This window comes from Schistocerca gregaria, chromosome 7 (genome assembly GCF_023897955.1).
Source record: "Schistocerca gregaria isolate iqSchGreg1 chromosome 7, iqSchGreg1.2, whole genome shotgun sequence".
Taxonomy (NCBI): domain Eukaryota; kingdom Metazoa; phylum Arthropoda; class Insecta; order Orthoptera; family Acrididae; genus Schistocerca; species Schistocerca gregaria.
The window spans coordinates 554,091,436-554,379,793 of NC_064926.1; the positions used below are offsets into that span (position 1 = coordinate 554,091,436).

Genomic DNA, 288,358 nt, shown 5'->3' on the forward strand with positions numbered 1-288,358 from the left:
CGCAATGGGACGGCAGCGGTCACCACTCTCGCTGTAGTTGTGTCGCTGAACGCCTCGGCCATGCGCCACGGTCGGAGCCACGCAGCTAGCCTGTTTTCCGTCTGATCACACCTTTAGACCATGGCTTAGGACGCATAGCACAATATAACTTCACGGTCGCTACAACCCGTGCTGTTTGCTAAACAAGAAGTTGCGATCATCACTTTCAGAATTGTGCCAAATTATGTGGGAAGCTGAGCAGTCTGCGCAGAAAGGAAAGGAATAAGAAATTCTAAAAAGCAATTGTTGTCGCACATCAACTGAATGGAGGTGAGACATCTTGTGTGTGTGTACGTGTGTGTTCCACATCTGGTAAACCAGTGGACAGACTTCGACTGACCTTGCCACACGTATATCTGGAAGGAAGTGCTGTGGGTTTAAGAACTACCTATCTATCAAATAGGTAGGGTTGAAAACGTAGTGTAGCCCGCAATGCGCGAACTCCCAAACTTCATTCATTCAGCATTTGAGAAAGAGATCACTTACTCACATGAAACAGATTTTATAATTTCAAACGCTTACGAAAATTTTAGTCGCCTAAAACCCCCACAAAATGATGAAAGAAAAAAAAAATACTGGTTATTACATTTTCACCGTTCATACTCTAAAACTGTCGCATTAGCCATGATGGTTAAATTGATTATTTCATTGCTACTAACTCAATTTCCAATCAGTTACGCAGACAATATACACCCACGCCTCTGAATGTACCTACAACTTTATATCATTGTACGACATGTTGTGGTAAACACTCAAATGCCTGAAAAACTACCTGTTCATTGAAATGTATTGGGTCTTAACGACCACATTTATTCGTAAGATGTGACGTCATATAGATTGTTGTTGATCGATCTTTGACACAGGAGAGCGGCCGGTCAGAAATTTACCAAGAAATATCACCGAACAGTCGTCTGTTTTCAGAAGTAGTTGTTTTATTTACACAAGTTTCCAACATACATAAACCTATGCATTCTATGAGGGCTGTAGAGATATACCTCGATGGATGCATAAACGAATACATCAGTAAGTGGGTTCCATGATTTATTTTGCGGAGTGAACACTTCAAAGACTTAACAGTATCACAAAGTACAGTATGAAACTACAGATACATATAAAATATGAGTAAAATATATGTGAAAGAAGTTAAATATATGTGTGTATACAGTTCTCTGGCAAAGCCGGAGGTAAAGTGGTCCTCCTAAATCACTGGATAGATTTCAGTCAGACATGTTACACATACTACTTGCCACCAGCAAGAGAGAAGAATCACCATCCTGCTGTTGGGGTGAGTGTGATAACTTGGAAAGAGAAGGTGGGAAGGAGGAGACAGGAAGATGGGGGGATGGAGGAAATGGCACACAGAGTAGGAGGAGGTGGACGGAGAGAAGGTGAGGAGGAAATGGGCAGAGAAAGGAAATAGGATGAAATTAATAGAGAGAGAGGGGAAGAAAAGATGGCGAGAGAGAACGTTGGTGGGAGGGAGAGAGGAGATGGTCACAGAACGTAGGGATAAGGAGGCTTACCTAGAAGGGGGGGGGGGGGGTCAGGAACTTTGAGGGGGAACAGGTACTTCCAGGGAGAATAGAGGCAAGAGACAGAGAGTGAGGGGAAGAGCAGATGAACGGAAAGAAGCCGAAAGACAGAGGTAAGAGGAGCACATGGACTGGTAGTAGGGCAGGAGGGGATGAACAAAGATCAGAGGAGCAGAATACTCACAGTATGAGTAGGGATGGGGAGATGGAAAGAGAGGGACGGAGAGAACATGGATTTAGAGGGGGATGGAAGTGACGGGGAGAGAAAGAGTGAGGAACGGATGGTCAGAAAGAGGGAGAGAAGCAGATTTACCGGGAGAACCGCAGCAGGAGATGGACGGAGGGGAAGGACGAAATGTATTAGAGGATTGGAGTAGGTGCCCGCTCAATGCCGGGCTCACAACTAATAGGTGATAAAACGCACAAGTGAATGCGAAATCATGGGGCGTGTTCAAGACTGCTCAACAAGAGATCTGTCATGAAATTTGCATACCAGACACGAATGGCGAGAGTTGAGGCAGCGATTAAACGCTACAGCAAAACTCGATGCACCTGGGGAAGATGGCTGGGTCAACCGTCGAAATATTGTTCTCAAAGTGGAAACAACTCGGCAGAACACCCGGAGGCACACCAGTAATTAGATAGTAATAATAATATGGTTGGGACGTTTGAGAGAGTACCATAAGGGTCACGAATTGTAGGGCTTCATGATTCCCCGAAAGGTCTACATTCGCGGACATAATAACTATTTGTAGCTTATCAGCTCAATAGGATGGACTTGACAGACAGTGGCGGCTAGCCTGCGCTGTTTATTAAGCTCGTCCGCCCACGGTCGGTGATTTATTAATACGTCAGTCGCCAGAGCGCCCAGGTACAAATCCCGGGGCCGCCGATAGAGCGCGGGGAATTACCCGCCACAAAGCGCTGCCTCTGCTGCTGCCCCTCTGCTAATTAAGGCGGTCTGCAGCCAATTACTGGGACACTGGGGCACCGCCGCGGCCGGATCTCGATGCTGACACCTGTTATGCCACCACTGTGCTGCCCACCTGCCAGTACTTAACGTTACGTTGACGGCGCGCTGTGTTACGCTGGCGATGCATTACCATACAGTCTAGGTGGAGGCATGAACCAGGGAGGCGTACACAACTCGTGGCGAGCGTCAGTTTCTTATTACCTTGCTATCTTTAGCGGTTTCTTCTATTTCTACTCTACCAAACACCTCACACAATGGCCTTTTCCTCTGTAGGAATCAACGTGGATTCTGAAAACAATGGTTGTGTGAACCCCAGTTAACTCTGTTCGTCCACGAGACCCAGAAAATACGAGTCACCGGCAACCAGGTTGAAGCCCCGTTCCTTGGCTTCCCTAAGGCGTTAGACAGAACTCCCCACTGCCGCTTAATGAACAAATACGTTCGTGCGGAATATCAGGTCAGTTATTGTGCAGCTTGACTGAAGAGCTTCTAACAAACAGAACACAGCATGAGTAATTGCCTGTTGGCCTTTGCCTCGGGGTCTACGGCCAACTTTTGTTAGACAGTTTTCCTGACGTTTCTTCTGCACAAGTAGCTGGCATTTTCAAAACTTCAACCTCCGTGGCTGGTGGTGGACTGGAGTCAAGCTCGAAGTAGCAGATTATACACTAAATCGCCAAAGAAACTGGTATAGGCATGAGTACTCGAATACAGAGACATGTAAAAAGGTAGAATATGGCGATGAGGTCGGCAACGCATATATAAGGCAAGTAGTGATTGTCGCAGTTCTTAGACCGGTTACTGTTGCAACAATGACAGATTATCAAGATTTAAGTGAGTTTTAACGTGGTGTTATAATCGACGCACGACCGATTGGACCCATCTTCTCCAAGGTAGCGATTTTCCCGTACGACCATTTCACGAGTGTACCTAGAATATCAGTAATCCGCTAAAACATCAAATCACCTACACCGGTGCGGTCGGAAACAAAAAATCCTGCTAGAATGGGACCAACGACGACTAAAGAGCATCGTTCAACGTGACAGAAGTTCAATCCTTCCGAAAACTGCTGCAGATTTAAATGCAGGGCCATCAACAAGTGTCATAGTGATAACCATTCAACGGAACATCATCGATATGGGCTTTCGGAGGCGACGTCGTATGCAGTATATACCAGACAATGCAAGTGCGTCCCTTCTCTCTTTGAGGATCTGAGACACGCTTCTATCTTCTTTTTCGCTTATAAATACTCTTTACGCCGTGTTTGTACAATATAGGTCGATTCTGTCCGACAATCTATGAACGTAGAGCAGAAAGACCTTAGCCGACATTTATTTTTCCGATACGTCACTTTGCTGAATATTTGATTTTGCGTCACTTCATATGTAACTGGTGGAGTATCCATTGCGCCTCAGAAGCCTTTACAGGTGTTGCATGTCACGTCTAAGGTGCTTCGTCTTAAAAACTGTTCTGGTATCTGTTTGTGTGTGTCGGCATTCGATACATACCGTACCCCATGTTTCTAACATCCCTAGTTATCACCACATACACAAAGGTTATCTGTTGGTCTTTTCTATCTCTATGGTAGATTTGATTTTGTCATGGAGACTGTTTAAGTGTCTTAGAAAGCCGCTGAGCTGTTCCTCGAAATGCCTCCACACAACCAAGGTATAGTTGACTAATGCGTACCACAGATTTGCAGGGTACCAAGTCTAGCGCCTGTGATTCGAATTGTTAGAAAGTTGTGAAACATATGTTGGCCGAAAAACCGGAAACTGAAGCCAACACGCACTTTGTCAACAAATGGTTACGAGAAGCTTAAGAATTTTGTAGAACCTGGCATGTCGTTCTTAACGGAAAGATATCGTCAGTCGTAGAAGTAACTTAGGGTGTACCAAAAAGGAGTGTTGGAGGACAGTATTACTATGACTATGTGTAATTAACCTAGCGGATAGCATCGGCACACAGAGAAACTGTAGCTAAATGCAAGAGGAGACACAGAGGAACGACGGTTGGTTGTTGGGATTGATAGCTGATCATCATTAAAAAAATTTAACATTGTACATTCACTGGATTTTTAAGAATGCTTTTACAGACTTTGAGAACGGGTGCCTTACGCCGAAACCAGAAAAAATATATATAAGCGTATGTCGAAAAATTGCCAATCGGTGCCTTCCTCAGAAGTTAAGTCCCATAGTGCTCAGAGCCATTTGAATCATTTTTGAGGAATCTAACCTTCGGTGCAAGGGGCCGTGCACCCGTTCCTCTTCTTTATAGCGTTTTTTTGCCGATAGACATGTTTGCATTAGTCACTCGACTGTCTTCAGCGTGACCATATTGTACATATACTATAGTTAGTCGATTCCGCGAAAGTGTTCCTTTCTAACATGGCATTTCGTAGCAGGCAGACATGATCTTTATGTGCGGCCGCGCCAACGTTAATGGACAGGAGGCTTCACGGCTACATCAGACGGCGTTTCCGGACCGAAGACAGACAAGTCATCCAACCTTTGGTGCTGTGTATCGTCACCTGGCGCAGAAAGGATCGACAGCACCACAAACTACTGACCGATGATGCCAAAGTGCTGTTCATCCGCCTGACCAGAAAAAGCATGTCCGACGGGCTGTTGCAGATGAGGCATGTATCAGTGTAAGGCAAGCGGCCGTAGAGTGTGCTATATTTTTGAAGTTCAGTCTCACGAACAGTTCATGTAATCGCAACATTTTGAAGTTGTACAGAGCCTTATACCTGACGGTCACCCATCATGAGAGTACTTCGGCAGATGGTGGATTGCACGAATTACCAATCCCGTGTTTCTCTATTCAGTTTCCTTTACAGACGAGAAGAGATAGAACAACAAATTTCCACAATCAACACACATGGGTCGTGAGCCGTGGCGGCTTTAATTTTGGCGGCCATGCCACTGCGGTGACGCCACTAACTACTTGCACAGCCGATATCGATTGTGATCATCTGCCAGTGCAAGGGTCATTGCTCGAGGGGTGTGTTGTTGGGTTTGTTGGGCTGTGGTACAGACAGTTAGCAGAGGTCACGTGGCTGGCGAGTTGGTTTTTGTCGCATTCCTGCTGCCCGAGCCTGGAGCTCGTGAAACCGCGAGTTGTTAAGTTGGTCACAGCCCACGTTTACCGGCTGCATTAAGGCCCTATTCACACGGGCACCTACAAACAGTTCCCCAGCTACTTGACAACCAGGAGACTGAGAGACTGGACGACTCGAGTAGCCCTTCACATTCAGACAGGCATGACACGAGTTTCCTGCACTGCCAAGTCACTTGCGGTGTGAATAGAAAATTAAATCAGTTTCAGTGGCCGTGGAAAAGGCTTTTTTGTGTGCTGGGGCCACAGTAGTACACTGTCGAGTGATTCTATCACTGATGATGATAATAAACTACTGGCCACTAAAATTGCTACATCAAGAAGAAATGCAGATGATAAACGGGTATTCATTGGACAAATATATTATTCTAGAACTGACATATGACTACATTTTCACGCAATTTGGGTGCATAGATCCTGAGAAATCAGTACCCAGAACAACCACCTCTGGCCGTAATAACGGTCTTGATACACCTGGGCATTGAGTCGGACAGAGCTTAGATGGCGTGTGCAGGTACAGCTGCCCATGCACTTTCAACACGATACCATAGTTCATCAAGAGTAGTGACTGGCGTACTGTGGCGAGCCAGTTGCTCTGCCACCATGGACCAGACGTTTTCAATTCGTGACAGATCTGGAGACTGTGCTGGCCAGGACAGCAGTCCAACATTATCTGTGTCCAGAAAGGCCCGTACAGCACCAGCAACAGGCGGTCGTGACTTATCCTGGTGAAATGTAGGGTTTCTCAGGGATCGAATAAAGGGTAGAGCCACGGGTTGTGACACATCTGAAATGTAACATCCACTGTTCAAAGTGCCGTCAATGCGAACAAGAGGTGCCCGGGAAGTGCTACCAATACCATCACTCCGGGTGATACACTAGTATGGCGATGACGAATACACGCTTCCAATGTGCGTTCTACGCGATGTCGCCAAACACGGATGTGACCATCATGATGCTGTAAACAGAACCTGGATTCATCCGAAAAAATGACATTTTGCCATTCGTGCACCGAGGTTCGTCATTGAGGACCCCATCGCAAGGCGCTCGTGTCTGTGATGCAGCGCCAAGCGTAACCACAGCCATGGTCTTCGAGCTGTTAGTCCATGCTGCTGAAAACGTCGTCGAACTGTTGGTTGTTGTCTTGCAAACGTCTCCATCTGTTGACCCAGGGATCGAGACATGGCTGCACGATCCGTTACAGCCATGCGGATAAGATGCCTGTAATCTCGACTGCTAGTGATACGAGGCCGTTGCGATCCAGCACGGCTTTCCGTATTACCCTACTGAACCCACCGAGTCCATATTCCGCTAACAGTCATTGGATTTCGACCAACGCGAGCTGCTGTGTCGCGATACGATAAACCGCAAACGCGATAGGCTACAATCCGACCTTTATCAAAGTCGGAAACGTGAAGGTACGCGTTTCTCCTCCTTACACGAGGCATCACAATAACGTCTCATCAGGCAACCCCGGTCAACTGCTGTTTGTGTATGAGAAACCTGTTGGAAACTTTCCTCGTGTCAGCACTGGCGCCACCTTTGTGTGAATGCTCTAAAAAGCAGCTAATCATTTGCATATCACATCATCTTCTTCCTGTCGGTTAAATTTCGCCATCTGTAGCACGTCATCTTCGTGATGTAGCAATTTTATTGCCCATTAGTGTAGATAAACCTCCCTGGCTACTTCGCGTCATGCTCTCTCTGTGACTTCCTTCGTTAAATGCCTTTTCTATTTGTAACTTTGTTGTTTCTGATATTTCGGCACTTCTCTCACGAATTTCAGATAAATATTTGTTCGCATATTGCGCAACTCAGTGGTACGAATGAAACTGAGAGACTAGGCGACTAATACCTCAGGTAGCATGGTATCCAAAGACGTGGCGACTCTGGAATGCCACTACTGAAGTATCTCCGTGTGAACAATCCCACCTAATGACACATGCCAGGTCTCTTAGTTTGCAGAGTACCTGAGTCAATCGGACACTTAAGCATATCCGTGTGAATAGGGCCTAAGTACTGATAGAGGCGAGTTGCGGGAAGGGCAGCTGACGGTACGTGCAAGCTGGCCTCAAGCACCGGGACAACTCTGGAGGCAAGTGTATGAATACTATCTGTTGTAAACTGAATTGACGTGACTAGGACTGCAATATGTCTGTGTCGAAGGCAATGCAATGTTAAAGGACGGTGTGCGAAGGCATCTGGATTTGCAGATGGTTGCAGTTTACGTCGTCCGTTCTCATGTAATATTGAACGTTAAGCCCGCGACTTGTATGTGCAGCCACTTCGGAAAGAAGTTAATACTTCCTACGCCTTAGATATTGTCGTTCGTAGCCTTATTTGTGCAGCATACTGTTCCCTTTCTGATGCATATTGGCGGGGTAGTTCTGGCAGCATACGACGCGTTCTCGTTTCCCGGGTCTGGAGCCAAGACGTGTTTTCTTCCTGCTGCGGCGACACTTTACACGATGTCTAAGTTTGTCCGCAGCCAGGCGCTTCTATCAACTGCCTCGTGTTAGCTCAAGTCAAATAAATTTGATCGTTTTGGTACGTGCCACGGTGGAGTGTCGCCCAATTAATTCCGGAACCCTTGATTAATTCAGATCTTGAGAGCTTACCAGGCACACATGCCTTAAGGTGTGTTCTGCAAGTTCGAAGATTCTTGTGACTACACTCCTGGAAATTGAAATAAGAACACCGTGAATTCATTGTCCCAGGAAGGGGAAACTTTATTGACACATTCCTGGGGTCAGATACATCACATTATCACACTGACAGAACCACAGGCACATAGACAGAGGCAACAGAGCATGCACAATGTCGGCACTAGTACAGTGTATATCCACCTTTCGCAGCAATGCAGGCTCCTATTCTCCCATGGAGACGATCGTAGAGATGCTGGATGTAGTCCTGTGGAACGGCTTGCCATGCCATTTCCACCTGGCGCCTCAGTTGGACCAGCGTTCGTGCTGGACGTGCAGACCGCGTGAGACGACGCTTCATCCAGTCCCAAACATGCTCAATGGGGGACAGATGCGGAGATCTTGCTGGCCAGGGTAGTTGACTTACACCTTCTAGAGCACGTTGGGTGGCCTGGGATACATGCGGACGTGCATTGTCCTGTTGGAACAGCAAGTTCCTTTGCCGGTCTAGGAATGGTAGAACGATGGGTTCGATGACGGTTTGGATGTACGGTGCACTATTCAGTGTCACCTCGACGGCCAACACCGCGGTTCCTGGTGTGTCCGCTGTGTCGTACGTGTGATCATTGCTTGTACAGCCCTCTCGCAACGTCCGGAGCAAGTATGGTGGGTCTGACACACCGGTGTCAATGTGTTCTTTTTTCCATTTCCGGGAGTGTATATTTGCCCCTTAACAACTTGTGCAGATCTTGTAGGCCGTATTTTGCTAGTTCCTGAACGTGTTAAATTTTAATGGTTTTCGCTTATGAATATGAACTAACATGTTTTTCATCTGCAGTTATTAGCTAACTCCATTCACTATTAAACTTGCGGATTGCTGCCAGCCGCGCGGGATTAGCCAAGCGGTCTGGGGCGATGCAATCGTGGACTGTGCGGTTGGTCCCTGCGGAGGTTCGAGACCTCCCTCGGGCATCGGTGTGTGTGTTTGTCCTTGGGATAATTTATGTTAAGTAGTGAATAAGCTTAGGAACTGATGACCTTAGCAGTTAAGTCCCATATGATTTCACATACATTTGAACATTTTTGATTGCAGCCAGTTTGCTGTGATCACTCGTTGCTGTATCTCGTCATCTTTCTTTTATTTTGAGGGATTGCGTATTTGTTGAAGAGTCATTATTAATACTTCAGCTGGTGTGTAGCTGTTTAGAGTATCGTTTAACGTGTTTAAATTGCCAGCTTTTCTTGTATTTTGAGGGATTGTGTATTTGCTTATGCGGTTTTATTAACGTTTATAAATTGTTAAGGGCTATCCAACAGCCACAATCAATGCCGTGACTTCTTATTCTTTCTGAATTTTGGGTTGGCGTTGCCTATAACATCAATGTTTTACTCATGCTGCTGGCCGCGGTGGCCGAGCTGTTCTAGGCACTTCAGCCCGGGACTGCGCGACTGCTACGGTCGCAGGTTCGAATCCTGCCTCGGGCATTAATGATTGTCATGTCTTTAGGTTAATTAGGTTTAAGTAGTTCTAGGTGACGACCTCACATAGTGCTGAGAGCCATTTTTACCCATGCTTGGGAATTGTTAGTACTTTCAGTGGCAAGCATTTGTAATTCATGTTACCAGTGAAATTCAGTTTGTGGGACCATGTTGCAGTCACACCTAGTTGGCGTTGGTGTGACTTCTTACTTGTATTTGCGCTCTTATGTATATTCCTGGTTATAAGCCCTGTTCTTTGTAGTATAAATTGCTGAAGTTTTTTTATTAATGAATTGATCCTATTCAAGTTCTTCAAATTATTGTGAGCGTTATTATTCATTTGTACAAGGTTTACAAGTTTTGACCATAATAATTGTTGTTATGCATTGACGTGTTTTCCTTGAAATGATAAATGATGAAATATCTGGGTCCACCTTCCTCCTTCCATATGTTTTTCCTTAAAATTAACCAAACCTTTGTTGTGACCGCATTTGCCCTGCTACAATACACACTGGACGTTAGCATCAGTTTATGCATAGTGTACGGCCCGAATTGATGGTAATTGTCTGGTACAGGCGTACGGCCTCACAGAACAGCATGTTTTACAAGTCTGGGGCTTTATTGAAATCATGCCCCAAGACCTACTAGAAAATGTAGCCCTGAAAATGATAACAGGCATTTGGTTTCCGCAGGATGGAGCTACAGCACATTTAAATCTCAGTGTTCGTGATCCACGTGCGACGACAACGGTTGAAATCCGCACCCGTCTATCCAGATTTACGTTTTCTATGATTTCCCTAAATCATTCGAGGCCAATGACAGGATGGTTCCTCTGAAAGGGCACGGCCGATTTCCTTGCCCATCCTTGGCACAATCCAAGCTTGTGCTCCGTCTCTAATGACCTCGATATTGACGGGACGGTAATCCCAATATTCCTTTTTTTCCCCTTTTGGTATCTACCATGGCCGTTAGATAGGGGAGGACCACCTCCATGGCCTGCTCGTTTTCCCGACCTCAGTCCTTTGCAAAATTATCTCTCGAGGCACGCTAGACAGTAGGTCTACGCAGCAGACCACTAAAATTCAGGATGTTTTCATCGACATGTAATGGAATGCAGCGAAACCATTCTAGAAACTCTTGTAGTGTTTGAAAATGGGCGATAGTCTATGATTAGATGAGTGCATTTATATGGAGAAGCTAGAGGATTACATTTCGAGCGTTAGTCACGAGTTTATGTATTGATGAGCTCCAGTCACCAAAATGTAATCTTTCATTAGTAACTAGAAAACAAAGGACCTACGGACATATTCCAGCGGAGAATGCTCGCACTGGAGCAGAAAAGAGGTAAATGCGTTCCACTTTAAGAGAATCTGACAGAAAAGTGGATAATCATGCGGAGTATTTCCCTCTCACTGCCACTATCTGTGTATGTTCATCTCCCATTGTCACCTTTTCCACGGTTAATTTACAGTATGTCTAACTGCTGCTGTCTCCCCTCTCAGTTACACTTTCACTTTCGGTCTACCTTTCGCACTGCCACTGCTCTCAACCGTACCTAGGCAACACTAAAATTCTGTGGGGTTGAAGCTGTTTCTTCCCGTATACCTGCCTGTTTAAAATTTCAGTCCAAAATGGGCACTCCCCCGTCCCTCCCCCCTCCAATACCTATGTGCTGAAGTTCGCCGGTCTGGGAGGATCCAGACCCCGACACATCTACGTACAGTCTCCACTCAGCTGTACCTTTAATTTTCACTCTCCCCACTCTCTTTTGCCGCTGTTGCTCCTATCGCTATCCATCACTCTTTCTCTTTCAGTGCCACTTTTCTCTCCCATCACCACTGTCTCTCTTTCTCCGCCACTAGCACCGTCTTCTCTCTCTCTCTTCCACAATCACTATCTCTATGCTACTCTTTTTCAATATAAAAACAGCGAATATTTTCGCATCCCAAAATTTTTGCAAAGGAAAGCCCAAGGAGGATTCTGGCAGCCGGTTCGCACATGTCTGTCCGATTCCTTTAAATAAGAACATATGTGCCTATTTGTGCTGGACAGGAGTATTTTTATGCTGGTTCCCTTCTTTTACCTGCTACAGCAAGCTGTGCTGCTTACTCTGTATAAAACGAATTCCATAGATCAATAACGTTCCGGAAGTTTATTTATGTACTTTGACACTTATAAACGACTAATAAGAACGCAGACTCTAAGAATGACAATAAATCGTTGGCTTTCCATTATTTATGGACACACTGGTCGTAGATCGCCATTCATGGAAAACGTCGGGCTCATGATCTGTATTTTAAATGAGGAAAAATGTTATTAGAAATACTTCACTGAATTGGCAGTCTTTCTAGTTTTACGTAATTTTGGGCAGTCATTACCTGGATTCTTAAAATTAATGTCCAATATTACTATGCCTAATTAGGCTGGCGACCGTATTTTATTTCATTTTTATACACTGGGTTACTTAAGCAATTTTCTAAATTTCAGTCCTTAGCTTTCTGGTTTCTACGGTTATATTAATTTCAGGTTCTATAATCCAAATCCATTAGGTAACTCACGGTCAATTTACTTAAATCTTCCCAGAGGGTAACATTTACTGCTACGTAATACAATATTTGGTTAGACACGTTGTGCCCGTGTAACAAGCGGCGCAGTAAAGCGTTGTATTTGGCTTTTTTCCGCTATAGTACTATATGTTGGATAGTAAGTGTCATGTTTGGCTTCCTTGTGACAGGACTAAAATCTTATCGTCACTAGGTAAACTGCATAATGATGTAACAAACGTTGTAGTAGTGTTTTTGAAACACCCTGAGTGGGCAGACACTACCAATCTTGTATAATTGGCCGTCAAATTAAAGCGAAATGGATGAAAGAAAAGTACGTCAACTGTTTATTACTTCTGACAAGATATCACAACTTTTAGTATATTTATCCCACTGTGAGACAAGATGGTGAGTGCCCTTACGGAGAAAGTTTTGCGGTTCCCACGACACCAAGATCTCAGCCGGCGTGCACCACATCGTGCAAAGCAAATCGACGGCCACGCATGTTTCTCTTCAGGGCACCAAAAAACATGAAAATCCCATGGAGAGAGGGCGGGGCGGTGTGTAGCTGATCTAAGGGCTTCCCAGCGAGAACTCCGCAGGGTAGTCGAAACGACCTTGACTGCATGCTGTCGGACAGATGTTAAGACACAACCCTGCAGCGAAGGCATCGTATTACGCGTTTTTAAGTATAACTTATTGATTATCTTAGGATAACAAACCAGTAAATAGTTTTAGGCCCTGGTCATGTCATTCCAGACTACTAAACCAACTGAACTGCTGACGTTTCCAATGACTTGCTGCTGTCCCCTTCAAGGTGGTTCATGGCTGTACACTGGTGAATGCCATTCTTTATTTGCTGTCGTTTTGGCTATCTAGTCGTTACCGACGCCACATGCCTGAGACGTCAATGGAGAAGCTGAAGGCGTTGTGGAGGCGTGGCCGTGCTACACTGATTGCTTACTGGAAGGTAGCTCTATAAGGTGATTGGTAGAAGCTATCGTATGGGCTGTCTGTTGCCTGTGCTGCTCCGGTGAGTGACTGGTAGGCAAAATCTCGTTGCCGGTTGGAGGGTAATAGCAAACCGACAGCTTGTATACAGGAGGTATTATTTTCCAGCACCACCATCGAGGCGTTCAGGCCGCACGGCTGCTGTTTATACTGTCAAACGTGGGTCACGTGGTGCTGCTGGCTGCCCAACATATGCGTCCGCCGAGCTGGAATCGCTGCCACCCAGACCGTAGGTAACTTACTTTACTTAAGCCGGTTCGATAGCGGAATGTCAGTTATGACGACACGAACGTAAGGACAACACAACACTCATTTCTGTGTGCAAAGAATGCTGTAGCCACCCTCCAGGTTCATGTTGTTAGGGCGTTTAATCATTTCAATAGAGTCTCTTAGTTTTCGTTACTGCATGCACAGCTGCCGACCAAGCACTAGATGTGCAGGGCGAAGTCACAAGCAACCTGAAAAACGTGCATGCGTCTTCTGAGTATAAGAAGGGAAAAACGACGGACTCGGAAAATTGCAGACGAAAGGCTTCGGTTTACTGGAGAATCCTTTAACATATTCTGTATCCGAATATAATAAATTTTCTTGAGGCTGAGAAGCTTCTGTCCAGGAATCAGCATATTTTTAGAAAGCATAGCTCCTGCGAAACTCAGCTTTCCCTTTTAACATATAATATACTGGGAACTAAGGATGAAGAGCAACAGGCGAATTCCATATTTGCCGGCGTCATTTTAGACAAAGTAATTTTAGGTATTGGGCTACATTATTGTAAACAACTACAGCAACTACGTTATATTTTAACAACAGGTCGCCATTCAAGAACAATTCGTGACTGACATCCAAGTCAACGGAAAGTGACTGGGACAAGGGCGAGAAAATAACGTACAAGCTAGCCTACACGTCGAGTAATGAAATTTACGCCGTTCATGCAAGAGAAACGAGCTCATCGTGGTGAACCAATGAACTCACACCATCAGCAAGGTGGTGCTGTTTGAACCGTGAAAATTTACTTTCAAAATCTTTTCTTAAAGAATTTACTTTATTTACTAGCGTTTCATCAAGAACATCAACACACTATGTGAGCGTTGAAGTAGTTTCCACGAAGCAACTGATGGAAACAAATTAAATTTCAACCAATGGAAATTCTATTCATAAAAGCATTTTCAAAACAGATTTAAAATTTAGAAGCAGAAAAGCACCCTCGAAATATCAAGTTACAGTTATTCAGTGGCAGAATAAAATAAATTTTTTTGCGGTAGGAGCCTTCGGGCTGAGAATCATCCGCTCCGTTTCAACATGTCCGTAGTCACAACCGCTCACAACAACCTCTAAAAAGCTACACTGGTGCAAACCTGCATCACACCAGATTACTTTACAAACTAAAATTTTTAACAACTCACACAAACATATTAACTATGCACCCCGTAAGAGGGATGGAAATGGTACAAACACTCAAACTAAGAACTTATTTCCACGAAAAGTGCAATTTGTTTTTAAAATGGCTCTTAAGGTGGAAGGGTGACAAATTTATAAAAATGACTATTTAAATAAAACCCATAAAATTCAGACATATATAAAGTGTACAACATACTCCACCTTACACATATACCGCCTCGCAAAATGATAGACAAGATAAAAACATATTTCAGGAATTCGGCCCTTACCTTAATTTTATAAATTTATTTACACCGAATCCGACAAACATGACAGAGGCAGCTATTAACGTATGACACATTGACATGGGGGGGGGGGGAGGGGGTTACTAAAGAACCCGAACCACAGATTGCTCTAAACCTCCCCAATTCCGCAAGGGAAAAACGGACCACCCAATTCACAATAACCACCTTCCCGCGGGTGGGCAAACGGAGAAGAACCGTCAGCTGCCACCCAACGAAGGAAGGCGCGCCGATGTCCCGCCTCACGGCGTCGCAGCTCGCCCTGGTGAGCCCGATGTCGCGGTTTCGCTCCTGTTGCTCTCTTGTGATCCGCGAAGCCACTACCCCTTTCTATACGGCGCTGCCCACTGGACTCACGTGGGGACCTCATATGCGCCGACGCTCAAGGCGGACAAGTCATCTCGTGCCTCAGTGCGCGACCAACCAACCGACCGATCCAACCGCCAATGACCGTGGCCTGAGCAACTCGAGCAGACTGGCGGCCTAACACGCAGACTCAGATGCAGGAACTCAGCTCCGACCGGGCGACCACTAGCTGAGTTCTGTTACCGGCGGAGTGGCAAGACTCTCACTGATCCAAACGACAGACTTACTCACACTCCGACGACAGACAGACACTGAATGCCCCACACTGACCCGACTGACCAACTAACTAGACTCGCCTCTACAGAGCTCGTAGCGCCCCTTACGTGCACGTGAACAGGCAATCTTTCCTGTTTCCCTCCAGAGGGAGACACCAAAGCTGTGATTACCACAGCGGCGCCACCGCCAGAAACGGAGGGCAACTGCTTCACAAAACGCGCTGCGGCGCGCTCTTCAAAACAGCAAGTTTTCTACCACGTCTTATTGTTTATGAATTTGAACTTTTTTGTGACGCCAAGACTCAGATCGGCAGTGTACAAGCCGTAGAAGTGTCTCTCCGGAAACGCCGTCAAGTACAAGCAGAGGGGATCCGAGAGGAAGCAGGCAGAATAAAGCAGAGCACCCTAAGTCTCCACAGCAGAATACCTCACTTGAAGGAGTGAGAGTCAGTAAGTGAACTCAGGAACAACAAAGCGATTGCAGTTTACCACTCGGACAAAGGCAGTGCCACAGTAATATTGGACAATACATCATATCAAGACAAAATGAGCCAATTGCTAAGTGACCGCATATACAGAGAACTGAAATGTGACCACTCAGCGAAGATAGTGGGACGGCGCAAGTCATGCTTCAGAGTTCTAGAATCGTGTCGATACACCTAGAGGGCTCACGCCGAATGTTCCAGTGCCATCAAGAATCCATGGAGCACCTAAGGTTCAACAGGAAGGCTGTCCTTTGAGACAGCTTGTCAGTGAGATCAATTCGCCAACACGTTATCTGGCAAAACATGTGGCCCACGAATTACGCACCCTGGTTGGTCATGCGAAGGTGTGTGTTAAGGATTCTACGCATTTCATCCATCTCATACGGGAGCAGCAGTTAGTAGCTACTGAACTTCTGGTCACCTTTGACATAACATATTTGTTTACCAGTGTCCGCCTGCTTAGCTGATTGGTAACGTGTTTACCTACCGTGCAGAGGTTCCACCTTCGATTCCCGTCCAGGTTGGAGATTTTCTTCGCTAGTGGATTGCATGTTCCGTTATTGTCATCATCTCACGACCACCGACGCACGAGTCGCCCAATGTGATGTCACCTGAAATAAGACTTGTAACCTGGCAGCCGAACTCCCCGGATGGAGCCTCCCGGCCATCAGTGCCACAAGATAATTTAATTTTCTCTCTGATACTTGAGTTTCTCCCGGCGTATTTGATAATCAAAATATCGACGGCTGTACTGCCGGTCTACAGTGCCGCGACCGAACCCAGTTCCCCCTGAGCAGCCATAGTGCACAGATCTCCGTGCCGGCACGTTCACAGGAGCTCAGTCCGTCAGTTCACCTGATGATGGCGACATGTATGATCGCCGAGATATTGTGCGCGTTGGACACTGTAGACCGTCAAACCCGTGGATACTTAAATTTTTTTCTTTTTGTTTACCAGCGTGCCTATAGTGGAAAAAATCACATCCTATAAGAGCAAATAGCTCCAGATATTTGCGACCTAGTGCAGTTGTGGATGTCATTAACATAATTTAGTGGCAGAGCAAATTTTATGAACAAACAGACGGAATGGCTAAGGGCTGCCCCCCTCTCGCTTTGAGCAGATGACATGTTCTTACAAGCCTTCGAACAAACAACTCTAGATTCCGCGCCATTGCACCCGCTCTGTTGGCTAAGGTACTTGACGAGACTTTCGTCATATGGCCGCTCAGGAAAGTAGAACTACGCAGATTTCAAGAGAACCTCAACAGCTTAAGTGAGATCATACGGTTCACGCTAGAAATGGAAACAATATAGCGATTCCTTTTCTGGATGTGAAAGTCTACAGAACATCTAGTGGCCAACGAGATCAAAGTCTACAGGAAACCGACGAACAGCAGCAGATACGTACTCGCGGATTCGCACAACTACGCAGCAGCCGCGCGGGATTAGCCGAGCGGTATGAGGCGCTGCAGTCGTGGACTGTGCGGCTGGTCCCGGCGGAGGTTCGAGTCCTCCCTCAGGCATGATTGTGTGTGTTTCTCCTTAGGTTAATTTAGGTCAAGTAGTGTGAACGCTTAGGGACTGATGACATTAGCAGTTAAGTCCCATAACATTTCACACACACTTGAACTACGCAGGACACAAGAACGCAGCTCTACGTACGCTGACAGCCCGAGCTCACAGAATTGGTGACATCATTGACGTACATCAGGAACTGAACAAGCTCAAGACAACATTTCGTGAAATTGTATACGACAACAGAGACCTACAACGAGCTACAAGGTACAGCGAAGACAAAACAGACAAAGGTTCAGAAGATACTCTCCACGTCGCTCTGATACCTTACGTGAGAGACATCAGTGATTGTGAAGGCAAAGTTCCGTTTCACTCAGAAATCAGACCTATGTTTCAGTGCGGCCGCAAGATCCGAGATTTTTTGAGGCCCCCTATGGTTTCCGTGAATGCCCTCCTCACTGCAGGCGTCTACGAATTTCGGTGTGAATGCGGCGAAGTCTATTTTGGTGAAAGCGTTAAGACCCATTAGCACTCGCGTTTCGAACGCTACGTTCATCTGTCACAGAGCAACAAGTCAGCCTTAGCAGAACACCACGAGGAATGTGAGCGCCCAATCAGTGCTTGCTCGGCAGCCTCGGATGCAACAACGGAAAGTAAGTGAGGCTATTGAAATAATGAAATCTCGAACAGTATGAGCAGAGAGGATAGCTACAAGCTACATGCGACCTGGCTCTCGGCGATTCCAACCAGGAGGAGCGGGTGTGTTTGCCTACTTGCAGCGCCCCTTGACACCGGTCTAGTTGTATACGCAGGGGACGCGTGTGAATTGCCGTGCGGTCTTAACGCCTCGCCGAAGGAGAGCTCCACCCCGTCTGGGTACAAGCTGCCTTCCTGACAGCAACGATAGTTCACAGAATGGGATTTTCACTCTGCAGCGGAGTTTGCGCTGATGTGAAACTTTCTGGCACATTAAAACTGTGTACCGGATCGAGTCTCAAACTCGGGAACTGGCGGAAATAAAGCTGTGAGGACGGGGCGTGAGTCGTGTTTGGGTAGCTAAGATGGTAGAGTACTTGCCCGCGAAAGGCAAATCCCGAGTTCGACTCTCGGTCCGGCACACAGTTTTAATCTGCCAGGAAGTTTCAGACACGATAGTTGTGCCACCAGTCACTTAGCAGGGTTGCAACAGTCAGCCGATACTCTACCCCCTACCAATCACCTCCTAGATCTGCCTTCCAATCAGCACTAGGTTAGCAGAGGCAACTTCGTAAAGTATAGCCACCCCTCCGTACCATTGCCTTCAAACTACCGAGTGACACCTCATATACCGGGTGATCAAAAAGTCAGTATAAATTTGAAAACTTATTAAACCACGGAATAATGTAGATAGAAAGGTGAAAAAGTGACACACATGCTTGGAATGACATGCGGTTTTATTAGAACAAAAAAAAATAATGTTTACAAAATGTCCGACAGACGGTGCTGGACAGCAAAACTGCTACCATGACGGGTGAGAGGTACGCCGATATGTTACAGAATCGTACCATCCCCAGCCTCGCTGATAAAACACCTGGTGGAAAGTATGATGTTTATGCAGGATGGCGCTCCACCTCATAATGCTAGACGCGTGAAGGATCTCTTGCGCGCGTCGTTTGGTGATGATCGTGTGCTCAGCCGCCACTTTCGTCGTGCTTGGCCTCCCAGGTCGCCAGACCTCAGTCCATGAGATTATTGGCTTTGGGGTTACCTGAAGTTACAAGTGTATCGTGATCGACCGACATCTCTAGGGATGCTGAAAGACAACATCAAACGCCAATGCTTCACCATAACTCCGGACATGCTTTACAGTGCTGTTCACGACATTATTCCTCGACTACAGCTATTGTTGAGGAATGATGATCGACATATTGAGCATTTCATGTAGAGAACATCGTCTTTGCTTTGTCTTACTATGTTATGCTAATTATTGCTATTCTGATCAGATGAAGCACCATCTGTCGTACATTTTTTGAACTTTTGTATGTCAATTTGTACACAGCATACACAGGAAGACACTCAGCAGTATTCAGCACTGAACCGTCAAAAAGAGGACCACAGCAAGTCGGTCGAAACGTCGGTAGTTTAGTTTTTGAGTAGTATACAGTGACGTGGACCAGTGCCCAAAATTATTTTACCCAAAACGACACCAGCCGTAAAAACTTATATCAACCCATCATATGTTTTGACGAATGCCAGGAAGCCGTCTGATTGTGAAGTGTATTAATTCGAAACCGATATGGAAAATTTCACAGTTGTGTAACATAAAGGCAGTTTATAATTTTCTGTATGCAGCAATCTGTATCGGCTCCCCATACTTCCTCCAGGATGTTTACGATTAGTGCCGTTGGCTATTGTCGTTTAACTTTACATACGGCAACCAGAGCACTATGGGACTTAACAGCTGAGGTCATCAGCCCCTAGAACTTAGAACTACTTAAACCTGACTATCCTAAGAACATTACACACATCATGTGGGTTTCTTTAATCATTAATGTTTATAGTACTCGTTCCTTTATTTTTACTGAAATTATTGAAGTTGACTGCCTTTCTAGTTCTGCAATTAAAGAGTCGCATGTTTGCCTACCTTTGTGCACTGTGTTTAATACTACTACAGCGAATGCTTTTATTATCTGAGTCTCGCTGTTTGTTGGACGCAAACACGGTGCTGCTGTCCAGAAAAGGCAGTACACAGTGTACTGTTGACATCCGTATTGCAGTTGCGATAAACAAAGTGTAGGAACACTGCAATGATGCTTTTTGGATTGCGTCCATGTATATACAACCATACGACATACGCAGCTTGTAAACATGTGTACACTTCCGGTTGGCAAAGAGTACCAGAAAACCAAAAATATTTAAGAAATTTTTTAACATTATACTTCAAACGTCATTTTCCATTGATTCTTTCAAATCGAATGTAACTACACGAGTCCCTATGTGCCATCCCAGCCCCAGGACAAAAGCAGTTCAGTCCAATATATATTGCCCGCCGGCCGGAGTGGCCGAGCGGTTCTAGGCGCTACAGTCTGGAACTACGCGACCGCTACGGCCGCAGGTTCGAATCCTGCCTTGGGCATGGATGTGTGTGATGTCCTTACGTTAGTTAAGTTTAAGTAGTTCTAAGTTTTAGGGGACTCATGACCTCAGAAGTTATGTCCCATAGTGCTCAGAGCCATTTCAACCATATGTTGCCGGATGAAACATCACGCCACTTCTCCGCATCTGTGTTGAATGGACTGGCATACACACGCCACCTTTAAGCAAATGGGGAAAGTGGGAGGCGCGGCAGATGTGTTGTCGCTGGAGGGACTTCTGGCACAGAGCACAATTGCCTCTCTCTCCTATGTAATAGACTTCACTCTGAGCTGCTTCACCTGTAGTCCACAGGACTGTATGGGGCGGCAGGTTATTAATCAAACCATTTGTGTTTTACGTTGTATCGCTACGAAAAGACACTTATTGTCTGTGCATGCTTTATATGTACTTCCGCCGTCTACAAGAAATCTATTTTTGCGGTCACCAGAAAGCGATGGAGAACATACTGATCATAATTTTCAATCTGCAAGTCCTCAGTACTCTTGGTGCCCACTGAAAAATAATGATACTACTTGCTATTTACTAAGCAGGATCAGGAAATATGACTGTCATTAAATTTTTGGGTCTGAATTGACTGATATATTCTGCAAAACTCCACGCAAACAAAATAAAATAATATCCCTAGCTATGATATTAATAACAATAATAATACCCCCGTCGGAAGGAAACAACTCTATTAAGAGGCGACCTCTATGTGAAGTTCCAAGTAAAATGGTCTGTCACCCTGACTTCTAATAACCAAAAGGTAATTGCCTTTCTTAACAGTGGAAAAAAAGGTCGCTACTTCCTACTCTGTTCTTTCAACATTACGTGCGACACAAAAACAGTTACTTCAGTGAAGTCAAAGCGTCCGTTTCAGAACGGTGTAAAGTCTTTGCGAGTTCACTTCCTACTTTTACAGAGAACACATTCAAGTCTGTTCAGCTCTGACGCCATCCGATGCACAACACACGCAGACGTTTGACTGACTCGAACATATTGGTATGTCTATGCAAAGTGCCTCTCTGGCTGTATTTAAACATCGTCATGTCGGTCCGCCAAAGGGACATCTGCTATCAACAGCCCAATTCACACGTAGCAGTATCTTAATGGCCCCTTTCTCGGACACTTATTAATTAATAGCTCTGTAGTTTAACAATTTACAATCTTCTTAATTTTTGTATCAATAGAGATAATTTTACTTTAGTTACTGGAAAGTTTTAGGTCGACTGCTTTTAAATTTTGACTGCCAGAATTTTTAGAATGGAACTGACAGTAGAACATGACCACTGAACTGCCTTTTTAAGATTCCTTTTAACTACTGTTCTTCTCCAATACGGCTCTGAATCTTGGTACAACTGTATTATTGTATGAGTATACTCGAATGTTGTAAATAGAACTTTCTATTACAAATACCAATGATAGTTAATTTACCATGAATAAGGGCGTTCCCAGTCCAAATTTTCTTGTTAGTAAACAATTTGAAATCTAATAAGACAGCTTATTCTTGTCACATATTAAATGTTTTTACACGAAACTGAGGCTACACAACGAATTTTCAGCTTTCTGAGTCTAATGTTTAGCGGCTCCAGTTGTTCATAAAAACGCTGATTATAACCAAAATATTGCTCCGATCAAGTTGAGACAAGTAAGTTTTAATTTTTATGTGCATTTGCTTACTCTGGACAGTTTTTAACTTCATTGTGTTATTATACAACACTACTTATGTTTTCATAAATACCTATATTTTGCCTAACTTCCTTATTTCGTCATTTTGAAACTTTACAAACTTAATTTTAATATACTTATGTAGACATTGACGAAGTTTGGAAAAAGTATATTAATTTTTAATCTCATTCTTTAATTGTGATGCTGTCCTTTTTATGGTAAGCAGAGTCCCGTTATGATGTCGCTGGAAGAAGTGATTTGGGGTAAGGTCCGGCACACTCGCTCGCCTCTCTACCTGTTACAGTGATACAGTGCTTTTTTCGCGTCAACTGGGCACCAGTTACGTCAGCGTACGCCACCACCTCTTCAGGTATCTGTTGGTCAGACACTTAGACTCTGTAAGTCAATCTTTACTTACCCACCGGGACGAGCTCCTTCTGTATACCGGCGTTGAGAATATAACCCCAAGTTTTCTTTATTGACTCTTTCAGTTTGCTGCCTCCCTTCCTACGCTCACCTACCCTGCTCCTGTTCCTGTACAAGGCTGCTCAAGGAACTTCATAACAAACTGAGGCGAAATCTGTACGGTGAAATATAGATTTCATTAATTCAGTTGCAAAGACACGTAGCTCCTAACTCAATAAGATAGCAAACATCATCTGCTTTACATTCTTTTCTAGTAATAATATGTTTTTGCGATACATGCTTCTCAACAATACGTTACAGTGAGCGTGTTCCTTTTAAATACTCATACTATAGGCGAATTTTCCTTGTTACAGGAGCGATCCACCTGATAAAATAAGATCATAAATTGACGCATTTCTGCATTGTGGTACTTGCATGACACTTGATAGTGAAAGGCTTCGGTGTGTTCTGTATAGTAAATGCTAACAAAAAATTAGAAGTTATTTCTGTAAGGAGTTTACTGGAAGAGACATTGAATTTTTCAGACAGAAAGACACGGCACTGGAAAGTGCAGGTATACATTAATCAGCATACTTTTTGCAGACGGCGGAAGCTGGTCGTGAAATTTAATACCGACACGCTCTTTGAATCGCTGAAAGCAAAAAACGCAATAAAATAGGGAAGGATAGAATCAAGTCTTGAATGGAAGGAACGAAAAAAACAGGAAAGGATAAAGAAGATATCTCTTTCTAATAGCACAATTAGAAGTCGTATAGAGGACATCAGTTTGGACATTTTGTACACAGCACTCAAGGAAATACGATCAAGTCATTTCTGTGTAAGCAGTCAGATGAATCAACCGACATTGCATCTTGTTCCTATTTGCTTGTCTAAGTTACATACATAAATGATGACTATCTGAAAGAAGATTATTCGCTCTGAGAATCACTGAAGACTGCTAACGCAGCGAACACGTTTCCCTAACAGTGAAGAATTTCGCTGATGTTGTGGAAAAAACACAGGATTCCTCAAAGATTTGTATAAAGAATTTTGTCCCCGGTGTCCTCTTGTTCCACATAGAAATACGATGGCTACGTTATGTAGAGGTATTGCATCGAGCGCTAGAGCTTCGACAGGAAAATGCTTTGTTTCGGGAAACGAGGAGGATAGAAAAGGAGACAGACTGAACATCCTACAATAACTCATAACTATTTCGAATCCAGCGTACCTTACAGACTTTTTTGTAGAACTAAGCACGCAGAAAACATAGTGAAATTTTGAAAATTGGTTCAAATGGCTCTGAGCACTATGGGACTCAACATCTTAGGTCATAAGTCCTCTAGAACTTAGAACTACTTAAACCTAACTAACCTAAAGACTTCACACACACCCATGCCCGAGGCAGGATTCGAACCTGCGACCGTAGCAGCCCCGCGGTTCCGGACTGCAGCGCCATAACCGCACGGCCACCGCGGCCGGCCGAAGATTTTGAAAGCACAGGATAAGACTGACAGTTTTCGTCGTGGATTGTTGTTTTACCAACGCTGGGCTGAAGTTCAGTACATTTCCATATTACCAGAACTGATAATGATGCTCGACGCCCGTAGTGAAAATATTCATTGATACTAGAAATAAGTCAGCCTTTATCATCAGTAATAAATTCTATGAGTTGTTATTTTTCTGAATGGAGAATCGATAGGCGAATGGCATGGTCTTAACAACGTGTTTGCTGAATGATAGAATTTTGTAAAATAGTGAAGTTCAGGCCAAAGCAGGATTTCTTGAAGTTTATTAAGACAAAACCCTGAAAATATATTTCTCTAAAACTAGTTACATTTTGGAGAAGATTGATGACGAAAATCTGTTATATCAGAAAATTCCTCTAGAATAATGATTTAGTTCGCCTCAGTTTACAGATGTGACATTATATTTGCGACTATGCTGGCATTGCAAACAAAAACCAAGAAACCAATTGAACATGGAACACAATTTACGACGTGTACTGGTGACACTGAAGACAACAAATATTGTTAGAAACATGCAACGCCAACCATCTCACTGACGTTCTTTAGTTCTTAGTTTAACATAACACTCAAAAAACTTGCGAATTTCAGTTGTTGAATTTAAATGAAATATTATTTATTTCACTGCAATTTCAAAATGAGAATATTGCATTGTTTTTTCCCCAGTCTAAGCTTCAGTTAGATACTGCATGACGGGGGGTTATAGTTCCGTAAAAGATCTCGTTCAGCGGCAATGACCTCAGAAGGGAGGGAACCAGTGACCTAGTCGAATGTGGGTGCTAGCACAGCGGTTAGTGTCAGCAATGTGCCGAACGTATTCGATCCGAGGCCAGCGAACATCCCCTAATCCCGCTAGTGGATGTACTGTGCTGGCAGAAAACTGAAGCACGTAGAAGATACGGTCGAATATTGGTGTCACTTCGTACACATAAACATTATTAAATCATGATTACACTTGCAACTCGCTGTGATGGGTAGAATAGTCACCATATAGCATAATTGTTGTTCGTGTTAATTGTCGTACGAGGCCTAGACTGGGTGTATAAGCGTTGCACGCAGCGTCGGATGTTGAATGATCACTGTGAAGGACACGGAGAAACCTCACAGTCGTGTGAGACAGCGTTATGAGCAACTGATTTAGTTTTAAAGAGGCATCACTGTGGGTCTCACTTAGTCTGGGTGATAGGATCAGGCAATATTCAGTTTAGTGAGGTATTGGTATGTGAGAATTGTCCGTCGATTACATCCGATCACGATATGAGACGATTGCCGCATTGTGTGTCAAATATATCGTAATCACTTAATGTCTGGGCAGGCCATTCGAGAAAAAGTAATGCACTGCTCGCAAGCACTGTGTGTCATTTCGCACACCTGGACGTAGAGTAGCAGCCACCCAGTCTATGAAATTACCGACGCATTCGTAAGTTGCCGTTAACGCTGCAACTCAGCCTGCAGCATCTGAAGTGGTGCCGTGATTGGGAAGCATGGACTTGAGATGAATGGCCTGGGACTGTGCTGAGCAATGAATCACGGTTCCGCACTACGCCGGGTGACTATTGCTGGTGGGTTTGGCGCTGACCTGGGCTGAAGTCGGGTAGCAAATGGTTTCACTCGAGGTGTCGTGGTGTGCAGAGTCACCGGTATGACTTATGCGTGCGACTCGTAATGACTGAGGGAACTAACGAAATGCTACTTCATCAAGTGTTACCTTTTATGTCCATCCAATTTTTCAAAAGGGTTATGTTCTGCCAGATCTGGAGCGTGTATGCACGAGTTGACTGCGCGATGTGGAGATACTCCTACGGCCGGCAAGGTCTTTAAGCCTGTCCGTGGAAGTACATGTGTGAGAAAAACTCAGATGTCAACTGTGTTCTACTATCATTATCCAGAATATCAAGGGTCAGTTTAAACAGTTGTGGGACAGTTTCCTCAGGAGAGGATACAACGACTTTATGACAACCTCTACAACCGAATTATGGCAAAGGTCCATGCCAGATAGAGTGAACGTCATATTAATAACTGTGTTCATACTAATAATTGTTTTGAAAATTGGACTCAATTTTGTAACATTGCAACACAATCGCATAGCCTCTCAACCTGTGATGTTTCGTTTCGTTTTCGTTTCGTTTCGTTTCCTTCTCCCATTGTGTTTAGTTTCCTGTATTGTCTGTCAATGCAGATGGCATTACAAGTATCGAGTATGAGCTGTTTCAATGAAGTGCTGCTCATTTGCATATCCAAACTGTTCCGGCGTGAAGTGAAGCGCTGGCACGCCAGGCGGGAACGTTAGAGCAGAAAGGGCTGAGAGACGACGTCAGCCAATTGCCTGCAGACCGACCCCTCTCCAGGACGACAACTCGACAGCAGCGCCGTCTACACGAAGAGGACATAATCCACGCCCCGCCTAGCCCCAGTCCAATTCTTCAAGTTCTACAGCAGCGAGTTCAAGAATAGCATCGAGACTAGTCATTTCGCTTCTACTATGTAGCGTTGTCTACAGGGTGTTACAAAAAGGTATTGCCAAACTTTCAGGAAACATTCCTCACATACAAATAAAGAAAAGATGTTATGTGGACATGTGTCCGGAAACGCCTAATTTCCATGTTAGAGCTCATTTTAGTTTCGTCAGTATGTACTGTACTTCCTCGATTCAATGCCAGTTGGCCCAATTGAAGGAAGGTAATGTTGACTACGGTGGTTGTGTTGACATGCGACTCATTGCTCTAAACCACTAGCATCAAACACATCAGTACGTAGCATCAACAGGTTATTGTTCATCACGAACGTGGTTTTTCAGTCAGTGCAATGTTTACAAATGCGGAGTTGGCAGCACGGGACAATAGCATGGCGCGATACGTTTGTATAGAGACAGATTTCCAGAACAGGAAGACGTTGGAAGCAATTGATCGGCGTCTTTGGGAGCACGGAACATTCCAGCCTATGACCCACGACTGGGCAAGACATAGATCGACGAGGACACCTGCAATGGACGAGGCAATTCTTCGTGCAGTTGACTGTAACCCTAATGGCAGAGTCAAAGAAGTTGCTGCTGTACAAGGTAACGTTGACTACGTCACTGTATGACTGTATGGAGAGTGCTACGGGAGAACCAGTTGTTTCCGCACCCTTTACAGCGTGTGCAGGCACTATCAGCAGCTGATTGGCCTCCACGGTTACACTTCTGCGAATGGTTCATCCAACAATGTGCCAATCCTCATTTCAGTGCAAATGTTCTCTTTGCGGATGAGGCTTCATTCCACCGTGATCAAATTGTAAATATTCACAATCAAGATGTGTGGGCTGACGAGAATCCGCACGCAATTGTGCAATCACGTCATCAACACAGATTTTCTGTGAACGTTTGGGCAGGCATTGTTGGTGCTGTCTTGACTGGGCCCCACGTTCTTCCACCTACGTTCAATGGAGCACGTTATCATGATTCCATAAGAAATACTCTACCTGTGCTGCTACAACATGTACCTTTACAAGTACGACACAACGTGTGGTTCATGCACGATGGAGCTCCTGCACATTTCAGTCGAAGTGTTCGTACGCTTCTCAACAACAGATTCGGTGACCGATGCATTGGTAGAGGCGGACCAATTCCATGGCCTCCACTCTCTCCTGACCTCAACCCTCTTGACTTTCATTTATGGGATCATTTGAAAGCTCTTGTCTACGCAACCCCGGTACCAAATGTAGAAACTCTTCGTGATCGTATTGTGGACGGCTGTGATACAATATGCCACACTCCAGGGCTGCATCAGCGCATCAGGGATTCCATGCGACTGAGGGTGGATGCATGTATCCTCGCTAACGGAGGACATTTTGAACATTTCCTGTAACAAAGTGTTTGAAGGCACACTGGAACGTTCTATTGCTGTGTGTTTCCATTCCACGATTAATGTGATTTGAAGACAAGTAATAAATTGAGCTCTAACATGGAAGATAAACGTTTCCGGACACATGTCCACATAACATCATTTCTTTATTTGTGTGTAAGGAATGTTTCCTGAAAGTTTGGCCGTACCTTTTTGTAACACCCTGTATACTGAAGAGATTTCTTATTTTGTTTGTTGCCTTTGCCTGCGACACATCTGTATTTAACAATGTTAAGTATTGTAATCACTTCCTTGTGTAACAAACTTCAATAATACGATTTGTTTGAATTGTTTTCTAGTTATCCGAGAAAGCAAGTTTCCAAGGCACCCAAAATTTGACGAGTAAATCTACATCTACATCTACATGACTACTCTGCAATTCACATTTAAGTGCTTGGCAGAGGGTTCATCGAACCACAATCATACTATCTCTCTACTATTCCACTCCCGAACAGTGAGCGGGAAAAACGAACACCCAAACATTTCTGTTCGAGCTCTGATTTCTCTTATTTTATTTTGATGATCATTCCTACCTATGTAGGTTGGGCTCAACAAAATATTTTCGCATTCGGAAGAGAAAGTTGGTGACTGAAATTTCGTAAAAAGGTCTCGCCGCGACGAAAAACGTCTATGCTGTAATGACTTCCATCCCAACTCGTGTATCATATCTGCCACACTCTCTCCCCTATATAGTGATAATACAAAACGAGCTGCCCTTTTTTGCACCCTTTCGATGTCCTCCGTCAATCCCACCTGGTAAGGATCCCATACCGCGCAGCAATATTCTAACAGAGGACGAACGAGTGTAGTGTAAGCTGTCTCTTTAGTGGACTTGTTGCATACAACCCAAACATGTAGTAATTTCACTACTGTTCGACCTTAGCTGGATACGGCGTTCTCGATCTTGCTGATTCAGTGCGCGTGGGTGAGTGCAGGGGAGATGGAGATGATTCCTGCGTCCCCGGGGCGAAGTCTCCTCGGCTGCGGCGCGGAGTGCCCCTGCAGAGCGCATCGCGGCCGCCCGCAGTGCAGCGCTGCAGTGTGGCGTGCCTGGTCGGCAGGGGCGGACGGTGTCAGGCCGGCCTATTAGCACTGCTGTGCGGTGGGCGGGGTCGGCCACGCCGTTTAATTGCATGGCGTGCTGCCGCCTCAGATAAGCCGCTAGCGGCGCCGGCGCCAGCGGCGGCCGCCACTCGCCGCCACGGGAGTCCACCGAATGGCCGACGGCCGTTGCTGACACTCTGCTCCAAAATGAGAGGCGTGACATCCACATACTCACCGCATACAACATTTATATCTGTCGTGTGGGAACTACTATAGACTGCATGGCAGACGAACATTCCCACTAAACGTCGTATTAGTACTCCTCCACTTGCAACAAGAAAAATAGGTGAAACCTTCTTATTGCGGTTCATACTGGAGCTATACAGGGTGTTACAAAAAGGTACGGCCGAACTTTCAGGAAACATTCCTCACCCACAAATATAGAAAAGATGTTATTTGGAGATGGTCGGGAAACGATTAATTTACATGTTAGAGCTCATTTTAATTTCGTCAGTATGTACTGTACTTCCTCGATTCACCGCGATGATTTCATGGGGGATACTCTACCTGTGCTGCTAGAACATGTGCCTTTATAAGTACGACACAACATGTTGTTCATGCACGATGGAGCTCCTGCACATTTCAGTCGAAGTGTTCGTACGCTTGTCAACAAGAGATTTGGTGACCGATGGATTCGTAGAGGTGGACCAATTCCATGGCCTCCACGCTCTCCTGACCTCAACCCTCTTGACTTTCATTTATGGGGGCATTTGAAAGTTCTTGTCTACGCGAACCCGGTACCAAATGTAGAGACTCTTCGTGCTCGTATTGTGGACGGCTGTGATACAATACGCCATTTTCCAGAACTGCATCAGTACATCAGAGGTTCCATACGACGGAGAGTGGATGCATGTATCCTCGCTAACGGAGGACATTTTGAACATTTACTGTAACAAAATGTTTGAAGTCACGTTGGTACGTTCTGTTGCTGTGTGTTTCCATTCCATGATTAATGTGATTTGAAGACAAGTAATAATATCTCTAACATGGAAAGTAACCGTTTACGGACACATGTCCACATAACATATTTTGTTTCTTTGTGTGTGAGGAATGTTTCCTGAAAGTTTGGCCATACCTTTTAGTAACACCCAGTAGATAGGGAGTTGGGATATACGCCTACGAATCGTTATTTAATGCTTTTTCTTAAAAAAAACTTAAGTGGGCTTCCTAGGGATAAACGACGTCTATTTTCAAGCGCTTGACAACTTCCTAATGCAAAAAAACCATGCGCCCTAGTGGTGAACGATATATTGCATGCAGTAAATATTTAAAATTGGTCGCCAGAATCCTAAAGTAAGTAAGAGAGGTTTTCTGTTGCCGAAATACGGCGATGAAAACTGAAGTTAGGAAAGACGTATCACGAGAGATATGCTTTTTCTTTTAACATTGCTGTGGCGGCCTTTTCGCTGGAAACGTTTGCTATCAGTAGATTGTAAGATAAATAAATAAATAAATAAATAAATTCTCGAAGAATGTTGTACCATCTGCTGCTCCAAACGTTGGGAGGACATACTTACAGCTGTAATTGAAATAGAAAAAATAGCGAGCTGAACCTGAATAAATAAAAAAAACAGAGATATTTCTATTTATTTACACTAATTATATTATCCAGTCCATTACAAATATTTCACAACTGGATATCATTTTCTCTTAACGTAACTGTAAGCAACCTTTCTTATATTCCATCTGTTCTTAATTTCCAAATTTTACCGCACAATCATTTCGAGATCCATAGAACAACGTCTGCCTAATACATTACAGCAAAGTCAAGCACAATCTTTCGTAATCCTTCAATCAAACAAAAGTTAATGATATGATCTATTGTTGTGTAAGTAAAACAATGACAAATTACATTTTGTGTAACTATATCTATGCCGATTCAGATTAATTTTTAAATATCACCCGGACACACATTTCACTCTCGTGCACATTCCACGGTCTCTCTACCAGGTTCAAATGATTCCCAACAAATGGCAATACTTTTGTCAGTCACGGAGTGTCAGTTTTTCAGGGTGACTCTCTCTTTCTCACTCTCTTTCCAACCATTTTTGTGGACAGAAAAGGAAATAAAACTCAATTTAACTACTACTGCCTTCCTTCAAATGTACTGTAAACCTTTTTTTTTTTAACTGCGTTTCATTAGAGCGCGTAAAAGAACTTATCTACATTTTGGGTGGATAACGAATACTCACTTAAACCCTACTTGAAACTTGCAGCAATTTAAAATAACCAAAATGGTATTAGTCATACAAAGACTTTAATCAGTGACCATATATTTTCACAAAGTTCCCACAGTGCTATGATTAGCAAGAGCCTATCAATACAGTCAATTTCACAAAAGAAAGAAACTACAATGTAGGCTCAAGAACGCTCAGATACTTCAAATAGTTAAAACGAAACAGACGACGACGGTTTTAACACTTATTATCGTGATTTGAACACATGCAAGTTCACGAGACGTGGTGCCCAGTTGACGATGTAATGTATACTGTTTGGGACATTTTAATTGATTTCATGACGTTCAATGTACCTAAGTGTATTTATACAGCACAGGGCGATTCCGTTATGGTGACGGGTAGGGTTAAATGCATCAATCTGATGTAGGGATCCTGTTCCGGAAACGACCGACTTGAATGTTTCAAGTGGAAACGTTCGTGAGGCTTGTGACAGTGGAAGGAATATACCATTACTGTTGTTGCAAAGACTGTAGGGTAAACAAATTGTTCTCCGTCAACAGATGTGGTTCCAACATGGTGGAGTGGTACCTCGCTTGAGACTGAGGGTTCGTGAACGCCTGTATCAGACATTTCCTAAAAGTTGATAGGCGTGGGAACCAGCATGTTTACATGACTTCAATCCACTTGATTTCTTGTTGCGGAACCACGTGCAATGTGTCGTTCACGAGACACCTGTCCTGTTACTGGCAAGTTTTATCAGTGCTCGTGACACTGTTTCGACGATACCATGGATATCAGAACGGATAAGACGGAGCTTTCTGTGATGATGCCGTGCCTGTATAGATGCTTGGGGGGACGCCATTTTGAACAACTGTTGTCAATGTAACAGCTTCCGAAAATTTTGCCCATCCTCGCTATAAGAAGATCGCTGACAGTCTTTTTTCCGTTAAACGGGCCTGGCGTAAGAATTATTTGAGAAATGTGATTGTTTCAGCTGGTACGGTAATAAAAATATGTGTTGTGGCTCGGCTAAATACGTTTGTTGCCTTAGACTCTCTCTGACTGACCTACTTTCAAGAAAAGGGAGCGAGGTCATAAGGAGATGAGAAACGTGAGTGGACAATAAAATACTGGAATGTTTTGGGAGAGCTTAATATGGATAACATAACTGGTTCAGAAGCCCTCTGACTGGCTATTTCGAGGAAAGGCTTACAAATGGTGAGGAAAAGGATAGGGGAATGGCATAGGGAGATGGGTGGTGAGAATAAGGCGTGGAGGGTGGGAGGAATGGAGGGGGAATCTATTTACCCATAGTGTTGAATGGTTCTGCAGAGGAGAAGTGGGGAAGTGGCGGGGCTTAGGAGCGTGACTTAGAGGAGGAGTGGGACACAAGCATGCATGCAAGCAGAAGTCAAGGGTACTTTGCTACTTTAATGATAGTATGTAGCAAAAAATGTGGCACGTGAACAGCAAGAAATATAAAACAAGAGTAACTGAATGTGCACGAATTAAATCAGGTGAAACTGAGGGAATCTGATTAGGAAATGAGACATTTAAAGTAGTAGATAAGTTATGTTATTTGTCCAGAAAATAACTCAAGATGATTGAAGAAGAGAGCATATATACAGTAAAGTGGCAATAGGAAGAGAATTTTGTGGAACACGAATGATTCCCACCTTCTGAATTTCAAATAGGGTATTCCATTCAAAACTGCCAGAAACGTTTGATAAATTAACGTGTGATATAAATACAGGCTCTCTTTTCTTCGAGATACGCCATATGATGAGTAATGCCTTCTGGATTACTACATTTTTCTGGAACCGAAACTGGCCTTCTTCGACGTCGCAATGTATAGTCTTTCCATCCATCTGTAAATAATTCATGCCAGTATTTTGCAACCATACCTAATTGAACTAACGGTTAGCCAATATTCACACCTGCGTAACCAAGCTTTTTGACATTAGATTCATTACATAGTACTAGAAGTGTGAGGATAGTCTAACCTTCTCATATACAGGGTGTTACAAAAAGGTACGGCCAAACTTTCAGGACACATTCCTCACACATAAATAAAGAAAATGTGTTATGTGGACATGTGTCCGGAAACGCGTAATTTCCGTGTTAGAACTCATTTTAGTTTCGTCAGTATGTACTGTACTTCCTCGATTCACCGACAGCTGGTCCAATTGAAGGAAGGTAATGTTGACCTCGGTGCCTGTGTAGACATGCGACTAATTGCTCTACAGTACTAGCATCAAGCACATCAGTACGTAGCATCAACAGGTTAGTGTTCATCACGAACGTGATTTTGCAGTCAGCGCAATGTTTACACATACGGAGTTGGCAGATGTCCATTTGATGTATGGATTAGCACGGGGCAATAGCCGTGGGGCGGTACGTTTGTATCGAGACAGGTTTTCAGAACGAAGGTGTACCGGCAGGAAGACGGTCGAAGCAATTGATCGGCGTCTTAGCGATCACGGAACATTCCAGCCTACGACCTCGCGTCTGGGGAAGACCTAGAACGACGAGGACACCTGAAATGGAGGAGGCAATTCTTCGTGCAGTTGGCGACAACCCTAATGTCAGCGTCAGAGAAGTTGCTGCTGTACAAGGTAACGTTGACCATGTCACTGTGTGGAGAGTGCTACGGGAGAACCAATTGTTTCCGTACCACGTACAGCGTGTGCAGGTGCTATCAGCAGCTGATTGGCCTCCACTAGTACACTTTTGCGAAAGGTTCATCCAACAATGTGTCAACACTCATTTCAATACAGATGTTCTCTTTACGGATGAGGCTTCATTCCAAAGTGATCAAATTGATGTGCGGGCTGACGAGAAGCCGCACGCAGTTTGTGCAATCACGTCATCAACACAGATTTTCTGTGAACGTTTGGGCAGGCATTGTTGGTGATGTCTTGATTGGGCCCCTTGTTCTTCCACCTACGCTCAATGGAGCACGTTATCATGATTTCTTACGAGATACTCTACCTGTGCTGCTAGAGAATGTGCCTTTACAACCTTTACAAGTACGACACAATATGTGGTTCATGCACGATGGAGCTCCTGTACATTTCAGTCGAAGTGTTTGTACACTTCTCAACAACAGATTCGGTGACCGATGGATTGGTAGAGGCGGACCAATTCCATGGTCTCCGCGGTTTCCTAACCTCAACCCTCTTGACTTTCATTTATGGGGGCATTTGAAAGCTCTTGTCTACGCAACCCCGGTACCAAATTTAGAGACTCTTCGTGCTCGTATTGTGGACGGCTGTGATGCAATACGCCATTCTCCAGGGCTGTATCAGCGCATCAGGGATTCCATGCGACGGAGGGTGGATGCATGTATCCTCGCTAACGGAGGATATTTTGAACATTTCCTGTAACAAAGTAATTGAAGTGACGCTGGTACGTTCTGTTGCTGTGTGTTTCCATTCCATGATTAATGTGATTTGAAGAGAATTAATAAAATGAGCTCTAACACGGAAACTAAGCGTTCCCGGACTCATGCCCACATAACATATTTTGTTTCTTTGTGTGTGAGGAATGTTTCGTGAAAGTTTAGCCCTACATTTTTGTTACACCCTGTATAGATATGTGCACACCACGTAGGACAGTTTTTTCGTGGTACGTTCACCCAAGGATCTCACTAAATCTCAAAGAACTGTCGTCGTTTCCAGGTCTCTTGTTTCGAGTTAGGTCTTACTGTGATCGGTCTAAAACTTATCTCAGTGCCACGTCTCCAATTACAGTTACATATGCTTCCTTTTCTCTTCTCATTATATTGTCTACACTTCCGTTTCACTTACGTAGCTCTTCTATAAACTCATTCCACTCTCAGTATTGGCTTGCCATCTGATTTATTGAAATTTATAACAGAGCTTTCTTTTTTTGTTGTAGGCGGAATCTACTTAACTATAGCGTTGAATTCTTCTGCAGTTTCATTTCTCCTTTAGTCATTCCAGTTTTGTCATTTTATACCTCTCTGAGCCTTATTATTGTAGGCGTTTGTATTCCAAATTGCTTTATATTTACTGTATTCTTATAATTTTTTTCATTTTGTAGATCCAATTCTTATCGGATATGGACACCATGTACTATACCAGTAAACAGAATTAGTTTTGCTTGAATCTTTTTAGTAGACAAAAGCTATTTTCCCAATATTTTAAGAATACGCCGTACCTGTCATTAGTTTAACGTAAAACGTGCTAATACGGTCGTTTCACTTTGTACTAATATAAACTGACATTCTTAGGTATTTTTGTTACATTGCTGCATTAAGTCTTGACACAATACCGGTAGTCAAAGGATATCACGCTTCTATGCACTGAGAGATAACTGCAAGTCTTCAGCTTTTAACAGCATTTTTTCCCAGTTATAATTTTGTCATAAGACTTCAACTGCAAAAGGACTGTAATCGCAAACCAGAATCCACCAAAAATTTATCTATAAAACGATTAAATTCTCAAGACGCGTAACACCAGACATTTCTTCGCTATGTAACGACGAGTCTCCATGAACGAAAAAGTGCTGAGTAAGCACCTGTGAGGATATTTTCGGCTCAGTCAGAATGCTGGAAAGGTATTCCACAGGAAAGTACTCGTATTTTCCTTAGACGGCATCGATGTAGCACTCAATCAAAGTTTTGGAATGTCTAGAAAAATGTAATCCACCTGGTTTTCTCCGTCACAGATTATGTTAGGTGCAAATAGTGCGAATTGAGTATCAGATGACTAGTGTTTTTGGTACCCATGGGCAGGGATAATAAACGTCGTATATAAAAGTTACGTATAGTAACAACCATGACACCATCAAAACATACTCTGAGCATTAACGTTGGTTTGTGGGGCGCTCAACCGCGCCGTCATCAGCGCCCGTACAAAACCCATTTTTTTCTCAATCCAATCTTGACTCTGTCACAAATTTAGAGGATGAAATGATAAAGACAACACAAACAACCGGTCCCCGGGCAGAGAAAGTCCCTGACCGGACCGGGAATAGAAGCCGGGACCCCATGATCCAGAGGCAGCAACATTACTCACTAGACCATGAGTTGCGGACAGCAATAACGAAGAAAACAATGTTACTGCCTTGTTTCTGTACTGAATGTTATCTTCGAAACATCAATAAGCCGATTACATTTTACACCAGATAACGTAAATGAAAATGTCGAGCTTAGTGATGCACATTATAAATATTACTCAAAAAAGGCGTTTAACCACGTCAGTCACTTTGTAGCATATATGATACATACAGTCTCTAATCTGCTCATAGGATGTGTTCCAAAAATGAACAGCATCGAGACAGAAGTGATGACACTTTCTGCAGGACCTGACCATCATTTTAAAGGCCAATTATCAAGCATGTACAGTGGAAGATGTTACTGATTTGTTTCACTGATGGGGCTGCTAAGTGCTATGCCTCCTACTGCACTCCCCTGACTTAACCCCTGGTGGGTTGAACTCGATTTCTAAGCTGAAGGAAACATTTCAAGCCATTTGCTTCAGAACTGCTACAAATTCGTCGGGCAATAAACAGCGCCGCTCGAAATGTCAACACAAATGGCACTGCTAAGAGTATCCTACGACTTCCAAATCTCTGGCAACGGTTATACACAATTCTGGTGACTACTTTGAAGTACAGTAATACTTTGAAACTCGTATCTGTTTTGCACGAGATGTAAATAAATAGCTGCCAGTATTAAAGTTCCAACTATTGTGAAATCCATCGACGGAAACCCTGAAAATATCTTTTACCAGGGATAAAATGTTTTTAAACACCGGTGTAGCATTCGAAAATTTTCGATTTTTGGTGATGGTATATTAGGCTCATTTCGTCACAGACAAACGCATTGATCATCGATATAAGCTTTTCAATCAGAAGATTCTAGGTCAGTATTGGGTAGGTTAACTGGGATGGAATCTTGCTTTATTATTATGTAATTGCTGGTAAAATGCATTTTCGGGGTAGAGGATTGCACTCATGATTGTGTTACGGTATGCCAATAATGTCATAGGGTCGTGTAATGAAATCGGCGTCTATAAAGTGACCTGAAGTGCACATTAGTTCGCAAGAGCGAACAAATTAAGCTGCAATTCCTGGTTTACAATAAGTGTAACCCACTGCTGTACCCCGTTGAAACTACTACCAGTGAATGATATAATATCATCATGAGAATCTGCGATCATAAATGCATTACACAGTGTAAATCTTAACCTTGATTGCTTTTTTATTGTGTGAACTACGCAATTTTATGCGTTTCAGCTACAAGACTATTTCAGGATCTGTCAGATAAAAAGACACATATGAGGAGTAATTATCTTTCATAGGACAAGGTGTTACATGCATTTATGGAAAAGCGATGTAAGGTATTAAGACGAGATGGATACACAGTACCTCGACAGTAGGTCAAGTGAACAAAAGTAACGATTACAGCACTCTTGAACAGTGGTGTGTATTACTGCTACTTGTATTGCTCGTCTCTTAATACGATATGTTGCTTTTAAAAACATTGACGAGCCAATATATTATGTGCAATGCCTACCCCGAGATGGTAGCTGTGCGTACATGTGACGCAGCAAAGGAAGTATACACTGAGGTGATAAAAGTCAAGCGATACCTCCTAATGTCGAGTCAGATCTCATTTCTCCCGGCGTAGTGCAGCACCTCGGCATGGCATAAACTCAACAAGTCGCTAGAAGTCCCCTCCATAAATACTGAGCCATGCTGCCTCTATAGCAGTCCATAATTGTGAAAGTACTGCCGGTGCAGGATCTGGAGCGAAAACTAAACCCTCGATGGCAGTCATATCGTGTGATCTGGGTGAGCAAATCATTGTCGAACTGTGCGGAATGTTCTTGAAAGTGTGCGGAATGTTCTTGAAACCGAACGCAAACCATTATGAGTCGGTGGCATGGAGGGTTGTCATCCATAAAAATTTCATCGTTGTTTGGGAACATGAGGTCCATGAATGGCTGTAAATGGTCTCCAATTAGCCGAAAATAACGATATCCACTCAGCGATCTGATCAGTTAGACCAGAGGACACAGTGCATCCCATGCAAACAGAGCCCACACCATTACAGAGCCAGCAGCTACTAGCACATTGCCTTGTTGTCAACATGGGTCAATGGTTTCGTGGGGTGTTCATCTCACTCGAATCCTACTACCAGCTCTTACTAACTGTTATTGTGACTTATACGACCAAATCACGGTTCTCCAGTCCACTAGGTTTCAACAGATATGGTCACGAGCCCAGGAGAGTCGGTGCAGGTGAAGTCATGCCGTTAATAATTGAACTCGCGTCTTGGATTCTGTGGTTATCTCACACAGTGTGGCTTTTCTGTTAGCACTGACAAGTCTACACAAACGCTTTTGCTGTCGGTTGGTAGGAAACTGGTACACCTGCCTAATCCTAATATCTTGTAGAACCCCCGGCGCAAGCAGGCAGAAGTGCCGCAACACGACGTGGTATAAACTCGTCTCATGTCTGGAGTAGTGCTGGAGGGAACTGACACCATGAATCATTCAGGCCTGACTACAAATCGGTAATAGTACAATGGGGTGGAGCGGTCTCCTGAACAACACGTTGTATGCCCAATAATGTTCATGTCTGGGGAGTTTGGTGGCCAGCGGAAGTGTTTAAGCTCAGAAGACTGTTCCTGGAGCCACACTGTAGCAATTCTGGACGTGTGGGGTATCGCATTATCCTGCTGGAATTGCCCAAGCCCGTCGGAACGCATGATGAACATGAATGGATTCATGTCATCACTCACGATGCATACGGACGTGTCACCTATCACAGTAGTATCTAGACGTATCAGGGATCCCATATCACTATAACTGCACTCGCCCCACACCATTACAGAGCCTCCACATGCTTCAACAGTCCCCTGCTGACATGCAGGGTCCATAAATTCATGAAGTTGTCTCCATACCCTTACACGCCTATTCGGACGATACAATCTGAAACAAGACTCGTCCGACCAGGCCACATGTTTCCAGTCATGAACAGTCTAATGTCTGTGTTGACGCGCCCAGGAGTGGTGTAAAGCTTTGTTTCGTGCAGTCACTACGGATACACGAGTGGGCCTTCGGCTCCGAATTCCCATATCTATGAATATTCGTTGAATGCTTAGCACGCTGACACTTGTTGATGGCTCAGCGCTGAAATCTGCAAGAATTTGCGGAAGGGTTGCACTTCTGTCACGTTCGACGATTCTCCTCAGTCGGCATTGTTTCCGTTTCCTGCAGGATATTTTTCCAGCCGCTGCGATGTCACAGATTTGACGTTTCACCGGACTCCTGATGTTCACGGTACACTCGTGAAGTAGTCGCACGGGAAATCCCACATCATCGCTATCTCGGTGATGCCGTGTCCAATCGCTTCTGCGCCGACTATAACAGCACGTTCAAACTCAATTAAATCTTGAGAACCTGCCATTGTCAGGCCAACTGGGCCAGATACTTACTGGACAAGACGTACTGGACAAGACGTACTACGTTGCGAAAGAACAATCTGTTAATCTTCCTCGGTTATCAGTGTGGTATGATACGTCAGAGAATTTGTAGGGCTATTCTTATTTGAAGGAATAATGTCAGATGGAAAGTAGCGTACCATATACCAGGAACAAACTATATCAGCTGACCGCCAGCTGTACCGAAATGATGACAATTATTTGGTCAGTAAGACGGTGCACCGCTACTTCGTGGTGGGTGGCAGTTCCTGGCTGAGACGTATGTTGAGACTTGAACGGGGCGACGAGGCCTGTCCAATTTCCACCCAGATCTGCCTATCTAACGTCATTAGATTTCTCTTTGTCTGGTACTCTGAAGGATACTATCGTCCACGCCAAATAGCCACGTACGCTGGATGTCATGAGAGGGGTGAATACGGCTACCTGTGAATCCATGCAATGGCAGCCATAATCACATGTGCGTCGATCTTTGCAGCCGCGTTGCAGACTGTATATTGCTGCTGATGGGGGACATTTTGAACATTCTCAACTGTAGAACATCTTCAGTAATTTCGTGACCACCGATGTGACTTAAAAATTCATACAAGTTGTGGCACCAATAAAGCCCGATTTGGATAAAGCGAAATAGGCCGAGGATTACATTGTCAAACATTTTCAGTCACAGCAACTAATCCCTACCATATTGCACTTCTCGCATTGTACATGTTCTGAAAATAATGTCACCGTTACGTTGACAGACAATCTGCTGTGTAAAATCGATCAAGGCACTAAAGGTTCAAGCAGCTGTATAGGATGGTTTCTGATTTCTGGATGTATGGCGACTTTCAGCTCCACAATTGTGTACAGATATCTAGCACATTCCATGTGTCTCAGGAACACCTAAAGGAAATAATCTCAGAGCGATAATTCGGGAGATCTGGGAGGCTACAAGACGTCCCTTTCCTTGAAGTGGTGCGGTTACTAAACATTCAGTGCACTGTTACCATCGATATTTGAGCACAACGAGACTTACAACTATCTTGCTGTAATTGTGTAAGTTTAAGTGCGAGGAATATGTAAACCACGGCAGGATACCACGGAGGTGTAACTGTGGTTGCTCGTTCATGTTCGCTCTCAGGAAAAAAAGGACCAATTGCGCCCACTGAAGAGACACTGCAGCACACAGTGACTTTCTGGCTGTATTACAGGCGTTGATGGACTTCGTAAGGATTACCTTCGCACCAGTAACGGCAGGTTTCTTTGTTGATGTAACTACTGAGATGAAAATGTGCCTCGTCAGTTATGCATGGTAAATTTATGAAGCCTCCATTGTCCCTTGTTTTAGCTAACAGTTCGACGGCGTTATTCGTTTTTCTCCACCACTTTCCTTTAAATGCCGCACAACCTTCATCTTGTGCGGTTGCAACTTTAAATAATTAGGTAAAATTCTGTGCACACTCAAACTGGACATTCCACTTACTGCGACAATTTGTCTAATAGAAATCTCTGGACTGTTTGTTACAACATTGTGCACCTCCCTTATTCGTTCCTGTGAGCAGCAACTTCAATATCTTCCTGGCGATTTCAACTTAAATGCAACCCTGTTGCTTCAAAGTTTTTCACCCATAACCTGACTGCTTTGCCGATAGTACAGAATGATTCATCCTAAGACTGAAATGACGTCAGTATTCCCGTTTAGGAATAGCAGCACAGTCACTGCTCTTAAAAAGTCTTCCACAGCCACACCACGTTCAAGTCCGCCCTAGCGCCATATCTCAGCATATGGCGTGCCTACCTGAAACATATTGTAACGTTCTTTTGTATTTATATCTTGAATGAATGCCTGAACTGGCAGAGCATACAAAACTGGAGTAATCGTGTAGCGTGTTGAAACTGCAAGTGGTGTGCTTACATTATGTTATTGTTAGTGTGGTGTGTGTACTGTAAGACCTTCAGTACACACAACATCAAATTATTTGACTTGTCGCTCTAACGAAGTAGGCGAGTACCAGCAATATGTCTCGTGGTCTTATCGTGGCATGTTTATCTTCTGCTGTTAGGTCAGACGATAGAAATGCCACCTGCACGCTTAGAGTAGCAGATTGACGATGATCAACGTTAAACAGAACTTGATTAATTTTCACAGACATTTATTGAAATAATAACAAGCATAAATATTACTTAACGTGGTTCTGGATGCTATTTACAATTCACAATCTGAAGTTCCTTTGGTATTGGTACGTTAATCTTATTCTCACATATATCTCTGATACTTGACAAAAGTGTCTATACATTTATCTTCGTGGCTATCTACAGGAATATGGTAATCTTATTAGGCGCAGACTGAAACTTGACTATAGACTTGTACAGAATGGTGCAAACAAAAGCAGACTGGTACAGACTAATGAAGACTGACTAATCGGAGGCCTGTACACTCGTTATAATACCTCCGCGTTCATGTATTACTGCGCGAGTGTGATCCGCGAGGAGAAAAGGTTCTACGTTAATAGCAATCTCATTGGCTGCGTTACATATTAATACGCGGATCGGCGGAAGCAGAATTTGGTCCGTCTCTATGGTAGCGCCGTCTCGTAGTGCGGAGATGGAAGAGAGCTGCGCCTGCACTGTTGTGCTTAGCGGGGCGCGCTCTAGTGGGAAAGTTGTGCAGAACTATGTACACAACAGTTAGCAAACTTTATACGAACTGATTGGGCAAACTCCCAATACCAATGAACAAAAACAGTCACCGCCCCTTAAATACTGAATCCTCTGGCCTGTTCAAAACCTATAACTTTGGCCCATGTGCACACAACAAATATATAAAATTGTCTTGCCTCTAAAGCAGCAACGGTGGATCACGTTATATTCTGCTCTCTCACAAAGAAGAATAAAATATGCTAGGTATAGGCTCACCAGTGTGCAATGCTGGCCGTAATACCTTCAAATATATATAAAATAATTTTTGCTGATAAATGAAAACATTTAAGAAAAATTTTAAGCCTTTAAAAGACATATGATTTGGACAGAGAGGCCGTAGTGACTTGGGTGAATTACTAACACTGACTTTTCAATAGTGAAGTTGTATTCGAAGTTAAGTTTGGCTTTTCAAAACATCTCATTCCTGAAATTGCTTTATTCAGGAAAAGTACATCATTTCTACTAAATGATAACGTTTCTTTGCTGAGGTAGTCACAAACAATTAGATCTGTGAAACAAGTATTATCTAACATCACTAAAAAGCGTAAATATAAATCATCAAATTACGTATACCTGTTTTAACAAATCTTAGAAACATTACAAAAGGGAAATATCTAACTAGACTACAAAACAAATCTGTTTACATACATTCTGGGATTATTCACCATAAAACTCGCTGTTGCCAATTATCAGCCAACTCATTTACACTAACGCACTGGCAGAAGGAAACTAATAGAAAATTAACTTCTTTACCTTAACTGCGAGAAGACGTCTGCTTCCACATTTAAATTTCCAAAAACACGTGTACTCGTAAAGCGAATTTGTAATATCAGTCCAGTAATTCTTTCTTGCTACAATTAAATTAACATTTAACCTTTTCATTCCGTTAAATACCACTCATTATTTTTAACCACCTGTGTTACGTGCGGTGTAACACAAAATATTGGTATGTTGAAATTCCTACATCATTATATAACACTTGGTGACTTTACAGAGCACACCGCAAAAACTGCCTACTGCATCCTCTTTTGCTCACAGACTGGTACACACTCAATGCTGTGCCCCAAGCGCTCTTTTACTCCAACGCTACAATCTCTGAACTGAAGCAGTGTCTCTGGCACTGCGATCATGCAAAGTCAGCGATCGGCTTTATGGAGCCCATAAGAAACATATATCGTTCACAATAGTTTCATTTTAGTTTTCATTAGTTGTTGTTGTTGTGGTCTTCAGTCCTGAAACTGGTTTGATGCAGCTCTCCATGCTACTCTATCCTGTGCAAGCTTCTTCATCTCCCAGTACCTACTGCAACCTACTTTCTTCTGAATCTGCTCGGTGTTTCACCTATTGGTCTCCCTCTACGATTTTCACCCTCCACGCTGCCCTCCAATACTAAATTGGTGATCCCTTGATGCCTCAGAACATGTCTTACCAACCGATCCCTTCTCTTCTCCCTAATCCTATTCACTATATCCTCATTAGTTATGTGATCTATCCATCTAATCTTCAGCGTTATTCTGTAGCACCACATTTCGATATCTTCTATTCTCTTCTTGTCTAAACAATTTATCGTCCATTTTTCACTTCCATACATGGCTACACTCCATACAAATGCTTAAGGAAACGACTTCCTGACACTTAAATCTATGCTCGATGTTAACAAATTCCTCTTCTTCAGAAAGGCTTTTCTTTCCATTGCTAGTCTGCATTTTATATCCTCTCTTCTTCGACCATCATCAGTTATTTTGCTCCCCAAATAGTAAAACTCGTTTACTACTTCAAGTGTCTCATTTACTGATCTAATTTCTTCAGCATCACCCGACCTAATTCGACTACATTCCATTATCCTCGTTTTGCTTTTGTTGATGTTCATCTTATATCCTCCTTTCGAGACACTATCCATTCCGTTCAACTGCCCTTCCAAGTCCTTTGCTGCCTCTGACAGAATTACAATGTCATCTTCAAACCTCAAAGTTTTTATTTCTTCTCCATGGATTTTAATTCCTACTTCGAATTTTTCTTTTGTTTCCTTCACTGTTTGCTCAATATACAGATTGAATAACATCGGGGAGAGGCTACAACACTGTCTCACTCCCTTCCCAACCACTGCTTCCCTTTCATGCCCCTCGACTCTTATGACTGCCATCTGGTTTCTGTACAAATTGTAAATAGCCTTTCGCTCCCTGTATTTTACCCCTGCCACCTTTAGAATTTGAAAAAACAGTATTCCAGTCAACATTGTCAAAAGCTTTCTCTAAGTCTACAAATGATAGAAACGTAGGCTTGCCTTTTCTTAGTCTTTTTTCTACGATAAGTCATAGGGTCAGTATTGCCTCACGTGTTCCAACAATTCTATGGAATACAAACCGATCTTCCCCTAGGTCAGCTTCTACCAGTTTTTACATTCGTCTGTAATGAATTCGCGTTAGTATTTTGCAGCTGTAACTTATTAAAATGATAGTTCGGTAATTTTCACATCGGACAACACCTGCTTTCTTTGGGATTGGAATTATTACATTCTTCTTGAGGTGTGAGGGTATTTCGCGTGTCTCATACATCTTACTCGCCAGATGGTAGAGTTTTGTAAGGACTGGCTCTTTCAAGGCTGTCAGTAGTTCCAATGGAATGTTGTCTACTCCCGGGGCCTTGTATCGACTCAGATTTTTCAGTGCTCTGTCAAACTCTTCACGCAGTATCGTATCTCCCATTTCATCTTCATCTACATCCTCTTCCATTTCCATAATATTGTCCTCAAGTACATCGCCCTTGTATTGACCCTTTGTATACTCCTTCCACCTTTCTGCTTTCCCTTCTTTGCTTAGAACTGGGTTTCCATCTGAGTTCTTGATGTTCATACAAGTGGTTCTCTTTTCTCCAAAGGTCTATTTAATTCTCCTGTAGGCAGCATCTATCTTACCCTCAGTGAGATCAGCCTCTACATCCTTACATTTCATTAGTACCATTACAATATTCGGGTGCCACATATAAGAGTACCCCAGTAGACCCCTTTAAATATGACAAACCGTCGTTGTAGCCAATAAAACAATTCGTTTCTCTCCCACACCCTCTAGATTGTGATATCTTTGTTCGAGTTATTAAAACATAAACACTGTGAATCGCTTTGTGGGACATCGTGCGCAACAACTCAGACAGAACCAGTGGTCCCATGAGGTGAGCCGGAAGAGGAACCTGGCGGTCGTTCGCCGACCCGGTGCGGCGCGCATCCCAGGCCTATTATTAGCAGCGACTGGCGGGCACAACAGCCCGCCTACGAGCGGGGACCCGCGGGTCCTGGCTTTAAAGTGCGGCGGCGGCTGTGATCTCTCAGCTCTGCAAATCCCCAGGCACGCCACGCTCCCACTCCCTCCACCCGCCCCGTCTGAGTGCACAGTAGCTGACGTGTGTGTGTGTGTGTGTGTGTGTGTGTGTGTGCGTATGTGTGCGACCGCGTGTACACTGGAGAGATCTCTGCTCAGGAATGCTTTCATGTACGTCACACCGTGCGTCACGCAAGTGCCTGTCGAAGACCGATGGATGCGAAGTGTTCTGCACTGTTCGACTCACTTACACACATTCTCTCTCTCTCTCTCTCTCCCTCTCTCTCTCTCTCTCTCTCTCTCTCTCTCTCTCTCTCTCTATCCTACACACTTTCTCTCTCTTAAGTGATCTGCGACTCATCAAGAGATGGTGTGGCGGTACGTTTAACTACCAGTTCCTCTAACAAATTTGACCAGTGCACAAAGCGAAGAGACTGCCTCCCGTGTAACTGCAGAGGAATTGTACTATATCTACATCTACATCCATACTTCGCAAGCCATCTAACGGTGTGTGGCGGAGGGTACCTTGAGTACCTCTGTCGGTTCTCTCTTCTATTCCAGTCTCGTATTGTTCGTGGAAAGAAGAATTGTCGGTATGCTTCTGTGTGGACTCTAATCTCTCTGATTTTATCCTCTTCGCGAGATATACGTAGGAGGGAGAAATATACTGCCTGACTCTTCGGCGAAGGTTGTTGTTGTTGTTGTTGTGGTCTTCAGTCCTGAGACTGGTTTGATGCAGCTCTCCATGCTACTCTATCCTGTGCAAGTTTCTTCATCACCCAGTACTTACTGCAACCTACATCCTTCTGAATCTGCTTGGTGTATTCATCTCTTGGTCTCCCTCTACGATTTTTACCCTCCACGCTGCCCTCCAATGCTAAATTTGTGATCCCTTGATGCCTCAACACATGTGCTACCAACCGGTCCCTTCTTTTTGTCAAGTTGTGCCACAAACTCCTCTTCTCCCCCATTCTATTCAATACCTCCTCATTAGTTACGTGATCTCCCCATCTAACCTTCAGCATTCTTCTGTAGCACCACATTTCGAAAGCTTCTATTATTTTCTTGTCCAAACTAGTTATCGTCCATGTTTCACTTCCATACAAGGCTACACTCCATACAAATACTTTCAGAAACGACTTCCTGACACTCAATGTTAACAAATTTCTCTTCTTCAGAAACGATTTCCTTGCCATTGCCAGTCTACATTTTATATCCTGTCTACTTCGACCATCATCATATATGTTCTCGAAATTTCAACAAAAGCCCGTACCGAGCTACTTATCCTCTCTCCTGCACAGTCTTTCACTGGAGTTTATCTATCATCTCCGTAACGTTTTCACGATTACTAAATGATCCTGTAACGAAGCGCGCTGCTCTCTGTTGGATCTTCTCTATCTCTTCTATCAACCCTATCTGGTACGGATACCACACTGATGAACAGTATTCAAGCAGTGGGCGAACAAGCGTAGTGTAACCTACTTCCTTTGTTTTCGGACAGCATCTCCTTAGGTTTCTTCCAATGAATCTCAGTCTGGCATCTGTTTACCAACGATCAACTTCATGTGATCATTCCATTTTAAATCGCTCCTAATGTGTACTCCCAGACAATTTATGGAATTAACAGTTTCCAGTTGCTGACCTGCTATATTGTAGCTAAATGATAAGGGATCTATCTTTCTATGTATTCGCAGCATATTACACTTGTCTACATTGACATTCAATTGCGATTCCCTGCACCATGCGTCAATTCGCTGCAGATCCTCCTGCATTTCAGTACAATTTTCCATTGTTACAACCTCTCTATATACCACAGCATCATCCGCAAAAAGCCTCAGTGAACTTCCGATATCATCCACAAGGTCATTTATGTATATTGTGAATAGCAACGGTCCTACGACACTCCCCAGCGGCACACCTGAAATCACTCTTACTTCGGAAGGCTTCTCTCCATTGAGAATGACATCCTGCGTTCTGTTATGTAGGAACTCCTCAATCCAATCACACAATTGGTCTGATAGTCCATATGCTCTTACTTTGTTCATTAAACGACTGTGGGGAAGTGTATCGAACGCCGTGCGGAAGTCAAGAAACACGGCATCTACCTGTGAACCCGTGTCAATGGCCCTCTGAGTCTCGTGGACGGATAGCGCGAGCTGGGTTTCACACGACCGTCGTTGTAGAAACCCATGCTGATACCTACAGAGTAGATTTCTAGTCTCCAGAAAAGCCATTATACTAGAACATAATACGTGTTCCAAAATTCTACAACTGATCGACGTTATAGATATAGGTCTATAGTTCTGCACATGTGTTCGACGTCCCTTCTTGAAAACGGGGATGACCTGTGCCCTTTTCCAATCCTTTGGAATGCTACGCTCTTCTAGAGACCTACGGTACACCGCTGCAAGAAGGGGGGCAAATTGTCTGACCTGAGCTATCAAGTGGTGTGTTGATTAACCTATGGAAGGTTCGCTACATTGTCGAAAGTTTTGGATCATCCATGATAAAAACTTTATACTTAAATTAAATGTACAAACACATCATACAAACGAAATCGACAGAAAAAATAAATATTTTATTTGTCTATAACAGTAAAATACGATATGGTTTGGATTCTAGGCGCTTAAAAGTATCCAGCCATTGCCCTTAGAACAGCTGCACGAACTCTTGCATTCTGGAGATAAGATTCTCCAGCGTTTCTTTCCTTGCAGCTAAATCAATCCAACACGTGTGTAAATTATTCCATAGATCTTCAGTATTAGATGACCTCACTTCCTGAGCGCACTGACGATCTCATTGCATAAGCATTTAATAGCATGTGTGTCAGGTGACGGACTTAGCCCAGCTCTATTCTTCAGTCCCTCACGTTTTACTTATCCTATGACATGCACTCCACACAATTTAGAAGCTTGTCTGGAATCATTGGCCTGCTGCAGAATAATCCCACGAGCAATAATTCTTTTGTTTCACTGTTGGAGTCACACAGAGACTCATCATACGATCTGCACGCAGTCGACAAAGAAACATTCGACGATGGGTTCCAAATACTTTAAACCTAGATTCTTCCATGAATAACACTTTGGGTCATAGCTGCAAGCTACAGTTGTCGTCGTACTGTGTAAACTGCAAACTTTTCACAGTTTTCTTTTAATGAAAGTCTTTAGCCGCTATGCAGCCCTTTAAACATTTGTTCACGAAGACGGCGTTGCACTGTTCAGACAGAGATTCGAGCTGTTCGCATACTTCTTAGTTCCTCGTGAATTTCAGGTGCAGTAACAGACTTCGTACGTCTAATATGTACACATATATGTCATTCCAGTATGATGTTACTCGGGGCCTTCCAGATCGTGAAACGACTGGCATTGACACCAGTTTTCTTGATCTCCGGCAATGTAAACACCACGTCATATTCTTTTGGTATTGCCATCCCAGAATAGTCTTCCTGATACAGAGCTACAATTACACACGTTCTTAAGTTCCAATCTCTTGCTTCCATCCCATTAGGAGGTAATATTCTATGAGCCTCATGCACACAATTAAAATTAAACTAACGCAGACTGATTACTATACGGACAGCTGGATGAATGAGGGCTCTTCGAATGGAACCGTGTGAAGCAAATGCACGTCAGTGTTGTTGTCGACAGTTACCAGCGCCCACCATGCAAACAAGCAGTTAAATATACAACACTGGCACTTAGTCTTCACATATTTCTACTTATTTTACTATCTGAAGAGGGATATGATAGAGTACTCAAAACAAAATACCTGTTTTAGCCACAAATCCATCGTGGTGATAGGTGATATAAAACCTTTGACCGGTAGTGTATGTCGCCGCGTGGAGTGACAGCGCAGTTAGAGGCGCCTTGTCACTAATCGTGTGACCCCTCCCGCCGGAGGTTCGAGTCCTCCCTCGGGCATGGGCGTGTGTGTTTGTCCTCAGCGTAATTTAGGTTAAGTAGTGTGTAAGGTTAGGGACTGATGACCTTAGCAGTTAAGTCCCATTAGATTTCACACACATTTGAACATTTGGTAGTGTATGTCAAGCGGAATAGCCTTACCGCCAATGACTTTAGTATGAAATGTAGTCCTACTTTCTGCAGATACGTCTGAAATGTCACCTTTTAGATTAAGAGCCGCTAAGTGTTATAATTTATTGCATACTCACGACTGTTGTAGCAGCTGTTCCACAAGTGGTTCTCATATTTGGCTGTAATACAGCACTGGTCTCTGCAGCGAGTTACGAATTCCTCAAAACACTTCTGGATCAATTCATAAATATCGAAGAGGCTCTACAACTGGATGCTCCCGTTCTTAAACTTAAGGTGCTGCTAGAAGATACTGTATTATTATTTCCGATAGTTGTAATTGAGAAGGATTGATTTACCACTTGAAGTTACACAGGTGTCCTGGAGGAATGATCGGCATTCAGGAATATGACACGAACGATCATTCGCAGCCAAAAAGTTAGTAAAACATGGCCTACAAAAAATGCATACCTTACGAGCTACGATCACTTCTTCATCATCGATACTGTAAAATTAACCTTTTCTACTACAAACTCTTTGCTTTCCATATTTGGGGACAAGGCAATATGGGCCAAAATAAGAAAAAAGTGTCCAGTGAACAGGAGCTCTAAAACACATAGCTTAAGCGGCATGTGCAGTTGTTCAGTATAAGAGTCGTGTTTCACAATATCGAAGACGAACACCTGCTAAAGCTCGTACAGTATGCACTTTAGAGCCCATGTTTACAAGACTTTTTTTCTTTGTTTTGGTCCGTAGTACCTCCTCCTGAAATATGGAAAGCAAAGGGCTTACAGTAGAAATTTGCTGCACAGTGGAAGAATTGGTGCATTAGTGCTCACAACTCGTAAGTTATGACTATTAGAGGCCATGTTTACCAGACCTTTTTGCTCCGAATAATCATTCCAGTCATATCCCCGAAAACTGTCAGTTCCTAGTCGAACTTCCGGTGTGCCAGAAAGTGTCGTCAGTAACAACACCACAGGTCTCAAACCCTCTCTCTCCATCTCTCTCTCCCTCCTCCCATTCTTCTTGTTATATATATTTTGGTTTTACTTATTGTATTTTAGTCAACTTTAACTTTGATCCACAATTTGTACCGTCTAGAAGAGAACTGTACTATTTCGTAGCAGCGCAGGGTATTGTAGTTAGAGTAAGTTAGTTTAAGTTATACTAAATAGTGTGTAAGCTTAGGAACCGATGACCTCAGCAGTTTGGTCTCATAAGTTCATACCACAAACTTCAAAATTTGTAATATTTTCGTGATTTGCACAGTTACTTCTAAAGAACCATCAGATAAACAAAATTACATCTGCGCAGTCGATGGCAGTTAACGTCTTTCACAAAGATATTATTTCTGCCACTATTTTTCGTAATACTTACTGCGGGAATAATTATACTATTTGAGTCTAGCCTGTCTTTTATGAAGACACAACAGGTTAGTAGATCATTTTGATCTTAGATGCCTTCCAGGTAGTTATTGAATAATTAAATGTCCAGATTCAACGTACTTTGCATCCAGAGATTACTTTCCAGTTCATCATTTACTTCCGTAAGTATGTTAACAGAGACGTGCAGTGAATCCACAGTAGCATATAGCCTCTGTACATATTCATGTGAACTTTTGTAGGGATTGAAGAATATATTTTATTTATAATATTAACTCATTTCAGTATAATAATGCAAGGACAGGTAAGTTCCAGAACTATCGCAGAATGAACTTAACAGCTCATGCATCCAAGCTGGTGATAAGAATAATATGCATATGAAAGGAAAAGGAAACTGAGGATCTGCAAGATGGCGATCCCTTTACCTTTAGGAAAGGTACAGCCACCAGAGAGGCGGGTTTGGCGCTGGGTTTGATAATGAAAGCAAGACTCAAGAAAAATTGAGACACGCTAATAGGATCTGTCGAAGAAGGAAAAGCTTTCGATAATTTCAAATGGTGCAAACATATTCGCATTTTGAGAAAAATTGGAGTAAGCTGTAGAGAACATACGGATAACACACAATACGTAGGAGAACCAAGTGGGAACAATAAGAGTGGAAGACTATGAACAAAATGGCGTGACTAGAATGAGTGTGAGACAGGGATGCAGTCTTTCGGCCATACTGTTTAATCTATACATGAAAGAAGCACCACATATTTTTCTTATAGCACGTTATTCAGGAATGGGGCTTTATTCCTTAAAGACGAATTATCCCAGAACATCATTCCACATGACATTATTGAATGGAAATATGCAAAACATCTCAACTTATTGATTTGTCTGTCCCCAAGATTTGCAATCGTTCTAAGTGCAAATGCGACTGAACGGAGTTGTTTTAGGACTTAAAAACGATGTGTTTTCCAATTTAAATACTCATGAATATGGACACTTAAGAATTTTGAAGTTTACATCCAGCTAATTATCTCCTCACCACGCGTTACATTTATGATTGGTGTAGTACCCCTAGATGTGCAGAAACGAGTATGTTGTCTTTTGAGAATTAAGGTTGAGACCATTTGCAGGAAATGTTAGACACGCTTCTAAGAACATTATGTACCATTCTTTGTGTTTTTGTATGCATCTCTGGAGTGATTACAATATCCTCATCTGCAAGAAGAAGTAATGATGCTTGTTATTTATGAGACAGAAGATCGTTTACATCTTTGAGAAACAATAGTGAACATAAGACTGAGTCTTGTGGAACACCATACGTGAGTTCTTCTCAGTCAGAACGATGCCCACGGATTACTTTGTTTGATTTATTAAGCACAAATATCTGCATTCTTTTTGTTAGATATGACGTCATCTGTTGGTTGGCAATGACATCAGTCACATAAAACTTTAATTTATCTGGCAGAATATTGTGATTCACACAGTCAAATGCCTTAATTAGGTCGCAGAAAATAGCAGCCTGCACTACTTCATTATTTAGTGCTTGTAAAATCTTGTGAGTGAACATGTAAATGACATTCTCAGTACAGCAACTCTTCTGAAATGCTAACTGTGATTTACTGAGGAAATTATTGTTGTTCAGGTGAGATACTATTCTGAAGCAATCATTTTCTCAAATATTTTGGAAATTGGTTTTAGCAGTGGAACAGTTCGTTAGCTATTTACATCTCTCCTATTACCTTTCTTAAAGAGCGGTTTGACAACGGTATATTTCAGTCTCTCTGGAAAAATGCCCTGAGTTAGTAATGCAGTAGGTATTACAAATAAGACCAGGCTTATTATAAGAGGAAAAAATCATTCGTACTTTATTGGAAATCCATTAAAACAAAATGACATTTATGTTTTTAGATAAGACATAATTTTCCTAATTTCTGAAAGAGAAGTTGGTGATATGAATTTTAAGAGCTGCTCTTTCAACATACTGCTGCCATTTTTGCCATTAATTTCTTGTCCCTTTACTTTGCATTATATTTAAGAAGTGGTATTGAATATATTTGCTATCTGTGACTCATCATTTATAATTCTTCCATTTATTTCAATAGTGACGTTCCTTTGTTCTATGGCTGGCTGACCCATCTTTCATTTCAAAATGTTCAAAAGTGTGTGAAATTTTATAGGACTTAACTGCTAAGGTCATCCGTCCTTAACCTTACATACAACTAAAACTAAATTATCCTAACGACAAAGACACACACCCATGCCCGAGGGAGGACTCGAACCTCCGCTGGGATCAGCAGCACAGTCCAAGACTGCAACGCCTTATACCGCTCGGCTAATCCCGCGCGGATCTTTCATTTCACTACGTTTCATATAGCCATAAATGTGTCGCCAGAATTACTGTTTTCTGACACGATGTGTATCGTTCTTGATTCTTTAATAACTTTTCTTAGTAATTTTGAGTAGTTTTAGTAGTGTGCATGTAATGAACGAACTCAACTTTTTTCTAGCAGACACATACTTTTATTTTTGCTTTTCACAAGATACTTCAATCTCTGTAGTGATCTATGTTTTCTTGCAAGGTTGTTTAATGTACTTTATGGTTAGGTTATATGGAAAGATACTTTCAAATAATAATGACAATGCATCATGGAATATATCAAATTTTATGCTAGCATTTGGTTCATTGTAAATTTCGTTTCAAGTTGTGTCTTGTAAACTAATCTTAGTAACAGTTGTACTGAAGTCATTAATTTTCTAACTGATTTCCACTAAGCAGTATCAATACTGTAAGGAACTATCTTATTTATCCAAACTGTGCATCATGAACAGACAGAGCATTTGTTGCTGGGCAAATAAAAGGTAGATTCAAAAATGGGGCTGAAGTTCAGGGTGAAAAGGTATAACGTTAACAATCGCCAGTACCATTGCTACCCTGAGTGAGAGTGGCGAAGAGATACGGGAACTGTTGAATCGAATGAACTGTCCAGTGACTAAATATTAATGGGTAGACAATGGATTCAAAGTGAACTGGAGAAAGACAAAAGTAAAGAGGAGTAGCCAAAATGGGTATAGAGAGAAACTTGATATCAAAATTCGTGTTCATGAAGTAGACTGTAAAGGAATTCTGCTACCTGCGAATTGTTGTGGTGTAAAGATTGCGTTCCGATCGGAAATTGCTAAACTTTGGTATCGATTGCAATATTATCGATCATGGTTCAAATGGCTCTGAGATTAAGCGACTTATCTTCTGAGGTAATCAGTCCCCTAGAACTTAGAACTACTTAAACCTAACTAACCTAAGGACATCACACACATCCATGCCCGAGGCAGGATTCGAACCTGCGAGCGTAGCGGTAGTGCGGTTCCAGACTGTAGCGCCTAGAACCGCACGGCTACAGCGGCTTGCTATCGATCATGCTTTCAGAGTTTTAATAAGTATTATTCACTCTCTGGGTTCGTTTGAAGCTATTTTATAAGAAAAGCAAAAAGGTTCAATTTCATGTACCTAAAATTTTTTTTCTCTCAGTCAGTTTTCATTGTTTGTGACAATGGTAAAGGAAGATCATAGTCTTCATGTTAATACAATCCACTTCCCTGACGTTAAAAGGATCTTAATGCGCTTTGAAATTAAAGCAACCTTACCATTAATTTGACAATATTTCAGTAAGTTTATTCGCTCAGTTTGAATGCAGTTCTCATCACCAATGTGGTCTCACGCCTTGTACTATTGGCCAGCTGTATTTTTTCGTAACATAATAATTCATTTTGGAAAGCGGCTTAAAGTGGAGGATGAGTGGCAAATTCTGCATGGGGGAGGGTCTGCTTGGCTACAGTGTTTTTAATCCAAAAGGATATTGATAGTAGTAGTTATGGGTATAGGGAACGGTTTGCAGAGCTGTTGCAAGCAGTATCCTTACTGAAGACTATAACAACAACGGATGAAAACGTATCTACAGGAATTATCGGGAAACAACACGAACACATCATTTGCTAAAACAAAGGTTTATTGCTCCTCTTTCTCCGGATGTTTTTCGAAACGGTTAATTTATTGGTAATTTTACGCTTTGTGTACTTTTTTTTACTCTGTGTTTACATGACGTATTTTTCGAGTATCGATCGATACGGTTGCCTGATTCGCGGTCGGCGGCGTGTCCGCATTTTTCCCCTCGCTTTGTTAAATTTCCGATAGGACGGTGTTCAGTAAGCCGGAACCACATGGTCGATACATCGGCGAGGCGAGGCGAGCCGAGCTATATCTGGCATTCCGCAGATACTCGCGCCGAATTAAAACCGATACGACGCCTGGTCATAATGTCGCCGAGAGCCGCTCTCAGAAGTAAATGTTTCGGTTTTGGCGAGCAACGGTGCAGAATCCCAGCTATCAATCTGCATCGCCAAGACAGATTGAGGGCTTTGACGTGTGTGCTTGCAGGGTGTGAGGTACTTTTTATTATTCGCGGCGTTCCAGGGAAGTTCACGAAACTCTCATTAACCCAAAAGTTATGACGTTTGAGAAGGCAAAGGAGCTTGTCTCAAAAATTAAATACTAAATTAAGACAAACTCCACTTTTCTTGCTCGAAATTTGGTACACGTGATGTAGATGCAAAAAGAAAAACAGTCACGATTTCGCCGGCCGGAGTGGCCGAGCGGTTCAAGGCCCTACAACCTGGAACCGCGCGACCGCTACTGTCGCTGGTTCGAATCCTGCCTCGGACATGCATGTGTGTGATATCCTTAGGTTAGTTACGTTCAGGTACCTCTATGGGACTGATGACCTCAGAAGTTAGGTCTCATACTGCTCAGAGCCAATCACGTTATCAGAAAAATTGGACGATTTATTCAAGGGACAGAGTTTCACAAGTTCAGTAAGTCTATAACGCCTTAGTCCACGTCAGGCCCTTATACAAGCACTTATTCGACTTGGCATTTATTGATAGAGTGGGATGTCCACCTATGGGATATCGTCCCTAACTTTATTCAATTAGTGCGTTAGATCGACAAAATCTGGAAATGGTAGCAGAACCCAACCCATAATATTGCAAAAGTTCTCGGGTAGGGACAGAGTTGGCTTGGCAAGCACGAAGATAAGCTGCAGAAATCTTTCCGTGAGCGGTCAGTCTTGCTGAAATGTAAGTCCAGGGTGGCTTTCCATGAAGAGCAACAAAACAGGGCATAGAATATCGTCGACGTACCGCTGCGCCGTAAGTGTGCCACAGATAAGAAGCAAAGGAGTTCTGCTATTAAAAGAAATGGCACCTCAGACCATCACCTCTATCTGTCGCGCCGTATGGCAGGCTACAGTCAGGCTGGTATCCCACCGCTGCACGAGGCGGCTCCTGACATTTCAGCAAGACAGTTCCCGCATCCGCAAGACGAGAGCTTCTACAGATTGCCTTTGTACTTGGCACGCCATAACTTGACCTGCAAGCTCGCCGGACCTCTTTCTAATTGAGAAAGTTTTGAGCATTATGGGCAAGGTCATCAAACCAGTTGGGACTTTGACGATCTAAAGCGCCAATTGGACATAATTTGCCATGATATCTCTCAGGAGAGCATCGTACAACTGTGTCAATAAGTGCCAAGCCAAATGACTTGCTTATAGACTAAAGCATTATTTTGCTCAATTTGTGAAACTCGTTTCTTGAAAAAGACATCCACTTTTTCTGGAATTGTACTTGATGGCTCTTGATGTTCCACCATAACCGAGTCCATCAACATGAGGTAGCCAAGCAGGTTGAAACGTGGTTTCTACTATGCCAAGACTGGTTGGTAGCTACAACAGGAAAACCCAATTAATTACCAGGAGTACAAAATAAGAAAGTATTTATTACTTAACTTTGTTGTAATCCATGATCTGTTACTTGACAATTATAGAATACGCGACTAGACTAAGCGTCAGTAGAATGACATAATTTACAAGTCACAAATTTTGCAGTGACGAATTAATCTCTCGTAATTTTGAATGTCGTATCCGGTGTATTTGAAGACTAACTGGGAACTGGGCTACAAAGACTTGCTGGGAGCAATGACTGAGCTGCAAATGGTATCAAACACCGGCACTGGCTGAACACTGAGCGCGGCTACGAACTGTAGACTGGCACAACTGCACTACACTCCTGCTACACATTAAGCGGCCTGCGACTGGCTGTGTACTCTTTGGCTAGCATAGCTGTTCTGTACGGTTTATGGAGAGAATCGTATTCGGCGGATCGATCTCTCAGGCGGCGGTGTTGTCGTATGATTGACGACATCACAGTACTCATTTGTTTGCCTGTATATATAAAGGATGCTTCCAAGAGGAATTTTATAACTTTGATAATTCATATAAATTAATTCATAGTACCTACAGAGGTGACTGTTCTGCCAATTTGTAGGTAAAAACATCACGTTTTATCTCGCGTAGTTCGCTAGTGCCGAATCGCTCCGTAAGGAGTGCTAGCAGGAAGTTATGTTAAAGTTGGCTGCCTTCACTAGACACAAGCGTGCTAGCTGTGTGTTTTGGTTTCAAGAATCTAAGTCGGCGACAACAGTTCAGCCTAATTCCGCACAAAGTACGCTAAAGATCCTCCTGGTAGGCCTACAGCTTACGTGTGATATAAATGTTTTGTAGAAACAGGGTGCTCGGTAAGACATGAGAAAGCATCAAGTCGTCTGTGAGAGAACCATCAATGGGGTACTGTGAATAAATATGTTACAACTATTTTTGATACCACAGATCGACGAGGATAACCAAGAATGAAATGTTTACTTCATGTAAGATAGTGCACCACTCCACTACCTGGCTAACGTCCGGGATTTTCTCAGTGACCGCTTTCCAAGTCAAGGGATTGGCTGTGGTGTGCCAATTGCATAGCCCCCAAGTCCCTACGTTCCCCAGACCTGACACCACTCGATTTTTTAAAATGGGGAGACATCAAGGACATAGTGTTTGTACCTCCTGTTCCGGCTTTTCTACCTGTACGTAGAGCAAGAATTGACGTCGCCACTCAGCAAGCTACACTTGCAATGCTACAGTGAGTTGGGAAGCAATTGACATCCGAAGGGATGTGTGCAAGATAATCAACGGAAACCAAATACTACCTCTTTAAGATAGAAAAAAGACTTGCATTGTTTCCCTACAAAATAACGCTAAACCCAACTCTATACATCTCCATCTACATGGATACTCTGCAAATCACATTTAAGTTCCTGGCAGAGGGTTCATCGAACCACCTTCAGAATTCACTATTATTCCAATCTCGTAGAGCGCGTTGAAAGAATGAACACCTGCACCTTTCCGTACGAGCTCTGATTTCCCTTATTTTATCTTGGTGATCGTTCCTCCCTATGTAAGTCTGTGTCAACAAAATATTTTCGCATTCGGAGGAAAGAGTTGGTCATTGGAATTTCGAGAGAAATTCCGTCGCAACGAAAAACACCTTTATTTTAATTATGTCCATCCCAAATCCTGTATCATTTCTGTGACACTCTCTCCCATATTTCGCGATAATACAAAATGTGCTGCCTATCTTTGAACTTTTTCGATGTACTCAGTCAGTTCTAACTAGTAAGGATCCCACACCGCGCAACAGTATTCTAAAAGTGGACGGACAAGCGTAGTGTAGGCAGTCTCCTTAGTGGGTCTGTTACATTTTCAAAGTGTCCTGCCAATAAATCGCAGTCTTTGGTTATCCTTCGAAAAAATGGTTCAAATGGCTCTGAGCACTATGGGACTCAACATCTTAGGTCATAAGTCCCCTTGAACTTAGAACTATTTAAACCTAACTAACCTAAGGACATCACACACACCCATGCCCGAGGCAGGATTCGAACCTGCGACCGCAGCGGTCCCGCGGCTCCGGACTGCAGAGCCAGAACCACACGGCCACCGCGGCCGGAGTTAGCCTTCCCCCGCAACATTTTCTGTGTGTTCCTTCCAATTTAAATTGCACGTAATTGTAATACCTAGATATTTGGTCGAAGTTACGGCTTTTAGATTAGACTGATTTATTGTGTAACCGAAGTTTAACGCGTTCCTTTTAGCACTCATGTTGATGACCTCTCACTTTTCGTTATTTTAGGACAACTCCTACTTTTCTCACCATTGCGATATTTCTTCTAAATCGTTTTGCATTTTGTTTTGATCTTCTGATGACTTTATTATGTGACAAATGACAGCGTTGTCTGCAAACAACCGAAGACGGCTGCTAAGTTTGTCTCCCAAATCGTTTATATAGATAAGGAACAGCAAAGGGCCAATAACACTACCTTGGTGAACTACAGAAATCACTTCTGTTTTACTCGATGACTTTCCGTCAATTACAACGAACTGTGAGGAAATCAGAGATCCAGTCACATAACTGAGACAATATTCCATAAGTACGCTATTTCACTACGAGCCGTCAAAAGCCTTCTAGAAATCCATAAATATAAAATCGATCTGAAATCCCTTGTCAATAGCACTCAGCTTTTCATGTGAATAAGGAGCTAGTTGTGTTTCACAGGAACGATGTTTTCTAAACCCATGTTGACTGTGTGTCAATAGACCGTTTTCTTCGAGGTAATTCATTATGTTCGAACACAATATATGTTCTAAAATCTTGCTCCATATCGACGTTATCGATATGGGCCTGTAAGTTGGTGAGTTACTCTTACTACCTTTCTTGAATATTGGTGTGACCTGTGGAACCTTCCATTCTTTGGGTACGGATCTTTCGTCGATCGAACGGTTGTATATGATTGTTAAGTATGGAGCTAATGCATCAGCATACTCCGAAACGAACCTAATTGGTATACAGTCTCGACCAGAAGACTTGCTTTTATTAAGACATTTAAGTTGTTTCACTACACCGAGGATATTTACTTCTACATTACTCATTTTGGGAGCTGTTCTCGATTCAACTTCTGGAATATTTACTTTGTCTTCTTTTTTGAAGGCATTTCAGAAGGCTGTGTTTAGTAACTCTGCTTTGGAAGCACTGTCTTGGATGGTATCTTCATTGCTGTCGTGCAGAGAAGGCATTGGTTGTTTCTTGCCGCTATCATACTTAACGTACGACCAGAATCTCTTTGAATTTTGTGCCAGGTTTCGAGACAAATTGTGGAAACTGTTATAAGCATCTCGCCATGCAGTCCGCGCTAAATTTCGAGCTTCTGTAAGAGATCGGCAGTCTTGGCGATTTTGTGTCTGTTTAAATTTGGTATGTTTGTTTCGTTGTTTCTGCAACAGTGTTCTAACCCGCTTTGTGTACTAAGGAGGATCAGCTCCGTCGTTTGTTAATTTATTTGGCATAAATCTCTCAACTGCTGCCGATACTATTTCTTTGAATTTAAGCCACATCTGGTCTACACTTACATTATTAATTTGGAATGAGTGAAGATTGTGTCTTAGGAAGGCGTCAAGTGAATTTTTGTGTGCTTTTTTGATTAGATATATTTTTCGATTATTTTTCGAGGATTTGGGGATTACAGTATTCAATCTTGCTGCGACAGCCCTGTGTTAAGTAATCCCTGAATCGGTTTTGATGCTCGTTATTAACTCAGGATTAATTGTACATCTACATACATACTGCGCAGTCCACCATACGGTGGGTGGCGGAGGGTTATTGCGGAGGGCTGTTGCTAAAAGGTCAAGTGTGTTTTCACAACCGTTTACTATTCGCGTGGGCTCATGAACTATTTGCTCGAGATAATTTTCAATAAATTTATATGAATTTTTAAAGTTATCAAGTCCTTTTTTAAACACCCTGTACATCGCAACCACTTCTCTCCATACTATTCGAATAATTTCTTCGTGGTCTGTCGTCTTTTTAGTCTTAGAGTGTATTTTAGGAAGAGTTAAATGTAAAAGTAACACAGTGTAATCGAATGACTTAGACACTTACGACTCATTTCACTATTAAGCCTTCGTTCCTCGATGAAGATTTGTTAAGATTAAAATATTATTTATCCAGTTCTGCCCCTTAAAGTCAAAAAATAAGAAACAAAAAAAAATCGGGTAACCATCTGTCTGTCTGGCCAATTCACTTCTTTTGTCAACAATGGAAAATTGCTGCAGAGTTTTGAGTATAATATTCTTCCCACCTCGGCAGGCACATGTTGGTCCACGCAACATTGTGATGTATGCAGTATCGCCTCCAATGTAGTAACACAGATTTCGTTCGCTTACGAGAAAGGGTTTTCGACAAACGTATCATCAGCTCTCGGTTGAAGGTGCGGGCGTACCAGGCTATTATAATACTTACCGTAACGGCTATGACACTTGAACCAACCAGAAAGTACATAAATTTGCTTTGCTAAATGTCATCTGCAGTTTCCATGGAAAACAACGTAAAGTAGTAAGACTGGTGCACTGTAATCGACGTCCCTGGAAGCAGTCACTGTTACCAGCATCCAGTAGGCAACAATTAACTACCAGTTCTGTTGTTCTCTTCGCGTTGTCCGAATGTTAGCTTCAGGTCTCCCGAAAAAGATTCTTGCACGCTTCCACATGCGTAACGTAGGGAACACCTGCTGCGTGACAGCTACGTAGGTGTCGTAAATACATCACGCAGATATTCTTCATAAGTACCCACAATTAGAGTTCTGTAGCATCTGACGATAATCATCGCATCGGCTTGTTCGTGAAGGCCCAGGAAACTTCGAATAGGGGCGTCGAATACGGCTTACTTGTGGGAATGTCATCAACGATTGCAACGTTCACCGCAGTAACGCGAACAATTTGCCAACACTTTATCGGTTGCGTTATTGTACAGATATCAGAGGGTGCTTCACTTAGAGTGAATACTTTCGCTAGAAGGGTGCCTTTTGTTTCTCTTTTCTCATTTGAAATGGTTGAAATGGCTCTGAGCACTATGGGACTTAACTTCTAAGGTCAACAGTCCCCTAGAACTTAGAACTACTTAAACCTAACTAACCTAAGTACATTACACACATCCATGACCGAGGCAGGATCCTAGAACCTAGAACCGCTCGACCACCCCGGCCGGCTCTCTCATTTGAGTTTTCCATTTTTCTTTTAGTTTCTTACCTGATACACTTATTTCTTTCAATCTAAGTTTACATTTCACAACTCATTTTTTTTTAGAATTGTTACTAAAAGCTCTCTGTGAATAGCTTATCACACATTTCAGTTGTATTTGTTTCTGTTCTTCAAGAATTTTGACTATGTGAAATATTGACCAACCATTTAGAATTACATTTTTCTGTACATGTATTGTTGTAACGATGTTATGTTCATAAATGAAAAAGAAAGGCGTCTCACTTCACCGCTTAATTTTTGGTAGTCGGGACTCCGTTCGCATGCAGTTATTGATCTGAACGCTTATGTAAGTCCAGAGAGCGCTGCGTCAGCTTTCGTCATATCAGTGATGACACTGAATATTTTAGAGAGTCAGCTGCCATCCTGAGCAAGTAAATAAGGGAGCCTCACCACTTTCACGACAGTCAGATTTATCCCCCTGAGTCACCGAAAGACTGAGATACTACCTGAATTTAAAGCGACAAGATAACCGAGAAATGGTTATCCCAGTAGTTTCAATTGTTCTGGTGTTCTATAGCTCCTCTCGTTTAAGGAACACCTTTGACCACTAGCGCTCGGAACCGCATGAAACTGTGTTTAGAATAAAAACTGGATCTTAAATACAAACAGCGGTCTGTATCATTTCGTTGCATTCTACCACAAGTGAGGTTTTCAGAAAGAGAAACAAAGTAAGATAATATTAAGACCATAGGAGAGAAATTATACGTAATTGAATGACGCCAGTGTATCATTACATTTTTAATCAACCCTTGCTTAAAGTAATTATACTAGCGCAAAACACACAGAACCTACACACCAGAGAGTGCTTACATTACTCCTCATAGCACTGATATAGGATTTCGATATAGTGGTTAAAACAAAGTGAAAGAGAACAATGTCCACGCCTCCCGAAAGCCACGCTTTTACATTGAACATCATTTGCGCATACAAGAAGTCCAGTACCAAAAGTCACAACAATTACATTATCAAATGATGATATGCATACGTCAATTTAATAATGTGCCATTCGTCAAGCATATTGCTACATATTCGTAAATTTTGTGCACAGAAAGTACTCTAAATGTCCTCAATGAGGCATTGTTCATTTCTATTTAGAATTGACTCTGGCCACTGCTCCAGACATTTCGTTTCTCCACACCCTGCTCTGTGATAAACGTGTTCCCTTCTTCCATAAACTTTTGTGCTTTCTGATGTATAGTGCTAACATATTCTGCGCTCTTACATGTAGATATGCAGTAATAATCCTGCATGACATGCCAAATTCAGGACTAAGATTGTCGACGAAAATAATCGAAGCTTCGAAATTGTCGAAGCCAACCATTTTAAACGCTTCTAGTGTCATTATTTGCAGATGCCAATAGCGAACTTTAGAGCCATACGACTTGCTCTATCAGATTACGATATTACATGGTCTTTTATTGTATATAATTGGAACAGCTTATTTGAAACAATCACATACTCGCCTTTTGCGAGACACGTGATTTCCAATTAATCCGCAGTTTTACTTATATTTAAGGCGCTTACAGTGCCTCATTAGTTTGCTATAGGAATTGAAGCCACAGTTGTATTAGTCTTCACACATGTTCTTTAGTACGTTGTCATCAGTACCTTCTAATAAACTAGACCTCGTCTGTTAGGGTGGAGACAGTTCTAACTCGGCGGTGGGCGAGCGGTTCTAGGAGCTTCAGTCTGGAACCTCGCGACCGCTACGTTCGCAGGTTCGAATCCTGCCTCGGGCATGGATGTGTGTGATGTCCTTAGGTTAGTTAGGGTTAAGTAGTTCTAAGTTCTAAGGGACTGATGACCTCAGATGTTAAGTCCCATAGTGCTCAGAGCCATTTGAACCAGTCCGTACTCACTTTGACCGGAGTCTTCGTGCTGCTCTCAATATGATCCTCGTATACTGAACAGCCATCTTAAGGTTCAGGTTCTTCCTCGGGTACGGCGCGCCGCGGAATTTGAATCCACGCCAGACGTCATGGACATGGAAGACCCATAGAGGTCTGTGCCCCGTAAGCTGTGGCGGCGCGCGTCTCCTGGCCCGCTTTTAGTGTGGGGGCGCCACAGTTGGAACACGTGGTCCCAGCGGCCAATAGCGGCGCCCCCGTGAGCGTACTCAAGCGCCGGCCACTCGCACATGAAGTCCGTTCAACTGTACCGTCGAGTCGTCAGTGTTTTTGCGCAGTGCCGACCGTTTTTCGTGTTTTTTTCGTCGAGTGTGAACGGCTTCCTCCTTTTAAGTTTTGTCTCTAATGTTTTTAACCACCAATCTGTTACTTTTTTCTCTTCGCTTTTATTGAAATGCTTATGGCTGAAGAGCGGAGTAGACTTATCCGCTGCCAGCCTACCTTTGTAAGAGGTGCAAAATAACAATAAAGACAAAAAAGCACATCAAGTCAGTCTTATCTCGCTTACGTCAGTTTGCACCTCGCTGGCGCTAGGCTGCTTTCTTCCTGGTTCGTGTACGAGTTTGTTTCCTTGTGACGCTGTTGCTAGGTCTTGTTGTATTCGTTCTGTCCTACGTTGGTCGTTTCCGTGCTCTCCCGTTGTGTTGTTGTTCGCGGGCCTCTCCTCGGGTCCCTCCGCGCCTTTCGTCAGTACTACCCCGCGACCGTCCTGGTCGCAGTTACACTTCCTGCCCTTCAAAACCAGTATATCTCTCCAGCGTAATGTCATTTATTCCTAGGTCATCCCCAGAACGTTACTAAATTACTACGTTGTACAGCATATTCACGAACTCTCTATTCTGGTCCCCGTTTCATTTCCATGTTCCACACGCGCCTTTGTTTACGTGTCAAGACGTATGGGTTGTCTGCTGCGGATGTTCAACAATCTGCTCTGAACAGTGTGCTCCGAAACACTTGTGCCTACACCATTATCTTCGCCGATACCGTCATGCTCGTGGACCGTAAGAATCTGCTCTCCATCAGCCTCTCTCAAGACACCGGAGTATCCCATTTGCTACCCGTATCACCACAGGGACTTCTCTGCTGTGCACCGAACGCTCCACAATCTCGCCGCAAGCTCTTGGTACGATATGTGGCTCATCTGTATGTGGTGAGGTATGTGGTTCCTTTATGTCCAAATTATACCTCAAGTGAAATTGTGAAGACTGGAAGCATGACGTCGAATTTCTAGACTTCTTTGGAGCAAGAATTGTTAGTAAACTGTTTTTTATTTCATTTATTAAACTCAAAAGTAACAGCAAATAGGGGGAAAAAGCACACTGAAGGCATCAATGAGTTGGACGATGTAGTCAATAAAATATTCAGGTGGGTAATATAAAAAAAATTATATAAGAACCAAGCGAGAACAACAGGAGTGGAAGAGCAAGAACGATGTGGTCGGATAAAGAAGGGTATGAGACAGGACAGTAGACTTTCTCTTCTACTGTTCCATCCATACATCGAGGAAGGAATGACGGAAATAAAAGTAAGAGTCAAGAGGAGAATTAAAATTCAAGGTAAAAGGATACCAATGATAACATTCGCTGGATGGCATTGCTCTCCACAGTGAAAGTGAAGAAGAATCACTGTATTTATTGAATGGAGTGAATACAGTTTCGGTAAAAATTAGAGGTGAAGATTGTATAGTTAAAGAGTAGGTTGCGAATCGAATTAGGAAGAGAAACAATTTCTGATGGAACTTGTCTAAAAGAAGACGCTGGTTGATAAAACACATCATGACTCCTGAAGGAACCTTCTAACCTCACCCTCACTTATCGACCTTAATGACAGTGAAAAATTAAACCGCGTGTATCTAATGGAAATTTGGGAAAAGCAATCGTCACCGAAGTTAGATGGAAATAGGAGGATATGCATTTCCGGCGTTACAACCTTCAGTTTGGTGTCTGAGCAAAATGTGTGTGGTTTGAGGGCGAGGATGGGGATGTAAAAATTGTAAATTTGTGGTAGGATTTTATGGGACCAAACTGCTTAGGTCATCGGTCCCTAAGCTTACACACTGCTTAATCTATCTCAAACTAACAGACGCTACGGACGACACATACATCCATGCCCGAGGGAGGACTCGAAACTCTGACGGGGGCAGCCCCTCGGATCGTGACAAGGCGCCCCAGGCCGCGCAGCTACCCAGCGCGGCAGGTGTGTAAAGATTTGTTGACTGAGTCCAGGCTTTCCTACAGTACGCAGGTTGAAGCGAATTAGGTTCCAATAGTTATCCAAAGGACAGACCGTAGTGAGGAGCTGCGTGCGCCCAGTGTTCGGGATGGAGCCCACTAAACAGTGAGCTCGCGTTAATCTCGCCTATCAAGCGCCCCGAGCGGTCCGTTGCGTAATTCCAAGGCTGCGTAAGTTATCTGCGCACGGCGGACCATCGCGTACCGCCAGTCGGCAGTGTTGGCCTGGCGCACGCGGGCCGAGGTGGTCCCCCTCGTCTGTTATGCCGCAGGAGCCCAGTGGCGGCGAACCGTACACAGCTTGCTGGCGGTCGGCTGGCTGCTTAAACGCCCTCACAGACTCCAGTGTTTCGGCAGCACCTGGGGCGCACATTAGTAGCAATGACCTCCCGACTGTGACGAAGTGAGTTCAGTGCACGCGCTAAAGCCTAAGTTGACAGGTGTTTCGCGAGACATCAAGTGTGTCTCGGACTCTTTAGATCTGCCGTCTGGAAGCCATTGCTATTGAAGTCCGTGGTCCTCCGTTATTCTGGTGAAAGTTTGGCTCTCTTCAAACATGTGGTGGTCTGTCAGTTTGTGGTTTACCCTCTCGATATCGACAGTCGCAATTGCTCTCCTGTACGCGTACCTATCGTCGGTGAAAAACCACTGGAAGAGACTCGGCGTGCCGTACGTCAGAGGAGAGCTGTTATTCGGCAACGTCCGCCGCATGCTCTTCGCCCAAGAGGCGATTCCCGCCTTTTTCCACAGGATTTCCCAACAGCTCGGCGACGTGCCCTACGGAGGATTCCACATGATGCTGACGCCGTGCCTCATGATGAAGGACGTCAGACTCATCAATAGAATCCTGGTGGCTGACTTCGCCCATTTCAGCAACAGGTAAGAGTGCATAAACTGCCGTGTCATCACACCATACTGATTTCTATAGCTCATAAATTCGCGCGTTTTGTACAACGTCTCCATCTACATACATACTCCGCAAGCCACAGTAAAATTCACAGCTGAAGGAAGTTGGTATCATTGCTAGTCACTCACTCTTACGACAGTTTTTCATAGCGTGTTTTACAAATCTCACAATGCCAAACATGGTACCAGTTCTGCTTATAATGTATTTGTGCCTTACAATGTGCGACATTAAGCAACACCTATGGAACGTCACATCACCTGAAATGCAAACTGTAGCATTTATTTAATTTGTCAGTAGAGTGTTGATGATAATGATGATGATGATGATGGCTCGTTTGTGGAACGCTCAATTGCGCGGTCATCAGCGCCCGCGCAAAGTCCCAAAGTTTACGCAGTCCAAGCTTTACACAGTTCAATCTAGCTGCTGTCACTAATGGTGACGGAATGATGAGTAGAACACAAACACCCAGTCCCGGGATCAGCAGAGTGTGTCATAATATATGGGTTGCTCGACGTAGGCACAGTGTTTCCAACGTCATGTGCCACACTCCGTGAGAGCTATTTGTTTCGAAACTGGATTGATAAAAAAGAATTTAAAATGATGGTTTCAATGCTTCATGTGTAATACAGCAGTTCCCCTCACCCCTTTTTCATTTAAGTACAGCACACACAAAATTCATAGAAACAAGTACGTTAAACTGTCCGAAAAGTCCTTTCGGATGTTGTTCAATACGGGCATTAAATTGCTTTCAACGTCGGTTATGTCGAAAAAGAGTTGATCCTCCACGTTAATGTCTGCACTTCATCATTTTGTGGTGTGTTTACACTGAAAGCGCCAAGTCTCGTCACGCGAGATAATTTTTTTCCGGAAAAGAATTGTCTACGTTTTGAATTTCAGTCAAGTCACGGCAGTGTTCTCGCGTCGTTGTTTTTCTTGGGGAGACACGGTGTGCGGCAAAAAACTTTGCACACTCTTCTCACTTCTTCAAAATACTTTGCAGAGTGTCTTGAACGCTTTATTTAGAGATTGTGCCGCAGTGCGATTTGCGTACACATCAAGACTGAGACACTATGGACGCACTGCTTGACACTGGCTGTTGAGAAATATGTAGTCGAACGCTCATCACCACCTAGCAGCAGTTAGTACCACTCCTGGACCATTTCCAGCCCTTCAAAGCGAGGAGTGGCGGGCTTTTGTTTCCGCCGGTCAGTTTACACACTGTGAGTCCCTCCTAAGAGTAGTCATAATCGTTTTCTCAGGTGTTTTGGCACATTAATGTATCTTCGTTTCTGCAACGTGTAGCTAGAGTCAGTCCAATCAAATACTGCTAATAATGTACACTCCTGGAAATGGAAAAAAGAACACATTGACACCGGTGTGTCAGACCCACCATACTTGCTCCGGACACTGCGAGAGGGCTGTACAAGCAATGATCACATGCACGGCACAGCGGACACACCAGGAACGGCGGTGTTGGCCGTCGAATGGCGCTGTCTGCCCAGCATTTGTGCACCGCCGCCGTCAGTGTCAGCCAGTTTGCCGTGGCATACGGAGCTCCATCGCAGTCATTAACACTGGTAGCATGCCGCGACAGCGTGGACGTGAATCGTATGTGCAGTTGACGGACTTTGAGCGAGGGCGTATAGTGGGCATGCGGGAGGCCGGGTGGACGTACCGCCGAATTGCTCAACACGTGGGGCGTGAGGTCTCCACAGTACATCGATGTTGTCGCCAGTGGTCGGCGGAAGGTGCACGTGCCCGTCGACCTGGGACCGGACCGCAGCGACGCACGGATGCTCGCCAAGACCGTAGGATCCTACGCAGTGCCGTAGGGGACCGCACCGCCACTTCCCAGCAAATTAGGGACACTGTTGCTCCTGGGGTATCGGCGAGGACCATTCGCAACCGTCTCCATGAAGCTGGGCTACGGTCCCGCACACCGTTAGGCCGTCTTCCGCTCACGCCCCAACATCGTGCAGCCCGCCTCCAGTGGTGTCGCGACAGGCGTGAATGGAGGGACGAATGGAGACGTGTCGTCTTCAGCGATGAGAGTCGCTTCTGCCTTGGTGCCAATGATGGTCGTATGCGTGTTTGGCGCCGTGCAGGTGAGCGCCACAATCAGGACTGCATACGACCGAGGCACACAGGGCCAACACCCGGCATCATGGTGTGGGGAGCGATCTCCTACACTGGCCGTACACCTCTGGTGATCGTCGAGGGGACACTGAATAGTGCACGGTACATCCAAATCGCCATCGAACCCATCGTTCTACCATTCCTAGACCGGCAAGGGAACTTGCTGTTCCAACAGAACAATGCACGTCCGCATGTATCCCGTGCCACCCAACGTGCTCTAGAAGGTGTAAGTCAACTACCCTGGCCAGCAAGATCTCTGGATCTGTCCCCCATTGAGCATGTTTGGTACTGGATGAAGCGTCGTCTCACGCGGTCTGCACGTCCAGCACGAACGCTGGTCCAACTGAGGCGCCAGGTGGAAATGGCGTGGCAAGCCGTTCCACAGGACTACATCCAGCATCTCTACGATTGTCTCCATGGGAGAATAGCAGCCTGCATTGCTGCGAAAGGTGGATATACACTGTACTAGTGCCGACATTGTGCATGCTCTGTTGCCTGTGTCTAAGTGCCTGTGGTTCTGTCAGTGTGATCATGTGATGTATCTGACCCCAGGAATGTGTCAATAAAGTTTCACCTTCCTGGGGCAATGAATTCACGGTGTTCTTATTTCAATTTCCAGGAGTGTATTTCATGCAATGCCCATTGTCAACGGAGTGTACCGGTTTATTTCGCGTTACGGTGATAATTGTCTACAGCGACATTCTGTTTAGAGATGTCTATTAACAGAGAGCCAATAAAGCACAGTAAAAGCTTTGTTCACCTCGTCTTCTCTGCTTTATTTACTCCGTGTCATCTGTCGCCCGAGCCCGTGACAACTTTGCAAACCGCCAAGCAGCAGCGCTGCTCAGTGGCTACTGGAGTACTGCTCGTTCCACCAGTATTTCTCTCCCTGTTACTGCAAGGTGTCCAGCGAAGGAGCCCCTGATCCCAAAATTAAATATCTCGAAAACTAAGACCGACAGACGAGTGCAGCAAACGGTATGTCTACTGTGAAAGCTGTAAGAATTTTAGACAGAAGTTATACACAAGACTGGAAATCGTTTGGCAAATTGCCAACAGAGGACACTGTAATCACAATACGTAGTTTCTGTACATAGTTAGCACCTCAGAGCGATCAGTTCCACCATTTAAACGTGAAAGCTGGTTAACGGAGCGAAGAAAGAGATGAAAACCAGTTACTCAATTGAAAACGTTTTTTTAATGTTTTTCTGGTACTGACACACCACACATTAGAAGACAGTCCTATGACCACGATGAAATGCTCCTAAATGACTCGATGTGGAACCTACTTCCAAGCTCTTCGTCAAATTCCAACGGAGTGACGGAGTGACTGATGATCCAGTGGGGAATGTTACTCCTGAAAATGCCGCCACTGTCTCTGGAATTATTTAGCAAAATCCAAAGAAATCCGTCAGAAGAATTGCAGCAAAGACTAGTCTGATAATTTTCAGAAGGCAGAAAATACTGAGACAGAGCCTACACATCTTTATATTCAAAATCCAAGGCCACCAGGGTATATAAAACTGTCAGGTACAGGGCTCACTTTCGAAACAGACACTCGAAATGATTGGTACTGAAGGATCTGATGCTGTCTGCATTTGGTTCACAGATGAAGCACACATCCATCTGAATGGATTCGTGTATAAACAAAACTAACAGTTTTGGTGTCTATAAACTACTTATTTGTGTAAAGCGAGACCACTGTATCCTCCAAAGGTTACTATGTGGACTGCAGCATGCATAAGAGGCGTTAAGGGGGATAAGACGTCAAACTGGCCGACTTGGAGCAGGAGAGGCGCCACATAACATTTTAATTTCCACTGTATATACTTTTACAAATAAATTGATAAAACTTTGTCTTCATGACCAGGAAGGATTCAAAATTCACAGTCGTAGCAGTGGAAGTCCGAAAACATAGCGAAATAATATTTTTTACATGTGAAATTTCATAATTTTTTTCACATACTAATGGCTGCATTTGTTGCTATAGGTACAATTTTCTTCATAAGTAAGAGAGATTCTTCGATGAATTTTGCACAGGATACAAACCGTATTTAAAGGTGTATAAAACTCTGTAATTTTCCAAATCTATTAAAAACTGTTGATTGAAAAATTCGTTGTAGTTATTAAAACACATGGAGAAGAAATAAAAACTTTGAGGTTCCCCGATGACATTGTAATTCTGTCAGAGACCGCAAAAAGCAGTTGAATGGAATAGACAGTGTCTTGAAAGGAGGATATAAGATGAACATCAACAATAGCAAAACGAGGATAATGGAATGTAGTCGAATTAAGTCGGGTGATGCTGAAGAAATTAGATTACGAAATGAGACACTTCAAGTAGTAAAGGAGTTTTGAAATTTGAGGAGCAAAATAACTGATGATGTTCGAAGTAGAGAAGATATAAAATGTAGACTGTCAATGGCAAGAAAGCGTTTCTGAAGAAGAGAAATTTGTTAACATCAAGTATAGATTTAAGTGTCAGGAATTCGTTTCTGAAAATATTTGTATTGAGTGTAGCCATGTATGGAAGTGAAACATGGACGATAAAAAGTTCGGACAGGAAGAGAATAGAAGCTTTGAAATGTGGTGCTATAGAAGAATGCTGAAGATTAGATGGGTAGGTCACATAACTAATGAGGAGGTATTGAATAGGATTGGGGAGAAGATGAGTTTGTGGCACAGCTTGACGAGAAGAAGGGACCGTTTGGTAGGACACGTTCTGAGGCATCAAGGGATCACCAATTTAGTATTGGAGGGCAGCGTGGAGGGTAAAAATCGTAGCGGGAGACCAAGAAATGAATACACTAAGCAGATTGAGAAGGATGTAGGTTGCAGTAGGTACTGGGAGAGGAAGAAGCTTGCACAGGATAGGGTAGCATGGAGAGTTGCATCAAACCAGTCTCAGGACTGAAGACCACAAAACACAACAAAAACATTAAAAACTGTGGTAAAAATTGAGGTAATTAACTATAAAATTTGTGTTTTTTATAAGCATGAAATTTTAATATATAACAGCTCATTCAAAATTCATCGAAGAATAGCTCTAACTTTCGGAGGAAAGTGTACCTATACCAACAAATGCTGCCATTAGCAAGTGAAAAAGAGTGTGAAATTTGACACGTACAAAAATTTATTTCGTTACGTTTTCGAACTTCCACCGCAATGAGTATGAGTTCTGAATCCTTTCTGGTGATGCTGACAAAGTTTTATGAATTTATTTTTAGAAGTATAGACACTGGTTATTAAAATGTCTTGTGATGGCTGTCCGGCTCCAAGTCGGCTCGTTTGACGTCCTACCACACTTAATAGTCCTTTTCTTCGTTTCTAGATGCGAGAAACGATGACCGGGGAACGTTACGTTGCAATTTTGAAACAATTTGTCTCCACTTAGCGTTGGAGTATCCACTAGGGGCCGAGTGGTTCACGTAAGATGGAGTCGGACCACACAGCACCGAACACGTGTTTCGCTTTCTTGATGAATACTTCGGTAACTGAGACTTTGCTCTGGATTATTGCAAATTTACTAACGCAGAGATAGATAGACTGACCTCAATACTCGCCCGACTACTTTTCGTTGTGCTCATTGAATGGTACCGTCTACGGGAACTATCCCAGCAAGAGGTTGAACCGGCTATTTCTGTTGGAAATGAATTCATTTCCGTTCAGACACTGCTGGATGAGATGCCAAATCTCGTTGTTCTTCTGCGCGTCCTCTGTACTGGAATGGTGGACATTTCGAAAAGACTGTAGTGGTCTGGAAAGACAGCTGCCAGAAGACGATTTTAATTGCTAGTTTTGATACTGCACGAGCTGCACAGTGTACAGCGCTGTGTGTTAGCAGCTTCTCGAATTATTTTGAAACTTCTGTGTAAAATTCTTGAAGCTTCCACAATGAACGTAACTTTAGTTCCACTCTTGTATCGATCTTAGGTTTCGAGATATTTGATTTTGAAATCAGGGACTCCTTCTGCGAACACATTGTACAGGCCGCTAAACCGAGACTACTGTTTCACTCTGTATCTACTGAGCATGCAAAACAGTAACAAAAGAGTAATTTTGCTTGTAACTGAAAAAAAGAAACAGATGCTTTCACACTCGGCATCATATGAAGAAACACGTAATGAGCATTAATCGCTTTGTGCGACTCCACAACGCAAAAAGTTAATTGAGATATCTGGTGAAATAACAAAGATAATGAGCCTTCATCATTTTTACAGAATAGAAAAAGTCAAATAAGCAGAGATGCTAACTGAACGGTTTATAGAATTTGTCAAATCACGCTTAACTCATAGTGTGTGCCTTCCACGTAATTAACATAAGCCTATTCTTCGCAGAGATATGCATCCCATACTGAATACTTTCATAACTGACGAAAAGTTGTGGAACACGTTCTGACAGTCAAAAATATGTTTTCCGCTACAAGCATACTCAAATTCCGCAACAATATCACATAAATTTATAGTGCAGCCTACACAAATTACGTAATCTAAGCAAAGAATTTAATATATAAAGAAGTATATTCCATTCTTTATAGCTTGGCCATTTGACAATCATTGAGACCGTATTCGTTTAAATCGTCTATCTTCTCGCCACTGACGAGGCAAAAAGGATGTCTGGAGAGTTTGGTGACAAGCGGAAACGCTTAAACTCAGATGAGTGTTCCTGGAGCCTTGCTGGACCTGTGGTGTGTCGCATTTTCCTGTTGGAATTCAACTGTTCAACTGTGTGTGAAATCTTAAGGGACTTAACTGCTAAGGTCATCAGTCCCTAAGGTTACACACTAATTAACCTAAATTATCCTAAGGACAAACACACACACTCATGCCCGGGGGAGGACTCGAACCTCCGCCGGGTCCTTGCTGGAATTGCCATAGTCCGTCGCAATGCACAATGGCCATCAATCGATGCAGGTGATGAGGCAGGATGCTTAGGTACGTGTTACCTGTCATTGTTGTATCTGTCCTGATCAAGTGTCCCGTATGACTCCACCTGCACACACCGTTACAGAGCCTGCACCAGCTTGAACAGTGCGCTGCTGAGATGCAGGGTACATGGAGTCATGAGGCTATCTCCATACCCGTACAACTGCATCCGAAAGCACATATCGATGATGTTTCGTTGAATGGTTCGCACGCTAACACTTGCTGATAGCCCAGAGTTGAAATCTGCAGCAATTTGCGGAAGGTTGCACTTCTGTCACGTTGAACGATTCTCTTCCGTCGTTGTTGGTCCCACTCTTGCAGGATCTTTTTCCGGCTGCAGCGATGTCGATGTTCAACGGGATTCCAAATATTCACGGTATACTCGTGAAATGGTCGTACGGGAAAATCCCTGCTTCACCGCTACCTCGGAGCAGCAGTAAGCGAACTAACAATTGCGCCAGACACTTGTTGTCTTACACAGGCGTTGCCGACCGCAGCGCCGTTTTCTGTCTATTTACATGTCTCTGTTTTTTTTAATACCCATGCCTATACAAGTTTCTTCGCCGCTTCAGTGTATTATCTGTTGTTGTCATCAGTCATCACGAATTAGATTTAGTTAAATGCAATCTTTAGTAAAATTATGTATTATTATTTTTATTATTGTCATTATTATTTGTGGTGTCACCGCCAGACACCACACTTGCTAGGTGGTAGCCTTTAAATCGGCCGCGGTCCGTTTGTATACGTCGGCCCCGAGTGTCGCCACTATCAGTGATTGCAAACCGAGTGCCGCCACACGGCAGGTCTAGTCTATAGAGACTGCCGAGCACTCGCCCCAGTTGTATAGCCGACTTTGCTGTCGATGGTTCACTGTCTACATTCGCCCTCATTTGCTGAACGACAGTTTAGCATAGCCTTCAGCTACGTCATTTGCTACGACCTAGCAAGGCGCCATATTCACTTACCATGAATGTATTCTGAACAGATAATATTGCGACTCATGTACCGTCAAGAGCGATGTTCATCACTAATGTATTAAAGTTAAGTATCAAACTAATTACGCCCGCTTTCTGAATTCTAATTCCTTGTCATGTTCCAGACCTCACGCCAGTGTTATTCTTCCCTCCTCACGCCAGCCTGCGTGAGCTTAAACGCGTGCATTTCGGTCTCTACTAGTTACACGGTGTTGGCTCTTCTGCTGACACAACATTATTTATGTCTTAAGAACGAGTAAGCTCCACAACTGAGTGATTCGAAGAAAAACTTAATCTTCTCATTTGCTTACTAATCAGAGTATTTAATTCAGTGTCAGATGATTCCAGTGCCTGTTGGTCTTTGTTAGAGAGGTGATATATACATTTTCTAAATGTAGTCGTATGTTCCTCCGTAGTTACGTACTAAATACAACAACAACGGTATTTGTTTTGCTCGTCTACTCTTACTCGCAACAAGATTCTTTTCTGAGCCAATTGCGTTTCTTTAGTTTTAAAGTCATCTTGGAGAAAGCATATGCACTGAGGCAAGACCAGTATTATATTTGCTGGTTTCTACTATTCGAAGTAACATATTGGTCATAAAAAATCTTTATGTGGTCCTCTGTACTCCAGAATTTGATGCTATTCTTAGAGCCTAACGCGTCGTTTTCTCGATCATAGATGTAAACTTTTAGTTTGGCTAAGGCTCACAATCATCAGAAATTAGTGTTCATTGACCATCCTTTCATACTTCTCGGCGTGTTCTCTTGTATTACATGCTTTGTATGGGGAATGAGGACAGTTTCTGGATTCAGAAATGACATGTTCTTACATAAATAGCGGTTTACTGAAAACTTCTTGTAGGCATTACTCTCACACTTCTGGTAAAATTTCATACAAACTATCCTCGCTATTGTATTTCGGCCCTTATACAGTTTATTCCATGCATTTATTATTTCAGGACATAGGAAGACATCAGAGCCCTATAGTCATATTGCCTGATTTCTCGCCCGTGCGCTGAAACTACTACAATTCTTATGAATCTTCTACTCTCTGCACATAAATCATATGTAGAGATTTCCGGTTACAGAAACATCACATTCAACTCATGAGTTAGTGGCTGTAAATAGTTCAAAAACAGAAGGTCTTTATTCATGGATCTTGAAGGTCGGAATAAATCATATCCCTTACAGTATACTTATCCCTGAATGCTGCTTGCCTCAGCAGCTTACAGCAACGTTCCATTGTTGCAGTACCCGATTTCTATATTGTATTTCGTTAGTATAGTTTTAAAGTTCAGATTCAAGAGATACGGCTTTAATTATGATGGTTTAATAATAATAACCTCCATTTCCATAGCCTAACGAGTACGAATTAAAAAGAAAATAGTTCTTGCAAGAGCTGTAGATTTCACGTTCGTCTTGGGTCTCTGGGTTCCAATGCGGTTCACTAACTTCTTCGTCTGCCAACTAGCATATTACACGCTTTGGATTTCGCTCTCATGTTGTCATTAGTAAATGTCTTCATTTAACCATTTGGAGGAGAATATATTTCCCGATTTTTTTCTCATCTCGCCCAAGTTCACCCCTATATTTTGTTTTCTACTTTGGTTCTGAACAGCCAGCTTTAGCACTCGTTATTTAGTAGCCTCATGCCTTTTACTTTTCTATATCCTATGCACACTCATACAATTCACCCGACGTGTTGGAATGAATTAATTTAATAATATATAGACTGAGCATTAATGAAATCGACAAACAGTAGGGACCGATCGTCACAGGAAATGTAGGAAAAAAGGTCCAATGAACATGTCCCCGAAAATGCTTCGTTTACATGGCAGACGGCGCTGACGAATGAAAATTCCTCCGAGCACGTGCCGTGAGTTCCTTGAGTGTTGCAGGTTGTGTGATTGACGAGGTCTACTTTAAGGAGTAGAAAAAGTCCAGTGTTCATGTCAGTAACAGGCCAGGATGGTGTTTCTGTGCAGCCAAGCAGAAGGAAGCGGTCGAGAGTCAGCACAGCTGTACCAAAACAAAGAAACCACACAGAGACAAACCACATCACACAACATTTCAAAGCCTTTTTGAGCGTCTGTGTGATCATTGGTTCCTTTCTCAGGAACGAACGTTTGGGCAGGCGGCGGACTGTGCGTGCACCTGATTTGGGGGACCATGTTTTACAGGATAGTGACACGAACCCTAGTACGAGCTCCACGCAAACGGCCCGCTAACGTGGTGTAAGCCGAAGTGAGATTATGTGTACCCTCAATGGCGAACATCTGAGGTCATCAGTCCCCTGCAACTTAGAACTACGTAAACCCAAGGACATCACGAACATCCATGCCCGAGGCAGGATTCGAACCTGCCACCGTAGCGGTCGCGCGGTTCCACACTGATGCGCCTAGAACCGCTCGGCGTGCCCTGTATGACAAGGCTTGCGTTGCATTCCATGGAAGCCATTTCGAACATCTGTTGTGGTTGGGATGCTGCGATGCAGCTCTGTACTGAGTTCCGGGCCGATTTGTTGTTTGTTGTCGTTGTGCGCAGTGCGTCCACTTCAGGACACATGTTCGTAGGACCTTCTTTCTTCCACTTCCAGTCAGAAATCCGTAACAGCACTTTTGTCGGTCTTATTAATGTTTAACCTGTTCATCGATACTGTCTTGTGTGTCAATTGACCCTTCAATTTATAGTTCCTGTTATCACTGTCAATTGCCGTCTGTCGGCGGCATCTCTCAGTGTAGGCCTATGCAGTATCTTAGGAATTATCATCTCAGATCATTCATATCTGACAGTATGTTTTATGCCTGTATTAATCTGTAAATGACTAACGTTTTAAAATTAATGTAATAATGAATTTAAAACTTCTAGTACGTTGGAATGGACATTTATTGGGGTTCTACGTTCAGGCTACGAAGTTAAATTACGCTAAATTTTTGACAATTCTGGAATTCAACCGCTACGCGTCGAAGGTAAAAAGTCTCCACTAAGTGAATTGTAATTCCGCTATGTTTGGCAACACTGCTTTCTGACCTCCCAGAGATCCACAACAGTGGTATCTGCGCAGACTGTCGGAAGGAACGCAGTATACGTTGTTGGAGGAAGTCATCTGGTGGCAATGCTCCCGCGATGGGGCATATCTACATAATCCTAAATCCTGATGGGGGAGACCTAGCTCCGCCGTCACAAATAATGTCCCAGAAACCCCGCGCTGCACAAATAATACACGTAAACATTATTTCGAAGCCAAAATTAAGCGAAACTATTGCCCATTTATATTCTTGGCCGACATTTCATGCGTATGCGTATTTACTACTACGTACAGCGCTACACCGCAGAGTCTGTCCTATGTAAGAGGTGCTGCAATCGCAAGGAAAGCGATAGACCCCATATGTATGAAAACGTAGTTATATTTCACTCTCGCCAAGTGATTTCCTATTTTAACAGGGAGTCGGAAGATGCCCTGTATTCCTTTTCTCCTTAGACCTGGGACGAAGAATGCGCCAGAACATGGTGGGACACTTCGGACTGATTTTCTAGCAGACTCGAGAACTCTTAAATGGATTGATGCTGCGGAAACTTTAATTTAAGAGATCTGGATTTCTTCACTCACCGAGTCTTAAATCCTTGGATAGTTCTGTATCAGGACAGTGCTTGAATATGTCCAATTCCACACTTAATACCTATTTATATATACCAATACTGCAGATGTTGGAAAGACGTTTTAAACCACTATACGCTGCAGAGGGATAAATTCATTATGGAAATAATTCCATACGCAGTTGCTAAACCGTTTCCATCAGATTATCTGTTCTTCCGAGAGTGGTAATCCAATGATGCTGCCAAGAGAACTACTCGTAACTTTTCAATGTGGTACGCAGTTACTGACAGAAGTGAAGCTATGTTGTCGGATTGTGTGGAGAAACTGGACACTTCAGTTGGCAAGGGAACAGCCCGCTTAAGCTATTCTACACGGTAGAATACCCGTCCTACACATGGTTCTAATCTGCGATGTACTTTCAGTGCTGGTAGTAAATTAAAATGCAACATAACTGTTGTGGTCATCAGTGCGAAAACTACTTGGTACGGGTCATTTCTGTGGGAGCCTCTTCATATCTGAGTAATTAAAGCAACCTACGGAGTAAGGGACTTTATCATCATCATCATCATCATGTGCAGTTGAACGTTGTTACTATAATGAATACTTGGTTATCTCTGCGTACATGAAGGAACCTGCATCCATTTGCAACTAGCTTCCCACCGTTATAAAATTGATTATTTTTTGGTGCCGTAGGAAGTTTTATACAGGGTGTTACGAAAAGGTACGGCCAAACTTTCAGGAAACATTCCTCACACACAAATAAAGAAAAGATGTTATGTGGACATGTGTCCGGAAACGCCTAATTTCCATGTTAGAGCTCATTTTAGTTTCGTCAGTATGTACTGTACTTCCTCGATTCACCGCCAGTTGGCCCAATTGAAGGAAGGTAATGTTGACTTCGGTGCTTGTGTTGGCATGTAACTCATTGCTCTACAGTACTAGCATCAAGCACATCAGTACGTAGCATCAACAGGTTCGTGTTCATCACGAATGTGGTTTTGCAGTCAGTGCAATGTTTACAAATGCGGAGTTGGCAGATGCCCATTAGATGTATGGATTAGCACGGGGCAATAGCCGTGGCGGGTACGTTTGTATCGAGACAGATTTCCGAAACGAAGGTGTCCCGACAGGAAGATGTTCGAAGCAATTGATTGGCGTCTTAGGGAGCAGGGAACATTCCAGCCTATGACTCGCGACTCGGGAAAAACCTAGAACGACAAGAACACCTGCAATGGACGAGGCAATTCTTCGTGCAGTTGACGATAACCCTAATGTCAGCGTCAGAGAAGTTGCTGCTGTACAAGGTTACGTTGACCACGTCACTCTATCACTGTATGGAGAGTGCTACGGGAGAACCAGTTGTTTCCGTACCATGTACAGCGTGTGCAGGCACTATCAGCAGCTGATTGGCCTCAAGGGGTACACTTCTGCGAATGGTTCATTTAACAATGTGCCAATCCTCATTTCAGTGCAAATCTTCTCTTTACGGATGGGGCTTATTTCCAACGTGATCAAATGGTAATTTTCGCAATCAACATGTGTGGGCTGACGAGAATCCACGCGCAATTGATTAATCACGTCATCACCACAGATTTTCTGTGAACGTCTGAGCAGGCATTGGTGGTGATGTCTTGATTGGGCCCCATGTTCTTCCACCTACGCTCAATGGAGCACGTTATCATGATTTCATACGGGATACTCTACCTGTGCTGCTAGAACATGTGCCTTTGCAAGAACGACACAACATGTCGTTTATGTACAATGGAGCTCCTGCACATTTCAGTCGAAGTGTTCGTACGCTTCTCAACAACAGATTCGGTGACCGATGGATTGGTAGAGGCGGACCAAGTCCATGGCCTCCACGCTTTCCTTACCTCAACCCTCTTGATTTTCATTTATGGGGGCATTTGAAAGCTCTTGTCTTCGTAACCCCGGTACCAAATGTAGAGATTCTTCGTGCTCGTGTTGTGGACGGCTGTGATACAATACGCCACTCTCCAGGGCTGCATCAGCGCATCAGGGATTCCATGCGACGGAGAGTGGATGCACGTATCCTCGCTAACGGAGGACATTTTGAACATTTCCTGTAACTAAGTGTTGAATTCATGCTGGTACGTTCTGTTGCTGTGTGTTTCCATTCGATGATTAATGTGATTTGAAGCGAAGTAATAAAATGAGCTCTAACATGGAAAGTCAGCGTTTTCGGACACATGTCTACATAACATATTTTCTTTCTTTGTGTGCGAGGAATATTTCCCGAAAGTTTGGCCGTACCTTTTTGTAACACCCTGTATAAGCCGATCACTTCTTCATGCAAGCTATTCAATAAATTTCCTTCTTCTCCAGTTCGATTCTGAGCTACTTCATTAACTATCCAACCAACTCACCTAATTTCTAGGACAACGTTCCAAAAGCCGCGTTTTCCTCCATGTCTGTAATCTCCAGAATGAAATTTTCACTCTGCAGCGGAATGCACACTTATATGAAACTTCCTGCCAGATTAAGACTGTGTGCCGGAACGAGACTAAGCTCGGGACCTTTGCCTTTCTGGGGCACGTGCTCTACTATCTGAGCTACCCACTCACGACTCACGACCCGCCGTCACAGCTTCAATTCTGCCAGTACCTCGTCTGCTACTTTCTGAACTTCACAGAAGCTCTTCTACGAATCTTGCAGAACTAGCAAGCTTATCAACGCACACTCCGCTGCAGAGTGAAAATCTCATTCTGGAAACATCCCCCTGGCTGTGGCCTACCCATGTCTCCGCATATCCTTTCTTCCAGGAGTGCTGGTTCTGCAAGGTTCGCAGGAGGGCTTCTGTGAAGTTTGGAAGGTGGGAGACGAGGTAGTGGAAGAACTGAAGCTGTGAGGACGGGGCGTGAGTCGTGCTTGGGTAGCTCAGATGGTAGAGCGCTTGCCCGCAAAAGGCAAGGTCCCGAGCTCGAGTCTCGGTCCGGCACACAGTTTTAATCTGCCAGGAAGTTTTATGTCTTTTCTGTTTGTCGTCTACATTTCACTTCTGTTCAAGTGTACATTATATCTACACTAATACTCTGCATATCACGTAACGCTGTGTGGTGTAGGCTACTTCTGGTACCACTAACTGATCCTCCAATATCTGTTTGATTCGGGAACAGATTAAAGGTATGCCTCTGCATTAGCTCTAAAGTACAGAATATTCACGTCGTGGCCACTGCACTAGGTGTATATGAGAGAAGATAAATATGTTGGCCGACACTTCCTGGAACATACATTCTCCGAATTGTGATAGTTAACCACTACGCGGTTCAACGCCTGTCTTGTAGCGTCTGTCACTTGAATTTTTAGAACATATGCATAACGCTCTCGTGCTGACTAAACGACCCCTTGACGAAAAGCACTGCTGTTTCTTGTATCTTCTATCAGTCCTACCAGGAACGTGCCTCTGCGTGACGAGCAATGCACTAGGATCTGTCGGAAACTTCTTTTGTAAGCCACTTCTTTCGTGGACGAGTCGCATTTACATACTATTCTTCCTATGAATTCCAGTATAGCTTCACATTCTCCCACTATTCGTTTTATGCGGCCATCGCATTTAAAGGCGATGTGGGCAGTTACTTTTAGATACTTTACTGTAGATTCTGTTTCCAGCGCTTTGTCATCACTGGTGTAAATGTAAAGTAGTGGCTTTCTTCTCCTATGTATGGGACATATGTAACATTCTTGGACTCAGCTACATCGTCTGCAAATATCCTTGTGGGTCATCCGACGCTTTAAACTAGATCATTTATATATTCTGTAAATAGTAACCATCCTAGCACACATTCTTGGGGCACTCTAGAAATTACCTTTGTGAACTTAGAGGAGGCTTTTGACAATGTTGATTGGAATACTCTCTTTCAAATTCTGAAGGTGGCAGGAGTAAAATATAGGGAGCGAAAGGCTATTTACAATTCGTACAGAAACCAGATGGCAGTTATAAGAGTCGAAGGACATGAAAGGGAAGCAGTGGTTGGGAAGGGAGTGAGACAGGGTTGTAGCCTCTCCCCGATGTTATACAATCTATATATTGAGCAAGCAGTAGACAAAACAAAAGAAAAGTTCGGAGTAGGCATTAAAATCCATGGAGAAGAAATAAAAACTTTGAGGTTCGCCGATGACTTTGTAATTCTGTCAAAGACAGCAAAGGACTTGGAAGAGCAGTTGAACGGAATGGACACTCTTTTGAAAGGAGGGTATAAGATGAACATCAACAAAAGCCAAACGAGGATAATGGAAGGTAGTCGAATTAAGTCGGGTGATGCTGCGGGAATTAGATTAGGAAATGAGACACTTAAAGTAGTGAAGGAGGTTTGCTATTTGGGGAGAAAAATAACTGATGATGTTCGAAGTAGACTGGCAATGGCAAGAAAAGCGTTTCTGAAGAGGAAAAACTTTTTAACATTGAGTATAGATTTCAATGTCAGGAATTCGTTTGTGAAAGTATTCGTATGGAGTGTAGCCATGTATGGAAGTGAAACATGGACGATAAGTAGTTTGGACAAGAAGAGAATAGAAGCTTTCGAAATGCGGTGCTACAGAACAATGCTGAAGATTAGATGGGTAGATCACATAACTAATGAGGAGGTATTGAACAGAATTGTGGAGAAGAGGAGTTTGTGGCACAACTTGACTAGAAGAAGGGATCGGTTGGTAGGACATGTTCTGAGGCATCAAGGGATCACCAGTTTAGTATCGGAGGGCAGCGCGGAGGGTAAAAATCGTAGAGGGAAACCAAGGAATACACTAAGCAGATTAAGAAGTATGTAGGCTGTAGTAGGTATTCGAGATGAAACAGCTTGCACAGGATAGAGTAGCATGGAGAGCTGCATCAAACCAGTCTCAGGACTGAAGACCACAACAACCACAAGTCGATTTTGTTCCATTAAGAGCGACGTGATGGATTTTCGCTGCAGGAGACTCTTGAATACAGTCGCAAATATGGCCAGACACTCGCCATCTCGTATTTATTTCACTAAACGACACCCGGAAGCTGTGATAAACGGCTTCTGGAAGTACAGGAACAAAATGTCAACCTGAGCCCTACTATCTACAGCACAACGGGTCACATGGAAGAACAGAGCGAGCCGTTTGCGGAATCCATACTGATTCTTATGTACGTAACTTTCGTTCTCCAAAAATGTCATAATACGTGAATATAAAACATGTTCCATATTTTTACAACAGGTTTACATCAGAAATATAGGCGTATAATTAAGAGCATCTGCCCAAGAAAACTTACTCATAATGTGAATGACTTGTTCTTTCTCCCAGTCGCAAGCAACCCTTCGTTGCTCCAGCGCCCTATGATGAACCGCTGCTCGTAAGGAAGCATGTCCGTTCGCATTATATCTGTAGAACCCTACAGGTATATCATCAGACCTTAATGGCTGTCCACCAATAAGCGATCATAGTTGCTTTTTTATCCTTCAATTACTTACCTCAATAACTGTCATTTCTATATTTGTCCTACTATTGAAAGGAGACACCGTATTGCGATTTTCGGCGGCGGAGCAGCTGTGGAAGATCGAAATCAGTATTTCGATCTTGCGTTTTTATACTAGTATGATCGCTAAATGACTGAACACAGGGGTTAGAACTGCTTACTGATTTTTCGTAAGTTGAAAACCTCTTTGCGTTTTTAGTCACGTCGGTTGGCAAAATTTTAAATGCTCCTCGCGTTGCTCTCCTTATTCTTATTTTCGCTTCGTTCGGCTTTTCTTTGTTAGCTAGATTTTGACTTCTTTTGAACATTTGCTGAAGCTGTCTTTGTTTGCGTACGAGTTTCCGAACAAAGTTATTAAGCCATGTTGGGTCTTTCCGTCGCTTTAGACCTTTCTCGGTACATGTTTGCCTAAGGCATATTGAAATATGCTTTTGAATATTTTCCATTTCTTCTCTATACCTTCGTGCTCAGCTCTGAATATTTGACACTGGTTACATAGGTAATCAACAATTTCTGTCCTGTCACTCTCGCTAAGCAAAAATATGTTTCAAACCTTCGTAACATTTCTTGTACAACCTGTAGTCGTGGCAACTGTCGCAGCTTTATAATCACAGATATCATACTCTGAGTTAACTGATTCGTAAACTTCAGATCTGTTTGTAGGAAGGACTTCTAAGACGTTAACATCACGAGGCTGTTCTCTGTCTGCTCGAAATAGATTTCTGACAAGACATTCAGAAAAATATCACACGAGTATCTGTCTCTGGCACCAGTACTGATAACATGACACTACCACTGTCTTACCTTCCAAGCTGAAGTCGCCCGCTGTCACAATAGCATGTTCAGGAAATTTATTCACTAAATTCTGTTAGTTCCCTCGGAACAGCTGTACCACTACATCTGCTGACGCAGGCGTTCTATGAAAGCATTCGATTACCATTTTGACTGACCTTCGAACTTAACTTCACCCAGATTAAATTCATATTCGGAATCCACGTCACCTTCAGAATACAGCGTACTTCAGAAGTGATGGCCAATATTAACAGGAATGATCACTCGAAACAAAAACGTCAAGTAAACATGGTCTCCAGAACGCATAATTAACAGCTGTGACCATTTCTTGATCTTCGATATTGTGAAACAAATGTCTTCTAATGCAAGCTCTTCGCTTTCCATATTTTGGTGAGTGATAGTATGGACCAAAACACGAGAAAAATGTGGTAAACATGTGCTCTAAAATGCATACCTTAAGACCTATGAGCAGTTGTTCATATTCGCTATTTTGAAACACAACTCTTTTAATGAACAAGTGCTTATAACTTTTTAGGTATGTATTTTAGAGCACATATTTCCGGGAACTTTTTTCCTTTCTTGGTACGCACTACCATGTCCCAAAACATGGAAAGCAAAGAGAAAAGAGCTTGCAGTAGAAGAGAGCTGTTCCACAGTATCGGAGATTCCCTCATAGCTCTTAAGGTACGCGTTTTACACCCCGTGTTTACTTCACCTTTTTCTTTCGAATGGTCATCCCTGTCTTAGCCCGAATATTTACCATCACATCTGGTACATCCTTGTATTATCGATTTCTTACTGCAATTATTACGCCGCGACGTTTGGCTTCTAATCTATAAGTACGATAAATATTTAGGTCTAAATTTAGACTCTCGTTGCTGTTCACTTCTGATTTCAACCAAATTTCTGTTCCTGATGGTATCTGGGCTTCATTACCTCTAGAAACCGATTCCAAATCTGCGATCTTAGCGTTAATGCTTCAGAAGTCTTGTACCATCATAGTAACCTTGTCTATTTCTGATCTGTGTGGACGGGCATTCTCTGTGAACAATGTGGCTGACACTTCATCGATACTTCAGAAAAATACGTTTAAAAGACTTCTCTAAAAATACGAAAAAAATAAAAATAAACGTTTTTTAATTTTGCTTCTTACGATTAAATGTCTTACGTGGTGGGAGAGTATGCCTGCATTTATAAAGCTGGAATTTTACCGTGCTATATCTTTGGTTCATAAACTGTTATCAAGAAAATTTTCTTTCGTATGAAATGCTAATCAGATAAGATATTGTAATATTTCAGAATTTACGAGGGTCGGTCAAAAAGTAATGCCTCCCATTTTTTTTTCTACTTAAAAAAATTAAGTTAAGTGAAAAATTTGAATTTGGCGCCATTCCTCAAACCTTCTTCTGCAATCCACTGCAGTAGTAACTTTCTGTGTCAACAGGTGGCAGCACAGCAGAAGTTTGTATGATGGCCGACATCGATGTTCGTTTGAGACAGCGTTGTGTGATTGAATTCTTGAATGCAGAAGGTGAAACGCCCATACGCATTCATGAAAGACTGAAGAAGGTGTATGGTGTTGTGACAGTGGATGTCAGCACTGTTAGACGATGGGTTCGTCGTTGTAAGGAAGCTGAAGGGCAAACACCGTTGACTGACGAAAACCGGAGCGGCAGGCCGGTGAGTGCAGTGACTCCACACAACATTCAGCAAGTTGATGACATCATTCGTGGTGACCGTCGGGTGACTGCAGATGAAGTGTGTCGCATTATTTCTCTTAGTAAAGGTAGTGTGATCACGTTTATTAAACAATTGGGGTACTCAAAAGTTTGTGCACGGTGGGTTCCAAGAATGTTAACCGATCAGAATAAAGAGGCAAGGAAAACAATAGCCTCCCAACACTTGCAGCGCTTCCGTTTGGAGGGAGATGAGTTTCTGAAAAAAATTGTGACCGGGGACGAAACATGGGTGCATTTTTTTGAACCCGAATCAAAGAGGCAGTCAATGGAGTGGCGTCACACAAGCTCGCCGAGGAAGAAAAAATTCAAAACTGTGCGATCGGCAGGGAAAGTTATGGCAACAGTTTTCTGGGATACAGAGGGTGTGATTCTGGTTGACTTTTTGGAGCAGAGATGCACAATAAATTCTGTTCAATACGTCACAACCCTCAAAAAACTTAAAGCACGTCTTCAGCCAGTTCGCCCAACAAAATCAATGGCAGATGTTCTTCTTTTGCATGACAATGCAAGACCACACACCTCTGACGAGATTGTCAAAATTGGATGGGAAGTTTTGCCTCATCCCCCATACAGCCCTGACCTGGCACCATCAGACTTCCATCTGTTCGGGCCACTAAAAGAAGCTCATCGTGGGATTAATTTTTAAGATGAGGAGGCCGTCAAAACATCCATGCGTCAATGGCTTAGGAAGCAGAGCTGTGATTTTTACCGTGCTGCGATACATGCCCTTGTTCAAAGATGCACCAAAACTGTAGAGATGGGCGGAGATTACATTGAAAAATGACAAAATGATCCTCAATGTTGTGGTTTTCAACCTATGTAATTGCATTTAAATTTCCTGACAATTAAACGTAGAAAAAAAAATAGGAGGCATTACTTTTTGACTGACCCTCGTATGTTAAATAATGTCTTTCATGAAACATGTCCACTCCAAATCAAAGTTCTCTGTGATTTCGGATTGTGGGGTTTGAATAAGATCACTGAAAATATTTCACCCTGCCGCCTGTTAGGAAAATCATCGAATTTTTTTAAGGGATGTCGAAAATTGCAGTTTGCTTTTTCAGATCTGCGGTATGGTTAAATTTCGGTGAAGCCGACTCAAAACTTTTTCGCAATAACCTAGTCTTTAAAACATGCCACCTGCCTCACAATATTTTTGAAATTATGTTATATCTGGAGTTCTATAAACAATGCAGACGATTTTGAATAACACTTTTCCTTAAAATTATATTTTCAGCATACACTTACACTAATTCTGCAATGAACAGCAGTCAGATTCAAATCAGCAAAAGAATGCGAGGCTGTTGCAAATGAGAAAGCGAATGCTAATGAAGGAGTCAGCATTGTTTCGTCACTTACGTATCAATTATGAAACAACATTCTCGTCACGTATGACGTGTTACGTCTCCACCATTCATCTTAACCTTGGTCTTACATAATCTTAGCCCATGTGCTTGAGCATTAACTGTTATTACTTATGCATATCTGAGGAACCGCCAAACTACGTGAAAACTCTAAACTTGAGGAAAGAGCCGCCACTCTTCCTAACTCCAAAATTTATATTGCACTCCGTCTTCAGGCCACGAGTGGCCTACCGGGACCATCCGACCTCCGTGTCATCCTCAGAGGAGGGAGGATACTTATAGGAGGGGCGTGGGGTCAGCACACCGCTCTTCCGGTCGTTATGATGGTGTTCTTAACCAAAGCCGCTACTATTCGGTCGAGTAGCTCCTCAATTGGCATCACGAGGCTGAGTGCACCCCGAAAAATGGCAACAGCGCATGGCGGCTGGATGGTCCCAACAGTGCTTAACTTCGGCGATGTCACGGGAACCGCTGTATCCACAGCGGAAAATTTTTATTGGATTTTGTTAATTTTCTCTCACATACGCTTTTGTTGGTACTACCGGACTGCATTTAGTATCCTCCCTAGTTCAGCCATTTTCAGTTAATTTGATAACTAAATGGTAAAACCCGTCAGCTGTTTTCAGCGTCTCACTTCTTGTGCTTTAATTGTGTTCACATTCACATTACCACATCTTTTCGACACACTGTCCACTTGGATCACCCGTTTATCTCATTTTTCGTGTCCTTTATCTTCTCTGACGGAGTTCGGTGTCGTTTCGTCCTTTCACTTTGTACTTCAATTACATATTCGAATTTCCAAATTTTTTCCTTGATTTCTTTAACTACTTTGCTCTGATGACTTTTGGTGCATGCCGATTTCATAATGTTGCCACTTCAACTGTACGTCTGCGCGAAAGAAGCAATGCTTTACATACCTACCGCAGGTTCAGTCCAGAGAGCGTGGAGGTGGACCCTCTGGGCCAGCACCTGTTCGGCATGTGCGCCGCCCTCTGGAGGGAGATGCGGCCCCGCATGTCGGCCGCCTTCTCCGTCAGCTCGTGCCGGCGCGACTTCTGCCTGGTGCGGCTCTGCTGCGACCGCCTGCAGCTCTTCGTGCAGGAGGCCCTCCAGGGCCGCAGCAGCCGCGAGTTCGACCTCAAGGACCTGCTCGCGTCCTTCACCACCGACGTCATCGGCATGAGCGCCTTCGGCATCGAGTGCGGAGCCATCGACGACCCTCACTCGCAGTTCCGGCGTATCAGTGGTATGGTAAGTCAGCACGACGGCTGTCGCTCGACTCGGAGGTAGCCCGCTGCGATAGTGACTGCGAAAGAAATTCCCGTCACCCGTGAGGGCTCAGTAAGAGGAAAACACTTGGTGTTATAAGGTCCCTGATCAACAGACATTTGGATCAAAACCGTTGCTCCTCCAAATTGTGGGATGAACTGAGATCCTGTGGCACTTTTGATGGTGAGCCGTTCGTTGCATTGTGACATTCATACAGGCGAACCTCCCAGTAATGAACGCCGGTCGCCGGCTGCAGGCTTCATTCTATTCCTCCTTCCGTCATTGTACCACACGACATTCACATCACACATACTAACACCGTCACCCACATTCAACATATCCATTCGAGATACCGCACTCACACACTGCACTGAATATGGCCACTGTGTGGAGAGGAAGGAAATCCATTCCGACTAAGCAGGTGAGTGACCCTCGGAATTTCCAGTGAACAGTAATAACCAACGATGCTTTCTATCTGTACTGAAGTTGTCAGAGGGCGCTTAGGGCTTGAATCATGTAACACGTTACGTAAGTCAAATTCACGATTAATAGTATGATTTGCGACGTGTCAGCAGAAGAAACATGTTGTTGATGTTCTTGTTGTTGTGGTCTTCAGTCCTGAGACTGGTTTGATGCAGCTCTCCATGCTACTCTATCCTGTGCAAGCTTCTTCATCTCCCAGTACCTGCTGCAGCCTACATCCATCTGAATCTGCTTAGTATATTTTTCTCTTGGTCTCCATCTCCGATTTTTACCCTCCCCGCTGCCCTCCAATACTAAATTGGAGATCACTCGATGTCTCAGAATATGTCCTACCAACCGATCCCTTCTTCTAGTCAAGTTGTGCCACAAGTTCCTCTTCTCCACAATTCTGTTCAATACTTCCTTATTAGTTATGTGACCTACCCATCTAATTTTCAGCATTCTTCTGCATCACCACATTTCGGAAGCTTCTATTCTCTTATTGTCCAATCTATTTATCGTCCATGTTTCACTTCCATACATGGCTACACTCCATACAAATGCTTTCAGAAATGACTTCCTGACACTTAAATCTATACTCGATGTTAACAAATTTCTCTTCTTCAGAAACGCTTTCCTTGCCATTACCAGTCTACTTTTTATATCCTCTCTAGTTCGACCATCATCAGTTATTTTTCTCCCCAAATAGCAAAACTCCTTTACTACTTTAAGTGTCTCATTTCCTAATCTAATTCCCTCAGCATCACCCGACTTAATTCGACTACATTCCATTATCCTCGTTTTGTTTTTGCCGATGTTCATCTTATATCCTCCTTTCAAGACACTGTCAATTCCATTCAACTGCTCTTCCAAGTCCTTTGCTGTCTCTGACAGAATTACAATGTCATCGGCGAATCTCAAAGTTTTTATTTCATCTCCATGGATTTTAATACCTACTCCGAATTTTTCTTTAGTTTCCTTTACTGCTTGCTCAATATACAGATTGAATAACATCGAGCAGATACTACAACCCTGTCTCACTCCCTTCTCAACCGCTGCTTCCCTTTCATGTCCCTCGACTGTTATAACTGCCATCTGTTTTCTGTACAAATTGTAAATAGCCTTTCGCTCCCTGAATTTTACCCCTGCCACCTTTAGCATTTGAAAGAGAGTATTCCAATAAACATTGTAAAAAGCTTTCTCTAAGTCTACAAATGCTAGAAACGTAGGTTTGCCTTTCCTTAATCTTTCTTGTAAGATAAGTCGTAAGGTCAGTATTGCCTCACGTGTTCCAGTATTTCTACGGAATCCAAACTGATCTTCCCCGATGTCGGCATCTACTAGTTTTTCCATTCGTCTGTAAAGAATGCGCGTTAGTATTTTGCAGCTGTGGCTTATTAAACTGATTGTTCGGTAATTTTCACATCTGTCAACAACTGCTTTCTTTGGGATTGGAATTATCATATTGTTCTTGAATTCTGAGGGTATTTTGCCTTTTCCACACATCTTGCTTACCAGATGGTAGAGTTTTGTCAGTACTGGCTCTCCCAAGGCCGTCAGGAGTTGCAGTGCAATGTTGGCTACTCCGGGGCCCTTGTTTCCACTCAGGTCTTTCAGTGCTCTGTCAATCTCTTCACGCAGTATCGTATCTCCCATTTCATCTTCATCCACATCCTCTTCCATTTCTATAATATTGTCCTTAACTGCATCGCCCTTGTATAGACCCTCTATATACTCCTTCAACCTTTCTGCATTCCATTTTTTGCTGAGAACTGGATTTCCATCTGAGCTCTTGATGTTCATACAAGTGGTTCTCTTCCAACGCTATGCCATACAAGGAACTGTTACAGAGAAATCTCTTTATATTTAGAAACACTTTTTCCATCAGTCAGACATTTTATTTCCTTGGGTAGACACTGAAAGAGTGCTATAACTGCCTATTTCACTGCTTACTTTGCCTTAGTTAGACTCATTTAAAGACAATGCAAATCATTTTTTCTTTTAGTGTCGTGAATATCTCCGTTACTCTCAGACTTACATGGATTGTTGATAACAAATTTTATTAGTGAATAATAAATAAGTAACAATATTAATGTATAGTAATAATATAGTAACAATATTAATAATAACAATAACAACAATAATAATAATAATTCCGTGTGGCTAAGTGGTGTGGTTCTAGTCTTTCAATCAGACTCCTCTCCGTCGACTTTCGTGCCCCTAATCTAGGCTAGTTATCCAAATTTGGAAAAGAAACCTACCGTTCAACGCGAAATCCAAACCACGTATCGTTTCTGAGACTCCTCACATCGTTGAGAGGTAAAGCCTGGTTAAAAGGCAAAGTGACCTGTTTGTTTAAAACCATTCAGATACTTTCACAAAACATCATTTACTAATTTATCTTTTGGTGTGTCTTTGCTTACTTTCATAACAATCTTTGTATTATCTGCAAACAGGACGAATCTGTCTCCTGGTTGAAATAAACTGACAGGTCATTAACATAAAGCAATAACAGTAGTGGGTCAACGAACGAACCTTGTGGGACATCCACTCCATTATCTCCCCATGCAGATGATTTGGCGTTCCTATTTGTATTACTTGAACAGCCTGAGGTAACTTTCCTCATTCTGTTTCTTATAAAAGAAATAAACCAGACATTTTCTGAACTATGTATTTCATAAATACTTAACTTCTCTCATACTATATTATGATTGACAAAATGAGTTACCTTCGATAAATCACAGAAGATCCCAACTGGTGTCATATTGTCATTTAAAAAATTTGCTATGTACATATCCCGAGTTAATGATGAATTATGGAAGTGACTAAGAACTTTTTAAATTACAGACTCAAAAATATTATTGTTTTATCAAACAGATACTAACTCTTACTTTTTACAGCTATGATGGTATTCCTTACTTCACATAGGGGATTAATGTTTAATTTTTATTTCGCTACATGTCCTCTGTACTGCATCTTCAGCATACTGTTTTGCTTTCTCTTCCGAACGATTGGAGGCAGTTGTCTCAACTTGTTTTTTAAAAAAGAATTATTAAACATGTTTCCACTACATGAACTGCCTTTTACAATGTTCCCACTCTATTTAGGAAATATTGTCAGCTTTTCTGGCTGTCTATATGTTACCAATATATCATACTTATTTGATTTTATTACCTGTTACGTCAATTTCAGACAAGGTTTTCATATTCTGGTTTTTTTACAACTTTTTTAATATGATACTTTACTGTTTTTAATAAGACAGTTGTTGTGAATGCTTTGTATGAGTATTTTACTGTTGTGAGGGCTTCCAGCTATAATCCAAGATTTCTATAATGACTTGCCATCATTATAATTAATTAGGCTTTCCCGGCGTAATAAGTGTTGAAAGTCTCTTTGGGTTTGCTGCAGGATCCTAAAATCAACTTGACTCGATATTTCGGCGATACAATTGTTCGCCATCTTCAGGAAATGCTGTTTCTGCTGATGGGTCCCGCTGAGAACTGACGCAAGCTTTTAATTCGACGTCCTATATAAGCCACCGTTCAGTACACGACGCATGCGCCGCCCATCACGGTTTCTGCCTTACAAAGCAGGGTGGGGGCGCCGCCCTTAGTGAAACACTGGTGGCAACAATATATCGCAATCAAGGCTGCACCGAAGAACGTTCAGTTTTGATGCGAGATATTACAGGATTCCACGTTTAGCTAAGAGTAAACCCATTGTCTCCGTCGATTAAATTATCAGCCAACCTAATTTCAATCGCCTCTTTACAGACACTATTCCAAAAACCGGAAACGTTGGAAATCACAATAGTTTCCTCAAATTTCGTTTTGTGTCCCTCATTTAAGCAGTGTTCTGCTACGGTCGATTTTTCCGGCTGTTGTAGCCTTGTGCGACGGCGACGTTCCACACACCTCTCATGCACTGTGCGAATAGAAAGGCCAACGTAAGCTCTCCCACATTGACAAGGGATTTTGTACAGCCCGGGTTTCCAAAGTCCCAAATCATCCTTCCTAGGTAATGACATCAAGTACCTCTACGGGGAGGAGATGGTGAAACTTCTACAAAAGTTAGATTAACTTCGGAGGAAGAAAGGAAAGTTGTTGAGTACACTCGCCTTCTTGCTGAGATGCCATGACGAAGGTGTTATTCCAAATTTCGCCAGGTTAATTCATTTTATTAATAGTTGTTGTTGTTGTGGTCTTCAGTCATGAGACTGGTTTGATGCAGCTCTCCATGCTACTCTATCCTGTGCAAGCTTCTTCACCTACCAGTACCTACTGCAACCTACATCCTTCTGAATTTGCTTAGTGTATTCATTTCTTGGTCTCCCTCTACGATTTTTACCCTCCACGCTGCCCTCCAATACTAAAGTGGTGATCCCTTGAGGCCTCAGAACATGTCCTACCAACCTATCCCTTCTTCAGGTCAAATTGTGTCACAAACGTCTCTTCTCCCCAATCCAATTCAATACTTCCTCATTAGTTATGTAATCTACCCATCTAATCTTCAGCATTCTTCTGTATCACCACATTTCTAAAGCTCCTATTCTCTTCTTGTCCAATCTATTTATCGTCCATGTTTCACTTCCACACATGGCTACACTCCATACAGATACTTTCAGGAACGACTTCCTGACATTTAAATCTATACTCGATGTTAACAAACTTCTCTTCTTCAGAAACGCTTTCCTTGCCGTTGCCAGTCTACATTTTATATCCTCTCTAGTTCGACCGTCATCAGTTATTTTGCTCCCCAAATAGCAAAACTCCTTTACTACTTTAAGTGTCTCATTTCCTAATCTAATTCCCTCAGCATCACCCGACTTAATTCGACTACATTCCAGTATCCTCGTTTTGTTTTTGCCGATGTTCATCTTATATCCTCCTTTCAAGACACTGTCAATTCCATTCAACTGCTCTTCCAAGTCCTTTGCTGTCTCTGACAGAATTACAATGTCATCGGCGAACCTCAAAGTTTTTATTTCATCTCCATGGATTTTAATACCTACTCCGAATTTTTCTTTAGTTTCCTTTACTGCTTGCTCAATATACAGATTGAATAACATCGTAGGTTTGCCTTTCCTTAATCTTTCTTGTAAGATAAGTCGTAAGGTCAGTATTGCCTCACGTGTTCCAGTATTTCTACGGAATCCAAACTGATCTTCCCCGATGTCGGCATCTACTAGTTTTTCCATTCGTCTGTAAAGAATGCGCGTTAGTATTTTGGAGATGTGACTTATTAAACTGATAGTTCGGTAATTTTCACATCTGTCAACAACTGCTTTCTTTGGCATTGGGTATTTCGCCTTTTCCATACATCTTGCTCACCAGATGGTAGAGTTTTGTCAGAACTGGCTCTCCCAAGGCCGTCAGTAGTTGCAGTGGAATGTTGGCTACTCCGGGGCCCTTGTTTCGACTCAGGTCTTTCAGTGCTCTGTCAATCTCTTCACGCAGTATCGTATCTCCTATTTCATCTTCATCCACATCCTCTTCCATTTCTATAATATTGTCCTTAAGTGCATCGCCCTTGTATAGACCCTCTATATACTCCTTCCACCTTTCTGCATTCCATTTTTTGCTGAGAACTGGATTTCCATCTGAGCTCTTGATGTTCATACAAGTGGTTCTGTTACCTCCAAAGATCTCTTTAATTTTCCTGTAGGCAGTATCTATCTTACCCCTAGTGAGATAAGCCTCTACATCCTTACATTTGCCCTCTATCCATCCCTTCTTAGCCATTTTGCACTTCCTGTCAATCCCATTTTTGAGACGTTTGTATTTCTTTTTGCCTGCTTGATTTACTGCATTTTTATATTTTTTCCTCTCATCAATTAAATTCAATATTTCTTCTGTTACCCAAGGATTTGTACTAGCCCTCGTCTTTTTACCAAATTGATCCTTTGCTGCCTTCACTACTTCATCCCTCAAAGCTACCCATTCTTCTTCTACAGTATTTCTTTCCCCCATTCCTGTCAATTGTTCCCTTATGCTCTCCCTGAAACTCTCTACAACCTCTCGTTCTTTCAGTTTATCCAGGTCCCACCTCCTTAATTTCCCAACTTTTTGCAGTTTCTTCAGTTTTAATCTACAGGTCATAACCAACATATTGTGGGCACAGTCCACATCTGCCCTATAAATGTCTTACAATTTAAAACCTGGTTCCTAAATCTCTGTCACACCATTATATAATCTGTCTGATACCTTTTAGTATCTCCAGTGTTCTTCGATGTATACAACCTTCTTTCATGATTCTTAAACCAAGTGTTAGCTATGATTAAAATGTGCTCTGTGCAAAATTCTACCAGGCGGCTTCCTCTTTCATTCCTTAGCCCCAATCCATATTCACCTACTACGTGTCCTTCTTTCCCTTTTCCTACTACCGAATTCCAGTCACCCAGTACTACTAAATTTTCGTCACCCTTATTAATAGTAAGAAAGCTAATAGGATAAAGGAACGTGCAAGCCAAGCACTTTTAAAAGAACGCATTAGTTTTACCCGTCGACAGCTGGATATTGTTTCCAAAGATTTGTTTTGTTTACATTTGAGCTTGTCCTCGCAGCTTTCAAGGGATGTTTGGCAGTGGGTTGATGATTCCACGAAGGCGCTGTCAGATGGGACACATAGGAGCGCCGTTACCAGACAATCCTCGAAACTTGAACGGCTTCTTTCTCGTTCTACAGCATCAGAAGTGGATAAGTGTCGGCGTATTGTGATTAATCTCTCTAACAAGGCGTTGGATGGGCCCACAGTGTCGATATTGAAGAAAGGTTTAAATTTTTTGCCCACTCCCAAGAGACTTCCTATCACAGAGTTCATATGCTCTGTAGAACAAGCAGTAAACAGCCTACCCGAGGATCAAGCAGAGGAAATAAGGCAGGAAGTGTCGCACACATTACGTCGGGCTCGACCACCGCGGGATAACATCTCTTCCGCAGAGAGAGCAGCCATTCGTTCCCGATGACGGAGTAGTAGTTTCACCAGCTGGCGAGGGGAATGCCACTGTTGTAATGACGCGGGATGATTATGTCCTAAAAATGGATTCACTTCTCAACCACCCGGCGTACAGAAGACTATCTAATGGCCACACAGAAAGGATCAAACGTAAGACACTTTCACTGTTGAAAAAAAGTTCGTTGTCAGATGATTTACGTAAGAAACTTCATCCTGGTGCTGCCGTTCCGCTTAGGTTGTATTGTCTGCGTAAGTTGCATAAGGAAGGGGTTCCTCTACGCCCTATTGTTAGTAATTTGGGTGCACCCACTTATAACCTGCCAAAGTACTTATCATCTGCCCTCAGTCCATTTGTTGGCAAGTGTGTGCACCATATATCCAGTTCGGTGGGTTTTATTCGACCATTGGGATCTTTGAAGTTGAGTACTTCAGATCTGTTAGTGAGTTTCGATGTGGTATCCATATTTACGCGAGTTCCTCTGGAAGAGTCCCTTAGTTTGATCAGTGAAAACCTGGATGAAGAGTTGGTGAAGGTTAGTCGTCATGTGCTGGCCTCCACGTATTTTTTACTTAACGGTAACATTTTTGAACAGAATGACTGAGTCGCTATGGGTAGTCCTTTGTCACCCATAGTCGCCAATTTATTTATGGAGGACTTCGAGGCCATGGCACTGAGGACTTCAGCTTTGCAACCAACACGCCTCTGGAGATACGTGGACGATACCTTCTTCGTCTGGCCGAATGGACGTGATGCTCTTAACAGATTTTTGGACCACTTCAACTGTCTTCATCTCCGTATCAAATTTACTATGGAAGTTGAAAATGATGGGATGCTTCCATTTTTAGACGTAATGGTTTATAAAAAACCAGATGAAACTTTGGGACAAAGTGTTCACCGAAAGCCGACACACACAGATTTTTTCATCCACCACACCAACGTAGTGGCGTCCTTAGGACTTTGGTACGGAGAGCATATGCCATTTCCGACGCAGCCAGCTTAACGCAAGAACTTGAGCATTTGATGACTGTTTTTAAGGAAAATGGATACACCGAGAAACAGATTCGTCGGGCTTTGAAATTTGGACCATCTCCGGAGGCATACGAAGAGTAACATAGATCTGTGGCCTTTCTTCCTTATGCTGAAGCCTTATCGTTAAGATTGGACAAATTTTAAGGAATTTTAACATTGAGTGTGTGTTCCGTCCAACTTCTAAGATTAGGGCTCTTCTCGGCTCTGTGAAGGATGATTTGGGACTTAGGAAACCCGGGTTGTACAAAGTCCTGTGTCAATGTGGGAAAGCTTACGTTGTCCTTTCTATTCGCACAGTGCATGACAGGTGTGTAGAACATCGCCGTCACACGAGGCTACAACAGCCGGAAAAATCGACCGTAGCAGAACACTGCCTAAATGAGGGGCACTAAATGAAATTTGAGGAAACTGTTGTGATTGCCAACATTTCCGGTTTTTGGAATAGTGTCTATAAAGAGGCGATTGAAATTCCGTTGGCTGATAATTTAATCAACAGAGACAGTTGGTTTACTCTTAGCAAAACGTGAAGTCCTGTGTTATCTCGCATCAAAACTGAACGTTCTTCGGTGCGGCCTTGATTGCGATATATCGTTGCCAGCAATGTTTCACTAAGGGCGGCGCCACCTCCCTGTTTAGTAAGGCAGAAACCGTGATGGTCGGCGCATGCGCCGTGTACTGAACGGTGGCCTATATAGGACGTCGAATTCCAAACTTGCGTTAGTTCTCAGCGGGACTCATCAGCAGAAGCAGCATTTCCTGAAGATGGCGAACAGTTGGATCACCGAAATATCGAGTGAAGTTGATTTTAGGATCCGGCAGCAAACCCGAAGAGACTTTCAAGGCATCATTATAATTAATTATCTTTTTAGGAAAACTACTTTCAAAAATGGAGAAAAACTAAGAACTATATTGAATTTTGAACTCGTTTAGAAGTACACCACAGTTCACAGTTTTTAAACTTTCTTTAAATACTTCAGTAATTTTGTCATGAATCACACTCACTTTTCACTTATGTTTTTCTGAAGTGCATGTGGAGCTAAGTTATACAATTTAACTAACTGTGATTCATGCCTGACAATTTGTTTACCACTTTATCGACATGATTCTGCGTATTGAATGAATACATTATCCAATAAGATATCTGTATTAACTTGGATGGGAAAATTTGTGACTGACTTATAAGTGGCTAAACGCGCCACGATACGTGCCGGATTCTTTCAAGAAATTTACATTAATATCACCAAAAAATAATAACCATTCCTTCCAACTGACAGACAACACAATAATTCATCAAAATAATTCATGAAACATTTCCAGTTACCCAGTCTCCCGTCTACTATCTACTGTTACTGCACTAATTGCAGTTATTAAATTTCGGTAAAGCTACTCATATTGATCTATACAAAATTTTGCATACTCCAACATTTTCGTATTTATATCTCATTCTTATCAATGTGACAGCACGTCCTTGTCCCATATTAGATCTACATTGATAGGCAGCCAACATATTGACATTTGCATTAAAATTTTCTTTCCCTGTGGCTACATAGCATTCAGAATGAAAAATGGCATCAGTTTCTTTCTAGGTACTAACTTCTTGCAAACTAAGTAACAACTTACACTACTTCTGCTTTCGAATAGGCCAGCTAAGGACCACTATATTCAACTTTTCAGCCTGGATAGGGACTTGATGTTTGCCCAGTAATCCCTCGTCCTCTGGCTATAATTCTCTTTTCTATCCTTTGTCCAAAGGGCTCCGATCTTTTTACGGAGCGACCTGTTCTGAAACCTCTTCTCTTTTAGTATCCATCTGAGAAATGCTCGACTTATAATGTCAATTGTAGTTACGTTCAGTTTCTGAATATCTTTTCTGACTTCTGTAAGCCATGGTGTCACGGTCTTCCTGCTTTTCCAGTAGTTGAGAAGGCGAGACGTCTCCTCCTGGATACATCTATGAGTTTCTCAGTATGATTGTACAGCTCCAAGTTTGATTGTCTTCTGTACTCCCATCTGTTTTTATTACCAGAATTTTTCTCAGTATCTTCCTCTCCTGTATCTCTAGTTTATATGTCAAGCCTTTCCTGTTAAGATTTAAGCATTCTGTGGAACATAGGGCTTTAGGGCGGATAGTTTTGAATAGCAAGATAGGCTTGATTGATCGATACGCTAACTGTAACTAATTAATCCGAGTTTTGGTGCTCGTTCTTCTAATAGATTAGGTTCCAACCATTCTCATAGATACTTCAGTCTGTCAACTTTCTCAATTTATCTTGTTCCAGCTGTAGCTCACTGTGAGTTTCACTAATGTTGGTGAGGTCTTTTGCCTTTTCTAGTGACGATTGAAGTACTACCTTGGCTGCCCGGAGTTTGAACATATTGAGCTGCTTTACTGCTCCTTCCACTGAGTTTGTTGTAAGTGTCAATCATCCGCGAAAGGTAAACAGTCGACTACTAGTCCCTTCCTTTTTTGTCCCAGGTAAATACCGCTCGGCATATTTGGTACTTCAATTTCTTTCGCCACTCTCTTATCACTTTGTCCAGTGCACAGTCGAAGAGAAGAGGTGAAAGTCCATATCCCTGGCTAGCTCCTGTCTTTATCTCGAAGCTTTCTGAAAGTGTTCCCCTGAACTTTACTCGTGATCTAGTGTTACTCAGGGTCTTCTAGATACGTAATTACACTAATGTAATTATAATATATTTAAAACAACAAGATTCATTTCGGTTTTTTCAAAAATGGTTCAAATGGCTCTAAGCACTATGGGACTTAATTGCTGAGGTCATCAGTCCCCTGGAACGTAGAACTACTTAAACCTAACTAACCTAAGGACATCACACACATCCATGACCGAGGCAAGGATTCGAACCTGCAACCTTAGCGATCGCGCGGTTGCAGACTGTAGCGCCTAGAACCGCTCTTCCACTCCCGCCGGCCGTTTCGGTTAGCTTCTAACCTCTAATTTACGTGATGGTAAACGACCACAATCTCGCAGAGGAATTAGAACGTTAGTACAACTAAAAAAAATGTGAGGTGGTGTAACCTTATTCACTCAGCTGAAGTTCGTTGAACTAAATTTGGAAATGAAATCCTTAGGAATGCTTTACTATACAGACGCCAAACTAGCTGCAGACATCAGATAGTTGAGAATATGAAACGTTTATTGGGAATGGCAGAAGAAACTCGCCTGAAGAACGAAAATACGTCACCACTGAGTAAAGTATTCTGTGAATGTATATGCCTGAAAAATAGCTCATATAGAAGTAAAATATGGAGAATAAACTCTTCATACAAGAAAAAATTGAATAATTTGAAAAGTTTCCAGAATGAGATTTTCACTTTGCAGCGGAGTGTGCGCTGATATGAAACTTCCTGGCAGATTAAAACTGTGTGCCCGTCCGAGACTCGGGACCTTTGCCTTTCGCAGGCAAGTGCTCTACCATATGAGGTACCGAGGCACGACTGACGCCCTGTACTCACAGCTTTACTTCTGCCAGTATCTCGTCTCGTCTCGGTCGGGCACACAGTTTTAATCTGCCAGGAAGTTTCACTTTGAAAAGCGGTGCAACAGAAGAATGCTGTAGATTATGTGAATAACTCAGATAGTAATGAAAAGGTTCTGACTCGAAGTATCCCTCAAGAAGGAATAAGTAAATAGGACAAATCCTGAAGCTTTCTTTATCACCTTTGTCGAGAAGTTTGTTAAGAGACCTGCCACCAATTTTTGGGCTAAACAGAAATACAGCTATCTCGGTTACCAATATAACTTTTACTAACATCTCGTTATTACGCATTTTGGGATATCCCCATCATGAGATGTGTGGCATAAACCTGTGATATAAGACAAGCAGTTAAATTTGCAGATACATATTTCAACAATGCATTGAAGCTGACAGATATACCTGTCAGAAACCATAAACAGTTCTACATTCAGGAAAACCTTCAGTAACAAATCTGACACAAGAAATACAACATAGCACAAAGTGAATTTGATAAATTTCTGCCGCGTTGTACTGCTTGTGTCAGTCTGGATATTGTGGTCTGCTGGAATGTAGTATTAACTACTTTGTGCCATGTTGCACTGCATCTGTTAGTTTGGATACTGTAGTCTACCGGGATCTGATATAATTGTTTACTTAGCGCCTTGATGAGCTGCTTGTATCAGTTCGGATACTGTCGTCTGTTGGAGTCTATCAAAATTGTTTATGTTACGCCTCGTTGTTCACCTGTGTAAGTTTCGGCACTGGAAGTAGTAGGAAGCAACACAGGACTGTATATGCGTTTTACAGTTATGTCTCTCAGCGTCATTGCTTTCTCGATTTCATATATGCAGGGTGTTTGTCTTATCTTTACACATGTAAATACCTTGAAACCGAGGCATCGTAGGAAAATAATGTTCTAGATGAAAACTTAATATTAGCAAAGGAGACGTCTGCCTGTGCTAGAACTGGCCACCTGATAATCGCCTCTCGTACCTGGGCGGTGTCGCCTTCGTTTGTTCAAATGTTAGCCTCTCATTTTTACTACATATTCGGATTTTAAACTAAAAAGTACTTACTGTTAACTCAAAACATTGTTTTCCGTTCGTGGCACATGACGCCGTAATAGATAGATATTAATTTTGGCTATTTTAGCTGAAAGATGTCAAGTTGATTCCATATTTCTAGACTTCCGGAAAGCTTTTGACACCGTTCCTCACAAGCGACTTCTAATCAAGCTGCGGGCCTATGGGGTATCGTCTCAGTTGTGCGACTGGATTCATGACTTCCTGTCAGGAAGGTCGCAGTTCGTATTAATAGACGGCAAATCATCGGGTAAAACTGAAATGATATCAGGTGATCCCCAGGGAATCGTACTGGTACCTCTGCTGTCCCTGATCTATACAAATGACCTGGGTGACAATCTGAGCAGTTCTCTTAGGTTGTTCGCAGATGATGCTGTAATTTACCGTCTAGTAAGGTCATCTGAATACCAGTATTAGTTGCAAAGCGATTTTGAAAAGATTGCTGTACGGTGTGGCAGGTGGCATTTGACGCTAAATAACGAAAAGTGTGAGGTGATCCACATGAGTTCCAAAAGAAATCCGTTGGAATTCGATTACTCGATAAATAGCACAAATCTCAAGGCTATCACTTCAACTAAGTAACTGGGCTTAAAATTACTAACAACTTCAGTTGGAATGATCATTTCTTGCTTGTGGGGTAGGCTAGCCAAAGATTGCGTTTCATTGGCAGGACACTTAGAAAATGCAACAAGTTGACTGAAGAGACAGCTTACACTACACTCGTTGGTCCTGTGTTAGAATATTGCTGCGCGGTGTGGGATAGTTACCACGTGGGATTGACGGAGGACATCGAAAGGGCGCAAAAAAGGGCAGCTCGTTTTGTATTATGACGTAATAGGGGAGAGAGTGTGGCAGATATGATACGCGAGTTGGGATGGAATTCATTAAAGCAAAGACGTTTTACGTGCACGGCTAGATCTATTTTAGAAATTACAGTCACCAACGTTCTCTTCCGAAAGCGAAAATATTTTGTTGAGCCCAACCTACATAGGTAGGAAAGATCATCAAAATAAAATAAGAGAAATCAGAGCTCGAACAGAAAAGTTTTGTTGTTCGTTTTTCCCGCGCGCTCTTCGGGAGTAGAATGGTAGAGGGGTAGTGTGATCGTGGTTCGATGATCCCTCTGCCAAGCACTTAAATGTGAATTGCAGAGTAATCATGTAGATGTAGATGTGGAAGAAACGACGCGTTTGGTTTTATGTTTCATTTACAATGTAAATGTATTTGTGCTCTAACAACTGACATTATTGTTCAAACATTGCATGAGTCTTTTAAATTTGATTCTACCGTACAATAAGTGCGGTTAGCGGTTTCAATCTCTGGTTAGAAACTGCGTTTAGCGCGCTCCAGTAACAACTACGTTGATGTAACAGTTTTCTGAGTCCATCGGGATGCTTTATATCGGTGAGTCCCTTTGCCTCTCACCATTGCGGTCCTTGACTTGGTGAGAGCCATTTCCCTCACCATTGTCTAGCTTGATTGCGACGGGCATCCATGAGAGGTGAACTTGTCACTACATGGACATTTTAGCTTATTACAACCGCTGTGGTGTGTATTCCGCTGGTAGGTGTGTAGCGGCCAGCCTTGAAGTTATGGCGGTTGAGTGGAAAGACACATACCGAAATCAGTCACATTGATGGCAGGGTTCGAGGGATGCCACCAACAACAAACTTTCCGATGGCTTAGCGACTCACCACAATAAACCCAGCAAGGAACAATAACCTGTAATACCATTCAAGTAGCCTGTTTGCCAAACATGTAAATATATAGCCAAAATACACTGAAGAGCCAAAGAAACTGATACGCCTATTTACAACAGTGCAGAGGCCAGCGAGCACGCACAATTGCAGCAACACGACGTGACATGGACTCCACTAATTAATATCTGAAGTAGTGCTGGAGGGAACTGACACCATGAATCCTACAGGGCTGTCCATAAATCAGTAAGAGTACGAAGGGGGTGGAGATCTCTTCTGAACAGGATGTTGCGAGGTATTGCACATATGCTGAATAATGTTCTTGTCTGGGGAGTTTGGAGACCAGCGGAAGTGTTCCTGGAGCTACTCTGCAGCAATTCTGGATGCGTGCGGTGTCGCATTTTCCTGCTGGAGTTGCCAGAGTCCTTCGGAATGCACGATGAACATGGATGGATGCAGGTGGCTAGACAGGATGATTATGTTTGTGTAACCTGTGAGAGTCGTATCCAGACATATCAGGGCTCCCATATCACTCCAAATGCAGACGTCTCACACCATTACAGAGCCTACATCTGCTTGAACAGTCCCCTGCTGACATGCAAGATCCTTGGATTCTTGAGGTGGTTTCCATACCAGTACACGGCCATCGGCGCGATGAAATTTGAAACGAGACTCGTCCGACCAGGCAAAATGTTTACAGTAATCAAAAGTGCAGTGTCGGTGTTGACGGGCCCGGGTGGCGCGTAAAGCTTTGTGTCGTGCAGTCATCAAGGGTACACGACTGAGCCTATGGCTCCGAAAACCCATATCGATGATGTTTCGTTAGTGGCTGACACTTGTTGATGTCCCAGCGTTGAAATCTGCAGCAATTTGCGGAAGGGTTGCACTTCTGTCACGTTGAACGATTCTCTTGAGTCGTTTTGGTTCCGTTCTCGCAGGATCTTTTTCCGGCCGCAGCGATGTCGGAGATCTGACGTTTTACCGGATTCCTAATATTCAAACAACACTCCAGATAATCCCCACTTCATCGCTACTTCGGAAATGTGCCCCATCGCTCGTGCAGTGGTTTAACACCACCTTCACACTGACTTAAATCTTGATAACCAGTCTCTATAGTAGCAGTAAGCAATCTAACAACTTCGCCAGACACTTGTTGTCTTATATAGGAGTGGCCGACACCAACACCGTGTTCTGCCTGCTTATGTATCCCTGTATTTGAATACGCATGCCTATACCAGTTTCTTAAACGCTTCAGTGTATTTATACTACAATCATATTTGCAACACTCAGGTTACGTTTGATCAGCATTATCAACCGTTAGAACACAAAATATTACATTTAGACTGTAAATTAAATATACAATCAAATGCGTCTGTTCTCACTTGCAAGAACAGGAAACTTAATATTTGTAGATTGCAGTGCCCTCAAGCACGGATGGGAAACAATGTTATGATTAAATGGGAGCCGGCCGCGGTGGTCTCGCGGTTCTAGATGCTCAGTCCGGAACTGCGTGACGGCTACGGTCGCGGGTTCGAATCCTGCCTCGAGCATGGATGTGTGTGATGTCAGACGATGCGTACCGTCGAGGATCGATGTCGTGAACACCTGAGGCACACTCGACTGATGTATCGGAGCAAGTCGGCGGTCGCTGAACATTGTTTGTCGGAAAATCACGCTATGGAGTATGACCGCACGAGGGTTCTGGTACAGACGTCGAGATACTGGGACAGCGTTGTTAGAGAGGCTATCGAAATTCGCACCAATGACGCCCTCATAAACCGTGACTGTGGCTATAATCTTAGCAAGGCTTGGGAACCAGCGATTGGGTTAATCAAGAGTAAATCGAGCAAACGCATAGTTGTGACGACGACGGCGGACAGAGCCATCACACCGACGTCATCTCAGACGCCATCGCAATCTGTTCCACCGCGCTACCGTGGCGCGGGGCGCGGACGGCGGAGGGAGCGCGCCGCGGGCGGAGGGTATTTAAATCGGCCGCAGCCGCGACCGAACCCAGTTCTCCTTGAGCAGCCATAGCGTACGGATCTCCGTGCCGGCACGTTCACAGGAGCTCAGTCCGTCAGTTCACCTGATGATGGCGACATGTTTGATCGCCGAAATATTGTGCCCGTTGGACACTATAGACCGGCAGTACACCCATGGATATTTTGATTAAGTTAAAACAAATTTCATTCCTGTCCTATACTGCTGTGCCGTAGATCTTATGATACGGATATCCAGAAACGTGTAATGATGACATATTAACCCAAAATTATTCTTGTGACTAAAGCTAGTGTTACTCCATGCACATCTGAGTCATCATGAAGCTTGTCATTCTGCAGTGGAGCAAATGTGGGAACTACTGTTTACAGACGGATGTGTTAGCTTGGAAGTAGTAAACTAGCACATACGGATGTAGACAGTGGTAGATACGCAGATACTAAAAGATTTGTGCCGTATAGAATACCGTACACATGTGTATCAATAAGTCTTCCGACTGAAAAAAACAACAGGACACAGTAAATCTATTGTTTCAGAACAAAAGTTCTCAGGGCACGAAGAAATTATTGCATCTTTCCGCTGTATTCTTGCAGGTTTCATTCTATTTCTCGTTTTGGTTAAATTGATGTACAGCAAATATATATACTCGCCTTAATTTGGGGCAGAATGTGAATACTGTGAATCTTAAAAAAACTTAGTGGGAACCTAGCTGCACTAAGTTAAGAGTTCATATTATTCGTTAAATCTTCCGTGTCCCCGGACAATATGCACGAAGGACACCGCAAGAAATGAACTTAGGTCTTTCCAACTCTTCACTCTCAAAACGCAATTCCGAACTGAACTTCACTTCTGGAGATTAGTTTTTAATGCTACTGACACGCTTCTATAGTGGCTTTCCAGAGTAATATTTGGTCTAGCCGTGAGGGAGTCATTGTTCACTATCATCTACAGCTGAAAAATTTTCTTCTAGCACACCACATTTGTATTCTTGTTTAAAGTAGCGGTGGTTTGAGTCCGTCTTTGGTTTGAAGGAAACGATTTATCGAATTCAGTCGTCAGTTAAACACAGTAAGAACACACCTTGTAGGGTCTCCTCTTTTCTGGCTACAACTTCTCTTCCAGAGTCACAGGGACAAATTCCAGAATCACAGTTTGTTCTTACTGGATGCGGGGTGTAATCTTTGCGTAATGATACGGCATTTCTCGTGAATAACTGCAACCTCTGTTTTGGTACGGTTGGATTTGTGCCACGCAGGGCCTAGGGCACCAATATCCGTGGTAAAGGGGGCAGGGGGCACAGCCCTCTCCCTATCTCACAGGGTAAGGAGAAAATGTAGTACAGTCAGGCGCATTTATTTCAAGAAAATATTCTAAAAGTCGGTATTACGCAAGTTTTTAACAGGGTCGTAAACGGAACCTTTTTATGACTAGTACAAGTCGCCATTATCCATCCAAAATTTTAAAAATACTCCATACCGCCCTCCCCCCCCCCCCTCCCCCGCCCCATAGTTCAGCGACCACCCCACGAACTGTCGTATCCTCATCTACATCTACTTCTAAATGATTACTCTGCTATTCACAATAAAGTGCCTGGCAGAGGGTTCAATGAACTACCTTCAAGCTGTCTCTCTACCGTTCCACTCTCGAACGGCGCGCGGGAAAAACGAGCCCTTAAATTTTTCTGTGCAAACCCTGATTTCTCTTATTTTATCGTGATGGTCATTTCTCCCTATGTAGGTGGATGCCAACAGAACGTTTTCGCAATTGGAGAAGAAAACCGGTGATTGAAATTTCATGAGAAGATCACGTCGCAACGAAAAACGCCTTTTTTTTTTTAATGATTGCCGCTCCATGTCTGTGGCACTATCTCCCCTTTTGTCGAGTTAATACAAAACGAGCCGCACTTCTTTGTACTTTCTCAAAGCCATCCGTCAGTCCCACCTGATGCAGATCCCACGCCGCACAGCAATACTCCACAACAGGGCGGACAAGCGTGGTGTAAGCAGTCCCTTTAGTAGACCCGTTGCACCTTCTAATTGTTCTGCCAATAAATCGCACTCTTTAGTTTGTTCTACCCACAGCAATATCTATTTGATAGTTCTAATATAGGTTATTTGTAATTTTAATCCCTATATATTTAGTTGAATTTACAGCCTTCAGATTTGTGTGACTCATCTGAATAACTTCACACTTTTCCTTATTAAGGGTCAATTGCCACTTTTCGCACCATACAGATATCTTATCTTAATCATTTTGTAATTCGTTTTGGTCATCTGATGATTTTACAAGACGGTAAATGACAGCATCATTTGCAAACAATCTAAGACGGCTACTAAAAGTGTCTCCTACATCGTAAATATAGACCAGGAACAATAGAGGACCTGTAACACTTCGTTGGGAAACGCCGGATATTACTTCTGTTTTACTCGATGACTTTCCGTCTATTACTACGAACTTTGACCTTATTCACAGGAAATCACGAACCCAGACGCACAACTGAGGCGATATTCCAGAGCCACGCAGTTTGGTTAGAAGACGCTTGTGAGAGACGGTGACGAAGGCATTCTGGAAATTTAAAAATATGGAATGAATTTGACGTCCCCTGTAGATAGCACTCATTACTACATGAGTATAAAGAGCTAGTTGTGTTTCGCAAGAACGATATTTTCAGAATCGCTGCTATGTGTCAATAAATCGTTTTCTTCGAGGTACTTCATTATGTTCGAATACATGTCTTGAAACCCTATGCAAACGAAGTTAATGATATGGGCCTGTAATTCAACGGATCACTCCTACTTCCCTTTTTGGTTATTGGTGTGAGTTGATCAATTGGTTGTATATAATTGATAAATATGGAGCTATTGTAACAGCATACTCTGAGAGCAACCTGACTTGCATATAGTATGGACTAGAAGCTTTTATTAAGTGATTTAAGCTGCTTTGCAACACCGAGGATATCTACTTCTATGTTTCTCGTCTTGGATGTTGTTCTTGTTTGGAACTGAGGAATATTTACTAAGTCTTCTTTGGTCAAGGAGTTTTGAAAAACCGTGTTTAACAACTCTGCTTCACTGGCACTGTCATCAGTGACTGTTATCGAGTAGTTAAGGTATTGATCCCCCCACGAACAATGGACCTTGCCGTTGGTGGGGAGGCTTGCGTGCCTCAGCGATACAGATGGCCGTACCGTAGGTGCAACCACAACGGAGGGGTATCTGTTGAGAGGCCAGACAAACATGTGGTTCCTGAAGAGGGGCAGCAGCCTTTTCAGTAGTTGCAGGGGCAACAGTCTGGATGATTGACTGATCTGGCCTTGCAACATTAACCAAAACGGCCTTGCTGTGCTGGTACTGCGAACGGCTGAAAGCAAGGGGAAACTACAGCCGTAATTTATCCCGAGGACATGCAGCTTTACTGTGTGATTAAATGATGATGACGTCCTCTTGGGTAAAATATTCCGGAGGTAAAATAGTCCCCCATTCGGATCTCCGGGCGGGGACTACTCAGGAGGACGTCGTTATCAGGAGAAAGAAAACTGGCATTCTACGGATCGGAGCGTGGAATGTTAGATCCCTTAATCGGGCAGGTAGGTTAGAAAATTTAAAAAGGGAAATGGATAGGTTAAAGTTAGATATAGTGGGAATTAGTGAAGTTCGGTGGCAGGAGGAACAAGACTTTTGGTCAGGTGACTACAGGGTTATAAACACAAAATCAAATAGGGGTAATGGAGGAGTAGGTTTAATAATGAATAGGAAAATATGAATGCGGGTAAGCTACTACAAACAGCATAGTGAACGCATTATTGTGGCCAAGATAGACACAAAGCCCATGCCTACTACAGTAGTACAAGTTTATATGCCAACTAGCTCTGCAGATGATGAAGAAATTGATGAAATTTATGATGAGATACAAGAAATTATTCAACTAGTGAAGGGAGACGAAAATTTAATAGTCATGGGTGACTGGAATTCGTCAGTAGGACAAGGGAGAGAAGGAAACATAGTAGGTGATTATGGATTGGGTCTAAGAAATGAAAGAGGAAGCCGCCTGGTAGAATTTTGCACAGAGCATAACTTAATCATAGCTAACACTTGGTTCAAGAATCATAAAAGAAGGTTGTATACATGGAAGAATCCTGGAGATACCAAAAGGTATCAGACAGATTATATAATGGTAAGACAGAGATTTAGGAATCAGGTTTTAAATTGTAGGACATTTCCAGGGGCAGATGTGGACTCTGACCACAATCTATTGGTTATGACCTGTAGGTTAAAACTGAAGAAACTGCAAAAAGGTGGGAATTTAAGGACATGGGATCTGGATAAGCTGAAAGAACCAGAGGTTGTACAGAGTTTCAAGGAGAGCATAAGGGAACAATTGGCAGCAATGGGGGAAAGAAACACAGTTGAAGAAGAATGGGTAGCTCTGAGGGATGAAGTAGTGAAGGCAGCAGAGGATAAAGTAGGTAAAAAGACGAGGGCTGCTAGAAATCCTTGGGTAACAGAAGAAATATTGAATTTAATTGATGAAAGGAGAAAATATAAAAATGCAGTAAATGAAGCAGGCAAAAAGGAATACAAACGTCTCAAAAATGAGATCGACAGGAAGTGCAAAATGGCTAAGCAGGGATGGCTAGAGGACAAATGTAAGGATGTAGAAGATTATCTCTCTAGGGGTAAGATAGATACTGCCTACAGGAAAATTAGAGAGACCTTTGGAGAGAAGAGAACCACGTGTATGAATATCAAGAGCTCAGATGGCAACCCAGTTCTAAGCAAAGAAGGGAAGGCAAAAAGGTGGAAGGAGTATACAGAAGGTTTATACAAGGGCGATGTACTTGAGGACAATATTATGGAAATGGAAGAGGATGTAGATGAAGACGAAATGGGAGGTAAGATACTGCGTGAAGAGTTTGACAGAGCACTGAAAGACCTGAGTCGAAACAAGGCCCCCGGAGTAGACAACATTCCATTAGAACTACTGACAGCCTTGGGAGAGCAAGTCAGGACAAAACTCTACCAGCTGGTGAGCAAGATGTATGAGACAGGTGAAATACCTTCAGACTTCAAGAAGAATATAATAATTACAATCCTAAAGAAAGCAGGTGCTGACAGATGTGAAAATTACCGAACTATCAGTTTAATAAGTCACAGCTGCAAAATACTAACGCGAATTCTTTACAGACGAATGGAAAAACTGGTAGATGCGGACCTCGGGGAGGATCAGTTTGGATTCCGTAGGAATGTTGGAACACGTGAGGCAATACTGACCTTACGACTTATCTTAGGAGAAAGATTAAGAAAAGGCAAACCTACGTTTCTAGCATTTGTAGACTTAGAGAAAGCTTTTGACAATGTTGACTGGAATACTCTCTTTCAAATTCTGAAGGTGGCAGGGGTAAAATACAGGGAGCGAAATGCTATTTACAATTTGTACAGAAACCAGATGGCAGTCATAAGAGTCGAGGGGCATGAAAGGGAAGCAGTGGTTGGGAAAGGAGTGAGACAGGGTTGTAGCCTCTCCCTGATGTTATTCAATCTGTATATTGAGCAAGCAGTAAAGGAAACAAAAGAAAAATTTGGAGTAGGTATTAAAATTCATGGAGAAGAAATAAAAACTTTGAGATTCGCCGATGACATTGTAATTCTGTCAGAGACGGCAAAGGACTTGGGAGAGCAGTTGAATGGAATGGACAGTGTCTTGAAAAGAGGATATAAGATGAACATCAACAAAAGCAAAACGAGGATAATGGAATGTAGTCAAATTAAATCGGGTGATGCTGAGGAAATTAGATTAGGAAATGAGACACTTAAAGTAGTAAAGGTGTTTTGCTATTTAGGAAGTAAAATAACTGGTGATGGTCGAAGTAGAGAGGATATAAAATGTAGACTGGCAATGGCAAGGAAAGCGTTTCTCAAGAAGAGAAATTTGTTAGCATCGAGTATAGATATAAATGTCAGGAAATCGTTTATGAAAGTATTTGTTTGGAGTGTAGCCATGTATGGAAGTGAAACATGGACGATAACTAGTTTGGACAAGAAGAGAATAGAAGCTTTCAAAATGTGGTGCTACAGAAGAATGTTGAAGATTAGGTGGGTAGATCACGTAACTAATGAGGAGGTATTGAATAGGATTGGGGAGAAGAGAAGTTTGTGGCACAACTTGACTAGAAGAAGGGATCGGTTGGTAGGACATGTTTTGAGGCACCAAGGGATCACAAATTTAGCATTGGAAGGCAGCGTGGAGGGTAAAAATCGTTGAGGGAGACCAAGAGATGAATACACTAAGCAGATTCAGAAGGATGTAGGTTGCAGTAGGTACTGGGAGATGAAGCAGCTTGCACAGGGTAGAGTAGCATGGAGAGCTGCATCAAACCAGTCTCAGGACTGAAGACAACAACAAAACAAAAGGTATTGATTGCGTCTTGCCACTGGTGTGCTTTATCTACATCTACATCTACATCTACATCCGTACTCCGCAAGCCACCTGACGGTGTGTGGCGGAGGGTACCCTGAGTACCTCTATCGGTTCTCCCTTCTATTCCAGTCTCGTATTGTACGTGGAAAGAAGGATTGTCGGTATGCTTCTGTGTGGGCTCTAATCTCTCTGATTTTATCCTCATGGTCTCTTCGCGAGATATACGTAGGAGGGAGCAATATACTGCTTCACTCTTCGGTGAAGGTATGTTCTCGAAACTTCAACAAAAGCCCGTACCGAGCTACTGAGCGTCTCTCCTGCAGAGTCTTCCACTGGAGTTTATCTATCATCTCCGTAACGCTTTCGCAATTACTAAATGATCCTGTAACGAAGCGCGCTGCTCTCCGTTGGATCTTCTCTATCTCTTCTATCAACCCTACCTGGTGCGGATCCCACACTGTTGAGCAGTATTCAAGCATTGGGCGAACAAGCGTACTGTAACCTACTTCCTTTGTTGTCGGATTGCATTTCCTTAGGATTCTTCCAATGAATCTCAGTCTGGCATCTGCTTTACCGACGATCAACTTTATATGATCATTCCATTTTAAATCACTCCTAATGCGTACTCCCAGATAATTTATGGAATTAACTGCTTCCAGTTGCTGAGCTGCTATTTTGTAGCTAAATGATAAGGGACCTACCTTTCTATGTATTCGCATCACATTACACTTCGCTACATTGAGATTCAATTGCCATTCCGTGCACCATGCGTCAATTCGCTGCAGATCCTCCTGCATTTCAGTACAATTTTCCATTGTTGCAACCTCTCGATACACCACAGCATCATCTGCAAAAAGCCTCAGTGAACTTCCGATGTCATCCACCAGGTCATTTATGTATATTGTGAATAGCAACGGTCCTATGACACTCCCCTGCGGCACACCTGAAATCACTCTTACTTCGGAAGACTTCTCTCCATTGAGAATGACGTGCTGCGTTCTGTTATCTAGGAACTCCTCAATCCAATCACACAATTGATCTGATAGTCCGTATGCTCTTACTTTGTTCATTAAACGACAATGGGGAACTGTGTCAAACGCCTTGCGGAAGTCAAGAAACATCTACCTGTGAACCCGTGTCTAAGGCCCTCTGAGTCTCGTGGACGAATAGCGCGAGCTGGGTTTCACACGATCGTCTTTTTCGAAACCCATGCTGATTCCTACAGAGTAGATTTCTAGTCTCCAGAAAAGACATTACACTCGAACATAATACGTGTTCCAAAATTCTACAACTGATCGACGTTAGAGATATAGGTCTATAGTTCTGCACATCTGTTCGACGTCCCTTCTTGAGAACGGGGATGACCTGTGCCCTTTTCCAATCCTTTGGAACGCTTCGCTCTTCTAGAGACCTACGGTACACCGCTGCAAGAAGGGGGGCAAGTTCCTTCGCGTACTCTGTGTAAAATCGAACTGGTATCCCATCAGGACCAGCGGCCTTTCCTCTTTTGAGCGATTTTAATTGTTTCTCTATCCCTCTGTCGTCTACTTCGATATCTACCATTTTGTCAACTGTGCGACAATCTAGAGAAGGAAGCACAGTGCAGTCTTCCTCTGTGAAACAGCTTTGGAAGAAGACATTTAGTAATTCGGCCTTTAGTCTGTCATCCTCTGTTTCAGTACCATTTTGGTCACAGAGTGTCTGGACATTTTGTTTTGATCCACCTACCGCTTTGACATAGGACCAAAATTTCTTAGGATTTTCTGCCAAGTCAGTACATAGAACGTTACTTTCGAATTCATTGAAAGCCTCTCGCATAGCCCTCCTCACACTACATTTCGCTTCGCGTAATTTTTGTTTGTCTGCAAGGCTTTGGCTATGTTTATGTTTGCTGTGAAGTTCCCTTTGCTTCCGCAGCAGTTTTCTAACTCTGTTGTTGTACCACGGTGGCTCTTTTCCATCTCTTACGATCTTGCTTGGCACATACTCATCTAACGCATATTGTACCATGGTTTTGAACTTTGTCCACTGATCCTCAACACTATCTGCACTTGAGACAAAACTTTTGTGTTGAGCCGTCAGGTACTCTGTAATCTGCTTTTTGTCACTTTTGCTAAACAGAAAAATCTTCCTACCTTTTTTAATATTTCTATTTACGGCTGAAATCATCGACGCAGTAACCGCTTTATGATCGCTGATTCCCTGTTCTGCATTAACTGATTCAAATAGTTCGGGTCTGTTTGTCACCAGAAGGTCTAATATATTATCGCCACGAGTCGGTTTTCTGTTTAACTGCTCAAGGTAGTTTTCAGATAAAGCACTTAAAAATATTTCACTGGATTCTTTGTCCCTGCCACCCGTTATGAACGTTTGAGTCTCCCAGTCTATATCCGGCAAATTATGTGTGACCAGAATCTTTTGTGTTTTCTGCCGATTCCGAGACAGAGTTCCGTTATGGAAACTATTAAAAGCATCTCTCTTTGAAGTACGCTCTATATTTTGAACTTCTGTAAGACTTTGCTGGTCTTGGGGATTTTGTGTTCTTTTAAATTTGGCATGTTTTTTCGCTGCTTCTGCAACAGCTATATGACCCGTTTTCTGTACCATGGGGTATCAGTAGCATCACTTATTAATTAATGTGGTATATGTCTCTCAATTGCTGTCGATACTATCTCTTTGAAATCATTCCACAACTTTTCTACGCTTACGTGATCAGATCTGAAGGAGTGACGACCGTCTCTTAAAAAGGCGTTAAGAGCATTTTTTCAGCTTTTTTAAATAGATATGCTTCGCCTTTCTTTTTGATAGTTATTGGTGTCACAGTGTTCAGCCTAGCAGCAACTGCATTGTGGTCACTAATCCCTTTATTCGTCAAAATGCACACTATTTATCTAGGACGATTTGTTGTTAAGATGTCAAGTATGCTTCGAGTAGGCTCATGAACTAATTGTTCAAAATAACTTCATGAGAAAGCTTTAAGTACAGTTGTGGATGACGTTATATGCCTCCTCCGGCTTTAAACGTATAATTTTTCCAGCATACCGAGGGTAGATTAAAGTCGCCACCGACTATAATTGTATGAGTGGGGTACCTATTTCAAATGAGACTCAAGTTTTCTTTGAATTGTTCAGAAATTATATATTCTGAGTCTGGGGGCGGTAAAACGATCCCATTAATAGTTTGGTACGATTGTCAAGTATAACCTCTACCCATACTACTTCGAAGGAACTATCTACTTCAATTTCTGTACAGGGCAAACTAATTCTAACAGCAAGAAATGCTCCACCACCAACGGTATTTAATCTGTCCTCTCTGAACACTGTTAGATTGTTTGAAAAATTTTCGGCAGAACTTATTTCCAGGTTTAGCCAGCTTTGTGTACCTGTAACTGTTTGAGCTTCAGTGCTCTGTATCAGGGCTTGAAACCCTGGTTCGTTCCCAACACAGCTTCGACAATTTACAACTACAATACCGATCGTTTCTACAACTACCCCACTGTGTTTTACCTGTCCCCTTCTAGTCGGACGCCCTTTCTGCCGTTCCCTGAGACCCTCTAATCTAAAAAATCTCCCAGTCCCTTCAACAGAGACCCCGCTACCAGTGTAGCCTCTTCATGTGTGTAATAGACCCCAGGCCTATTCAGCGGAACCGGGAAACCCACCACCCGATGGCGCAAGTCAAGGAATCTGCACCTACACGGTCACAGAACCTTTTGAACCTCTGAGTCAGACCCTCCACTCGGCTCTGCAGGAAAGGACCACATTCAGTCCTATTGACTATGCTGCAGATGGTGGGCAAGACTGGCAGTCTATACCACTTCCGCTAGCTGCCCGAAACCAGGCAGAATCTGCTCCGATCCAAAGCGACCCACGGCACTGGTACCGACATGAGCCACCACCTGCAGTTGGCTGCACCCTGTACTCTTCATGGCATCCCGGAGCACCCTTTCAACATCCAGAATGACTCCCCCCGGTATGCACACTGGTTTCCTTCGCCTCCTTCGCAGCCATGTTCCTAAGGGGCCCCATTACGCGCCTAACGATTGAGCTCCCAACTACCATGATCGCCCTTGAACAGACGTGCAAATTAAGCCACTCCATAATTCGTCATAACTTCTGATTTTGCGCCCCATGTTTTTCCCTTCTAATTGCGTGCAACATTATTTCTGTAGGCACCTCAGAATGATGTTCTGATAGTGCTTACGAAAAGGTAAGTATCAGTCCATGACACTTCAAGGTACTTTGAAGAATAATACCGTAAAGCTATTTCCTTTTTCGCAGGAGAAACTCCATTTAGCCTTTTGTTCTTCATATGACAAACAAATGTTGGTATTTTCCGTGGGTTCATTTTGAATCGATACCTTCACTGTCAATAGTAAGAGCATCTAGGATTTGGTTTTCAACAACTTTTGCTTTATTGTCAAGTTTCGTACAGTCTGCTGTGATAACAAGGTCTTCAATACATAGGAAACCTCAGTTCACGTCAGAAAGAGTATGATCATTTGTACAGATGTTAAATGAAGAAAACCTACAGTATTTTCCAAAGCAAGGCATTTTTATGTTACTTCCATCTTGTTCTTTAGCCTTGGAAATCTACAAAGATTCTTGAGGGCAATTCTTAGAATGTAATTTAATAAACTTTTGACTTGTGGTACACTTTAGCTCTAAAAAAATATGACGGCTCAATGTAGCGTAAGCTGTTTCATGATCTTTGAATATAGTTCCTGTAACACTGTTAATTTGATACAGTTCTTCTGCAATGTGTGTCATAGTTATTGTTTAGAATGTACATCTCTTTCAGCGGTAAAGTCTGTCTGTTATCGGGAAACAAAACCATTAAACAATTGGCATTTGGTAATCTCAATATGGGCCTGTTTTACATATAAGCTTCATATAAGCTTTGGATCCCTTCCATAGTTTTGATATCTTGCATGACTAAATGCAATTATTCAGTAAGCATTATAGTCACTTTTATGTGAAATGCGCCTATATGATTCCTACTTTGTCTATCAAGCGCTAGTTTGCTTCCAGTATAACAGGATTAGCGCAACTAAAGTGGATTCAATTGAATATGGGTAATTCACAGCGACCGTTTAATATTCAAATATAAAGGAGACCGAGCAGTCAAAGAATGCATATTTTATTGCAGCTCTAGGTTTAGACTATAATGTAATCATTATCGATTCATTATTATACGAGCTGTATATTATTATCGAAATTCAGATCTGTAGTAAATTAAGGATTCTAAAACTGACTGCTGTCCTTCTTTACATTTGAGTATTTGTTAAGATTTACTTCTCTGTGCGGAATTACAGTTTTAGAAAATTTTGTTTTTTCTGTTTTTCAGTACTGTTGTCATTCTTTGATTTACTCCGAATCTAGTCTGTACTCAATTATGTCCCATTTTCTGTGAACACAGTAGTATCCTCCGCGAGTATTGTCACCGATAACAGTTTAGCATTAACTCTAATGCCATTCCAATATCTTTTTTTTATTTTTTGCATTTATTCTTCCATACAAGTGTTAATCAGAAGAGGAGGGAGACTGCACTTCACTTAATCCTTGCATCCCTTATTTAGTCATCAATGTTTAATATTTTATCTTGGTGTTTTCTACACGATTATCATGTTCGATGTAAATTATTCTGGTTCTCCTAAAGACCATAGTATGGACAAAGCAATGATAAAGGTAAATCCATAATACTGACATTAACTGGCTTATCAAGAAACTTTATTGTGGGAAACAATTATATTTTGCTCACACTATATGGGAGTTAATTTTTGCAGTTAATCATTGAAGTGCTTTAAAAATATACTTTAGACAGACTGTATTGTTTTCTATATGGAAAATAAAAGAGTGTTCTTTAAGTAGAGACATAGCAGCTATTTCTCACGTGTTGTGAATGGAAGTGGGGATTCAGAGCAGGCTCTTAGTGCTGTGTCTTCTTCTTCGAAATACCATCTATGTACCAATCAACTCTATTCTTGCTTACGTATTCAGTACTCTAATTAGAACAAAACCCACAATAAATGTAGCACATAAACAGTAGTCATAAAAACGTGGAAGAATTGATCTAGAAGAAAAATATTTCTTGGATATTCAAACAAACAAGATCAGCAGCCTACGCATTTCATAATATAGTTCCTAGTTCTGAAACCAAAATCGGTGCCTTGACATAGTTTTCATACTCACACTCAGTATTGTTCCCATGGTAGCTGAGTACTGTAACGACAAGGACCTGCTTCCTCTATTGTCTCCCCCTCTCACCAACTCGTCTACCACGCCTCTCCCCACACAAACACAAATCCCCCAAAATGTTCCTTAATTCCTCAAGACGTGTTCAATCATACAGTCTCTTATGTCAGTCAAGATGTGCCATTAAGATATTTTCTGCCTACTTCTCTATCTAGGCTTTTCTGCAGTTGCATCTCATTTGAAAATGGGAGACGCTTGAAGACAGCCGTAAATTATCCTTGAAAGCCTACTTCCCCAAATTTCTGCAACCAGCTTTAAATGATAACTCTAGGCATATACCAAAACCGACAGCGTATCGCACCAATTGGGATCGCGAAGATGTGATTAGACAAAATATAGCACGTACAGAGGCATTTAAACAATCACTCTTTCCGCGTTCCATACGTGCATGCAACAGCATGAATAACAACTGGTACAATAGGACGTACCCTCTGCCATACACTTCACGGCGGTCTGCAGAGTGTAGAAGTAGCTGTAGATGAAGAACAACATTGTTACCGCGTAGCACCACTCCCTGTCACACTACGTTTAGAATGTTTATTTATTGGTCGCAAATAAAACGGAAGATAATTGGAAATTAATTGGTTGGGACTGAAAAAATTACGTATCGTTGAACAAGAATGCTTAGCAGCTGAGACCGTCTTCACATTGACAGGCCTAAGTTCCAACTACTGCTTCTACTATTACTTCTATTAATACTGCTGACTAGTTGAAAACTAAAGCGCTCTCTAATAGAAAATCTCGCATTGTCGACACTGCTATGACTGAATCGCACCAGGAATTGGCTACTACACCGTCTCTCTCCAGTCTCAATTATGGCCTCCCTTTCATGTCCTTCGAGTCAAGTCACTACAGTTTCGTTTCTGTTAAAGATATGAGTTAACATTCCCATTCGGCATTTCATTCTAGCTCCCTTCAGAATTCAAAATTACAGTCAATGGAGTAAAAATCTTTCTCTTAATTTATAAATTCAATAAACGGAAATCTGACTTCATTCAGCCTATATTCTAAAATTTGTCAAAGAATCATTATCACCTCATGATTCCCAGCGTTTCTGTGGAACACACACTGATCTCCGAGAACGTCGTCTACAAATCTTTCTATTCTCCAGTATTTAATTCTTGATAAACTGTGCAATAATGACCGATGATGCAGTAACATTCACACTTGTCAGCAACTGCGATCTTTAGATTTGGGATTTTTAAACTTTTTTAAGTCTGAGGGTATTTCCTTGTCTGATACATCACTTTTAGGAAGTGCAGGTTTTGTCTTCGTTTGTTCTTCTACCCAGACATCAACAACGTCGAAGGATTATCGTTTACTCAAAGTGCCTTTTTGCGACTTAGGTCTTGCAATAATCTATAAAATTTTTCTCATCTTCATCTGTTTGTTTTTCCATTTCCATAGTATTTTCTTTACGTTTTCACGTTAATGATTCCAGTAATTTCATGTATCTCGTAATACATTTGTTAGTCACTGCAAAGGCAGTAAGCATATAAACTTGTATTACTGTGGTCGATGTTCTCTGCTGCTAGAATGCCACCACATATATGTTCCTAGAAGCTCACCCATATTCCTCTTTTCCCATTCACTGTTTGATGTAGTCCATTACAGTTCGAGATAAAGTTTTGTTCCCCCAGCCCCCACCACTCCCCCCGATGTGGCTTCAACTACAGTACGGATAATTGTGCCTCACCGCAGATATCATGTGGTTTACCATAATTTAAATGTTTCCGGTTGGATAAACTCCTTCCGAGAGACAAGAAGTCAGCTTATTCTTAACCATTCGAATCTAATGTACTCAATACCTTCTGTTTCAGATCAGGGCATAGATAGTCAGCCACAGTACACCAGCGATGATCTACGTGAGCATTTCTTAGATGTGTATAACCCGTGAAAGCAACGCAGTGTACGGTGAGTCACGTCTTCGACACAGGAGGTACTTGGAATATCAGCTCTTGAGACAGGTCACATTCCATATCCAAATGAGCCATTCCTGACATCCTGAAGAGGCAACCAAGGTTAGGGGCGACCAGAGTATCTGGAGGCTTTTGTCAATGACGGACTTGTTACTTTTGCTTCTTTTGAGTCATGTCTTTTGACTGTTTGATGTGGACAGTCATGAATTCCCTCCATCTTAGAATAGCTCTTGCACAACACGTTCTCAGTCATTCCGTGGATGTACTCCAATATCTACTTCCCCCACAGATTTAACCGTCTACAGCTTCCTCTAACACCACAGAAGTTATTCACTGATGCCTTTTGCCGCTCGATGTTTTCCATATTTTCCTTTCTTGACCAATACTGCTGAGTACCTCTTCAGATCTTATTAGTCTACCTAATTTTCAACATCTTTCTATAGCAGCACATCACAATTCCGTTTTGGTTGCACCGCAGACCAACATTCAATATCATAAAATGCTGTGAACAAAATGTGTATTCCCAGAAACTGTTTTCTCAAACTGAGGGCTATGCTTGATACATTAGACTTATTTCACCAGAAATTTCTTCTTTGCCAGCGCTAGTCCGCATTTTTGTTCTTCAAGTGTTATTTTGCTTAGAAAGTTAGGCTCTTCATCCGATGAAACAGGTCCTGTAACTCCCCTTTACTTTTAGTGAGGGTTGCAGAGTCATGAAAGGACCTTATCACGGATACTCTGCCGGCCAGAGTGGCCGAGCGGTTCTAGGCGCTACCGTCTGGAACCGCGCGACCGCTACGGTCACAGGCTCGAATCATGCCTCGGGTATGGATGTGTGTGATGTCCTTAGGTTAGTTAGGTTTAAGTAGTTCTAAGTTCTAGCGGACTGATGACCTCAGAATTTAAGTCCCATAGTGCCAAGAACCATTTGAACCACTGATATTCTCTCGCCCTAAATTTTAGCCCTACCCTTGGACCACTGTTTTATCTCTGTCATTGCTCCTTCGATGTGTAAACTATAGCTGGGAAAACTGCTTGCCTGTCTTAAATCGCTTTTAATCCGAGCACTTCCTTCTTGGTCATTCATTTTTATTACTGCCTCTTTACTCTTGTTCATATTGTAGATTACTGGTATTTCCATATACTTCACTCTTACTTTCCTCAGACTTTTCAGCGTCCTGCACCATTTTATTTTGCCAAACGCCTCTACAAGACGACAAAATTTATGAACTTCCAAGGATTTTTCTTAAGTTATGCTTCCCTTATCAGTCACAATCTCAGAACTGTCTGTCCTGCATCATTACTTTTCGGAAAGCCAGTCTTCTGTACATAATCATTGTTAGCAACTTGAATACATGAACTTTCAAATTGACTGGACGGTAGCACTCGGACTTACCTACCGCCTGCTCTCGTTGGAATTTTGTGGTTGATATTTTTTTCCGGAAGTCTGATGGTACATCTCCAGCCTCAATTGATTTCATAAATTCTAAAAGAATTCTTGAATATGATGTTCACCTGTTATACAAGACACTGTTTTTCCATACGACCCAAACGTGTTTCAGCACCTCAGAGCCATTATCTGTGGGTTCTCTTTATCCAGCTCTGTGAGATATGAATCTGTTTTAAGCGATAACTAATTTACGAAAGTAATGTGAAGGTCAAGCCTAATGACAGATTTTTGTTTTATTTTCGTCATTGCATTAATTTAACATTATGCGTTATGCAGAACCATTCGTACATTATCATGCACTGTTCGTTTCTCATTTGCAGGCAGATAATATTAGTATGAAACTGTTTGCCAAGTCAACAAAAAACTTTAGGTTTCAACATAATTTTGTTGCGTCGAAATATTAACTGAGAAAATGGCAAATGCAAGAGCAGCAAATCCAAATTATGAATATTCCGAAGGAATGTTACTTATCCCTTCTATCTTAGTTGGATGCAAGTCTTCCAAAGCTTTGTTAAACTGTAATACTGGATCCCCTATGCCTTCCACGTCGACTCACATTTCATTTGTCACGTCATCAGACAAGCTCTCTCCCTTGTTGAGGCCTTCACGTACTTCTTCCACGTTAAAATGTGTTTATTCCTATCGTGTTCTTGATGTTGACGCCCTTGCTCTTAATTTCAACTATATTTGTTTTCCCTATTGTATAGAGATACTTCGCTTTGCCTCTCTGCGCATTCGTATTCATTTTATTCTTATATAATTTACAGTACTGTATTCCCGTTTGGCAGTGAACTTTTTTGCACTATCTTCTTTCACTGACAAGTTGAATTACTTCTTCTTTTATCCAAAGTTTATCCCCAGTTTCCTTCTTTGTAGCTATGTTTTTCTGCCCCATTTCTGTGGTTGCCCGTATAAAATATGTCCATTCCTATTCAATTGAACTGCCTACTGTGGAATTCATTATCGCAGTATCTGCATCTATAGAGAACTTCAAACGCGCTTTCTAATTCCTCAGTACTTCATTATATCGCTTTCTTCCACATTGATTCTTCAGACGAGCCATTTAAACTTCAGTGTAATCTTCATCAGCAACAAATTTTTGACTCAGTCTACATTTGTGCCGGTGCATGCCTTGCTTTCCAATATCTTATTTATTAATATCTGTCTGAATGTAATGTAATCCAGCTGGTATCACCCCTGGTGTCTGGACCTTCCCCGAGTATACCTGCTCCACTTGCGATTTTTGAATAATGTATTCCCTATCGCTAGCTGTAATTTATTGGAAAATTGGATTAATCATTCTACTTATTCATTCCTCGTACAAAACCTATATTCTCCAGCAACCATTTCTTCCTCTCCTCCTCCTGGTACCAAGTTCCAATTCCCCATGATTAATAGATCTCCCTTAACACAATGAATAACTCGTTCCATATCCTCATATACTCTGTCTCATCATATTCTGCTCGTGATGTTGGCATATATCAGTAGATTATTGTTGCGGACATTGGTTAGCTGCGTATTTTGCTGAGCGCAACCTCATCACTAAAATATTGACAGTAACTCATTTCCTGCGAAACATTCCTATTTATATCGAATCCTACTCAAATTATATCCATTTCTGCTGCTGTTGATAGTAACATAAATCTTTTCACGTCACTTCATTGACTCCTACATGTGCTAAATTTAAGTTGTTATATATTATACGTTTGGATAACTACGAAGAAAAGAACCTAAACACTAAAAGACAAATTAATATATAAAAATGACTGTTCTTTCTAGCTCTACATGTGGAATTACTTGTTACTAGCATGCGGTGCTTTCGAACAGACAACAGATATGGCGACGAAGCTAATCCTTTCTAAATCGAAGGTTAGCACTTCCTTCCGCCGACCCATTCGTGTCAAGTGTGAGTCTTTACATTCCCCTTTTCAGATTTCCTAGCTGCCTGACACACTTAAACTTCTGATATTCCACGCCTTTTCTTGAATAATGTTACCTTTTCGTTGGTTGTTGACTAACTCTCTCTCATTGCTACGTCCATCTTGGTAGTCCTCTCCCGGAGGTCCATATTCGCACCTAGTCTGGACTCTCTTACCAAAGGCGAGATCTTCATGGCACACGGCCACATGTGCTATGGATATTAACTTATGCGCCCTTAATGCTATGATTTCCTCTGTCTTCTGCATCTTCATACCCTCAATCTTGGCTGATTCTTCCGCCTTTTAGGGACAGTTTTCCATTACAATGAGAAGAGGATGTTACGAACCCCTGTCCGCTCCTTCGTCCTCTTTGACAACGCCATTTGAATGTTCGCGGGAGGAAAATAGGTAAGCCAATTTTTGTGAAACTCGAGAAAACGTGATTTTCATCTTTGAACTGTGATTACACCAATAGATAAGTACGAACAAAAACTTTTATTTTATAAATTATACATCTGGGGTGTAACGAACGTGGAAGTAGCATTGTTGGTATCCTGCGTGTTCCCAGAATGACGTTCTCTCTCGTAATTCAGTGAACTGACAACTTGCAAAGGAAAGAAAGCGGTAAAGCAAGCGAAATAGACGTAATAGTACCATAATAATTACATCCGAACGAATTCATACAGCGATAGTATTGATGTCATGCATACTTAGCTATAGAGTAGCTGACTGAAGAATTCTCAGCACCAGGATGGAAAAAATTCATCGGGATTTGCAGATATTTATATTTTACCCAGGAAATTGGAAGTTGCTCTAGAGTAAACAATGGAATAGCTCGAATTAGATTACAGCGAACAGAAGGTAAATGCAAAGCTGTTGAGCACGAGACAAGTAAGGAATTAAGAGGTTAAACATACCGTTGTAACCAAGTAAGGACAGTTAGAACAGCCCATTCATTGGTCGACATTGTCGTTATAGCCTTACGAAGCCCGGTTGCCTTTCTCGGTCATACGTGGTCTGATATTTCATCGTACTGCAGTGGCTGGATTCAGTTGACATTATCGTAGTAGGCTGAGTTTAGAGAAGGCATTTGGCTGCTTACTTTGAGTTCATCAGTATTTTCCAGCCCAACAGTATTTCTGATAAGCACTGACCACGGTGAAACGGGTGGCTCACATCTGTATGATGCGATTATTTCTTTGAAATCCTCAGGTGTTTTCACCATTGTCTATGAGTTTCACAATACAACATTTTTATATCACTCTAAGTACAGATAGCAGCGCACAGTGTGTTTAATTTTGATTTTCAGCACAGTAATTTGACTGTGAGTTACGTTTAAATGAAGCTGAGGAATCACAAAACATGTAGAGTTCCTCAGGGTCGTTATTCTAAGCATGAGTCACGAAGTGTCGAATGAATGACGGCAATTCATTTGCGGGATTTTTCGTAAGTCATTCGGGACAAACATAAAAAGAACATGGATATTGAACGAGTACATGGAAAGTTGTCGCTTCAAGTGAACGTCATTGATTGCTATTTTCGGCAGAGCTTCAATTGTTGAAAAATCTGTCAGATAGTTATCTTCCCTTTATATTTCCTTATCTCCAGTTATAGCTCATTTTGAAATCGTAATACCCTTGCCTTTTCTTGGTAAAGAATGTTTGTTTTCGTTATCTGTTCAATCTGAGTCTTATCTTTCTCCATTGCTAAAATTTTTGATTTGTGCTGTGAATGCGTCGACCTCTTCCCAAGTGTCAGTAAGGGGTTATCAAGACGAGATATTGAGTGTTCGCTTTGAAAAACTGATTTACGAGATATTTTCCCTTACAGCAAAGCTTTGAATACTCATATCTAGGGATTCGATTGGCTTTTCTCCAGTTTTAACCTCTCAGTAGATACGTATCATCAGTCTGATTAGAACTCTAACGATAACTAAGTTTCGAAAAAAAGTGATTTAGCTGGTTTTACTCCTGACGCTTAATGGCGGAACGTGATTGATTCCTTATACAAATCGCCAGAATTGGCGCCTGAAGACTTACTGCGTAAGGAATCAATCTCGTTCCGCCATTAAGGATCACGAGTAAAACCAGCTAAATCACTGTTGTTTCGAAACTGTGTTATCGTTAGAGCTCTTTCAGACTGATGCTACGTATCTGTTGAGAGGTTAATACTGGGACAAAAAGCCAAGCGAATCCAGAGATATAAGTATTCAAAATTTTGCTGTAAGGGAAAAGGAATCTCCTAATTCGAAATTTAAGTAGGGGCGTGGACTGAACCTGTGAGCTAGGATTTTTTGAATACTTGTCAAAGGCGCTGCCACAACTACACTGTATCTAACTAATGGTAAGCGGCGAAAGGAGCATTACTGTTCAGTGACAGGGAAGAGATCGTAGCAAGATAGGATAGCAGGTGCCACCAGGATGGCTACTTCTCGCCTTAAGAAGAGACTAAGATTAGGAGAGGAAAAAATTTCAAATAAAACTAATGAAATGATTCGGAAGGAGGAGGAGGAAGAGGTCGTTAGAGACGGAGCACAAGCTCGGATTATGGAAGGATGGAGAGGGAAAGTGGCCGTGCCCTTTCGAAGGAACCATCCCTGCATTTGCCTTAAGCGGTTTAGGGAAACCACGGGAAACCCGATTCATGATGGCCGGACGCGTGTTTCAACCGTAATTCGGAAAGAATTGTCACTGGAGTTTCATTGTGCTTCTACCATAGGTAATTCAAATAAAACTTAAATTTAATTTTGAAGAATGGCAAAGTTAGATATGTTGCACAATAGGACGCAGTTAAAGAAGTGCACAACAGTTTTGAAGAAAATGAAAACTTCAGGACAAACAGACAACTGAGGAAAGTACTGAGAATATAGTACGTCAAACTAGCTAGACAGCCACACGATTATACATACAAAACTTAGAGAATAATCAAATATACAGTTAATGTAACAGATAAACAAATCTTCCGGGCTCCCCTGTCGCTATCGTCCACTCAAAGCGAGCGCAAGCCATACCTGCTTTGGTGTTGCTCTGGTTGGTAGGTGACTACGGGCAGTTCTTTTTCTAGGAGTCCATCAATTTGCAGTGGAGTGTTTGATGTCCATCATCCTTTCTGCTAGGAGAGCCTGACGTAGCAAGATTATAAGGAAAGTCAGGATTATTTCCAAATATCATTGCTTTCTAATACAAGAATAAGGATAACTCGGCTAGGTACTGCTGTAACGTACTTGCCTAATATGAAGAGATAAAATACAGAGAAAAGTATGTTGTAAAACATGCCAAACATATTCGTAGTGGTCTCTAACAGCGATAATAGAAAAATTATTGAATTACTGTGCTGATAAACCTCTTACATTATTTGATTTTCAAACTGCTGAGCAGAAATAACGCACTCAGACATTTCGCTCTTTACTTATTATGATCAACACTAAACTGACACACAATATTTTTTAGCGCACCGCAATCTGACTTTCAAAAATCCCTACAAAAGATTGGCTCTGACTAACAATAAGCTATACCTTTCACAAATCACTTACCTCACCAAAAATCTTCGTTACTCAAACTACTGCAATACAGCGAGCGCCACTACTGCCAGCTAAACAAAAGATTCAAACTACTGAAGGCACTAACTGCTGATAGGCACAGTTAGCAAAAGAAAGATTTTGATAGAGAACAAACAATTTATTTGCCTTAATAGTGTTCAAAAGTCATAACATATATATCAGTTCATGACATCCATTCTTACAAATGTAGTGTTTCTGATGGACACACGTCCAGATCATCCGCTCTCAAAAATCTGCCATCTCACTTCCCCACATCCACCACTGCTGGCGGCTCACCTTCAACTGCGCAACGCTACGCGCTGTTAACATCCAGCTACCCAACACTACAATGGCAGACAACAATGTAAACTAGCCACAGACTGCACACAACGTAGCCAGTGATTTTCATACAGAACGCTATGTGGCGTTACCAATAAGAAAACCTCAACAGCCTACTTACATAGCCCCCATGCTCCCCACAAAAAAATTTACAAATTGTTTTGGACACTGGCCAATACATATTCGTTAAAAAAATTTTCACAATTACAATAACAAAAATCATATGCACACACTTATCTATACCTGCTTTCTGTACTTTTTTTGTATAACTTCTCAATGCATTTCTTTCCATTCATCACAACTCGTTCTCTTATATAGCCTACCCCATCTTAAGCTAACTTAAATCTACTGAGCTCAGATGCTAAAGTAAGGGACGAGGTAATGCAGCAGTGCAAAACAATTAACACAAACAGCAATGATAAAAAATGCAAATTGGCAAAGCAAGCAGCATAAATTAGCAAAGCAAATGCAATATTACAATTAATATAATGCAATGTGCAGCAAACAATAAAAATAAATCATTAGTAAAACTGGCTTAACAGAATAATACAAAGTAAAAGTCAGTAACACTATGCCTGGCATACAGCAGCAGCATGTGCAGTAACTTATACCTAAACATGACATAGCTCAAGCAAAAAAATATATTGCACTAAAGACAACAATGCAGATAAGGGAAATGTCTACTCACATCTTAATGTCTATGTAATTAAAGTGGTGCACCACAACTTATTATACGATAAATATTACCAAGTAGTTGAAGAGAAAATTATGTAAGCAAGTCCTGTGAAGGGAAATGCCTTTTTGTGCACTTTCGTTTCTTTTTATGTAGATCATAATGTTATTATTTACTGGATCTGTAGGAATAAAACATCTATATTAGAACATCCATTAAATTTCATTGTAACCAATGCTGCAGTGCAGCTAGAAACTAGATATTAAACAAAATAGGCAAAGCAAGGCGTGAAACGTCATTCACTAGCCAATGGCATTTCATAATGCAGTAAACAATCTTTCAACCAGCAAGACAATAGACGTGAAATGTTTCTCATCATTTCATTTAAGTAAAGATCATAAATTAAGAGCTCCACAGTGTAATCATATGTGTTCAAGTTTGGGCATGTCGTATTTGCGATGCTTTCTACAAAGAAATGTCAATAGCGAGGGTAATGGCCTCTTTTTTTTTTTTTTTTTTTTTTTTTTTTTGCACCTGTGCCTCTGAAAGGCACACACTAATGGCTTTTTTTCCAGGCGACTGTCGTGCAGCTGGGTGCTTCCAGTGACCAACTTCCTTTCCTAAATATTTACAACAGTTTCCGCTAGAGTGACAGTTTGACACAAATAAAATTTCACAGGTCGAAATATTTGCGTCACAAATCTGTAGAAACAAAATCTTATAAATATAACAGCACCCAAAAAAATTTCGTTCTCATTGTGATACATTCACGCATTTACACACATTTCATATCTCTTAAAGTACGATTCTTGGTTTCCAACATCTTTTTTCACAAGTCAGAGTCCTTAACCACTACTCATTATTCCTTACCTTATTACACATATACATATTCGTCGACACTTCTTCAATATTTCATCCTAATAAATACGTAGCATAATCAGATTCCTTATATAGCAACAGCTTATTGATCATAAACATACCTCAACAGCATAATACACATTTTCATCGTAATAATAACATGATAATACCTCAGTCAAATCTCAAAAATGTCATAGCATCCTACAATAATTTCAGAACCCAAAAAATTCTCTGCTCATTTCAATAGTGTCACCTACCTCAAACGTACTTTAAAAATCATGTTTCCATACCAAATACATCATTCAAAGCTCTCATAGTAGGACAAAGATTCTGTAAAATTATGAAGACTTCACAAAGTACATACAAAATACATTTTCAAAAGTGTGAGGTTATCCAACTGTGTAATTGCGCAAACATCTGTCACTGACGTAGTAAAAAGATATTTGCTTCTCTGTTAAATAATCAGGTAGCTGTGTAATTCTGTGTTGGAGAAATATGGTACCGATGTGTAAAGTTGTATAAGCAAATACCATATTAGCTAGGGCTCCTTTTGCTTGCCGCACACCTGGTGCACAAAGTAAGCGTGTAACCCCTGAGGATTAATGTAATTATACCTTCAGGTGTTACAGATTACAGCAATGGAGTGAAATGTATTACGGAAAACCTTTGTATCATTGTAATTCAAAAATCATTAAAAATAAATGTTTTAAGTACAAAATTAATAACTGAAATACGTGTATTGTACTGCTAAACTGTGCGTCTTGTTGTAAGATAATCTCTGAGAAAGTGTCGTAGTTATAGTCCTCCGTAAGCTAAGTTCTACAGAAGTCAATGTACTTACATCATGATACACACACAAAAAAAAATGGTTCATATGGCTCTGAGCACAATGGTACTTAACAGCTGAGGTCATCAGTCCCATAGAACTTAGAACTACTTAAAACTAACTAACCTAAAGACATAACACACATCCATGCCCGAAGCAGGATTCGAACCTGATACACAAAGTGAAATGCTTGGGGTATAGATACCTTACTTATTACTCTTATTGCCATAATGAAGAAAGTACTGTGCTGTGACGTATTGTTGTGCTATGGAAAAGGCTGTCTCATTGTAGCTATACCACAAAAGTAACTACTATAACATGTTTTACTTTCCAGAAGAATTCAGAAAAACTGTGCAGGTATAAAACAGATACACCGCAAAACCAACAATGTAAATTGTGTCACACATTAGTAGCGTCGTGATATAATTGTGTAGCTGTCAAAGAAACCAAATACTAAGTCATCATTAATCTCACAGAAAGTACTTTCAATCCAGAATGTAGTCTCAAGTAAACCAAAATGTTGCATTAAAATCTCATTAGCAGTATATGTTCTAAGTATGTAAGCCTGATAGTCGTTACGTAATCGTGCAAATAAGAAGCAAGAAGGTACACACACAGTAACACTGTGTCTTCTGTTCGCTATCACAATGCAGTGGTAATTATTCTCCAAATATGTTCCCTTGCTTCTAGATTGGATAGTTATCTTCAAAACATTGTTGCATGATAACAGTTTCTAAGTGTGACAACGTGTACTAGTAGTGTGAAGTGAAAACTTTTATGGCAAAGATTAAGTTAAAAAGCATATTATTTTTCAATAAACGGGTTTACATGTGAAATATGGTGCAAGCCTTTACTCTTCCTACTATGCAGAGGTCCAGCTTCGACGGAATTATCATGTGGTATATGGTACATCCGTAAAGAATGCTCAAATTTTTACTCAAGGTTAGCGTCTCTGTTATTTTTCTCTGAGCCCGCCGGCGCACGTGGCTGCCTGCGGTGCGAGTCATTGTCTGCTATCTCTCTGTTGGCGTGCGTCGTTATTGAGATTGGCAGACCTACCTTCTACAAATTCACCTTTCTGAGGGGGCCCAGCCCTGTTTGAATCACGCCAGTTCTGATGAAATTCAGGTCTGTCGTTATGATTATATGGTCTGTCGTCATGTTGGTAGTTTCTGTAGTTTCTTTCTTGTCGATTAAGTGGTGGAGAATTTCTCCCTGAATTATCACTGCATGGTGGACCGTTGCGTCTGAAGTTATTGTCTCCCGTGATAATAATAGTTCTAGTTGCCATACTTTATGTTTCTATGATTGTCTCTGTCATATTAATTACTACGGAAATGCGATCTTTCTCTGTAACTATTAATCTGCCAGTGGTTGTTATATGGATGGTGTGTGTTTTGGTCACGATTTACTTTATAAGAATAGCCTTATCATGTCCAGTTATTATTTCTGTCATCGCGGAATTGTGACGGATGTGCCCTGTAATTGTTGTGTTCCTGTTTTCGCGTTCCGCGATTGTCAGTGTCAATTTATAATTCTTGTAAGAGTCCCTGAAAAGCATCAATGTCGTCTTTGCAACGTCCTGCCAAAATAATATGTCGTAAATGTTCAGGCAATTTGATTAAGCAAATGCAGATGAGTTCTGAGGGGCTGTATGGGTTTGGCATGTACTGATTCTTGTGCAGCATCTCTTCAAAATATTTCATAAGACTGGAAAATTCAGATTGTTCGAAATGTTTCATCATTATGATGCTATGCTTTACTCGGTCTTATGTAGCTTGAGACCAATATGCTGAGAGAAAACTATGATAGAATTCTCCTTCACTGTGCCAATCGTGAATGACCGATCGCATTCTTTCAGCTGGTTCATTCTCTAAGTAGCCACACATAAATTCTAATCTGTGCTCTAATGACCAGTTGGGAGGAAAACAATGAGAGAATTGATGGAGCCACGTTTGTGGATGAATGTCGTTGCCAGAATTCTTAAATGTTTTGAATTTACGTGTCGTAATGAACAGCTTATAGTCAAAATCATCGTGTCGGCGAGTAGCATATCGGCCATAGTTGCGTCGTGTCGGTGGTTCCATCTCAAAATTCGGTGCACCTTGCCAGTTTCTTTTATAATATCTGAAATGCCCTATGTTATTATTTTGTGGCTTTTCCGTATTTCTAAGTCCCTCTACCCGTATTGGAGCGCGACTGTCCTCTGAAATATGTAATTTTTGTATTACCTGTGCCAAATGATCTTATACTTCCCGGATTTCTCTTTTGTGTTGCGTATTAATTTGATTCTGGTTTTGTTTCAATTTCTTAATTTGTTCATACTCTTCTGTGTCAGTGAAGGCTATAGGTCTTGTGTCACTCAGATCATCATCCACCTTTGTAGATAAGTTAGTGATCTGATCCGAAAGTTCGGCTACTTTCTCCAATAGTGAACTTATTTCCTCAGTGTGTTTTTCTGAACCATTTTCAGAGTGTCCATTTGTGTCGAAATCGTATCTACTGTGTCCTTTACGTTTTCCTGAGTTTTTGCAAGTTGCGTAACCGAATCGGTAGATGCAACTGAGTCAATTTTAGCTTGCAATGTCTCATGATATTCATGAACAATAGTTTGCAGTTCTTTTATGGCTGATTCATGATTCTGTAATGTATTTTCATGCCGCGAAAAAATAGGTTGGAAATGATCACAAATATGTGTTTTTACGTAAATACAGACTTTTTGACATTTCGATTCGATTTTATGTAACTCAGTAGTTAAATCTTCACGTGTTTGTTCAAGCGTATGTTCCACTGAGTCTAACTTTTGAAGCTCTTGTTCCATTGTGTCTAACTTTTGAAGCTTTTGCTGTGTTTGTCTCTGATTTTGTTCCATTGTGTCTGACTGTTGCTGTGTTTGTCTCTGAATTTGTTTCATTTGTTGCATTAATTGCAATAATAATGTATTAGTGTCTGGAATCTGTTCCTCTATGCTTTTAGGCAGTGCATTTGCACCGGCAACATTCACATTTTGACAAGCAGAAAATGTGTCTTGACTTATTTGAGAAAACGGTGAGGACGCAAGACCTGAATCTACAGTATTTGCAAGATTGTGTCATGTCATTTCGGATTCCTGAGGCGAGCTGTTGCCAACCGATCGATCGATAATGCTTCCCTGTTCACTAATTGTTTCACTGTCTACTCCATTATTTGCAGCACGCTCCATTTCCCTATGCTCAGTTACCAAATTACTACTTTGGACATTAGTTAATTCATTACTCTGCGGCGCTAACACATTGCTTTCGTCTTCACTGTCATTTCTCAGTTTACTGTGGAGCCATTATTGTCACAATATTTCACACGACAACACAAAAAAACACAATTTGAAGAGCAAAATAAGAAAACATATTAACATAGCACTGAAAATACTATCTGGTTAATTGCAAGCGCAGCTGCGAAATACTTGTTGCAAATCTACATGCATGCCACAACTGTTTTACTGTATAAGAATGAAAAGCTACAGCTACTAAGGAAATTCTCTCTACAATTACGCGCTGGCAATAAACAAAGGCTACACTAGTTACACAAACTACAAGAAAAAATCTGAAGATTCCAGTGATGTATCCTCTGCTAAGGGTCGACATATGAAAGATCCCCTTAGAAAAATTATTGCATTACTGTGCTGATAAACTTCTTACATTATTTGATTTTCAAACAGCTGAGCAGAACTAACACACTCAGACATTTCGCTCTTTACTTATTCTGATTAACACTAAACTGACACACAATATTTTTTAGCGCAACGCAATCTGACTTTAAAAAATTCCTACAAAAGAATGGCCCTGACTAACATTAACCTATACCTTTCACAAATCACTTACCTCACCAAAAATCTTCGTTTCTCGAACTACTGCAATACAGCGAGCGCCACTACTGCCAGCTAAATAAAAGATTCAGACTACTGAAGGCACTAACTACTGATAGGCATAATTAGCAAATGAAAGAATTTGATAGGGAACAAACAATTTATTTACCTTAATAGTGTTCAAAAGTCATTATATCACTTCATGACATCCATTGTTAAAAATGTACTGTTTCTGATGGACACACGTCCAGATCATCCGCTCTCAGAAATCCGCGACTTCCCCACATCCACCACTGCTAACTGCGCAACGCTACTCGCTGTTAACATCCAGCTGCCCAACACTACAATGGCAAACAACAATGCAAACTAGCCACAGACTGCACACAGCGCAGCCAGTGATTTTCATACAGAGCGCTATGTGGCGTTACCAATAAGAAAACCTAAACAGCCTACGTACAATAAAATACACAGGTGAAGAAGTAAGAATGAAGAAGAATAAACTACGAATGTTTCCTTATCCAACAGAAATGGCTAGAGCAAGCAGCAATTCATAGTATTTTCTCACGATCAAACGTGACTAAGGCACACAATAGCGAATCATATGGCACAATCATATGACACAATGAAGAAATAGGGAAAAATAATTAATTTATTGACAAGACAAGCTAAAAAATGTGTCTATGACTAAGTGAGGGGACAAGACGAAAATAAATTATAGCAGTATGATGCCACACCGTGGTTCCGTGTAAAGTGGGGTTTCGCAAAGTATCTGTAACAATGGTTCACAAACTCATGTCTTACATACAATGGCAATTTCTTTACTCAGTAATATATCCACGAAACGTATTTTCATGCAGTACCTAATCGCCGTGCCTCGAATATAGAGATGAAAGTTCTGTGTCATAGTACACAGAAATGATACGTCTGTGTGAGTCTCGTGATTTGTTGGGACATACCTAGTAGAAATATGAATTCCACAGGTGACGACAAAAGAAGCTATATTAGACGTAAGAAGAGTTTTTGGCTTTGCAAGATGGGGAGAGAAAAGCTGACAATAGAATGGGAAGAAAGGAACAGTGTAGCACGTGGTAGGACAAAATACGTCTTTAAAAGCAGAATAATAAAAAATGAATGAATTTACATCAGGGCACTTTCTTTGTACAACATGCATTGTCATTGTTGTCCAATGATTTACAATCCAAATGCCTTGTAACGGAGCTGAAAATGAGTGAATAATGATAAATACACATATTTCCAGAAGCGCACCCAGCAACTGGAGTTACCTAATTGGATATTCTGTCCACTGAATTAACTGATTGTCTTTTCCATGGGGTATTCTTGCAACAGATAATGCCGCCTTGAACGAAGACCCTTTTCGTGAGCTGTTGGTAAACTACTAATCTTCATGTCTATTCTCTACCTAGGATATCTTTGGTAGTTAAACAAGCATCATATTGAAGTCCAAAAGAAAGGCAACAAAAGGTATTCAGTAAAAGATAACTAACTTGACGAAAACTTCATTCAGTCCTGTAGGATGCTGTATATCCATACAAATTATAAAAAATGAGGTACATATGTGCGTATGCTCCACTTCTTCTCCTAAACAACTTGACCGATTTCAACCAGTTTTGGCAAACATACCATTTCCTATGTGGACAGAATCACTGCCGGTTAACAGCTGCCAACCGGAGAATAAGCACATTTCGAGTATTGCAACAAACTGTACTTATAATTTCAAAACACTTACGAAAATTCTTCTATCCGAATATCCAAACAAAATGGTGAAAGGAAAAAAAAGTCTGTCGCTTATTACACTACTGGCCATTAAAATTGCTACACCACAAAAATGACATGCTACAGACGCGAAATTTAACCGAAGGGAAGAAGATGGTGTGATATGCAAATGATTAGCTTCTGAGAGTATTCACACAAAGTAGGCGCCGGTGGCGACACCTACAACTTGCTGACATGAGGAAAGATTTCAACCAATTTCTCATACACAAACAGCAGTTGACCGGCGTTGACTGGTGAAACGTTGTTGTGATGCCTCGTGTAAGGAGGAGAAATGCGTACCATCACGTTTCCGACTTTGATAAAGGTCCGACTGTAGCCTATCGCGATTGCGGTTTATCGTATCGCGACATTGCTGCTCGCGTTGGTCGAGATCCAATGACTGTTAGCAGAATATGGAATCGATGGGTTCGGGAGGGTAATACGGAACGCCGTACTGGATCCCAACGGCCCCATATCACTAGCAGTTGAGATGATAGCCATTTTATCCGCATGGCTGTAACGGATCGTGCAGCCACGTCGCGATCCCTGAGTCAACAGATGGGGACGTTTTCAAGACAACAACCGTCTGCACGAACAGTTCGACGACGTTTGCAGCAGCATGGACTATCATTTCGGAGACCATGGCTGCGGTTAACCTTGACGCTGCATCACAGACAGGAGCGACTGCGATGGTGTACTCAACGACGAACCTGGGTGCACGAATGGCAAAACATAATTTTCTTCGGATTAATCCAGGTTTGTTTAAAGTATCATGATGGTCACATCCGTGTTTGGTGACATTGCGGTGAACGCACATTGAAAGCGTGTTTTCGTCATCTCCACTCTGGGTATCACCCGGCGTGATGATATGGGGTGCCATTGGTTACACGTCTCGGTCACCTCTTGTTCGCATTGACGGCACTTTGAACAGTGGACGTTACATTTCAGATGTGTTACGATCCGTGGCTCTACCCTTCATTCGATCCCTGCGAAACCCTAAATTTCATCAGGATAAGGCACGACAGCATGTTGCGGGTCCTGTACGGGCCTTTCTGGATACAGAAAATGTTCGACTGCAGCCCTGGCCAGTACATTCTTCAGATCTGTCACCAACTGCAAACGTCTGGCCAATGGTGGTCGAGCAACTGGCTCTTCACATACGCTAGTCACTACTCTTGATGAACTGTGGTATCGTGTTGAAGCTGCATGGACAGCTGTACCTGTACACGCCATGCAATCTCTGTTTGACTCAATGCCCAGGCGTATCAAGGCCGTTATTACGGCCAGAGGTGGTTGTTCTGGGTAATGATTTGCTTGAAAATGTAATCACATTTCAGTTCTAGTATAATATATTTGTCCAATCAATACTCGTTTATCATCTGCATTTCTTCTTAGTGTAGCAGTTTTAATGGCCAGTAGTGTACATTTTCTCTGTTCATGCAGTAAAAACTGCCATGTGAAACATGATGTTTTTATTTATGAGTTCTTTGCTACTAAATGTGTCCGTGGCACATTTTGCAAACAGTATTCACATATACCACTGGTTGTACCAGAAAAGTACATTATTTTTTGAGGGAAGACACGACGTCATAAAAACTCATGAAAACCTACTGCATAATGCAAGGCGTTTAAATTTGTTACTCCGTTGCTACTAACTTTATCGCAACTCTTTTCACAGACAATTTCCACATTTATCGCTGAACGTACCTACAAAATTATATCTTCTGACGACATGTAGTTCAGGAGCCACGATGTGAAATACTGATATGCGAGGAAAAACCTGCCGGATCATGCATGACATTTTATTTAATTTCTTTGTTGTTGTTAACTCTGTTCGCACCACATTTCACAGAGAGAGCCCCAAATACGCCCCTGAATGTACCTAGAAAAACATATCACTGCATGACACATGGATCTGGAGATATGCAATTTTGTCATATGATGGCATGATGGAGACCGTGGCTGTTGTTTGAAGACAAATGTTGATGATGTTAGGACAGCAACCAGCCACAAATTTACTTTCAGTTCCTTTATTCAAAGGCTACCGTTACCGGTTTCGAATCGTTGTGATTCATCCTCAGACGGTTTACATGCTTTCTTTATGACCTGTGCTGTGTTTTTTACAATTAATCTGTAACAAACACACCACATGTCATAAAGAAAGCATGTAAACCGCCTGAGGATGAATCACAACGATTCGAAACCGGTAACGGTAGCCTTTGAATAAACGAACTGAAAGTAAATTTGAGGCGGGTTGCTGTCCTAACACCATCAAGATCTGGAGATATATACTGACACACATTGAGATTCGTGAAAAACTGCCGCATGACGTTATAATTTCCTACTGCCTAACTACTGACTCTACTCACAACACACCACGCAGATAGTAGGCACATATGAGACTGGACGTGCCCGCAAAATTATTCCATTACACAGCACATTGCTCAGGAGATACAATGTCATAAACACTAAGCTGGGTGAAAATGAGACTGCAGATCTAAATTCGCTACAGGTGAAGTGTGTGTACAAATACGTGTGACATATGTTAAATATGTGTGTAATATATCCGACATGTGCGCATGCGAGGATAAGTCGCGGCTAAGAAGTCCAACCTAAACCTCTGAAATTATTTAATTCAAATTTGGTACACACATTAGTTACAATTTGGAAAGAAAAACTGCAGGGGTAAGATCCACCAGCCTTCTATCGTGGTGAGTGTGAAAACTTGCAGAGAGAAGGGAAGACGAAGAGATGGACTGACAGAAAAGGGGAAGGAGGAGTCAGACACAGATAGGACCAGGAGATGGGCAGAGATAGGGAAGAGGGAAACGTACAGTGAGAGGGAAGAGGAAGAAATGGACAGAAAGGGAAGGGGAGGAGACTAACAGGTAGCAGGAGGTGAACAGAGAGGAGAAGGTGGTGGGCAGATGTAGAGGAAGGAGGAAATTGATAAAGAGAGGGGGAGGAGAACTTGAACTGACAAAAACAAATTAGGCACCTCGAATGTATGAGTTCAGAAACATCTGCTCTGTATGTACTTGTTGATTTGGAAGATACAAGCATTAGGAAATTAATAATCTTTGCATACTTCCTTTCAGTGATATCGTACTAAATAATCTTCTGGGTCTTTTCCACATCGATGCAAATATTAATTCCATAAAAATGTGGTCCAAAGATAATATCTGGTGTCCATCCTTGTTCACTGCAGACGCAACTATTAAAAAAAACTGGGGGAAGTAACAACATCCTACCAAAATATTTAAACTTCCTGGCTGATTAAAACTGTATGTCGGACCAAGACTCGAACTAGGGATCTATGCCTTTTGCGGACAAGTGCTCTACTAATTGCGCTACTGAATCACGACTCGCGACTCGGCCTCAGAGCTTGAATTCTGCCATTGTCTCCTACCTTCCAAACGTAACAGAAGCTCTCTTGCGAACCTTGCAGAACTTGTACTACTGGGAGAAACGATATTGCGGAGACATGGCCTAGCCACAGCCTGGGGATGTTTCCTGAATGAGAGTTCGAGTCTTGGTCCGGCACACATTTTCAACCCGCCAGGAACTTTCATATCAGCGCACACTCCGCTGCAGAGTGAAAATCTTATTCTGGTAACATTTACTCTGTTAACAAGATTGTGGTGAAGAATCAGGTAGAATTGCAGAATCATTGTAGCATTCTTACAGATATTCCTAAGGACGACGTGTTAGGTTATACACAACTTAACACTACTCAGTCACTGATAGGTTAAAATTTTTAGCCGTAAAATATTTAACCAAATACTTTGTGAACTGATAGTCCTTGTGGATAATGTGAGTTCTAGAAACGCATTGAAAATATTTCTGTTTCTCGTTTTCTATCCTACAGGTAAGTTTCTCAGTAGACAATATCGGCATGGTGATGGACCGAATTTATCTAATTTATTGTAAACTAAAAATTAAAATAGTTGTATCCAATGGCTAACATGTAACCACGTTTTCGCCCGGACGTACTGACATATTCTACATCGTTTGTAGTGAATACGATATGTGCATTTTGCTACACACGTTTTTGTACTCCTAGTGTATGAAGATCTGGTCCATGAAGAATGAACTCGGGAACATTTGTTGAGTGAAATACATGTTATAAGTACATATTTGGAAACATTCTAAAACGAAAGCATATGTGTTTTTTAACACAAACTTATGTTTCTTTAAATGGACCTCCTATATTTTTTCTTCAGCAATCCATAGCATGACAAAGCACATACACAATGGCGTTGATTGCATCGCAATGTTCCCATTACATCCCGAGATATTGAGACGCGAAGTTGACGCTTGAAACACCCGCCATGCGCTGCTAGCGCACGTCCTGAGGCTCAGGCGTGAACTCCATGGTGCCCGTAATCGCAGCAGGATGGCAGCAGACCGTATTATTCGTTTCGGACCTCGTGATAAGCATGGATGTGTGATTACGCATGTCAATCACATCTTCTTCATGTCTTTGTCCCACCTGTCTAGTGGTCTTTCTCTAGGCCCCTGGTGCTCTCTCGGACTCCACTCCAATACTAGCTTTTCTTCTTGCGACGTGGCCAGCCCACTGCCATTTCAAGGAACCTACTATCTCTAAGATGTCCTTTACCTTCGCGACAGACCGGATGTCATCTGCCCTTTTCCTATCCTTTCTTGTATAGCCCAGCATTGATCTCTGCATTGCTCTCTGTGCTCTCCTAAGTTTCCCTTTTGTAAATGAGTTCAGTATCCATGTCTCGCAGCCACACGTCATCACAGGAAGAATGCATTGATCAAATACTGCTTTCTTCAGATTTACTGGCATTTTTGATCTGTATACTGTTGAATTCTTTTCAAATGCTTGCCAGCCAATCTTGATGCGTCGATAGATTTCTGGCCTTATGTCTCCCTTCATATTTATAATTTGGCCAAGCTAGACTTATTTACTGACCTCTTCTAATAGACTATCCTTGACTTTCACATCTCCAGCTGGGACCCATTTGTTGGACATTACTTTTGTTTTGGAAAGGTTCATGTTCAAGCCAACCAGCTGACATTCCGATGCAAGATCTGTAACTAAGTTTTGAAGCTCTGCGAAGTCTTTGGCCAGTAAGGCAATATCATCGGCGAATCTCAAGTTGGTAAGCCGTCTTCCATTAATTCTAATTCCCTTACCTTCCCAGCTCGGCTATGTCATAGCCGTTTCCAATACAGCAGAGAACAGTTTTGGGGAGATGGGATCGCCGTGCTTGACACCCCTCATGATGCGGAATTCTTGAGTTGATTCGCCGATGAAGAATTCTCGTGGATTTTCCTGAGCACTTCAATGTATGCTACTCCCATTCCTTGCTCACTCAAAGCTTGGAGGACAGCTACATGGCTAACGGAGTCAAATGCCTTTTCAAAGTCAACAAAGGCAATGAAGAGAGGCAGTTGGTATTCATTCGCTCTGCTTATCACTTCACTAACTGTCAGACTGTGGTCAATAGTGCTAAAATTGCTTCGGAATCCAGATTGTTCTATAGGTTGGGCTGAGTCTAGGGTGGAACTAATTTGATTTAACAAGATATTTGTGAAAATTTAGTACTAAATTGAGAGCAAGCTGATAGGACGGTAGTTTTTAATATTGTGAATACTTCCTTTCTTGTGCATCAAAATATTTATTACGTCTTACCTAGGTCTCGCACCTTCTAACTAGTCATCTTGGGAGCGGGTAGGCCTATCACGATGTTTCTGCCCTGATTGATATACAACCTTGAGTATTTGTTAAGGTGTGTATTGCCTTGCGAGACCAGTTTCAATTTCACCCGCTATATCAGATCTTCACCCTTGAGCTTGATTTTCATCTTGACGATGAGTACGGTGTGCAGGAAGTGATTCTCATATTGTTCTTAATAAAAAATATCCTAAAAATATAGGTCGTATGCGGTCACGCATTGTCACGGAGGAAAACCCTGTAATTCGTACTCCACTTCTGTGGACGTTTCCGCTTCGTGTCGTCCTTCTGACGTATTTGGAGACCTTCATACAATTCCATACTGATCACATAACCAGGAGGGACAAGCACCTTGTGAAGAAAGAAATTCAGTCAGTAAGAATGGAAGCAGATCAAAAAGAACTTAATGTTATTCTTGATTTATCGAATTTATACTGGCCGAGGTGAAGAAGGATTATTTCACTGCCACGATTTCTGCTAGGGGTTAAGGTGACAGTTATAAAGCAAACTTTCGTCCTCAGTGACAAACTTTGAAAAGAAAAAACTGGATCGTCTTGAAGCAGTAGTGTAAGTTCTCTGCAGACTGCCGTGCGATGTTGCGTCTGACCGTCATGGCACAGACTTCCCTGAAGTCCTGCACGTGTTTGGTTCTTCTGGTAGTCACATGCATATCATACTCTCAAGGCGTTGCACAGGTCATTGATAATCAGTCTACGACTTTAAACAAACGGATCCCTCACTCTCCGTATACTTTCTTGTTTCATTACAGCTCATGGAAGAGCAGAACCAGTTGATGTACGGTCGTTTCTGGAACTCGGATTCCAGTTTAGGTTTGCACCTGACATAAATCGTATTGCAAGACTGCCTTCAACGTTTGCTGTGTTCCAACGACGATTTTTGCAAGTGTAAACAGTGCTTTATACCGATACGCAACTCTTTCACATTAAATGTCACAAAACTGGAAATTCAAGGAAACAAGACAATGGAAATATGTCAACAACAACTAAGCAAACCACTTAGCTGGTATCGAATGTTCAGACTCGCTGAAAACGGAAGATAGGGAACACCTTAGGGACATTTAGCATAAACATATCGAATTGGAAGGGGAATTCTAATTTCAGTGCTCTCGGATACCACCTCGTATGGCTTTGAAGCTTACGTTATAGGCAATGACCAACATTGATTTGCGAAAGCATAATGGTAAATGTTACAACCATTTCAATAAATACCACAACTGCCCACATTTCCCACACTCTCCCAGTATACGGGGGCGTAGCTCTGGTTCCAGAAGTCCAGCCACAGATGACCGCGATCATTCGCTATTCAGGGACACTCACTTCACCTTTATCTTCTTCCCAGATTCTTCCGCATTCGAAGAAAGAGATTATCGGCGCGATGCTGGCCTTTATGCTTCCAAGACTCGGGGCTGTATTGAGAGTGAAATACTTCAGTTCCACGGTGGCGGAGTTCTTCGACCGTATAGTCCTGGAAACCATGGAGTACAGAAAGAAGAACAACATTCGTCGGGAGGATCTGGTACATTTTATGATGGAACTGAAAGATCAAGGTTTCACGTCTGAGGAAAGCACCGAAAAGATAGGTAAGTAGTTTAGATATTTTAAGAGGCATAGATGGACGTAAGTAAACAGGTTACACAAGGCGATCGAAAATGGAAATGAATTCTGTAGAATCAGAGTTGTAACGTATCAGTTCGCATACAATTTCACATCAACGTATTTCCGGAAATGGAAGACTAGTTTCGACGAAGCAGTCAACGATGCAGTAGATGTAGAACAATTTTCATAACTGTTGCATTTGCTCCTTAAGGATTTTTGCACAACATATTTCCTAATAATATGGATGATATTGTAGTTAGCAGTCTGTCGATGCATGCTGCCCATGCACGATGGTGTTCACGTGAATTTCAGTGTGGGTACACTAGCGTTGCTTACTGCGCACAATGCAGGTCACTGAATATGTAGAGGTGGACTACTAACTACTTGACAACTACATGCAACATACCTAACGTCCAGTCACTTGGTTACAACTGTACACCTCATTCAAAAGCGAGCAGTCCGTAATAGGGTTTTGGATCCATTTATCACAACGTATCTATGAACACAGCTTTCGCTTATTTACATATATATTTTTGCAAACTATGTATGTTATATTGCCATGTATGTTATGTGGTTATGTAGCCATAGATGGAAGTGAAACATGGACGATAACTAGTTTGCACAAGAAGAGAATAGAAGCTTTCGAAATGGGGTGTAACAGACGAATGCTGAAGGTTAGATGGGTAGATCATATAACTAATGTGGAGGTATTGAATAGGATTGGGGAGAAGAGAAGTTTGTGGAACAATTTGACTATAAGACGGGATCGGTTGGTAGGACATACTCTGAGGCAACAAGGGATCACCAATTTAGTATTGGAGGGCAGCATGGAGAGTAAAAATCGTTGAGGGAGACCAAGAGACGAATACACTAAACAGATTCAGAAGGATGCAGGTTGCAGTAGGTACTGGGAGATGAAGAAGCTTGCACAGGATAGAGTAACATGGAGAGCTGCATCAAACCAATCTCAGGACTGAAGACCACAACAACAACAACAACAACAACAACCTCAGATTGCTAACGAGACAATATGTTACTCACGTAAAGCCAGTATCAGTTTATTTCAGTTTACCAGTACCGGACAAACTTCTCTCCACGGCATGAGATGCACAACATTTTTGTTATCTCTCGTCATGTACTGAGAAAAAGGAAATTTTCTATGCGTAACAAATAGGTTTTGTATTTAAATGCAAGAACCAAACTTAATATTCTATATAGTATGTGGCTTCTTGAAATAATTATCTTCTCAAACAATGCTAAAGGCTGGCTCACGCTGAGAATAACACATTTACATCCGACTTGAGAAACATTCTCGCTTCAACCTTGATCTGCTCGCCTTTCAGACGCCACTTATGGTATGCGAAAAGCACCTTAATATACCTTTTGCTGTGGGGTTAATGGCTGAATGGACATTACCTTCTTTTAGTTTATCTCTTAGACCACATTCATGTTCCTCATTCTGCGATTTCCTGTGATGAGGCTTTCACTTTGAGAACAAAACAAAATATTGTCAGAAATGTGTAAAATTCTATCGAGTGTTAGTTGCTCCTACGTGAATGAAATCTAGGCTGAGAGAGCAGACATATAAAAGCCAATGGACATCGCATTCAAGCCCAGAGGACCAAGCCTTGAGATCGTATTGCCATGTCATTCTCTCCCTTTCTCCGTCGTTACGATGCGGCTTGGACGAATGTGGGGTAAGCACGCCACTCTTCCGGTCGTTGTTAGCTCTCCATATCTTGGAGCTGCTACAGTGCTTCCGCAAGGTCTTCCCGCGGCGGCGAGATCGGCGTATCTCTCCTTGCGGGCCGCGTAAGGTTGACAGCATGTTCATGTCACTGTATGAGCTGGAGCCCGGAATTTATTGCTAGTGGATGCAGCTATGTTGGGAGTCGGGATGAAACATTATTAGAACTAAAAAAACGAAATTAATCAATAGATGCGGACCTCGGGGAGGATCAGTTTGGATTCCGTAGAAATGTTTGAACACGTGAGGCAATACTGACCTTACGACTTATCTTAGAAGAAAGATTAAGAAAAGGCAAACCTACATTTCTAGCATTTGTAGACTTAGAGAAAGCTTTTGACAATGTTGACTGGAATACTCTTTTTCAAATTCTAAAGGTGGCATGGGTAAAATACAGGGAGCGAAAGGCTATTTACAATTTGTACAGAAACCAGATGGCAGTCATAAAAGTCGAGGGGCATTAAAGGGAAGCAGTGGTTGGGAAAGGAGTGAGACAGGGTTGTAGCCTCTCCCCGATGTTATTCAATCTGTATATTGAGCAAGCAGTAAAGGAAACAAAAGAAAAATTTGGAGGAGGTATTAAAATTCATGGAGAAGAAGTAAAAACTTTGAGGTTCGCTGATGTCATTGTAATTCTGTCAGAGACAGCAAAGGACTTGGAAGAGCAGTTGAACGGAATGGAAAGTGTCTTGAAAAGAGGATATAAGATGAACATCAACAAAAGCAAAACGAGGATAATGGAATGTAGTCAAATTAAATCGGTTGATGCTGAGGGAATTAGATTAGGAAATGAGACACTTAAAGTAGTAAGGGAGTTTTGCTATTTAGGAAGTAAAATAACTGATGATGGTCCAAGTAGAAAGGATATAAAGTGTAGACTGGCAATGGCAAGAAAAGCGTTCCTGAAGAAGAGACATTTGTTAACATCCAGTATAGATTTAAGTGTCAGGAAGTCGTTTCTGAAAGTATTTGTTTGGAGTGTAGCCATGTATGGAAGTGAAACATGGACGATAACTAGTTTGGACAAGAAGAGAATAGAAGCTTTCGAAATGTGGTGCTACAGAAGAACGCTGAAGATTAGATGGGTAGATCACGTAACTAATGAGGAGGTACTGAATAGGATTGGGGAGAAGAGAAGTTTGTGGCACAACTTGACTAGAAGAAGGCATCGGTTGGTAGGACATGTTTTGAGGCATCAAGGGATCACAAATTTAGCATTGGAGGGCAGCGTGGAGGGTAAAAATCGTAGAGGGAGACCAAGAGATGAATACACTAAGCAGATTCAGAAGGATGTAGGTTGCAGTAGGTACTGGGAGATGAAGAAGCTTGCACAGGATAGAGTAGCATGGAGAGCTGCATCAAACCAGTCTCAGGACTGAAGACAACAACAACAACAACAACAATCAATTATATTAATTACAGTTTAATTCACTGTACTCAAAAATGCACCAATGGCCATTAAAATTGCAACACCAAGAAAAAATGAAAATGATAAACGCGTATTAATTGGGCAAATATATTATACTAGAACTGACATGTGATTACATTTTCACGGAATTTGAATGCATAGATCCTGAGAAATCAGTACCCAGAACAACCACCTCTGGTCGTAATAACGGCATTGATACGCCTGGGCATTGAGTCAAACAGAGGTTGGATGACATGTACAGGTACAGCTGCCCATGCAGGTTCAACACGATACCATAGTTCATCAAGAGTAGTGAATGGCGTATTGTGACAAGCCAGTTGCTCGGCCGCTATTGACCAGACGTTTTCAATTGGTGAGAGATCTGGAGAATATGCTGGCCAGGGCTGCAGTCGAACATTTACTGCACCTAGAAAGGCCCGTACAGGACCTGCAACATGCGGTCGTGCATTATCCTGCTGAAATTTAGGGTTTCGCAGGGTTCAAATGAAGGGTAGAGCGACGGGTCGTAACACTTCTGAATTGTAACGTCCACTGTTCAAAGTGCCGTCAATGCGAACAAGAGGTGACCATGACGTGTAACGAATGGCACCCCATACTATCACGCCAGGTGTTACGCCAGTCAAATCATTGATGAATACACGCTTCCAATGTGCGTTCATCGCGATATCGCCCAACACGAATGAGACCATCATGATGCTGTAAACAGAACCTGGATTCATCTAATAAAATTACGTTTTGCCATTCGTGCACCCAGGTTCGTCGTTGAGTACACCATCGCAGTCGCTACTGTCTGTGATGCAGCGTCGAGGGTAACGGCAGCCATGGTCTCCGAGCTGATAGTCCATGCTGCTGCAAACGTCGTCGAACTGTTCGTGCAGATGGTTGTTGTCTTGCAAACGTCTCCATCTGTTGACTCAGGGATCGAGACGCGGCTGCAAGATCCGTTACAGCCATGGGGATTAGATGCCTGTCATCTCGACTTGTAGTGATACGAGGCTGTTGGGATCCAGTACGGCATTCCGTATTACCCTCCTGAACCCATCGATTCCATATTCTGCTAACAGTCATTGGATGTCGACCAACGCGAGCAGCAATGTCGCGATACGATAAACCGCAATCTTGACAGGCTACAAACCGACCCGTGTCGAAGTCGGAAACGTGATGGTAGGCATTTCATCTCCTTACACGAGGCATCACATCAACGTTTCACCAGGCAACGCAGGTCAACTGCTGTTTGTGTATGAGAAATCGGTTGAAAACTTTTCTTATGTCAGCATATTTTAGATGTCGCCACCGGCACCAATTTTTTGTGAATGCTCTGAAAAGCTAATCATTTGCATATCATAGTATCTTCTTCCTGTCAGTTAAATTTCGCGTCTGTAGCATGTCATTTTCATGGTGTAGCAATTTTAATGGCCAGTAGCGTATTACAGCACGTGCTGGAAATGTTTTTCTCTTTCTTGAATGCTTAGTTTAATACGTTTACATTTATTTGCGAACACCTTTACCAATGTTCATCGTCTAATCGAATTCAGATAATCAGTTATCGCTTTCTTCAATTCATCTGTTGTCTTTGGGTTATTTTGATGCACACATGTTTTAGACGCGCCCCAAAGAAGTGCGGAGACGGATCCGGTGAGCGTGGAGGCCAGAGATCTTTCGCAATTACTTTCTCTCCAAAGATTTCATCTAAACGTAGTACGCACTGATATGCCGTATGAGCAGTACCGTTGTCTTGTTGTAAACATGAGTGGTAGATCTCATTTTCATTCAGCAGAGTAATAAATGGATAAATTATCTAGCAACAATACATACCAAAAGTGACGGTAGGATCGAACAAGATCGGCCCTATGATTCGCGCTCACGTCATGGCAACCCATACTCCGATCTGCTTTGCGTACAGTGGCGTTTCTGTTAAGGCATGTGGATTTTCTGATGGCCATATCCGACAATTTTAGGAATCAATGTATTCAGACAGGTGAAACCAAGCCTCATCAGTGAGAAAGATTCGATCCAAAACACTAACTCCACGTCGATTAACAAATCGCTGAAAACGTTCACAGTACGCTATTCGTTTTACACGGCCCGTTCAATGTAAATGTTGCACAGAAGCAATTTTATACGGATGCATCCCCGGTTCTTCGGTTACAGCCTTACATGCTGTCGTACGAGAAACTTTAGCCTGTTGCGATAATTTCGTCACTGATTTTGTTGGACTCCTCAACATGATGTCCGAAATGACGTCTAACTTACGTTGTGTTAGAATTGTGAGCCTACCAGTGCATCACGAATTTACCCTGTTGTCTGGAATTTGCGAATTAAATCGCTTACAGTGTCACGATGTGGACACCTCGAAGCGGGAAAACGCAATATAAACCGCCGTCGCACACCCTCCGTGAAGTTTTTTCCTGCCCGGGAAACCTCTTCCATTAAAAACACACTCTCTGTCTTAGCAAGCATTGTCACTCCGGTAAGCTTACACAGGAACAAGACAATAACACAGGTAACAGCTGTAACTAGGGCCTGCTGCGAAAATATCGTTCTAAAAATATAGTTTCCAAACAAAATTGATACATACAGGCGATATCTTTTTCCCCCGTACATCGATGTACCGGTATCGAAATGGCTTTATCGAGTGCCAATATTTTTATTTTATATTATTTTTTTTCGAATTTTTCTATAAATATATGAAGTTGCACTTTTGAACTTCACTGTGTTGAGGTTTCTTACTGAACTTCACTGTGTTGAGGATTCTTACTACTTTTTGAGCATTGACCTTCACTGTGTTGAGGATTCTCGCTACTTTTTGAGCATTCGTCACATCCAGTCTTTCTATTTGACGGTATGAAGCAAGCACAGATAGCACAAACAAGAAAACCGATTGCACTGGGGGTGGCGGTGTGAATGAAATAATAAGATTTCCGCCGTCAAGGTACAAATGGTTCTGAGCACTATGGGACTCAACATCTGAGGTCATCAGTCCCCTAGAACGTAGAACTACTTAAACCTAAGGACATCGCACACATCCATGCCCGAGGCAGGATTCGAACCTGCGACCGTAGCGGTCGGGCGGTTCCAGACTGTAGCGCCTAGAACAGCCTTTTTTTGTGTTTGGTCGTTGCGGACGTCATATGAAATCCGGTCAAGTTCGTTGTTGATCCTTTCACTCAGTTTTTTATTACAGAGGCCAACCAGCTCTCTGACCAAACACGCTGACTAATCGTGCCGGCTGCAGCTAGTGTACTATTTATTCACATCGGAATTCTTCAAGCTGAAAGTGATGAAGAGAAATCTATATGTCAAGATTGGTCTCCGGGTTGGTCAAGGACGAGTGAGGGGAAATGCTTACGTAATCGGCACTCAGCGCTACTTCGCTAAAACTGGCGCTTGCAGAAATGAAATAAGAAGAAAGTCGGCATGAAGTGTTCCAGATAAATCCGATATGTAACGAAACCGAACGACGCACACATCGGACACCTTTTATTGTGCCACTTACTAGCAGTTACCATTATTAGCAAATGGTTGTCGCTATACGTTAAAATGCATCGTTTTCCTTTCAGTTCTTGCTCTGAGAGCAATAATCAGGCTGCTTTTTTTTTTGCATTTTTCTTTCCCTTCCCTGATGGGGAAGCGCGGGCTGTGTGAGATTCAGCAAATACACTTTTCATCCTTTTTGGATGAATGAGGATACATTTTATTTTTCTGTTACATTTTATTTGATGCATCAGTGCAAATTTGTCATTTCTTAAAATCAGTTTTCAACTTTGTTTTTCCAATTTTACACGTTAGTATTTTTTTCAATTTTATATTTACAATTTGGTTATTTCTAATATTTGGTAAATTTAATATATTTAATACAAACATAGGCCATTGTATTTGTGAGTGTAACTACCTAACGGACTTTCAGGTGGTTGTGTTGGTTGTGTCTTTTGGGGACTTATGTTTTGAGTTTTACGGTGTTCTTTTTTTCTGATTGAACAGTTAGGTAGTTTTTGCTACACATTAAAATTTAGAGTGACTGTAAAGTGAAGTGAGAATAAATATAATAGATTTAACATAGTAGAGTTACAGGATTATATAGTAAAGTAGTTTGGGAGTACTGTGTGGCTTTTGCTGACTTCTATATTTGGTTGTCAGAGCATACAATTGTTGTTGTTTATGAGGGTAAGTTGTGTGCTTTACATATTTTACATTTGGCTTTCAGCAGTGGTGCCTTTTGCATTAGTATTGCACATTTTCCCTCTTTTTAACATTTGCCACCTTCATCCTCTTATGGTGCTTATTGTTTTTACAGCCTATTTCCTATAATTAACTATAATTAGAATTTCCTTTGTGCTTGGGTGTGGGGGTGTGGAAGCATGTGTGGTTGTGAGTGTAGGTGTAGGAGCTCGAGAGTTCGTGTGTGTGTGTCTTGAGTGTAATAATTGGTTCTCTGTGATGTGTGTTTGGTGTTTTTGATTGTTGTGTCTGCGGTCCAGGTGAGGGAGGAGTGGGATTTCTCGGAGTAAGGGTTCCTTAGCGAGGGCCAGGTCCGGGATTTCTCTGCTGGTGTTGTGGTCTGCTGTACGTGCTAGTTCGGCGTACTTGTACTTGGGTCGTCTGGTAGGTCGTGTTCTTGGCTGCTAGCTTGTTGATGCACAGAATATCTAATAATAAATCAGTACTTAAATACACAGCTCTAAAACTGGCAGTATATTTTCGATATGCAGCCGATATATTTTTTGGCCGGTATGTCAATACGTTTTACGTCGATATATCGATATACAGACGTTTATTCGATATATTGAGGTCCTATAATGATACTTTTAAAGACCGATATTTTTTAAATTATCGGCAGTCCTAGCTGGTACTCACACACAATGCTACTGCCCCCCCTCTACCACTGCACGTCCACAGAGCACGTGCAGGCGGGACTTGAATGTGGCGCGAAACTTGCTCGCCTCTAGGCGAGACACGCAAGGCTAGCCTCTGCGGAAAGACTCATGAGGCTGCTCGCAGACCTTTCAAGTGTTACGACCAAGAAAAATCCCCTGACAGTACCGGGTATTGAAATTGGGGTCATCCACATAAAGTTGAGACACATTGATTGCAATGGAACGGAACGTTGAATAAATATAGAAGTAGGTAATAAAATAAAAGGTAGGCAGGCCCCACCGAAAAAAAGGCATGTTACTGTTTGCTTCCGACATCTATCAGTAATTTTTCGAATGACAACATACTGCATTTTCGAATAAGATGAACTCGACATTCATACAAAATACAGTGCACTTTGATACCAAACATAAATATAGCGCGTGTTTGACACATTGTAACGTAAAGGGTCAGTGGAGGCCACGTTGCTGTTCCAGAGGTGACTGACAACTTGGTGGTGGCGCAGCTGCTGCTGGCGTTCACTCTTGGATTCGAGATGACGTCGTCGGCTATGAGTTTCTGTCTGCACGAGCTGTCCATCAACCCCGTGCTGCAGACACGCGCGCACAAGGAAGTGGACGCAGTTCTCTCCCGCCATGGGGGTGAGATCACCTACGACGCCATCCAAGAGATGACCTACATGGACCTGCTAGTGGCAGGTAAGTTGGGGTTCGCTCTCAAAGTTACTCCTAGATATACTCAACATGGATAGGTCACAACTAAAGCTGGTTCAAGAGATTCCCTACACGGATGCACATTCGACGCGTATGTGGCTGGTTACTCTCAGTAGTGAGAGATGACCTACATGAACATGTCGGTGGCAGTACAGTGGCTCTTCAGTGTCAGGAGTCAGTTAAACTGTTTATCATACACTTACAATGAAAGAAGTCCGATACCCAGTGACCCAGAGGAAAAGTAATGCTCCCCATAAAATTATGTAAATATAAGACAAATGATGTCATGGAAGAGCACAATTAAGTACAAAAGTACAGATACATCTCCTCACACGCATGTATTAATGAAGCGAGTCATCTAACTATAGAAGGAACTAGTAATTAACCAAATTGTAGCCTATCGCGATTGCCGTTTATCGTATCGTGACATTGCTGCTCGCGTTGGCCGAGATCCAATGACTGTTAGCAGAACATGGAATCGGTGGGTTCAGGAGGGTAACACAGAACGCCGTGCAGGATGCCAACGGCCTCGTATCACTGCCAGTCCAGATGACAGGCATCTTATTCTCATGGCTGTAACGGATCGTGCAGCCACGTCTCGATCCCTGAGTCAACAGATATGGGCTTTTCCAAGACAACAACCATCTGCACGAACAGTTAGACGGCATTATAAAAAATGGTTCAAATGGCTCTAAGCACTGTGGGACTTAACTTCTGAGGTCAACAGTCCCCTAGAACTTAGAACTACTTAAACCTAACTAACCTAAGGACGTCACACACATCCATGCCCGAGGCAGGATTTGAACCTGCGACCGTAGCAGTCGTGCGGTTCCAGACTGTACCGCCTAGAACCGCTCGGCCAACCCGGCCGGCTGGCGTTTGCAGCATCATGGACTATCAGCTTGGAGACCATGGTTGCGGTTACCCTTCACCCTGCATCACAGACAGGAGCTCCTGCGATAGTGCACTCAACGACGAACCTGGGTGCACGGATGTTGAAACGTCACTTTTTCGGGTTAATCCTGGTTCTGTTTACATCATCATGATGGTCGCATCCGTGTTTGGCGACATCGCGATGAACGTACATTGGAAGGCTGTATTCGTCATCGCCATACTTGCGTACCACCAGGTGTCATGGCATGGGGTGCCACTGGTGACACGTCTTGGTCACCTCTTGTTCGCATTGACGGCACTTTGAACAGTGAACGTTACATTTGAGATGTATTTCGATCCATGGCGCTACCCTTCATTCGATCTCTGCGAAACCCTACATTTCAGCAGGATAATGCACGACCGCATGTTGCAGGTCGTGTACGGGCCTTTCGGATACAGAAAATGTTCGACTGCTGCCCTGGTCAGCACATTCTCCAGATCTCTCACCAACTGAAAACGTCTGTCAATGGTGGCCGAGCAACTGGCTCGTCACAATACGCCAGTCACTACTCTTGATGAACTCTGGTATCGGTTTGAAGCTGCATGGGCAGCTGTACTTATAGACGCCATCCACGCTCTGTTTGACTCAATGCCCAGGCGTATCAAGGCCTTTATTACGGCCAGAGGTTTTTGTTCTCCTGAGTACTGATTTCTCAGGATCTTTGCTCCCAAATTGGGTGGAAATGTAATCCCATGTCAATTCTAGTATAATATGTTTGTCCAACGAATACCCGTTTATCATCTGCATTTCCTCTTGGTGTAGCAATTTTAATGGCAAGTAGTGTAGTTTTCACAGAATGCAGGCTGCGACCAGTCCGCTCTCAGTGGGAAGACAGAACACAGTGAATTCCCTGTCATACACAGTCTCTGGGTCTGCTTTCAGTACCGAACATATTTATGACCCACCAGACCTTGTAAGTTAACTCGTGAGCCAGCTAAGATAACTCCCAAGGCTGCAGAAAATAATAGGTCTCCTCACTGTACTAATACGAAAGGAGAAGAAGTAATTGGGTGCATATTCAATGGTAGTACTGAATGTTATTTGCAGTTACCATGAAGCATTAACATATGGAGTATACTGATACTTTGACAGGCATATTATAATATAAAACAGGTTGCTTGACAGTTTCGGCATAAGCAGGCACATAACACCTGCCAAAGCTTTTCCAGAAGATGAACAACGTTTTGTTCAAGCTGTTTTCTATCAAAGCTGGTCTTGGAGTTGACCTACCTGGTGGAAGGTCAGCCGCCTTCCTCTGTCAAAGCCGGACCAAGTGATAACCTACATGTACATGATACTGGAATGTCATGTTACTCTTCAGTTACATAGCTGGTCCAGCTCAGTGGCGGTTTTCTGCCAAAGCTGGCCTGGTCTGGCCAGTGGCCTACATGGATCTGCTAGTGATGTCCTACATGGATTTGCTAGTGACAAGTCAGTGGTTGTTTATGGTCAAAGCCAGTTCAATATATACACCACACTGATATTGAGATGAAAGGACATTTTGGTTTTAATCATTATATATTAATTCTCATCCATTTTACTAAACCCACTATCCTCTAAAAATGTATCAGTAGTAATGTAGTAAAATGCAGCGAGGGCCATCATACTTGCATCCTTATCTGTGAAGCAAGGGAAGGGAAAGTGGAGACATGCAAGACTAACTGTGGAATGTGTGGACCAATTGCAACCAAAATTGGTAAGTATACGAGTTACGGTCTCGTACTATTAGGGTGGGAAATTCTGATTGCCTTGAGAATAGGATGTAAGTGTGATGGGAGTTCCCCATGTGTAAACCTAATAAATCAAAGTGCTTTGCATGTATATTTGACAATTCAACAATTTTTGGGGTCACTAAGTTGATTCTTAACAATCCTGATCACATTTATCTCTACAGTTAGGCGTAATGAGGAAATGGGGTAAAAAGTGGAGTAAAGTTCTACAGTTGTAGGATCAATTTTAGTAAGTCTTGATATACACTCCTGGAAATGGAAAAAAGAACACATTGACACCGGTGTGTCAGACCCACCATACTTGCTCCGGACACTGCGAGAGGGCTGTACAAGCAATGATCACACTCACGGCACAGCGGACACACGAGGAACCGCGGTGTTGGCCGTCGAATGGCGCTAGCTGCGCAGCATTCGTGCACCGCCGCCGTCAGTGTCAGCCAGTTTGCCGTGTCATACGGAGCTCCATTGCAGTCTTTAACACTGGTAGCATGCCGCAACAGCATGGACGATCGATGTTGTCGCCAGTGGTCGGCGGAAGGTGCACGTGCCCGTCGACCTGGGACCGGACCGCAGCGACGCACGGATGCACGCCAAGACCGTAGGATCCTACGCAGTGCCGTAGGGGACCGCACCGCCACTTCCCAGCAAATTAGGGACACTGTTGCTCCTGGGGTATCGGCGAGGACCATTCGCAACCGTCTCCATGAAGCTGGGCTACGGTCCCGCACAGCGTTAGGCCGTCTTCCGCTCACGTCCCAACATCGTGCAGCCCGCCTCCAGTGGTGTCGCGACAGGCGTGAATGGAGGGACGAATGGAGACGTGTCGTCTTCAGCGATGAGAGTCACTTCTGCCTTGGCCAATGATGGTCGTATGCGTGTTTGGCGCCGTGCAGGTGAGCGCCACAATCAGGACTGCATACGACCGAGCCACACAGGGCCAACACCCGGCATCATGGTGTGGGGAGCGATCTCCTACACTGGCCATACACCTCTGGTAATCGTCGAGGGGACACTGGATAGTGCACAGTACATCCAAACCGTCATCGAACCCATCGTTCTACCATTCCTAGACCGGCAAGGGAACTTGCTGCTCCAACAGGACAATGCACGTCCGCATGTATCCCGTGCCACCCAACGTGCTCTAGAAGGTGTAAGTCAACTACCCTGGCCAGCAAGATCTCCGGATCTGTCCCCCATTGAGCATGTTTGGGACTGGATGAAGCGTCGTCTCACGCGGTCTGCACGTCCAGCACGAACGCTGGTCCAACTGAGACATCAGGTGGAAATGACATGGCAAGCTGTTCCACAGGACTACATCCAGCATCTCTACGATCGTCTCCATGGGAGAATAGCAGCCTGCATTGCTGCGAAAGGTGGATATACACTGTACTAGTGCCGACATTGTGCATGCTCAGTTGCCTGTGTCTATGTGCCTGTGGTTCTGTCAGTGTGATCATGTGATGTATCTGACCCCAGGAATGTGTCAATAAAGTTTCCCCTTCCTCGGACAGTGAATTCACGGTGTTCTTATTTCAATTTCCAGAAGTGTATATGTAACTAGAGACAGAGCACGGAAAACAATTCAGTCCTCTGTCATAGCAACAGCAGTTGGGGTATGACAAAGAGCATAGTGGAATGTAACAATAATTATGGAAAATGCTTTGATATTGGTAGACTTGTGACAAGAATTACTGAATTAGTAAGAAACTTTAGCAGATTTTAGAGGTTTGAAAGAGTGAAAGGGGTGACAAATAAATATTATCAAAAACTTACTATATTAAGTACAATCCATAAGAAGTATAATCCATACATACATACATACATAAACTAGTCTAATCGATGAATAGCCCTTGGACTTGATGGTGGGTGGGTGTGTGTGTGTGGGGGGGGGGGAGGGGGAGTGGGGAAGAAATGGTTCCAAAGCATAGTTCTGGAACGCAAGGAAGAATACTAACCGAGAATTAACCTAACATATGATCATTATTGTTGTTGTTGTTGTGGTCTTCAGTCCTGAGACTGGTTTGATGCAGCTCTCCATGATACTCTATCCTGTGCAAGCTTCTTCATCTCCCAGTACCTACTGCAACCTACATCCTTCTGAATCTGCTTAGTGTACTCATCTCTCGGTCTCCCTCTACGACTTTTACCCTCCACACTGCCCTCCAATGCTAAATTTGTGATCCCTTGATGCCTCAAAACATGTCCTACCAATCGATCCCTTCTTCTAGTCAAGTTGTGCCACAAACTTCTCTTCTCCCCAATCCTATTCAATACCTCCTCATTAGTTACGTGATCTATCCACCTTATCTTCAGTATTCTTCTGTAGCACCACATTTCGAAAGCTTCTATTCTCTTCTTGTCCAAACTAGTTATCGTCCATGTTTCACTTCCATACATGGCTACACTCCAAACAAATATTTTCAGAAATGACTTCCTGACACTTAAATCTATATTCGATGTTAACAAATTTCTCTTCTTCAGAAACGCTTTCCTTGCCATTGCCAGTCTTCATTTTATATCCTCTCTACTTCGACCATCATCAGTTATTTTACTTCCTAAATAGCAAAACTCCTTTACTACTTTAAGTGTCTCATTTCCTAATCTAATTCCCTCAGCATCACCCGATTTAATTGGACTACATTCCATTATCCTTGTTTTGCTTTTGTTGATGTTTATCTTATATCCTCCTTTCAAGACACTGTCCATTCCGTTCAACTGCTCTTCCAAGTCCTTTGCCGTCTCTGACAGAATTACAATGTCATCGGCGAACCTCAAAGTTTTTACTTCGTCTCCATGAATTTTAATACCTACTCCAAATTTTTCTTTTGTTTCCTTTACTGCTTGCTCAATATACAGATTGAATAACATCGGGGAGAGGCTACAACCCTGTCTCACTCCTTTCCCAACCACTGCTCCCCTTTCATTTCCCTCGACTCTTATGACTGCCATCTGGTTTCTGTACAAATTGTAAATAGCCTTTCGCTCACTGTATTTTACCCCTGCCACCTTTAGAATTTGAAAAAGAATATTCCAGTCAACATTGTCAAAAGCTTTCTCTAGGTCTACAAATGCTAGAAACGTAGGTTTGCCTTTTCTTAATCTTTCTTCTAAGATAAGTCGTAAGGTCAGTATTGCCTCACGTGTTCCAACATTTCGACGGAATCCAAACTGATCCTCTCTGAGGTCTGCATCTACCAGTTTTTCCATGCGTCTGTAAAGAATTCGCGTTAGTATTTTGCAGCTGTGACTTATTAAACTGATAGTTCGGTAATTTTCACATCGGTCAGCACCTGCTTTCTTTGGGATTGGAATTATTGTAATCTTCTTGAAGTCTGAGGGTATTTCGCCTGTCTCATACATCTTGCTCACCAGCTGGTAGAGTTTTGTTATGACTGGCTCTCCCAAGGCCGTCAGTAGTTCCAATGGAATGTTGTCTGCTCCGGGGGCCTTGTTTCGACTCAGGTCTTTCAGTGCTCTGTCAAACTCTTCACGCAGTATCGTATCTCCCATTTCGTCTTCATCTACATCCTCTTCCATTTCCATAATATTGTCCTCAAGTACATCACCCTTGTATAAACCTTCTATATACTCCTTCCACCTTTCTGCCTTCCCTTCTTTGCTTAGAACTGGGTTGCCATCTGAGCTCTTGATATTCATACACGTGGTTCTCTTCTCTCCAAAGGTCTCTTTAATTTTCCTGTAGGCAGTATCTATCTTACCCCTAGTGAGATAAGCTTCTACATCCTTACATTTGTCCTCTAGCCATCCCTGTTTAGCCATTTTGCACTTCCTGTCGATCTCATTTTTGAGACGTTTGTATTCCTTTTTGCCTGCTTCATTTACTGCATTTTTATATTTTCTCATTTCATCAATTAAATTCAATATTTCTTCTGTTACCCAAGGATTTCCAGCAGCCCTCGTCCTTTTACCTACTCTATCCTCTGCTGCCTTCACTACTTCATCCCTCAGAGCTACCCATTCTTCTTCTACTGTATTTCTTTCCCCTATTCCTGTCAATTGTTCCCTTATGCTCTCCCTGAAACTCTGTACAACCTCTGGTTCTTTCAGTTTATCCAGGTCCCATCTCCTTAATTTCCCACATTTTTGCAGTTTCTTCAGTTTTAATCTACAGGTCATAACCAATAGATTGTGGTCAGAGTCCACATCTGCCCCTGGAAATGTCTTACAACTTAAAACCTGGTTCCTAAATCTCTGCCTTACCATTATATAATCTATCTGATACCTTTTAGTATCTCCAGGGTTCTTCCACGTATACAACCTTCTTTCATGATTCTTAAACCAAGTGTTAGCTATGATTAAGTTATGCTCTGTACAAAATTCTACTAGGCGGCTCCCTCTTTCATTTCTTAGCCCCAATCCATATTCACCTACTATGTTTCCTTCTCTCCCTTTTCCTACACTCGAATTCCAGTCACCCATTACTATTAAATTTTCGTCTCCCTTCACTATCTGAATAATTTCTTTTATTTCATCGTACATTTCTTCAATTTCTTCGTCATCTGCAGAGCTAGTTGGCATATAAACTTGTACTACTGTAGTAGGTGTGGGCTTCGTATCTATCTTGGCCACAATAATGCGTTCACTATGCTGTTTGTAGTAGCTTACCCGCATTCCTATTTTCCTATTCATTATTAAACCTACTCCTGCATTACCCCTATTTGATTTTGTGTTTATAACCCTGTAGTCACCTGACCAGAAGTCTTGTTCCTCCTGCCACCGAACTTCACTAGTTCCCACTATATCTAACTTTAACCTATCCATTTCCCTTTTTAAATTTTCTAGCCTACCTGCCCGATTAAGGGATCTGACATTCCACGCTCCGATCCGTAGAACGCCAGTTTTCTTTCTCCTGATAAGGACATCCTCCTGAGTAGTCCCTGCCCGGAGATCCGAATGGGGGACTATTTTACCTCCGGAATATTTTACCCAAGAGGATGCCATCATCATTTAATCATACAGTAAAGGTGCATGTCCTCGGGAAAAATTACGGCTGTAGTTTCCCCTTGCTCTCAGCCGTTCGCAGTACCAGCACAGCAAGGCCGTTTTGGTTAATGTTGCAAGGCCAGATCAGTCAATCATCCAGACTGTTGCCCCTGAAACTACTGAAAAGGCTGCTGCCCCTCTTCAGGAACCACACGTTTGTCTGGCCTCTCAACAGATACCCCTCCGTTGTGGTTGCACCTACGGTACGGCCATCTGTATCGCTGAGGCACGCAAGCCTCCCCACCAACGGCAAGGTCCATGGTTCATGGGATTACCATCAGCAATCTTTCATCCACTGCTGGATATAGGCTTCTTACTGCGTTCTCTGCACATCGTATTCTGCCGTTGTCGCATCCAAGTTCCTCCCTCTTATTTGTGTAGTCAGTCCATCTACCTTCATGCCGTTCTCTCACTGCTTTCTTAACACGATGAGTACAACACCGACACTCCTTCCTACACTTTCAGTGACTTCCTCTCTTTATATGAGTAGCGTATCATTCCAGTTTCGAAAGAGCTCCTACGACGTCTTCGACTCTTGTCTTTACTCTTACCCGCTTGTATGTTCTCCGGCCATTTTTATTAAGCCTTACATGCCTGCTACCTGAGCTCGCTGGTCCATGATTAACTTCTGAACAATTTCCGTATTAATCGTCCACATTGCACATCCGTAATTGCGTACCGCCTGTATACAGTGGTTACAGGTATTTCATAAATTGTAATTGGGTATTCACTTCTGAATACAGCATTCAGTTACTCATATGAACCCCAAGAAATTTTTGTCCTTCAATTTATTTCAGCTTCGCTCTCCGTTTTCAATTGCCGCAAGTACCCAAATTCGTCAAATGCTTCTATAACCCCACCAAAAGCTGTACTACATTCCGCAACACAATTTAATTGTCACTTTTCCAAAACCTGATAAATGCATTGTGTTGTGGCACTTGATTTTCAATTTAGTTCAAAGGTGCATACAACTTTGCTCTGTAATGGATCAGAGGCGTGACAACCTATGATGTCACCCTCGGGCTTGGCGGCGCTTCAAACATCAAGCTGTCGACATGTGAAAGTAAAAAAAATGCAGAGCTTAGAAGATCATACGAGTTGTAACGTGGGTTAACTATGTTACATTGGCACCAGATTTCACCACAATTCTGCCCAATGCCATCGTGGACGGGTCACCCGATAGGAAATGGGTTTTATTACGGATGGCACAGGAAAACGTTTCACACCACTGCTCAGAGTCGACATAGAAAGGATTCGGGCAGTTGCATAAATTGCGTTAATGACTGAAATCACTCTTTCCATTGGGGCGATGATACCCACAAAACGATTAAATCTTAGTGTGAAGACATAGTGGTCCTGAAACCCCACTGGGCATCACAACAGACCTTTGGAGTGCAGTGGAAACGCAGTTTTCGCTGCTCTGTGCAGGATGGACCCACCTGTTTCTCACCCCCTTGTGGGATCTTCACAGAGGGGGCGTGACACTGATAACATAGCGAGAGCTGGGCTGCGAAGGCCCTAGGTGTGTCTACTGGCCGCTGTGTCATCCTCTGCATTGCTGCATGACTCAGGTGCGATGTGTTGGGGCATGTGGTCGGTACACCGGCTTCCTGGCCGTTTTGCAGACTTCCCAGATCGCAGATCCGCTACTGTTCGGTCAAACAGCTTCTCAGTTGTTATCCAGAGGCTCTTCCCAGTACCAGGGCCCAATCAAGGTAAAACCATTGACAGTCTCGGATATTGGTCCCAGGTCCTCGGCATCACAGCCCTCTACGTTGGCCATTCCGGTACGGAGTCAGACCGGCATTGACAAATGCGTGAATACAGTGACAGAGGGTCCCTCTGAGACATTCCAAGTTCGACAACACCCGCGGCGCCGTCCGCCCGCCTTTGGTGTGCACTTTAATAATGTACCTGTGTAGACGCAACCTGTGACGGTCTCCTAAGTGCTTGTTGACAGCAAACCGTTGGCATACCTTCAATTCCGCACCCCTACTAGGAGGTACTAGCTCTGTATCATTGCCTGCCTGCGGGTGCCTAGATTTCCTGCCTTTGGTGGTTCACGCACATGCACATTGTTAAAGAGCTCAACAAATGTGGGTGGTTAACAACGAGGGAGTTTCGGAACTAGGTGGTCTTAATTAGAGGAGATCTTTGCCGTTTTATTGCCGCATCACCACACCCGCCCCCAATAGTAAGGTCGCATTAGGACGCAAAACAGGAAAACAGAAAAAGCAAAAGCACTCTTTGCCACTTTGGAACTTATTCAAATTCCATCGAATGGTTTTGAACGGTCCCTAGAGGTTCCGTCCTGCATTCGAGGGCAGAGTCCCACTGGGTTGATTTCATTTGTGTCCTTTATGCCAGGCCCTGAGACCTCTTCGTGTCGGTTCTACATGGTTGTGTGTCTGAAGTTTTTTCTCGACCATTCGAAAGAATACCGCATTATTTCCAAGCAGGGCGACGCGGATCGGATCTTCATCGCAGAGACGTCAAGAGAAGGGATAAAATGTGATTGAGAAGGGATATGACGATCTTCCAACTATCCTATCATGTGACGTCCAGGAAGGGATTCGGCAGAATTATGGTGAAATTTTGTGCCAATGTGACATCATAACCCACCATTATCCTCACATGAATTTCTGACCTTTGGAATTTGTTTCGCATGTGCTTACACCAGGCTATTTGTAGCGTCAGCGAGCCCAAAGGTGACGTTGCTTTAGGCCCATTTCAGAGGAAGCCTTTGGGGACCTTTGAGCCAAATTTCAAACCTAAGTTTCTGAATGGGAGACAGTACCGGGTTTCGGAAACATGAGCCTTTAATTGTGTTAAGCAATATATATTCCTATCGGCATACATACCCAAAAAATTTTGCTCTGAGCACTATGAGAATTAGCTTCAGAGGTCATCAGTCCCCTAGAACTTAGAACTACTTAAACCTAACTAACCAAAGGACATCACACACATCCATGCCCGAGGTAGGATTCGAACCTGCGACCGTAGCGCTCGTGCGTTTCCAGACTGTAGCGCCTTGAACCGCTCAGCCAACCCGGCCGGCTCGGCATACTCAACGTACATTATTTTGTGTTTACTGTTAACCATCTCCAAGCCTGTTATCATACGATCCCGGTTAAGTTCCTCCGTTATTTGGTGAATTTCATTTGTGTCGGAAGAAAAAAGTCATATATGCAAATTCGTCTCTGTGTAATGGCGTAAAAAATTCTTCTTGATATTTGTGCACACACTGCGGTAACAATGGGGGCTATAATTAGTAAGGAGGAAGTGGAATCCAGGGAAAGAAGCAGTCTCTCTCCTGGACAGTTTTCCTGTGTTATGAAGTTATTAAAAACGAAACGAATTTTACAAGTTATTTACATAAGGAATTCAAACATCGTTAACTAATGACAGTCGTATCTTGTTCTTTGGTTGATAGTGGATTTAAAGTTTACCATAGCTTGCAAAAAATTGGTTTTCTCCTTCCTGCCATCGTTATTCTACGTAATAGTCATATTCATAAGAGAATAACAAATGAAAGGAGTATCCTGAGATCTCTAACCGAAACATAATTTAGCCTGCTTTAAAAATTCAATTTTCTATGTGCAGTTACAGACAAACAAAACAAAAGACATGCAGAATACTAACATACCCTACTATCGCAAGTAGGCTGTATAGATTTTCGTATTGCTAACGCCACGTAGCGCTCTGTATGAAAATCACTGGCTGTGCTGTGTGCAGTCTGTGGCTAGTTTTGCATTGTTGTCTGCCATTGTAGTGTTGGGCAGCTGGATGTGAAGAGCGCGTAGCGTTGCGCAGTTGGAGGTGCGCCGCCACCAGTGGTGGATGTGCGGAAGTGAGATGGCAGTAGTGGCGCTCGCTGTATTGCAGTAGTTCGAGTAACGAAGATTTTTGTGAGGTAAGTCATTTGTGAGAGGTATTCTTTCGTAGGGATTATTGAAAGTCAGATTGCGTTGTGCTAAAAAAATATTGTGTGTCACTTTAGTGTTGATCCGAATAAGAAAAGAGAGCAATGGCTGAGTACGTTCAGTTTTGCTCAGCTGTTTGAAAATCAAATAACGTAGCGTCTTACCAGCACAGTAATTCATTAATTTTTCTCATGGGACGTTTCACTGTTACATACAAAAACCTCTGGTGCATGAACTACTGAAATAGAAAACTAAAATCCAAACTAATTCGTACATCAAAAAAGTTTTACATCACCCCGGTTCCCAGAACTCCTGAAGATATGTGTTGACTGTTGATATTGTATCCCTTTGACTCTTCAGAGACGTCGCTAGATCCGCCCAGATGTAAACAACCATGCATGAGCAGCGCCTATTAGACTGAAGGAGGCCGGCAGCTGATCAGTTTCAGTCATTCCACCGGGAAGGAGGTACACGGCTCGTCATGCCTAGACGGTCAATACTGCGGTTCGATCGCCTCCGCATTGTTACTTTGTGCCAGTAAGGGCTCTCAACAAGGGAAGTATCCAGGCGTCTCGGAGTGAATCAAAGCGAAGTTGCTTGGACATGGAAGAGTAGCAGAGAGACAGGAACTGTGGATGACATGCCTTGCTCAGGCTGCTCAAGGGCTACTACTGCAGTGGATGACCGCTACCTACGGATTATGGCTCGGAGGGTCCCTGACAACAACGCCACCATGTTGAACAATGCTTTTCGTGTAGCCTCAGGACGTCGTGTTACGACTGAAACTGTGCTCATTAGACTGCGTGATGCGTAACTTCACTCCCGACGTCCATGACGAGGACAATCATTGCAACCACGACACCATGCAGCGCGGTACAGATGAGCCCAAGAACATGCCGAATGGACGCTCAGGTTTGGCATCACGTTCTTTTCACCGATGAGTGTCGCATATGCCTTCAACCACAAAATCGTTGCAGTACTGTTTGGAGGCAACCGGGTCAGGCTGAAATCCTTAGAAACACTGTCCAGTGAGTGCAACTAGTTAGAGGTTCCCTGCTGTTTTGGGGTGGCATTATGTTTGGCTGACGTACGCAGCTGGTGGTCATGGAAGGCGCCGTAACTTCAGTACGATAGGTGAATGCCACCCTCCGACCGACAGCGCAACGATATCGGCAACATACTGCGACCCACTCGTCTTCATGGACGGCAATTTGCACCCTCTTCGTGCACATCTTGTGAATGACTTACTTCAGGATAACGACATCGCTTGACTAGAGTGGCGAGGATGTCCTCCAGACATGAACCGTATTGAACATGCGTGGGATAGATTCAGAAGGGCTGTTTATGGACGACGTGACCCACCCACCACTCTGAGGGATTTTCGCCGAATCACCGTTGAGGAGTGGGATAATGTGGACCAGCAGTGTCTTGATGAACTTCTGGATAGTATGCCACGACGAATACAGGCATGCATCAATGAAGAGGACGTGCTACTGGGTATTAAGAGGTACTGCGTGTACAGCAGGCGGGACCACCACCTCTGATGGTCTCACTGTATGGTGATACAACATGCAATGTGTGGTTTTCATGAGCAGTACAAAGGGCGAAAATGATGTTTATGTTGATCTCTATTCCAATTTTCTCTACAGGTTCCTGTACTCTCGGATCCGAGGCAATGCAAAACTTTTTTCCGTGTGTGTTGTATTAATGAGATAGTGTAATTATTTGCTTTCGTTTCACGAATAAAGCGCCGAGCCAATTTCCATGAAATCTGGTTTGGAGCTAGCCTGAACTCTGAAGAAAAAAAGGCTCCTTTAAAAATTAAGAAAGAAATCGATGTCTAAGAGGGTAAAGTATGAAGTGAAACATCTTTTTTTAACTTCAGTGGACAGAAGCATGTTCAAAAATTATTTAATTGGTTGCATGATGTTCACCTTTTACAATGTATAGCTACTTCAATAGCACAATGCATAGGTGCGTGCTTCTACACACGCCCCTTTGCACGCACCATCAAGGTGCTCAGCGGGAACATTGCGCCTGCTGCCATCTCGTCAGGCGTTGTAGCACTTGGGGAGGGCGCGGAGAGGGGGCTGGGGGATCAACACGAGCGATGCTTACCCAAACGGGCAGACGCGTAAAAACGTGTGAGCAGCTGACATCATGGCACGTATAACAGCTTAGTCACTCTTCATCCATCAACATAACAAAAGCACTGATATGCAAGCACACGTGGTAACAGCTAGTGAAACTACAAACACTATCATCTGACCAGTCCTCATCTATCTAATGGAAACGTAGTGTATAACTAAAATGGAGTAACACCAGTTATAAGTCTTTGAATATCAATAGGAGCATCTTTAATCCATACTATGATAATAAATCATGAAGTTATATGAGAGGAACAACGTAAACGTTCACATGCTAACACTACAAGCAAAAACAGTGAGAATAATAAATTCTAATACATTCTAGATGACTTCAGTGACCAGGCCATCTGATGAGAATAAAACAGGATGAAAGGATGAAGTGGTTTCAAGAATATTCACGGAGAATCTTTTGTTAGGAGACAAAGGAGGAAATCATGAATTACATGATTTTCTTTTTAAGTCAACAGAGCTCTGATGGGTGTGATGCGGCCCACCACAAATGCATCTCCTGCTCTATTCTCTCCATCTCAAAGTAGCACTTACACCTTACGTCTTCAGTTATTTTCCGGGCGTACTCAAATCTTTGTCTTCCCTTTAGTTTTTTCCCTCTACAGTTCCCTCTAGTAATATGAGTGTTATTCCCTGATGCCTTGACATACATACTAGAGTCCTGTCCCTCCTTCTTGTCACTTTTTTTCAGCGGAGGACCATCTCATTTATCACCAGTTCTCCTAATTTTCAAAATTATTCTGCAACACCATATCTCAAACCCTGTGATTCTCTTCTGTTTCGGTTTACCAACTGTCCATGATTCGCTACCAGACAAAACTGTGCTCCAAACGTCTATTCTCAGAAATTTCTGCTTCAAATTAAGGCCAGCGTTAGATACCGGTAGACGTCTCTCGGCCGTGAAAGCCATCCTCACCTCTTCTATTCTGCTTGTGATGTCCTCCATGCTTCGCCCGTCATTGTTAATTTTGATTCTAACGTAGCAGAATTCCGTAACTTCATCTACTGCATGATCACGATAGCTGATCTTAACTTTTTCACCATTCTCGTTTCTGCTACATGTCATTACCTTTGACTTTTTTCGGTTTACTCTCATTCCATATTCTGTAGTCATTAGACTGTACATTCCATCCAATAGATCCTGTAATTTTCCATCCAGTTCACCGAGGATAACAACAGCATTAGCGAATCTTCACAAAGATATCCTTTAAAGGTAAATATTAATCCACCGTTGAACCTTCGCTTCATTTCCGTTGTTGCTTCTTCGATGTATATATGGAACAGTGGGGATGGAAGACCACATGTCTGCCTTGCAGGCTTTTTATTGAAGCACTTTGACCTTAATCTTGAAGTCTTATTGTTCCATCTTCTTTCTTGTACATATTGCATAGTACCCCTCTTTTCATAAAGCTTACTTCTATTGTCTCTAAATCTGGAACATCTTGCACAATTTTACATTGTCGAACTCTTCTTGTGGGCCAACGAAAACTATGAGCATGTCTTGATTTTCCTTCAGTCTTCCTTCCACTTTCAAGCGCAACGTCAAAACTGCGTCTTGGTCCCTCTACGTTTCCTAAAAGCTAAGCAGATCGTCATCTACCTGATTCTCTATTTTCTTCTCTATATGAATAAGCTGTTAAGCTGACCATGTGACAGTCCTCGCACTTGTCCGGAATTGAGTAGACTTTTTTTTACGAAAGACTGATGGTACATCGCCAGTCTCTCAGATTCCAAAACCAAATTCAATATCTTTGAAAGTCTTTTGGTTGCTACTCCCCCCTCCTCCCCCCAACAATAAACTTGAGTGGAATTTTATCTATCTCTTCTGATTTTTCTGTTTAATTCATCTCACGTCTTCCATAGCTCATTCACATTATGACTGTAATAATGCATACCCATCTTGAAACGATTGATTGAGCTTGGATCATACATTTTACATAAAACATTTATTGAAACTTCTATTAAATATAACATTAACCCACTCAACACGCCAAGGCCAACTTACATGGAATCACAGATCAAACAATTGTGAATTTAATAACAAGCCAAAATTACTTATAAGACTTAAGCCTTCACTTATACGAATCACTTAAGAAAACAGCATCTTAAGAAAATAGCATCTCATCAAGGGAGAAAATAGCATCTCATCAAGGGAGCTTTAGGCGAAATACCTTTCAATTATTTAATTCAGAAAATACCTAATGTATTAGAAAAAAAGAAAGACTGGGAAGTAGCGTAACAGTAAACAATTAATACTTTAGTTATTAAGAAGCTGGCAAATAATACCTAACTATGTGGATACGCCACAATGACTTCTCGAGGTGATGCAGTGGTTAGTACGCTGGACTCGTGTTCGGGAGGACGACGTTTCGAACACGCTTCCGGCCATCCAAATTTAGGTACTCTGTGATTTCCCTAAATCGCTATGAGCAAATTTGGGGAATGCTCCTTTAATTTCCTTCCTCATCATTGACACAACCAGAGCTTTGCTCCGTCTGTCATGACTTCGATGTCGAAGGGGCGTTAAACCCTATCTTCGTTTCTTTTTTAAACCTCAGTGTCTTTGATGAAAATATACTTTAGTTAAGACACACCGGCAAGTGTAAGCTGAAGGCTTTCATAGGTGGATGTCATAGTTGCTGGTCACTCTTCCAAGTTGTAATGCCGTGATCGAAGGATGTTTTCGGTTGCTGACGATTCTTCCAGGCGTCCGGACGAAACGTCAGGGAACGAGAAGTTCCTTCGCCCACGGCCATACAACCCGGAAAACTAGTCAGCAACTTAAGTGGAAAGGACTTAACTGACAACCAGCCAATACACACAAGCTACCATAACCACAAAAGAATACTCTTGATCATATGGTTTCGTTCTGCACATTCCACTGAGGTGACAACGAGTAATGGGATAGTGATTTGCACATATTCACAAGGCGGTAGTTACCAGCATACACGTTATAAAACGACAGTGCATTGGCATTTACAGTATGGCGGTTCACGTGAAAAGTTTCCCGAAGTGATTATGGCATTGCCGAGCGGTCTAAGGCGCTGCAGTCATCGACCGTGCGGCTGGTCCCGGCGGAGGTTCGAGTCCTCCCTCAGGCATGGGTGTGTGCGTTTGTCCTTAGGATAATTTAGGTTAAGTAGTGTGTAAGCTTAGGGTCTGATGACCTTAGCAGTTAAGTCTCATAAGACTTCACACACATTTGAATATTTTTGATTATGGCAGCACGACAGGAATTAACCAACTCTGTACCTACGATGTCACATCCGACTGTGTACATGGAACGGTAGTTGGAGCAAGACGCATTGAGCATTCCATTTCGGAAATAGTTCGGGAATTCAATATTTCGAGGTCCACAGTGTCAGGAGTGTACCGAAAATACCAGAGTTCAAGCATTACCTCTCACCATGGACAACACAGTGGCCGACGGCCTTCATTGAGCGACGAGGAGGTGTGGCGTTTGCTTAAAATTATTAGTGCTAACAGACAAGGAACACTGCATCTAATAACCTCAGAAATCAACGTGGGATGTACGACGAACGTATCCGTTAGCACAGTGAGGCGAAATTTGGCGATAATCTGGTATGGCAGCAACAGACTTACGCGACTGGCTTTTCCAACAACATGATATCGCGTACAACACCTCCTCTGGGCTCGTGACTGTATCAGATGGACCCGACAGGAATTCCATGCTCTGGTCGTATGAGTCGCGATTTTAGTTGGTAAGAGGTGACGGTAGGGATCCAGTATGGTGCTGACCCCTCGAAGTCATGGACCCAAGTTGTCAAAAAAGCACTGTGCAAGCAGCTTGTGGTACTTCCACAATGGAGGAGGCTGCGTTTACACGGATCATTGACTGATATCGGTCATGCTCGGCTACTAGGCGATCATTTTCAGCCATTCATTGACTCAATGTTCCAAACAAATTTGGAATTCAAATGGGTGGCACTGGACCACGTCATCGGGCCACACTTGTTCACGACTGGTCTGAAGATCAATCAGGACAACTAGACCGAATGCTTTGGCCATCCAGATCGCTCTACATGAATCGCATCTAATATTTATGGAACATAATCAAAGAGGTCAGCTCGAGCTCAAAATTCTCCACCAGCAATACTTACGCAATTATGGACGGTTGTACAGGCACCATGAGTCATTATTTCCATTGGGGTCTTCCAGCGACTTGTTGAGTCCATATCGCGTCGAGATGCCGCAGTACGCCGGGAAAAAGAGGTCCGACACGATATTAGGAAGAATCCAATCACTTTCGTCACCTCGGTGTGTTACGCAAACATAGGGAATGAAGCTGTTTATAGACGGTTACCGCAATCATAAGGGCAAATGTCTTTCAACATGACCAATTATCATTAGAAAAAGTTTTTATAATATATATACATCTGATGTTTGTTGTTGTTGTTTTAGTGGCCTTCAGCCCGAAGACTGGTTTGATGCAGCCATCCATGCTACTGTATCCTGTGAATGACTCTTGAATAACTGCCTCAACATAAATATAAACGTAGGCCTCCGCGGCCATTGTCACAGTGAATAAACTTTTTTTGGGGTTGTGACCGCACTGTCAGTAAGTAAGACTACCGACGTTTCGATCACAGTTGCAAGTTACCTTCTTCACTGTATTTTTGTTTTACTGGACACAAAAACACCCTGTAGAAGGTCACTTCCAACAGTGCTCGAAACTACGGTAGTTATACATACTGATACTGCAGCCACAAACACAGAAAAAATTAATGAGTACTTCAACCTACATTCTTCTGAATCTGCTCATTCTGTTCATCGCTTATATATATATAGATAGTAACTGTTCTCGAAAGAACAGATACCACGGATGACCGTGCAGCTTCTCTAGAGTAAATGATAATTAACTGAAGCCCTCAGCTGCCGACAGGTGTTGTTGATATACCTCAATGGGGACAGCTGAAAATGTGTGCCCCGACGGCTTCGAACCCGGGGGTCTCCTGCTTACGTGGCAGACACTCTATGAATCTGAGCCACTAGGGAAACAGAATAATAGCGCGAATGCAGGAACTTATCACTTGCACGGTTCCCGTGACACCCACATTACCAACTGTCCCCAATCTACACTCCTGGAAATGGAAAAAAGAACACATTGACACCGGTGTGTCAGACCCACCATACTTGCTCCAGACACTGCGAGAGGGCTGTACAAGCAATGATCACACGCACGGCACAGCGGACACACCAGGAACCGTGGTGTTGGCCGTCGAATGGAGCTAGCTGCGCAGCATTTGTGCACCGCCGCCGTCAGTGTCAGCCAGTTTGCCGTGTCATACGGAGCTCCATCGCAGTCTTTAACACTGGTAGCATGCCGCGACAGCGTGGACGCGAACCGTATGTGCAGTTGACGGACTTTGAGCGAGGGCGTATAGTGGGCATGCGGGATGCCGGGTGGACGTACCGCCGAATTGCTCAACACCTGGGGCGTGAGGTCTCCACAGTACATCGATGTTGTCGCCAGTGGTCGGCGGAAGGTGCACGTGCCCGTCGACCTGGGACCGGACCGCAGCGACGCAGGGATGCGCGCCAAGACCGTAGGATCATACGCAGTGCCGTAGGGGACCGCAACGCCACTTCCCAGCAAATTAGGGACACTGTTGCTCCTGGGGTTCGGCGAAGACCATTCGCAACCGTCTCCATGAATCTGGGCTACGGTCCCGCACACCGTTAGGCCGTCTTCCGCTCACGCCCCAACATCGTGCAGCCCGCCTCCAGTGGTGTCGCGACAGGCGTGAATGGAGGGACGAATGGAGACGTGTCGTCTTCAGCGATGAGAGTCGCTTCTGCCTTGGTGCCAATGATGGTCGTATGCGTGTTTGGCACCGTGCAGGTGAGCGTCACAATCAGGACTGCATACGACCGAGGCACACAGGGCCAACACCCGGCATCATGGTGTGGGGAGCGATCTCCTACACTGGCCGTACACCTCTGGTGATCGTCGAGGGGACACTGAATAGTGCACGGTACATCCAAAGCGTCATCGAACCCATCGTTCTACCATTCCTAGACCGGCAAGGGAACTTGCTGTTCCAACAGGTCAATGCACGTCCGCATGTATCCGGTGCCACCCAACGTGCTCTAGAAGGTATAAGTCAACTACCCCGGCCAGCAAGATCTCCGGATCTGTCCCCCATTGAGCATGTTTGGGACTGGATGAAGCGTCGTCTCACGCTGTCTGCACGTCCAGCACGAACGCTGGTCCAACTGAGGTGCCAGGTGGAAATGGCATGGCAAGCCGTTCCACAGGACTACATCCAGCATCTCTACGATCGTCTCCATGGGAGAATAGCAGCCTGCATTGCTGCGAAAGGTGGATATACACTGTACTGGTGCCGACATTGTGCATGCTCTGTTGCCTGTGTCTATGTGCCTGTGGTTCTGTCAGTGTGATCATGTGATGTATCTGACCCCAGGAATGTGTCAATAAAGTTTCCCCTTCCTGGGACAATGAATTCACGGTGTTCTTATTTGAATTTCCAGGAGTGTACATATGTAGTGTTCCTAATAGATATTTGCCCATCCAGTCATTACTCTCGCCAACTAAGGTGGCGATTCCCGTAAGAGTTCGGGCAACCAATGCGTATTCGTACAGAGGAAGGTAAATGGCCGGGTAGCCATTTAATTATAGGCCTAGATGAAGATAGTAACTGTTCTCGAAAGAACAGATACATTTATTCTACAGAAGCTGCGTTTGTTCTGTGCTCGTTCTCCCTCTACCATTTTTATCACCCACACTTCCCTTCCAGTACGAAACTGGTAATCCTTTGACGTCTCACAGTGTGTCCTATCAACTGATTCTTCATTTGGTCAATCTGTGCCATAAATTTCTTGTGTCCCCAGTTCTATTCAGTACCTCCACATTAGTTACATGATGTGCTATTTAATCTTCAACATTCTTCAGTAGCTCCATATTTCGAAAGCTTCTGTTCCCTTTCTGTCTAAACTGTTCATCGTCCATGTTTCACTTGCATACATGGCTACACACCAGACAAACATTTTCAGAAAAGACCTCTTAACATTTAAATCTATATTCGATTATTACAAACATCTCTTCTTCAGAAATGGTTCTCTTGCCACTGTCAGTCTACACATGATAGTCTCTCTACTTCAGCCATCATCAGTTCCTTTGCTGGCCAAATGGCAAAACGCGTCTACTACTTTTTACGATGTCTCGTTAGCTAATGTAATTGGCCTTGCATCATCTGATTTAATTCGACTAAATTCCGTTATCCTTGCTTCGCTATTGTTAATGTTCGTCTTATATCCTTCTTTGAAGACACTGTCCATTCCGTTCAACTGCTCTTCCAAGTCCTTTGTTGTCTCTCACAGAATCACAATGTCATCGCCAAACCTCAAAATTTTTATTCCTTTTCCCACATCTGTAATTGCTACTCAAAATTTTGTTTTGGTTTCGTTAATGATTTTTCAATGTAAAGAGTGAATAACGATGGAGAAAAGCTATAATCCAGTTTCACTCTACCTTCTCAACCATTGCTTCCCTTTTCGTGCCCTTCGACACATATAACTGCCGTCTGGTTTCTGTACAAGTTGTAAATAGCCTTTCGCTCCCTGTATTTTACCCTTGCTATCTTTAGAATTTCAAAGGGGATACACCTCTTCTTAACCTACCTTCTAACGTATCTCTGTACTTAACGGTCACAACTGGCGTTCATTTTATATCAAAAAGATTTTCAAAGCAAATTTCCTAAATATATTTGTAACGTAACTGTCGAGTTAAATAAAAGGTGTGAAACGGCAAGTGGGTCAGTGTATTGAGCTGACCTGCTGTACTAGCGAATTACAATTACTCTGTTTACATAAATGATTCAAATTTTTTGCTCTGTGCATGAGCCACTCCTAATTATTTGACATAAGTACGTTCGTTGTTGGTCACCCATTATTTCCTTCAGTTTGTAAGTTTTATAAAGGCCAATATTTGACAATTACAGTCAGTATTCTGTTTCTTGTTGGCCCAACACTTTTTCATTCTTTCAAATCGTGCAGTTCCCTTCTCATCCGAAATCACAATCGCCATTCTCTGTTGTTCTGTTTTTCTATGTTTTGCCTGAAGTATCTTGAGCGTATCTGTCTTGAAATTCAAATCCTCCATTTAATCTCTAATTTCTGCCTGAGCTCTGCGATCCGTCTAATGCCTCTCTCTCTACTCCATAACTTCTCAATTATTCTCCTGCTAATTCCATTATCCATTGTCCACATCAGACGTCCTAGGAAAGATATCCGTTTCTGTTTCATTGCACTTGTCACTGGTTCTTTTTATTTATAAATTGTTTCATTTGAAACTATTCTCCAAACTCATTGGTTCTGCTTCTTCATAAATTGTTTTATTTGAAGCTATTCTTCAACTGCCGCCTTTTTGGTAATTTTTATTTATACATGTTCCGGCTTTCCTTTTTTCTATTTTAAATAATCTGTGTAATTGCTACAATGTTGGTTGATTTAAAAATGGTTTCTATAGCAATTATAAATTGTGACTGTGTGTCTATTTTGCGGTGTTACAGTTTTGTGGCTATTGAGAAGCATTTCTTGTTATGTGTGTTCTTGCAAACATTATGTTTTTAATCCATTTCTATTTTTAAGTTACGTTGTGAGTTTTAAAAGTGAGCAAAGTCCCTCGCACCTGTTTAGTGTTTGATAGACACGTGATGGACATTGGAAGGGAGACAATTGTTGTTGTTGTTGTTGTTGTTGTTGTTATGGTCTTCAGTCCTGAGACTGGTTTGATGTAGCTCTCCATGCTACTCTATGCTGTGCAAGCTTCTTCATCTCCCAGTACCTACTGCAACCTACATCCTTCTTAATCTGTTGAGTGTACTCATCCCTTGCTCTCCCTCTACGACTTTTACCCTCCACGCTGCCCTCCAATACTAAATTGGTGATCCCTTGATGCCTCAGAACTTGTCCTACCAACCGATCCAGTTTTCTAGTCAAGTTGTGCTAAATTGCAAAAAAAATCAAAATAATGGGCACATATATTGAAACATGTTCGATGAGGGTGTGTTGTAAGAACGTATGTATCTACAGAAAGAGTAGTTTTTGACTGGAGATGTACTGGAACCTTGTGCAGAGACGCTGCGGCTGTACCCACTGCAGTCATACCTGATGCGGCAGTGCACGCAGACGTACCGGGTACCGGACAGCGGGCTGGTGGTGCAGCCAGGCACCATGGTGTATGTGCCAGTGCTGTCACTGCATCGGGACCCCCACCACTACCCGGACCCACTGCGCTTCGACCCAGAGCGCTTCGCCGACAACCAAGGCAGTGCGACAGGCGCCCCTTACTGGCCGTTTGGCGATGGTCCCAGGGCCTGTCTGGGTAAGTACACACGAACGCAGTTATATAAACAGTCTGGGCATCTGAGCTGATACAGCATGTAGAATATCTCGTTACTCCTAGGAAGAACTTTTCTACACTGTTCTTTGTCACCTCGATACAGTACGATGGGTTTACTTGGATAGGTCTGGTGCCTTCTCAGAACGGGCATGGTGAATGCTGACTTCTCCGAAGATATGCTTCGTTGTACAGTCGTACTGCCTCCTGTGCTCTGTTAATCTACGTTATATTAGATTAGCTTTACATCATTCCAATTGATCTGTAGTGAGGTCCTCCAGGATGTGGAACATGTCAGAAAAACAACAATACATGACAAATATTTACAACTAAAACAAATAAGCTAATGTACCTTTCCACAGGTCCCAAGTGGAATGATTGTCATTTTTTAATGAACACTATATGAAAGAGTCATTTTACATATACTAATGCACTGAATTTAAAATAAAAAAGTTTTTTATTCATTTATAAGGTAATAAACATGTAATACAAGTACTATAATACTTATCTACAATGAACACATTACTGCACTGAAATGGTGCAGAAGTTAGATTGTACACTCTCTCTCTCTCTCTCTCTCTCTCTCTCTCTCTCTCTCTCTCTCTCACACACACACACACACACACACACACACAAACACACACACACACACACTCACATTTACAATGAACACATTACTGCACTGAAATTGTGCAGAAGTTTTATATATAAATCAGTTGGTTTTACTGAGAAATTCGTCAATGGAGTAGAAGGAGTTGGCCACCAATAGATCCTTTAGGCTTCTCTTAAACTGAATTACTGAATTTCATTGGTTGTTAAGCTTTTTATGGCTGCTGGCATGTTATTGAAAATGTGTGTTCCTGAATAATACACAACTTTTTGTACAAGACTAAGTGACTTTAAATCCTTGTGAAGATTATTCATATTTCTAGTATTGATTCCATAAATTGAGCTGTTGGTTTGAAAAAGTGATATGTTTTAATGACAAATTTCATTAAGGGATAAATATATTGGGGAGCAGTAGTTAGTATACCTAGTTCCTTAAACAGGCTTCTGCAGGATGTTCTTCAGTTCACACCACATATAACTCTTACTGCACGTTTAGCTTGGCTTTAGAATTACCCCAAAAAATAATCGCAAATGACATTATGGAATGAAAGTAAGCATAGTACGCCAGCTTTTTCATTTTTATATCCCCTATGTCTGACACAATTCTCATTGCAAACAGAGATTTGTTAAGAAGCTTCAGCAGTTCTGTGGTGTGCTCCTCCCAGTTGAATTTATTATCACGCTGTAATCCCAAGAATTTAACACCACTTCTTCTACCTTCTTGTCATCATATGTTAGACATATACTCGTGGGACACCCCTTACAAGTTCTGAACTGCATGTAGTGTGTTTTATCATCTACATTTATACTCCGCAAGCCACCGAATGGTGTGTGGCCGAGGGAACTTTACGTACCACTGTCATTACCTCCCTTTCCTGTCCAGACGCGTTTGGTTCGTGGGAAGAACGACTGCCGGAAAGCCTACGTCCGCGCTCGAATCTCCCTAATTTTACATTCGTGATCATCTCGGGCGGTATAAGTAGGGGGAAGCAATATATTCGATACCTCATCCAGAAACGCACCCTCTCGAAACCTGGACAGCGAGCTACACCGCAATGCACAGCGCATCTCTTGCAGAGTCTGCCACTTGAGTTTGCTAAACATCTCCTTAACGCTATCATGCTTAACGTATCTCCTCTGTCAACCCGACCTGGTACGGATCCCACACTCATGAACAATACTCAAGTATAGGTCGAACGAGTGTTTTGTAAGCCACCTCATTTTGTTGATGACTACATTTTCTAAGGACTCTCGCAATGAATCTCAACCTGGCACCCACCTTACCAACAATTAATTTTATATCATCATTCCACACCAAATCGTTCCGTACGCATACTCCCAGATATTTTACAGAAGTAACTGCTATCAGTGTTTGTTCCGCTATCATATACTCATACAATAAAGGATCCTTCTTTCTGTGTATTACCAAGCCCATACATGAAGGGCATTATAGCCACATCATTGTTAGAAATTGTGTGTGGAGCCATGGCAACCGCTTCACATGGTGCCCCTGCAATCTGCGTTTGCTGCTCAGTGTGGGAACTGACACATGGAAATGAAGGACGTGTTTATGCTCCAGTCTCGGTGATATGTCCGGCATGGCCCAAAACTTGAGAAACAATTACTTGCGTTAAGGTCAACCTTTGCTTCACACCAATGGAACTAATCTCTTGTTACCTTTGGCAGTCCTAGGCCTGGTTTCGTGAAACTCTTCCTGACACATTACTGGGTACAACTAGTATATCCAAAATTGTTTCTCTCTCCCCCTACATTTCCCTTCTGTATTAAATTAAATAATACTTGATACTTCAGGATGTGTCATCAGGCTATATGCTGTTTTACACAGCTCGACCATATAGCCCGTTCCCCCATGATTTGTGCAACTACCCGTCGAATGATCTTGTCGTGGCTGGGATATTAAATCCAAATACACTGCCCAGTCACATCAATGTGACCATCGCCTATGTTTGATGCCAACTTGCAACAATGACTCACACACATCTGGTGGCAGGACCAGCAGTGGCCGCTATTAAAGTGTCGAGGAGATGTGGCAACAGTGCAGTTGTTGTCAAATGGTTCAAATAACTGAGCCTGAGCACTATGGAACTTAACATGCGAGGTAATCAGTCCTCTAGAACTTTGAACTACTTAATCCTAACTAACATAAGGACAGCACACAAGTTTGCCCGAGGTAGGATTAGAATATGCGACCATAGCAGTCGCACGGTTTCAGACTGAAGCGCCTAGAACCGCTCGGCCACCGCGGCCGAGCCGCTATTGTCGTAATGCGGTAATGGAGCAATTTGTCTGACATCCAAAACGGCATCACAATTGGCTATTGGGCCAAGGATAGAAGCACTTCTGAAACGGCTAAATATGCAAATAGTTCATGCGCCGAGGAGGTTAAGTATACCGTGCATGGCAAAATGGCGCTATCCAAAACTAGCGCCGAGGTAACTGTGATACACCACAGGCCACAGATGATAGCGGTGAACGATGGGTGCAGGGATGTTACAGGTCAACTGACGTTCAACAGTTGAGCATCTGATGGCGTGGGTGAACCAAGGGGCTACCAAAAGTCTCTCATTAACAGCTGTTCAGCGAACGTTGCTGCACATGGGCGTCAGCATCAGATGCTTGGTTCAAGCATCCACAATGACTGCTGTTCACCAGCCATGAAGGCTAGAATCTATACACCAATACCGCAGCTAGACTTTCACAAAGAGGCAGCAGCTTACCTTTTCACATGACTCATGTTCATGCTCCGTCAGACTGTTCACTGTTGGCGAGTACATCGCGAACCGTCTGGAAACAAACACCTGCAACCAGGAGGCGCGTTGTTTTTCACGGGTTTGCAGCCGGGTTCCATCGTCCTGATGACAACACGATGTTTCGGCGGACCATTTGGCCGCGATCTTAAGGTGAGATTGAGTGCACAATCAAGCCAGAACTGATTTCATTCCCCTGCCCAAAATGGGCAGTGGAGGGCTGTCAGCGGCACAATCCGCCGCTCTTCAGCTGAGTGACATGACAACTTTAAATAAGAATAAAATGGTATATACATAAGGCGATAAAGGGGAACTTAAAACAGAATAATGGAAGAAAATGGAGGTAAAAAGTGTAGACTAACATGGAGACGTTCATGGGGGACAGTTAAAAAGGGCACCAGAAAGTTAAAAAACACAGATGGCGATTCTTCAAAACTCAGAGGAGACTCTGAATGGACATGCACACGTTAAAAGTCGGCCACAGTAGTAAAAACACTCCGGAACAACACACTTAAAACCCACTTGGAGCATGAAAGACGAAGAAAAAAACTGCCAGGCGGGACCCGCGGAGGGAAAGTGCAGGGAGGATGGAAAAGGAGGGGAGAGCAAGGGGCACCAGGGGAAGCGGGGGGTGAAGAGAGGAGGGGCATCAGTTGGTACACGAAGAGGCAGGAGACACGTCGGGCGGGAGATGAAGAGGGAAGACAGGGCAGGAGGGAGTGCAGAGACGTCAGATTTGGCGGCTCCTTTATACCGCGGGTACTGGCCGTTGCGCGTGCGCAAGCAATGGATGAGGTGCCCTCTGTGAGGCGAAGAATTGAAGCAGTGCCAGCGGTGAAAACTGTCAAAAGCGAGGAATCGCAAAATTAAAATGCAGCCAGTCGGAAACCAGACCGTTGTTGTTTTATCTGTGATAAAATAGGATTCCACGACTTACTTAAAGGCAAAGCTTTATCTCTGTTAATAACATCATTAGATAGTTCTGGTGTGATTGTGCACTCAATCTCACCTGAAGATGGCGGCCAGATGGTCCGCCAAAATATCGTGTTGTCGTCAGGACGACGGAACCCGGCTGCAAACTTGTGAAAATCATCAGTATTTCATAAGCCGGGAAAATATACTTTATCACAGGAGGACCGTTATCGTCTGGGGAATGTTTTCGTAGCCTTCCCTGGGTGAACTCGCCATTCGGAAAGGACAATGTATTAACACAAGCATATTTCTATCCATAGATACCATGCTCACCGCGGCACGAAATTTGTTTTTCCTTGGCACGATGGCATCTACTGACTGCCCAGTGCAACAAGTCACACAGCTTGCAGTGTACGTGCGTGGTTCGCAGAGCACTGGAATGTGTTTACTGCCCTGGCCACTACACTCACCGGATTTGCAGCTAATCGAGAATCTGTTGACTCACATCCATAGGGCTGTTCACTCCATGGAGCCTCTCTGCATCCTCGAGAACCTCACTGACTGTCTTCCTGCAAGTCTCTCGCTGCAGAAGTTGGTAAATCAGGCTTTTGATAGGTGGCCACATAAATGTGATTGGACAATGTATTTATTCCTTCTTTCAACCCACTACCACTTTATTTGTTACTCAATTTACTCATGAAGCTTGAAATATTCTTGGACGTTTAGCTCTTGTTACATGCACTGTCTGTGGATAACGAGTAACTTCCACGTAGAACAACGCACAAAAAGTATCAGAACAGCATCAGTACCCCTTAATTTTATTATCCATGTCACCTCAATTATCTCCTTCAAGAAAGCTTTTCATGCTACTTCCGGCCTTTATTTCTACCATCGTTAGTTGTTTTCCAGCCAAAGTAGGCAGATTCGTGTACCATATTCAGCGTATCAGTTCATCAGCATCACCTTAGTTGATTCGAATACACTCCATTATCCGTGTCTTACTGTTGTCAGTCTTCCTTAATCCTACACTGAATGGCTAAAGGAACTGGTATAGCCATCCGTATTCACAAACAGAAATACGTGACCTGGCAGAATATGGCGCTGGGGTGGATAACGCCTATACCGTATAAGACAACAAGTGTCTGGAACAGTTGTTAGATCGGTTAGTGCTCCTGTAATGGCAAATTCTCAATATTTAACTGACTTTGAACGTGGTGCTATAGTCGGCCCATTAGCGAAAGGACACAGCATTTCCGGGGTAGCGATCAAGTGAGGATTTTCCCGTACGACCATTTCACGAGTGTACCGTGAATACCAGGAGTCCGGTGAAACATCAGATCTGCGATATCGCTGATGCTGTAAAAATATCCTACAAGAACGGAACCAACGACGACTGAAGAGAACCGTTCAACGTGACAGAAGTGCAATCCTTATGCAAATTGCTGAAGATTTCAATGCTGCGCCATCAACGAGTGTCAGTTTGGGCACCATTCAACGAAACATTATCGATGTGGGCTTTCTGAAACGAAGGCACATTCGTGTACTCTTGATGACTGTGTGACACGAATCTTTACGCCTTGCGTGGGCCGGTCAACACCGCCATTACACTGTTGACGTTGGTCGGATGAGTCTCGCTTCAAATTGTATCGAACGGATGGATGTGTACGTGTATGAAGAGAATCTCATGAATCCATGGACCCTGCATGTCAGCAGGGAACTGTTCAAGCTGTTGAAGGCTCTGTAATGGTGTGGGGCATGTGCAGTTGGACTGATAGGGGACCCATGATGCGTCCAGATGACAGGTGACACGTACGTAAGAATTCTGTCTGATCGTCCATTCCAACGCACTAGGGCAACTGCAGCAGGACAATGCGACCCCCCCCCCCCCCCCCCTACGTCCAGAATTGCTACTGGGTGGCTCCAGGAGCACTCTTCTGAGTTAAAACACTTCCGCTGGCCACCTAATTCGGCAGACATGAACATTATTGAGCATATCTGGGATGCATGGTTACGTGCCGTTCAGAAGAGATCTGCACCCCCTCGTGGTCTTTCGGATATATGGACAGCTCTGCAGGATTAATGGTGTCAGTCCTCACCAGCACTACTCCAGGCTCTAGTCGACTCCTTATCACGTCGTGTTGCAGTACGTGTGAGGGCTGTACACGATATTTCGCAGATGTACCAGATTATTTGGGTTTTCAGTGTATAACCTGAAAAGGAACTAAAAATGTTTTAATTTAATCTCAAAGATACAAGAAGAAAATTTGTGGAACTGTCATACCAAAGGAATACTCTAAAAAAAGTTTTATATTTGAGAGACAAAGGACTAATTTCGAGATTCTTTTATTACTAATAGTATTCAGTACCTTTTTGTTCTTATGTGCTGGCGTAAAGACGTACTGTATAGTTTCATGTCTATGTGTGTGTTAAATGAAGGCGTTAAATGATGAGAAATGTGTTTTATAATTTCTGTCAAGATCAAGCCTAAATGCCATACCAATGGAGTACAAATTATTCTGTTAATTCGAAAGGCGAATCTTAGATGGAGGCGACGATCTTTACGACGGCGCTGCTCAACAATAGAGGCATATGATTGTGCTCACTGCTTTCCTTTGGTGGCCCCTAAGATTAATTTCGATGTGTTTTTGCCGAGACATTCTGAACCTACAGTCTTCCTTTTTGTATAAAAATAGGAGTCCGGTTGAAAAAGAAATATTCTTAAATTTAAATAATTGCAATTCCTTTACGCAGGCCACAGGAATGATAGAAAGTACTTGCCCTCTACCCTGATTGTACGTTCGCAATCTCAGAGTTTGTTACGAAGTAATTATTTTACATAAGATAGATCGCAACCACTCATACTCGAATGTACGGACCTTCTGAATTTGTCTAGTCAGTCGTGCGCATTGGTCTAAAGGTTTTCTGTTAATATTCTGTGGATTGAATCTCCGGATTTAATTTTTTTATATGCCGCAAATCGCACTTCTCGCGAAGTATTTATTACACAAGTTTCAGGCTCCCTTTAATGTCAAAAAATTCCGAAGTACGGCTGACCAAGCAAAACGCTACAATAATTTCATATCTCTACTACAATAACAGAAAACAATAACAAAGACACAAAAAAATAACAAAGAAAGGGTACGTTACAAAACACTTACGAAGACACTTTCGGTCACATTGAGGTGAACCATAGATGTATCTGACGTACTCGCCATGTAACGCTCAAACTTCAGAGAGTCTCTTTCTTCTCTCTGAACTTTATCTACATTTCCAGATTTCTCCTTAGGTCCATTTACTCTTTCCTCGGCGTATTTAAGGTACAACAATCCTGTTTACTCTTTCTCTTTTATTGCTCTCACTTAAAGTCTTTCTATTCGTATATTTTCTGTCTTGATATTTGGGTCTTACTTTACCTGTGTTCCTGCCTTAGTCAGTGCGATAATTTTCAGATTTTATTTCATTTCCGCGGGCCGGTGTGGCCGTGCGGTTCTAGGCGCTTCAGTCTGGAACCGCGTGACCGCTACGATCGCAGGTCCGAATCCTGCCTCGGGCATGGATGTGTGTGATGTCCTTTGGTTAGTTAGGTTTAAGTAGTTCTAAGTTCTAGGGGACTGATGACCACAGATGTTAAGTCCCATAGTGCTCAGAGCCATTTGAACTATTTCATGTCCGTGTGGTCGCTCCGTCTGTTTGCAGGACAGAAATACGCACAGGTGGTGGTGAAGGCGGGCCTCGCGGCGCTACTTTCGCGCTTCGAGTTCCGGCCGTGTCCGCGGTCCTCTGGAAGGCCGGCAGAGTACGAGCCGCACAGGATTCTGGGCTCCCCGGCAGGTGGGCTATGGGTCCGCATCATCCCCAGGCCGTGGCTGCCAATGCACTGAGGGCGGCCTGCGCTCCACACCTGCGGGCGGCGCTCCTGGCCAGCTCGTGGTCGTGCTCGTGAATCCACTGGAGCACGGAACACTTCCGAGACTCACACGTGGTCTGTGGATCAGTCCCATGTGCATTTCGTTGGTGTTTCTACGGTAAAGACAGGCCACACTCCGTATCAATGTCGGCATACTTAAGAGTTCCAGTTCTGCATGAGACTTTCTGGAAGGCCATTGGAATTAGAGACCACAAATACTCCATGCCCCCCCCCCTCCCGCTTCCACTCCCCCTACAGATGACTTTTGAGCCCGTGTCAGCTGCAGACGACGGCTGCTTCTCAACCGAAAATGGGTCACACTTCACACTTCATCAGGCGGCTCTACCTGGACATTTGGATCTCGAGGTGTGCCTGACTAATTTATGAGGCCGATGGACTTCGAGCTGCTGGCGACCTATGTGACCGTGTAATCCTCAAGCCATGGCTGGATCTTATCACAGCAGGGAGTCAAAACAGTTTTGAGGAAACCCAAGGTAACGAGGGAGGTTCAATAAATACTCGTCTTGGGAATGAACTCGCCATTGTTGCACACTATTTACTCCTTTCAGTTTCTTCCATTGAATAATGTACACGTTTTCCAGCTCCTGTGCCGTTCTCAGAATTCTTGGAAAATAGACTTAAGTTCTCTAAAACACAAGCGTCTCTGTCTTGATGATGTTGTCGACTTTGAACTGAATTTATTGCCTACGCGAAATTCATTCAACAGCAAGAAGAAGTTCTCCGTTGGGTGACTATGTAGGTGGAGGAGAGGGGGAGGGCAAACTGACTGTCAAAAACTGAAAACGAATTCGGTTGGGGTTTCGGTGACCACTTCGGAAGGTGATGCTGGCGTTTGGTCTTTTTGCGAAAAGTACTTCAATTGCTTATCACGTTCCCTAATTTCCGACTGTAGTAGTCTCCTGTTTTCGTTTCTGAAAGAAATTCAGGAATATAAAGTCCCCCCCCCCCCCCAAACGCAAGCAATCGCCCCCAAAACTTATCCAGCCAACGAACCTGCCTTTACTTTCATTCAGGGTGACTCATCGGAAGTTGTTTGCTTCGATTGCTCTTTGGTTCGTGGGGTAAAACCATGACTTCAAGTATCGTCGCCGGTGACAGCTCGACGCAAAATGGCCCTCTGGTCTCACTTTAACGTTTCCAAACGTAGCTTCGAAGTGGAAAGCTGTCGATTGCTGTCCACTACTGCTAATCGCGCCGTACGGAAGCTAGTGAAGTGAGTTCATTTTCACCATCTCGTGTATAATATTAACCACAGTTGCCGTGGACAAACTTATAGTCTCTGCTAATTCGTACACTATCGCTCTCTCTGAATGGTCAGCGAGACTTTGCAATGATTTCTTTGACGGCTGTGTCTACAAAGCTTCCTGACATCACCCTTAAATTCGTTGAAACAATACAATCATTATCGCTGATACGTAAGGGTCACCATAAAGAGCATATCAGATCAGCTTTATATTATCACACCTTCTGCGCTTTTAGTGAATTGCTGAATTACACTACAGCTGGGCCAGAAAGTTGTTAGCACCATTTACTGAAATGACTGTCAAATGCAAACAAACTTATGAGCTAGATTAATTTTTGTTTTCGCCGCATATAGTGATTCTGACACGAGCTTCCTTTAGAAACAGCACATTTCTTGAAACACTCGTAATTCCTGAACCGCCTAAGTGGATCCATGACACGCCACTGGGGGATCGTCAACTCCTCAGCCGCTTCTGTTGTTGTGTGCTTGTCATCTGGTAACGAGGTTGCATGGCAAGATAAGGAACGGATCGTGATCACACGAAAGATAAAGAATCTTTGTGGTTGAACAACCATACTCATGTACCATATTACTGGACCTTGAGGAATAAACTTTTATATCCAGTACTGATCACACTACTCGTAAACAGAATTGACGAAGTTCCTTTCCTTTTGTCATTCCTCTGAATGAAAACTGTACATATTAAAGAAAACGTTATAAAGTCGAACTTGTTGTTATTTTATTTATCTCTTCCCCTGGCAAATAAAAACACAATAGGATATTTCCTTGCTATCACTGATATAAATTTCCCAAATCAGTGTCTTATTCCTTTAGCTGTATAACTATGGTAACTGACCTATTTACTGAATTTTTAGGCTTTATGCAACTGCGACCAACAAGCGGTCGGTGTCTCATCGCAATAATGCTAATATTCAAAATGCAGAGATTATATAAGCAAACATTCTTTCGCAGTCACAGGTGTGTTATCACCGCATACAAAGATAAAATTTACTATTTGTGGGAATGTCACAAATTTACTACCGGAACGCACCAATAATAATACAGAGATAAGCATTGTCTTACCACAAGAGCCAAATATTTCACCTCTGTCGTTCGACCAATACTCAACATACGTGGTGAAGTTGCCATCTATAATACTGTAAAAGTCGATCACAACGTTGTGGCATACAACAGAAACGCTTCGAAAACATTGCAATCCCATTTTAATGATCTGGAGAAACTATATGTTTATGTACAACTCGTCTCAGCTATTAGCCTTCTGGCAAATATTCTCTGGTGTTACGGTAAATTATTTATGATTTTGTTTCCGCAGTGTACAGCTTTACTCAGCCCAAACGAACACTGATCTCCGAGTCTTACATGGCACTCACAATGACAACGGAAAGCGTTGGTTTGATTCCCGTTTCAAACAAACTAATTTTTAAGAGCAATTTTTTCATGCCAATTCGATGTTGTTTTTGTGATCTTCAGTCCTGAGACTGGTTTGATGCAGCTCTCCATGCTACTCTATCCTGTGCAAGCTTCTTCATCTCACAGTACTTACTGCAACCTACATCCTTATGAATCTGCTTAGTATATTCATCTCTTGGTCTCCCTCTACGAGTTTTACCCTCCACGCTGCCCTAGAGTGCTAAATTTGTGATCCCTTCATGCCTCGAAACATGTCCTACCAACCGGTCCCTTCGTCTTGTCAAGTTGTGCCACAATTCCTCTTCTCCCCAATTCTATTCAATACGTCCCCATTAGTTATGTGATTTACCCATCTAATCTACAGCATTCTTCTGTAACACCACATTTCGAAGGCTTCTATTCTCTTCTTCTCCAAACTATTTATCGTCCAAGTTTCACTTCCATACATGGCTACACTCCATACAAATATTTTCAGAAACGACTTCCTGAGAAATCTATACTAGATATTAAGAAACTTCTCTTCTTCAGAAACCCTTTCCTTGCCATTGCCAGTCTACATTTTATATCCTCTCTACTTCGACCAACATCAGTTAATTTGCTCCCCAAATAGCAAAATTCCTTTACTACTTTAAGTGTCTCATTTCCTAATCTAATTCCCTCATCATCACCAGATTTAATTTGACTACATTCCATTATCCTCGTTTTGCTTTTGTTGATGATCATCTTATATCCTCCTTTCAAGACACTGTCCATTCCGTTCAACCGCTCTTCCAGGTCCTTTGCTGCCTCTAACAGAATTACAATGTCATCGGCGAACCTCAAAGTTTTTGTTTCTTCTTCATGGATTTTAATACCAACTCCGAATTTTTCTTTTGTTTCCTTTACTGCTTGCTCAATATACAGATTGAATAGCATCGCGGAGAGGCTACAACCCTGTCTCACTCCCTTCCCAACCGCTGCTTCCCTCTCATGTCGCTCAACTCTTATAACTGCCATATGGTTTCTGTACAAATTGTAAATGGCCTTAGCTCCCTGTGTTTTACCCCTGCCACCTATACAATTTGAAAGAGAGTATTCCAGTCAACATTGTCGAAAGCTTTCTCTAAGTCTACAAATGCTAGAATGCCGATTCGATAGAGCGGTTAAAATTGAGTGTAATACGATATTCGATTTATCGACGTGTATTAAAAGGGACAGTAAAACAGGAAGAGTTAGCGGTACTGCAGCATCTTCGGAACTGCTTTGCTCCGCAATGACTGCTACTGCAGCAGCGCTATTCAGACGCTCCTGGAGTAGAGGTCATTCTTCCTGTTTCAGTTTCGATTCTAATACACGTCGATAAACATATCGTATAACACTTATTTTTGACTACTCTATCGAATGGGCACGAAAAATTACGCCTTAAACATTTGTTTGTTTGAAACGGGAAATAAACCGATACGTTCCGTTGGCAATGGGTGACGCATGAAAGACGAGATGAACAGTATTTGATTCGACTGCCTCCTGCTACACAGTGCAAAAATCAAATTGAAAATATATGGCGAAAGCCGCAGACAAATTGCACCTGACGACTGTTGTAAGGGGCACCCTTCATTCAAAAAGCTGGTTTCACATCAACATGCAGTCCAAGTACAATTTATTGAATGCTGTACCACACTTCAAAGTGAAACTAATGAATGACACCGTTTCCCAGCATAGTCACCAAATCCCTGCAAACAGCGATCGGAACGTCCTATCAATCGTTCAATTCCTCGACGACATATATCCGCTTCTTGGTCACGGAACAGTTCTATAAGCGATGTCTGAGCGTCCTTAAGGTTGAAAAATCTCCTTTCTCCCAAATCTACTTTCAGCTAGCAGAAAAGACCGAAATAGCATGGTGCACGCTCTGGAGTTCCCGATCATCATGGCTCATCTCTCCACGGCCTTGGTTAAATTGTTGGCGCCGGTTCAGTACTGCTGAAAGCGACATTTGGTCCACATACTGCAAGAATTTCACATTCAGTCTGTGAACAATATCGACGGTTATCCACAAGACTCACACCGTTCCGCTTACTTCAACTTTAGATATGTTTCCAATTAGTGCGCTATGTCACTCGCACTGTCTCTGCAGGAGAACGGGAACATATCCTCCATCCTGATAATGCGCGAGTCTTGTTGTGCAATAATCTTAGCTTGAGACGCCACGTGTAACTTGCTTTCTGAAAACTCTTCGTATTAGAACAAGTGTGCCTAAAGTAACAGATGCTGCGCCGTACCTTCAGTGATAAAGCTACATCAAGCGCCGTCGTGGAAAGAGTGAAACCAAAAGGACGAAATTTCGGAGGTTATTTACGGATATTTTGTAAGTATATTGGTGGCACGTTATATTACATTGAAGCACCAAAGACGCTGTTATACGCATGTGTATTCAAATTGAGACAACTGTTAACAGCCAGGACACTACGCCGCGGTCGGCTACGCCTACACAAGACAAGTGTCTGGCGCAGTTGTTAGATCGGTTGCTGCTGCTACAATGGCATTTTATCAAGATTTACGCGAGTTTCAACGGTGTGATATAGTCGGCGAGTGGCCGATAAGACACAGAATCTCTGAGGTAGGGATGAGGTGGGCATTTTCCCGTACTACCATTTCAGGAGTGGGCCCCGAATATCAGGAATCTGGTGAAACATGAAATCTACAAAATCGCTGCTGCCGGAAAAAGATCCTGCAAGAACGACGACTGGAGAGAATCGTTCACGGGTCTCAAGTGCAGCCCTTTCTCTAACTGCTGCAGATTTCAATGCTGGGCCACCAACAAGCGTCACTTCATCGATATGAGCTTTTGGAGTCGAAGGCCCTCTAGTGTACCCTTGATGACTGCACGACACAAAGCTTTACGCATCTCCTGGGCCAGTCAACACCTACATTGGAATGTTGATGACTGGAAATATGTTACCTGGTCGGACGAATTTCGTTTCAAATTGTATCGAGCGGATGGAAGTGTAGGAGTACTACACTGACAGGTGGGAAGTACGTAAGCACCTTGTCTGATCACCTGCATCCATTCATGTCCACTGTGCGTTCCGACGGACTTGAGCAATTCCGGGAGGAACATGCGACACCCCACACGTCCAGAATTGCTACAGAGTGGCTCCAGGAACACTCTTCTCAGTTTAAAAACTTCAACTGGTCACCAGAATCCCCAGAATGAATACTATTGGGCATATCTGCGATGCCTTGCAACGTGCTGGTCAGAAGAGATAACCCTTCGTATTCTTACTTATTTATGGAGAGCCCTTCAGGATTCATGGTGTCAGTTCCCTCAAGCACTACTTCAGACATTAGTCGACTTCATACCACGTCGTGTTGAGGCACTTCTGCGTGCTCGTGGGAGCCCTACACGACATTAGGCAGGTGTACCAGTTTTTTTGGCTCTTCAGTGTATAATTGCTGTTGCCAACAGTAATGCCCACTTTCTCTTCGACCTCAAGCTGACTCTTAGTACCGGCTGATGTGACTGCAGAGCACAGATGGGCTTCCGCGCGAGGGAGGAATGGCATTGGGTCCGTCACATATCCAAAATCAACGAGTCTTATACTGCTGATCGACCCAAATTGTACGATCAGCGGCGTCAACATCTTTAGAAATTTCTGGATGGCTTTGAGATAGAGAGAGGGTAGTTACTGAAGGAACTGCGTAGGGTTACAAGATGGTCTCTGCGTGATCACGGACAGTTGGAATCCAAGAGGCAGTTTCAGTAGAACGGCGTATTTCGGTTCCACAGAGACATACCAAAGCTGAACGACTGCCGCAGTGAAGTGTTTGAATGGTTATAAAAAATCAGATGAAAAGCATTACATTTATCATAGGCCCCTTAAAATACTACCTAAATGATGGAATTCGTGCTTCTTCAATTACTCGTATGCTTATGTGTTACCGAACAAGTAAATGACTGTATAAGCAATGATGGCAGTACCAAATCTCTTGAGTAACAAGTTTTAATTCCTCCAGGGGTAACTCAAGTTTATGTTTTGACTTACTGAGTAATTTTAATTTGACAGAAAAGGTCCTGTGGTAAGGAAGAGCAAACATATATGGATCGAAAATGTTGTTGGATAATGTGATAAACTGTGTTTTTGATTTGATGTTGTTTGCATAGTTTATTTCAAACAGTTCTTTAGGAACTTGGGAAACCTATACTTGAAGACTGGCCAGAGTGAAACTGATTGTATGCTCTAATAAACGCAGCTTTCGGGTAACCTAGTGATAACGCGTCCGGCTTATCGAAGATAGCGGATCGATAAACTGTCCTGTGATGTAACGACCACAAGAGGCAACGTGACATATCAGTCACGCTCGAATACAGACGCCTCGCCGGCCGAAGTAGCCGAGCGGTACTAGGCGCTACAATCTGGAACCGCGCGACCTACTGCGGTCCCAGGTTCGAAACCTGCTTCGGGCATGGATGTGTGTGATGTCCTTAGGTTAGTTAGGTTTAAGTAGTTCTAAGTTCTAGGGGACTAATGACCTCAGAAGTTAAGTCCCATAGTGCTCAGAGCCATTTGAACCATTTTTTGAACAGACGCCTCGTCTCAGATAAATATATTCCCATGGATCATCGTGAAAGGGGTTTTCTGAAATGACTTGCATGTGTCAAAAACCTATAGTCATTTGGCGTTCTCAAAAGTTTTTCAATAAAGGGTCGCTTCACCAACAAACGTTTTAGGGGATAAGAAGATAATGCAAAATGTTCTACAGTATAAAAATGTAAATGATGTTACTGACTATAGCTTTTCATTAGTTTCGATTTTAGACCTCTGTTCCACAGTGAGAGGTAATGTTTCATATTACCTAGATGATAAACACAATCGAAGTACTAAATGAGCAAGAATGGTTGCAAATCCTCACACTATTATAGGCAGCTGTCAAGCATTTCCATCGCAGACCTACAACAGATACAAGCAAATCTTCCATGGGACAATAAACAATTTGGAATGTCATTTAATTCCAATTACATTAATGTAAACGTAAGCAGTGAGTCTTAAGAAGCAGACAAAGCTAATTTAGGAGCACGTAGATATGGATAAATTAATGAAACAGAACGATAAGGACCTTGAACTAGAGAAGGAAATCACCCTATCCACACCTTCGGATAACAACTTACTTGAATGATTCGACAGTTCTATGTGTAATGAAAGTTAGTTATGGTAGATAAAGCAAAACGGATAGTTAAGAAAATGTCGACAAAACAACAAGAGACAGAAATGAAATGTGCTCATGAGAAAAAGCATCCCCCCCCCCTTACACACACAACCTTACACACACGCAGACACACACCCACACACACACACACATACACACACACACAGACTGTCAAGACTCGCAACGCACAGTTTACCGAGAGTAATAAAGCTTACTGACATATAACTGAGCGAAGCGGGAACATAATTGATATAAAAAGATCACAAATATAAAATTAAGATGAACAAATTGACAAATACAAACATTAGGGGTACCATAATGGAAACTGAACATTTTTTAACGACATAGATAGAGGACTGATCAGAAAATAAACAGGAAAACAGGTTAGTGGCTTAATCAGAAACGACAAAATCCATAGAAGAGCACAGAAATATAACAAAGGACGCTAATAATTAAATCAATAAAGAAAAGGAATTGCAGGAAAATTGAGGCGATAGTTACGAAAATCAGGGAAAAGTAAAATTGTTGTGCTCGTGGACGTATAGCTGAATAAAACTAAGACTCTTTATTAAAAAATAATGTTGAATAATCACGTGCAACCATTACATTGCAAATGAAACTGAAAAACATATTAAAATGTGAAAACATACAAAAATCGGAAACGTGAGATACTACAAAGTGATTCAGCAGCACCAACACTCAGAAGTCAGTTCAAAATACATAAAGAAAGTATTGTAAGTGCTGAAGGATATCCAGAATAATTGGAAATATCGTAACAACTATTTTGGAACATTATTTGGGAAGAGGACGAGCACTTGGCGTTGTCAGCTCGTACACAAGGCAAGAACTGTGGCAACTGACCTCTTGCCAACACGTAATCCTCAGCTAATAACGACAGGGATACAGGGATTAGTGAACACAAATAATCATCAGCTAATAACGACAGGGATACAGGAATTAGTGAAGACAGGGTTATCGTAGCGATACTGAAAATTGTAAGTCCCAAATACCCCAAAAATAAACAACAAATATACCTATTCAAAAATCAGATAAAAATTCACTTGAAGCCTTCCTGAGAGACAATCTGCTCTCCTTCCAAATTAACAATGTAAGTGTAGTCCAGGCGTGGCTTGAATTCAAAGAAACAGTATCGATAGCAATTCAGAGATTTATACCAAAAAATTAACAAGAACGGAGCTGATCAGCCATTGGTACACAAAACGGGTGTAAACACTGTTGCAGAAACAACTAAAAATGCATACCAAATTAAAATGAAAGCAAAATCTTTACAGAAGCTCGAAATTTAGCGCGAACGTCAGTGCGAGATGCTTAGTATAGTTTCCTCATCGGAACTTTCCCTCGAATCCTGGCAGAGAATCCAAAGGGGTTCTTACGTAAGGGAGTGAAACACCTACAGCCGCCCTTAAGAAGTCATTTGTTGTGTGGCTACCAGTTTCGGTGCTTCAGTGCACCATCTTCAGGGCTTAGCTGATACTGACAGGATTAACAACATCCGTATACACGATGCAGCAAAGACCAACAATTATAACTGGGTTTCGCTGACTACCTACCTGTAACAGCTATGTTGTCAACTATAGTTGAAGGCTGGAGACACACAACTGCGATTACGGGTAGTCTGCACAAAACAGTTATAGTGTTGGCCACTGATGCATAGTGTATACGGATGACGTTAACCACCTGTGCCAGGGGCTCTCCGTCGCATCTAGAAATAAGAAACTTCCTCGCAGACATAAGGGGGCAGGTCTGTCCGAGCTGAGCCGAATATTTGAACAGACCAGTGTCTGTCGCCACATGTTTATGTAGTCGACTGGGTGTGCTAAAGACAGGCGTTGTTTGCGACAATTCATAGAATCAGACTACCAGAGCGAAAATAAACGACTAAAAGGAATAACAAGTACGAAACATTACCTATTATCTTCTCGGTGGATCCAAGAAAATGAAATTTTGACTGAAAATCTTCGCCAGGTCGCTGCACTACTAAGGACCAAGTAGCAGCCGCTTAAGATCTCTTCTTAGAAGAGCGCAGAAAATGAGTTTGCACGAACACGTAATAACGCCTATCCGGAGAATAAATAAGGGATAACTAAATTGGTGATTCTGGCAGGGTTAGTTAAGTTAACCGGAAAATAAATTTTGACAATGGCAGGAATAGTTACAAAATTAATGATGACAATACTGTTTGTTAGAACGAGGAAGCAGAAGAAACGGGGATACCATACCAATTATATGGAAGAATATGACAGTTCCAAATTTACATACAAAATTTCGATCTCAGTCTTGAGAAACTAGAGAATATGGATGAAATGTCAAACTATTTCCTGGCATAAAACATTTTGCTTGTAGTAGGCCTAACAGGCATTTGGTATTGGTACTTCGTGAATTTTATTCTGTCGTATTATTTATGTAAATGAGGTAGATAAAAATCACTATTTGTGCCAAAACAGTCTCGCTTATTTGGCATGTGCTACAATTGGTGCAATATAAGAAAAGCCCATTTCGTATCCAGCAGTGACAAAGAAAGACGTAATGAAATCGAGAAACCAGACCAGTCTTGGATACTACACATATTAACTCCTTTTTCAGTGTTAGACAACGACATTTTGATTTTTCTTGTAGCAAAATGTTTGGCGAACTTGGATGAGGTAATACATTCTTTCGCACAAAGGAAAGCACGTCGTGTAAAGCTGTAGCAAGATCAGAGAGAAAAAATGCTGGGACCTACGGATCGAAGATATGTGTACTGACTTATTTGTCTCTTGTCTTTATTTGTTTTATGTTTCCAATACTAAATTTATATCACACAAAAGAAAAAGTTATTAGCTAACAGGCAATAAAGAGTGCATATTTTCCGAGTAGTTTTTATTCTCTCGGTCACAAATAACTCCACCCGTAATTAACTGTGAGTTTTTTTTAAGGGTGATAGGATGTCAAACTGGTTGACCAAGAGCAGGAGGGGCACCACAGGGCATTTTAATTACACCCAGGTTTGATGGTTTCCATTACAAAATATACAATTTTGATTTCCACAAGGCGAAGTACAGTGACGTGCGAGACGAGAAAGCTATATGAAGACGTAAACTCCCTCTCACTAATCGGCCTATCTTGCTTGCGATATAAAATATGACCGTGGATCGCATGTACGCCGAATGCATTTTTTCTAATTTTATAAATCTTTCCCGACGAAGTGATACCGATCAACAGGAGGAAAGTGTACAACCAACCCTTCTGATGGAAAAATCTACTAAAAACAAAAGTAACTAAACAGAACAAGGCTATAATCTGAAAAATGAAAAATATTTGGTGTATTCACACACGAAGAACACTGCACAGAAAGGGGTACCACTGATCACGAATCCAAAAGTTACACTAATGAACGAAAAGGAATTAATTAACGGTCGCCAGCCCACTAGCACAATTTACATCCAAAAGCCTGTAAAAGATGATAGGAAAGAAAAACACGTATTATTAAACACTGAAGGGGCAACTAAAGGTTGCCACGCATTTTTTTTACGCTCATTTTAAGTGAGTATGTAATGATAAAAAAACCTGTGAAGTCACTCTTTCGTTACGTTTGGCAATAAATTTTGAAAGGCAACCGAGTAATGATTTGAGAATATTCAATTAAACTGTATGTTAGTACTGATCTTCGATACGTGAACATTGACTTTCAGTGACCTCAGCATAACGTCATCAAAGAAATTTTTACTTTGCCATTACTTATTTTGCAAATTGGATTTCATATTATTGTCTGAACAAATGAGACTTTTTTTACTAACTTGGACAGAGTTAAATACTAGAATACGTAACAAACCAAACAGCCATGTCCTCCAAGCTACATGTAAAAATAAATAAAACTTCCGCCCTCTTAAGTTGCGCATTTTTTAGATTTGGATTTTATCCAGTGGTTGATTCTCAAACTTGAAAAATGAAATTGCTTTTCTTTAGTCATTTACTGAGGCCTCTGTTATACAATAGTTAACTGAAAGAAGACTGATGCTAAAATTATTAAAAGATAACTATTCATTAATAAACTGGCTGTAACTATTCAATTTCTTCCGTATGACACTCAATTAGCATATTAGAAAAAAAAGGAACAAGGATCCTGCTTGGTAACAATGTCTGGAGGCAATGGGGACACAATCGCCTTGAGTTTAACTGATTATTATTATATATATCTTACCAATCAAATTACATTCAGTTGCGCTACTGGGTTAGCCGTTAATACTTTCTATCGATGAACATTCTTACTTCAGTGCTGTGCATACAGTGAATCTCGGAGCCGACGACGAAGTGAAAGTGCTGCTGTTGTTGAAGACGGTAGCGTATTGTGGAGCCACGGCTAATTATGGGAATGGGCAATCGTAATTAATAGAGGCTCTTCCACCCGTCCACTGTCCGTACTCCTGCTTTAGACACCTGGCCGGTGCGCGTACATATGCCGCCGAAAATGGTACTCTCTGCTGCCAGAGCGTTAACACCACACATCCGCACACTACAAGCGCTGGAACCCGTCTCTCACTCTCTCCGCACGCCCTGCGCAACAACTCCCTACCCAAAGATTTTACAAAGCACAAGTACTGCTATTATCGTTGCTAGTCGCTGCAAATAACAATTCATTTCGCTTTTTCCCTGAGTCTTTAAGCTTCACAGTAAAACACAGATAAATACAATGAAACGTCAACAGACTTCTACCTAAATGCTGACATGCAGGGTCCATGGATTCATGAGGTTGTCGCCTCACACGTACACGTCCATCCGCTCGATACTATTTGTAACGAGACTCATCCGACCAGGCAACATGTTTCCAGTCATCAATTGTCCAATGTCGGTGTAGACGGGCCCAGGCGATTCTTAAAGCTTTGTGTCGTGCAGTCATCAAGGGTACACAAGTGCGCCTTCGGCTCCGAATGCCCGTATCGAACATGTTCCGTTGAATGGTTCGCACGCTGACACTTGTTGATGGTCCAGCACTGACATCTGCAGCAATTTTGCGCAAGGGTCGCACTTCTGCCACGTTGAACGAATCTCTTCAGTTGCCGTTGGTTCCGTTCTTGCAGGATCTTTTTCCGGCCGCAGCTATGTTGGAGATTTGATGTTTTACCGGACACCTGATGATCACGGTACACTCGAGAAATGAACGTACGGGAAAATCTGCACTTCACTGTTACCTCAGAGATGCTTTGTCCCATCACTCGCGCGCTGACTATATTACCACGTTCGAATTCACTTAAATGTTGATAACCTGTCACTGTAGGAGCAGTAACCGATCTATCAACTGCGCCGGACACCTGTTACAGACCGCAGCGCCGTAATGTGCTGTTTAATTACCTCTGCTTTTGAAAACGCTAGGCTATACCAGTTTCTTTGGCGCTTCAGTGTAGCTCACATAACTTCTCAGTTGTGACCTTTTGTTGCATAATTTAAAACATATGCGTGAGAATGAGAGAAAATTACGGTGTTTCGAAAAAGAGATCCGTTAATTTTGTTTCGCAGTGTATATGCTAGCACAGTCCAACTATCCGCTAGCTGTATGAACAGCACAGAGGCCAGTGAAGTCACCAGAGGTAACTTGCCTCTGAGGCACTGTCCTACAGAGGTATAAATAAGAGATCCCTGCACTGCTTATCGATAATGGATACATAGTGACTTGACGAAATGTTTGCAAAGGGTACTTCCCGAGATACAGAAAGCAAAACTGTTGAGTAGTTGAAAGTGCCATTTAAAACGCAACGTACAAGCTGTTTTGTAGGCCTACTTCTCGCAATAACCGTTGTGTGTCGGGAGCAACACGTAGCAGTTGGTTTCCTAAAAATCATGGTTGATAGACAGAAAAATGTAGAAAATAGCCGACTCAGCTTTATTTTATTCCAGATCTGTGCTGTTTATGTTCATACATTTTGCTGATTTTCATCAGCAGCGCAGAAAAAGTGATGTGAATACGTTTTCTGCTCTAAAGTGCCTTTGATGTAATGCATACGAGGAATTGCACATTTTAGTACACCGAGTTATTGGATTACCAGTGCTCACGGCTTTCATTGCACACAAATGTAAGTAAGGCAGCTGTGATACCTCCAACCCAGTCCGTCTCAATTTCAGCATGTCGGTAGTGGACACAGGCCAAATAGTTGGTAGCAAGAGGGCAGTGCGACCTAACACTGCACTTATTCTCGGCATGCTCTGCTTCCGCCGATATTACGGCGAAATGTGGGTGTTAAAACAGCTTTGATTTAACTTACACATATAAATACCGCTTGTACCAACTCAAAAAATGTGGCTGTAAAACGAAATAAACCTCAAGTGAATTTAATCTGAGTCACTTCAGTGAATCCATAAATATTGATAAGTAGCTTCTGATAAGTAATTATACTATAGGTACGCAACAGATAAAGCAAACTTGCGAAACATGAAGCTGAAATACGACGTTAAAGCTGAGAGCGCTCTCGATAAATAAATATTACTGATAATCTTCTATACTGATGATAAATTTGTAATGCAGACCTGCTTGTCTGTTTCAACAAGCTTCCCCTAAACAACTAGAGAAACTTTCATCGGGTTTTCGCAGGTAGCTTGGGTGCAGCATGGGGCACCGTAAAGACTTCATTTCATCAAAATCGGGTAACGGAAAACCATATCTTAACTGGATACTTTATCCATACAAAAACAAACGCACCACGTAGGGATTACCCGAATGGGGCGGAAATCGGCAGATGTGCTTTACATCTACAAATCAACAAATGGCGGACGCGGATGACAACTAAAGGGGGTCCTGATATGAAAACAAGTGGCGCCGTATATCGGCACTCCTAGTTATCGTACCGCATGGCGGGCAACAGTAAGGTTGGTATCCCACCAGTGTCTGGGGCGTGTTTAGACACGTCCGGCGTGGATTCTCACATGGCGGGCAACAGTAAGGTTGGTATCCCACCAGTGTCTGGGGCGTCTTTAGACACGTACGGCGTGGATTCTCACTGTCTGTAGTAGAAGTGCTTTCAGTGATGAGTCCCGCTTCGAACTGAGGTCAGGCGACCAGCGAAGGTGTGTCTGGAGACGCCGACGCCCGCCATACGGCCGTGACAGCCATAAGTGATGGTCTGGACTCCCGTATCAATTCATAACAGGACGCCTTCCGTTGCCATCCAAAAAACCCTTACTGCACAGCGGTAAGTCGACGATATTCTACGCCTCGTTTGGTTACCCTTCATTGCAAGCCATCCTGGGCTTACGTTTCTGCACGATAATTCCCGCCTGCAGACGGCAAAAGTTTCTATTGCTTATCCTCAGGCTTGCCAAACCCTCCATTGGACGCCAATATCTCTGGATATCTCCAAAATTGAGAACGTTTGGAGCATTATGGACAGGTCCCTACAACCATGTCGGAATTCAGACGACGTAACGCGCCGATTGGGCAGAAGTAGACGCGATGTCCCTCAGGGGGTCATACAACAACTCTGTCAATCAGTGCCTAACCGAATAAGTGATTCCATAAGGGCCAGAGGTGGACCAACTTCTTACTGACCTGCTTAGTTTGTGAATCTCTTTGTACTGAATAGATCATGGAATTTTCCTGAAATTCTGGTCATCTGTTTATCTGTGCATGTACGCCACATCTACCGATTTCCTACCCATTTGGCTAATTCCTTCGTGATGCGTTGGATAAATTCTTTCCCTTGGAGTGTATTTAAAAAAATGCAGCATTATGATATTAAATACACATGCTAAACCTGATTTGACATCTTGGTATACTATATAAATGTTTCATTTTCATCCAATTCTTTTCAGAGGTGTAATTGAAGTTCTCCAAAAAAATTATTTTTCGTACTCCGCTGCTGCGGCGTAAGAGTATTCGGACCTGGGGCAAGAAAGAAAATAAGAACAATTATGAATAAACAGATGGAAAATCATTTTAGAATCTATTATTTTCTAACGAATTCAAAAAGTAAATGAAAATGATCTGAGGGTAAAACTGAAAAAAAAACGTTTCTAGAGGGCAGTGCTTCACTATTTGCTTGTTATTTTTTGCAGTGAAACTGCTTTTATGAACCGGCCGAAGTGATCGCTACCTTTGTCGTCGTAATACGTATCCTCAAGTCAGCGTTTGAAAATACAGATCCTTGTTGTCTCACGTTATTTTAAATAAGGCACAGAGCTTGATAGTAGAGTGGCTCTGTTAATGACAATCGAGTTGTTCTCCGTCGATTTCTGAAAAAAAAATGGCACTACGGAAAACATCATTATATTGGAAATGTATTTTAGAGGTAGGTGTGTTTGGAAAAACGGATACCCAACGAAAGAAAAGGACAGAAGAGAAAAAAATTAATTCCTCTCTAATGTAAATAAAGTGGCATTTAGGGCAAATAAAACCCACAAAAATGCTTCAGTGCACTAGAAAGGACTACACAAGTCAGAGTACAAGTTATAGGGTGAGGCTCTTCGAGCCTCTACCACATTAGATCTGCCATAATTTAACCCATTCCGCTGATTTATTTTTCAGTGACCTACAGATAACACACATAACTAAATTCGTGGTGATCCAGCAGATACTGAAAGCTTATAGGCGCTAATTTCAGTAGTGAGCTTATCTAATTTTAAATACACTTAGGTTCAACTAACTTTCAATCGAAGCTATACAGATTTTATATCGAAAATACACAGCCGGGCAGAGCGGCCGCGCTGTTTGAGGTGACATGTCGCAGACTGCGTGGCCCATCCCGCCAGAGGTTCGAGTTCTCCCTCGGGAATGGGTGCTTAGCATAAGTTAGTTTAAGTAGTGTGTAACATAATGGACCGATCACCTCAGCAGTTTGGCCTCTTAGGAATTCACATAGATTAAAACATTTGAAAATGCTCAATTGTTGCTCCCCGCATATTCTCTAGGCGTAAGCATGCGACTGTCGCAAGGTTTCTGAATAGAATTGAGGAAGTGATGACGAACGCGCTACCTAGCAGTGGAATGGTGGACTTCTGATTTAGGTACATAAAAATTTGTGGTATCCTCGTGCCCCAAGCGTATTTTTACTCCCCACCTACTCATCTGGGATATCGGCAGAGCTTCAAAAATGAAAAGAAAGAAGACTTAAAAAAAAAACTTCGACCACGTAGCATACATCATTGCTATGAAATGAAGATCCTTCCATTCGCAAAAGGTAACGAGTTTCTGATCAGTTGCCAGTAAAATGGGCTCCCAAATGTGCATTCAAGGAATAAGTCGTAAATTACTTTAGAAATAAAACTTCTGAGGGAGCACAGGTTACGAAGAGCAAACGAGTCTGAAATCAATATGGAATTCAACTTTTCGCTAATTACGTGTTAATGGACTTATAATATGAATTTCTCACATGAACGTATTTGAAAATAAAGTAAAATAAATGTTCACTACTAGCTCAATAGTGATAACTTCTGCGAATTTCGGTCATTTAACATCCTACAAAGAAGCATAGGAGAAAGCTATACATGAACGCAGTGACTGGCTCTTTAGTTAAATCTACATCTACATCTACATGCAAATCACATTTAACTGCCTGGCAGAGTGTTCATCGAACCATCTTCACAATTCTCCATTATTCCAATCTCGTACAGCCCGCGGAAAGAATGAACACCTATTGTAAGAGGTCCGTAATTAAAGAATTTGTTGCTAGCGCACTCGAGCTGGTGTAATTTCGACGTATTGCTCACGCGCTGCCTGCGATATGTAAGCTAGAAGAGGATCTGAGACCAAAGAGCAGTATTGACTGCAGTAAGAACTGTGTGTTAGTAGCAGTATGTTGTTGCTAGCGAGCAGTCTGGTCTGGTGTATCGTGTTGGCTGGGCCGGTCGTGTGCAGCGATGGCGGAGCCTGAGCGTTGTACGATAAGGTAAAAGCAGCCTCGCGCAAATGTAGTATTGTTACATCAAGTCCCATGTAAATGTTTTAAAAAAATCTGTTAATAATAATCTTCTCATAAAAAGTAACTTTTGACATTTATCTCAATTTAAAGAATTCACTAATTTCTCCAATCCTTGGCAATCCCGATTATTGAAAAGAAAAGTCAGTTTTTTCCTCTTTTATAAGACAAATCTATCGGCCAGCATTGCACTTAGCTGCGCCAGGAAAATTTCTTATAGGAGCAGACATATACGCGTTATCCGGCGATCTAATTAAGGTAAGATTTTTCAGTTTATTTAGAAAGATGTATCATGGCCATGACGCAGCATTGCTGACGTCCAAAATTTACCAGGTTAAATTGACTGTAAATTATTGAAAGGTTGTAAGGGACCCACATTTTTTTATTGAGAGATTAGTCACATTTTATTATTGATACGTTATGCAATTTTCCTGTTGGTAGGTTATACTGAATGTGAACGATATATTTATATTTTTTTTACTGTTGAGAGGATTAGGAATTTTTCTGTTTTGAGGTTACACTAAATGAGAATATTATTCATATTATTTTATTTTGTGGGGAGGTTACACTTGGCGACAACCGGCCAGGATCGTATTTTATTGAATTTCTGAGAAGTGGTCAGCTATATATCTGCTCTTATTTACTTAATATTAAAAGTAGTTTGCATCTGGCGCAACGCATTTACTAATTTGTCACTTTTTCTTTCACAGATCATCGGCAATTTATTGCTCTTTGTTGTAACTGTATTTGTTCCATTTTTGCTTTGTCTTTGTTTGATTCTGTGCTTAACTTTGAGATGTGAAAATGCCGCGAAAAACTGCTATCAGTACATCGCGAGTCGTAATGAGTAAAAAGCCGACTTTAATAATTTGACTGATATTACTAGCGACACTCAGTGTCTTGATGATAATCCTCCAGTTACAGACAATCAGTGCGTACCGATCACTAGTAATGATTTTAATGCTAACGATGAGCAAAGAAATTCAATAGTGTCCTCTGTTAATTTAACGACAATTGATGAGGCGGCACGTTCCGTTACAATGAACGCTGCCCAGTTTAACACACCTGATTTGCAAAATTTACACAGTGAACAGATAAATTTTTCTCACGAAGATGAGCAATGTAGTCAAAATACGTCAGATTTATTTGATTCCGAGGTAGTGACCCACAGTGCACGTGCAATTAGCAAACCTTTTCGTGAATCAGACAATAACCAAATGGTTTCACAAAACGTGACAAATGCAGACAACCATCACACAGTACAGAGAATAGAGTCGGTAATTTTGGCTTGGATCAAGTTGTAGCATTACGGCTACAATTCAATGAAAAACAAGACAACAATTACAAACAACTAAATGAAAAACTTGACAACAATTCCAAACAGTCGAATGAAAAACAAGATAATAATTACAAACAACTTAATGAAAAACTAGATAACAATTCCAAACAACTTGATGAAAAATTAGACAACAATTCCAAACAACTTAGTGAACCGATTACAGCCGTTGCCGTGCAATGTCATGATACTAAAGAACAATTACGTGATGAAATTAAGGCTTGTGCTAGGAACAGTAGTGAAGAAATTAGATCTGTGCACAAGAATTAAGTAATACACATGCAGCCACAACTAAATTACTTAGAGATGAAATTAGTGCAGTCGCTAAACAACGTTCTGCAAACGTAACACAGTTACGCGACGAGTTTAAATTAACGTCAGCAGAACTTTCACGCACACTGGATGCGAGAGTAGACAAGAAATTCGAACAACAGAACAGCCTAATTGACGAACGTTTTAATCGCCACCTACAAAACAGTGAAACGCGTTACCGTAAATTCATACAGGAACAGAACGAAGTAAAGAAACAAGTCATGGAAACAATTACTGCACAGAGACAGGAAGATAAGCGTAAATTATTTACGAAAGCAAAAACATACATAGACAATAACATTGGTACAGTATCAGACGAAATCAATACTATTAAACAGTTGAACACCGAATTGCATGATGAAATATCCGATTTTAAAACAAAAACAGACACACACACAGTAGACTTTCAGAGTGACCAACAGACTTTAACAATTAGAATTAATACAGGATCCCGATGCCATTAAAGCAGACGTTAAGAAATTGAACAAAACTACCCGTAAAATCCAAAAACAAATTAATGCTTGTGACACTAAAAATGATGATCAGGTTAAAGCATTGACTGAAAAATTTGATGAATTGGCCAGTCGTATTGACGTTATCGAAAATAACAATGACACCAAATCAGACGATACGTCACCAGTTTCGTTTGATCAAACACCCGAATTCCAGAATTTACAGCAGACGATTAGTGAGATAGGTTCGTCCAATAATACATTACGTAGAAAATTGTCATCTTTACAGCACGAATTGACGGAGATGAAAAATATTTCAGCCTCTAACACGACACAGCATACGCCACTCTCCGAACATTTGCCACACTCACACAGCCAGAATAATTTACGTAATTTACAGAGAGTACGTGACTTGGATTCCGGGAAGACACAGACAAACAGATTATCATACAGTGCTGAACCTGTTCAGACATTCAGAGACGAAAATTTAGATTACAAGCACTTTCTGTCCGTTAGGAAATTTAAGGTATTTAAAAATGACAGAACACCAATACATCCTTTGTACTGGATACGACAATTTGCTTTTGTATTTTCATCAGCTTGGCGTGTAATGCAGAAACTAGAATTGACCAGGATACAACAATTTGCATTTGAATTCTCACCGACATTGCCTGTAATGCAGAAACTAAAATTTATTTGCAGCGCGTAAGTGACCTCAGGGGATTCATTACGCTTCGATGAATATGTGCCGTAGCGTGCACAGAGCCCCGAGCCGTAGTAGTGCTATTTCATCTTTAGTTTTCTGCATTGCTGCCTTCTCTTTTACTATCCTTTGTATCTATCAGAACAGCTCTTCGACTATCCATCTATCTAGGATTAAGAATGAGTAAAGAACGCCTGATATGACAAGTTTTACCTGTAAGTGACAGTTTTCATTAGACTACCGAAATGAACTTTAATACCAGACAAAATTTTTATTATCAGTATCGTCAAAATTATCAGCAACAGCAAACACACTTTGGTAACAGTAGAGGTTTTTCCCGACAACAACAACAAAACCAGCCGGTTAGCATACCTAACCAATAATGTAATGTGCAAGGTTAACCAAGCTTTAATGTTTCGCCGCCTACACGTTTAGCGTCGGCTCCACCACATAGCAACGCACAGCAACAAGGAAATCACTACGTACAGAGAACACACCATTTCAACTCATATAGCAATGCGCCGTATATCAACGATTATTATGACAGACGTAAAAGTAATGAGCACAGTTTTCAGCGTAACAGTCGGTCTTACCAGCAGCAGAATCATCGGCAACAACAGATTGTCATGAATGAACCAGACAGTAGATATCATCCCGAACGTAATACGTCAGGGAGCAATAACAGAACAGTACAAATAGTGGAAATGGGAAAGCATCCTCCCTCAAATAGCAGCACGTCAGATACAATTTGACTAGATACAGTACAGATTGAACCTTCCAGCGATGTAAGCAATACTTTTGATAGACAGACTCTTTTTCACGAAAATGTTATTACTTTTGACGATATCAGAGACACTCTTTTGCATGAAAAACCAGTTATTCAAAAAACCATTTCCCACCCTGTCATTGAAGTATAGATTGGATCATACACATTTTCAGCAGTAATCTACTCTGGATCACCTATGTCAGATATAAATGAGGAAACTTTCAACGCTTGTAACAAAGAGAATACTTATCCTACATTACCATTAGGCAAAACTAAAGTAAAAGGAGCACTTTCTGGTAAAGGAGTAGATGTAACATTACAGACACACTTATCATTTTGTATTGCAGGTCATACGTTCCACTCAAACTTTTGGATTGTTCCCTTATTGACGACAGACGTTATTTTAGGTACGAATTTTTTGGTACAACACGACGCAATTATTGACTTTCAAAATTCCTATTTAATGTTAAAGGATGAAAATGTACAACTGGCATTAGAATTTCAGCACTCTTTATATGCAGAAGAACAAACAATTAATCGGACAGAGGTCATTTCTGCATCACGTACCATAAACTGTCATTCCACATTGTTCACAGATACGTATGTTCAAAACTACAATACAGCAGACGAAGCCGACTATGACGTTATACAAACGATTTCGGATAAGGTTAAACAGAGCAGTGCAAATACAGACGACTAACGTACGCAACTACGCAAAATTCTTTTACAGCAAGCTCCAGTTTTTGACAACATCCGTGGTACTATGTCCGGTTTCATGTATGAATTTCCAGTTAAACAGCACGACTCGTTTAAAGCCTAAAGGTTAAGAAGGAATTGCAAGCTATGCTTCACCAAGGTATTATTGAACCAGCAGTTAGTCCGTACATAAACCCGCTCCATGTTGTTAAGAAAAAGGATGGATCACTTCGCCTCGTACTTGATTCGCGTCACATCAATGACATTATTATTAATGAAACAGATCGCCCACAAACACTAGAAGAACTTCTACAGAAGTTTCATGATACTGCTATTTATTCCACATTAGATTTGAAATCGGGATTTTGGCAAATTCAGCTCCACCTGAACTGCAGAAAGTACACAGCATTTCTCTGTTTTGGTGACTGTTATCAATTTTGCAAATTACCGTTCGGTTTAACAATTTCTTCAGCAGCATTTATTCTCGGTTTGAATGCTATACTTCCGACAGAACTTAAAGACAGTATCGCAACGTATGTAGACGACATTCTTATTGCAGAAGCTAACTGGTCTGAACACAATTTGATTCTGGAACAACTGTTGCAAACTTTTCGTGCATAAGGACTCACAGTTAATCTTAACAAATCGCACTTTGGCAGAGCTTCCATAAAATTTCTTGAACATGTAATTTCAGCAGAAGGCATTGCGCCTGACCCGGAAAAACTTCAAGCTTTACGTGTTTCAACGACGAAGAAACAACTACGCAGCTTTCTGGGGTTAATTAACTTTTTCCGTAAATTTATTCATTACTCTGCTTTAGACACCCCTAGATTATGCCAACTGACGGGTAAAAACGCTATTCGGTCCTGGGATAGCCAAGTGCAGTCTGAATTTGTCAATCTGAAACGAGCTTTGTTGAACGCACCACTTTCATCACACCCAGGTCTTACTAGAAATTTTTCCATTGCCACCGACAGTTCTAACACAGCTTTAGGCGTACACATTTTTCAGGAAATTGAAGAAGATGGTACTACAGTAATTAAAAACATAGCCTTTGAAAGTCGCATTCTGTCATCTGCTGAACGCAATTATTCCGTTGAAACATTATGTGTTGTATGGGCATTTACCCGATTTAGGCATTTTCTTTATGGAAGACATACTACCGTTTACGCAGACCACAGAGCTATACAGTTTTTAAATTCCGCTAAATTTACACAGGACAGATTAAGCAGATGGAAACTTTATTTACAGGAATTTAATTTTACAATTGTTCACATTCCCGGTACACAAAATATTGTAGCAGACGCACTATCCCGTTCTCTCTGCAACAATCAGCAAGACATCGCAACCAACTTCTGCCAAGCAAATTCTAGCCTCATGTACACTCCTGGAAATGGAAAAATGAACACATTGATACCGGTGTATCAGACACACCATACTTGCTCCGGACACTGCGAGAGGGCTGTACAAGCAATGATCACACGCACGGCACAGCGGACACACCAGGAACCGCGGTGTTAGCCGTCGAATGGCGCTAGCTGCGCAGCATTTGTGCACCGCCGCCGTCAGTGTCAGCCAGTTTGCCGTGGCATACGGAGCTCCATCGCAGTCTTTAACATTTGTAGCATGCCGCGACAGCGTGGACGTGAACCGTATGTGCAGTTGACGGACTTTGAGCGAGGGCGTATAGTGGGCATGCGGGAGGCCGGGTGGACGTACCACCGAATTGCTCAACACGTGGGGCGTCAGGTCTCCGCTGTACATCGATGATGTCGCCAGTGGTCGGCGGAAGGTGCACGTGCCCGTCGACCTGGGACCGGACCGCAGCGACGCACGGATGCACGCCAAGACCGTAGGATCCTACGCAGTTCCCTTTGGGGACCGCACCGCCACTTCCCAGCAAATTAGAGACACCGTTGCTCCTGGGGTATCGGCGAGGACCATTCGCAACCGTCTCCATGAAGCTGGGCTACGGTCCCGCACACCGTTAGGCCGTCTTCCGCTCACGCCCCAACATCGTGCAGCCCGCCTCCAGTGGTGTCGCGACAGACGTGAATGGAGGGACGAATGGAGACGTGTCGTCTTCAGCGATGAGAGTCGCTTCTGCCTTGGTGCCAATGATGGTCGAATGCTTGTTTAGCGACGTGCAGGTGAGCGCCACAATCAGGACTGCATACGACCGAGGCACACAGGGCCAACACCTGGCATCATGGTGTGGGGAGCGATCTCCTACACTGGCTGTACACCTCTGGTGATCGTCGAGGGGACACTGAATAGTGCACGGTACATCCAAACCGTCATCGAACCCATCGTTCTACCATTCCTAGACCGGCAAGGGAACTTGCTGTTCCAACAGGACAATGCACGTCCGCATGTATCCCGTGCCACCCAACGTGCTCTAGAAGGTGTAAATCAACTACCCTGGCCAGCAAGATCTCCGGATCTGTCCCCCATTGAGCATGTTTGGGACTGGATGAAGCGTCGTCTCACGCGGTCTGCATGTCCAGCACGAACGCTGGTCCAACTGAGGCGCCAGGTGGAAATGGCATGGCAAGCCGTTCCACAGGAGTACATCCATCATCTCTACGATCGTCTCCATGGGAGAAAAGCAGCCTGCATTGCTGCGAAAGGTGTATATGCACTGTACTAGTGCCGACATTGTGCATGCTCTGTTGCCTGTGTCTATGTGCCTGTGGTTCTGTCAGTGTGATCATGTGATGTATCTGACCCCAGGAATGTGTCAATAAAGTTTCCCCTTCCTGGGACAATGAATTCACGGTGTTCTTATTTCAGTTTCCAGGAGTGTATATTCAACAAGTCGCATTTGAAAACTTCATCTCATCGTCATTACGAGACATAGCACAAGAGCAGAGTAAAGACAACGTATGGAAAGAAATTAAACACCTTTGGCAAGATGAGAATAACGTTACCATTAGAAACCATTACACGGTACGCAATAACATTCTGTTTCACAGCTTTCAACCTGACGGCAACAACTGGTTATTATGCATTCCTGACGAACTTGTTAACAAATTAATTTGGTATACTCATTTAAGTTACGCACATTATGGAGCCAGAAAATGTTTTCTTATACTGAGACAGAACATGGAGAAACGTATTCGACAAGTTTTAGCGTCATGTAAAATCTGCCAGAAAGCTAAATTAGACACGACTTCACATATTCCACCGTTACATCCCATTATACCTGTTAAATTGAGACACATGGCCGCTGTAGACATTTTTGGACCGATTCCCAGAACTAATAGAGGTTTTTGCTACATCTTTGTCGCTGTTGAAATCACTTCGAAATTTGTTACCTTCACTCCGTTACGCAAAGCTACTGCTAAATATATTTCGAATGCATTTGTAAAACATTTTTTATTTCATGTAGGGCATGTATTGAAAGTAATTTCCGACAATGGACCACAATTTCAATCTGCGATATGGACTCGTATGTTACGAGCTAGAAACATTTCTCCGATCTATATATCCAAGTATCACGCTTCTTCGAACCATTGTGAACGACTGATGAAAGAAATTGGTAAACTGTGTAGAATGTACTGCCATAAAAGACATATTGATTGGGATACACACATACTCTCATTCCAGGATGTAATTAACTCCATACCAAATGAATCCACTATGCTATCTCCGACTGTTATATTGAAAAATGTTAAAGCACCTAACAAAATTAAAGAATTACTATCCTTTCCTACTTCTCGTCGACTACGCAACCATGAAATAATTGAGATTGCGCTCAACAACATCAAACGTGCAGCAGAGCGCCGGAGAAGACAGCAAAAACAGATTTGTACACGCCGTGACTTTCACATTGGACAGAAGATATTAGTACGCACACACTATTTATCCAACAGAGAAAAGAGTAGATGTAGCAAATTTGAACTTCTATACGCAGGTCCATACAGAATTCGCAGCATTCCTCAGCCCAATGTGGTACATGTTGAAACTTTGAGAACCAGAAAAAGCAAGGGCAATCGCCTTATTTCCAATATTAAACCCTTTATTGAATGAACATACTTTACGATTTATCACACTGTACCGCCATTTCCTGATATTTATATGACCACTCACGCAATTATATTTATGTGACTATTTACTGAAGATTATCAATTTTTTCCTGGCAAGTGCCCGGCATGGTAAGGTTAGCAGGTCTCTTTTCTTGTCGTTATATATCAGACCGTGCACATTTTCAATTTTTTTGTGTATGTATGATTGTTTTCCTGTAGAAAGTAGAATTATTGTCTGTATGCACTATGAAATGTTTAAGATGTAACAAACACCAATTGACATTAACATTTTTCATTATGGTATCTCAACATCTTGACTATTTTACATTTTTTGCTGCTACATTATGATACTGTGTGTACATTTTTTTCACTTAAAAACTGTCTATGTTTTTGACCTAATATGTTTTCTGTCATGCTATGCTGTATGCATAATTATTTTACTAGAAACAAGTTTTTATTTAATGAGTATATGAATTAAATACAAGATATTAATCCTTATTCATCATTTTTCAGAAATCAATACCATGTAAAGGAAATAAATAATACAACCACAGTGGTTTACTATGAATTGGAAATGCACTTTCGGAATGAACGAAAGAAAATGCAATACTATGTCATGAAGAGTAAATGGATCAGAATTAACAAGCATTAACCAGAATATACTGTACACATCGTATGATAGCAGTCTTGACTAATTATTTTTCTTTCAGAATACAAGGCGATTGATGCAGACTGTCAGACAGAACTACAGATGTTAATTTTAGTGATGAAATATGCTAGAAGTAAGAAACTCTATACTATATGAAGTAATGAATGATAATGAATAGTTGTGTGAAGAAAATGGTAATATGACTACGCATAATGAAGTGTCTATTTTTTGCAGATGATAATAAATGATGATGAACAGTTTATATGAAGAATATGGTAATATGAATAATGAAGTTTTTCTTTTGCAGATGATGATAATGAAGAAGTTTATATATTTACTGTTAGTTAAGAAATGCTATGTAGTTATTTAAGTATTTGTTGCAGTTCCTTTTGACAGTATGTTATATGTCGCATAGTATAATGATTGAATGTTTTGGGAATGACAGCTAGAGTACATACATATTAAATACACGTTTCATTACCTGTTAATTTGAAGTTCACTATTTTTCAGCATAATATGCATTTCTTCTTTCAGCTCAATAATCCATTTTGTATTTTTTCCAGGGGAAGCTTTTAGTGACATAACGTGCTATAAGTAGGTAGTTATTAAACCTGTTCTAGTACTTGCATTTTGTTACGCAGTTGTGTCTATCATTTATGAATGTGATCACATATACAGTACTTGTTTCATAACCTTGCTACAGCTGACTCATGACGAATGACGTTATTAATCCTTATTTCCTGCAACAAGTCTAAAGCAAATATTTTCATGCCCCAGCAATTAATTATCGATCCCAACGCAATGCATAGCTAGCAACAACAAAAATTATTACGAGTCTTAACTATTACCAGTATACAACTAAATAATGCTACCAGTTTAAGATATATTTTTAGTTCTAAAGATAATGCAAATTTCCTGTGTATTGACTCCATTATGTCTATGTATTATTGGACTACCGACCTCGAGTAATAGTTCCAATGTCTTACATTTTAAATATGTCTTATGTCACTGACTTGATGCTATACTCAATAACTCCTGTTTTAAATGATGACTTGTGAATAACACTGAATAATGTTTTGTAACACTATATGAATACTTTGTAACTAGCCAATGAATGTCAGTAATTACTGTCATGAATTGTCTTATGAATGAAACTGATTACTGTAATATGATGACTTATGCATAAATGCTATGCCATTAATTAAGTCTTGCTTTGAATGATGACTTCTGAATAATGCAGAAAAATGCTTTGTAACTGGACAATGAGTGCCAATAATTACGATACTGAGATGACTTATGAATAATGTTCTGTAATACTCCATACATACTACTTAAATGCGGTCTAAATAGCCAATGAATGCCAATAATTATTCAAATCGTTTGATACACTAATGTAATTCTCAATGATGACTAGCATAAGACTTAATGTCCTTCACCTTCCGACCTAATTACCAGCAGTTACTGCAATATCCGTGTGTCCTGTCCATCCTCATGATCATGGAGCACTATATTGGTTTTTGCACTAATTCTACGTTGTTGTAAGGGTATGGATTCTACAAAAATATGGTGTTGACATATCAAGCTGTCCACAACCTTGAACGATGGAGATGTTATTATGGTCCTACTGTTTGGTGGACCTAATGTACTACCAAAATAATAACACTGAATACTAATACAACATTTCAGTGTCTGGGCTACACAGATAGATACTTCAGGGAAGAAAACTTCAGATTGTCTCACTTGGTGTGGCGCTTCTGTAGAAAGATATGGACTTTCAGTGCAACTACGTGCAACCTACTGTGCTACAACCATGATGCAATCCTTCCCATTCCTTTCCTAGTTCCTGTAAAATAGTAAATGCTTACATGGTGCATTTAAATTCTTGTAAAATTGTAAAGACACATATATAGTGCGTATGCACTTTATTTCTTTTCTTAACGAATTCAGCACTTACAAAATGTTAAAACTTTTTTATGGTGCGTGTGCACTTTAGTTCATTTGTTAATGTGATCAGTTCATGTAAAAATGCTAAACATGTATACTGTGCGTGTGCACTTTGTCATTTGTTAATATATTTTGTACTCATTGCGTATATACTTTGTCATTTGTGAATATGTCTTTTACTCAGTGCGTGTCCACTTTATTTAATTTCTTAATATGTTCTGCACTTATCAATGATGCATATAGTCTGTGATTGTAGCCTTAGTAAACTAAATAGATTATAGAAAAATTTGTTGCTCATGGCAAGTCCAATTGACTCACCATCGCTGCCAAATTTTTGCCTCCCAGTGGAGGGTTATGTAAGAGGTCCGTAATTAAAGAATTTGTTGCTAGCGCACTCGAGCTGATGTAATTTCGATGTATTGCTCACGCGCTACCTGCGATATGCAAGCTAGAAGAGAATCTGAGACCAAAGAGCAGTATTGACTGCAGTATGAACTGTGTGTTAGTAGGAGTAAGTTGTTGCTAGCGAGCAGTCTGGTCTGGTGTATCGTGTTGGCTGGGCCGGTCGTGTGCAGCGATGGCACACGATAAGGTAAAAGCAGCCTCGCGCATATGTAGTGTAGTTACATCAAGTCCCATGTAACTGTTAAAAAAAATCTTTTAATATTAATCTTTCTCATAAAAAGTAACTTTTGCATTTATCTCAATTTAAAGAATTCACTAATATCTCCAATCCTTGACAATCCCGATGATTGAAAAGAAAAGTCAGTTCTTTCCTCTTTTATAAGACAAATCTATCGGCCACCATTGCACTTAGTTGCGCCAGGAAAATTTCTTATAGGAGCAGATATATACGCGTTATCCGGCGATCTAATTAAAGTAAGATTTTTCAGTTTATTCAGAATGATGTATCATGGCCATGACGCAGCATTGCTGACGTCCAAAATTTACCAGGTTAAATTGACTGTCAATTATTGAAAGGTTATAGATTTGTCACATTGTATTATATTTTCACTATTGTGTAGTTACGCTAAATGAGAGTATTATTCATATTATTTTATTTTTTGGGGAGGTTACACTATATATTACCGTACGAGCTCTGATTTCCCGTATTTTATCGTGGTGATCGTTCCGCCCTATGTGGGTCGGTGTCAACAAAATATTTTCTCATTCGGAGGAGAAAGTTGCTGATAGGAATTTCGTGAGAAGATTCAGTCGCAACGAAAAACGCCTTTCCTTTAATGATTTTCAGTCCCAATTCTGTATCATTTCTGTGACACTCTCTCCCATATTTCGCGACAATAAACGTGCTGCCTTTCTTTGAACTTTTTCTATGTACTCCATCAATCCTATCTGGTAAGGATCCCAGACCGTGCAGCAGTATTCTAAAAGAGGACGGACAAGTGTAGTGCAGCCAGTCTCCTTAGTAGGTATGTTACATTTTCTAAGTGTCCTGCCAATAAAACGCAGTCTTTGGTTAGCCTTCCCCACAACAATTTTTATGCGTTCCTTCCAATTTAAGTTGTTCGTAAGTGTAATACCTAGGTATTTAGTTGAATTTACAGCTTTTAGATTAGACTGATTTATCATGTATCCGACGTTTAACGAATTCCGTTTAGCACTCACGTGGAAACCTCACACTTTTCGTCATTTAGGGTGAACTGCCTCTTTTCGCACCATTAGTTTCTCTCAAAACAACATAAAATACGACCACCTTTAGAGGTTTGTGTGTTTTTAAGTAAAACGGTTTGGAAAACATCTCTTATATTTGCCTTGCATGCATAAAATACATTCGAGGATTAAACTGGTAGTGCTTAAAATAACTGCGATCTCTCTTATCAAAGAACCTTTTATGGAGTGTCTTTCCGTGCTTAAAGTCTCTCTCTCATGTAGATCAGAAGGCAAAAACCCTTTAAATATTAAATAATTAATGTTCCGTCATGAAGCTGCATTACGACTACAAGAAGTGACTGATTTATTCTACTTTTACTTCCCTTTCCAGAATGTAATTAGAAGCGAGATGCTTTGCTGCTTCAGACGCCTAAGAACGGTACTTCGATTACAGAATTCGTTGAGAACTTTATATATGTACTATCCATTACCTGCAGCTGCACTCATACATCAGTAGTTGTGTCATGATGAGTGATTGCGAGTAAGTGAACTATTGTACGTGCAATAATACCAGCTACCCTCACGTGTCTGTCTGATCTGGTAAGCATAGCTCGTGATGTGTGGTCCGCCCTCGCCCTCCAAAGCGCTACCAGGGCACAATGGTCGGCATCTGAAGAAGTGCTGTCGAACAGAGCATACAGAGGGCAGGAAATCGCATCTATGCAACGTGTTACTGGAGTAACTATACAATATACGAGTACACTATACAAAAATAGTACCGGCCGCTGTGGTCGAGCGATTCTAGGCGCTCCAGTCCGGAACCACGCGGCTGCTACGGTCGCAGGTTGGAATCCTTCCTCGGGCATGGATGTGTGTGATGTCCTTAGGTTGTTGTTGTTGTTGTTGTTGTTGTTGTGGTCTTCAGTCCTGAGACTGGTTTGATGCAACTCCCATGCTACTTTATCCTGTGGAAACTTCTTCATCTCCCAGTTTCTACCGCAACCTACATCCTTCTGAATCTGCTTCCTGTATTCATCTTTTGGTCTCCGACTTTTACCCTCCACGCCGCCCTCCAGTGTTAAATGTGTGATCCCCTGATGCCTAAGAACATGTCCTACCAACAGATCCCTTCTTCTAGTCAAGTTGTGCCACAAACTTCTCTTCTCCCCAATCCTATTCAATACTTCCTCATTAGTTATGTGATCTACCCATCTAATCTTCAGTATTCTTCTGAAGCACCACATTTCGAAAGCTTCTATTCTCTTCTTATCCAAACTATTTATCGTCCATGTTTCACTTCCATACATGGCTACACTCCATACAAATACTTTCACAAATGTCTTCCTGACACTTAAATCTATACTCGATGTTAACAAATTTCTCTTCTACAGAAACGCTTTCCTTGCCTCCCCACCAACGGCAAGGTCTATGGTTCATGGAGGGTCCTTAGGTTAGTTAGGTTTAAGTGGTTCTAAGTCTAGGGGATTGATGACCTAAGATGTTATGTCCCATAGTGCTTAGAGCCATTTGAACCATGTGAACAAAAATAGTGTTGAAGTATGGATTAAATACATTAAAGATTGTTTAGACAATGCATTCACTACTTTTCATCGTATCACATAGCACATATTAACCAATAAAACCATTTTCATAAAGATTATCATGATCAAATGTCTATTAGCAAATAGTTTTTTGGAAGAGTAAATGCTTTTCCCTTCAGATAAATGAAGCTACTTATGAAAAGCATTTTTTGAGATAAAAGAAAAATTCTGTTTTTTGGAATTCATCGATATTTCAAATGAGGAGGCACCTCATCCTCTTTTCACACTGAACCGAGCTCAGGCACAATTCAGTTTTTAGTGCAAAGTAGAGGAACTAGAAGATCCCACAAGGAAACATCCAAACTTGAAAAAAAAAGCCTCCCTGAATGTCAGGTCATATTTTTTAACAACAGCAAATTTATAAACTTTCATGGTCAAAAATTTTTAAACAAAGATTACGAATTATCTTAATAATCAGTCGTTAGATTCTAGTAGATGAAACTTTAAAAAAGCTATGAATAAAAAACAATGGATGGTCGCTTTGCTTGCTCAAACTAAAAGCCAACTCACCTTGTGATAATTTTGTCTCCTACAGTTGATAAAAGCGACAAGGGGATAATTTGGTTTCTCTTCTTGTTGCTTAAATAAATATGTATGTATCACCTTCATCGTAATTTTTATACATGTTATATTGCTACAAAAGCGTTGTACCGCAACGAGGAACGAGTGACTACACGGAAGACCAGATATTAGTGCTTCTTCCCATTCCATTCATGTATGAAGGTGGGAAACTTGTTTAAAAGCCTCTGCATAGACTGAAATTAATCTACTCTTGTCCCTGAGATTCCTACGATAGTGTTGATACACAGGGGTTTGCAATGAATTCCTAGATTCACATTTTAAAGCTAGTTCATGAAACTTTGCAAACAGGCTTTCTCTGAACAGTTTGTGTCTATCTTTGTGTGACTGCCAGTTCAGTATCTTCAGAAAAACTGTTGCACTCTGCCACGGGTCAAGTAAACCATTGAGCATTGGTGCTGCCCTTCTCAGTACACGTTCAGTATTCCCTGTTATTCCTATTTTGTTCAGGCCCCACACATTTCAGCAATGTTTTAAGACAGGTGGCACGTTGAACGTCCCTCGTATCTAAAAAATAAGCCGAAGTCTGGCAGCAGCTTTACTTGAGGCTGAGCTTAAGTTATTGTTCTCCATTTCATATTCCTCCAAATGACTACATCCAGGTATTTCAGAGTTAAACGTAACCATTTGTGACTCTTTGATGCTCTAGTCAGAGGTCACCAGTGTTCTTTCTCTTTTTGTTCATTGAAGAGCACAATTTTATATTTCTTAACACTAAAAGCAAACTGTCAGACTTTGCGCCATTTTGAAGTCTCATCAAAATCCGATTGTATATTTGTGCACATCGTTATGGATAAGTGTTTTGACTTGCGAAGATCTGAGATTAATACAAATACTGTCTTCAAGGCTATTAACACGTAACATGAACAGTAAGGACCGCAACACACTTCACAGAGGACATCTGAAGTTACTTCTGTGTGTCGTTCAGCATGGCTCTGTTGAACGTATCGACTGCATGTGTACAGGATGAAAAGTATTTAAACCGACAAACTCTGGGAGGTTGTTGGAGACATTAAAACAAATATTCTTCCCTAGTTTAAACCGGTGGAAGTCATATTACGCTCGTCAATTTGGAGGCCATATTACGATCTTCAGTTGTTAGAGGACGTATTATGCTCATCAGTTGTAGGCAACTGCTGTCCACCAGTGTTATGGTGCATTGTCTCTGTCTACTAATGGATCGATACACTTGGAGTGAGTACACAGATATAGTTGGTGCGTACGACGTAGCGCACCACAACGGACGAGCTGCAAGTCGGGTTTATCAACAAAAATATCCTAATCGCCGTATCGCGTATCATACAACCTTTGCTGCTGTGTAGCAACGTCTGCGTGAGACCGGGTCATTTTGCAGATTACCTTGGAAGGTACGCCGTCGCACGGTAAGAACGCTGAAATTTGAGGAAGCTGTCGTGCAGCATGTGTAATTGCTGGAAGACGTCCCGTTCCCTACAAGACAACGCATGTGGTTCCAACAAGACGGGGCACCGCCACATTTCAATCGTCGTGTGCATCGATTCCTGGACCGACGGTTCCGAGAAACGTGGATTGGCAGAGTTGAACCTGTACCACGGCCTGCCCAATCCCCAGATATGTCCTCTCTGGACTTTTTTGTGTGGGGAGAGATGCGCAGCCTTGTTTAGGCTACTCCTGTTGCATCAGAAGAGGATCTGGTTGCCCGAATAGTATCAGCAGCAGGAACAATTCAGGATACTCCTGGGGTTTTTGCCCGTGTCAGAGAGAGCTTGATCCGACGGTGTAACCTTTGTTTACGTGTCAATGGAGGCATTTTTGAAAATATACTGTAATCTCATGGTCATCATTAAATGGAAAAGTGTTTGTTGGTTTAATTAATTTGCCACCAGAGAAATCTTCCTCTGCCGGTTTAAATACTCCTCATACGAACAAATGACATTCCGGAAAAATATTTGTTTTAATGTCCCCTACAACCTCCCAGAGTTTGTCGGTTTAAAAACGTTTCACCCTGTATATGACAGTCGTGGTACCTGTACACCGGAGTTTCGATTGGCTACCATGCTGCCGCTGTTGAATTCCGACGCTTTTCCTATGTGCAGGGGCGTAAGACAATTTAATGATAGACGACAGAAATTCAGTTGCGATTTCTGAATTGCAAACCGGTTCTTTAACCTAATGTTTATCCTACTTGCTTGCTGCTGTTGCACTGAAGTGCTAATCATTAGGTTTCGACTACTGTTGCGTGCTGTCTTCATTCGGCTGCAGCTTTGATAGCCAGCAGAAAAGGAACGGTTACAGTCTGCTAAAATACGAAAGCCAGGCTCGAAGGCAACGCAGGCCAACACGCGGTCAAGGTTACTTCGGGAGCGACGTTTGCAGACGCACTTATCGCCACATTATCGCTACAGCTGCCATGCGGAGAGCCGCGGCGTGTCTCGTGCAGCCGTAACACAGCGTATCCTCACCGAGCGATGTCAGCTTTTGTGGAAGTTCATTCGATGTCCCTACATTTCGGAATGTCTATTCGCACCATTTGTAACAGCTTGTGATCAAAATGCATTAGCTTGCAATATCGCCCCATCAAAACGATTGAATTCGACATATGCTGTTGCATGAGTCAAAATACGAACTAATTGAGAGTTAATAACTCATCTACTGACATAGCAGTGATATCTTAGTTTCCTCTGTGTGTGCAAATCACTTGCAGGTAATTTGAGGCACCCCTTGGACTCTTTGGTGATGATACTGTCGCTTGCCTTCATGTAAAGTCAACAAGAGACCAAAACTAATTATTAAGGCATCGTCGTCATCTTCAGCACAAGAATCAGGGTTTTTTTCTTCCAGCTTCTTTGATCTTCATCGACTTCTTCTTCCAACTGGCTTAAATCGTCCTATCTGGAGACGTAATTTTCCTCCATTTATTTTTCCTTGATGTTCATTTCATGTACTCCGACTTCCTTTTATTTTATTGACATTATTAAATACATTCAGTTTTTCCCTAATTGCCGAATTTCGAAATCTGTTCTCCATCCGCTTGCTGCTCTCGCAAAACTCATCTCTGTTGCATGTTTGCGACGTTTTTACTTACAACCTACGATTCACTTCAATATAGAAGCATTTTATCTGCCGTTGTCTTATAAAATATCAATATTGTTTCTTTCCTCATTTTATTTTTTGGCATTTGTTTATTTTACCACATATATTCCCAGACTTTTCTAATTTCTTCCGCATGTCTCCATCACATTCATAACATAAATACAAGGGCGTGCTGTAACGTAATGTCTCGGAATTTCATATGTGAAAACTTTTATGGCTTTTTTCAATAAGCAAACCTAATTAACACTCTACATCTTCATTCTTCATATCTACCTATTTATTTCTCAACACAGTCACCTGGTGACGATCATATTTCTCCTAACGAGACACTAGTTTGTTAATATCGTCACTGTGGTATGTCTGACTTTGTTGTCGGTCCCACAACCTCAGTTCCACTTGTACGGCTTCACCGACATCAAAGTGGAAGTCTTCTATTTTTGTGGCAGTTTACATGTACAGCGTCACCGGTTCAGATCTGGTCCAACTGTCTCGGTGGACAAGTGAGAGGGGACTCAAAGCAGCAGTTGAATAACAGCCGAGCGTAGCATGTTGAAGGTGTGGCGGTGAAACCTTAAGTTCCGTGCCACCCTCCAACGGTGGAGGTTCAGGAGAGCGGTGCAGTAATGCGCCAACTCTATGGTAATAAAAAAAAAGAAGTGGCTGGACGAGAACAGACCACTGCTAGTGACTGTACGAAAATGGACAGAAAAACGTGGTCGTATTGGGCCTGTCGTCAGTCGGAGCCCGAATCTGAGTCCTCCAGGATAGTGAGAGGAACGGGGAGTCGGTCCCAGGGCCGTGGAACCGTGGTGCCGATGGTTTGGTCCTGCGACCCTGTCACGGGGGGCGTCCTCTTTTGTACATAGTTGGCGAGCCTTATGGCGAATGGTCGTCTTGAGAAGGGCCGTATTTGTCTCCTTGTCTCCTCATGCTGAGTGAAAATCATGGTGAGCGAAGGAGGCGTGAAGACTCCACCTGTAGGCGATGGAGCGTCAGCATCCGGGACTTAGTAATCGTGGCCCACGCAGAGGAAACACACGTTAGTGAGGGTAGGACAAGTCAAGTCCTCGGAGATGTTCGTTAAGTTGTGGAAGTAGACGAAAATCGGATGTCGCTTACTCGGAACTATATAGAGGATGACCGATACCAGTGAATCCAAGGCATTCAAAGGTTGCAGATCTCGCAGCGCTCGTGTATCATCTCGTATTGTCATGCTAAACGAGAGGGACGAAGCCTACGAATTCGCAACTCTATTTCATCAAGCTGTTTTTCACGTACCGACACAGTTACGTTACACACCGCCATATTACACGCTAGAATTCGGAGCCCTCTAGCTGCAGAGAGCAGCAGAAATATGTATGTAGACATGAAGAATAAAGATGTAGAATGTTAATAACGACTGTTGTATTTAACACGCCTTAAGAGCTTCGACATAAAAATTCGGAGCTATTAATTTTCAATACGCCCTTCTCAATGTATTCCTCTTTTTGCTCATCTTCACTCTCAAACAGCACTGTGACATCGTCTGCATATAAAAGGCAGGTCAAGAGAGAATATCTTTAAATCTTAATTTCGACATTAAAATGCTCCTCCGATTACGGAATTCTAACATGTAAAACTAAGCGAGGTTGTGCAGTGGCTAGCACGCTGGACTCGCATTCGTGAGGACGACGGTTCTATCCCGGGTCCGGCCACCCTGATTCAGGTTTTCGTGATTTCCCTAGACCACTTGAGGCAAATGCCAGGATGGATCCTTCGAAAGGGCACGGCCGATTTCCTTCCGCATCCTTCCCTAATCCGAGCTTGGGCTCCGTCTCTAATGGGACGTTAAAACTAATCTCCTCCTACTCTAACGTCTAAATAGATGTTGAAAAGTTTAAACACATTGTAAATCGAGATCTAGACAAACATATGCATTAAGGACTGAAAAAGACACACCGTCGTTTAACAACAAAATCTGGGAAATGCTGAGGTATCTAAAGAGGAGAGAAGTCTTCCGAAGTAACAGGGATTTCAGATGTGCCGCACGGGAGTGTCGTAGCACCGTTGTTATTCACAATATATATAAATGACCTTGTGGATAACATCGGTAGTTCACTGAGGCTCCTTGCAGATGATGCTTAGTATATCGAGAGGTAGTAACAATGGAAAATTGTACTGAAATGCAGGAAGATCTGAAACGAATTGACGCATGGTGCAGGGAATGGCAATCGAATCTCAATGTAGACAAGCGTAATGTATTGCAAATACATAGAAAGAAAGATCGTTTATCATTTAGCAACAATATAGCAGGTCACCAGCTGGAAGCAGTTAATTCCACAAATTATCTGGGAATAGGCATTAGGAGTGATTTAAAATGGAATGACCATATAAAGCTAATCGCCGGTAAAGCAGATGCCAGACTGAGATTCACTGGAAGAATCCTAAGGAAATGCAGCCCGAAAACACAGGAAGTAGGTTACAGTACACTTATTTGCCAACTGCTTGAATACTGCTCACTGGTGTGGGATCCTTACCAGATACGGTTGATAGAAGAGATAGAGAAGATCCAACGGAGAGCAGCGTGTTTCGTTACAGAATCATTTAATAATCGCGAAAGGTTTATGGAGAAGATAGGTAAACTCTGGTGGAAGACTCTGCAAGACAGACGCTTAGTAGTTCGGTACGGGTTTTTGTTGAAGTTTCGAGAACATACCTTCACCGAAGAGACAAGTAGTATATTGCTCCCACCTACGTATATCTCGCGAAGAGACAATGAGGATAATGTCAGAGAGGTTAGGGCCCACACAGAGGCATACGGACAATCTTTCTTTCCACGAACAATACGAGACTGGAATAGAAGGGAGAACCGATAGAGGTACTCAGGGTACCTTCCACCACACTGCATCTGGTGGCTTGCGGAGTATGGATGTAGATGTAGATGTAGATATAGATGTAGGCGCGCAAATGACGACGGGCAAAGATTAGCAGATATTTGTGCGTCTGTGGAATAATCCATACGCGAGGCGTACAACAGCCACGACATTCATGCTTTGGCTAAAGATCTGGAGGAGAATTAGAAAAATATCTCGTTCCATGCAAACTCACTAAGCGGGACTAAGGATTCCATCTAGTCACTCGTTGCCCAGTCCGTTTTGGCAGCAGAAGACAGCAAAATGGAGGCTGAAGGTTTGAATCCCACGTTTCATAAATCGTTCTCGCAGGAGAATCGTACAAACGTTCCGTCGTTTGACCTTCGTAAGGAGCCCCATAAGGATGGCACAGCGATAGGAATTCCTGGCATAGAGAAACAACTAAATGACTTGAAAACAAAAAAGTCGCTACGTCCGGATGGAATCCCAATTCGGTTTTGCTAAGACTAGTCTTACCGAACTATCAGTTTAATAAGTAAAGGCTGCAAAATACTAACGCGAATTCTTTACAGACGAATTGAAAACTGACAGACGCCGATCTCGGGGAAGATCAGTTTGGATTCCGTAGAAATATTGGAACAAGTGAGGCAATACTCACCCTACGACTTACCTTAGAAGAAATATTAAGGAAAGGTAAACCTACGTTTCTAGCATTTGTAGACTTAGAGAAAGCTTTTGACAATGTTGACTGGAATACTCTCTTTCAAATTCTGAAGGTGGCAGGGGTGAAACACAGGGAGCGAAAGGCTATTTACAATTTGTGCCGAAACCAGATGGCAGTTATAAGAGTCGAGGGACTTGAAAGGGAAGCAGTGGTTGGGAAGGGAGTAAGAAAGGGTTGTAGCCTCTCCCCGATGTTATTCAATCTGTATATTGAGCAAGCAGTAAAGGAAACAAATGAAAAGTTCGGAGTAGGAATTAAAATCCATGGAGAGGAAATAAAAACTTTAAGGTTCGCCGAAGACATTGTAATTCTGTCAGAGACAGCAAAGGACTTGGAAGAGCAGTTGAACGGAATGGACAGTCTCTTGAAAGAAGGGTGTAAGATGATCATCAACAAAAGCAAAACGAGGATAATGGGATGTAGTGGTGTTAACTCTGATGATGCTGAGGGAATCAGATTAGGAAATGAGACACTTAAAGTAATAAAGGAGGTTTGCTATTTGGGGAGCAAAATTAACTGATGATGGTCGAGGTACAGAGGATATAAAATGCATACTGGCAATGGCAACGAAGTCGTTTCTGAAGAGGAGAAATTTGTTAACATCGAGAATTGATTTAAGTGTCAGGAAGTCGTTTCTCAAAGTATTTGTATGGAGTGTAGCCATCTATGCAAGTGAAACGTGACGACAAATAGTTTAGATAAGAAGAGAATAGAAGCTTTAATACAGAATAATACTGAAGATTAGATGGGTAGACGCATAACTAATGACGAGGTACTGAATGGAATTAGGGAGAAGAGGAATTTGTGGCACAACTTGACTAGAAGAAGGGATCCGTTGGTAGGGCATGTTCTGAGACATCAAAGGATCACCAATTTAGTATTAGAGGGCAGCGTGGAGGGTAAAAATCGTGGAGGGAGGGCAAGAGATGAATCCACTAAGCAGATTCAGAAGGATGTAGGTTGCAGTAAGTACTGGGAGATGAAGAAGCTAGCACAGGATAGAGTAGCATGAAGAAGTGCAGCAAACCAGTCTCAGTACTGAAGACCCCGACAACAACAACTCTACGTCACTGGCCCCTTGCTCAGTTTCCATTTATCGCGAATCTTTCGGTCAGCGGAAAGTGCCAAGCGACTGGAAAAAGCGCAGATCACTCCTTTAGATAAGAAGAGTAAATGAATGGACCCCCTAATTTACAGACCGGTATCCTTAACATGGGTTTCCTGCCGAATTCTAGAGAATATCATGAGTTCGAATGTAGTAAATTTCCCAGAGACCGAAAATCACCATGTCCTCGAATCAGCACGGCTTTAGAAATCATCGCTCGTGCGAAACCCAGCTTCCTCTTTTCTCACATGGTATACTGCGAACTATGGATGAAGGGCAACAGCCAGATACCATATTTCTAGATTTCCGAAAAGCATTCGACATGGTAACCCTCTGCACACTGGTAACGAAAGTACGTGCACACGGAATAGTGTCCCAGATTTATGACTGGCTCGAAGACATCTTAAGTAGTAGAACCAAGTATGCTGTCCTCGACAGGGAGTGTTCATCGGAGACATGGGTAATATCAGGAGTGCCCCAGGGAAGTGTGATAGGACAGTTGCTATTTTCTTTTTACATAAATGATCTATAAACAGCGTGGACATATAATCTGCGGTTGTTGGCTGATGATGCCGTGGTGTACATGAAGGTGTAAATATTAATTGACTGTAGGGTGATACAAGGTGACCTACACAAAATTTCTAGCTGGTGCGGTGAACGGTCGTTAGCTCTTAATTAAGAAAAATTTAAGTTAATCCGGATGAGTAGGGAAAACAAATCCGTAATGTACGGGTAGATCATTAGTAGTGCCCTACTTCATCTGTCACGTCGTTTAAATATCTGGGCGTAACGTTGCGAAGCGATATGAAATGGAACAAGCATGTGAGTATTGTGGTGCGGAAAGAGAATGGTCTACTTCGGTTTTTGGGAGAATCTTAGGAAAGCCTCATTCATCTATACGGGAGACCGCATTCAGGACATTTTTGCGACCAATTCTTGAGCAGTGTTCGAGTGTTTGGGATCCGCAGAGGTCGGATTGAAAGAAGACATCGAAGCAGTTCAGAGACGAACTGCTAGATTTTTTACCGGTAGGTTTGATCAGCATGCAAGTTGTAACGTCGCAGCTATTTACACTGCTGCAGAGTTTTACAGTTAAGTTTTATTCCGTTAGGTCAAGCTCTGTACTGGAGGCTGGCAATGAAGCCTCCAGCCCCGGTTGTTGTGTAGTCGGCTGCTGGGCTCGTAATGCCACCTGTAGCAGTGTGCTGACCATGAAAACTGCTCTGTGTGAATACTACTAACATCATTTATTCATTTCACCTAAGAAACTAAATAACTACTATAAATATTATCTGTTTGTTTTCAAATTTGGCATAGCAACTTTTATAATTTAAAAGAACAGTGTGTAAAATTTTCATGCGGGTAACTTTAATGGTTTTGGAAGTACAAAAAAACATATTAAAAAGTACTTAACCGACACTTAGTAAAGTAAATTAAGATAGGAATCATGACAGTTTAAGTTTCTTTCTTATTTGAAAACAATAACAGCACTCTCAGCGCACAAGTTACTTTCAAGGAATATTGATTCTAAACTTGTAATAATTTTGCTTTCGCAATGGAAATAATAGTTGAAAAGTTGATATTTATAGTTATGGGGGGAGTAGATGAGAGTGAATGTGAGTATGTATGTGGGGACATACGTCAAATTTCAATTTTATATTGTATTACACCATCCGTAACTAGAAAGTGTTACGTAACCAGGATGTCCTGAAAATGGTGAATCCTTCTAACTGGTGGGTGATGTAAGTCTAGGAGCGTTTACTTCAGTAATAAGGCAGCCAGAAGTATAGTAGGAGGATGCTTAGTTCTAGAGTATATTTCAAGCATAGTTTTCTTTTTATTTTGGTTTCGTTTAGTCTTGTGGAACATTTAATGATTTTTTGCAGTATGAAATGACGTAGATGCATCTGCGAATGCTGATTGGAGTAACACGGTTTGCCCGGGAAATTGATCATGAAAGGTTAATCAGATTGGGTGATCGTTTTGATCAACCACTGAGAGAGATGTATTTCCCGCGTAATTGAATAAGTTATATGCTCTGAGAGCAACGGCATTCACTCAGTCGGGGAGTCGCTCTCGGACAAGAAGGCCATGTTAAACGTGTCGGAAAAAATTATCTGTAAGATGAAGAAAGGACGGTTAAATCTCACTCGGTTTATATCGCCGTGATAGCACATGCAATGACGGACATTTCGGCGAAGTTTTGAGAGGTTTTGGTATGTCAGTTGCAGAAAAACCCTCGTGTGAAACTGCCGGCCTTTGTGTGTAATTCTGCGTGGCTTGTTTCGTATGCATGTGCAGAACATTTTGGCGAGCATCTACTTTCGAAGAATCTACTGAAAAGGACCGAGTGTGAACTCGTTTTGTAACAGAGTGTTGCCTAAGTCAATCTTGTAATAGCACTAGCACATTTCTGACTGCCTTACGTGTGATGTAAGCTGCACGAACTAGTAGCAGATGTACTTCCAACGTAATGTGGGCTTGGTGACACCATAAATGAAAAAGACCGTAATAAAACATCGGAATCTACAAACAAACATTTTCAGTGAAGGGAGGAAGCAGCCACTTGGCCCGATGTCAATAGAGATTTACAGGTTTATCTTGTTACTTGAGTTACGCGGACTTTGTAATCGTAAGTATGGAGGGTGATTTTCTTCAACGCTGCTTTTCTCATCGTCTACATAGCACCTATGAACGCCCAGCAACGGGTGGTGAATGGACGCTATACTGAGGTAGGTGGACATCAATAGTTAAATCACAACGCAGCGCAGCAACCCCGCCTGGCCGCGGGGATATACTTTGGGAGTTCAAGTGGGAATCCCCGGAGGGAAGAAGACATTCATTTCGAGGGACACTACTGAGAGAGTTTAGAGAATCGGAATTTGAGGATGACGGCAGGACGATTCTACTGCCGGCAAGACATAGTTCGCGTAGGGACCACGAAAGTAAGATACGACAGTTTAGGGCTCATACGGAGTCATGCAGACAGTCGTTTTTCCCCGCTCTATCTGAGAGTCGAAGAGGAAAGGAAACGCTTAGTTGTGGTACAGGGTAGCCTCCGCCAAGCACCGTACGGTGGCTTGAGGGGCACGTATGCAGATGTAGATGTACCCTTGTGTAACTGCTTTGTTTGTGGCTACGTCTGTGTTAGAGTGCTATTTACACCTAAACTTACAGTAGATTGTTTGCATAGACATGTTAAAAGGATTATTTGATTTTGTGGACATCCTCTTTTCCTAATAATTCTCCAAGTCTTCTTCTATCAAAATTATCGAATTACTTCATAAAATCAATAACTGAGAAATGAATTTCTCTCTGTGTTTCTATTGTTTGTTCAGTTATAAATATTGCATCAGATATCGACGTGCCCCTCCAACGTCCTATTTATAGCTCGCCCAAGAAACTCTCAGCTATAACATTTAAAACCTTGTTCACTGTTTCTCCATGAACTTTGTATGTGGTTTACAGGAAGCTGATTCCTCCACAGTTTTCGCACTTGTTGTAGTATTTTTTCAGATAGTGATATTACACGACCATGGTTCTAGAATACCTCGATTTCTCGAGCACATATGAAGCACTTGTAATAATCTCTTTTGTAGTAGGGTGCCTCCATATTCCAGCACCTCAACCTTTATGGCATCCATACCGTACAGTTGTATTCTTTGTGAGGTTGAGGTTATCTCTTAATTCATCCGTGTATAAATCGTCTCTCAATCTATTTCCATTTCATTCTCTTATTCTCTGAGCAGCATGTTTCTTCATGCCACGTGTTCTTGTTCTAACAGTTTTGCTAGTTACATGATATTTATTTGTGCTAATTCTTTTCTGTTTGATTGAGCAATTTCATTGTTTTACAAATTTTCATTTGACTTCCGTGAATATTCCCTGATATGACGCCTCCATCAAGTATGGACCCTGCCGTTGTGGGATAACTTACGTGCCCCAGCGTTGCACATAGTAGTATAGTAGGTGCTTTTTTCGTTGCTTCTGTAAAAGCGATATGACCCGTTTGGATTTAATAATGAATGAAAAAATACGAATGCTGGTAAGATACCATGTACAGCATGGTGAAATCATTACCGTAGCCACGAGAGACAAAAAGGCAAAACTCATCATTGTAATGCAGTTTTACATGCCAACTAGCTCTGCAGCTGATGAGGAGATTAAGAAATGTATGATGGTATAAAATAAATTAGTCAGATAGTTACCGGAGACGAAAGTTTAATTGTCATTGGGGACTGTAATTCATTGTAGGAAAAGGAAGAGAAGGAAAAGTCATAGGTGAATTTGGACTCGGGGAAAGGAATGACAGAGGAAGCCGCCTGGTAGAATTTGGCACCTAACACTAGGTGTAAAAATCATGAAAGAAGGTTGTATACATAGAAGGGACCTGGAGACACCGGAAGGTTTCAAATTGATTATGTGATAGTTATACAGAGATTTAAGTACCAGGTTTCAAGTTGTAAGACATTTTCAGTGACATAAATCGACTCTGACCACAACCTATTCGTTATGAACTGTAGATTAAAAACTAAAAAAACTCCAAAATGGTAGGAATGTAAGGAGATGGGACCTAGATTAACTGAAAGAACCAGAGGTTGTCGAGAATTTCACGAGGAGGATTAGGCAACAGTGGACAAGAACAGGGTAGAGGAATACAGTAGAGGAAGAATAGATAGCTTTGGGAGATGAAAAACTCAAGGCATCAGAGGATCAAACAGGTAAGAGGACTAGGCTTAGAAGAAATCCTTGGATAGCACAGGAGATATTGAATTTAACTGATGAGAGGAGAAATTACGAAAATGTAGCAAATGGGACAGGCGATAGAAAATACAATAGTCTATAAAATGAGATTGAGAGGAAATGAAATATGGCTAAGCTTAAATGGCTGGAAGACAAGTGTAACGATTTAGAAGCCTATCACTAGGGGAAATATAGATACCGCCCACAGGAAAATTTAAGAGAGCATTGAGGAAAATAGAAGCAGCTATATGAATATCAAGAGCTCGTCATAAGCAAAGAATGAAAATCTGGAAGGCGTAAGAAGTACATAGAGGGTACATACAAGGGATATGCACTAGAGGGCAATATTACAAAAGGTGATGAGAATGTCGGTGAAATGGGAGATATGATAATGCGAGAAGAATCTGACAAAACACTTAAAGACCTATGTTGAAGCAAGGCCCCTGGAGCAGACGACATGCTGCCATAACTACTAACATCTTTCGGAGACCCAGTCATGACAGAACTCTTCCAGCTAGTGTGAAAGATATATTTCATCGTTAGAGTACCCTCACACTTCAAGCAGAATGTAATAATTTCAATTACATTGGAAGAAAGTGCTGATAGGTGTGAATATTGCCGGTCTATGAGTTTAATAAGTCATAGTTGCAAAATGCTAACAGGAGTTCTTGACAGAAGATTGGAAAGACTTGTGGAAGCTGACGTCGGGAAAGGCCTGTTTGGATTCTGGAGAAATGTAGGAACACGGAAGACAGTACTGACCCTACGATTTATCTCAGGAGATAGATTAATGAAAGACAAACCCAAGTATATAACATTTGAAGACTTAGAGGAATCTTTTGACAATCTTGACTGGAACACTCTCCTTGAAATTCTGTCGGTAGCAAGGGTAAAATACTGAGAGTGAAGGTCTATTTACAACTTTTACGGAAAAAGAAGTAGTGGCTGAGAACGTAGTGAGATCGGTTTGTAGCCTATCCTCGATATTATTTAATCTGTACATTGAGCAAACACTAAAAGGAACCAAAGAAAAATTCGGAGTAGAAACTAAAGGTCAGGGAAAAGAAGTAAAACCATTGAGGTTTGTACGACATTGTAGTGAGAGTGGGTATAGGACTTAAAAGAGCATTTGAACGGAAAGAATAGTGTCAGGAAACGAGAATATAAGGTGAACATCAACAAAAGCAAAACAAAAATGATGGAATGTAGTCGAAGTAAATCAGGTAATGCTGAGGGAACTAGATTAGGAAACGAGACACTTAAAAAAGTAGACGAGACATATTATTTGGGCAGCAAAATAACTGATGAATGGCGATGTAGAGAGGGCATAGAAGTAGGCGGAGTCGCAAGATAAGCGTTTCTGAAGAACTGAAATATGTTGTGAAAGCATTTGTCTAGAGTGTAGCCATGCATGGAAGTGAAAGGTGAAAGATAAACAGTTTATACGGGCAGAGAATGTAAGTTTTGGAAATGTGGTGCTACCGAAAAAGGCAGATGATCAAGTGGGTGGATCACGTAGCTAATGATAAGGTACTGATTATAAATGGAGAGGAAACACATTTGTGGCCCAACCCGACTGGAAGAAGGGTTGATTTGATAGGACACATTATGAGACATCAAGGGATCACCTATTTAATATTGCAGGGAAGTATTGGAGGGAATTGTAGAGAGAGACCAAAAGGTGAATACAGTTACAAGATTCAGGAGATTGTAAGTTGCAGTATTTATTGGAAGATGAAGAGGCTTGCAAAGGACAGAGTAGCAATGGAGAGCTGCATCAAGCAAGTCTTCGGACTGAAGACCACAACAATAACAACAACGCACCGGTGATAAAACTATCGCAAGATTCTTGACGAGCTCGTGTCACTGTTCGATTTGCTGTAGTCCTCTGTTGCTTATAAATTTGAAAATTATTCCCCCTTGGTTTACTGTGATTGTTAGGATTAGCGAATTGCATTTCCTTAATAGCTTTGTGTAATTCTTTTTTAAATCTTTCTTCCTTCTTACCTATCTCTTTTTTGCTTAGGCTCCTTCATCTGTTTTCTTAACTATATTTATGTATTTTTCAATTTCTATTCTAGCTGTTGTGCTTCTCCGTTCTACTCTAGTTCTTGATTCCCCATCTGGCTTACAAATCTATTTGACAAATCACCAGGAAAGGCTCAAAACCTGTGTCATATCGTCTGTGCACTCTTGTGCACTTCACCTTCTGATTTTTCATTAATGGTTATGCCGTCAACAAGAGATTTAACTCCCCGACGCTATATTGTATATTTATGGACATCTTTTTTGTGGATGAAATTGTTGGTTCTCTTTAGTATATTAAGAAAACAAAATCTGAAAGCAATCTAACATTGCTATTTATCACGTTTTTTTCCCATCGTTCCCGCAATATTTTGGATTGGTCTGTTCCCTAGGCTTACGTTTAAATCTTCTATAAATATTATTTGATGCTTATTGTTATAGAGGTGCCAAACTAATTGCAGTTTGTCAATAATATCTATAGACTCTTAATTTTTCTTCCTCAAGTGCATAAACAGCTCAGTTAAAACTATAATTCCTTCACTACAGTCCTCTTCTCCCATCTCTTACGATGACCGCCCACGATGTAACGCACGACATCTTTTTTTTCCAACAATTATGTATTGAACAAAATGGAAAGTAAGCACAAGAAAGAACTGTGTTTCTTCTGCGCTCCGTATTTTTCCACGTTATCGCCTTCCCGTTGTACGGTCTTCCTCCAGTGAGAGACCAGGGGTGTCGTTTTAATGTGTTAAATAAGTGGAAGCCTGAGGAAGCTAGGTCGTGGTTGTAGAGTGGTTGGGGTACACTGTCCAATCCTGTTTAGTGACGTTTCCAAGTCCTCAGTCTGTTTGAGGCCGAGCGTTATCATGTGGAATCAGTCGTCTGGGTTATTGATTGCATCCACGATTCCTTCCACGATTGAAAGCTTCAGCGCCATCTGCTGAGTCGTTATGCGCCAGTCTTCTCGAATGAGCAGATAAGCAAGCGGCACCTTGCCGGGTATGACAGCAGTAAATGGAGCCTACTCCCCGAACACCACAGATATTGGAGTTCTGCCGAACCACCTTCTCGTAATGTGCTCACCCTAGTCGTCCAGCGACTGACCGTGCACCTGTCAACTGCAGATGTTCTGTACACTGAACACATATGTTCACGAATGTTCACAACTGTTTCTTTCTCCGCTGCTTGTCAAGTACATCACTTACGGACGCAACTTTGAAACATTCCTGCAGCTACGCTGTCTGTCGGAGGAAAGGGATAATTTGTGCGCGCATTCCGGAAACTTCACATAATGCATACCGGTACGTAAAGTTTCGCATTCGTACTACTGTCAATGGCTGGCGAATACATATGTGGTGCATTGGAGTGTGGGGAACCCTTGTATGTATTTAAATGGCAAACGTTTGGCTTGTTTTCTCCTGTTTTCGCTTTCCGTTGGATAACGTGAAATATTCTACACACATTTTATCCTGTACCTTTTCCTATGTTTCTATAGTGTAAGTTGTATCTACCTTGGCCTTTCTTAAAATTTCTGCTAATTCTTATTATTTGTCTGCTAATGCTCTGACATTCCATGTTGCTACCACAATCGTAATAGCATCCATGTATTCTTCAGCTATCTGATCCTCGGGTTCGTCATCGGTATATCTGACCTTTAGATTTATCAGAGCCTGCCTTTGGTACTAGTAGCAAATGTGATAATTCACCTGGCCACGTGAGGGCTGCGCGGGAGTAACTGGATAATGGGGCTGCCACTTCGGGGCTTCCCAGTCTGCCTGATTTTCTATTATGGATTCATTACCCTAGGGAGGCTGGCTTTCGCACGCCTAAGATTCCTGTCTACTCTTTACCTGTAAATGGAGTTGACGGGAAAGAGAGCATGGGATTGGAGAAAAGCACCTATAGACTCTTGAGGTCATATTTCGTCTGGCTCTTCTCTTTCGCACGGTCCGGCTTGGATGTCCCTTCTAGAAGCTACGCTACAGCCAGCATGGCCGTTCAGATTACAGAGTGAGTTAGAAATTTATGAGAATGGAGCGGATAGCGACATAAAAAGAAGTTTGAATTTCTCCACAAAAGTCTGAGTATTAAGAGAACTCGGTTGAATTTTGTTACACCCTCATTGATACTGACATAGAGATTGTCGTCGACTCGACTACATGTATCTAGGGATTCCATTTAACAGTAACTTCAGTCAGGAACCGTCGTAGAGAAGATGGGTTGTAGTGACAAGTCTGGCACTGTGATTTAGTGACAATCCAAACAGATGCCAGAAATCCACTACATAAGCTGCTTAAACTATTGTTGACCGTTTTCTTCGATAATACTGCTGCGCAATATGGTATCCTCAACAGATAGGACTGACTGAAACAGAATAATTTCAAAAAAGTGCAACAAAAATGGTGGAGGGAGTACGACGTACATAATGAGAGACTTGGGGTGGGAATCATCAAAACAACTGGGCATTTTTATTTCAGTGAACGATTTCTTCCTCTAATTGACCAAAATTCTGTTGCCTCCATCTAGCGATGAAATAAGGGAAGCCAGAGCTCTCAGGGAATGAGATTTATGTGTTAACCTTTCCTGTGAGATACTCGAGTTTGAAGTAACAAAGATGTGGTTTTAAACTTGTATCTTTCTACTTCCGTCAGGCACTTAGCCGTGAATACAGAGTATATATATATATATATATATATATAATGCGGATGTAGTGTAGATATGCAATCCAACTTCAGTACTGCGGGAACTGGATGGATGGATTTAAGATTGTCACCAGCACCCTTCAGTATTGCATTCCAGTGAAATAACACCAGTTTCTAAAAGTTTAACAACCAAAACGAAAGAAGTGTTGAGAAACAGGACAATCAGTCCCACAGAAATCTGAATGGTGCTCATGTAGATGACAGCATTTTTACCCCCTTGGAAGACGCAGTTAGTATAATGCTACTGAAATGCGTTGTACCTGATCCGTAACATCTCAGTAAAAGTTCATTTGGCGCTAAGCTGCAGGCTGTATCATACACTAGCTGTTTGAAGAAAGATATGAATTTAATCGTGTAGCGCTCATTGCGTTCATCGACCCGTCATGGCTTATGAAAGAATGAACCGCCGTAAGTCGTGGAAAATTCTAGCTGACAAAAGCCAACAGCACTGCCCATTCTTTCTCTAGCCAGTTCCAAAGACGGGACAATAGTGACGGTAATGACCATGTTTCGCGGAAAATGCAGATAAAACACCTTCTGCACCATCCTAAATTTTCGCCGTTTATTATCCGTTGACAACGTGTACTGTACTTATGATTCTGTAGTTGTCAGCTCTATTACAAAAACTATATTCAATACGTAACTGGTGTAATAGTGTATTTACTTCTGACTGTATGTAATAGATTGTAATTATAATGAAAATATAATGAAAATATTTTAAATTGCTGGGTAATAGCGAAGGGAACTATACTTAAGTGTATCGATAGCAACGACGAAATGGCAGTAGCTCTTGCCGTTGTTTATCTTTACGTATAGAGGGTCGGGTCTCTGTCGCGTTGCGAGCAGTGAAGAGGCAGAGCAGCTTGAGTCATGAAAGAGTGCGGAAGTGTTTGTTGGGAGCTCCCGCAGATGCGGTGTGCATCTATACTCGCGTCAGTATAGACGCGCCTGATTCTTTTACCCTCGAGTATGAAGTGGACGGTAGGAGTGGACAAGCGGAGGAAGCTGCAATTCCAGGTACTGCCTGTCCCATAATTATCCGTGGATTTGGAAACGATTCTGAGTTATCATCAAACAGCCGCAGAAGCAACAATGGTAGCTCAGCACTGTCGTCGGCTACATTCTTCGTCGTCCACACAGCTCCATGTACGACCGTTACGTGAGAAATTAGAAACTTATGTAGGCATTACCCAGCAACATTTCCTTCAAAACGTATAGCTAAGCTGAATAGTAACCTGCAACAGTTAACAATTGTTGGGCACCGATGTCGTCATCGTCCTCTAACATTGTTACAAAGCAGGATCCTTCCCCTTTCCATGCAATCACTGAGTGCCGTAAGAATATGAAAATTGATTAACTATGTACTGAGAGTTTTGTGTGTTCGTTAATGACCAGTTTCAGTCTAGATTTTTTGCCTTAGTAACTGCTCATTCTCGTATTGCGTAACAGAGGCTACTTAAAGTAACGCAATAATTCACTGGCAAAAACCCGTAAGTAAAGATACAATTCGCAATTTCATTTATTCTGTATTTAGCTTATCGAGTGACTTCTACTGGCTTCGTATGTATTTTATTGTTGTTATTTTGAAAGTAAAAACAGTTGTTCAGTTGCTTAAAGTAAATTCAATTCAATCTTTCACTAATCAAAAGTAAACTGCTTGCCTCTTTCTAAACTCTGCATTACTATACTCTGAGGTTAGTGAAAGTTATTTCTTTTAGTTAACACAGTTTCAGTTAAGGAAGTCATTTATTTAGCCAGTAATTGCATTTAACGTCACTTTAGAAATTTAATATTTCAAATAAGTTACTGCAAACTCAGTGCTTTCTGATTGGCTTATTTTCTCGTACACTGTTGTGCTGTGATAAAGCGTGATTATTTGCTTAAAGTTCTTTGCCATTACCTTTCTCAAGCTTCTGGAGATTCATTGCACCAGCAGGCTGGCTGCCGTACAACTATCCCCTTTCTAGATAATAAGTGTTTCCTTTGTGTTATCAGTGACTTTTGTAGTAAAATTTACGTGGTACCCGTTTCCCTCTGTGCCGTTCGTTAGCGAATGCACTATCTTCCACCCATTTCAAAATCATCACCAGTATTTATTAGAATAGATCGTTGCTTCAGAAGAGTCTGTTGTACACTTTTCTCCAACTAACCGGTGTTATTTTCCTTCGGTAACGATGCCCGTACTCACTGTAAAATTTCTTTAGGCATATGCCATCACAGTCAGTTATATCGCAGTCCAGTAGGCCGATTAGGAAGGGGGAGGTTACAACCAACCACATTATGTTAGACAAGGTTGCAGCCTTTTTATGGTCTTTACATGTGTGATTCTTAGACGACAAGGTAAACCAAAGGTAAGCAGTATTATCCCAACAGTAATTCAGCGCCAACAAGAATAAACCTATTAATAATACATTACTGCCTGCAGATGACTTCTGTCTTATCTCCTCGACTGATGGTAATTAAAGATAGCCGTAATACTGATGTAGGCTATAACACAGCTACAACATGCATCTGTGAATTTCTAAGAACTTAAGCAAAAATTATGACGTTAAAGGGAAAGAAATCCACACATGTTACAAAACTAGATATCTGTATGTACACTTTTGGAAATGGAAAAAAGAACACATTGACACCGGTGTGTCAGACCCACCATACTTGCTCCGGACACTGCGAGAGGGCTGTACAAGCAATGATCACACGCACGGCACAGCGGACACACCAGGAACCGCGGTGTTGGCCGTCGAATGGCGCTAGCTGCGCACCATTTGTGCACCGCCGCCGTCAGTGTCAGCCAGTTTGCCGTGGCATACGGAGCTCCATCGCAGTCTTTAACACTGGTAGCATGCCGCGACAGCGTGGACGTGAACCGTATGTGCAGCTGACGGACTTTGAGCGAGGGCGTATAGTAGGCATGCGGGAGACCGGGTGGACGTACCGCCGAATTGCTCAACACGTGGGGCTTGAGGTCTCCACAGTACATCGATGTTGTCGCCAGTGGTCGGCGGAAGGTGCACGTGCCTGTCGACCTATGACCGGACCGCAGCGACGCACGGATGCACGCCAAGACCGTAGGATCCTACGCAGTGCCGTAGGGTACCGCACCGCCACTTCCCAGCAAATTAGGGACACTGTTGCTCCTGGGGTACCGGCGAGGACCATTCGCAACCGTCTCCATGAAGCTGGGCTACGGTCCCGCACACCGTTAGGCCGTCTTCCGCTCACGCCCCAACATCGTGCAGCCCGCCTCCAGTGGTGTCGCGACAGGCGTGAATGGAGGGACGAATGGAGACGTGTCGTCTACATCGATGAAAGTCGCTTCTGCCTTGGTGCCAATGATGGTCGTATGCGTGTTTGGCACCGTGCAGGTGAGCGCCACAATCTGGACTGCATACGACCGAGGCACATAGGGCCAACACCCGGCATCATGGTGTGGGGAGCGATCTCCTACACTGGCCGTACACCTCTGGTGATCGTCGAGGGGACACTGAATAGTGCACGGTACATCCAAACCGTCATCGAACCCATCGTTCTACCATTCCTAGACCGGCAAGGGAACTTGCTGTTCCAACATGACAATGCACGTCCGCATGTATCCCGTGCCACCCAGCGTGCTCTAGAAGGTGTAAGTCAACTACCCTGGCCAGCAAGATCTCCGGATCTGTCCCCCATTGAGCATGTTTGGGACTGGATGAAGCGTCGTCTCACGCGGTCTGCACGTCCAGCACGAACGCTGGTCCAACTGAGGCGCCAGGTGGAAATGGCATGGCAAGCCGTTCCACAGGACTACATCCAGCATCTCTACGATCGTCTCCATGGGAGAATAGCAGCCTGCATTGCTGCGAAAGGTGGATATATACTGTACTAGTGCCGACATTGTGCATGCTCTGTTGCCTGTGTCTATGTGCCTGTGGTTATGTCAGTGTGATCATGTGATGTATCTGACCCCAGGAATGTGTCACTAAAGTTTCCCCTTCCTGGGACAATGAATTCACGGTGTTCTTATTTCAATTTCCAGGAGTATATACACTCCTGGAAATTGAAATAAGAACACCGTGAATTCATTGTCCCAGGAAGGGGAAACTTTATTCACACATTCCTGGGGTCAGATACATCACATGATCACACTGACAGAACCACACGCACATAGACACAGGAAACAGAGCATGCACAATGTCGGCACTAGTACAGTGTATATCCACCTTTCGCAGCAATGCAGGCTGTTATTCTCCCATGGAGCCAATCGTAGAGATGCTGGATGTAGTCCTGTGGAACAGCTTGCCATGCCATTTCAACCTGGCGCCTCAGTTGGACCAGCGTTCGTGCTGGACGTGCAGACCGCGTGAGACGACGCTTCATCCAGTCCCAAACATGCTCAATGGGGGACAGATCCGGAGATCTTGCTGGCCAGGGTAGTTGACTTACACCTTCTAGAGCACGTTGGGTGGCACGGGATACATGCGGACGTGCATTGTCCTGTTGGAACAGCAAGTTCCCTTGCCGGTCTAGGAATGGTAGAACGATGGGTTCGATGACGGTTTGGATGTATCGTGCACTATTCAGTGTCCCCTCGACGATCACCAGAGGTGTACGGCCAGTGTAGGAGATCGCTCCCCACACCATGATGCCGGGTGTTGGCCCTGTGTACCTCGCTCGTATGCAGTCCTGATTGTGGCGCTCACCTGCACGGCGCCAAACACGCATATGACCATCATTGGCACCAAGGCAGAAGCGACTCCCATCGCTGAAGACGACACGTCTCCATTCGTCCCTCCATTCACGACTGTCGCGACACCACTGGAGGCGGGCTGCACGATGTTGGGGCGTGAGCGGAAGACGGCCTAACGGTGTACGGGACCGTAGCCCAGCTTCATGGAGACAGTTGCGAATGGTCCTCGCCGATACCCCAGGAGCAACAGTGTCCCTAATTTGCTGGGAAGTGGCGGTGCGGTCCCCTACGGCACTGCGTAGGATCCTACGGTCTTGGCGTGCATCCGTGGGTCGCCGCGGTCCGGTTCCAGGTCGACGGGCACGTGCACCTTCCGCCGACCACTGGCGACAACATCGATGTACTGTGGAGACCTCACGCCCCACGTGTTGAGCAATTCGGCGGTACGTCCACCCGGCCTCCCGCATGCCCACTATACGCCCTCGCTCAAAGTCCGTCAACTGCACATACGGTTCACGTCCACGCTGTCGCGGCATGCTACCAGTGTTAAAGACTGCGATGGAGCTCCGTATGCCACGGCAAACTGGCTGACACTGACGGCGGCGGTGCACAAATGGTGCGCAGCTAGCGCCATTCGACGGCCAACACCGCGGTTCCTGGTGTGTCCGCTGTGCCGTGCGTGTGATCATTGCTTGTATAGCCCTCTCGCAGTGTCCGGAGCAAGTATGGTGGGTCTGACACACCGGTGTCAATGTGTTCTTTTTTCCATTTCCAGGAGTGTATATATATGTTAAACTTCTTATGGCTGCTGGCAAGTTATTGAAAATGTATGTTCCTTAATAATGCACACCTTTTTATACAAGAGGTAGTGACTTTAAATCCTTGTGAACATTTTTCTTATTTCTAGGATTGATTCCATGAACTGAGCTCTTGGTTTGAAAAAGTGATATACTTTAATGACAAATTTAATGAAGGAATAAATATATTGGGAAGTAATAGTTAGTATCTCTAGTTCCCTATTAGGCCTCTCCGGGATGTTCTTGAGTTCACACCATATATAACTCTTATTGCACGTTTTTGTGCCCGGAAAAGTTGAGCTTCGCTTGATTAATGACCCAAAAAATAATCCCATACGACATTATGGAGTGAAAGTAAGCATAGGATGCCAGCTTTTTCATTTTTATATCCCCTAGGTATGACAGAATTCGCATTACTGACAGAGATTTATTAAGACGCTTCAGCAGTTTAGTGGCGTTCTGCTCCTAGTTGAATTCCTTACCAAGCTGTAATCCCAAGAATTTAACACTGTCCACTTCTTCTATCTGCTTGTCATCATGTGTTAGGCGTATACTCGTTGGACAGACCTTATAAGTTGTGAACTGCACGGAGTGTGTTTTTTCAAAGATTAGTGACAAGAAATTGGCTAGGAACCAGTGATTAATGTCCAAATATATTTTATTAGTCGATCGTTTTAAGACGACACTTGATTTGCTATTTTTTTGCAATGTTTGTATCGTCGGCAAACAAAACAAACTTGGCATCTGGTAATATTACTGATGAAAGGTCACTGATAAAGACAAGAAAAAGTAAACGTCCTAAGAAGGAATCTTGTGGGATTCCACATGTAATTAGTTCCCAGTTACATGATGCCTGATAGCTTAATACATATCTCTTTCCTAATAAAACCCAGAGATATAAGATTTAAACCATTTTGCAGCATTTCCTATTACACCACAATATTCTAAGTTACTTGAAAGGATAATGCCACTTACACAGTCAAATGCCTTTGACAGATCACAAAGTATGCCAGTTGCCTGCATTTTTTTGTCTAATGAATTAAGTACATTTTCATTGTAAGTGTCGATAGCCTACTCAATATCAGAACCCTTTAGAAATCCGAACTGCGTTTTGACAATATGCTGTTTGTGATAAGATAGTTACAAAGCCTACTGTACATTACCTTTTCTAAATATTTTGAGAATGATGGCAAAAATGAAATTGTACGGAAATTTGATGCTATTACTTTATGTCCCTTCTTAAACAGTGGCTTAGCTTCAGCATATTTCAACCATTCAGGAAATATTCCACTGATAAACGACTGGTTACAAAGCTAGCTTATCATGTTACTAAACTCAGGATCACATTCTTTAATTAACATTGTTGATATTTTCTCATTCCCACTAGGTGTTTTTGATCTTAAGATTTTATGATGGGCATTACTTCTGCTGGGATTGTGAGGGTCAAATTCATATTATGGTAGTTACTTGAAGTGTCTGGTCTGAGGTATGCCACAGCAGCATCTACAGAACCTGACAACCACATCTTTTCAGTAACATTTAAAAAGTGTTTGTTAAAATGTTCTGCAACACTATACACGTCTGTCACCAATGTATCATTTACTAATTTCTACTGGTCTCCTCCTTCACTATATTTCATATTGCCTTTACTTTGTTATCTGATATGACTATCTTTTCCTTGCAATATATTTGCTTTTATATCCATATTACAGTCTTTACTGATTTGAAGTATTTCTTGTAATGTGCTACAGGATCAACATCAGAACTGTTTCACATTGACAGATAACGTTTCCTTTTTGTTTTGAAAGATACCTCTATTCCTAGAGTAATCCATGGCTTCTTTGCATACTTTGCTCTAATCTTCGTTAGTTTTGGGGGAAAACAGTGTTCAAATACGGTAAGCACTTTATTAGCAGAAGTGTTTATCATTCACGCCATGAGCACTGTAAACATCACTCCAGTGAATGTCTCTGAGGAGTGCCCTAAAATAATAAATTTTGGGCTTATTGATTACCAACTTGAATTCTGATTTAACAGATTTTATATCCTGTTTAGTATTAACATTCAACAGAAGGAACTGCGTGTCAGGCTTTGATAGGGCAGTGACTATTGGTTTTATAATTTAGTTCATTGGATTTTTTTTATAAAGATATTATCAGTGGCTGTTTATGAGCATTTAACTATCCTATTTGGGAACTTCACAGAAGGACTTAAGTTGAATGACAGTGTTACTACCTCAAATAAGGTATTATTGGGACATTCTTTAAGGAAATATACACTAAAGTCGCCAGCAACCACTATTTCTTTTATTTCGGTTGATAAATGGGCCAGTACAGCTTCAAGGTGGTTTATGAACAGATTAAAGATATCTGCAAGTGCTCGATATACAATTAATATTACTAAGGATATTACATGAAATTCTGTTGCAGTTGCAGGGGCAATAGTCTGGATAATTGACTGACCTGGACTTGCAACATTAACCAAAACGACCGTGCTGTGCTGGTACTGCGAACGGCTGAAAGCAAGGGGAAACTACGGCCGTAATTCTCCCGAGGGCATCCAGCTTTACGGTATGGTTTCTGAAAGTATTTGTATTGAGTGTAGCTGTGTATGGAAGTGAAACATGGACGATAAACAGTTTGGACAAGAAGAGAATAAAAGCTTTCGAAATGTGGTGTTACAGAAGAATGCTCAAGAATAGATGGGTAGATCACATAAATAATGAGGAGGTATTGAAAAGAATTGGGGAGAAGAGGAGTATGTGGCAGAACTTGACAAAAAGTAGAGACCAGTTAGTAGGACATGTTCTGAGGCATCAAGGGATCAAAAATTTAGCATTGGAGGGCAGCGTGGAGGGTAAAAATCGTAGAGGGAGACCAAGAGATGAAACACTAAGCAGATTCAGAAGGATGTAGGTTGCAGTAAGTACTGGGTGATGAAGAAGCTCGTACAGGATAGAGTGGCGCGGAGAGCTGCATCAAATCAGTCTCAGGACTGAAGACCACAACAACAATGATGGAATTCTGCTCCTGTTGCATATGCTTCTATATGTTGTTCTAGGCAAAATTTATAAATGTCTATATTCTTAAATTTATGACAGTTCCTGATGAATGTGGCCACTCCTCCTTTCTACATTTCTGCTCTACAAATGTGAGGTGCTAACCTAAATCTTTAATGCTTAAAAGTTCTGCGCCAGTGGTCAGATGATGTTGACAGAGGCAGATTATGTCAGCTGGTTTTAAGGACTCTAACTCATCTATGCTGATAATTAATTCATTAATAACATTTCTAAGTCCTCGAATATTTTGATGCAAATAAAAATAGCTGACATTTTACACTGATTAAAAATTTGTTAGTGTTGTAAGTTCTGCTGATTGTTGAAAGTTCTTAACCTACAGCTGTTTATACTGATGTAATAAGCTAGAATCATGTTTGTCTGGTTTCTTTTTTAAACAGAAGGCTTCTCTCAATCGTAACCTCTCTTAAAACTTGGTTTCTTTCTGTCCTCCCTACCCTTAAAAAGGATCTTTTCTGGCCATATAACCCCTGGTATTTTATCACAGATGAAAGTGCCTCCCCCCTTCAACTTTCCTGCTATTTTCCTAGCCAATTTATCTTTCCTTTTTCTGTTGAGGTGAAGGCCATGCCTAGTATAATCCCACCTATTGAGAGAATCAACAGGAACCACACAAATGTGTGATCCTGCAACCGACATAAGCATTCGTTCCCAACTCCAAATTAAGTCTCCTGACAGAAGAGTTCAAATGAGATCGGTCATGGCGCCCGAAAACAGGTGCAAACTCAACACTACTATGCTTCGATGCTGACGCAATCTTTTCGAGGTCACACTCTATACTGTACCCAGGATTTCTGTCAGTACTATAAACTGGCCCACCCATTATAACCACAGTGTCTTCCTTTGTGAAATATTTGCAAAGTGGCGCTATATCCTCTGTCACCTGATCCAGACCAGCACTAGGATTTAAAAAAATGGTGACCTGGTATTCTGATCCTGGTTCATCCCGAAAAAGTTGGCTAACACCTCTTCCATGGGAACTAACTAGCAACAACACTTTCTTTCTTTTCAATTTGATGCTGAAAGTTTGTGGTGCCCTGTCTACACCTGCAAGTGTTTGAGGTTCACCAGCTTCTAACTGAAGCAACACGTCAAATCTATTTTCCACAGTCACCACGAAGCCGCCAAACAAAGTTCTAGGCCTGTTCCTCCTGTTCCCCGTTGCCACTTTCCACCTCTCTTTACCCTTCTCCCTCCTTAACCGGTCAAGATCTGCCCTGGCCTTGTCTAACGTAGGCTGAAGGGCGTCAATTTTCCCCTCCTGTTCTACTATCTTCCTATGTCTACTACATATCCCACAAAACCGCTAATGAGTCTTATTTGCTTCCCCTACTCCCACGTCACTACGGTCACCCACATGGAAAAAACTACAGCACCCATCACACCAAAGCCCCGACCTAACAACTCTGCGGCAAGTCAAGCACTTTTCACTCATGATAAACGTAGTACAATATTAATAATAAGTCATTTAAATTCCAGATACGCACGAAAATATGATTCCACAAATTTAGACTATACGCAGCTGTATGTAAACAAAACAGTGCAAAGTTTCTGAAACAACAGCTTACACTTTACGCTACTTTCTGAAGATGTGAATTAAATAATGAAGAGATAGGCAACAGTTAAATTGCTGGAGAGAGCAAAGAACAATTAAACGAAATTCAATAGGTTTGTTACGGCAAAACGTAAATAGAAAATACTACCACAGTCCGATTGTACGATATTTCGCGTTTTCTGCTATACTACGTAAAGAAAAATGAAACATTTAATGGCACACTTAAAACGCAGGCTAATACACCTATTTACCACGTAATCAGCACTAAACTAAATGTTACTATAATCTAAAATGACTTATCTCGAGAACACAAAAACTCGCGCTAATGACGTGACTGCTGGGCTACCAACTTCCTGATGATGTTCGTGTAGAGTTACATCAGTCGTGGCAAAATAACAGCTGTGGTGATTTTTTCAAATTTTGTTTAGATGGGTTGCATCGTAATGAATAACATAGAAAGTTAGCTAGTGTCCCCAGAACATGCGACAAGACCGCTGACCGATACTATAAAACAGTGGTAGACAAAATTTCCGGAGTGACGTACGGACCAAGAAGGCCAACGACGGGAGGTAAATTCAAGGCTCAGAAGTGAATATGAGAAGGAACAGATGCAGCGTCCGCAATGAAGCCGTCAGAGGGGATTTGAAGATATTCTCTGCACTAGAGTAAAACTGAATGACAAAGGGAAAAATGGCTTCACCATTTCGTTAGTTTGGACAAAGAGGTTACAAAAAGATAGACTGCTGGATCGTAACAGCCCCGTAAGTAGGTTATGAAGGTGTTGATGATCTGAAGATGAGATGGCGAAGTGCATAACGTCATAGTAAAAAGTGGCCTCTTGAACCATAGGTTGCACGGTTAGCCTCTTGGATGCCCTACAAGAATCAGACACAGGCACAGTCTGAGCTCTGTTGAATACGCTGATAACAGCCACGTAAGGACTTTAACCCGTTGCGAGAGACAGGAAACGTCTATCGCAGCCAGTGGAAAGATTGACCATTTAACAAGGCCGAGCGAAGTGGGGCAGTTTTTGTCGTACTAGACGCGCGTTAGGAAAGAGTTAGATCTTCTGGTCTTGAGCCAGCCTGGAGAAACGAATAGTCGCTTGCGGACGAATAACGAATAACCGCGCTTACCAGACAAACCATATACCGAATTTCCCATGCAATTTCTCTCTATGCGGGACTTGTGTCACTGTGGGACCCCATTACCAAAGTAAAGACACGCCTTGCATCAGAAACACCGACACATCAGTCATAAAATAACGCTCCTTCCACAGATCCAAAGTGGGACTATCGGCAGGTGTACCGAAACCTCACACTGTTTTTCTTTCACACATTGATTACAAAACGTATCATAAACATGTAAATGTTGAAAGGAATATGAACCGAAACGTTACTATCACGTGTTTAATAGCGTGCCAGTCCACCTTTGGCTCGCAGTACACCAGTGATTCTGCATCGCATGAATTACACAGGTCCTTTGTAGGTTTCCACAAGTTAGTATCACCAGATGTCTAAACAGAAGTCACTCAAATTCAGAAATTACGGCCCGATAGTTCGTGGGCACGGAGCTAGCGCCCACGGCCGTCACAATTTCGTTTCATCGGCTCCAGATCGGACGAAGTAGGTGGCCAAGATACCAACATTAGTTCATTGTCATTCTCCTCACATCACATTACCACTTTTCTCATTGTGATATGGACAGTTATCCTGCTGGGACCCTTGTATATTCAGCTGGCATATTCGGAGGCTAGGTCCAATATTCCTCGTCCTGTGGCTAGATGAAGAGCTATTTGAAGGTAACTTTGATTTCGTGTGCGTTTTAGCCAGGAGAGACCTCTATTAAATAGCGTAGGTACAAGAATTCTGGGGAACATCCCCGAAGATCAAGCAGGTTTCAGACCAAACAGGAACTGCTCACACCAGGTCCTAAGACTAACAACACACATCGAAGCTGGTTTTCAGAAACAACTGAAGACTTCTGTTGTCTTCGTCGAATTGCGATACGGTGTGGAAAGTAGGGTTTTTATGTAAGCTGATCAGACACAGTCCTTGCCAAGCCATATAGAGATAAGTCAATAACACGCCCTCAGCCAGCCAGTTACGATTAGTGAATGGTAATCCAACATTAAAAGAAATAAAATTGAATACAACTTACTACATCAACAGTGTTATCACCTACACTACTTTTATATTCATGACATACGAGAAACAAGCGTAAAGAAGTTTGCATATGCTAATGATCAAGCACTTGTGGTTCAGCACAAAGACTTCAAAAGTGCTGAAAGCGCTCTAACTGATGATCTCAAGAAAATATATAAATATTTAGCCAAGAGAAGACTCAGCAGTTTCCACTTAAACAACAGAGCGCGATATTATGAATAGGAGGTCAGTATGAACGACATAGTGCCTCCCTACAAGAATCACCCAGATTATCTCGGTACGATTCGTGATACAACACTGTCTTTCAGAAGGTATCTAGAAGAAACTTCTTAGAAATTAATAACACGAAACAGCCTTATCGAGAAACTCTGCCGTAGTAGCTGGGAAGCATCAGCATTCACACTTTGAATTTTGGAGCTTAGTTTAGTGTTTTTTTACGGCTGACTAATGTGCTCCAGTGTTGCTGAACAGTTATCTCGTAAGTAAGATAAACATTCAGCTCATGAAATTTATATCTGGATTCATAAGAGCTACTCCCTTATGATGGCGTCTAAGAGGAGACGAGATTCCCTGCTGGAAGGATATTCAAAAATAAGAAATAATTCTGAACTTCCAACCATGAAGATATTCTCTGATGGAGGATAAACCGACTTCGTTGCAGAAACCCACCCCTGCCACTGGCCCAGCAGCTTGCTCAGAGCAGCTTACGACATGCCCAAGGCCGATGTACCATCTTGCAACATCCCCTTTGCACAGTGACAAGCCCTAACCTATAACGTGCTGTACACCTTGGACTGTCTGGTATGGTAAGCGTGGCAGGGCCTCTTTGTGACTAACCTGCGAGGTGGCAGTATGGTCCGCACTTTCTCGACCTGTAATCTTACCCGTCCTTACCTGCAGTTCAGCCGCTCGCACATTATTCGGCACCCTGTGGTTTCTGGACATAGAAGACACGTACACCTACGATTTTGGAGAGGAAGTCCAGTGCTACTGAATAATGCAACGCAGCTCTGATGAAGGTTATTATACACTCCTGAAAATGTAAAAAAGAACACATACTTGCTGCGGCCACTGCGAGAGGGCTGTACAAGCAATGATCACACGCACGGCACTGCGTACACACCAGGAACCGCGGTGTTGGCCGTCGAATGGCGCTAGCTGCGCAGCATTTGTGCACCGCCGCTGTCAGTGTCAGCCAGTTTGCCGTGGCATACGGAGGTCCATCGCAGTATTTAACACTGGTAGCATGCCGCGACAGCGTGGACGTGAACCGTATGTGCAGTTGACGGACTTTGAACGAGGGCGTATAGTGGGCATGCGGGAGGCCGGGTGGACGTACCGCCGAATTGCTCAACACGTGGGGCATGAGGTCTCCACAGTACATCGATGTTGTCGCCAGTGGTCGGCGGAAGGTGCACGTGCCCGTCGACCTGGGACCGGACCGCAGTGACGCACAGATGCACGCCAAGACCGTAGGATCCTACGCAGTGCCGTAGGGGACCGCACCGCCACTTCCCAGCAAATTAGGGACACTGTTGCTCCTGGGGTATCGGCGAGGACCATTCGCAACCGTCTCCATGAAACTGGGCTACGGTCCCGCACACCGTTAGGCCGTCTTCCACTCACGCCCCAACATCGTGCAGCCCGCCTCCAGTGGTGTCGCGACAGGCGTGAATGGAGGGACGAATGGAGACGTGTCGTCTTCAGCGATGAGAGTCGCTTCTGCCGTGGTGCCAATGATGGTCGTATGCGTGTTTGGCGCCGTGCAGGTGAGCGCCACAATCAGGACTGCATACGAGCGAGGCACACAGGGCCAACACCCGGCATCATGGTATGGGGAGCGATCTCCTACACTGTCCGTACACCTCTGGTGATCGTCGAGGGGACACTGAATAGTGCACGGTACATCCAAACCGTCACCGAACCCAACGTTCTACCATTCCTAGACCGGCAAGGGAACTTGCTGTTCCAACAGGACAATGCACGTCCGCATGTATCCCGTGCCACCCAACTTGCTCTAGAAGGTGTAAATCAACTACCCTGGCCAGCAAGATCTCCGGATCTGTCCCCCATTCAGCATGTTTGGGACTGGATGAAGCGTCGTCTCACGCGGTCTGCACGTCCAGCACGAACGCTGGTCCAACTGAGGCGCCAGGTGGAAATGGCATGGCAAGCCGTTCCACAGGATTACATCCAGCATCTCTACGATCGTCTCCATGGGAGAATAGCAGCCTGCATTGCTGCGAAAGGTGGATATACACTGTACTAGTGCCGACATTGTGCATGCTCTGTTGCCTGTGTCTATGTGCCTGTGGTTCTGTCAGTGTGATCATGTGATGTATCTGACCCCAGGAATGTGTCAATAAAGTTTCCCCTTCCTGGGACAATGAATTCACGGTGTTCTTATTTCAATTTCCATGAGTGTGTAATGGATGGACAAGCCAATAAGGAAATATTTTAAAATAAAAATGATAATGTAGTAGACTTGCATTTGCAAAATCTAATAATGATTGGTTTTGAACCGTCAAGCGGTGGTTGTTTGGATGCTGGGCGCGTCATTCCACTGTTGCATTCGGCTCTCCTCAATACGAAACATTTCACTACAGGCAATACGTTGATTACAGTAGACGAAATGAATGACACCTCAAGGAAAAGGAATATTTTATATGAAAGTAGTACGCGTAGTATAGACGCAGATGCTGACAGGTGTAGGCCAGAAGTGACTGGGGAAGATATGCAAGTCTTATTTCGAGCCTTAACAGACATGAATTCAAAAATGTCGGGTTTAGAGAAAAATCTGAATACAGCAAATTCAAAAATGTTGAATTCAGAAATTATACAAGCGATCATAACTAATATGAAAGCAGACATGAACACGGTAAAGTCTGAGATCCGGAAGGTAATTTAGGAACATGACCCATATTTCAGGCGAGGTAAAAAAATTGCGCACAGAACTCAATAATCTGGATACGAAGCTCACATAGCAGATTTCGCAGGTCTCCACGGAAGTGGATAGGAAATATTGCGAACAAGTACCAATTTCACTTCACGATGTGAGTGGGTATTAAACGGCACACTGAATGAAAAATTTGAAACATTCGCACGCACTTATGGACAGGAGCTACCCGGAATCAGAGAAACTCGGGATAATTTAGATAATGCAAAGGAACACGCAGGTTAACAATCAGAAGTAGTGAGGCTGCATTCTTGTTGTGACGACTTAACAGAAAATGTAGAGAAAATAACAGTTGAGGTAGAATTACTAAAGTCAGAGTATAAACGAATCAACTCAGACTTTGTGCAACTTTACGAAACAGTATAGGATAATACAAAAGATGAAAACACAACGTTCGCTGGGAAATGCGTACGCGTACAGCGCACTTATGAGCAAGCAGTAAATGGGGGACAATGAAGAAGAAATTTTAAAACGCGTAGAACATGATATAAAATAGATAGAACAAAGATTAATGGACGAAATAGTTAACAAACACAGTGCGGTAATGTCATCGCCGGGGGCGGTAAGCAGAGCCGCAAACAGCCGTCCGTCGCTGAGAGAAATCAGTGACGCGGACAACAATGCCCAAGTGACGACACACGACGCGAGCAACGGGCAAAACTTTTATGAGGCAGATAGGTCATTACCGCATGTAAATTCTGTTCCGTCCTGCTGGACAGCGTAGTTAGTGGACGAGAGTTTAATACAACTTGGACAGTTTCCTCTATTTTCAAATGAAACAAAGCGAACGCACCCGGCAGTGTCTGTCCGAGCCTTTAGGAATGTAGAAGTTGGACAGAAGCTCAAAATATCAAATATGTGGTAGGAAACACAAAGGGTGACACCCTTTTGTGGGCTACAGAGACGTCGGAACACTGCGAAACATTTGATCTATTTGAGAGTGCAGTTTTAGATAAATACTGGTAAACAGCTATCCAAGAGAGTTTAAGACGAGAGGTATTTAAGTCATTATCATATCTTCCAAAATTCGGGGGGGGGGGGGGGGGGGGCTCAGAAACTGTTTTGAAACATATATAAACAAGACCCGCTACTGAAATAATGAAATAATCCGGTATCTCATATCGATGTATTGAAAATCTTAAAGAAAAGTTGCCTGCAAATGTTAGGGAAAAATTAGTAACCATTCCCTAATACGATCTCGAGTATTTTCTCTCATTGCTCGACTCGTGAAATGTAATTCATGAGGATGGGCAAGGCATGCCTATTTATCGTACCGGTAATGAAAGCAACCCAAATAGGAGGAACAAATACGGTAGCGGCAATGGCTTTGGAAACTATAATGGTCGTGTGCGTATGAATGAATGGCATCCTTATGCACCGCCGCGCCACGACGGAAATCAGTATAATAGGTTTACCCGTCAACCACAGGGTGACGGAAGGTACGAAAATAAATATCAGCCCCATTGGTACCGCACTGGGCGAGACAGGAGAAATTCGTGAGAAAACTTTGATACTAGGCGACAAGGAAGTGCAAATAGCCAGGCTCGGAATGTGGAACACAGGGATCCGAGAGAGAACCGGCAGCCCGTACAGCCAAACAGAAACACCCGGGACACGAACTGGCGAACACGCAAACATACGGTGAACATAATAGATGTGACGGCAGAAAATGAAACAATACCTTTACCACACCCAGGAAATAACAATAATCGAGCATGACTAGAGGAGGTTGGTAATAAACTGTCAGAGTGCCGCAGTAACAATATTAGCGACATAAACACTAACACCAACAGAAGTAGAAAAGAGGAAGTAGACACTGAAACAAAAGATCCGTAATCTACTTTTAAAGTATGATATGGAGGCAGAAATGAAACAAAATATGTTCACTGAAGAGAAAGAAACAACGCGCAAGGTAAGTGAAATAATTCAAGAAAAAAGGCAGGTAACGGTGTTAAACATAGATATACCAGTTGTTTTGGATACTGGCTAGTCAAGAAGCCTGATGCCATCCAGCATGTTTTAAAGAGATAGCGTGGGAAGTAAATGTACCAACGCTGCCCGTATAGAACAGTGTGATCGTAACGGTGATGGGAAGTAAATCTAAAGATATAAAATTACAGGAAAACATACCCATTAGCATACATGGTGTAATTTTGCAGTGTACCTTCTTGTTGATAGACAAACTTATAGTGAACTGTGTACTTGGTTTGGAGGTGTTCAGGAGGTACGGAGTAGAAATAGACATCGGCAGAGGGGAATGTCTCACGTAGGAGAGCGCACAATCACAGTCGACCTAATAAGAACTACAATGACAAATCAGTCTTGGCAGACACCTGACATTAATGTTGAACATATCTATCCTCAAATCTTAATCGAACTTGATGATGTTGACGGAGAAATCTTTGATGTGCCAGCAGTTGACAGTAAAATAAATTATTCCACTTGTATTAACAATGAACAGCGAAGTGAAATGACAAAATTACTGTTTAAGTATCATAGCATTTTTCGTAAACAACCCAGTGTTATTAAGCGATATGAATATAAAATGGAAGTATACCCACATGAAACGTACAGTAGAACGTCGTATGACATTCCTTGGGCAAAGGAGGAGGCAGTAAGTCAGGAAATGGAGCGTATGATTAGATGGAAGATTATTAAAACATCGCACTCAGTACAGCGCGATTCTCGCAGTTGGTAAAACTGATGGAACGGAGCGGTTGGTGTTAGACGCGAGAGAAATAAAGAAAATCATCGTTCTTATAAGAACAACGCCAGAGGATTTGGAAGAGCAGTTTTTAAAGTTTCAAGGCGTTAGGTACTTAACATCCCTCGATTTGAAGGCTTCATAGTGGCAAATTTTATTACACGAAGAGAATAGAAAGTACACAGCTTTCATAAATCCCGGGAGGAGCTACCAATTTAGGGTGCTACCTTTCGGATTAAACGTGAGCACTGGTGTATTTATTGAAGCGTTAGACAGAGTACTAGGACCGGAACTGCTTAGCTAGGTTACACTCTATGTTGGTGACCTATTAATTGCGACCAAAACATGGAATGAACATGTAAGTAATTTGGAAAACACTTTTCAAAAATTTGATGAATACGATGTCACAGATAGCTTTAAAAAGTCTGAATTCGGGAAAGACTAAATAAAATTCTTTGAGCATATCATTACACCACTAGGCATTCTACCTGACCCCAGAAACCTAGATGCGATATGCAAATTCCCAACACTTTATACAAAGAAACAGTTAGAAGGGATTCTGCGACTGGCCTCTTTTTTCAGGAAATTTCTGCCACAACTAATGTTGAACAGTAGTTCACTATTAAACATAATGCGTAAAGAGGACAGTTGGTTGTGGACTAAAGAGCGTGAAAATTATTTTCAGCAGATAAAGCAGGCGCTGATTAACGCACCTATCCTTAAACACCCAGATATGGAGTTAGACTTCTGTTTAAGCACCGACGCTTATAATCAGGGGTTCGGTGCGTGTCTGTTTCAAATGATAACAAAGCATGGTAAAGAAGAAATCAATGTAATCAGTTTTCCTAATAGAACCCTCACGGAACGTGAAAGATCTTATTCTGTAATTGAGTCAGAAGCATTCGTGGTAGTTTGGGCATTTCCCAAATTTCAATATTACCTTCGCGAAAAACATACTTACGTTTACTGCGAACATCAAGCTTTGTCCTTTATTCTTAAGTGTAAGTTGTTACATAAGAGAATAGCGTGGTGGTGCGCGTATGTTCAAAAGTTTTATTTTGAAATAGTGTACATAAAAGTGGAACAGAATGTTTTGGCAGATGGACTGTTACGGTTACCACAAGGCCTATCCCATTTCCACGAGTTTGAAGAACAAACATAAAATTTCAAGATACTTTTAATAAATGATGGAACTTTTAAATTACATATAATGGTGTCCTTTTTCACAGAAGAGATCGACGAATGGGTAAGCATTTTCTGTGCGTAACTCAGAAATATGTGGACAACACACGAGCATCACATGGGGACACTATGGAGTGCTAAGGTGTGCTACCATAATTTCTACCTATTGTTATTTCCGTAATATGAGACGACGTATAGAGCAAGTTATCAGACGCTGTGCGGTTTGTCACAAATTGAAGCATTAGAAGAGGACATCTCTTAGCGTACTACACCCAACGATAACAAAGCAACGTATGGATCTTGTATCTATTGACGCCAAAGAACGTTATCCCGAAGCCCGCAGCGGGATCAAATATATCGTAGCCCTGTATGAGGTTTTTAGTAAGTACCTCCAGCTATATGCACTCAAAACAGTTAGGTGTGGACCAATTATAAAGTGGATTCTGGAAGACTACACACCACACGTTGGGAAACCCAGCGCAGTACTAACTGATGTTGTTGTTGTGGTCTTCAGTCCTGAGACTGGTTTGATGCAGCTCTCCATGCTACTCTATCCTGTCCAAGCTTCTTCATCTCCCAGTACCTACTGCAACCTACATCCTTCTGAATCTGCTTGGTGTATTCACCTCTTGCTCTCCCTCTACACTTTTTATTCTCCACGCTGCCCTCCAATACTAAATTGGTGATCCCTTGATGCCTCAGAACATGTCCTACCAACCGATCCTTCTTCTCGTCAAGTAGTGCCACAAAATTCTCTTCTCCCCAATCCTATTCATCACCTCCTCATTAGTTATGTGATCTACCCATCTAATCTTCAGCATTCTTCTGTAACACCACATTTCGAAAGCTCCTATTCTCTTCTTGTCTAAAATATTTATCGTCCATGTTTCACTTCCATACCTGGCTACACTCAGTACAAATACTTTCAGAAACGAGTTCCTGACACTTAAATCTACACTCGGTGTTAACAAATTTCTCTTCTTCAGAAACGCTTTCCTTGCCATTGCCAGTCTACATTTTATATCCTCTCTACTTCCACCATCATCAGATATTTCGCTCCCCAAATAACAAAACTCCTTTACTACTTTAAGTGTCTCATTTCCCAAACTAATACCCTCAGCATTACCCGACTTAATTCGACTACATTCCATTATCCTCGTTCTGCTTTTGTTGATGTTCATCTTATATCCTCCTTTCAAGACAGTTTCCATTCCGTTCAACTGCTCTTCCAAGTCCTTTGCTGTCTCTGACAGAACTACAATGTCATCGGCGAACCTCACTGTTTTTATTACTTCTCCATGGATTTTAATACCAACTCCGAATTTTTCTGTTGTTTCCTTCACTGCTTGCTCAGTATACAGATTGAATAACATCGGAGAGAGGCTACAACCTTGTCTTACTCCCTTCCCAACCACAGCTTGCCTTTCATGCCCTTCAACTCCTATAACTGCCATTTGGTTTCTATACAAATTGTAAATAGCCTTTCGCTCCCTATATTTTACCCCTGCCACCTTCAGAATTTGAAAGAGAGTATTCCAGTCAACTTTGTCAACAGCTTTCTCTAAGTCTACAAATACTACAAACGTAGGTTTGCCTTTCCTTAATCTAGCTTCTAAGATAAGTCGTAGGGTCAGTATTGCCTCACGTGTTCCAATATTTCTATGGAATCGAAACTTATCTTCCCCTAGGTCGGCTTCTACTAGTTTTTCCATTCGTATGTAAAGAATTCCTATTGGTATTTGGCAGCCGTGCCTTATTAAACTAATAGTTCGGTAATTTTCACATCTGTCAACACCTGCTTTCTTTCGGATTGGAATTATTATACTCTTCTTGAAGTCTGAGGGTATTTCGCCTGTCTCATACATCTTGTTCACCTGATGGTAGAGTTTTGTCAGGACTGGCTCTCCCGAGGCCTTCATTAGTTCTAATGGAATGTTGTCTACCCCCGGGGCCTTGTTTCGACACAGGTCTTTCCGTGCTCTGTCAAACTCTTCACGCAGTATCATATCTCCCATTTCATCTTCATCTACATCCTCTTCCATTTCCATAATACTGTCCTCAAGTACATCGCCCCTGTACAGACCCTCTATATACTCCTTCCACCCAAGTTCCACCCGGAAACAAGTCCCATCGAACGATGCTGTCATGTATTTAATAGATTTATCCGAACGTATGTACCACAGAATCAAAAGAAATGGATAAATACCTATGTGGGCTTCAGCATACAGTAAATCACCTAACGCACACATCAACAGGGTACAAACCGGCCGAATTTATGTTTGAAAAGATGGAACTGGAAGCATGGGCAAAACTGATACCTAAATTAGGGCACAAAGCCGTAGCCTTAGATGAAAAAGTACGACAAGCGCTAATAACATTGGAAGAGCAATCTGAAATAGGTCAAGTAATTTACGATAGGAAATTGAAAACGTAACAGAATTCCAGGTTGCGCAGGAGGTACTAATAAAAACTCATCTAAAATCATCGACGTTAAAAACATTGAATAGCTAATGGCATTTGCTATATGTTGGTCCATGTATCATTGTTGACAAGCCACATCCTGTGTGCTACGTGATAGGAAATATAAAAAATTGTGAAATAAAAGGCATGTATCCACAAATATTTGCGGAAATTGGTTAAATGAAAATTCAAGTCTCATTTTTTCCTATCTGTTGTATCAATAAGACACATGAAGGTAGCATGTTTGTCGCCTTTTGGAAAATAAACCGACTGGCGCTCGGTTCTTCTCCAGCTCGAGGGTACTATATTTATATTTCCGGCACACTCTCCCTCTTCTACTATCCTGTTTAACCAATAAGGAATGTTCAATTTTCTTCTACTCTCAACATGCAAAGAACGAGATGCCACCTGGTGAAAAGAAATATTTCTTGTATTTTGATATTGTACTTCCTTAAGACTTAAATATCTACTGAAGCAAAGAAAACGTTTTGACAGTCCTTAAAGGAACACGGAATATGCAACAAGAACTAAAACATCTATACACAATACTGAACGAGGGAAAACGTATTTATGACGTATTTATACTACACGAGGCGCAAAAACTTGAGTAAGAGTGGTAGAGAAGAAAGGAATTGACAGCGCGCGAGCTTTAAGCGAGAGTCATGTGCGGTGAAATGTAGTGATACCCGCAACCGCACTTGAAGAGGAGCGTGTATTAAGAAGGAGCGTAGGACACGCTAAATTGGTGAAATTAACATGGGCTATTGAATGAACATAGTTAGAAATATGTATAAGGATTAAAAGCAGAAGTGAATATGCACGGGGAATATCCTATACGACTATATACAACAGGATTAAGAAAAGTCTGAAAGAGAAGTAATAATATGTACACTTAAAAGAACGCGATTATCACAGAACTTAAGAATTACGTGACTTACGTACAGCACACAAGTAAGCGACGATGAGAAAGATAGAATGAAACATACACACAGAAAAATGCGTGTGACTGAGACGTAGACTATAAAATAACATAGAGCAGCACTAGTGCACCTATAGAACTATACTTCTTTACAGACAACATTAAAAGTAGCGAGCTTCATGTACAGGAAAAATATATACCTACAAATCTGCTGATACATACTTCACTTATGTTAGTTGCTATTAATTACATCCTACCTTAGAGGAAAAGCGTAAGCAACAAAGTAAAAGTGTGAAAATGAATCACACAAACACTCGAGAGATAAGCTATTTAAACACGAAAACCAACCAACACGCACACAACGTAATTACATAAACTTAAAAAAAAACTGAGGTAAGTACTGAATGTTTAAAAAGCAATATGGTGAATTTCACTGGTGGATAAGACTAGGAAATAGAGAGACTGTGAAATATTTTAGATTCAACTGGAGGTATTAATTTGTTACTCTACGTTTGTGTTGACATATAATACATGGAGTGAAACTAGGAAGAGAATGAAAGTATCTTAGAGTAATATGAGTTTATTTATATTTGTGGGAAGAAATAAACAGGGCTGTGGTGCTAGTATGAGAATCCCATAGGTAGTACATGGGGATCTATATGGAAGATTATTAATGAATAATTATATGGGTATACGGGGATGAATATGAAGATGAATATTGCAGGGGTTCCTAGGAAAGGGCCACGAAGGCTACGTAAGAAAGAAAAGATTATATAGTTTTTAGTCTCAGAATGAATGATGTGACAAGTATAGTGATACATGTACGGTAAGTAATTGTGGAAACGATGTCGAAGAAGCAGTGAAGAGTAAAGAAAAAACAGTGAAGTCTATAGTAACAAAGGTACACAGTACATTTAACGGACACCACAGCACAGTAATTTTCTACACATACATCAGAATGTAAAACAACTTAGTACGAAAAATATTTCCTTAGCGACTACCTGTTACAGCTGGCGCAGCTATAAGGTGAATATAAATCAAAATATGATATACCATTCGTATGAGGGATGAACACAAAATGCAGTGAAACAATATTTTCTATACTGAGTTCTTAACACTTGCAGAATCGAAAGCAGTACTAACATAAGCACCTTCTTCTATAGCGGAAATAAATTATCCGTAGAATTATACATGACAAAATTACAGTCAAATTACCGGTCACACGTTGCGAAGGTAATCGTGTATGTGTCGTCGCCCCAGTAAGGCAGATATAAAGCTTGAAAAGGGTGTACATGAATGTAAAATATCACCACGATCAAAAAGCAATGTTGTTGTCAAGGGATACAAAATTCCCCATACTCGATCACAAACAAGAACTTGTCAATATTGTACATAGTATGAAAATTTATGAGATGCGAAAGACTAGAAGTAGTAATCCTGGAAGTACCGGCACGTATCTACTTGTGGGGGACAAATTTTTTACGGATTATCGGCTATTTGGCTCTGCTGATCACAAATATGACATATTTTTCAATCCTCTTCCTGCAAATGCGTCTTACAGAGCCGACCGTCGGCAGATTGCTTGCGTTCTAAGAACATTTTATTCGCACCGCCAAGGCATTGTCCATCTTCACAGAATCTCTCACGTTTCAGCAAACCATCAACGAAAGCCCATTCAATAGCTGAATCACTATCACGACAAACGTCGAACAAGTTTACCATACGAAATTCGGTCAAATCAGGGAAAATTCTAGTCAGTAGAAGTTAGTAGAACAAACGCACAGAACAAACACAGAACTGGAATGATATTCTCACTCTGCAGCGGAGTGTGCGCTGATATGAAACCTCCTGGCTGATTAAAACTGTGCCGGACCGAGACTCGAGATCAGCACCTTTGCCTTTTGCGGGCAAGTGCTCTTGGTAGAGTACTTGCCCGCGAAAGGCAAAGGTCCCGAGATCGAGTCTCGGTCCGGCATACAGTTTTAATCTGCCAGGAAATATTCAAACACAGAACTAACACTTAACTACACTGTTACTTGACTTTAGTGTAAACTGAATGAGGCGATTTTATCCGAGTGCTTTGATGTGCTACGATTTAGCTTGAATGATGTTTGCACATAACATATTCGTGATCTTGTCAAAAAAATTACAAAAAAAATCATTTACATAATTTTTCCTCTCCATATATTAAATAGCTTTAATCGGGGATGAAATTAAATAACATCTTCGAGATCAAAGCGTGAGAAAAAATATTTTCGACAATGTTGTCCCCCTAAACTCGGTAAGTGCCGACGTAGCTTGATCTTTGAAGCAGACCCTAGCAAAGCCTGGAAGGTTTTTTTTTTATGTGTAGTTCTGAAGGTAAAAATGCGCAGGAGGTCGGTCCTGCAAGACAAGAAAAGAAAATGCAGATATTCAGAATAAATGCAAGATTCCTTCTGTTTTACATATTAGTTTCTAAGACAGTGCATGACATGGAGTCCACATATGAAATGTGAATGTGAAATGTTCATTTATTAGTCAACTTTATTATTGTCAGTGTGTATACCTATGTAAAATATATGTATTATGGCCAATTTTGGGTAAAATTTTATTCTTGAAGGAGAACCATTTATGTATGTGAAGTGCAACGCGATGGGCGAGTAAAATACTCCCACGTGTGAAGTGATACAAAAATAGTAAGGACTGATAATAGTGGAAATAATGGCTGGGCCGTGATAAAAGTAAACGCTACAGTGTATCGAAGTGACTACAGTGTGTGTGTGACGGGGATACCAGACGAAATCCGTAGAGCCACTAATTGATATGTGAGGACCGTCGAAATACAATGGATAAAGATAGATAACGCCGAGTCCGGCAGTGCGGCCCTTACCTTCAATTTCACTGGCCGAAAACTTCGTCCAGGTGGGAGATGAGGTATTGGTGTTCTTCGGGCTGAGCGTTGGAGCTGAATCCGTCGTATCCAGATTCCGAACTGGAGGGCATACACAACACCGACTTCATAAGCCTGGAGCGACATTACAGTGGATTCGCGGGCAGTGCTGGAGCTGATGTGGCTCTTGCGTCACCGCGACGGGCGCGTCAAACAATGAGCTGCTGCTGGCAGTAACTACAGCGAACAATGAACTAACGTGTGCCGAAAGGACACCTTCTCAGAATTGCCCATGAATCGAAAACAAGTGAGAAAAACAATTTTTAAAACAGGGTGAAAGAACAATTTAAGAAATTGAAAATCTTTCCCCTGTTCACATCATACAGCTCAACAAATGTAAGGATTAATAACAAACTAAGACGGTAGCACGACATAGACATATAATTATGTAATATAAATATACGTGAATGTATTTATGTGTATGAATTGGCAATAGACAAAGAAATGAAGCTTTGTAGACAAACTTGTAGTAGTATAAAGGTATTAAAACTCCATTGACGAGCACTAAGTGACCGAACTATGAGCCCCAATGTAAAAACGCTACGGTATGCTGTCTCCATAAATAGAGAGACTTATTTCCAACATTATACAGTAGGGGGCACTTGTGATGTACCTTTTGTGTTTCTTGCTTTTATGTTTTCGTTATCTTTAAAGGCAAAGAGAAAAGGTGAAGCCGTAGCCCAGCGTGGAAACTGCGCCCACGGTCATGTATTTTTGATTTTCAAGTGTTAAAAAACATAAGACGTTTTTCGTGTTCCTCGGTAAGAGGAAGGACTCTCTCGCTGCTAATGAACGAGGGTACACCCACGTTATTTTAGAGCGTAATCAGTGGTAACCGCTTTGGGTTGAGAGAATAAGTAAAAAAGTCTGTATTTTAGCTGTCTGTAGAAGACAAATTTTGTTATTCAATTGGTTCAAATGGCTCTGAGCCTATGGGACTTAACATCTATGGTCATCAGACCCCTAGAACTTAGAACTACTTAAACCTAACTAACCTAAGGACAGCACACAACACCCAGTCATCACGAGGCAGAGAAAATCCCTGACCCCGACCGGAATCGAAGCAGGGAACCCGGGCGTGGGAAGTGAGAACGCTATCGCACGACCACGAGCTGCAGAGAATTGTGTTATTATTCTAAGTAGTACTGCAATATACAAGAATTCAAGAAACCCACCTGTGTACTTCGGAGCTAATACGAAGATTCGATTACAAAAGGAATGATGGACACGGTCAAGATTTTGCAGGTGGATACGAGGATTGGACGTAGTATTATAATTTGGTAAGTATGAATCTACAGCAAGAGAAAGACTATTTCGTCCATGCAGAACTAATATGAACCCATTTATAGACATATCCCAGCTTATTGTACTTGTCCGAACGCCGAAATTTTAATCTCACTATTCCATATGTCTAAACATGTATTAAAAATGGTTCAAATGGTTCTGAGAACTATGAGACTGCTGAGGTCATCAGTGCCCTAGAACTTAGAACTACTTAAACCTAACTAACCTAAGGACATCACACACATCCATGCCCAAGGCAGGATTCGAACCCGCGACCGTAGCAGTCGCGCGTTTCCGGACTGAAGGGCCTAGAACCGCTCGGCCACTACGGCCGGGAAACATATATATTTTTATTATATTATAATATGAGCCTCTAAGTGATGATTGACTGATCTGGCCTTGTAACACTAACCAAAACGGCCTTGCTGTGCTGGTTCTGCGAACGGCTGAAAGCAAGAGGAAACTACAGCCGTAATATATCTCGAGGGCATGCAGCTTTACTGTATGGTTAATACAGAAGAATGCTGAAGATTAGATGGGTAGATCACATAACTAATGAGGAGGTATTGAATAGAATTTGGGAGGAGAGGAGTTTGTGGCACAACTTGACTAGAAGAAGGGATCGGGCGGTAGGACATGTTCTGAAGCATCAAAGGATCACCAGTTTAGTACTGGAGTTCAGCGTCGAGGGTGATAATCGTAGAGGGAGAACTAGAGATGAATACACTAAGCAGATGCAGAAGGATGTAGGCTGCAGTACGTAGTGGGAGATGAAGCAGTTTGCACATGATAGAGTAGTATGGAGAGCTGCATCAACAACCACAACAACATCATAATATGACCATCTAAGTGGGTTTAAGACCACTGTCGGACACCGATCGCCTTTGATTGTTGTCTCAATCAGGCTAATCCCAATATTGATCGTTTGAATAACCCTTCACTCAACTGCCACGCGGGTCTTTTAGTGGACAAGGCCAGGAACTTGACTGTATTACCGGATGCCAAGGTCTTTATTTAAGCTTGATACCCTACATAAAAGTAAGCATGATGTTAAACAGTTGGACATAATGATCAATGGTAGAAATCGAAAACAGGATTTGCATCAGCAGGAGCGAGCACAGCAGCTGACTTACCGTGTTCAGTGACTGTCGTGTTGTTGGCATACACTAAGCTTTGCTCAATTAACTATTTGCGTCTATATCTTAGTAATTGTCGCATATTAAGGTAAATATTCATTCACAATCAATATAACTGCACCACCTACTCGAACGCTTCTTTGTCACGGTCGTATGCAGATTCAGCCAACATGCAAAGCTTTGCTGGTAATCCTGCTGGACCGCAACTGCCGTCCATCCGAACTGTTCTCCGATCTCAGCGCTAGTCGTCAACAATGGCGGGGTGTGCGCTGCTGGTCCCCCACTGAACCGCTTGTGACGTCAGCCACCATTTCTGCCCTTAGAACAGACCCATTTCACCTTATACTTTCCCTGTGGCTTTTTGAGCAAATACAGTTTGGATTTTACTCTGGCCCTCTGCTCTAATTCTAAGATTTTTGTTAAACGACCTACTTTATTACCCTTCGGCAACCTCTGGCAGGACACGTCCACCTGTGTATGCTGCGTCGTATTTCTAAGCTACCTCTGGCTTTGTGTCCTTCCGCCTTCACGTTCTTGCAAGTCACCGTGGTGGCCTACCGCCCCCGACTAGGCTCTTACAACACTTAGGCACGCTACCTCTGCTCTGATCGACCGTATGTCTGCAATACCGCTGCCTGATAATCGGCGCTCGCTTTGATAATAAAGGCTAAAACTTAAGTTTTAGTATTCTACTCAAAACTAGTGCTTGTCTGAAGCGTGGCCATTCGTGCACTGTACATTGCCACGTTTCAAGCTTCACCATTGACAGCAAATGGCGTGAAATCGGAACTGCAAATGCTCCACCTCAAGTGGGACGTCTATTGTTTCTTTACAGAGACGCGGTGCTTTTGAACTCACGCTCCATGAATGGAAGAATATAAATCGCATCCGAACAGGATGCGGAGTGTGTGCATACAACCCGCACAAATGGGGGAAGAACTGAAGCCCAATGTGTGACAGGGGAGTACCGAACCAATCATCCAGCACATTCTAGAGGCGTGTAAAGTAAGAGCCCGTCTGGGTGACACAAACCAATTTCTTCTGGCCACAGCATCAAGCCTTATCTTGATAAGGAAAATGGAGATTCGGAGATAATAATATTTTTTATGTATTTACCTACGTTTATTTTTCTTTACGTATTTATGATGTATTCTTGATTGTATTTCATGTGTAGTCCTATACAATATATAAATAAATAAATTCCGTTTTTATATCGTATCTGTAACGGATCCACGGTCCCTTACTCAAAGACAAGCGTATTTTACTGGCAGAGGTCGAGGATAGGTCAAGGATGTACTGAGTGCGCTTAGCGAGTGATATTTGCTGTCTGATGCAGTTAAGCGGGGTGTGAGTGGTTATGATGGCGTGGGAAGAAATATATTGTCTCGGCTGAGTGTGTGTCCCCATAACCGTGCGTTGACCCCCAGCAAACGTAATAAATATACCGAACAGTAAGAAAATGTTTTTACTGAAAAGTGATTGCAAATACCGAACGCCGTTATTACTCGTTCGCTTCTACCGCGCCGCTCTATAGATTACAGTGGGGAAAATGTGCAGACTGTTATAGCAACGTGTGACGATATTTCAGTGCATCTGACCGGCCATAACCTCCCCCTTCATAATCAGCCTACTGGATTGCGATATAACTGACCGTGATCGCATATATCTAATGAAGTTTTATAGTGAGTAAGGCTATCGTTACCGAAGGAAAATAATATCGGTTAGTAGGAGGAAATTGTACAGCAAACTCTCCTGAAGGAATAATCTATTCTAAATACAATCTAAATACTGATGATAATTTTGAAATAGATGGAACACAGTGCAGTCGTTCATGAACCACACAGGCGGCAAAAAGGTACCACATAATATTTAATGCAAAAAATACTGTAATACAAAAAAATACTTATTAGCTAAAAAGTGGATAATTAAACGGTCGCCAGCCCACTAGGACAATGAGCCTCCAGATTCTTCAGAAAGAGGTGATGGCAAAGAAATTTAAGCGAATAATCATTTGCGTGGCAAAAGAAGGATTTTTCAACAGTACAACACTTCACGGGAAAAATAAATGAATCGGAAATCACTGAGTCTGCAGTTACTTATTCTGAAATACTAAATTTTGAAACAAAAGTTAGATGAAATTAAATACAAGATTGGTGCTAACTATAACTTCCCCATGTAAAAATTACTTTGAGTAACCTCGGTGTAATGCAAGGCAAAATTTAGGAAAACGGCAAGCAATTTGCTTTTGATCAGTGAAAGATTGAATTGAACTTACTTTAAGCAAACGAGCAACTGATTTTACTTTCAATATAGCAACAATAAAATACATACCAGTGCAGCAGAGGTCACTCGCTAAGCTAAATGTTGAATAAATGAAATTGGGCACTCTTAATTTGTGCTGTATCTTTATTTATTACTTATGACAGTGAAATTTTACCTTACTTTAAGTGAATGAATTTAATACTACAAATGGCAAAATAGTTAAGCCTCTGTTAAACAATATAAGAATGAACAGTTACTGAGACTGGAAATTTAGATCGTAACTGGTCTCAACCAAACAAACAAAACTGGCAGTAAATACTTAATAAATTTTCATAGTCTTAACGATACTCGGTGATTGCATGGAAAGTAAAAGGACTCTGCTTGATAATAATGACGACATGGGTGCCCTACAAGTTTTAACTATTTCGCCTTATCATTCAGGTTGGCCATACTTTGTGGAAAAAATGCTACTGGGTAATGCCTCTACATGGTTGCTTGTATTTTGTCACTTTACGGTCTTTCGATGCAGCTGTGCCGACGACGAGGAATACTGAGCTGCCTCTGTTTGAGAGCGCCGAGTCGTCTGCAGAGCCAAAGACAATTATGGCCAAGCAACAATTAGAATTCTGAAGTCCCTCCACTTGTCCACTCTGGCGTGCTCTCAATACTCGTGGGTTACGGAATTAGGCGCGTGTACTCTGGCGCGGGAATAGCTACACACTGCGTTTGCTGGAGCCCCCAACAAACTCTTTAAAGACTCCAGCTGCTCTGCCTTGTGTCTGCTCGCTGCGCAGCACGACGGACTTTCCATACGCAAAGACAAACAACAGCACAGCTATTGTCATTTCGTCGTTGCTGTCAGAGCATAGAGTGAAAGTTTCCTTGGTTACTACCCAGCAATTTACAATATTTAAATTATAATTACAATCAATTACACAGGGTGCGTTCATAGTAGCATACTAAAACCACACCATCAGGCAGTAACTGTAATTTATTTATTATCCCTTATGTCAATTAGTAGTTAAAGGTATGTAGTTAAAAGTATGCCATCATCCATTGGGTGGATTATTTTTTGAATATGACTCATGTCATGATGCCCCCTCTGCACAACACATTCATCTAGGCGGCGTTGGAAGCTTTCTATAGCTTAGCGTAACGTATGCCCTGAGACATTGCTGACGGCAGTTATGATTCGATCAATCAACTCAGGAATGGTGGTCAGAATTTGCATGGATTTCTTGCGACAGACGTTCCCCGGTAGAGTAATTTCCCGTTTTGGTGACATTTCCTGGACGCCTCGCTCACTTGACCTTCCATGTGCAGACTTTTCTACCTGAAGCAAGAAGTGTTCCGAACACATAGTGCCACCGTTCCTAAGGATCGCATCAGAACTGTTGTCGGCAACGTCCCAGGGAAAGCGTTACGACGAGTCATGGAAAGCTTCCGACGCCGCCTAGACAAGTGTGTTTTGCAGAGGCGGCATCATTTTACAGGAGTCATGGTTAAAAATGGTTCAAATGGCTCTGAGCACTATGGGACTTAACGTCTATGGTCATCAGTTCCCTAGAACTTAGAACTACTTAAACCTAACTAACCTAAGGACAACACACAACAGCTAGCCATCACGAGGCAGAGAAAATCCCTGACCCCGCCTGGAATCGAACCCGGGAACCCGGGCGCGAGAAGCGAGAACGCTACCGCACGACCACGAGATGCGGGCGGACAGGAGTCATATTCAAAAAGCAATCCACGCAATGGACAATGACTTACACATTAGTAAATGGTATGCCTTTAACTATTAATTGACATAAGAGGTAATACATAAATTACAGTTACTGCCTGATGGTGTGTTTTTAATAGCCTACTATGAACGCTGCCGCAACCTGTATACAGTCAGAAATAAATTCATTATTACATCCATTATATATTAACTATAGCTCCTGTACCAAGGCTTAATTCTTCAGAATCAGAAGTACAGTATAAGTTATCAACAGTTATTAAATGGCGAAAAATACTGGATTATCCAGAATGTATTTTTATCTACATTTTCGGTGTTACATTGTGTTGATATTAAGCATAGAGAGAAGTGTATGACGATGTCAGTGACTGTCTCCTAATTTGTTTAATGATAACACACATTGTGGCCATCTTGCACCTTTTGCATGTGGACCGTTGCGAGACGTGCAGGGAGAGAGTCATTGAAGTTCTGGAAGGTATTATCATGGATTTGGAGCCATGCCGAGCCCTGTGCAAAGGCCACCTGCGCTAGTTTCTCGGCTGAAGAACCCTGGCACAAGGAGCCCGATTGGCATTGCCTTTCATATTGGTGCTCTTTGAACCACGCATGTACACTGCGAGCAGTGTGATACGTTGCATTGCCCTGCTGGAAGACGCCATCGTGCCGAGGAAGCGCAAACTGTATGTAGGAGTGTACGTGGTCCGTACCGACAGATGCAAACTTGTGTGGACCCATTGTCCCTTCCAGAATGATGAGATCATCCAGGGAACTCCCTGTAGACATTCCCCACGCCATAACGTCACCTCCACTGGCCTGGATTCTTCCGACAATTGTAGCAGTGTGTATGCTTTCAAATGTTTCACACTGTGTAAGCCAACGGCCATCTGTCAACTGAAAAAGTCAATTGCCGACTCTCAGTGGACGTCCAGTTGCCTTACGGGCGTGCAAATTCAACCTTCGTTGCGGATGAACGGCAGTTGGCATTGGTGCACGAACCAGACGCCTGTTGCAGAGGCCACATACCGAGCAACGTTGACTGAACGGTTGTAGAGCGGAGACCGTTGTGTAGCCCCTTTGTTCATGTGGGCGACCAGTTGCTCAATAGTTGCACGGCTACTCTCCCGAACATATCCCTGAAATTGTCGTTCCCATTTGACATCTCGATCCCACTGTGTACCGCCTCGGTGCCGGTTTTCAGAGTGCCATTTTCCCATCCTAGATATACTTTAACCACAGCGCCACACGATCTGTTTCTGAACGTGACAGCTTTGGAAATGCTTCCTTCCTTGACCAGAAAGGCAATGATCAATCCTTTCGGACGTCAAATAGTTTTATTTGACGTCCGAAAGGATTGATCATTGGCTTTCTCTCCGTTTTCTCATTACATTGTTTTTCGCACCTCGCACAAACTTTATATGCGCTTCACTGCCAGTTCTGCCAACCGCTGTCTGTGAGTAGTTACTGCACACTGACGTCGTCACATTTGTGTGAGTGGACCAACTATAATTGTACTTAGTGCAAACTTCCACGACCTTGACTAATGCACAAACCTATATCCTTTGAATATAGCGTTACCGAACTGCCGAGATACGACTGAAAGAACTCGCGTAGCTATTAAAACCTGTTAGCAATTAAGCATTAGGTCATCACCAATTAAAATAATACAAATGTTCGACCGCTAACGATGGCAAATTTAATTTCAGGTGTTTTCAAGTCGCCATCGACCTGGTACGATACGAAACGTGACTCATCCGACAAGGCAAAACGTTTTCATTTATACACCGTTCAATCTCGACTATCCGCGCCCACTCAGATAAAAATTGGCATATTGTTGGCTCAACAAAGGAACAGGTACGGGTTCTGAGGAGGGGCTTGGTGACTAACAATGCGCGCTGAACACTGTACCCCGAAACAATTTCCACATACACCTACTGATATGGCCCGCGTCGCTATCCTGTGATCTTGTTCAGAGCGTGCTCTTTAATCGATTATAGTTCGCTGTGCTGGTGCGGGCGTATGTCTGCGGTGGCCGGCAGAAAGCGAGAGCGTAGTTGGTTTTCCGGGGACTGTACGGAACGTGAAGTTCGCTCTGCCTTACCTGCTGGTGACTAGCGCTAAGGTGTTGTGCCTCGCAATATGAGCAGAGTGGTCTGGGGCGGAGGCGACTCGCCGCCATGCTGGCCATGGGGTGGTGATTAATTGGAGTCGGCTTACTTGTTCTTCCTGCCTGTCTGATGTGGAGGGCCGGTGGGGTCCTGTGATACTCTGGCCCGGAGACAACTAGTTGCTGAGTTTTGGAGTCGTCTGCCAGGTTAGGGTGTGGGCTCGGTTGGCTCTTCAGATTTTCCCATGGAAGCTCCAGCAGCGGTTTCTGAACTTTTCTCATGTGGGACGGTGTTGTTGGAACCTTTTGCTGCGTGTGTGGCTCGTTAAGATATTTGTTGGTACTAATTTATTTGCTAAACTGGAGTCCTGCCCGGAGTTGCGTTCATGTGTGGTGCGTTTGGCAAGGTAAAGTCTGCCGAAGAAGGGCGGTTTTGTACAGTATATACGTAGTGAAATACTGCTGCATGGTATATGTGGTCTTCTGGGACCTGAACAAAACGAGCTCGTAAATTTGGTGGTGTAACAGCATTTAGTAGTATGTTCTGTATTTTTTTTCTGTTTTTGTATTACACAGCTTGGCTTTTGTTGTTTCGTTTTAAGAAGCGAGAATTCTTTGAGATTGGTGTGTGTTGTCTTCCGGCACTTATCAAAAGCGACCGAGTTAGTGCGCCGTGGTTATCATGTGCTGTCGGTATGTTATACTGTATTTTTGAATTTTATCTTGTGCTGACATTATCTGTCGTGTGTTACAGAACATAACCAAGGTGCGTAAGTGATGGGCAATAGTGGGAGGCATGTCGGGGAACTCTCAGCGGTTTATTTCAGGGACCGTTTCTAGTGGGAAGTCTCCGAAGTGTTGAGAGCTCACTCGTCTGTGATTGCGTTGGGAGTTGCCCTCGCCCTTTGGTTGTATCAAATTGTTAGTTTGTTATTATATTTACTGGTTGTGTGTTGCGCGTCTTTCATTTTATCGTGCCAAGCGCCATTATCCTTCTCAAAGTGCTTTATATAAATCATTTTAAATGGTAATGCCATGTTAACTCATTATTTGATTATGTCTTTTGGGTAAACTCTAAAAGCACTGTTGTGAAAGGTTCTTGATTTTATGGTGGCAAGCCGCCGTTATTGTTTTTAAAGCTCACTCTTTACCAATTTGTTAAGTTTTGTAGGTTATAACAATTTGTTGTTATTTAAAAGAGTTTAGTATTGGCAATTTAATAAATTGTATACAGCGTCTGCTGTTTGTATAATATTGAACGGAACTCCTCCGATAGTGTCCTATAAGAACACCTAGAAGTCCCTTAACATTTGAACATGCGCTAATTCAAGGAATAATGTAAGTAAGACGTAAGAATTGACACACATGCCTGAAATGATATTGTAGTTTTACTGTAAACAAAAACGTGTGCAAAATGCGGTCAACACATGGCGCTACACAGAAGCCGGTCAGTGACGCCACTTGAGCATCGTGTATAAAATGAACTGTAGTTAAAGATGGAGTCAGATGCTGCAGCAATCGCAGCTAGGTGACTTCAGCAAAAACGGCACTCTTTGTGAATTTTTTTCTTTCAGAATGGAGAATCCGCTACAGTAACTTTACGATCGTGTTGTAAGAAAGGTGTTCTAATGGGTAAAGGTCTCGCGACAGGAGAATGATCGCGAAGTTCAAAGTCGCGGGTTCAAATGGCTCTGAGCACCATGGGACTTAACTTCTAAGGTCACCAGTCCCCTAGAACTTAGAACTACGTAAACCCAACTAACCTAAGGACATCACACACATCCATGCCCGAGGCAGGATTCGAACCTGCGATCGTAGCGGTCACTTGGCTCCAGACTGTAGCGCCTAGAACAAAATCGCGGGATGTTTAGACGATCGGCGCCGATGTGGGCGACCAGACACAAGTGCTGCTGCTGCTGCTCCTCGGACCGTTCAGAGAGAAATGGAGACTTCAGTGGGCTCATCTCCGCTTGGTGAAGTCAGCGCTCGTGAAAGCGCACGTAGCACAGGCATTCCACGCACTAGTGTTTGGAGAGCACTAAGGGGTACATATAATGATATCCGACCACATCAATCTTGCTAGGGCACTTTTGCTTCGAGGAAATGCTGGGTTCTGCTCTAAATTCTGTCTGCGTGACGTGTGGGGGGCTCGTCGATATGTTACACAATAGCGTCATTCATCGCCTAGATCACAAAGAGTTGCTGGAAGGTACGACGTTTATGGAAGATAGCGCTCCACCAAATATTGCTACATGTGTGAAAGATGACTTGCACACTTCGATTGGTGAGTATCGGTGCCACGTGGAGTGACCGTGCGGTCTGAGAGGCCATGTCACGGTATGCGCGGCCACTCCCACCTGAGGTTCGAGTCCTCCCACAGGGATGGGTGTGTGCGTTGTTCCTAGCATAAGTTTGTTTAAGTAGTGTGTAACCGATTATCTCAGCGGTTTTGTCCGTTAGGAATTCACACACATTCGAACATTTTTTGTGAGCATCGCGTGCTGTCATCACATCCTTCATGCTTAGCCCCCCCCCCCCCCTCATGTACATAGACTTCAAATGGTTCAAATGGCTCTGAGCACTATGGGACTCAACTGCTGTGGTCATTAGTCCCCTAGAACTTAGAACTACTTGAACCTAACTAACCTAAGGACATCACACACATCCATGCCCGAGGCAGGATTCGAACCTGCGACCGTAGCAGTCCACGACATAGACTTCAGTCCTTGTGATTATTGGTTATGGGGTTACCTGATATCACAAGTCAACCCCGATGGTCCTGCCTCATTATATGTGCTAAAACACAACATCCAATGATAGTTTATCACTGTACCTATTGACATGCAGTACAGTGCTCTTCACAAGCCTGTCTTTCGTATTGCTGATGAATGTGCGCCGACACGTTGAACGTTTGTTATAAAGAACATCGCCTTTGCTAAAAATCAGTTATTATGCTAATTACTACTTTTGCATCATATTAAGCTTGGTATGTTGGTCATTTTGTGTACTTTCTTTGGTTCCAATAAAACTCCATGTCATTGGAACTATGTGTGGCAAATTTCACCTGACTACCTACACTATGTGATCAAAAGTATCCGGACACCTGACTAAAGATTACTTACAAGTTCGTGGCGCCTTCCATCGACTCTGCTGGAATACAGTATGGTGCAGGCCCAACCTTGGCCTTGATGACAGCTTCCACTCTTGCAGGCATACGTTCAATCAGGTGCTGGAAGGTTTCTTGGGGAATGGCAGCCCATTCTTCATGGAGTACGGCACTGAGGTACCGATGTCGGTCTGTGATGCCTGGCATGAAGTCGATGTTCCAAAACATAAAACAGGTGTTCTATAGGATTCAGGTCAGGACTCTGCTCAGGCCAGTCCACTACAGGGATGTTTATGTCGTGTAGCCACTCCGCCACATGCCGTGGATAATGAACAGGTGCTCGATCGTGTTGAAAGATGTAATCCCAATCTGCGAATTGCTCTTCAACAGTGGGAAGCAAGAAGGTGCTTAAATCATCAACGTAGGCCTTTGCTGTGATAGCGCCACGCTAAACAACAAGAGGTGCAAGGCCCCTCCATGAGAAACACGACCACACCTCAGAATTTTACTGTTGGCACTACACACGCTGGCAGATGACGTTAACCGGCCATTCGCCATACTCACACCCAGCCATCGCATCGCCACAGTCTGTATCCTGATTCGTCACGCCACACAATGTTTTTCCACTGTTCAATGGTTCAATGTTTATGCTCCTTACACCGAGCGTGGGGTCGTTTGGCATTTACTGGCGTGATGTGTGGCTTATGAGAAGCCGCTTAGCCACGGAATCCAAGTTTTGTCACCTCCAGCCTAATTGCCATGGTACTTGCAGAGGATCCTGACGCAGTTTGGAATTTCTGTGTGATAGTCTGGGTGTATGACTGCCTATTACACATTACGACCCTCTTCAAATGTCGGCGTTCTCTGTCAATCGACAGACTAGGTCGGGCTGTACGCTTTTGTGCTGTACGTGTCCCTTCAGGTTTCCACTTACACTGTCACATCGGAAAGAGTGAAACTAGGGATGTTTAGGAGTGTGGAAATCTCGCGTACGGACGTTTGACACAAGTGACACTCAATCACCTGACCACGTTGGAAATCCGTGAGTTCCACAGAGTGCCCCATTCTGCTCTCTCACGGTCTCTAATGACTACTGAGGTCGCTGATATGGAGTACCTGGCTGTAGGGGGCAGAACAATGCACCTAATATGAAAAACGTATGTTTTTGGGGGTGTCCGGATACTTTTGGTCACATAGTGTATTTTATTCTGTGATGTACTGAATTTTCAAATGATATGAGACTTTTGGGTTACCCTGCAGGTTCTTAAACACGTAGCATATCCACAACGCAATCAGACTGCACAGTCTCGCGGTGGAAAGTGCGCTGAATCATCAGGTGCAGTGCATACAGTAACACCCGAAATCGTTTTAACGCATGTCGGCTCCTTCTAGTTGCCAACAACGTGAAGCATTCATTCTGCAAGGAAGCAACAAGATGCTGTGCTACGAATCGCCACCATCACTACGTGTTCTAACTAGTAGAAACCAAAGAATGTGTTGCTGTACTGTGTTCCTTTGCAAGCACAAGACTATTCTACTGAGATGTGAGAATCTAGCAGCCAGTTTGAACACCGATTAATCAAAGTTTTCCATGCGGATGTAGATGAACAGGAAGGGCCATACCACAATAACAAAAAAGAGAGGAGCCAAAATTTGCTCATTGATAGGAGTTTTTCTGTACCTACGATTTACAAACAAACAATGAAACGAATATCAAGCAGTCTAATCGGGAGGTGTTTAACAGTACTGTTCCAGGCTTCGCTTATGATCAAGCACCAATTACAATAAAATATACAAACTTCTGTCGAGTAATCCACTATACGATAAAGATAGATAGATAGAGAGAGACAGATTGACAGAGAAATAAGGAGAGAGGGAGAAATAATAGAAATGAACAAAAGTGAAGATGATGTCGTGTTACCTAGGCTGCAGGCGTAGCGCCTAGACGGGTTGTGCAGAAGACGACCTGCAGTGGTAGACATTTTGCGTTTACGGACTATTTTTTTGTTACAATCTCCGAATCCTAGACACATATATTTCAAAACGTTGAGACCCACCAAAAGTTGTAATAAGTAATTTGCAGTTCATGTACGTTTTTGATAGATTGAAAGTCTGGTCCCTTCAACCCCACAAACCAACCGAGCATACATTGAAAAGTCAATGAAACATCTTCACCTAGTATATACAAGAATTCATATTAACTTTCATCAACCTCATCGCCGTAAAATGTTAGTTGCGTCCACGAGATCTTTAAAAAAACTGTTAACTCGGCTCCAAAAGATCGTAGAAACAATACTTTTTTTCTTTTAATCGTGAAAAAATGTCATCAATGTCTTTCTTTAAAACCTATTTTCATAAAACAAAAATTTAGCAATTTAGTTGAAATAACACACCCAAAAAATGTGCATGTTTTTGGAAGTCGTTTTTGGATGCTTACAACTAATAATATCGTAAATGTTATTTAATCACGTCGTATCACAACCTTAAATCTCTTACCTTCGATCCATCCTCCAAGAAGATCTAGCCAATTATCAAGAGCTACTTTTGTTCAAATAATCGATATACCTTGAAACTCACGTAAACCTCCAAGGCCCATACCTCAGCTACAGCTTCGTCTGGACCTATCGCAAGGCCCAAAAGATTCAGTTCATCATGAGGCCAGCTGCCGTCAATTTTTCTCTATTATCGGCGAGTATGAGGGCTACGAAATAGTCTACACTAACGGCTCCATGGTAAATAGTCACGTTGGCTTCTCTTATGCTCGCGTTGGACATACTGAACAGCCCTCCTTGCCGGATGGCTAAAGTGTTCTCACTGCAGAGGTGGTAGCCACCTCTCACGCTGTTGAGCATATCTGCTGCTGCACAGGTAAGTCCTTCTTCATCTGTAGTGACTCCTTAAGCAGCCTTCAATGCTTCCCTCACCATCCTTTGGTAATGGGTATCCAGGAGTCTGTTTACGCCCTTGAAGACGGTGAACGTTCAGTGGCCTTCATTCGGACCCGAGGACATATCGGAATCCCGGGAAACGAACCTTCTGACACGCTGGCCAAACAGTCTACCCGTAAATTGACTCTGGAGATTAGCATACCTGAAATTGACCTCCGCTCGGTTTTTTGCCATTAAGTTTTCGAGATTTGGAATACCGAATGGTAAACCCTGACTACGCCAGACAAATTGCGTGCTATAAAGGAAAAAACGAAACCATGCGAACCACTCGCAGGGACTCCATTGTCCTTTGCTGGCTCCACATCGGCCATACTTGGCTGAATCACGCTCATCTCCTCTGTCGCGAAGACCGACCCCAGTGTCGAAGTTTTCGATCGGCAGTAGCCGACACCTTGCTGGACTGTCCCATTCTGCCGGCCCGTGTGGGCATGTGGTTCTAGGCGCTTCAGTCTGGAACCGCGTGACCGCTACGGTCGCAGGTTCGAATCCTGCCTCGGGCATGGATGTGTGTGATGTCCTGCGGTTGGCTAGGTTTAAGCAGTTTTAAGTTCTAGGGGACTGATGACCTCACAAGTTACGTCGCATAGTGCTCAGAGCCGTTTGAACCATTTTTTTTTTTACTGTCCTTGTCTAGTCGCCCTGAGGCGGACTCTTCATCTTCCTGACGCACTGCCTACGGTGTCAGGTGACAAAGCCTCAACGAAACCATGCGTGCGCATACTAATTCCCATCATGCCCCGCTGCCATCCGTGCAGTTTGAACGTCCTGACTCAATGCGTTTAGACGTCATGACGATTTTCGAATAGTTCAATAATTATCACCCTGTATGACACTTACTGTGAAACACAGTTGTAATTACTAAAGTAATCCAACTCCCTTTTATCCCTAAACCTGGTAAGAAACATTCGTATAGTAACCTTCTACGGATGTGGGTGAATAAATTGAAAACATTAATTAAATAAAAACAATAATCACGATTCCAACAGGGGACGCAAAAGTGCGAGGAAGCGGCGCTAGCCATTGTGCCACAAGCTGGACTCAGCTTACCGCTCACTAAAGGCCATCTAAAGTACTTCGGAAACCATGACGACCGTTTTCGCAGAAACTGTCACGGGTCTAGTGATAAGCCGAGACACGTATTCGCTTGTTTTTGGCTCCTCTTGCACTGATCCAAGTTCCTGGGAAATCCGCCATGGCACTTGCCGCTTCTCCTCGTTAGTGAGTTGTTCCGTTGTTCGATGTCCATTGGCAGTAGCTTAGTGGGCGGCAATGGTTTCCTACTTCAGGGGAGCCTCCAAGTTTGTACGCGAGGTATCTGCGAATAGAACGTTTTGATGTCGTAATGTCTGGCAGTAGTACCCTAGAGGGCGCCTGTAATTTCCTATTCCAGCAATGCCGCCAAGATGGTACTTGCACTGTTTACGCGTAGAGCGTGTTGACGTAATGTTGGTTAGAAGCACTTACCGCGTGGGTACTGTTTCCTAGCAGGTGCGTAGCCAAGTTGGTAATCGCAAGTTAGCGCCTCGGACGTGATTATTCCTTCTTGCTTTGTCGTTATATTCTCCAACTCCGTTCAATGTTGCCGACAGCAGTTGCTACGACCTCGGGTATGTCGATCGCAGTTCGTTATTTATTAACATTTCGCTGGTAAAGTCTGCTCCATTCGGTTTTTCAGCCTTTTCATAGACTCTTTAAGTTACGAGATGTGCAAGCTTATGTGAGTGGCAGGTTTATTAATGAAGTTTATTACGTTCCAGGCGCTACATGGGATCAATATCATCGGTCCTTTGTAAATATGTGGTAAGGTATCTTTTCAATGCCCAGACAGTCCTATTCATAGAATGAGATTTTCACTCTGCAGCGGGGTCTGCGCTGATATGAAACTTCCTGGCAGATTAAAACTGTTTGCGACACCGAGACTCGAACTAGGGACCTTTACTTTCGCGAGCAATTGCTCTTCCATCTGAGCTACCCAAGCACGACTCACTTCGCGTCCTCACAGCTCTAATTCCGCCAGTACCTGTTTCACATCAGCGCACACTCCGCTGCAGAGCGAGAATCTCATTCTAGAAACATTCCCCAAGCTGTGGCTAAGCCATGTCTCCGCAGTATCCTTTCTTCCAGGAGTGCTAATTCTTCAATGTAGTTGCTACCAAGTCTTCGTATGAAGCACTTGTGAAACGGTTTGAATTCACGAAATCCGGGGATATATGTCACTGTGTGGCATTGTCGTTTATGTTGAGAAATGTATATGGATCCTGAAGATGCTGAATGCATGGAATGCTGAAACTGTCATCAAAATAAAATGAAATATCATTTTAATTACCTGGCTGTTGCAGAATTTCATTGATGTTAACAGTAACTTACATAAGTTGAATGTAGATAGCAGTATAGAGTACCTGAAGGTTAAAGGTAAATATTGGAATGTTATGAGCTTGTGGTAAATGTGGTCTTCGATGGAATTTACAATTAATTTGCTCTCTACGGTGATACAATTTACGGTGCCGAGAAAAGTGGTAGAAATGATATAGCTGAAACATGCTATCATGCTAACATTTTGAGGAAATGGGACTTCTGACAGGTATTCGCGTCGTTCGATGCTACAGATCACGACTGCTACCCAGGGAGCGGCCGAGTAGGGAGCGGACGAGAGTCGGAACACTAGTGACAAGCGAGGACGATGGGAGAGGTGTCTGGCGGGTTTGGTCCGCGGAGGGAACAGCCGATGTGGCTGTTTTTTATTTTAAAAAAAAGCGGACAAAGTGCCACTAGAAGCCTTCCTAAAAGACAATTTCCATTCCTTCCGAACTGACTATGCGAATGTAGACGAGATGTGGCTCAGATTCAAAGATATAGTAGCAACAGCAATTGAGATATTCATACCTCATAAATTGGTAAGAGATGGAACGGATCCCCCGTGGTACACAAAAAAGGTCCGAACGCTGTTGCAGAGGCAACGGAAAAAGCATGCGAAGTTCAGAAGAACGCGAAATCCTGAAGATGGGCTAAAATTTACAGACGCGCGAAATTTGGCACGTACTTCGATGCGAGATGCCTTTAATAGGTTCCACAACGAAACATTGTCTCGAAATTTGATAGAAAATCCGAAGAAATTCTGGTCTTATGTAAAGTACACAAGCGGCAAGACGCAGTCAATACCTTCGCTGCGCAGTGCCGATGGTACTGTTATCGACGACTGTGCCGCTAAAACGGAGTTATTGAACGCAGTTTTCCGAAATTCCTCCACCAGGGAAGACGAATGGAATATTCCAGAATTTGAAACACGAACATCTGCTAACATGAGTTTCTTAGAAGTAGATACCTTAGGGGTTGCGAAGCAACTCAAATCGCTTGATACGGGCAAGTCTTCAGGTCCAGATTGTATACCGATTAGGTTCCTTTCAGATTACGCTGATACTATAGCTCCCTACTTAGCACTCATATACAACCGCTCGCTCACCGATAGATCTGTACCTACAGATTGGAAAATTGCGCAGGTCGCACCAGTGTTCAATAAGGGTAGTAGAAGTAATCCATTTAACTACAGACCTATATCATTGACGTCGGTTTGCAGTAGGGTTTTGGAGCATATACTGTATTCAAACATCATGAATCACCTCGAAGGGAAAGATCTATTGACACGTAATCAGCATGGCTTCAGAAAACATCGCTCTTGTGCAACGCAGCTAGCTCTTTGTTCGCACGAAGTAATGGCCGCTATCGACAGGGGATCTCAAGTTGATTCCGTATTTCTAGATTTCCGGAAAGCTTTTGACACCGTTCCTCACAAGCGACTTCTAATCAAGCTGCGGAGCTATGGGGTATCGTCTCAGTTGTGCGACTGGATAAGTGATTTCCTGTCAGGAAGGTGGCAGTTCGTAGTAATAGACGGCAAATCATCGAGTAAAACTGAAGTGATATGAGGTGTTCCCCAGGGAAGCGTCCTGGGACCTCTACTGTTCCTGATCTATATAAATGACCTAGGTGACAATCTGAGCAGTTCTCTTAGATTGTTCGCAGATGATGCTGTAATTTACCGTCAAGTAAGGTCATCCGAAGACCAGTATCAGCTGCAAAGCGATTTAGAAAAGATTGCTGTATGGTGTGTCAGGTGGCAGTTGACGCTAAATAACGAAAAGTGTGAGATGATCCACATGAGTTCCAAAAGAAATCCGTTGGAATGCGATCACTCGATAAATAGTACAATTCGCAAGGCTGTCATTTCAACTAAGTACCTGGGTTGTAAAATTACGAACAACTTCAGTTGGAAGGACCACATAGATAATATTGTCGGGAAGGCGAGCCAAAGGTGGCGTTTCATTGGCAGGACACTTAGAAGATGCAACAAGTCCACTAAAGAGACAGCTTACACTACACTCGTTCGTCCTCTGTTAGAATATTGCCGCGCGGTGTGGGATCCTTACCAGGTGGGATTGACGGAGGACATCGATAGGGTGCAAAGAAGGGCAGCTCGTTTTGTATTATCGCGTTATAGGGGAGAGAGTGTGGCAGATATGATACACGAGTTGGGATGGAAGTCATTACAGCATAGACGTTTTTCGTCGCGGCGAGACCTTTTTACGAAATGTCAGTCACCAACTTTCTCTTCCGAATGCGAAAATATTTTGTTGAGCCCAACCTACATAGGTAGGAATGATCATCAAAATAAAATAAGAGAAATCAGAGCTCGAACAGAAAGGTTTAGGTGTTCGTTTTTCCCGCTCGCTGTTCGGGAGTGGAATAGTAGAGAGATAGTATGATTGTGGTTCGATGAACCCTGTGCCAAGCACTTAAATGTGAATTGCAGAGTAGTCATGTAGATGTAGATGAACCCGACTAGGTAGCGCCCAGCACCTTACAGCCATAAATACATGACTCGATCCGCCCGAGGACCATTCTCAGATAGGATCTGAAGAAGACAGCGAGATACGCAGTCGAAATATCGTTCGAGAACGAAGCGAACATCCGACAGAAATCCAGTTCTTACACAATATCAACAGATTGCCGGGAAAGCCTGAAGAGTTACATCGGAAGACTCTCTGGGGAGCAGATGTAACGCAACATCAAGAAGCTGGACAAGCTTCGACGAAGGAAAGGGAGAATGCTCTCTCAGTTCCTTGCTGAGATTCTGACAGTGGGAGGTAGATCCAGTATTCACCCGGATGAAGCACCATGTCAATTACAGAACGGGGAACGAGATCAAACACCGAGATAGCCTCATGCTGGTAAGGGAGAGAGTGTGTGACATGCGCCATCAACTAGAATGTGACGTCCAGGGAGTTGCTGTATCTCCATCTTTCCATATCAGCTTCCCTGATCAGTCAATACTGGGAACAGGTTGGAAGTTGGAAATTTGTGCTAAGGTCTTATGGGACCAAACTGCTGAGGTCATCGGTCCCTAAGCTTACGTACTACTTACGGAAAGTTAACCTAACTTACGCTAAGGACACACACACACCCATGCCCAAGGGGGGAATTGAACCGCCAATGGGGAGAGGCGCCCAGACAGATCAGGTTGATGGTGCCTCTTGGTCACTAGCAGAATGCATCAGGAAGAGGTCAACGGCATGCCAACTAGCCAAGTTTGAGCGCCTCAACAACAAGAAGAAACAGAAAGGGGACATGGGTGCAGTGATCAACATGAGTGACAAGCAACTCGATGAGACCACCTTAAAAGTACTCAGCAAGGGCCTCAACTTTGCAGCGATACCATGGAACGTGCCTGTCGCAGCTTTTATTAGTGTAGTTGAGCAAGAGACCAAGAGGCTACCATCCAGTGTTGCGGAAGAGATCTGTAGAGAGACGCACAGGGTGCTCACCAGTACCAAGCCAACCAAATCCAACGTCTCATGCGATAAAAGGTTGGCGTTCAAGTAACATTGGGAGGATGACAGCATTGTGGCGATGCTAGCAGACAAGGGGAACTCCACAGTCATCCTGCAGAAGACAGAGTATGACAGAAAAGTGCAACAACTTCTGGAGGATCCTGCATTCAAACCAAAGGAAAGTGACCCCACAGACAGAGTGGGCAGAAAGACCAGGGCTCTGCTGAAGGAGGCGCGCCTGGCTGAACAAACCATCAGACAGGTGTTCGAAAGCGCCAGAGCCACCTAGACTGTATGGACTCCCCAAACTTCACAGGAATGGAGTTCCTCTTCAATCTGTTTTCAGCAATATCGGCGCTGCCACCTATCTTACTGCAAAATACCTAAAGACGATGCTGGCATCACATGTAGGCAAATGTGTGCACCACATTCGGAACTCAGAGGACTTCCTACAATGGCTGAGGGAAGAACACATTCTTGGCTCTGATATAATGGTCAGTTTCAATGTAGTGTCTTTCTTCACATAAGTACCAATGAGTGACACACTCGATCTTATTGGAGAGAGGTTCGATATAGCTCTCCTCGACTTATTCAGGGCTGGCCGCTATGGCACAGCGGTTCTAGGTGCTTCAGTCCTGAACCACGCTGCTGTTACAGTTGCAGGTTCCAATCCTGACTAGGGCATTGATGTGTATGATGTCCTGAGACTAGTTAGATTTAAGTAGTTTTAAGTCTAGGGGACTGATGACCTCAGAGCCATTTGAACCATTTGACTTATTCAGGCATGTACTAACCTCGATGTATTTCCTATATGGACGTCAATTTTTGGAGCAAACGGAAGGGATGGCAATGGGCAGTCCTCTATCGCCAGTGGTTGCCAACCTGTACATGGACCGATTTGAAGAGGAGGCACTTACATCAGCCACTTACCAACCAAAGTGATCTTTTAGATATGTGGATGATACGTTTGTCATTTGGCTTCATGGCAGGGTGAAACTAGATGATTTTCTGGAACATCTGAATTCACAATGGAACTGGAGAAGGATGGAAAGCTCCCATTCCTGGATGTATTGGTAAAGAGGAAGGCTCATGGCACATTTTGGTATAGCCTGTACTGCAAACCGACACACACTGACTTATACCTGCAAGATGACAGCTGCTACAATCCAGCACAGCAGCATGGAGAGCTAAGAACTCTAGTCCACAGAGCACATACTCTGTCACACGTCGACAGTTTGGCGATGGAAATAGAGCACTTACAGTCGGTGTTCAGCAAAAATGGATTCCCATCTAGAGACATCCATAACGCACTTCGACCTGCCAGTCAACCACAGGATGGTGAACCACGGAGGCGTACTTGCAATATGCTGGACTGATCTCTGCTGAGATCAGCAGAATTCTAATGAATCATGATATCAAGACCGTATTTCCCCCCCCCCCCCCTCCTCCCCCACTAAGATTGGGACAATGTACAGTGTTGGTTAATGTAAACGATGACCTGTGGTTACAGAAGCCTGCCATTTACAACATACCATGTGAGTTTGAGATGTCATACAACGGCCAGACCACCAGGACTGTGAACACCAAGTGTAAGAAACACCAGAGGCACACTACACTCAGACAGGCAACCAAATCAGCAATAGCGCCCAGCACCTTACAGTCATAAGTACTGGAATCGATACGGAGATTGCACAATATGCCGACGACACAGCAGTTTTTGAGAGCAGTACAAACCTAAACTTCATTACCAGGTAGCTCCAAGAACACCTCAACTCAATCATAAAATCGTGAATCGCCAGAAAAATCACGATAAACTCGGAGAAAACCGTAGCTCTTCTGTATACTAACAGATTAACTTCACCAGATCGCCACATAGTGTTGAGCAACAGGATCGTTCCGTGGAGCGACTCGGAGACTTACCTCGGAATTGTTCTAGACAAATGACTCACGTTTGGAAAACACATAAAGAAGGCTAAAGCTAAAGGTTGCGCAGCCTAAAACAAACTGTACCTACTCCTCAAGGGTAGGGGGCCAAGATTTGAGATGAAGCTAGGGATTTACAAGAGCATCATCCTGCAAACCGTGCTGTATGGATCAGAGGTAAGGTCCAAGGCAACTGATACCCACATCAGCAAATTACAGTCACCGCAAAGCAAAATTCTCCGCACTACAAATGACGCTGACAGTTATACGCAAACACCGACATTAGGGAATACCGAGATGAAACACCCATTTCTTTTTACATCAAAAAGAACTCACAATCACTGTACGAGAAGGCTTCCACATCAACTCACCATCTCATCCAACAACTAGGCACTCCGACGCTTCGAATAACAGGTCTTACTCCATACTCAACAGACAACTTAGGCAGTAACAAAAACACACACATACGTCATACATACAAATTAACATTAAGGTTTATCAAAAACGCCATTTTCGAACTGCATCACAGCCATGCTGGAAGTCAAACGGACACAGTCCAGTGGTGCTTCAGATAGAATAAAGATAGACAGTCAAACAGTTCAGTCAAAGGACCATTCTCGGGTAGCACCTGAAAAAGACAGCGAGATACGCAGTCAAAACTTCGAGCAAGAAAGACGCGAATATCCGGCGGAAGTCCCGTTTCTTTTTCAAAATATCAACAGATCGCCAGGAAGGCATGAAGAATTACATGTTAACATGCTATCAGGAGTTTTTTCAAAATTTAACAGTTTCAACACTGCCCTCTCTACACCCGACACTTGGCTGTGAACTGGCATATTTAATCGATGTTTGAAATTAGATTGCAAATAACAGAAATGTGATAGGAATATGGTTCTAGCGTTATTTAAAAGTAAAACGTAAGCGCTTTACATGCATGTGAGTTTATTTTACAATATAAAATACAAATTGGTGTTGTAATTGAAAAAGAAAACACAAAAATGTCGTGGACAAAAAAGTTTTACATGATCTCTCTCTTGAGTAATGCCATTATGATGAATCTAAATTTAAAAAAAAATATCACTGGGAAGTCTAACTTCAGGTACCTGTAAACTAGAGTATTTTAATAGTTCAGATGCAGTTAGCCTTTGTGTGAAAATCCTGGAAACACTGTGGGACCCAAAGGCCAACGCCAGAGTAATTGCACCACATCGACTTTCCTTCCTGACGCACTTACCCGTCTCTTTCTTCCCCCTGTCTGAACATACTTTGCAATATCTTGTAGTATTCACCTTGCTTGCAGTGGGTGGGACTTTCTCTGGAAAGTGCCTTGCAAATGTCCTCTCAATTTGTGAGGATGAAGCGGCTTGTTGCTGAAAAATATTTCCGCCCTTCTCAGCCAAATTCTTCCTCACTTTATGAATAAAGTCTATTAGGGATAAATTCTTCCTAGTCTTCTCTTTATATAAAATAAAACTGTTGACAGTTGACATGGACAAACAAATGGAAAAACAGCTTTTTCCACCACTTCAAAGTTTTTCGGGCAAATGGATAATAGCTGGAGAACAGATCTGCTCTGTCAACCCCAGCTTTATTCTTATTGTAATCAATAACAACGTCTGGTTTTACAATTTCTGCTATTCCCTCACTTGAATACTAGTTTTGGTAGACTTATCCTTTGTGGAAAGACAAAAAACCTCTCGTTTTGACTTCCACCCCACTGCCAAGAGATGGTGTATCTTTTGAAAAACTATCTGACCTTTTTTTTGTTTTAGTGTTTTGAATATTCGTGGCAAACCATTCCTGTTTTTCATTATAGTTCCCACTCCAAGAGTTTTATTTCCCACATCATGTCCAAAAGAGAGGGACTGGTGTAGTACCTATCCATATAAATGCTATGTCTTTTGCCAAAGTACTGTGAACACAAACTGTTTACAAGGCCCTGGATACTATTGTCAACCTTCTCCGCAGAACCTGTATATACATCACAGTTTAGCTTATAACCAGTTGATGAATCGCAGAGAGCATACAATAGTATTCCATATTTATTGGTTTTTTTTCATGTATCCTCTGAAGCCTATTCTACCACGAAAGGGGCACATTGCCTCATCTATTGTCAGATTCATGCCAGCATGAAAACTACTTCTTTTATTCACAGAGAAATCGAAACAAGGCCTCACTTTTTGAAGTGCGTCATACTTTTTTCGCCTCTGCTAATGAACGTAGCATTGTCATTCAAGTGTAACATCGACAATATGGCGCAAAATCGATCGCGACTCAACAATTTACTCGCAAATCCTGACGACGCACATATGCAAAATAATACTGAAAAACCAGTAAATCTCTTGCAGTCTTACTGCAGATACTTATGCCAAATAGAGTTTATTTTCAGGCTACCGTTGCGTTTCATTGCCGTAATAACGTTACTGGCGTACCGATTCGTTTCACTTTTGATGAGCCGAATAACGTCATCATCAGAGAAATAACTAAAATATTGAAGCTCTTCAGTGGCATCTGAAACATGCGATGCTACTCCGACTACTTCCTGGAAATCCGGCAGTGCTGGCTGATCGTGTAGCTCCGAACAATCTTGCTCTTTGTGCTCAGTGAGGCACACATGACCAAGTACCACTGATGGTGACTGATGGTCTGTACCACTGTCTGCATAGAAAAAAATAACGGTAAGATTGGTACTAAGAGGTACTAAACTGAAGTGAAACAATGTACACTACTGACAATACACAATGAGGTAATGAAATCTTCATGAACTCTTCACTTTATAGCCGGCCGCGGTGGTCTCGCGGTTCTAGGCGCGCAGTCCGGAACCGTGCGACTGCTACGGTCGCAGGTTCGAATCCTGCCTCGGGCATGGATGTGTGTGATGTCCTTAGGTTAGTTAGGTTTAAGTAGTTCTAAGTTCTAGGGGACTAATGACCACAGCAGTTGAGTCCCATAGTGCTCAGAGCCATTTGAACCATTTCTTCACTTTATAAACAGTTGAGACAGGTACATACCTGAACCATCACTTGTACTTTCGTCTGGAGAGGACGAATCCTCTTTGTAAGAATCATCAATTTCAGATCCTGCATCTCCACAAATAATATCTAACGTCTCGGCCTCCGTCAACTCGCTGCGCGCCATTTTCAAGATCGTAAACACCTGTGAATGAACTGCGGATAACTTCGTCTTTGCAGTGCTCACAGCAGCTCCCAGGATGAGATAGCCGATAAATGCTCGCCTCTTGCGGAAGAAGAATGAACTACCTCCACATTAGTTGACGAAACGGCTTCGGAGACCCGCTAAAAGCGCTTACGGAGCCAAATAAAGGCTCGCCCGTACGGTATACGGGCGCCGTCGCCAACGTCAGGGCGGCCGCGCCCGTATGACGTACAGGCACAGTGCTGTAAGTGTTAATAGATTTTGACTATTATACCGTTTTAGCGATTTGACTGTTCCACCACTAAAAACGATGCTATTATATGTAATTTATGATAAAGATACAGTTGAATTCATGGTGTTAGCTTTAGTATCAGATAATAATGCAGTAAATGTGAAATATTCCTAATTTTTGAGACTGTACATAAATGAAATTAATCCGAAAAAGCTGGACTGCTAAACCAGAGAAATTAACGAAGTTTCCTGATCTCTGACAATTTTCATTCTATAGTTACTGTAGGTTTTCAGTATTTGGAACCATGGAGAAAAAATTAAATGGCTCATTAGTAATATGCAGTCTTTTCCTATCATGTAAGGCACAATTCTTTTCCAACATTCAGAGGCAAAATGTTAATATAGAACTCGAAGTTTTCCATGAAAGAGCAGCAGCTGTTCCTGGGGGTACATAATTTTAAGAGGCGGAAAAGACAGTATCATTCATGGAATGCATTTGTGATTGGTGGAACACAGTGAATGTTAATGCACATGAAGGTGAATGTTTCAACAATCAGTAAATGCAAGCTCTTATGGTAATTCCTTACCATTAGATATTTTAAGGGAAGTGATTATTGTTAGAGAATTGGAGGCAGAGTGTTCCTATCTTCTAAGCTGTCACACATTTTATTCATGAATACTCTTGGTGCATTTTTAGTCTTCATTCTATATGTGTTCGAGCATTACAAAAATGATGACACATTGTTGAGTAAGTTTCAGGATTACAGTGTGGAATGTGGATTTAGCTGCTATCTTCACCTCAGTGGGGCAAATTACTCGCTTATGTAATTTATGTCCAAATACTTGAGAGTGAAATAAATGATTTGAAGACACGGTGCAGCTTAATTCTTTCAATTAAAAAAAACCAATACTCTGCTTCTTTGTTCTGTCACACATGATAAATGTGTGAATGCTGACAAATATTCTGTGGTTTTAAGGAAAAAGTTTGAAGTACCAACAATACCAGAAAGTTTTTTGCCTGGATAAGCAGTACAAAAGCAACTTTTCCTTAAGAACTGTGACGTTTGTAAGTCTCGGGTGCAAAGTGATAATGAAGTTGAATTATCTCTCCCAAATGACTTCATTGTAGAAAATCACTAAGGTAGACTGACAGTTACCACTGAGAATGCTGTCATGGTGAGTATTTTTTCTTGGTTCATGTTAAAAGGGGTGTTGGATGTGTGTCCAGGTAGTTTCATTGGTGACATACATGAACTTCCTGTTTTGCACAAAATGTATATTCTACAGCTGGAGACCTGTGATCTTAATGAGCTTGGTATTTACAAATGCCAGAGAACTATTACAGAACGTTAATTTCTGATTATGTAAATTAATGATAAATTATGTGACCAAATTGTCATAGATACAGCAACAAGCAAACAAAGTGCCAGGTAGTTTGCAAATTTGAGATCGAGAAAGAACATTTTTATTTAATTTTCAGTAAATAGATATGTAAATGCGATATTATTTTTTGAATATTATAACATAATTTTCAGTAAAAAAATATATAAATTCCCTATTTTTCAGTCATTCCCTCCCCCGTCTCTTTTATGAATATTCTGATCTATATATTTTGAAGGATCTCTTAAACGAGAAGAGAAAATTGCACTTTTAATGTGTGTGAGACAAATTCATTTCAAACTTTGTCATGGACAATGTGTGATGAAATTCAGACTAGACAAAACCTGAAGTACACCATTTAGCATAAAAATCTTGGAGGTGAAATCTAAAGGAACTATTTACTAAAATGTGTGACTGTGTTTTTGATTATTTTCGAGACGATTGGAGCAGATTTAGCAATCTGCTGATAACCAGTTATGTATCTGCGGTGTAAGATTTATTTATATTACATCTGAAGCTGTACAATCTTTTGTGTCACTGAGGACACAGATTTCAGTTATTTCACAACTGAAAGTTAATGAAATTGATGCACTTTTCACTTCAAGAGTAAATAATAATCCACAAACAGCTGCTTCATTGACGCTTAGCTAGCGCAGCATGAAAGGTAAGTATGCGAGATTGCGCACAGCTCAGCTCACGGTGCGGTGGCGGCCGTGGTTCAGCAGTAGCTGTACGCACGTCCGACGCCCCTGCTCTGCTGACGTCACGAGCGTGCGCCCGTCCAGATTTTCTAGTCGGCTGTGCAGCAGCACCGAGTGACGTCAGAGAGGCGCGAGGACACGGCGCCCCGTTAGAAACTGACGCTCCTTCCTCCCTACGAGAGTATCCATCTCTGCCTTCGCTCGATATGCAGAGTCCGCTCCAGTGCCCAACTAACTGTGTACTACAGGTTTCGGTTTAAGTTGTTGTGGCTGTGTCTAATCTCGGCAGAATCTGTTGTAATAGATTTCCAACACGGTTCGCATGAGCCAAGACTGTTTTATGGTCACATTGTATTTTGAGACCGTTCTCGGCCCATTTCTTAAGCTTCCAGTGTTTTAAGTGTAGCGTTTGCTCAGCAAAATATTCAGCAACGCTGAAAATTGTCTGGTACATGTATAGACGCTGTTCCACTAAGAGAAGACACACAAGGCACTATAAAATATACGTCGTCTTTAGCGCCCTATGCTGCGATTCAGACTGGATGTTCAGCGACTATGGCACACGGCTGTCTAATGCTGGACTGTTTTATTCGAAGTAACGCGGCTTCGAAACCCACAAGATTTTATTCAGGCAGGTATCCGCGAAAGGCTACGAGGAAGAATATAAGCGTTTTTATGTGCTATTTACACTGAAGCGCCAAAGAAACTGGTACATCTGACTAACATCGTGTAGGGTGACTGCGAGCAAGCAGAAGTGCCGCATCACGACGTGGCATGGACTACACTAATGTCTCAGGAAACGGTGGAGGGAATTGACACGATAAACCCTGAAGGGCTGTCTATAAATCGTTAAGAGTACGAGGGGGTGTAGATCTCTTCTGAACAGCACGTTGCAAGGCACCCTAGGTTGTTCAATAATGCTCATGTCTGGAGAGTTTGTGTCCATTGGAAGTGTTTAAACTCAGAAGAGCGTTCCTGCAGCCAATCTGTAGCAATTCTGGAATTGCCTAAGTTCGTCGGAATGCACAATGGACACGAATGCATGCATTTGATCTCACAGGATGCTTACGAACGTGTCACCTGTCAGAATCGTATATAGACATACCAGTGGTCCCATATCACTCCAACTCCAAAAAAACCCACACCAATACAGAGCCTCCAAAAGCTTGAACAGTCCCCTACTGACATGCTGGGTCCATGGATTCATGAAGTTCTCTCCATACCCGTACACCTCCATCCGCTCTGTACAATTTGAAACGAAACTCGTCCGACCAGGCAACATGTTTCCAGTCATCAACAGTCCAATGTTGGAGTTGACGGCTCCAGGCGAGGCACAAAGCTTTGTGAACTGCAAAATGTTCAAATGCGTGTGAAATCTTATGGCACTTAACTGCTAAGGTCATCAGTCTCTAAGCTTACACACTACTTAAATTATCCAAAGAAAAACACAAAAACCATGTCAGAGGGAGGTCTCGAACCTCCGCCGGTATGTGAACTGCAGTCGTCAAGGGTACACGAGTGGACCTTCGGCTCCGAAAGCCCATGTCGTTGTGTTTCGTTGAATGGTTCGCACGCTGACACTTGTTGATGGCCCAGCATTGAAATCTGCAGCAGTCTGCACAAGGACTGCACTTCTGTCACGTTGGACAATTCTCTTCAGTAGTCGTTGCTCCAGTTCTTGCAGGATCTTTTGCCGGCCGTAGAGATGTCGGAGATTTGACGTTTTACCGGATTTCTAACATACACGGTACATGTCGGAGATTCTGTTTCCCATCACTCGTGCGCCAACTATTACACCACGTTAACAATCACCTACATCTTGATAACCTGCCATTGTAGTAGCAGTAAGCGTTCTAACAACTGCACCAGACACCAGAAACTTG

General features: G+C 42.4%; 1 protein-coding gene across 2 annotated transcripts; it reads left to right on the plus strand.

The window, feature by feature from the left end:
• The first annotated feature begins 66,702 nt into the window (after nt 1-66,702).
• On the plus strand, nt 66,703-185,579 carry LOC126281935 (cytochrome P450 6a2-like). 2 transcript variants are annotated; one of them, XM_049981278.1, is made up of 6 exons: nt 66,703-67,378; nt 89,327-89,651; nt 143,246-143,486; nt 152,027-152,248; nt 175,129-175,377; nt 183,378-185,579. In XM_049981278.1, exons 1-6 carry the CDS (start codon nt 67,056-67,058, stop codon nt 183,560-183,562), a joined length of 1,545 nt encoding a protein of 514 aa, XP_049837235.1. In that variant the 5' UTR covers nt 66,703-67,055; the 3' UTR covers nt 183,563-185,579. The 2 variants fall into 2 exon arrangements, with proteins under 2 accessions (XP_049837235.1, XP_049837237.1); XM_049981280.1 differs by lacking the exon at nt 175,129-175,377 and having other exon boundaries at nt 66,716-67,378.
• Nucleotides 185,580-288,358: the final 102,779 nt, after the last annotated feature.

Excerpts from the sequence above, each read along its gene's own strand:
- LOC126281935 (XM_049981278.1), top strand. The coding sequence starts at position 67,056 with ATGTGGTGGTCTGTCAGTTTGTGGTTTACCCTCTCGATATCGACAGTC. Across the intron at positions 67,379-89,326 it reads TTCGCCCATTTCAGCAACAG|GTTCAGTCCAGAGAGCGTGG; the intron begins GTAAGAGTGCAT and ends TACCTACCGCAG. Across the intron at positions 152,249-175,128 it reads CATGGACCTGCTAGTGGCAG|AGACGCTGCGGCTGTACCCA; the intron begins GTAAGTTGGGGT and ends AACCTTGTGCAG.